The 247,969-nt window shown below is 44.2% G+C and overlaps 4 protein-coding genes across 8 annotated transcripts; all 4 read left to right on the top strand.

Annotated features, from left to right (window-relative positions):
• The first annotated feature begins 8,241 nt into the window (after positions 1-8,241).
• Positions 8,242-103,825, top strand: LOC144931550 (cytoplasmic polyadenylation element-binding protein 2-like). Of its 2 annotated transcripts, XM_078855516.1 has the most exons (10): positions 8,242-10,060; positions 16,963-17,131; positions 31,081-31,137; positions 61,408-61,431; positions 69,071-69,250; positions 70,249-70,338; positions 92,408-92,526; positions 94,630-94,744; positions 95,755-95,936; positions 97,901-103,825. In XM_078855516.1, exons 1-10 carry the CDS (start codon positions 8,717-8,719, stop codon positions 98,126-98,128), a joined length of 2,508 nt encoding a protein of 835 aa, XP_078711642.1. In that variant the 5' UTR covers positions 8,242-8,716; the 3' UTR covers positions 98,129-103,825. The 2 variants fall into 2 exon arrangements, with proteins under 2 accessions (XP_078711642.1, XP_078711643.1); XM_078855517.1 differs by lacking the exon at positions 61,408-61,431.
• Positions 103,826-113,636: 9,811 nt separating this feature from the next.
• On the top strand, positions 113,637-147,854 carry LOC144931549 (uncharacterized). 2 transcript variants are annotated; one of them, XM_078855515.1, is made up of 16 exons: positions 113,637-113,874; positions 116,254-116,378; positions 120,475-120,686; positions 121,178-122,007; positions 122,195-122,429; positions 123,860-123,997; positions 125,840-125,982; positions 128,024-128,141; positions 128,616-128,739; positions 130,080-130,158; positions 130,374-138,093; positions 138,698-138,771; positions 139,654-139,780; positions 141,096-141,177; positions 141,882-143,402; positions 144,299-147,854. In XM_078855515.1, exons 1-16 carry the CDS (start codon positions 113,755-113,757, stop codon positions 144,459-144,461), a joined length of 11,811 nt encoding a protein of 3,936 aa, XP_078711641.1. In that variant the 5' UTR covers positions 113,637-113,754; the 3' UTR covers positions 144,462-147,854. The 2 variants fall into 2 exon arrangements, with proteins under 2 accessions (XP_078711641.1, XP_078711640.1); XM_078855514.1 differs by having other exon boundaries at positions 130,371-138,093.
• A 6,553-nt stretch (positions 147,855-154,407) lies between these two features.
• On the top strand, positions 154,408-214,513 carry LOC144931547 (disintegrin and metalloproteinase domain-containing protein 12-like). Of its 3 annotated transcripts, XM_078855510.1 has the most exons (27): positions 154,408-155,025; positions 160,507-160,619; positions 162,096-162,172; positions 162,735-162,813; positions 172,289-172,365; positions 173,945-174,155; positions 179,090-179,155; positions 179,923-179,994; positions 181,565-181,734; positions 182,290-182,374; positions 186,370-186,518; positions 187,117-187,294; positions 188,228-188,317; positions 190,050-190,245; positions 191,056-191,164; positions 193,088-193,283; positions 194,752-194,829; positions 196,120-196,237; positions 197,858-198,007; positions 199,608-199,640; positions 200,805-200,843; positions 203,941-204,088; positions 205,757-205,822; positions 206,549-206,633; positions 207,678-207,752; positions 209,085-209,221; positions 212,193-214,513. In XM_078855510.1, exons 1-27 carry the CDS (start codon positions 154,908-154,910, stop codon positions 212,242-212,244), a joined length of 2,967 nt encoding a protein of 988 aa, XP_078711636.1. In that variant the 5' UTR covers positions 154,408-154,907; the 3' UTR covers positions 212,245-214,513. The 3 variants fall into 3 exon arrangements, with proteins under 3 accessions (XP_078711636.1, XP_078711634.1, XP_078711635.1); XM_078855509.1 differs by lacking the exons at positions 197,858-198,007; positions 199,608-199,640; positions 200,805-200,843; positions 205,757-205,822 and having other exon boundaries at positions 154,431-154,510; positions 154,880-155,025; XM_078855508.1 differs by lacking the exons at positions 197,858-198,007; positions 199,608-199,640; positions 200,805-200,843; positions 205,757-205,822 and having other exon boundaries at positions 154,409-155,025.
• Positions 214,514-218,232: 3,719 nt separating this feature from the next.
• CFAP58 (cilia and flagella associated protein 58) lies at positions 218,233-238,635 on the top strand. The gene is made up of 18 exons (XM_078855507.1): positions 218,233-218,359; positions 220,504-220,803; positions 222,175-222,323; positions 223,024-223,180; positions 223,857-224,051; positions 224,604-224,741; positions 225,268-225,427; positions 225,904-225,986; positions 226,418-226,609; positions 227,504-227,665; positions 228,645-228,791; positions 230,303-230,443; positions 231,240-231,463; positions 233,332-233,443; positions 234,111-234,215; positions 235,543-235,662; positions 236,240-236,373; positions 237,875-238,635. The coding sequence occupies exons 1-18, from the start codon at positions 218,351-218,353 to the stop codon at positions 237,993-237,995; spliced, it is 2,649 nt and encodes an 882-aa protein (XP_078711633.1). The 5' UTR covers positions 218,233-218,350; the 3' UTR covers positions 237,996-238,635.
• The last annotated feature ends 9,334 nt before the right edge of the window (positions 238,636-247,969 follow it).

Here is a 247,969-nt window from a genome sequence, read left to right as displayed (position 1 = left end):
TTGTGCGTGACAGTAGTTTTTTTTGGACATCAAATATTTTTTTTTAATAAAGAAGCAGAATCACTTTTAATTTGAACTTGGTGCAATTTCACTTTGATGACATTTGCTCGCACTTATAGTGAACACTTGTAAACACCAACCTCTTCCCTTCCGATCAATAACAAATAGTAACTTGTTTAAATTTCACATCAATTCAAAATCCAGTAAGGTATTTTAACTGAGTTCAAATATTCTAGATTTGAAGCTTTCGTGACTGCAAGGATTCATACTTTTAGGTTTTTTCGGTAAACTCACGTAGGAAAAAATAATAAATGAAATTAAATCAATAAAATCACGACTACAGTTATTTTGCTGTGCCTTTTTACACCTGATGAAGGAAGCTTGTGTTGCCTCCAAAACGTCGTGAATGAATTTATTTATTTTCATTTATTATTATTTTTCTTTTTACCTACGTGACTTTACCGAAAAAAAAACCTAAGAATATGAGTTCAAATACATTTTGGTAAAAGCGACCTCACATTTTTTGCGAAAATTTGTGAAAATGAATGAACACCGACCTGTCTTTCCGGTTTACAGTTTTGCATTCACATCAATACAAAATCCAGTAAGTCAATACTTATAATAATTAAATCACTCCTACAACAATTGCACATTTGCAACAAACTTAAATAGAGAACCAAGTGTTTATATATTTTATCCACCCTCACAGGTGAAGAAAATTAAAAGTTTAGAGAAACAATTTTTGATTTAAACATTTTGCTTACTTCCTGATAGAAAGGTAACCCAAACAGCTTTTATAACGCTACAATAGAGGTGATTTACAATTGTAATTCTTCGTTTACAGGTTTGTAATACATTACTCTCAGAAAGAGTCAATTACATTCAGTACATCACATTCCGTAATTTCGGTTTCATTCGGATGAATCCTGAAGAGTCTGCAGACGAAATAAGACGTTGACTAAACAGAGAAAGACAGCAGAGATGGCGTATTCGACAAAGTCAAGAAACACTGAATCGTTTACGTCTTTATGACATGAAAATACCCGTCATTAACTCTAGTGCTCCCATAGCAGCATATACTCAAAATTACATAACAGCATACACTCATACTCACATAACAAGCACTCATACTCACACAGCACACACATAACATATACCCATACATAGCATACACTCATACTCACATAACATACAAATTGTTAGCCTCTTCTACAGAGGCTAATATTTATACCACTGGTACCAGTCATCACTGATCCTACCGATAGGATAGGTAGCTTCCACACAGCGTTCCACAGCTGATAAAATATATATAATGACACTAATCTGATTCAGAATTATACGTCTGTTGGCAAACCGGTGGTGGTCATCAGCACACTGTCCAGGTGAGGACATTTATCCACTCTCTCCACAACTACCCCATCACTCATGGGGAGTTGTCCTGGAGTATGTAATGACATAAAATACCTAGGCTAATGCTTTGTTTTGGTTTGGCTGTTGGTCAGGCATCTCATCTCTTAGTGGCACACACCAGGTTTCGCAGTAGATTCTCCAAGTCCGTGTGATCAGCAGTTATCAGGTGATAAGCATGCATAACACACAATAAGACGTAATCACGGGTAACGTGGTTGATTATTATTTGTGAGCCATTCCTTGACCGCATCTGGGCAGTACCAGATGAACATTCCACTGGCACAGCCATGGAAGGCTTCTCGAACTATGTGGTCCAAATATCTTCAATTGTAGGAGCCAGAGGACATCAATGTTGCACCCCAAGGTGAACAGGAATGACTGATTCCGAGCCATGCATATTTACCCAGACCTGCCTACCACCATTAAGGGCCTTAATGGTGGTGAGTAGAGGGTCGGGGGCCCTAAAAACATGGAGAACAACTCAAAGCCCCGACTTCTTGATGATATCCTAGGCATTAATGCAATAAAATGCAGAGTTATAAGTTAAATTGAAACTCCCTGTTGCTTTTTTTCTGGAGCAAACAGCGAATGTGATGTCTGCACAGGACGACCCCTGCCTAACACCACATGAGCTCAGTGTCACTGGCAAAATGATGTTGAATAATCCTTGCCAGAACCTTATCTGGCACACTGAAGAAGAAGCTGCCCTAGTAATTGTTATAATCAGTATAATCCCCCTTTTTAAAAAGGAGACCAGGAGGGCATCCTTTGAATCTTGCAGAACCCATCCTGTCATCCAGACAGTTGTAATGATGTAATTTAAGACAGCCCACACACAATTTCCATCCTCCCACAGCAATTCACTTGGGAGGTCATCTGTGCCTGGAGCTTTACCTGGTCTCAGACTCTGGATCACTGTCCACACATCCTTGGTAGATGACACTTCAGCCAGCTACTCACGCAGTGCAGCTACTTTTTCCAGTGATTGCGTCTCCGGAGTCTAAATAGGATCAACCTCACCTTGCCCCATAATGTTAACTGGGCTGAGAGGTTTTCCCTCTCCCAAGACCTCACAGTCATCATAATCTGTATAATTCGGTCATCATTATTTACTGTCATAATTTATGTCATTATTTCCACTGTTGGATCATCATCATTACTTACTGTCATCATCACAATAATCAATAGTTTGCCATAATGGTAAACATCAATTCGTGTCATGAATAACATGGTTGGCTACGTATGGTGAGAAAGAAGTTCAACATACATACATACATACAAACATGAAATTACATCATTTTCGCGAATTGTGAACGTTAATTCATTATTGCTATCATCTCCACGTCACTTAACTTGTTGTTGCCATGCCCAGACGACATTGTCATAATTATCATCAGTCACCAAATTAATTAATTACGTCTTATCACTATTGACATATGCAATGTTGCATGATGGAAACCAAATGCTTCCAGGTGCAAATACTAACAATATTAGTAGACGTCACAGCATTGCTGTATACCCTATTACAATTCACCATGCTGATTTCCCAAAGATTTGGTCAGTTTAAATTCATCACAATTGTCATTAATCAATATGTCCAAGTAAGCTTGCCACAGCAAACAGACTTAGCCAAAATGGTTTTATAATTCAATCCCTGCACTTAACTGTGGTATTCTTGTACCATAAATTCCCACAATTTTCCATGAATTATTGTTTTGCTTCTACATCTTCTGTATTCCTCTCGTGTAACAGTACATTGATGGATGACAATTTCCAGCGCAGCACTAATTTATACAGCACCATTTTACATTTTTCATGCATGCTGGCAGGGCATACTGATTATTGTTTGGTCATTCATTTTGGCTGAATAGCTCACGTTACAGTACACAGTGTTCCTATATTTTGACTTGTATGTTTATATAATGCAAGGAGGTGACATGCCCGAGAGAATGACCGCGGTGGAGATGGAGCGATCAGCTCAACTCATGCATAGAAGATACATTCATTGTTGCATAGTGAGACCATGTAATGAAGCAAGGCGGTGACTTGTGGAGACCCTTCATCCAGGGGTAGTTAGAGCATGGCCAATGATAATGATGAATGCATGCATGCGTTGCAAGATGAGTACATGCTGAAACGCTGTACAGATTATTGCTTGGTCATAATTTTTGGCTGAAATAGCTCATGTTGCAGTCGTGTGGCTATTCTGTTCAGTCTTTTGTCTTGCATTTTTTATAAATAGTAATGCGAGCAGAGAACACGCCCGAGAGCATGACAACTGTGTAAATGGAGTGATGAGCTCAGCTCATGTGCAGGAGCAAAATTTCTCGTTGCATGTCGCAAGACCATGAGGGGTGGCGACGACTTGGGGAGGTCTTCTACCAGCAATGGATAAAACATTGCTGATGATGATGGTTAATGAATACATTTTAAGCGAAGTGCTGGGAAATTATTTTCATCATGCAACTCAATTTTAGGTTTACCTTTATTGATTATCCAAGTTGCTATGTATGCATAGCACACAGTGCAGCGAAGACTGCATGCAGCAAAGTTATTTTAGAACGCATTTGCATGCACGTAACCATATTCTTCCCACATACTGTATTGGAGTTTCAGGCTGATGTGGCATGGCTATTTCTAAAGGTCTTCAACAGACTAAATATCAATAGGTCAAAAAAGGACATATGCGTATTTGGTATCATTACATTTTTGCCTTTTTGCCACTAGCCAAAATGTATAAAGCTATTGTCTCCTCCACAAAATATCAGGTTGCAATAAGGCCTTGATACAACGTAGCACTCAGACCAAAATATTCAGGCACAATTTTCTGAACGTGAAAAACAGGCTAAAGGAGGATACTGTGTGCGTCTCGTGGCCTGCGTTTAACGTCACAAATCAATGCTACAGCTTATCCACCACTGAAAAATGAAGATTTTTTTTGTAAAAATATATACGTAGAGATATTTATCCTTTGCCGAAATGTTATCCCGATTGTGCTATCCGGCATAATGACATGAGACAATGTATTCATTCGGATATCTCACAGATCAGTGTTAGAGAATGGCCCACGGAATCGGGTTTCACAGAGCTACATCTGAGATCCCTTTAAATGACCTCTGGTCCACACAGAAGGCGGACAATCAGAACAATGTGTACTGTGAGTGGAATTTAGCCAAATTAAGTTCAGAACCAAATTTAATATAATATAATGTTCAGTCACTCGTGACCTTCAACTGGTGACCAAACCTTTAACTCACTGTACTCGAAAATCCGGTTTAATCAGAGGCGGCTGCCAGCAATGCCGGTTAGCGCTCTGATCTATGGGCCACCCTGCCACCCTGCCCACCTCACCAAATATGAATTATCATATGTACCTCAAAAGCAACGAGCGGTGTAAATATCAACCGAGCAATCGCAATCGGTGGCACCAAGCCAGTGATGTAAATTCTACATTCCCATGGCGAGGACCAGTAATATCCATAGGACGACCACTGTTCGCACCTGATCATTAACTACTTCGTGGAAAGTGAACAGTGGTCGTCGACCACTGTTCACTTTCCACGAAGTAGTTAATGATCAGGTGCGAGAGACCAAGTCGACCCTAAAAATACCATCGCAGTGTACGCAATTACAGAACTGTAATACAGTACAATAGTATAACCTCTGGCTTTTTTAACGACTCAAAATAAAACAGTGAGAGAAACAAAGTGTTCCAATAAAGACAGCAAATGTCCTGCACGGACTGCTTGTGTGTGCTTTGGCGTCACATGGAGCAGGCGTGTGCATGACTGTGCATGGAAATATTTAAACAGCTGTGCCCAAAAATGGGCGGAGATTATTCTAGATGGGGATTCGAGGTGGGGTGCTGGAAGAACGGAGACCGCATGGGGCCTGACTGAGAGGGAGGGGAGGGAGGAAGGAATGAATGGTCATGAGGCCCCATGCGCCAGGCGGTGACAGGCAGCCTGGGGAAATTCGATGGAGGAGGATGTTGAACCGAAAATGACTGATATGGGAGAGTGGGAAAGTCGCCATAGGAAGCATGAATCTCAGTCGGCGTATAATAAACAGCCAGTGGGCAGCTCACACTGTAATGAAAAAAATGTATCCAGAAAATATTTCGCATTCAGTACTCAAAATGCTTGAATCCCATTGTCACTTGTTGACTAATGGAGCAATAACATATTGGTTTCCTACAATAGCTTGTTGACCATTTGGCTTATCCAGATGAGAGTCCAGGGAGAGTATCTGTTTTGCAAGGAAGACCTTTGTAGCTGGCTGGCTAGGGATGATTGTTATTTTTACAATTCAGCTGCAAATACATTTTCAGTTTGGGACATGGGTTATGACAATGGAACACAATGGCCTACTTTAAAAAATTATATCAGTGTAATGATCCAAGAAAAGGTGTTCCCCTATTTTCTGGCAACAAAATAGGTGTTAAGATGTTAAAACACCAAACTGAAAACTTTTGCACGGAATCTTATATTTTGACACTGGCAAAGGAGGTCCCACGATGGAATGATCCACTTTACAAGAAGTGCTATACTTTATTTAACAATACACCCGTAGAAACTACCAGGCTCTCAGACAGTGGCAGGAATTTAATCATATGTGAGTATATTAAATAATTGGTCACAAAAATTCCACATTCATTTTGAGAATCGTGTCAGTTTCTACACACACAACATCACGCTGGGGACCAAAGACAAAGAGAGAAGTTGTGGCATTGTGATTACCAGTCCTAGAATCTGGGTCTTTGCAATGGCAAATTACAAGTTTCATCGGTTTTTTTGAACTGCACACTTTGACTTTCTTTAGTTTGAGTCATTCAGCCAAAAAATAACCATTTGCGATATCATGGTCAATATCAGCACTGGGGAGACAAAGGTGGTAGAACATACACAACTTCTAGATTTGAAGCTTTCGTGACTGCAAGGATTCATATTCTTAGGTTTTTTTCGGTAAAGTCACGTAACTTTACCGAAAAAACCTAAGAATATACGTGACTTTACCGAAAAAACCTAAGAATATAACATACACAACTATAGCCTGAAGATTCCCCCTCCGCATACATCTGGTTGACCTTAATAGGTGCTTGCCCATGGCAGTTTATCCAGACGAAGTGAGGTACTTTACCACTACCTGATTTGAGTCGCCTCAACCCACACTTACGTAGGTAGACGTTCTTTCGCATCGTACATAGCCAACCGTGCTTATCGGAGGTACGGCGGAAGGACAACAAAATTAAAACACAAAAACCATCCGTCCTTTCTCGTATCCATCGCCTCAGCCTACGCCTCTACCGACCCTGTACATTTTATTTGATTTAGATCGTCGCACATTTCAGGAGCGTATCTCCGACGTTAACCGGGGTATTGCTGTATTTGTGGTTGGGCGGTCTTGTCAGATCTAGAAAAAAAACAACTTTAGTCTTGACTAAAAAAATTAATGCAAATAATATTTGAGTCCCTCAGCCAATTGGCCTGTTCGACCAGTGTTTTGCAGAAACGTTTGTTTGAGCAGTAAACGCTGGACGAATGTTGACTTGTATTGCCTTATCAGCAGGGACCGTCCTGTTAAACAAATGTTGATGGGTAGCATGTTGTTATTGGCAAGCGCCATTACGAATACGGGAACTGTTAAATGCAGTGCAGCAGCACCATACAACATGTATTGGTGAGTCTCCATGCCCATTTGTACGGTACATATACAACCCTTTGTCAATCCACTGCTGGATGAGGGCCTCTCCAAGCTTGAGGGTTGTGTGGGTTTTTGACCATACAACGTTGTGAGGGAAAAATTCCATCTTTAATTTACTGTTTTAAAAACAACATTGTAAATGATCACACTGGGGCTTAAAAAAAATGATAGACTTTACAGTAACGTCATTTGCTGTGTTTTAATATGAAGGGACAATTACATTCAATAACGAATGGAAGTGGATTTATAATTTTTGTGATTTATAATTTTTATTTCTATTATTATTTCTATAATTTTTGTGTTCATTATTTTTATTTATTTATTTTTACCTACGTGACTTTACCGAAAAAACCTAAGAGAATGGAAGTGGACTGGAGTTTGGGATGATATAGCATTTTTCATTTCTAAAATACTCTATTAAAGAAACATTCTCATCACCATACAAAATACAATCTTAAAAAAAAACACGTAAATCACATTAAAAATATACCCCAGCAAGTGTCTTCGGTTTACTGTCTAAAAAAAAATGCCCTCTTTAAATGTTAACTCAGAAGCCTCTAGACGCTGGAGGTAAAACCCTCCGACCTGGCAAGATGGCAAAGTTAACACGGGGAAAGACGTGTCCTTTATGACGTCACGTCTTTCGAAGGCATTGATAAATGTTCCGTGACGTCAGGCGAAGGGGGGTATCTGCGGGGGGGGGTGGGTAAGGTGGGGGAGGAGGCGCGGCTTATTCGTACTGTAACTTAAATGGGCGGAGCCAGTAGAGGGGAGGGGGGAGGGTGGAGGATTTAATTGGGCGGGGGTTTACCCCCCCCCCTGCCCCCGTTCTGTGGGTGTTTCTCAGTAGGCGGGGCCACTGGTGGGAGCAGGGGGGCTAGGGGCGGGGCTTACTCCCACTGTGTGAGAGGGGGGGGGGCCACGGCGCCGGGGTGGTGGGTGGGGGGGAGGGGTGGGGGGACACCCCCACAAGAGGTGGTGGCTTGGGCGCCTAGAAACGGCGCTCGCGTTCGCGCGCTCCCATTGGTCAGCGAGGGCTGCAGCGCTCGGGTCGCCTGGAAACGGCGGGGCAGGAAGCGGGGCCGTGATTGGTCGGCGGGCGCCGCTTCCGGGTGAAATAGGCACGGGGAGAGGCGCGGCGAGAGGAGTCAGACGGAGTGAGGCGTTCGCCTGGGCAGTAGCAGCAGCAGCAGGAGGCAGCAGCAGTAGTAGCAGTAGACAGACAGGCGATACAGCCGCGTCCGCATGCCCTTGAGTCGCGTCCTACACTCGACGCGCTTGTAGTTGACGAAGGGAGTGAGGGGGGTGAGCAGTGAGAGAAACGTTCACGTGGATCGGCCGCTCTCCTAACAGGAAGCATTGACTCGTGTTGATGCTGCTGTTGTAACGCAGGCAGGGCAAGGTGATCTTTAAACGAGGGGGCGGGTGGGTTGGCTTGAGCGAACGACTACAGCCCCTGCTGCTGCTGTGACGAAGCGCAAAGAGGCTGGTTGTAGTGAAGGCAGGCGAGGAGGCACAGAGTGTAGCAGCCATCGTCCCCCCCGACTCGTCGCCGTCTGTCTCCACCCCACCCCGGCCCCGACACCCGTGAATGTCACCCTAGATGGGGGATTTCTCGTTCGGCCTGCAGCAGAGTCACACACACAGCCTGACGGCGGCAGTAGTAGGCACAACAGTGGCAGTCGCGTTGGCACCAGAGCACAAGCAACAACAGCAGCAGCCGTCGTCGTCATCGTCGTCGCCGCCTTCGCCTCCCTCTCCTCTTTCGCCAAGCGCCGCTTTGTTTTTGCCTGCCGCCGGTCCCACGCCACACGCCATGCAGGATGAGCTCCTGATGGACAGAGCGACCCTAGCACAGCAGCAGCACGAGCAGGGCTCGCCCGAGGTCCCAGAGTCATCCGCAGCAGTGACAGTCGTAGGAGCAGAGGACGGCATAGCAGGTAGCAACAGCAGCAGCGGAGGCATCGGCAACAACAACAGCAGTAGCAGCAACAGCAGCAACAACAGCGGAGCTGCCGTCTCTGCTGTGAACAGAGACACCGTCCCCAACAACATAGTGGGCGGCAGCAGCAGCAACAACAGCATCAACAACAGCATCAGGGAGCCGTGCCCACCCGTGCACATGGAGTCGCCGATTCTCCCCAGCCTGGCCGGCTTCCAGGAGCCGGCGTCAGCCCTCTCTCCGGGCTTCAACAACGCGTGGTCCACGGGCGTGAGCAGCCCGGCCGCCGCCCTAGGGGCAGCAGGGGCAGCAGCAGGGGCAGCAGGGGCAGCGGCAGACGAGGGCATCTTCCCGGGCCTCTCGTCCATGAACGGCGCCGTGCTCTTCCAGAACTTCCCTCCCAGCATGAGCCCCATGTTCGGCGCCAGCTTCTCGCCGCAGCTGCCGCTGGCCCCTCACCACCACCACCATCAGCAGCAGCAACAGCAGCAGCCGCAGCAGCACCATCAGCAGCAGCAGCACCACCAGCAGCAGCCACCGCCACCGCCGCAACAGCAGCAGCAGCAGAGGAGGTCCCCCGTGTCTCTCCAGAGCCAGTTTCCCCAGCGCAACGCAGGCTATGGGCACCACCAGCCCATCATGACGAGCAAGCCGTCCGCCTGGGGCAACCACCACCACCATCATCACCACCAGCAGCAGCAGCAGCCGCAGCCCCAGCCGTGGGGTGGCTCTGCCGGCTGGGGTGGCCCACAGAGCCGGGCAGGGGCCGGTGTGGGTGGCGTGGGCGGCGGCGGAGGAGACCCGCGAAGGGCTGGTGGCCTCGGTATCCCGACGCCCATGAATCCCATCTCGCCCCTCAAGAAGCAGCAGCAGCAACAGCAGCACTTCCCGGGCAACAGCGCCATCGGGCCGCCCAAGTACAGCCGCTCGCCCGTGCCCACCCCCAAGTCGTGGCTGGAGGAGACTGCGTACCGCGGGGACGCCACCAGCCTGCTGGCTTTCCAGGTACCCGCCGGGTGGGGTGGCTTCGGGAACATGGCAGATTTCGTGGTGACCCGGCGTTGGGAAGCGTACATGGTGGCTTTAGTGACAGTGTGCCGGATGATTTGTGCTCATTTGATTGCCTAGGGTAGGGGTCGGCAACCAAAATAACAAGAAGAGCCATTTCTTTCCAATTCGGTACAAAATTCAGTATTTCAAGAGCCGCAATGCATCTGAGTACATACTGTACATACGTACATATCGCCAAGAAGCAGCCCGTAAAGAGCCGCATGCGGCTCCGGAGCCGTAGGTTGCCGACCCCTGGCCTAGGGATATGTCCTCGAGCCTAGGCATAATTGGCACCGTCAATTGTGCTGGGCGAGACAGATTTTTTTTTAGGTCATTACACACACGCGGCGAGGACATTGTCAAAGCCTGAATTCTCCAGTGGATGGTCAGGCTTGGGGAGATTGTGTTAAAAGGGTTTTTTTTTCCACGGATGGTTAGTGGGGGTGGGGGCGATCAGCTGCCTTTCTGCCCATCACACTGGGGAAGTCACAAGGGTTCTGTATTTGGGGGTCCCTTGGGAGGCCAGTGGCTGACTTCACTGGTAAAGCAAATGATAGACAAATTGGACGTCGGGAGATCCAGTTTGTACGCGACTGACGAGCTCTTTATTTGTGTCCAGATCCGTGTCCTATTCGGAAGCTGATCGACCTTGCTGGACTTAAGAGGCCCAAGCGGGTTAGGGTTCAGGTGAGGGGCTAGCCCTTCCCCTAACGCCAGCCGCAATCCAATTCGTCATCCTCTTAATCTAGAAAGGCAGTGCAAGAAAGGGCAGGGTTGTCTTCTTGGAGTGAGATGGCCTCGAATAGGGAAATCCACTTCCATCATTGCACGGCGAAGCCTGTTATGCAATCGCCTGCACGATCCACGTCACACGCTTGGCTAATTAGGTAGGAAAATGTGAGCGCCCAGGCAATGGCAGCGGGTCTGCTTTAGGTTCTCTGCCACGTCTGACACGATGAGGTTGGGAGTGGTTTAGCGGCTGACGTTATGCTAAATCATTGCTCGGCAAGTGACACGTCAAGGAGTGGTTGGTATAATGTCTTGACGCACTCGCTGCCCGCTATGATCATTTGGTGGGCATACATTATTGGGGGAGGCAGCTGCCTGCCTGTTGCCCAACACATACTGCCACACAGACTGCAGACAGGAAAAGGGGGGGGGGGTCCACGGATTGTCAATTAAGACTGTGGGTGGGGGGGTAGAGAAAATTGTTGATATAAAAAGGTGCGCGTCTCTGTAAGCCGCCAGTTGCCACCCGCATCTTCCATTTTTAAATGGCTCCGCTCCCCACCCACTCCGGCTCGCTTTCGTGACATTCCTCGTGCGTGCGTGCGTGTTGGGTGTGTGTGTGTACGCGCTGAGCCAAAATAGCAACACAAAAACAACAATCTTGACGTCTAAAGGTATGCGTGTGTGTGGCCTTGCGACAAATCCATCCTGTTGTCGAAACGAGCTATGTGCCCAGAAAGCACGCATTTGAGGTAGGCGCGAGGTTGCTGCTTCTGCCATCGAAGGTGGACTTGGGACCATGGCGCACTCGTGTCGCGATGTAGATGTTTGTTGGCTTTCGCTACTTACTCCCCTTTAATGTTGACTGTGCCATGAATTCTATTGGCGGATCGCCCTGGCATTCCACAAGCGGCGCCCCATCAAATCCCCGCTCCATGCGCGGCGCGTGATGGTTTAAAGGGCAGCGCAGATGCGTTTTCTGCCATCTTGTGCCGAATAAAATAGGTGATGGGTAAACACCCCCAGTTAAATACGACATCTACACATGTGTACACGCAAGTACGTAATGTGTCACGTGTGCTCTATGTGTGTATATAATCGTCGAGCAGGAAATAGTCCTGAAGTAGAAAGTCCCAATTGGTGGTGGTATTGGATCGGTTAAAACAAGAGCCGGTAACACTTCAAACCCAAAAATGGAAAGAAGTTAATGGAGCGGGCAAAAACGAAGGGCGAGAGAATGAGCTGACAGATGCTTCCCCAGAAAGTTAAGATGGAATAATGCATGCCGATTAAATTCATAATTCATAGCGTTTGCAATGCACTACAATGCAGCGACGCAGGTGTGCCCTTTACTTGTCATTGAGTGCTATTGCACTCAATGACAAGTAAGCCGCGTCTTGGTGTTTCGTTTTGCCTCTAGGAAGTGGCTGTAAATGAACTGTCACCGATCCCCGTGCACATGCTGGCATAATAATCTTGGTTCTTTCGGTAAAGTCACGTAGATAGAAAATAAAAAAATTAAAATTCCAAATAAATTCAAATGACTTTACCGAAAGAAGCAAGAATATGAATTACTGCAGTCACGAAAGTTTTCAGTCTAAATTTTTATATCCTGTAAATAACTTATACCCCACTTAAAGCATTGAATCACAATTAACCCGACTTCCTTTTGTATTATGAATGTATTTCCTGTTTAGAGAAATACAAGTGAGGAAGGTGTTCGTGTAGTTTATGGAAACAGTATTCAAATTCAACTTAACCACCACTATTTACCAAAGATAAACAGCTGCCGACTTAGAACGAACACGTTGACGACTTCTGGTCAACCGTTTTCTTTCTATTACTTCAAAAACATTGCGTGCGCTATAACCCATCATTAACCACTCCCAGGTCCTATTGATAGACTGACTGATCCTCGGCATGATAATGTGGAATTTCCACCATAGCCTCGAAGTCACCAAACCGACATGAGCGCACCACTCCAGGACTTGTTTAAGGATGGTGACACAGCCCTGGCTTGTGACAGTCAGCATATACGATGGATGGAAACTAATAATGCGTTAGCTGTCCGTATTATTATTGTTACGAAAATACATTTGGGGGTGGGCGGGGGGGTGAAGCGATGGTACAGTGGTTAGCATGGTGGACTATGGACCCAGCGAGTTCGATTGCCAGCAACGACTAACATCAGTAATATCTGAACCGGCCTTGCCGTCCCCCCCTTCACCAACCCGCACTCTCCAGCATGTGCGAGTATGGTAAAAGCAACCCCTATGACATGCATGGCGCAGGGAGGTGTTCAACCATCATTAAGTGACACATAGTTATTATTAGTATCTTTCCATTATTGCAGCATTTTGTACTATATATTAAATATCATTTACATGCCTTGGCAACGCACGGTTGTATGAAGGCCTCCATGTGTTGGAAATAATTTGAGCATATTTAACCACGCAGGGAAGTGGGGGTTGGCGATGGGTTTGGAGGGGGGGGGGGTCCAGAACTGGTTCGGATATCACTCGCAGCTGACATAACTGGCTGTTGCTGAGAATCGAACTAATCGCTGTGTCGTGCAATGTGTCTCCCACTGCACAACCGCTCCTCCCCATATGGCTCGGGAATTGGGTTTCACAGTCTTGAATGAGACATGAACCTGCACCCACCCACACGCCCAGGCCATTTAAATGCATTCAGAGTCCCTGGACCGGTGGTCATTGACCCAGAGGCGTTTTGGGTTATCGGTACAGTTCCAGTGAGCTCATCTGCATGCAATTGCTGATCCCATGCCTCTGAACATCCTAATTGTATGCCAGCGTTACTCTCCAGTTCTGGGCTGTTGAATAACATCGGCACTGCTGTGAGAACATGTCTTTCATACTGGAGAGTTGTTTGTATAAATTAATACATTAAGTGTTACGGTAGTCTCTAACTCGAAATGCAGTCACACCGGCACAATTAAGGTACCATTTAGAGAGCCTGATTGGCAATGGTCCTTTTAAATTTTGTCTTTAGGAATTTCGTTTCAAACAACTTATGAATTGTACAGACATTTGCGGTAAATGCAACGTATTTGAATGGCCCTTTTTCTATACTGGTGCTCGAATGGTCAAGTGTAAACACTGGATTGTGTACTATTGCAAATAAGCAGAACATTTTAAGTGAAACCAAGCCACTAATTAGGCGAACAGTTGTGTCGGGGATGGCGCCTCAAGGGAGTGGCGATGCGAATACCAAAATTGTGCATGCATTATCCGTAGGGTTTTGTACTCTGATAATGAGTTGCTGTTAGGGCCACAACCCAATTAGTTTAAATCAGCCCATCCAATTCTGTAAGTTCTATGGCTACAAAGAAGGGTGCTGCGTGTGGTTTATCTGTCGCTCCAGACATTGTTGAAATCTGCTGCAGGTTTTTGAATGATATAATCAAACGAGTGTAAATACAGTAATGTAGTCAGTGCAGTAATTTAAAAATAAATTGTGTATGCAAAATTACTAAATACACATTGTTATTTGCACAGGTAGTTTTAGTAACGATTAAAATACTTACATTGTATACATTCACACAACTTAAGTATACATCAAATGCTTAGTGGAATTAAACATGTTAGCCGCGTAGAAAATGAAATGGTTATTTCAGCAGATTTGCCATCGAGATGCTGGCTTTTTTCAGGAATGGATTGAACATGAGTTTTGAGCAGATGGCAACCCAGTTACGGAAGGGACCACTGTTTATTAGTTTTGGGAGGGGTGGAGACATGGGAGTTTGGAAAGGGATAGGGGTCTCAATTGGCTGAAATCTGGGTTGCGCCTCGACTGCAGAAGCTAAAACGAGGCCACAATTCGCCGTGATGTTAGGCAGGGGATGAGCAAGTCAGCTTTGGCAAAATTAGGACACCTGCATTTTAATGCTGTCGTCATGTAATCACCTTGGACGCTGCAAATTAAATTGGAGGACGGTGAAAACCGAGAGCATTTGGTTGCGTGATTTGGGTTTGTGTGGAGTGTTTGGTGTGTGATTTGTACAATTATTGCAGCTTCGAAAAGACAAAAAATTGCTGTCTAACATGTACGAACATAAAAGCGCTCGATTGACTCGAGTTGATGAGCATGACATTTTCGGGTGATGTAATGGCTATTGTTATTGTTGCCTGTCCCATTTCCTATTGTCTGTCGGGACCAATGCTAAATTAAGGCTCATAAACCACCTTAACTCGCCAATTTCTGTTTACACAATAGTCAAATTTGTTTGTGAAACACAATCTATGTTTTTATAGTTTTCCAGACGCAAGCACTAACAGTATTTCTCCCATTCACTGCCCTTTATGTTTGACCTTGCCTCGCTTTCTGAATAATGTTTCATCTTAGCTGCCAAGTGTAAAAAACAAAACAAAGATGTCACTTACAGCCAAAGTTTAATTTTATACTTTGGTTGCCGATTGGAGGAGACAAACTTGCATTCTAAATTTACCCAGCAGCACCCGAGATTTGACAAAAGGCCACCGTTGAGCAGCGTTTGCGAGTCTGTATATCTGTATATGGACCGTGAAGGACACAATGAGACTCCGGCTATTTGCAGCAGATAGCTAAAGGATTTCTTATATTCCTAGCTCACAATTGGTTGGGTGCAATCACTGACTATTTTGTTGTAATGTAGTGTTTTTTTTTACTCTTGGTGATGGGGTTGCAATTTATTTCGGCCACCGTCAATGCTCGCTTCAGGCTGTTTTGGCCGCACATCTTATTCGCTTGCCCAATCCCAATATAAAGTGAGCAGATCATTAGTGCCGGTGTGTTATTCGTTATGGTTCTCTGAGTAATGTCTGGCTCGGCTTTATTTACAGTTGGCAGAGTTAACAGACATCAGCCGTTCTGCTTTTGTTTTCGTTCTGATAATATCCCAGATGTTTGCTTAGTGTGTGCCATGTTGACTGATAATTAGCGGAATGGAGATTTTTTTTTAAAATAATAAAATAATTAGCCCCATTACAGCAACTTTATATTACATCTGAACAAGTCAGGACATAATAGCAGCAATCGCATGACGCCATTTAACGCTGCTGTTGTTGAAAGTCTGGTTTTCAAATCGGTGTGGTTGCTAATTGTATGGCGTGATGCCCTAGAGTCTGTGCTCGCTTTCAAGAGTGTTCGTACAATCAGTTCATACAATGTCTGATGCGTGTTGCTTCGGGGCAGAACAATGCGACGATGCGAGGATTAATCAATGAATACAAATTCTTAAGCTAACTTATGCATGCGTGTAAGAGTCGCTTTTTTCCCCGATTCATCTTCTTTGGATGGAGTGGGTGTGTGGCACCCCTGCAGCCGCTAGAGGTGCTACAGTTGACTACAATATTTATTAGTTAATCAAATCCTCATGGAGCTGGGGTGTAGCGGGATTAATTGTTTCACCTTTAGTACAATAGCCATCTTATTGCATTAAAATACTCCTAGCAAACCCGTGTTTAATGCTGTAAAATACGCCTTTTCTATTAGTCCGGAAATCATTGTCTATAATAGTTGGTGTTATGCTCAAATAGCTCATTTACCTTCAATGATTATGGCATGGAGCAGTACATAATGTGTATACACCCCAAGTGTTGGGCGTATACACAATGTGTGTGTACGTCTGTGGTAATCCGATGGTGAGACTGGCTCTTGCCATGAGAATGGATTGCTAATGCTAATGAGGATTCTCTCCACTGAGACACATCTGCTGTAACTTGGCTGTTACAATATATGTATAACACTTGCTATCTAGTATCTGAATGATAACATCAACTCACTACACTTGAGAAAACCAGTTTTAATAATGGACAGCTCAAAGCCATTATTCAAACCCACAATCGTAGCAGTGCCCGCTCGACACTGAGCTCAGAGCCACCTGGTCACCTCCTTCCTGCCTTGGGCATGTGCTCCGTGACATAGCTGGCAAGTGTTCAGGCGGTGTAACTGCTGCGCTAGACCCCACTGGCCAGTGACCCAGCCGTCGTGCTACGAGGAGAAGGGGAAATTGAACAGAGGGGACGGTCCATTTCATTTGGTGCACCAGGGCCCTCGTGCCGACCAACGCGACACCAGAGCGTACGTTTTTAAACTGGCGTGGTTTTTTCCTGCCGTGCCGTGTGCAGGACCGTGGCCGTCCCTTCGACCCGCTGAGCATGCAGGCCTTGGAGACCTCGCTGCTGGACATCATGCGCAGCGAGCACGACCCCCTCAAGGGGACGCCGCCGCCAGCCAATGGCGCCGCGCTCACCGCTGCCGCCGCTGCTGATATGGTCTGGAGGAGCCAGTTTGCCGGTGAGGTCACGGCGAATGATTATTACACGCAGCTTCAGCCCCTCTGTCCCACGCACATGTCTGTGTGTGTGTGTGTCCTTTGTCTTTGGGGAGCCGGTAAGTGTAGAAGTTATCGCGCTGCATGATGGACCCCCGCCACCCGAGTCCAATTCCTGGCCACCGCCAACATCGTCGTGCGACGTGCTAGCCTTATTGCTCGTCAACAGCACTTTCCGCAACAACCTCTGTAGGCTACACAGGAAATCATCTTTTTTTTAAATCCCTTTATGTGGAGAGTGGTGGCACAGTGGTATCGCACTTTGCTACAAACCCGACAACCCGAGTTCGATTCCCGTAAACATCAGCACTGATGAGACAAAAGTGGTCAGGAGTGGTTCTGGCTACAATTCCCCTGGTTTAACCTATCGGTTGTAGTAGGTGCTCGCGACCAGCATTCATGCCAGTAGCCTGCATTACTTGATGCTGGGGAAACATGCCCTCCTGTGCGAGCCTAGTAGGTGGTTGCCAACATCACTTTCCTCTTATGTTCTGTAATGTTAAACAGGGATCTCTGTCTATCTCTCAACACACCAGTGTGCTGAAGTAATAACTAATTGGCACTTTTTTTCTTTACTTAACAAATTTTACTAATTGGCTGTGTCGAGTGGTGATGGGTTTAACAACACATTTATATTTACATGATCTAACACAAAAAACCTTTATGAAAATTCTCTGCCTAGCAGTGGCGTGGTATTTTGTCCACTGCACTGTTCTCTGGGTCCAGGGTTCGATTCCTTGCCACGTGCAACCCCAGTGGCAATTGATATCTTTACCTGACCTGTGTCTCCTCTGAAATGAGAACATTGTCCTGTACGTGTTCAAAATCAACAATGGAGTTACAAAGGTGGCTATGCGTGGTGCAGGCTATACCGTTCCTCCAAGTATTGTGCCAGCTTGTATAGGTACAAACTATAACTGCTCTTGCTAGTAGTAGTTGCAGTCTATAAGGTTAAACAGGGAATATTTGCCACTTATGTTTTTAATTATGTACGGAATTACATCGGTGATGCTTGATATGTCCAGTACATTTGGCACATTGATTTCCAGATTTAAAACTTTTATACTTAAAATGTAAACACGGAGGACAAACATTTCAATTTGGATATGTTTATAATTCCTTGCTAATGACATTCGGTGTATGGCAGCTTTAATGTTTAATAAGTATCAAATACCAAAGTACGCAACACATACGCTTTTGCAGGGGGGCTATATATGTGCTCTTGTGAAAATAGTTGGCTGAAAAAAAATCTTGATTGACATTTTTTGCAGACAAACCTAAAAGTTTTCTTGTCCCCCCTCCAGCCCACAGATCCCCATGGGGTAGATGGAAAACGGCAGACGTCTTGCTCTTAATAAAGCACATCGTTGTGATCTCTTAAGTTGTTCCTGACCTCAGGCAGGACAGAGCAGATGAAAAACACGGCCATGGCAATGCTTAGTGCATTTTAAAAGGGCCCCCCATCTTAGCTGTGCAAATTGTGAGAAAGTATAATCGGCCCACTGTGCTATGTTATTGTCAGAAAGGGGAATTTTTTGAACACGAGTGCTGTAGTGCCAGCCTTTACCGCAAATTATACACAAATTATACTGAGGATCGGGGCTGGTGGGGACGAAGGGGGGGGGGCTTTCCAGTAATTTGGTCAGAGGCCGAGCTATGGGAAAGACTACAGGGTGTGTGGACTTGCCTGCCGCAGTGGTCGGTGATGTGGGTGCTTAAGAGACAGCTCGGGATGTCTGTGAAGCCATGGAGGTGTCGTATGTCACTCTATATTTATAGAGTCAATCGGGAAGTGTATTTTTCCAAGAAACGAAGGTTCCTGTGATATTTGAAAGAACTTAAGTCGTGGGTATAAATAAATTCCCAAAACTAAATACAAATCCCGCGTTCTCCCAGTTGAGAACTTTCCAGAATTAAATGGGGGTTGTTGTTTTTTCAAATGTCCATTTCATTTAATAGTGTGAAAATTGAGGCCAGCTTGGCTTGTGAAAAAAATGTCATTCCACTGCTATTAAGAACGCAAAAGAGCCCAACATCCAGCTACAGAATGTATGGCAAATGTGGCATACTTAGTAAATTTAGACACAGATCCAGTAGCAGTAACCTAATAATTAAATGTCGCTCTACTCTGCTCGGGTGTGGCTCAGTTGCCGGTGACTTGGGTCCTTTTTTTAAACCTTCTAGTTCTGCCAGATGCCTGCTCACGCTGGATATGCTGAGATTTGTGAAAACAGAGTAAACAGACCCCTTCAGATGCCCTTTCCACAAACCGGCTTGTTTTTAATAAAAGTAAATAAAAGCAAAAAAAACCCCTCAAAGATGAAGTAAACATTTAGGGGATTTATGATGCACACAGAGGGTGGCCAGTGTAAGCCCCGATGTAATATGATGTTGGTTGCAAAAGCTGATCTTTATTTAAAATCAACAGAAGAATTGTTGGAATGTTGTTCTGTTTTGGCATCAGTATTCCACCGTGTTACAAAACAAGGCTTCATAAAACATACAACCTCCCAATGTCAAATAAGTCAACGTAGTTAAAAATAATGTACTTTTATTTATCTGTCACTTTGTTTGTCAATACCTTAATTAAAAGGCTTTGATGCCCTCTGTTACAACAACAACCCCACTTGTTTTTGAATGCTTGTCCCTCAGTACTTGTAAGAATCGTATCTCCAGCAACTTGTTTGCCTATTTGCCTTCAACCCAAGCCTTTGTCTTAGAAAAGAAAAAAACATCTGATACATTTATATTAGCTGTACAAATATTTCACCAAGCAGGAGCTGCCGTTTGGTATGTGTGCAATGTGCAAGCCACTGGCATTTTTGTAAAGGGCTTTAACTCGAACGCTTGTGGCAAAGTACAACTTCCAACAGCCGAGAAAGCGAAACATTGTTGCATTCTCTGTGGCCTCGTGACTTGATCAGCCTATGCCTGGTGCCCCTGTCTCGCCAATAATAATTATCAGTTATGCATTGTCCAAATGAGACCAAAAACAAGTTGTGTTTTGAAGACCCATGAGCTGTGCCATCACTACCTTGTGATGGTCGTGTGACTCGCCAACCAAGCGCTTTATTAATTCACCCTCTGGGTGGCACGGCTTGGTATGCCCAAGGTCTTGGCTTCATTTAATCACCCGAGCGGAAAGTGACTGCCTTTGTTGCCTGCATGCTTTTGCTCTCCAAGCAGAGAGATCCGGAGAATGCTTCCCCCCCCCCCTCACAAATACGCCACCCATTTTTTTTGTTCGTCTCATCTGGAGCTCGTTGGTAACGCAAGTATGGACGATGGTGTTGCCAAGTTTAACGTTCGCTCAAAGTTGCTCTGTTTTAATAATTATTGATATTGGCTGCCAACCATCCCCAAAAGCACTGACCTCAGTCAAATGGTTGCGAATGCAACTCTGCTGGCAAGCCGAGCCCGATAGATGCGATGTGTGCATCTCCAAGAAATGTATCGGTGTCGGTGTTGGATGAGCATCAATAAAGCGTCGCTGTACGGTACGTACGTTTAAAATTGGCGTAAAAGGACGCGGTGTCATCCAATGTATATATGTACCGTATGACGTTATTAAAGTCACCAAGGGCTTGGCTGAATATAAATGAGCGTCTCGTGGTGCTTGTCACTGTCGGTGGCCTGAGCCAGCGATGTAAATTCCACAATCCGATGACAGGACCTAGTCTATCCATTGGATTGTATATGAGACTTAAATAAAATCTGCATAGGTCAATAACAGTGAATTGAATACACGCGATTTCATACTACTGTACATGTAAGAAAATTAACAAAGTGATTTGAGGAAAGTTTTTTTACTAAAACCAATTCCCCTTTTATTTCCCTTGCCACTTGTACAAACACACACACACTTTATGTCTGGGTCAGTGGAACTAAAGGGCTCAATCTTGCTGACAACAAATAGAAGCGCCAACTTTGTTCCTACAATGTCTTTATGCGACGCAGTATTTGCCATGTATTAACACAAACCTGTACATGTGTCGAGCTTGGTGGAGCGTTAGCATTAGCGGTTGGCACACTGGGCTTTAAACCCGGTGACCTGAGGTTCATTCGTGGCCACGGCTAACCTTGGTGGGGATTTTTTATTATAGAACCAATCTTGGGCATGCCCCCCGGTTCACCAACGAGTACTGAGAAGTGTGAAGTATGGTCAGAAAACAGCCCCATTACCAAAACATACTTGCCAACCTATACAGTTTACTCGTATTCTTGTATAGGGAAATTGGGTTTTTAGGTCCATACGGCGTACAGACGCTTCAATACGGGCAAAAAAAAATTTAGTTTTTGTTTGTGTTTCTCCCTTGTGATGGGACTTTGTAGGATGAAAATGAGATTTATAAGGCCACGGGGTGACCAATCAGGTCTGAATTGGTCTGTAATAAGGTAGGGCACTGATAAGGGGTTGACAGGTATGCCAACACTGTGCAAGAAATCCCTCCAATAGGTTAACCTTGGAGAAATTTTTAAAGCTATGCGCAAGGCCAGATTCGTTTTATTCTGTGCTTATGAATTGCATTTGCTTTGAAGTTGTAGGCAAGTATGCTGACATGGCAGTTATTTTTTGCGTGAACAAAGTTAAGCATTATTGAGTTTCAAGAGTCCTGCTTTGGAATTGTATTATTTAGTCAAATATTTTCGAGAACGTTTGTATTGACATATTTACACGTGCCAAATTACTCGTTAATGTAATTGGCCAAATCTCCGAATGCATGATCCTCCTGGAAAAAAAAATCTCTCCTTCCAGACGAGGGGCTTTCTGGGTAAATAAAGGACATTAATCTTAATTATAATGATCTTGCAGCACTGTCAAATATTACACAATGGGTTTGTGTATGTGTGGGTATGTGTTCTTGGGTTGTGGGAGCATTGTCTTTATCGTTATCGCAATGACCGGTTTGGTTCCTGACGGCGAACATCGGTGATAATTGGCGTCCGCTATTGGCGTGGGCCTAACCATCGGTCAACTTCGCCTGTAAATGACAACCTTGTGCCTTGCGTCAACAGCAGGGCTGGAGAGAAAGGCGCTGCCTGGTGTGATGCGGGCTGCACCCCGTGGTGAGCTGCTCCAGCTATAATAGGCACTCACTGACGGCACTTTTGCCAACAGCATGGCTAGATTGATAAGGGCTCTTGTGAAATGCGTCTTTGTGTCGATGGAGTCCCGCTGTGAAGATTACCATAATGTACGACAATTCTAAGGACCTGGGTTCAATTCCAAACCATGTGCCGAAATAACGTGGCACACGGTGCCTGCTGAGAGGGGGGTGGAGATGAGGTGTATTGAGAGCACCTGGCATGTGCCTGCGAGTGAAGACTTTGTGTTTGCCATGGAGACTCGTTCAGTGCTGCTGGGGGAATGGGTAAAGCCACTGCGGTTGTTGCCGAATGGCCAGACACGCTCAATGTTTTTGATATCGCTAATAGGACACCCACTCCACATTTGGGACACGGCGTTTTTGAGTCTGCGTTTTTCTCTCTTCAACAAGATGATGTAAAATTCGGATTTTGTCGATGACGGAACGTTTACGCCAGTATCGCACAAATAGTTGGCTCGGTAGTCGGGCAGTAGCCAGTAGTTTAGTAGATGTGTAGTTTAGTAATAGTTGGGCAAAACTCATTTTACCTATGACAAGGCGGGGGTGGGGAGAGGGAAGTGAACTTCACGGATTCCCATCTGAAATCCACCCAGGAACCATTTGCTAGTTGGACACCCCCAACTTCTAAAGTCTGTGCCCCGGCTGCTGGTGTACTTATTTTTTTTAATTTACAAAAAAAACCCTCCAAAGAGTGTCTCATGGCAGAGGCAGGCTAGAACACGTGCTTGGCTTTGCGAGTTCAAACACATGTAGATCAAGAGGCGTTGCCTCAACTCAGAACACCCCCCCCCACCTCGCTCCATCCAACGGTGGTTTGCTCCACTGTCAATTGCCAGCACATGTTTTTACCCCCTCTTACAGATGCCTCTGTGGACAGAGGTTTGGAAAGCGTTTATGGATTTAGTTTCAATATTTGTTGGGGTTTTTGTTGTTGTTACATTGCAACGCCGACTTCCCTCTCACTTGTTGTTACAGTATTTGTCGACGTACACAATGGAAGTGAAAGAAACCTTCGTTTCCAATCACTGTAGAAGCCGTTTCCCTTTGCCTTACCCTCATGGGCACAATGTGAGCATGTTGCTTATTTATATTGGGCATGCTTGTATCCAGCTTCTCGGTGTTCGTCGTCTTTATTCGCACGAGCCGTAATTTTCCGTGTGCCGATTCTTCCTCTTGTTCCCCGTGCCTTTGTGCAGATGAGAGGAATGATCCAGAGGTGATGATACATTGATCCGATCATCCGTATTTATCCGCACCTTGCTGCACGGATAAAAGGAACAATTTGTGTAGATAAACCCTGATAAGTGGATATGTCCCTGTCACCTCTTGCATCACATTTTAATAAGAGTAGTTTGACTCTATATATTATCATATGCATAGGCAGTGGTGCACAAGCACAAATAATATGAAACTCAACGCGTTCATTAATGACACTGCCTTAAAAGGAAGCGTATATATCATTTAATGTACCACCAACACTGTATAATTTAGCTTTTACTACAAGTGAGTTTGAGTAATACATGTTGGATTACTGAAATATTTGTCTGTTATTCAATAGCTACTAATATGTAACTATTTTCATATTCATAAAATATAATCAGGAAACCTAAAATGTTATTCTCATTAGGCTCAATGTTGTAAAATACAGTCTCCAACTCTCCTCTCTGGCGTCGCAGTATGCTATAAAGAAGGACCATTGACCAACACATCACCTACATATACTTTTCCTTTAATGGCAATGTTATTGATGAACGTGTTTAATGTTTGTACAATAGATAGTGTAAATGGTCAAGAGCGCATGCGCACACGAGCACACACTGTACTAGATGGTAATTTCACATTGTCCAGACAGGCCTCACCGAGCCTCAAGGCTTTGCGATGAAGGGCCTGCTCGGGATGTTTGGTCAATGTTGGGTTAAGGGTGGAGAGCAGAGTTCCCAGATTCGATGCAAGCCAGCATGTACCGTAGGTGCATGATATTAATGTATCAGACTTTGAGGTGAAGTAAGAAAGAGCCTTGGATGGTGGGTAATTTTGTGGGCCCCCCCTCCCTTTTAACCAATACACCAACCCGCATGGTGAAGTATGGTCAAAAGCCCACATGACCGCCAAGGCATAGGGAGGGTGTCATCCATCAGTTGATTTACAATGGGCTGTCAATCGTTACTGTTATTATTGTAGGACTTAGCAGTGTGCTGGTAAGGCATGTGGTGTTATAAAATAGCCCCAGTATGGATGACTGCATGGCATGCTGGTGCATGTGATCATCATGTGAACACTGAGCATGGGATGATGGGACCGATAGTGGCGTGTTTGTGGTGTATCTTAAAATAGCAATTAAGTCCCGTATGTTAGGCAATTTGGACATTGATCTTGAACAATATTCAGTGGGTACTTTCAACACCTGCCTTTGAAACGAAAGGAAGCTGACTTTTAATAAAATCACCTTAATATGAAATTGCCACATGCAGGAAATGTCTTGCATAACCTTGGGAGTTTAACCAAGAATCTGATCCCAATACTTGAACAAAGTGTATACAGATATCGGTTATTTTTTAGGTTTAGTTAAAATGCAGCAAAGGGAGTGCGCTTGAGCAAGGCACTGCTAGAAAGGTGATGGCCGATGTTCAAGACTGGTTATGGAATGGCAGCGAAAGGCGATAACATGCCCAAGAGAACTACCACCATCGAGATGGAGGGGTGAGATCAGCTTATGCTCAGCAACGAGAGGCTTTGTTTTGGTGCCGTTTTATTGTTTATTGATTGTTTTATTTGCTTGGTGGTAGTAGTAAGGTTTTTATTTGATTGCAGGTGGCTGTATATGAGAATTGGTCCTTATATATAATTTATCTACAGCGACATGGAATGCTATTTATATGAATTATGCTACATAAAATTAAAGTATTATCATTATGGTGAGGGATGGCAGTCGTGTGTGGCGGGCCTTCATCCAGCAGTGGAAAGACAATGGCTGATCATCGTTATTTCTTTTCATCCACTTACATTTAATGTTTTTTAATGGTTAATTTAATTATTGTTTGTGGAAAAATCTAGTATTTGGTGGTTATGCAAATTATATATACGGGCAAACGGGCCAAAAATAAAATGTTGAATCGTACATTAATTGTACGCTGTAACACATCCCTCGTACACCTTGAAATGTGTTTAAGAAGCTCCATCATGGGACCTCCCTTGCCAGTACCAAAATATGAGAATAGGTTTTCCCCTTTTTTTTGGCAACAAAACAGGTGTTGAGATGTATAGGTGTTGAGATGTTAAAACACCAAACTGAAACCTTTTACAAGGAATCATGTCTGCATTAACCACGTAACTTGTGGTCAGAATGCAAACAAAAAACGTACTATGATAAATTCTGCATTGTCTTTGAAACTGATTGGTCCACACCAGAGACAGCTTTCTTTTGGCGTCCTCTGGTCTAACACCGTTTTGACCTATTCTCATATGTTTAACAAGTGTGGTAATTATACGATTCAATCAAGGCAGGCATATTTTGTGTGGAAAAATAAGCAAATGAGTTACACAAATTGAGCAGCCTGATGGACCAAATTTCTTAGTAATCTTAATACATATGGGGTGTAATTTTGAGGGCTATTATCGACATTTCCATAGCAAATATTACTTTTTTTATATGGAGTTGGTCAATGATTTGACACATTCGCTAACCTCAATGCACCATACGCATCCAAAGCCATGGATGAAAGTCTTTGTCCGAGTAAGTGACACCATGGTATATTCTGAGCATTTCTCTAAGGAAGGTGCACACATCATTCCTCTGAATTGTAGTCCTAATTGGTTGACATACCTTGCCCATGATTATCTGAATGATTAACTATGCATTATGAATTTACGCAATGTACTTCAAAATCGCAGAACTGCCCAGAGGTCAATTGAGCCCCGTTAACATTAAGCAATGGACACGTAAGTTGTCAAGCTGTGGGACTCCGCATTTCATGTATGTTCTATACAACCTATGTCCTATATTTGCAGTATACAGTGAGATGTTTATTGACCTTGATATATTTTCTTTCACTTTGATGTTTGGCTTGTACTGTGTTTCACTTTTTTTTAAATTTGCATGTGTATGTGACCTGCAGCCAAATATCATCCTGTCACATTTGTTTTTAAATCTTGCCATTGGGATATTCAAACCACTGGTCATGAGATACCTAATAATGAACTTACAAATTAGAAGGCTGCTCCTTTGAAAAAAATCCTAGTTGGCATTGACCTAGCCCATCATTCATTCAGGGCCAATAAAACAAGTACCCAGCGTCGTCATGTGAAGTGCAGCCCCAATGCTCGTTTGAGCATGAAGACACTTTAACAACTCCCGATCTTCCTGAGAAAATCTAAGTTGTTAGCCGAATAACGCAGGGCTCGGCACTGGTGAGATCTTTGGTTTGAATAGAGCAGAGACGGCCATGATTAAAGTGGTTTTTCTAGTTTAGGGATTTGATGGTGTAAGCCCAGTCACCAAAACTTGCACAACTTGTTTTTTTCAGTATTTTCCAGCTCTAAGAATTAAACGTATTTGTTTGATTGCCACGCAAACAAACGTGTCTTTGTAGCAAGGGCGTGTGACAAAGTGTGGATAAAGGGGGTTATTGAAGGGTTCTCGGCAGTACCATGGTAATGTTACCTTCCATGAGCTGTTGTCTAACAGAAGGGGATGCATTACTCTGTGAAGGTCCTCATGATCAGTTCATCAATTAAAGGATCCTTTGACCCATTATCCTTTACACTGATCCAATAATTGAAATGGCATCGTGGAACAGACAAAAAACGAAATGGAGAATTCACAGTACAGTAACCAATAATTGTTAATCTGCTGCTTGATAAAGGCCTCCCCATGCTGGATTGCTCATGGTGGTTTTTGTCCTTCACTGCTACAAAAAGCCACCCATCAACAACGCTGATTTAAATGAAAACAATACAAAATCGGTGACGTTTCAGGCAATGGCCCTTTCTCATAGCACATGGTCAGTGCAGGCTGGTGAACCTGGTAGTTGCCGGGGAGTTGCCCAGGACCGGTTCAAGTATCACTCCCCACTGGTATCAGCACTGGCCTCAAACTCGGGGGTGGGGAGGGGCGCAGAGTCGATAGCACAGCGCGTGATTCAACGCACCGCCGCTCCAACACGCTCGGTCGCGTGATACGACGCGTGCGCGCAACGCACGCGTTGTATCAGCAACCCTCGATTTCGATCCACACCAATTTGGGGAGGGCCGAGTGCATTCTGGGTCGGGGTGGGTTCGTCAAATGCGCTGCAGCCATCGGCCCTTCGTCCCCAGCTGCGTTTGAGGCTCGTGTGCAAAAGAGCACGGGCACGTGAATTCCACCTGATCTCCCCGCATCCCGATTTAGACATCCCTCCCCGTCCCAGCGTTTGTGCGCAAAGACGGCCAGCCAAGAACATTACGATCCACACGGACCGGCAGGGCCCTGCCAAACGATGCTCGCGGCTCTGCAGCGGCTGCCAATAAAAGTGTAACCGGTCTGGCACATCGTTTTCTTTCAACAGCAGCCCCACTGTGCCGCAGGGCGACATGGGCACTGGAAATTGTGCCCCGCGCACTTTTCATTTTTTGTTTAATCTACGTGTATGAAAAAAAAGGCAGTGGAAAATATGTGCTGGAATTGTTAAAATATCAAATACTGTTGAATGGCCCTTTTGTGCATATTTGAAATATTTTCAATATTTGCCAAAAATGTGAATGTGTACTGGTGAAAGTGTATATATATAAACATGTCATGTCTACCACATTCATTGACAGTGTACATGAGAAGACTGTGAAATGCTTTTTTGTAACAATTTATTCGTGTCTAAGATACACAATGAAATACACAAATATTTGCTAAAAATAATTAAATGTGATCTGATCCTAGTTGCTAGTATAGTTATATTTTTCACCCTAACATTGTTCTGTATCGCAATAGACAAAGCACTGGAAAAAGTGTTGTCAATCATTTGTCGGTTGTACGGTTGTTGAAGGTAGCCAGGTACTTGAGGGGTCCTCACACTGGGCTGCCTCCACTAATTTCCTGGGTTCAAATTCAGTCCCTGGATTAAACTGTGCCCTCGAGTGTCGTGAGTTGATGGTCTCTGCTCAGTTGCCATTTGGTTTAACAATAAAGCCGTAATAACGAGATGTTTTTCACTTAATTCGTCTTATCCCAGATTTTTTATTCCCTTTCCGATTGCAATGATACAATCACTCACTGCCAGAAGTGTAAAGTGCCTGTAGCTTGGTGTGGGAAAACGAGTCCTGATTGAAATGACCGACAACAATTTGCTTGCCTTATCTTCCAGTCATCGTTTTCTGATTTCGGGTGGTGCACCGCTAATTGCGGGTTACGAATGGGAACTTTTTCATCTCACGATTTGACACTGATCGTACAATTAGAATATAACTGGGGCAGGAAAATGCAAAACCATGTATTGCTTGGTTGAGCTTGTGCTTTGCAGTGCTGCATGGTTATGTAGAGAATTTGCATATTTCTTTAAAACCTCGAATGGCCCATTTACCATGCCGTTCTGCACGGTGACCGAGTCTTTGAAATTTGGTGTTCTCACACTTTTCGATGGCAGATATACAGTACCTATGCTGATGGAATAAATTGTGATAGTTTGTAATATTAGCCTATTGCTGCTTTTATATTTACAAGATTTTCTTGACTCAACTGGCATGACAAATCGTATAAATATCCCCCCTGCACTAAAAAAAAGCTGTCTGTTTGCCATCGGGTGCCTCTCCTCACAGTCTATTTAAATCCATCGTCGGTGGGCGGGAAGCCGTTGTGGTGGCAGTGGGGGCGTGAAGGGTAAAGGCTGTGGGATTTCAGAATGGAGAACATTTAATCCCAGCAGATGTAACTGTACGAGAAATGCGAGGGCGCCGTCGCACTGTTTCCATCCTGGAGTCGTACAGGGCCCAGATGGGCCGGCAACATCCATGCCAGTTTTATTCTCTCCTCCCAGCCAGCCAGCCAACTCACTCGCTCGGCAATGAGGAGCCATGCGAGTGCCTGGGCCCCATATTTTGCCAGCAGACTTTGAAGGTCACTTTGCTATTTTTCTCCCTGCCGCTCTGTCCCAATACTACGCTCGGCCTGTTTACTAAGCGTTATCTGCAATGGCTGCTGGCAGAGGCGCTGACTCATCGCGTGCCCTCAATGTCCACATTGCTTAATCCCTGTCTCTTCTCTCCCCGCTGTCTCCCCTTTGTGTCCGTCTCCATCAGAACAATTGACATTTCCACAGTAGGTGTGCTGCGCGAGCTTCATTTGCGTTCGGCCCTGCCTTTTGTTGCAAACACATGTTGGTTACGTCCTTGAAAAGTTATATTACCCCCCCTCCCACGTCATCTCTACGACGAATGCATATTTTTTGTTAAATTAGTATTGAGATAATAACAGCCGAAATATTAATGTGCGTTTTATATTGTGTACAGCAATCGTTTTGCTACCCGCTGAATAATTTCAAGTTTTAATGGCAAAACAAATTGAAAGTGCTTTGAAAATATTTACCACGGGCCTACATTTAAGTCGAATTCCTGTTTATTTTTACCTTGGTCACATAAAAACCAAACTGTTCCACTGTTGTATACTTGCTCCACAGCTTCATAGTTTTGACTATGTACGGTGTGTTTATGCCCCCCTCCCTCGCCCCCCCCCCCTCTGTCAATCCCAATGAACAGGATGATCAGCTTCAGCATTATCTCCCCCCCCCACCCTCCTCTTCCATCTATTCACTTTACCACCGGTGGTGCTTACTTCCGGACAGATGCATTTATATGTCGATTAACCGCGAGTTATAAATTGCCAGGGGGGGGGGCACAATGGCAAACCGTTCACAAAGCAGGAACGAACTGTGATGTTTTATTAACAACTCTGTTCTGCTCCGATATCGCCCATTGCATTGTTTGTGTTGTTTAATGGTCACGGTTTTTGTTTGTATCCTCTGCCCTTGTATTTTTCTATTGGAAGGACTAGAAAGCAAGGGGGGGGGGGTTTCCATTGAGCTGAAATCGAGCAGGATTTCTATAGCACGGCACCATGCATCGAATAAATAAATCACCAGGAGTGTGCCAGGGCCGTGTGTTTGTTTTGAGTGCACCTTTATCTGCTGCTACGCACGCGCGCGCACGTACACAAGCACGTACGCACGCATGCTGCAGACTTGATTGCAGGCGCTCACAGCCAGACTGCGAGGGTGTTGGTCGTCCGGGCAGAATCTTAATGATTTCGGCTCCAAGAGCTCCCCACTCGCAATAGGGATCTCGTTGACCTTTATTGTCAAATGTTAATTATTTATGTCTCGAAAACAAAAAATATTCCACAGAGTATGCAAATGCACACTGCCTTGTTTGTGGGGAAAAACGAAATCTTGATTTGGTTTTTTCCAACCTCTCCCTCCAAGCATAATTTTTTTTTTATTAATTGGTGAAATCATAAATACTGTACATTAAGAGCAAAATGTATTTTTGTGCCGTTATCGGATGTATCGCTTAAAGTGCACGCGTTTACGCTCGGACGCCCAACGCGCGCGTTCTTAATCTCTGGGTTTTCTTTCTCGCACATCCCCGTTGAAGCTGTGGCTCGGAGGCATCGGCAGATTTTTTTTATTTAAGCAAAAGTGAAAAATCGATTCTTTTTAAATGATTTACCTATGTCCTAGATTGAGTTGATGTTTAACTCCGTGCCTCGCGCATGAACATATGGCCCTGCGGCTGAGGCTGATTGTCTGCGTGGCTCAAGGGACGTGTGTGGGTTGTGTTTGCAGGTCGCTTGGGCATTGGTTACCCACACCCAGGAATGGACAATCTGCTCTCCCTCAATGGTGAGTAAAGCATCACGCCGGCGCACATGGGATCCGCATTTTTAAAGACATGCGTCCACGTCGTGGGATCTAACCTGAATGTGTTTAACTTCATATTTGCTTAGCAAGTGTTGCCAGCTGATGATGGTAGACACAAATACGCAATATGTAAATGAAGTTGGGAGATTATCTATGAAATGGCCAACTAGTTAATTCACTGATTTAATCGACAATGGACAATTTGTTGTCAAGGGGAAAACAAACGAAACCTCTATCGAGCCAGCTGATTGGGTCTTTAGCGTCGCTAACGTGAGTTCCGTGGATTGTTGCATCACCAGAAAGCTATGTACCTTCTTTGAAGTCCAAGGTCCTGGTTAGAAGCCGGATACCATAACGTGTCTCAACATACACACACATCCGCTTGCTTGGACTCAACAAGAGCCTCGCAAGGGCAGGCGTGTTTGTGTGCACGTTACTGCCGTCCGCAAAGAAGTAATTCCTGCTCAAATACACTAGCAGAAACAAAAGTGACCTTTTTTGATATCCAAGTGTGCGACGAAATGTTACCAAGCCTGCGTCAAGACCCCACCGCCCCCGAGTTGAAAGCTCATAAAAATGAAAAAAAAATCCGGTCACTTTTTCTCAAGTTCAGAGGTTGTGGCAGTTTAAAAATAACTCTGGGGTACTGTAATCACGAGGTAGCAGCAATATGACCGTAGGTTTTAGTGGTTGTGCGTTACAGCTCTCCTGTGTCTTTTTCTGTTCAAACCGTGTGTCGTTTGTCACGACGTCTGACGTTTCGCTCTACGTAATGGTAGCTTCTAATTGGATATTCGCTTCCTGAAGTGATGCTGTTCCCGAAGAAGCTCCCCATCACGTGCAGCGAGACGTCGGACGTCGTGCGAAACTACGCACGGTACAACCATAAAACGCATCTGAGAGATCAATTATGTATGTGTATACGACTCGGCTAAGTTCAGCTGAGCACAGGCTCTTCGAGTGGGAAGGGTTAGAGACTGCAGCAGATAAGTGTCTGAGGTTGCTGCAGGGCATTGTGGGAGCCATCGATTTTAATCTCCAGATGATGCATGGAGCGAAAGGTAATCATTTGTATCTGTCGGGAACGTCAATATTTCAATGGCTCTTATAGAATGAATATCACTCGGCACGGATTAGCATTTTTTGGGAATACTTTAATAAACGGCAGACGGCATTTTACACGGAACTCGATGCTGCATAATTGTAGTTTTTCCAGTGTGACCGAACATATATTAACGTGATTAAATTCAATAGAATTATGCAACGAAAGGCAATCGGTATAACATGTATTTTATTAACTAGCGAAGATTGGTTTTGTTAAAGGCGGATTTAGTCTACGTGCCAAATTCACTTCGTTGGCTTTGTTACTAAACAGAGGGTAAGGGGGTGGGGGGTGGAAGATAGGACAAAACCCCTTCACATGTGTTTGCCATTCGGCAATGACTGAGGGCACTTGAGAATATGTGGTTTTATCTGTAAATATAAAAAAAAAATTAGATATCCCATCAAATATGAAAAACAGCCGGAGGCAAATTATGCAGCTTGGGCTGTAGTGGCGCGCTCTTCACTGGCAGCAGGCGCTCTCTGCTTTGCTTCAAAGTGAGCTCCGCTCGTGCTCGCTCGCTCTCTCAGGCCACGTGCGGGCCACTCTGCCCTGACCTTGCCCATCTGCGGTGCGGGACGAGGCCTGCCCGCAGCTGAGGCTACAGAACCCGGCCCGGTGGCTCCCTTTGTTGTCGGAGCCGTGGCTGTGTAAATAAAGGCAGAGCCCAGACAAAAAAAATGCACTTCATTATGCTGATATAGTCATCACATCGATTGACGGATGAAATACTGTCCATCGACAGGTTAAATCGTATTTTTAGCAAAAAGAGAAATTTTACATTCTATTTATAGACCCGCGCGACCTCTGGCTTCACCAATGCGAGGCGCGATACCGGATTTTGCATCGCGCATCGCGACGTGTGGGACAGGATAAGCGGGGGGCTCTGTGTGTCGATATGAATGGCGGCACGCAAACACCAGCAAGGCCCTTTGTGGATTTTTTGCCGAGTGTTGAGGTGGCAATGGGGCACAGTTTTTGGTGGGGTTGCCCCGGTCACCTCAGCCTCCCCCCCCACCACCCCCTCGCTGCCGTAGAGTTCGACGACGACAATGGAACCACAAATTTATAACGCGCGTGTTGCCGCACGCTCATCCAGTGGCACATCACGCACACGGGCCCCCCAAACACCGCCCAGGCCACGGTGGGCAGAGGCCCCGTTAGAGTGCTGGAAGATGCGGCGGCGCTGCCGGCCTTCAACACCAATGGGCCACGCCGGAGCCCCACTTAATTAGGGAACAGGTGCAGCTGTAAACAACGAGAGCCTTTTTTGGACCGAGCTCTGATAGATAATTAACAGAGGGACATCTGTGGATAAGTATGGGGTAGGGTGGGGGGTGGAATTATAATTTACTAAGCAGGGCTTCTATTATTATAGGTGTTGATTACAATATTTTATTTTGAATGCAAACAAGTTATGATCGGGTATTTTATTAAATTCTTAATTGCAAGCGTAAACGACGCTTAAACATTCACGTGCATAGAATTTTAATAGAATGTAATAAACTAATATTGAGCGTTTTGCAACTAATATTGTTTACGGTGCGGACAGCTCCAGTAATACTATTCAGACAAAGGTGCGTTTTAGCAAACATTAGCAGAGTCAAGCCCATTCAAGGAAGTCTTACAATTCATCTATTAACCTGCGCTTAATGTTATGGCATATAGGTCATTTAATAAGCACGTTTGACCTTATCGTCATAATCGGATAGAATTAAGGTCACAGCAGGGGGGTGGGGGGGGGTCCATTCCTTTGTGACGTGGTGCTGATTGGATTTACACATCTGCAAACGATATCCCGTGTGTGGTCACCCATAATTTTGGATCAGAGAAAGCTGGCGTCTGGTACTTAGAAGAATGTCTCAAACAAAATCATACTGTATACGGAACGGTGTAAGTTTTTTTTTATGAACGCGAGCGTGTTGTATGTGCGTCACTGTGCTTTTATGTATTTAACATGTGTCCATACACTGCATATGTACGTATCCCACGTGTTGTGTCGTATGCGCCACAGGCTTTATTAAAGTACATTGCACATCAGGCTATGTTCCTGTGGCCGTAGCAGAAGGGGCTCTGTTGTGACACTTGGATTTAAATCCCAGCCAGGGTCAACTCTGCCCCATTTATAATCCATCTCAGCTTGGTAAAACTTGCATCAACGAAGATAAGCGCCGCTCAAAGTTCACATTTTAAGGTTTTATAAAACACTTTGCGGGTTTGTTGCGAGTGGTGTGAGAGCATGCATGGTGTGTGGGAGGCGGTGGCACAGTGGATAGTCTGCGCAACAAACCTGGCCACATGAGTTTGATTCCCGCTCACTGGCAACACCAGTGACGACTACTCTATCTGACCCGGTCCTGGGCCTCCCCGAGGTCGACTCGGCCTCAAATGAGTACCTGGTGCAATGTGTAAACATTGCCACTTGGGAGACGAAGGTGGTCGGGCGTGGTGTTGGCCACCCACCCCTGAGTGTGCCGTGGCAGCCTTAATTGGTTCTCGCTAACAGCACTTGCCCCAGCAGTCTCTTAAGGTTATATGGGGAGTCTTTGTCTTTTATGCCTTGACCTTGATTGCACGACTGTGGAGCTTGTGTATCGCTTGGCTGCGAATCAACGGGCTGGCATCTGGTGCCTTACAGGGCCCAGCTCAGCTGAAGGAGATGGCATTGAGCTTTGCAGGAAACTTCCATGTGCTCCATTCGCGTTTTGCAACCGTTAATTGGATTTCGTGCTTTGCCTCGCGTGGCGCAAGTAGATAAGAGAGGTGGGCTGTAATGATACGGGCAGGTATAAAGTCTATGCAGCATTCCTTTAAAGGAAATATATAAATAAGGGAAATGCATTTTTTCAAGTACATTGTTTACGTCAAAATGGAATCAAAAATTCCTGCAGCTGTTTGTCTTTTCGAGTGTTTTTTTTATACCTGGATACGTGGCAAGCTGAAGATAAAATGCCATTTGAAAACTTTCTGACCGAACCATTGTATCTGTATAATACCAAAATTAATCGCAATAATGTTTACTCTCTTTCCCCTGAACGGCAATATTGTGTCAACTGACAACCGACCTTGGGCTCTCTCTCCCTTTCAGGATACGACACTCATAAATAAAATAGTTGTGTACGAAGGTTAAACAAATCAATGACTTATTGGGATGAATTGGCCCCAACTCTGCACATACATTCGCATTTGCCAGCCGCTGCCGTGTGGCACGATTGTTCGATCCTTGCGGAAACTATGGCTATTCCTACAGAATTACGAGGCACTTGACACATTGCAGGCTTGGAGGCCGTGTGCGCATCTATTTATTACATGTGTGAAACATTTTAGTTGGTTCTTAATTCGTTTCGAACACCTTTATCATGGGATTTCCCAGAGGCCTCTTTTGTCACAATACATTTGGATGCTTGTCCCCCCCCCTCCTCCCCCCATTCTTGTCCATTTAAAATATTGCAGTGAAACCAACATGGGCTGTTAATCTGCACTGCGTTTTTATCTCTTGAGCAGCGGGTGTTTTTGTTTAAAGGGCAACTTCGAGTTTGGTTTAAAACTATTATTTGATTCAAGCTATCGCAGCTTTATCTTTGCAATGCTGCATGTCCCATTGCCAATTCGTGGTTCTCACTGGTTGGGCCGGAATGTGACTTACTCAATATTGCTGAGAATTAAAAAAAATGTTTTACTTCAAATGGCTTTTATTTACGCTTTAGTTGGTGATCTTGTTTGTCTGCATGTTTACACCTGTACGTACGAGTACTTTCGCGTTTACATTGTCCTGATATTGTATTCGATACTGTACGTGGTGATACAATTCGCTGCGTTAATGATGAAAATTACCCAAAGAAACATTGAGCTGTTATTGCACACCGGCTATCACAAAGGCATTGTGTCACAGACGAGTATAGTTTACCGATAGGTGGCGGTATTCACAATGGTTCATCTGCTTTAGGAGAGTCCTTGGCACGATAGCATTCTTGTAACCACGTATTTTTCAACCCAACCAGCTGATTAAAAAAAACAATTTGACCACATAACGAATTTAAAAATGACATTGCTTTCCAAATGCTTTTGAGAGTAAAAAAATAGCCGATGTAATTTTTACTTTGGAAATCGCTGTTAGTAAAATACTTTTTTAAAAAATTGGCTGCCTAATGCTTACACGGGTGAGGGTGCAAAGTGTCGTTGCGATTTAGAATCCGATCCATCTACAGGAACTCCAGGCCCGGTTAGACCTCACCCCTGCCGCTGCCTCCCCTCATCGCTGCCCCCACCCCTCTTCCCCCCTCTCCCTCCGAGTGCTGAGCAGCTCATTCAAGAACGCGGCACTTAAAGGGAAGAATGAATTCACCTGGGTGTGGTGCAGTCTACCCACCCATCATCCACCCCCTGGGCCCCGTGTACACCACCCAAACCAGTTTCACGAACCGGGTCTGGGCTGTCAGCCCGCACCGGCCAAAGCCAGGTTACCACATCCACCTCGCCCGAGCAATTGGGCAAAACCCGTTTTTGACGTCACGTACAAGGTGCGCGCGTTAGCACCCGAGGGTCGTGGAAACAACGCTGGGGAGACCGTGACATTGCGTCACCGGTCCAGATAGTCGCGTCTGAACTATCCGCGCCAGGTTTTTTTAAACCATCGCGAGCGAACCAACGCGTTTTGGAGGCGACAAACACGGCCCTCGGAAGGACTCGTTGGGAGTCGTACGAGCATCGCTATTTTTTTATAAAATCCTTTATATTAAGTTCACTTGCTTGCTTGCTTAGGACCGTGCAAATCTTTCGGACGTTTTTTAACCCACTTCCCGTGATCCAACCGAGCTGACATTTTCCACACAGACTCGTTGTGCGTGACAATTAATGTTCGTGAAATTTTTTTCCCAAAATTTTACACTTTTTAGGACAAAAATATAATATTTAATTACCAATTGCTTAATGCTGCCATGCAATCATCTGACCCATAGGTGGCAGCCATCTCAAGCTAGAGGACGAGAGGACTCTAGCCGCCACGCATATAAAGGATTTATAGTGAAAAACTTTGTTTTTACGGGTTATATTTGTTTAGCTGCCCGTGGCCACTGCGTGGAGTTGCCGTGACTTTTTTTGTGAGACCATCTCAAACGTCTGTCAGTATGTTGGTGTCGGAATGAATGTATTGGGGGGGGGGGGGGGCGGTTGCTCCTCTCCATCGGTGGACCCGGGCCAGGGGGCCGGGGATTCCACGTTCATCTTGTGGAAGGGAGACCATCACCACCCCATTGCTGACGTCTCGCAAAGTGGTAGTAGCTATGGCACTTGCACAACTATTTTTTTGATCGGTCATGGTTAGCGAGGTGAGTTATTTCAGCTATTCTGCAGGGTGCGGTGGTACACACCCTGCAGTATTAGTCCAGAGAGAGGTTTGTGCTTTAGGTGATGATCAAGTGCACTACACGCCCTGGCTTAGGTGAGGTGCAGCAAGCGCCGATAGAAGGGCACTACAGCAAGTAGGTTGGTTACCCTTCTCTGCAGATGTTTTCAGTGTTAGTCATTCACATGTATACACTTATTTTTTTAAATAACTGTAGTTTCCAAACAGAACCCTCTTCCAAATATTAGAGGATCAATTCAGCTTTTATTTGCTTAAATATACCTTGGTGGTAATATATTTGCATACCCTCTCTGGAGGGGAAGGCCATCTCGGCAGCAGTGGTGTGAGCACATCATTGCAGGGCCTGCATCTTTACTTTCAACAAATGTTCCAAAACTCGATAACTATTGATTCCAAGCGAGGTCAGTTTTCAAAATGCGTATCGAATGACCGACGCGGGTACTTTACGTTGTAAATTTTGAGCCGTTGCTGTTTTTAAGCGGTTTAAACATTTGCGTGTCGGCGAGCCTAAAAGCGTTGCTTGCGACAGCAGTTCGGGGGGGGGGGGACACACGTGCCCCCCCACCCCGGCTCGTGTTTGTTTTGCTTTTACTCACGGCCAGGAAACAGAATGCGAAACTTGTAGCACCTTCCCGAAAAACTCCGCGATCGCCCTCGCCGCTTCATTATAGCCAACGTGTTGGGCGACCACGGAAAACTACAGAGGGTGCAAATAAGTAAAATGACAATGCCGCTTTAGGCGTTGCCACCCGGAGACGGGGGGGGGTATATTTCACAAGCGTGGTGGTGTTTCTTCTGGCGATGATGTTTATCGTAATGAAACTGTGCGTGCGGACGAGTGGCGCATGTGTCTGCGCTTTGTGACCCAAAGTGCATTTTAATAGTGCGCTCTGCTCCTCAACATGTTCGGGGGGGGGGGCATGTGCGAGCTCTTTAGCTCGTGCGGGGTTTTTTCATCCTCCCCCATTTGGTTAATTCGCACAATGAGTGCCATCACCATTGAAAATGTGTGCATGGGGGGGGGTGGTGAATGGGGGCGAACGGTCTGTTACTGAGAGGTGATCACCATTGTGTTGGCATTAATTCACTATTGATTTATTTAATCTGCATTGCATTAATTAGGGTTTTCTCATTTGTCATTTTACTATGTAAAAATTTGTTAGAGTGAATTAAATTTCATACCGTAAGATTTTTGCCAAGAGCAATGATGTCCATGATTGTTGATTTTTCGAGGACCGAATTCATCATTTTAGTAATTGATTTATAACATTTGAAATAATTAATCAATTCACATGAATGTCAACACTCAATAGACCTTAGTATTCCTTAAATAACAAGGCCAGTTAACATAACCTCAAATCTTATTCTTCTTTAAGTGATAGTATTCAAAAATAAAGCCTTATTATTTTGAGAGTGCATATCACATCAAGTGTCCTTCAGCACCGTGGCATCAAATAGTTTTAAAACTATTTTACTGAAAAATGTAGCAAAAACATATTTTGAGATGGCAAGTGTGTGTCAATCCTTAACAATAATAATTGAATAGGCGTCACGGTGCTGAAAATAAACGCGAACCTTTGTCGCGTTATTAACGTGCTCTCTAAAGCTTTTGACAGCCTCCTCGCTTATTTGTGTAATTCCATCTAAACGTATATTGTTATAATCGTCAGTGTTTATGGGGTCGCTATAAAACTACTTCCGTAAAAACGTCCAAAAGCATTTAATTAGAGGTGACTGCTAATACGGGAAAGGATTGCTTCATGCGAGACACTTACAGTCAAAGCTGTTTTGTCAGTGTGCACTATTGCCAAGTCTTGACAGCGAGTTTAAAGACCATCGCAGCTGCTGTTCTGAATTACGTAAATGCCCTTTGGACAGCCAATGGACTGTGACTGCTTGACTGCTGAAAAGTTAGTGACTGACTCTGGGGGTCCTGCAAAGTCGAGTGCAGCTTTACCCTTATTCTATTGAGAGCGCACGCGACCCTTGCTTTGCTCCCGGCCGCCCTCCGCGTAATTTGCGAGCGCCCGGCAAATGTGTCCTGTCGAGTGCAGGGTTTTGTACGCGGAGAAGGAGCGTGCTTAGGATGCTTAGGAGAACGCTGCTGATTACCGCTCGCGTGTGCGTTGATAATGCAAAATTCCTGCCGTTTTAAATTTCAGCACGCGCAGTCGTGCGTTTCAATAGAGGGGAGGGGTGGCATGAATCCGTGTGCATCGCAGCGGTCATTTTCGCCAGTCATTCTCTATCCGCTGTTGGCTGAAGGCTTGTCGGTGCGTTTAATTTTAACCACTCGACACGTGTGTAAGTACGCACAGCTGCACGCGTCTTTATTTCTGTCGTTTCTCCTGTTTTTCGCGCAGATCTTTTTGCATGCTAGTAATGTGCTTCCATCATTTTATTGTCTATTTAAGCAAGCCAAATGATGAATAATTTCCGAATGTGGAATACAATGTGGCCACGACGCACGGTCTACCATTTGCATTTTGAGTGTGCTCGTGGGCATCTTTAATGAGCGCACCTCCTGGGGAATTTCAAAACTTGACGTTTTCTATTTTTTCACAATCTTCCCAATAAATTATCTTTGTATTCCACTTAATTTGGCGCCGCGCACTTAAAAAAGTGTTGCACATTGACTTTGGGCCGTATGTTTTTGGCATGACCTTTTTTTTTTCGTAATCCCTTTCACTGAAAGCTTAACTTTAAATCGGATTATTTTTCCTTGAGGTGACACGAATTACGCGAGCTATGTCCACATTATCAAGCCCGGGCAAAGGGGGGTGAAAATGCATTTTGTGATTTGCAATAGAATATAAAAAATATATATTTCCCAACCGTATCGCAGTACCTTCGAAGGGTCGGTCACCTTTTTCAGAGCAAATCTTCAAACTGAAGAATATAATTTGCGAGGTGGAAATTCATGACATGAAGGTGTTCCTATGATTGAATGCTGTGATATTTTCTTTCCGTAGTAGTTGAGGGTATCTTTCTTTCGTCAGCGTTAAATAATAAAAACGTGTTTAAATATTTTATCTCCTAATGAGCTGCTGGAGTGAAAGAGGACCCCAAAGGTCTGCTACTAAAATATTAAATCCCACCCTATACACTGCTGGAACAAAACTCTGATTCCTGCTGTAAAGCAGTCTGGGGGTTTGTGTTTGCGTCTGGAATATCAGTGCAGTGTGGACGTGCGCATTCCAAACTCTTGTGCGGTATTCATTTCATTAGTTAGACAGTTTCCACAGACTTCACTTAATTTAAGTGGCGTACCTCGCGTTTTAAATTTAAACAAATCCCCATTCCGCCAGGTGACACACTTTGACATTTTATTTATTGCGAATGATTCAAAGGCGTCTGCAGACGATGAGCTCGTTTCTGATTGAGCTGTCGCCGGTTATTTTGTTGTCAACTGATCATCGGATGTTCCCTTAAATATTTAGAGTTCTTTGCCAATCCACTGCTGGATGAATCTCCGCACACCCGTGTCAGTCTCATTTGTTTGACCATACTTCAGGTTAGCGAGTCTGTGCGGGTTGGTGACGGGAGGCCCATCATTGCTTAAGATGTCACTCACCACTGACACGAGCTGTGGCCAGTCATAAAACTCAGGTGGCCAGGTTCGATGTAAGAGCAACCGTTTCTTCATGATGCAATATTTTCGGTACCAATTGCACCGATTTTGAAATCGTTTTCCATTTCGGCCTCTTCAGCTACAGAGGGAAAAACCGTACGCTTTTTAAATATTTATGTTAATAGGCAAATATGTCTTGATGCACGCATTTAATTAATCACTAATTCCACAACGAATTGCTTGTTTTTTGCACGTTTAAATTAGCTCTTAGATGGCTGTGCTCAAAGTGGCTGTTTGTTCAGTATTTGCTGCTTTTGCATGGCATTTACGGAGCCGAGCAGTCGAACTGCGAGTGCCTCATTTGCGTTTGCATGGTTTGATTGACAGCGGTATGAATTATGGTAATGCGGCACCTGCGCGCATTGCCACACAATTGCTTTGCGTAAATATTTGTGATGCTATCCATGTTTCATGCGGACGAGTAATTTACACTTGGCAAATGCTTCCGTGACATGCGCATGTTTTGATCCAATTTACGACGAGCAAAATCATTTGTGCACAAAAGCCCTAATAAGATTTTCTCCACGAGTCTTAATGCTGCAATGTATGTGTGGCTCGAAGCCACTTCTCTTGAAATATGCTTTAAAGCATGCAAAGTATATGAATGGATTCTCGCCCAGCTAAACAATGTTTAATGTAATTACATTTGCATGTGTAATTTTGTAATAGTCCTTTAGTTATCCAGGAAAACGTCATTTGAGTTTCAAGAGAGAGGGGGGGGTTCTTTGCGTCAGCCAGATGGGCCAAACTTTTAAATGAACTCATTGGGGGGGGGCACACAAACCCCTACAGATCGGTGAACAACCTGATCGCGCTGCTGCCCTCTTGTGGCCTCCTCATATTCCAGCAGGTTTGGGACCATCCGAAGTGATGAAATGTGTGTGTGTGATTGACACACCCCCACCTCTGTATTGCTGGCTTAATGGGATGGTTAACGTATTTTTGTATTTTATAATAAGCTATTTATTTGCTTTAGTAAGATTATTCAACGTACGCGTGATCACAAGGCCTTAAGTCCATGAGTCCAACCCATATATGTCACTTGGCTGTACCTCCCCAGGTGGCATAACTTTAGTAGTTTCAATAAATTTGCGTGGATAATAACAGTAATTCATGATAACTATTTTAATTGAGTGGGTTATCCATTAATAAACTCTTATTAGACGTAAAATGAAATGGGTACTCCTAAATATGTGCTCACTTAGGTGGTACAAATGTATTTTCTCTCCCATGGACTGTTTGATAAAAGTAGTAATTACATACTCGATCATGACTGCCAGTGTTGCACGTTCGTGCAAAAGAAAGTTTTTTAAAATATGGAGGATAGAATTCTCAACGACTTCCTGGCATAATGCATTCGTGTATGCAGTCAGTCTGCCATTGGTGATCCGACCTTGATCCATTTGCAGGCAGCACTATATCTTAGGCCATGGCCAATGCAACAGCCTTACATTTATCTGGCTGAAAAATCCCTGATTCATCTCTGAAGAATTCCACACGGCCTTTGTTTCTTTTTCTTGCCATGCAAGGAGTTGCAGGCTTAATCATGTTCTGATGGCTCACAGAGGGGGGCATTGATCCACCATGCCGCTAATGTGTTTGTGAAAGCATTTTGTGCATTGGTTTTAAGTTGTGCATTCATCTGCCCTTTATTGGCAATATTTATTCGCTCTTCTATGCTGCATATTTAATTCAAACGTGAAGGTGCAGCCCTGCAATTGCGTGCTCCAGCCACTGCCTGGTGGACGGGCCTCCAATAGACTGCTCTAGACAACGTTTGTCTACATGGTAGTGTATTTTGGCCTCCTGTAGCACATTGGCCAGACGTTCTAGAAGAACCCGGAGTTACCCACAATTTACCCCACCACACGGTAACTGCCGATGAACTAACTGGCGTATCTATTTATCATGCTGTGTGTGGACAGATTAAACAAGTAAAACGTTACTTTTAATTTCAACTGCCGTGCTGGGAAATTTAATCTAACCTGCGACTTGTGGATTGAGTGCAAGTCCAGTGTGCTATTTATGTACAGCACGGCTGCGTCCCTTTTAATGCGGTGTTTTTCAAACTTTTTTCGTCCACTCAGCCGACGCAAATATTACCGCGGACCCACACAGCCCCCCCCCCACCCCTGGTGCCAAAATGCATTCCCTTCTCTCTTTAAATGCCCGTAATACAACACTATTCACATTACCGCAAAACATACAATAAATTTGTTTTAACGCAGCTAAAAGGGGGGAGGGGGTGGCATTTATATCTCGGTTTTAGGGTAGTTTAATAAGGGTAGTTTCCCTAATTTAGTTAAAAAAATGTTTTATCATAACTGAAATATAAATTCGTGTCAGAAACCAAAAGGTAATAAACATTTTAATTATTTCTGCATCAACCATGATTGGCATGACAGCCCGCGTGCCACCTGGAAGACCATCGTGGACCGCCGGTGGCACAAGGATCGCACTTTGAGAATCACCGCTCTCGTGCATCCGCGCCTACTTTGACTCGGCAGCTCAAGGCTGGACTAAGCTGACCCCAGCGTACATTTACTTGTGCAAGATTCAAAGAAAACGCCACATTTTTCACATTTCCCCAAACCCCCCCCCTCCCTCGCCAAATGTAGACCACAGTGTAACATTACACTTTGTGAGTTCAGCAGTTTTTGTGTAATACAAAGCAGCAGAGTGTATTTGCACTGAACTCGTGGCACCTGCACTTGGAGGATGTTGTAATAGGAATATGGTTTTGTCTGTCTGGCATGAAACCCGAGTGGTCTGAAAGGTGGTTGTGGTGTGGGTGGGTTGAATGGCGTAAGAGAGAAAAGGGTTGGTTTACTCTTTCTCGTTGGTCTGTTGTAGGAGGTGTTTGCATGGCTGATGTGCAAGCCCCCCCTTATGTTTGCACGCTTTCCTAGTTGAGGCTGTCGGTCATGATGGAAGTGGTGAGGGGGGGAGAAGTGTGGTGATTCTTGGCTTGTTTCTCTGCCGCAGTGCCTCTTGAGTGAAATGGATTGAGGATGTGCGTGCCGGATCAGAGTTGGCGACACTTGACTGTTGGCCACTCTGCCTTTACTCCCCACTTCATTCTTTGTCATCATCAATATTGTGTTCTCTGTGGGGTTGTGTCATGGCCCAGCAGTCGTACGTCAATTCCTTGTTGAGGATGTTCATGCTTCATGGTTGGAATCTCTATCAGGTCACCTTGGTTGATGGTGAATACAAGAATAATACCTGGAAGTTACTGAAATTGGATTACACACAGCAGCATTGCCCCCTATTGTGAAGTTCCTGCAGGCTTTGTGGGAAAAAATAATAGTACCTTATGATCGCCTTGCGCTATAAGAATAGCACATACGAAATGTACTCAATTATCATTATGCTGCTCTCCATACTCGAGCTGGAAGTAATATTTTTCTTGTTGCTAGCACCAGCTGCAATATTGTACAACTGCAATGTCTTTTGGGGCCAAATGTACATAACGGTAATTGGATAATGTTTGCCAAATCGTTGGTATTTCTGCCAGTTTGCTTGATTATGAAAATTGGTGGCAACTGCTTTTCTACAAAGACCTGGATGAAGCATTATCGCTTGAAATGTTCTCATTATTTTACAAGCGCGTTTATAAAATACATTTAATGCGTATGTTTGCATTTATTCAAAGTTGCATTGAGGACTTAAATAAAAAGTAGATTGTAAAAAAAAACGGGGCGATGCAGTAAGTACACACGATAACGTTTGGTTTGATAATGGCCCTTCAGCTGAATGACTGCCAGCACTGAAACACCTCTTTGCCTAATAATGGACACACAAGTGAGGTTCTAAGGACGTGTTGCGATAATGCTACCTCTCGCACTGCTCGCGTGTGCGTTCACTTGTGAGAATTATCTCATGTGGGCCCCGTTTGTCTCCTTTGATGCTGTGCAAATAACTGGACGAGCACTGCAAAATGTGCGCCGTTGTGAGATTTCTTTTGGACCGGAGACTAGTGCATGGTCGTCTGAAATAACACATTGAACAAAAGTTGGTGGGGGGGGGGAATGCACAGCTCAGCAGTGTTGGAAAAAGAATAATGGTGTGGTAAAAAAAAACGTAACTATTAAACTATTTTTTATTTTTTACCAAGTAAGGCCCACTGAGCTATATAGCTCTCTTTCAGATGCTACCCGGACACAAATAATAGCTCTACAAAGTAGCTTATCGTGTGGATATTTATAGCAGCCAAATACTCTTAATGCATTTTTTTTAATGTGGAGGGGAAAAACCAGAGGACCTGGAGAAAATTCCACGCGACCACGTGGAAAGAGACGCGCAAATTCCAAATATACAGGTGTCAAGGTCTGGATTGAACCCACTACCTCCTCAATACCAGGCGATAGTTAACATCTCACCAAAAAGGAGTGGAGCAGTGGTTTGCACATCGCGTTCCGAATCTAGCGACCTGAGTTGGATTCTCAGCCATGGATAATGTCCGTGGTGAGTGGTCTATACTGGTCCTGGGCCCCCCTTTCACCAAACCTTGCTGACCAGCGTGGTGCAAAAAAAATGACAATTATGGACACGGCATGCAGAGACCTTGAATTAGCAATTGATTATGGTTTTATGACTTTATATTATTTAGTAAAAAAATTTACAATGGGTTGTAATGCAGCGCATATAAATACTGGCGTGCATCTGCATTTGCTTTTTGGATATTCACGATATGGATGACAATTGTAAGCTTTTAATTTTGTAAGTAAATTTGTGCTCGTTAAAATTTACAATGGCTCACTTTGCATGTAAAGTTTCACCAACAAGGGGAAATTTTTAAGTGTAATTAAATATCACGTGCAGACTCGTTTATAATTTCATCTAATCATTTTGTTGATTGCCGCCAAAAGTAATTGGCACGGCGATGCGTAGGGCTGGAACCAAACTCATCGCCTAATGGACCACTCTGCGGCAAAGGAGCGCTTATGTAGCGTTTTTCTACTGAAGACTTCTAATTCCAGATGCCTGTTAGTGAACCTCCACATTACAAAAATGTTTTGGTGGGACAAAAGTAAGATTTACTTCCTTATAGCCTTGGTAATTGTGCTGAGTCATTGTCCGAGGTAAATAATGCAGAGTTCCCGGAAGAGATCATTGTTGGGGTACATTTCCAAGTGGCTTTAGATAAATCAGTTCCGTTTCATTACCTTGCAGAAGGAAAAGCGGGCGTCCGAGTTGTAATAGCAATTTATTTTCAAGTTCATCCCGACCCAAAGGTTGTGGCTCCCCATGATGAAACATGGATTATTAATGTGTAGGGAATGCGTCGACCTTCCATGAACTTTTGGTGCGCAACACAGAAACTGTAAGGGAATAACATCGGGGTGTTAATAATGCTGCCTTGCTGTGGCCAACATTGCGATTCCGCCTCTTGGATTTATTGTGCCGAATTCTTTAAATGGCACGTCGTAATGGCATGCTAAATCTGCCCCCCCCCCCCCGCGTTATTAGATGGATTCAATACCGAGCGCTGACGGCTCCGAGTGACATTCTCTCACTCTGTAAATGTGCCGTGCGCAACTTTATAAAACGCCGCGTGTGAACATGTGCAACGGTGACTGACGAGAGTGCGAACGCCCGCATATGTTGAGGCAAGCGCTCAAAAAAGAATTGCCAAGCACGGGTGACATTAATAAAGCAAAACGGAAGCTGTTTTGAAAAGCACTTTTGACATCCGTCTAATAATTGTAAACTATGTGGACTTCGCCGCGAAGTCGCCATGAGCATGGGTGGCTTCCCACCGTGACCTTGGACGGCGTTACCTTGAGAGCGGTCATCAAGATACAAACCCCGCCTTGCCAACCTTTCTCTCGACTTGGTGATACAGGAGGTGCGAGTGACACCCCACACCCCCCCCCCCCCCAGGTTCAAAACGGCGTGCCCTGCCAGGTGTTCTCAGAACGAAGTTTGAATGCTCACGGGCCGGTGTTGTTTTGTGCGAAAGCCATGGTCACGTAATTGAGTGCAGGTCCGTGAGGTGCGCACGCACAAACGTGCGTGAACTTGCGCATGCCTGGTGTGCGAGTTTTTCCTGTTTATCCATCCATCTGCACGTCTATTTATGGTACCTGCAGTAGTACTTGTTGTTGTTTGTCTCTCCCGTGTTAATAAGGGTGAATTAATGTGCATATACTTGGCATCTGTGAAAAAGAGCTGTATCGCTCATCGTATTCCTACAGTATAAATAAAGATGCTGATTCTAAATGCATGTGAACGGGGATACTTTGTTAGAGGGCAGTGCAGCAAATACCAATGTTGTGCTGTACTATGCCCCAACATCTATGCACCTTCCCTTCACCAACCTGCAATGCATGGTGAAGTATGGACGAATACAAACGTGGACGATGTGGCTGGCATGCGGGGGGGTGGGGGGGGGTCCTTCATCCAGCAAGTGGAGTCGCCTTGCCTCACCATGTACACACGCCAATGCAAGAATACCACTGTGGCAAGTCATCGGTGGACAATATGGTTCCTGCCAGGCGATTGAGGAGATTTACCCATTGGCTCCAGTGTCCGGATTGGTCTTTGAAACATGGAGACAGACTTGTATGTCTGTTGAACTTCTTTCGCACCGTACGTAGCCAACAGTGCTAATCGGAGGTGTGGGCAAGGACAAGAAATTTTGCTTGCTGTGTGTGTGTGTGTTTCTAGTGTTGCTCTTCTGGCCCCGTAAGCATGAGCTAATAGCACTTGCCTAGTCAATCTATAATGATAAGCAGGGCATCTGTCTTCCTGCATGTATTTGACTATTCGATGGCCTGTGTGCAAATCTTTGTCTACTCGCGTTGCTGGGACTGTGTACAATGTTTTACACTTGCGGTAGGGCAGGTAGAATCCTGGATAGGATGTTGTTACATTCGAACCAAGGCGATGAATGATGGCTAACGTAAATGAATCACACATTCTGCTTGAAAAGGAATAAATTACCGAATGAAGTAAACATCAATAATTGAATTAAAGCACCCATATTGGGCCTTTCGCCCAGATGAGAGAGGGTCTTGCCGCTTACGAAATGTGTAGCGCACCGTAGATCTGGCTCAGTGGTGGTTGTGGTTTATAGCGCATTTGGCTTGCAGTCCAAGATTTACTAAGCCCATCTATCAGTGGTCGATAAAATAAATGCCACTGTCCGAAGTCAACAGTTTTTGTTATGTTTAAAAAAAAAATAATAACCCTTCCATAAGAATGTGAAATTTACATTGCTGGCTTTCACACCTTATATGTATTCCGCCCCCATATCTCATCGGAGTGTGGATGCACTTGGACTCTTGACGACAAATGCGATGTTCTTCTTGGTTCTTTCGGTAAAGTCACGTAGAAGGGAAGTAATAAAATAAAAAAAATAAACATAATAAAATAAAATAATTCTTCACCTGAAGACGGCTGCTTGCGTTGTAGCCGAAACGTCGTGAGAATTATTTTATTTTATTATGTTTTATTTTTATTATTTTATTACTTCCCTTCTACGTGACTTTACCGAAAGAACCAAGAAGATGAATCCCTGCAGTCACGAAAGCTTTAACTCGAAATATAAAAATATAATATTATATTATTTAATTTTATAATATTATTACATTATTTTACTATATCAGTATTTTTGAAATATTATTTTATTTTATTATATCAGTATTTTTTAAATATTATTTTATTATTTTATTTTATTCTATTATATAATTTGATTATATTTATTTTTATTACTTTATTATTTCTCTTCTACGCGACTTTTACAGAAAGAACCAAGAAGATGAGAATAATTTTTTATGTTTTATTTTATTATTTTATTATTTCCCTTCTACGCGACTTTACCGAAAGAACCAAGAAGATGAGAATTATTTTATTATGTTTTATTTTTATTCTTTTATTCTTTCCCTTCTACGTGACTTTACCGAAAGAACCAAGAAGATGAATCCCTGCAGTCACGAAAGCTTCAAATCGAAATGCGATGTTGCCTATCCTGTGCCATATGCCGTTGCGAACGCCACAGTTGGGCGTGCACGCTTTTGGTAGCCAACAACAAAAGCACATTTCTCTGCAGCCACATTGCACACACAGGCTGCACCTTTTGGCCACGGGTTACCATTGTGTCGCCCCCTCCCCCCCAGTACCCGTGCTTTGAGATCCTGAAATGTCTTTTTTTAAAGTTATCCTGCGTTGTTGCCAGCGCTTGGTACCGGCGCTTGGTGCCACATGCGCGCTGTGCCCGGGCATGCCCCCTCTCCGGTCAAACAGGTCCCTGCGGGTCCCCCCCCCCCGTTCCTCTTCCGCCCCCCATGTCCATCATGTGACGCATTCTAACGCCGCGCCTTCGTACGCGCTTGCGGTATTTAACTCGGGCGTCGGGGCAATAATTAATTTTGCCGTGCTCGTGAAGAGCAAAGGCGTTTGACCTCGCCATCAAAAAAAAATGCTTCTTTCGATGTGGGTAAAAACCTTGTGCTTAGCAACAGAGTTTCGGCTGTGGCTCTTTCAAGGTCAGTATAACCCTGGGGAGGTGGTGGGATTAGGATTGTTAATATACTCCGAGGCTGAAAGATTATTCGAGATTTTGGTCCCTTGCGTGCAGCAGAGGGCTTGACCTAGCGGATGAAGGCATCAATGTATTATATATTTCTCTTATTATCTTTTTTTTAAAGCTGCCAATCGACGCAGTCATTTTATAAGACGTGACGGCAAAATGTTCTTTCAAAACAATATTCTGCGTGGCGGAGTAAGCTGTGGGCAGGTGCCGACGGACGCCAAACAACTCGCGATGATGACCTGGAGAGGACGGCGCTCGTGTTTGTATTTTCCCAGCCGCGTCCATCAAAAGGCTCTTTCATGTGGCACTAGGGGACGGGGGGGACGCGCGGTGCGAATTTCATGAAAGCGACAGCGGCGCAGCCCCCTCTGTTGTTTCCCAGGGCCCGTAAGGGTCGGGGATGTCCGGTCACGGGGCTACGCTCACTGGTCCTTGCCGATAAGAGCAACGACCCACCCACCCGCTGGCCCTGCACTCGACTCCCATCCCCTTCTGTTCCCGCCCCTTCCCCCCCCCAGCTGACTCTAACCAGCGCCTAACTCGCTCCGAGAGAACGATCCGGGCAGAGAGCTCGCCGCCGGTGCGTCTCCCCTGAGATCGTCTCTGGCTAATTGCGTTGAGCTCTGTCTGCACGGAGCTGACGGGGACGTGCTCCGTCTCCGGATAAATCCTGTGCTTCCTGTTTGCCCGTCGCCGGCCTCGCGCGACGGTTTCTGTGCGCCCTGCACCAAGCCACGGAACGATCCGTCCCTCTAAATCCCCCATAAAGCACAGAACACGCGTAACAGAAAATAGAATGATTGACTGTCTTGTGTCGAGGAACTGCTAGATTAAGGCCTTCCCATGCCGTGTCAGCCATGGCGGTTGTCTGACCAGACGTCAACACGCTTATGGGTGCGGGTTGGTAAAGGGGGTTCCCAGGACTGATTCGTCTGTCACTCACCGCTGTTGTTAGCCATGTGCACTCTATAATGTACGTATCGTGTGTATGGTCATTTATCGGTTTGCGCAGGCAAGACATACTGGAGGGGTCCTGCTTTGGGATATTTAGCAATTTCCTTTTTCAGTATTTTTTCAAATGGAAATGAGATGGGAGAGTTGGAGTCTGTGTGTACATATGGAGATAACACTCATATAAAGCCACGGAGACAAATAGGCTACCTGCTTCCTGTACTGCATTTAGCAGGCACCTCCTTGAATGGCAGGCGTTTATATCATACAGATGTAATCTCTCCATTATCCATCCAACCTGTTATCCCAAGACGCTGGAATACAGGCACGCGTGGCCACTGCGCCATAGTGGTGTCGTTTTAATTAATAGTTAAATACAAGTCTGATGTTGAGTTGTGAGTGTAATGTCGTTAATTGTGGATGGATTGACAATACCCTGCATGGCATGCAGCGCAACGACTAGAGGTGAGAAAATTAACAAAACATTTAAATATCGTATTTTCTGCAAGTACCAAATAAGATATCATAGTAAAATACTAATTTACACTCCTTTTCTCAATCCACTGCTGGATGAAGGCCGCCCCATACCGCATGGGTCATAGGCAGGGAGCATCGACATGAGCATGGAAGAACAGTCCAACAATGGATGTAGCTACACTGCCCTCTGCTGCACGCAAATGTTCTACACTTTTCAAAATGTTATTCCACACGGGGTACTGTATACTGCATATATTTTGTCATCTCATTGTGCATTCACAAACTCCTGCAGACCTATGAAAGTGTAAGTCATGAACCCTACGGGGGAGAGGGAGTGGGTTTGAGGATTGGAAGAAGAAAAAAAACCAGAAGCGCCACCACCCCCCAAAAATGGCTTTTGTCCTCGCACATCTAAGCAAGGTGGGGGGAGAGAAGTGATTGTGGGGAAAAGGCCACAGCAGGGGTGATGTACACCCTCTGGGAATCGCTTCTCAAGTTGCTGGCCCTCTCGATATGGCAGTGCGCTTGCGCAGGAGTGAGCTGAAGCCGGCACAGAGGGGGAGCGGGCCGGCTATCGGTTAACCTTACACCGGCAGCCGCACCTTCTCAATGGCGTATATGCTGATAAATCAATAGGCCACTGACAGATATCCATTACCCTTTCCCATTCGAATTATAAGTAATGATTTGAACCTCCATTGTGAAGTTTGATTGTTATCGCAAGGGACACCCATCTTACAACGCGGCATCGGCGGTATGCCCTGACCGGCGTAATACCCGGCACCGATGATATGTGGAGAAGAGCTGTCGGTGCAGGTTTAATTGCCTGCAAGATAACTTTTGGTGGATAGGAGGTCAGATGAGATCCGATGCATTCTGGGTGATGTGGTCATAGAAACGGGTGTGACACCGGAGTTAACAAGAAAGATGTTTTTTGGCTGATTGGCTCAAAATTGCTAACTTATTGATCACAAAGGGCTTTATTTGTAAGCTTTGAAGTTGGGTAACTGTATACATTTTAAACTAAGGCTTGTATTTCCTCGGAGGTCTAAGGTTACCCGACTAATTTAATTGCCCTTTAACCTTCTGGCAGTCTCTCTCTGGTTCTAATGAGACCACGTGTATCAATATCTGCTTATTTCGGCTAGTCCGAAGCTTGTACGCTCACACACTCATTTTGCTAAAGTATGAGGTGTTTTATTTCTATTTCCATTCTTACAAAACAAATGTGTGTGTCAATTTTCCTAATCCTTACCAGCTTGGGTAAAATACTTTTGGAGTTAGTCATTTGCGAAATAAAACCAATCGTGGAATATGTATGTATTTTAGGTATTTTTCTTGTAAAATCTTGAGACATCAAATTGGCTCTGGGAAACGCATATCGCTATAAGCTGATTGACAGTGATCAAGACTGTGATGCAATAGCAGCCAAAGAACAGAACATTCCTGGGAGGATAACCACAGCAGAGATGGAGATGATTAGATGAGCTGTGAGCACGAGCAAACTGGGATTCTATCACGACTGAGGGGATGGCTATGACGTGGTCAGGCCTTCATCCAGCAGTGGATAGTTCACGACGACATCTTCGTCAGAAGTGCAATCTTTGCCTCGGCACTGAAAACGTATATAATCAACCAACGCCCTTGCTTCATTTGAAAAAAAAGTTTTTCCTTCAACATTTTTTTTGTGAACTCTAAACGGTAGTGAAATTTGGAAATCATTTTCCACAGCTGCCTGGGGAGTGTTGGCGTTTATTCGTATAATTTAGCAATGTGGTGGAAGAGCGGGCTTTGCCGCACACGCGCGTCTGGCCGGGACCTAAAACAGGGTTTGAAAAATCCTATTTGGCCTCTCGTTTGTCCGTGACACGGGCGGCCCCTGGCTAAAGATTGCTTTCCGAGATGAACCGTGCTGTGCGGCGAGCGCGGACGTCGTCCGTGGGCGTTTGCCACGTGCGAGCACTGGAACATTGTGTGGCTGTGTCTTTGTGGCCCCATTAGCTTGTAAGTGTCACATTGACCTGTGTTGACTTTATTCCTGTACCGCCTTTTATGAACAGAAGCTTGTTGTGTGGACTCTTACGCTCGTGCAATGCGTACGTTTTGTGCGCTTGCTGCTGGTCTGATTTATTTTTGTTTTTGCTTAATGGAATATGTGTAAAAGTTGTCAGCTTTCGCGACCAAAATTATCCATAAAGTAAATTTTTTTGGGTTAGATCACGTAAATATAAATGTGTCGTTAATCCCACCACCACCCGACAGCCAATGAGTAAGGTTTGTTATGTAAAGGTTGTCTGCATGATTGTATCAGGCAAAGCAATAAAAACAACATGGTGATATATGCATGGTTTTATTTATGCAGGGTTTAATTTCTCCGTTAACATTTTCCTGGGTTACTGATAATAGTCGACTGGAGAAGGCACGTAAGTGACTAGTAGCCACAGCCATAGTGAGGGATATACTGGATGTGGTGTGCCAGGTGCAGACGTTTGTTCCTGGTAATTTGCACGGACAGACCAAGCTGAAATGAATCCCTCGGTACATGCAAGTGTATGTATATGTGTATGTACATGCCCTGTGCAGTGATTAGCGCACTGCTACAAACCCGACGACCAAAGTTAGTCCCGCTTTTGACCAACATGGGTGACAAATATATCTGAACCGGTGCTGTCTCCCCAAGATCGACTCTTTTGAATGAGTCCTGTTCCTGGTCTGTGTAAACATCAGCGCCACCCACCCCCTGATTTGCCGTCCAGGCCGTCGTAGGCGCTCGCTAACAGCACTTGCCCCAACAGACTATTCAAGACTATATGGGTTATCTTTGTCTTTATACAAGTGAAGCCTTATTGGAGAGAGGGAGGCACACATCTATCCTGAGTCCCGTCATTTGTTTACTGGCTCTGCGTCGGAGACATTTTTTCCACGCAGCCTCAAAAATTACAGAAGTCTTGGGGTTTGCGTTATCCTAAGATGGCCTGGTGCCAGGTCTGTTGAGAGGTGTTATGGGGGAAAGATTTACTTCCATGCACTTAATGCCAAACTGCATGGGATGGCTTTCATTTCCTTGTTTGGCTAAAGACTTGGATTTCCTTAAATGTTGCCTAAATTATGTTACACTTTGTTCAATAATAAAACAAATATTATATTCGTAATGTTGTGGTGGAGGATAGTTTTAAAACTAAAATGACGCTATTGTTATTTACCAAATGCACCACGTTATAATATTGACGAGCTGTAGAGATAAATTAGTGGCCAATGTGTTATAAACGTAACATTGGGGTGTACATGTGCGCATACATAGCCACTTCCTCCCCCCCCCATCAAAGTGGAGAATTACTGTTTGATTAATGGTGTTTTCATTAGAAATTCGGTGCCGAATTTCCAATAACATGATATTTCATATACATGTGTGTGTGTGTACCTTATAAGAAATATTTATGTACACTTTGTTATTTCTTTCTCCTCCAGAAGACTCCTGCTTCCCTTGTTCAACTTGCCAAACATTACAGAGGGGGGAAATGTCTTGGAGATGTGGAATGTGGGCCCTGGAAAAGGAAAGAGAATTGTGATCCTCCTCACGTCCTGTTTCAAAGACCCGTGCGCTCGCTCACGCTCGCTCGCGCGCACGCACGCACAGCGAATAGCCACAGTCGCAACACACAATTGGGTCATCATCTCCTCAGCAGGAGGTTCTACATACATAGTGAATACACACACAGAGACAATGATCCCCCGTGTAGCCTGCGTAGACCGTTGGGGCAAGTGCGGTTTGGCGAGCACAGCGCTCTAGGGTCCTCATTTTAGGTCGAGTCAACCTGTGGGAGGCCGAGAGACCGGTTTCAGATGGTGATCCTTTGGTGTTGACCGTGAGCTGGAATTGAACTCGAGTCGCCGGGTTTGCAGCTCGGTAGTGCGCTAACCGTTGCACTAGCGTAAGGCGTGTGCGCACATGCACACGCAGACAGTCATGCGCGCGCACATACGGTCGCGCGCACGGTTGCCTGCGCGAAAGCTGAGAAACGCACGTGTGCGCGTGTCGTTTCATGCGCTTGGCGCCCAGCACAGCCCTGGACACGTGCGTTCCGACCGGGCTATTTATTTGGCATCCCTGCATTTTGGCCAACGAACGGTTGCACGTGTGCAAGTCGAGACCTGAAGGTTGCGCGCAGTCTTACCGATAATGCTCGTGGGATAAAATTAAATAATCTGCATGCTCGCTCACAAAAACACTTACGCGCCCGTCCTTTTTGCCATATATAGTCGGCTGGGGCCAGTGCTGTTTATCACGTACCTATTAAGGCTGACGTGAAACACGAAAATGCCGTATGACCAGCGCCATGCTCGGCTGTCTTTGTCTCCCCAGTGCCGATGTTTAACATACCACATCAGGTGCTTATTTTGGGCCAAGTCAATCTGGGGTAGCACCAGGTCAGGTTCAGCCGCTGGTGGTATGCACTCAGGAATTGAACCTGGGTTGTTGAGATTCTAGTACAGTGTATTAATAATAATGTCCTTTGTTTTTAATTCACGATAATTAAAACAGTGCCCTTTATTGATATTCACCAAAACCATTAATGTTTTAGTGAATAACAAGATTATTTTTCAGGAGGGTCTGTATTGGGATGTTTAGACAATTCCGTTTTAGACTGTGTGGCTTCGTTTGGGAGCAAACGAGAGTACCCGAACAAAACCCACATATATGCACGGGAGAAAAACATTCAAAGCTTTGTGCAATAGATTCAGGAATCTCTTCCTGTTTTGCCATGTCCTGGTCACCTCCCATCCCAAGCCTCGCCACTGTCACCAATCCCTACACACACTGGCACATCTTTTGTAAGCCCAAAGACAGATCTAGATTCTTCCAAGAGGCTTTAGTCTGCTGGTGCAAGTGCTGCTTGCAAGAACCTATTATGGATAGGACTCCAAACAAGGGGATGTTTTAGCCGGCACAATGCCTGGTTGCCTTTGTCTCATATTCTTAGGTTTTTTCGGTAAAGGCACGTAGGTAAAAAATTTAAATTAATAAAAGTAAAATTTAAATAAAATAAAAATCACGACGTTTCGGAGGCAACACCACGTTTCGGAGGCAACACAAGTCTTCAGGTGGAACCGTCACAGCACGATAGCTGTATCACTGGATTCAGCTATCGTGCTGTGACGGTTCCACCTGAAGACGGAAGCTTGTGTTGCCTCCGAAACGTCGTGATTTTTATTTTACTTTTATTAATTTTAATTTTTTACCTACGTGACTTTACCGAAAAAAACCTAAGAATATGAATCCTTGCAGTCACGAAAGCTTCAAATCTAGAATTAATGCCTTTGTCTCCCCAGTGCTGATGCTTACACACACCACACCAATTTACTCGATAAAAGCTGAATTGACATTGGGAAGGAATAGGACCATTTTCGATGTCACCACTGCCGCTCACCATGGCCGGAGAATCAAAGTGCCGTCACCTGGTTCGTAGCGCAGTGAGCTGCTATTGACCGCTCCAGTCACTCCACGCGCACACACGCGCTCGTGCTCGCCACACAAGCACGTACACGCACACGGGAGACGTGGAGAACTCTGGAGCTTGACGTATCTCTCAAATTCGGACCCCCGTTGTTTTCGCAGGTGCATAGGCAGTGGGCCTGGAGAGTGAATACGGTCAAATTTATTAGTGGGAGGGGGGAAAAGAATATTGCAAATTGGCAGTTACACGCATTGCGTGCTGGGACGTTGCTGCGGTGCATTGAATTAAAGTGGAAGATGAGCTTTGTTTAGTATTTCTTTTGTTTCTCACGTTGTCACTTCGACTGGTAAGCGTAGTATCGTTCACAAATGCTTGACATGATAGCCATAGAAACGTCTTGACAACAGGGCAGGGGGAGAGGCAAAAAAACCACTCGGTAAACATCAGAGTTCAACGCGAGAATAGAATTGGTCTCGGAGGTCATTTCCGAATGTTTGACTTTGCAGCCGAAGCCGTTATTAACTATCGGGCGAGTTCCTCCTTTGCGCCATTGTCTCCTGCCGCGCGGACGGTAACTTGATCATTGCGGCGTTAAGTCTGGGAGTATGGGCTGCGAGGTGGGGGAAATGCGTGGGTACCTCGCTCATACGTTCTCCTCCGTTCAATGTCACTTGAAGGTGACCGGTGCCTCTGTCTGCACCGTTGCTGCAGCTTGGGTTTAAACCAGACAACCTTGAGTGAGTTTTCACGAAAATCAGGCTGATCAGCAAGGTCGTGGTTGTGGGTTTTAAAAAACGCGAAGGTTGCTTTTGATTTTCTTCATTGCATATTGCCGGATTGAATAAATGCAATCTATCTTCGGCATATTTACCTATCTTCATATGTAGCTATGCGTCTATGTCTGTCGTAGTAATAATAATAAGAATATGCTTTGTTTATTTACTAATTTGTTTATTCACAATGGAAACAATTCTTTGTAAAATTAATATATCCTGCCAACAAGAAACATGTTTGATAATATTAAAGGTGCTGACATTAATAATGCTTCTATAATAAATAATACATTGTGCACTATTGCCATCTGCCGTTGTTCCAATATCATCCCAGTGTGCTGACGTCACACAATTGACGCATTGTGCCGCGGCTCGGGGTCATGCGCGGAGTGCTGACGCACTATGCAAACATTGCCTCGAATACAAATACAACTTTCTGGGAAATTATTAGACAAACTGGAGCAGCGCTAATTGCAACTTGATGCAGGAGTCTTGCATGCCCATTGCATCCCAATAACAATGTCTTGAGGGGCTTTTTAGCTTGTGTGCAGTGATTCATTTTTTTCGCGTTGTTCTTATTGGTATGTTGAACACATTCGACGACTATCTAGAAATTTTACTTAAAAATTCATTGCGGTTACAATTCACATGTGCAGGATATCAAATGTACTCAGAAGCAGCATTGATTTTTTTTGCAGTAACAGCTTGCCAGTTGTAAATTTCATTAACGTGGCATCAATTGCGACCACATTTTTGCACGCACGCCCTTAAAACCTCATTCTGAATAAATGAATTAATGGTAGGATTATGTTCACGAAAATCCATACAAATATTTTATAAAATATGACCCGCAACCCAATCTCCTTAAAATATATATAATTTTTTCCCGGAGTGATATTTTTTTTGTGGATGGGGAGGACAAACAATTGGTTAAGCACAGAAAGATATGGAGCCCTGCTCAAATCCTGCAGGGCCAGGGGATAATATGGACACATGCTGCACCTTAATTCTGTGCCCTCCCGCACGCAAGGACCTGGCATTTAGCAGAGCTCGCTCCGGCGCTTTTATCAGGCGGCGCCAGACTGTCTTGTCTCTGAGCGAGCCGGGTTTTGTGGGTGGAAAGAGGGTGGAAGCGAGGGGATGGGGTGGGGGGGCTCACTGGCTCTGGTGGTGGTGGTGGCGGTGATGGTAAATAATCTGCACGCCCTTCAGTTGGGAGGAGGCCGCAACGTGCGGAATAATACAGCGGCGGCGTGGGCGGCAAATCCCAGCGGCGTTGGGGATCAGCCACCGTCGTCGCTGCAGCCGAGCATGACTCGCATCGCAGATTTGCCCTCTCTGCCGCAGAATTGGAGGGGAGAAAAAATATAAAGAAATAAAACTGTCCCCCCCCCCCGCGCACGTATCCCGCCGGCTGTGCCCTCGTTGCGACGATCCGTGTCGACAATTTTGTGTCGAACACACGACTTTGTAAATCTCAATTCCCATTCCGTTTTTGCCGTCAACGGGGATATTTATTATTAATTCGAGAATTTTTTTGGCGAATTGCATTGCCGTGCAAAATGGAAAGTTGTTTGCGCGACGTTGCTCCGTGCGTTTCTCAGCGCGCGGTAATCTTTAATTGGAATGTGCGGCGCAGTCTAATTCCGTTTGTGGAATTTCGTTGCCGAAGCAAGATTGACTTATTTGTATGTTGCAAATGCATTAGCATAGTATGCAGTTACTACCTCTCCGTATTTTGATAGTGCGCTGTTCGTTGAAAGCAGGACCCAATTTTTTCATGAATGTAAACCCAAGTACTTTCAGCACATTTCCCGTAACGCACTATTAAGTAGTGTTTACCTTGGAAGCATGAACGCTGCTTTGGGAGCAGCGTGTCGATGGACGAGCCAAAATAGTCCGATCGAAAAAATTTTCTATTCTACTTTATCCTGTGATTCTGGAACATATTTTAGTTTTGCCAGTTTAATCCCCTGCTGATAATCGGCAACAATATTTGTTGTTGTTCTTTACTGTACTGGTTATATTACTAAATTGACACGTTGCAGCTGCTGGAAATAAATAACTGCCATTCATATGAACTACACGGGAACTAATAGGATTTCGAATTTCCAAATCGTTTTGTAGCATTGTAAGATTTTCTCTGGTAAATTGGATGCCCTTGAAGAGCTTTACTATTTTATTGGAGGCTCGCCTGTACTTTTAACTTAATGAGAATGTCACCGCTGCAGGTTTAACGGAAGCCGATAAGGGAGGTTTGGGACAGTTCCCTGAGCCCAGCCAGTGACGTTTGTCCGGTTCTTTCGGTGAAAAACCCGACGCTTGGCCCTGGTTCTGTCGCTCGCTCCATTCCGTAAAGCGGGGAAAAAATAGCAATGCTCTCTGGCCGGTCGAGGGCAGAAGCATTCGAAATTCTGGCGTGCGCCGCCGCGGGTTCCGGATGAATTGATGCATTAGGTGGCAAGAAGTGCAGGTGACGCAGGCTGTTTACTCTCCACCCGGATTCCCAGATAATCCACTTGAGAGTCTGGCGATTGGTCTCCCGCTATCCCTCTCACCCGCACTCCCACCTGCACCCCCTCCCCCACCACCACATCACTGGCGACATGGTTGAGGAATCCAGAACGTGCGCTCGAGATTTTTATCGCTTCGCGCGTCAGGACTCGTTACCTTTGCGGGACGAGACCGCGATGCTTTCACTTTCGTTTGTCTTGGGCGTTGAGTTTGTGCTCGTTGTGATTTTGGACGGGCCGACCGACGGCCTCTTGACGTCCCCCCACCACCCACCTCGGTTTGGATTTTTTTCATTCAGCGGGTGGTTTGTGAGACCATCGTAATAAGCCCTCTTGGGTGAGCAAGGAGTGGTAAAATCTCCTTGGCGTTTAAAAATGCAAAAACGTGCAAACGGATCGCACTTTTCTTCGACATTCCAACTTGACCAAGCTTGATATGTCAAGGAAATAATGTACATTGCATTTTTATTTTCATGGAGATGTGAATTATACACTATGTTATGTAATGTTTGAGGTTAAAAAGTTCATCCTTTTACATTTTACATATGTACTTTAGGATGTGATTGCTTCATGCATTACAAAACACTGGTTTGGAAAATTCCGACTTTCAGATATGCTGATCTTTCAGGTATTTCCTCTTAGCCGAATAAAAATGCAAGTGCCTTGTAAATGACACATTCATCAGTCACCCTTAAAGTAACAAATCTTCTGAGGTCGCAGCCAAGAAATGTATTGCAAGACCCGTGTTGTCTGAAGGACAGAGCAATATTTCGTTTAAAAAAAATATCATTCAAACGCCTACAACAGCTGCTCTTAGCGGTCCACGACCCTCTCGCAGGATCTCCGCTTGACATGTGACGTTACTTAAAGCAGTTCACTGCGTTATTTAATGTTGGATAAGGGGCGCTACCCTGCAAATATTTGTTTAATGCTCTCATTACAGTGCGTGGTTAATGCAAAATGTTAAACACTGAACTTTGCTCCGTTTCGCTTTTTGTGTTCTGGAAGGGGTGGTTTTGGCGAGATGTGCTTTAGCAGGGCACTACTTGCAGGTCCATCCTCGTAAACCCTGGAGGCAGAGTTAATTGGGTATAAGCCATACACCTCTCTCTTTCTGTGCGCTGCCTGGAAAGACGGGCCGTGCGCTAGCTTCCCTTTTGGGACAAGCCGCCCCCGCAGCTCATTACACTGCAGATTACGGCCGGTGCAAGCGAAACAGCCACTTGCGCAGGTCTTGAAGAAGAATACGCAGGCTGGTTCGGCGCACAGGGGGAGGTGGGAGGTGGTGGGGTGGCCAGCCGTACATATGCACACACGCAATGTATGTAACCCCTTGTCATGGTGTCTCTGTAAAAACGGATATAAAATGTCCCGTGAAATAACAGAGAGGGGAGAGCGTTAACGTGAACGTACCCAACTGTGATGTCTCTTCTCGTTACATGCAGCAAGGAGTTATGGCAGAAGACGAGGTACTGTAAATTGTTTATTTGTCCTTTTTTTGCCACGGCTCTCAATCTCTAATCCTGCATGTATCTGTGATTTGTTTTTATTTGTTGATGTATTAATTTGTTAATGGTCTTGTATCATTTATTTATTCTTATCGTTGTCACTTTACTTTCCGCCGCCCTCTTTACAAAGTGGTGGACCCGCTGTGTTGAATCACGTCGTGCTGCTGCTGGGTTAAGCCACGGCTGGCTGTGCGTGATTCAACAACCCCCTCCCCTCTGATCCAATCGCAAGCTTTGCTGCCTTTCCACCTGCCGCTTCTACATCCTTACCACAGTGATATTTTACCTTTGCTGCCACGGAAATTGTATCACACGCTGGCTGTATTGATTAAACACGGGACGGTAATAATAATTTCGACCAAGAGAAATGATGTGCGGGTGAGCCGTTATTTGCGAAAAGGAACAAATCCCATTGAGGGCTTTTAAAAAACGGAGCTTCTAGGATTCATTCGAGCTGGGATTTTTTTAAATCACTATCACTTAAGATCTCCCGGTTCGAGTCATAAAGTAGTCATGGGAGAAAATTGGAATCTGATATGTGTAGGGTTGTTTCGATCTCTCAGATGTAAATGTAGAACACACAGATGGAATCTGGTCTCCGTTTTGGTAATTGGAGTCTGTAATATAACGTTTAATCAGTAAATGTCCCTTATAGATGCATTGTTTTAAAATGTGCAACTTGTGAAAAATAATGTCACGGATGGTTAACTCCGTAAAGTGTAAAAGCCACTAGATTATATTCAGTCTAAATTCGTACATTAGTGCAGAAAAAATAATAATCAAAACCATCTTAGGTTGATTTTTGGAAAAGTATTTAATCAATTGGCTTCAATCTGTGCAAACTACTCCAAGAGGTTATCTCAAGGGAAAAAAAAAATATCTTCACATTTTTCTACCAAACTTGAGTCACGTGTGATATAAGCCAAAGGAGCCTATCTCTGTTTGATTGGGCTGTCATGATTTTTTTAGCAGATTTGTCCCCCGGGGTTCGTAGGCCATTAAGTAACTTAACCTGCCTTGTCTTTCAACAAAGGTGCAGACAGGCAAGATTAACATTTACTTTACACGGTTTAATTCTGTCTAAAGTGCTGTGTAATGGTGAACAAAATTGCGGCCGCCGTTTGATTGCTTACCTTGGTAATTCACGATATAAAATATAAATCTAGTTTGTAAAAAAAAACCTGGTAAATTTGTTTACACAATAGTGCATAATTTGCAAATGTGGTGTGATTTTTGGAATATCTAATTTATGTAAATTGAGCAAAATCGCAGTGTTGTGAGGTGAGCTTAATTTTCCATGCATTGTAAATTCCGCGCACACCTGTGTGTTGGGCATTGCTGACAGAAGGGCTAAATCAACAGAACACGCCACTGAATAATGAACCATAATTTCTCGACGTTATTTTGATAACCTTTTGAATGTACCAGCTGCTTTAGCTTGATACAGTCCTTTGTGTATGATTCTTGACCCACAGATGTGTTGAAAATCAAATGAATTGCAGGGGCCCTTTAAATTAATGTATACTTGTAAAGCAAGATTGCTGTACCAGGGTTGAAACAAAACAAAATTAGGTTTAACGTCAATCAAACATTTCATGATAACTAAATGTTGACCCGCTGATTAACAATTAAACATCTCAATGTTCGTCCCAAATTAAAAGAAAAATGTTACAGTTATGATGGGAACAAATACCGTTGTTGACCTCTTTATAAATTTGTTCAGCTCCGCTCATTGTCGCCACAACACATTTGTATTCCTTGGAGGTCCGAAGGCAAGCCCAGCCCCGATTGAGTCCGTAAAACCTTTCGGCAGTCATTTTGAATTCAATGACGCGACGATTGTCAATATTTCCTCATTCATGTAGAAAAATAATATAGCACATTTTTAAATGTTCGTGTAAATAAGACATGTTAGTAATTACACGAAACAAAAATAGTACGTACAAATGGATGATGCGTTTGTAACGTTTTTATACGTCAAATGCTGCCTTCCAACGTTCGGTCTGTCTTATAGCATTTAACTCTATGCCAAGTATCATTATTATTCTTGGGAATGTAGTGATTCATCGATTAATATTGACTCTAACACATGTATCCAGTCATGTGTGTCAGAATCGATCGCTCTTTCTAATTCATACATGCTTAAGCTGCTAGATTCTACGTGACCCACAAACAAAAGGACGAATCAATTCATAAATCGAATTGTGACCTCACATCAAGAAAATGAATTGACTCCATGAAAATATTAAATTGTTACATCCCTAATAATTTTTTTTTATCTTGTCAACTTGGTAAAGCAGTTTAACACGTAGGCTTTCGCGACCAATATTATTCATGATCAACATTTTTGGGTTTAGATCGCGTTATTTATAAATGTGTCGTAACCCTCCACCACCCGACACGGCCAATCAGCAAAAAAGTGTCACGTTGACAAAAGACAAATAGTTCACAGCTTTAGCCCACCGGTGTGTTGAAGCGTGAAACCACAACATTTACAATTTGAGTATGACGTTTCGCTGGTAAAGCAGGCCACAAAATAGCCAGTAGAAGGGGCTCACGAGTGGAGGGCCTGTCCACCAAGCAATTGTGAGCACGTGCAATTGCAGGCCTACGCCTTTATTTTTCCCCACACTGATCGTGAAACATGAGGAATGTAGGGGGGCACCACCGGGTTAGTTAGGGCTTGTGTTTCCCCGTCTGCTTTGTTGAGGCGTCATTGGCGCCGGCATCCCGGGCTTGTCCTGTGCCGCTCACTTTGTCCCCCCCCCCGCGCGTATCCGCGAGTGGGTGCTCCGCTGGGCGCGATGAAGCGTGGCAGGATGGAGGAGGAGGAGGCTGCATCATCGGGTTTTAGCAATCGGCAGAGGGCGTCGGCAATTGGTCCTGTGAACTCGAGCCTCGGTTCTAATTGACTGCCCGACGAAGCTATCGGAATTGCGATCCAAAATTTAATGAACCCCTCCCGACGCCCTGATTGCACTCGCCCGATGCGTAATTGCTGCCGGCGTTGCGCAAGTTGCCTGGAATGATTGCTTGCAATTTATTCTTAGCATTTTGTGGTTGATGTATTTGTTTCTTTAAATGTTTTGGCAAATACATAATTTTTGTGGACGTTTTTATATACACGATATATATACGGTATAAATATATACACAACACTGCCTTAATAATTTTTCATAACTTAAACGGTGCAAAAAAAATACAGCTTGGTAATGCAATGTATTAAAATTACAATTTTGCACAATTGTTGCGTAATTATGGTGCGGTAAATGTGGGCGAAATTTTTAATTGAAAGCTACAATTTAAATTTGTGTTCGATTTACTTTTATATGAATTTATGTTTTGATGGATTTTTTGATAACTTGTATTCTAATTCCTTTGTGGCTTGCACTCTATCTATGAAATCTAGTAAGAGCGCTACTTGTTTTTGGTTTTACTTTTTACAAACCAGCATTATACATATGATCCATGCAGCCTGATACAGGGGGTTTCAAAACATCTGAAACTTTCAAAGGGAATTCAGAGGAAATGTGATATTCCCAGCAGATATTATTGGCATCCTTAATGGAATCTTAAGTTACTCCAGGAATAAAAAATATACCCTATTACGTCTAATTGCATTTGTCTTTATATGCATATTGGAATCGTTTCAGCGTTCACCACTGGTAGGCTCCTGCTGGTTTGGTAACACCGTGGGGTGTACTTGTTTAGGCAGTGCAAGTGGGATTGCTTGCAGTAGTTGTTTGTGTATTTATGTAGACCTGGTTAAACAGGGTTTTTATTTAAACTGAAGGAGAGCCATAACGGAAATGTTTCGCTGACAGTCCCACATCCGCGCACCCCACTTGGCCCTTGTCAGATAGGAAGTCATCAGTGGGTTGTATGGGGTTCCAGTCAATTTAGTGTGCGTGTGTGTACATTTAGCCGAGTGCAGATATTTGCCTCAAATTGTATCATCATTTTCATGTATGTTAATGTTTAAAAAAAGTTTTGGACAAATTGGTTGAAAATAATTTACAACCGTATTTCTGCATTAAAATGTATGTTCAAATAAATACTGAAAATAAAGCTTCCATTATACACAATTTATAGTTTACTGAAGACATTTGTAATTCATTGTTACACAACTGAATCATTAGCAAAACAACTACAGTAATTAAATATTGAGCACGACCTTAATTAAAGTTTAAACTGTTTAATGACAGTGTCTTAACAAAATGATCATTTACAAGTGACATTTTAAAATCAATTTGTCTTGGATAACAAGAATATCCACTTGCCTTGAATGTTCTTTTGGTCACCATAACAAAACATGACAGTTTAGCCATTTTTTAGGCTTGTAAGAAAACCATTTCTACTGTGCGAGGGCTGTTGGTGAAGGTTATTACGAATCTCTGCTGTATTCTAGCATTGTGTTGAAAGTGACAGGCTTGGTAATCCACAAAGTGTGACCTATTTAAACAACCGCAGAAACTGTGGGGCACAATTTCTGCAATTGAGTGTGCCTTCACAAAAATATATCTTTTATGACAGTGTTTTCGTTCTAAGCAGCTGCCTTTTGTTCAGCTGTGCTATCACATTTGGAAGTAAGTAATGGACAAAATTAGTTTCACAAAATGTCGTTCGTATTTGGAAGGAAGCCATCAAATTATTTTGTTCAGATATCGCCAAATTAATGTCTGCCAAAGAGCCATTGCTTGCTCGACAGATGTATACATTTTTTAAGCCTTTGGCTTCAACGGGATTGTTTTGGCTAGTGATGTGCTAGATGGCAGTGCTGTATAGTTGTCGGCTTACGCCTTAACCACGTCAAAACATTGCCTGCGAAGCGGAACGCACAAAAAGCAGGGGCCAATATCCGCGAAGCTCCACCGCCAGTGCCACGTGCAGGCAGGGAGAGACCCGTGGCGCTTGCGTCGGGTGGAAATAGAAACGGGAAGCGAAAGCGCGGGTAGGCGTTGGGTAGAAACTTGGTCACTGGCAAGAAGCCTACAGATGAAGAGGGGGAGGGCAAAGACAAAATAAAAAGTGCGCATCGAGGGCAGTTTGGGTTATGGATCATGGCCAAGTTTGCGGAGTGGCGGGCGGTGTGGTTTGGCATGCGGCTAATGGAAGGCGGCGGCGTGTGTCGTGAGCCAACCTCTCCATACAGCCTCTCCATTCCTCCAGGATGTCCTGGTATGCAAAACCACAAGATCGTTTTTTTTCCCCCTTCTATATATTCTCCCCAAAAAATGGTTTATTCCTAACTCCTCCTCCCCCAGCCATTTCTGCCTCTCAATTAGAGACAGCTGCAAACCCTGTGGATAAAGAGGCGGAGGAGAGAAAATGTCAGTGTATTTTCCCCCCTTCTCTCCCCCCCCCTCTGCCATTGTGTTTGTGTTTCCCACTGAGCACTCGGGCAAAAGCTGTCTACACATCCGCGGCTCGTGACATCTCCTGACCTTGTCTGCCCGCATTTAAAATTGCAATCCCGTTGACACGATTCGTGCGGGAGGAGATGGGAGGCGAAAGGCTACGCACGTGCGAATTCGTAAAAATTACGGATGAGGTGGGGGGTTCCTTTATAGGCGTTCTTTAAAACGAATGCTGCTCATGATCAGTGCCACTGTGTGGCTTGCAGCTGGTGAAGTGTGCCCTGGCAGGAAGAGGAGATTATTGATCGGCGGCAAGCAAAAAAGTTCAATTACAAGCTCCGCAAATTTTCAGCAGGAGTGCTCCTGACATGAGCCTTTAAAGAACTCGCTATTGGGTCAAGCGGATTTAATTAGAGGGCCAAACGGAGGAATGGTGGCACATGGTGTGGGTGGAAGGAATACCTCAATTATAAAATGTCTCGTCTTTTTGCCAGAGTTGGCGTTAGGTTTATATTAGAAGCGTTCTTTTTATTGTTTTTTTCTCCTTTTGGATAAGCGTTCTTAGTTTGTAAAACGTGGAGGAAAAGTACAATGTTAATTTCATTTATAAGTTCAATCATATCTGGAGTACTCCCATGTTAATATAAAATATTTTATATAAATATAAAATATTTTATATAAATATTTTATATAAATATACTGTATATATACAGCAACAACTAGGTATATATGTATGTGGTACTTTTCACATCAGTGTTCGAACACTATATATAATGATGTATATTTTCTGTAAAAATGTCATTTTAAACTTAATAAATACATTCTTTATTGAAAAAAAATTTGATAATGGCTTATTAATAATGAATCACATCCTCCTTATGCTTTTGGCACTTTTAAAAATAGAGATCTACATCTTTTTAAAATAACATCTTGAGATGCAGTCTTGTGAGGCAGTTTGTGAATCGAAACTTGTCGTACATGTTTTACAGTATATAATTTTATCCATTTTTACTTGTTATATGATTCCCGGGTCATTGTTATAATGTTTGTGCATACTTAGGCTTTCTTATGTTTGCTTTATATATGCGTGCTTAAACCATGTCATAACCATGATCGTAAGCAGTGACTTGTAACGGGAAAAAAAAAAATATCAGCCATTTCAGAGGAGGGGAGGGCATTTTGAATGGCAGGACATATTTAGCAGGATGGCATTTAGAAGAGCGTAACTTGCATAGTTGGAAGCAATTTTCACATCAGCAGCCTTATCTATTGTGGTGCACTGAACACCGCCAAGATTTTCCTACCACGACCAACGCCACCACTCCCTTCCCAGTAACACACCCTCCCTACGGCTGTGATTCCGTCCCGTTATTTGCAACACGGCAGTTACCAGGACCGCACGGTCACTTGTTACCATGTGGATGATAAGTTGTGTTTATTATGATAAATATCACGTACATTGTGGTGCCTTTACAAAGACTGTGCAGTCCGTTCTGTGGACACGGTGACGTCACGGTCGCGCAACACTCACCTGATCCGACACTCACCTGATCCTCGTCAGACATTCATTCACCACTTGCCTGATGCTCGCCACTCACCCGGTGAAGCTCCGCCACCCCTCAGACTCCCCCAACCCTCCACACCCCCCTCCCTCCCCAACGGGGCTGATGTCTCGCAGTCGGCCTCGTGACACCAGGGCGGATAAGCGGCATTGGGGCCGTTAAACCAAATTTGTTGGCCAAAGGTTATTTTTTTTCGAACTTTCGCCTTGTTCACATCAAGTATACATCGTTAGCTTTCGAATGACCCTTCATTCATTGGAATTGGAGGAGCTGTCTAGGAGATCTCTTGACAAGGACACATGCACACATGCATGCATACATAAATACGTGCAGACTAGCCACTTATATGTTTCTGACTTTCATGATAATCATCCATTTATTATGTAGACGTTTCAATTGTTGGCTCAGAGGTAACCCTTTGTAACACATACATACATTGCAAGCCTTTGGCTTTGCCGCATATTACACAGGTGTTTGGTTATTGTGAAAGTTGTACATGCAGATTAGTGGCATATCATTCAGACTTATCGGATGCTGGGTACGGAATGAGCCATCAATAGGACCATACAAGCATACAGCGTGGCCACGTATTACACACGGGCGTTTGAGACGTTGGGCGAGGGGGAGCCCCCCTGCAGCTGCGCTCCGTCACGGTGAGAGTGGGCCGGCTGTGTGCGACAGGCCGCTCCTCGCTCTTCCCGCTGGAGGACGGCTTCCTGGACGACGGCCACGGCGATCAGTCGGCCGCCTCGAGCCTCAGCTCCCCGTCGCGCTGCTCTCCACGCAGCCAGAACGGAGAGCACGTGGAGCGCTACTCCCGCAAGGTCTTTGTGGGCGGCCTGCCCCCCGACATCGACGAAGGTAACTCGCTGGGGTGGTGGGCCGCGCGTGGTCTTGTCACTGTCGCCGTCATCGCATCGATGTCGAGTGTTGTCATCGGAGTCGTCCGTTGGGGGGGTCGTCGCTATACCCGTCGTCACTGATGCCATTCAGAATCGAAATAATAATATTTAACGAGACTGGAGGGAATCCGATGAACTAAGAAGCTCTTTTTCACATGTGTCCAGTAGGGGCAGGTCAGAACGTTACAACAACAAACAATACAAAAACATGATAGGAATAATCGCCTCTGTCAATGACCGTCATCACGGTCGTCGCCATTGTTTTCATCGCGCAGTAATATCTGTTACGTCCACACGATCGATGCCAACACTATCATCATTGGTATAATAATTCTTGCCACGTAACAATCACCATTGCCATCGTCATCATCAAAATTATTTCTATCATAATCCCCATAACCCTTGTCATGGGTGTCATTGTCATCACCACATTTGACAGTACATAAATGTGTCTGTATTGTATTCCTTTTCACATTATGCAGAATAGAATGGCATGACTCGTGATATGTGTGATACAGCAGCATTACCTTTTGAAAGCAATCCTGTTGTCAGAATACCTACTAGGCATTCTGACAACAGTTATAATGGTTCCCCACCTGCCAATTTCCAACCCCTCCAAAACCACTGGCCAAGCCTCTTGTAATTCACAGCAGTCTGGGTACTTATCTAATGTCATGGGATCTTTAATGTCCGTGCACATTAGTATTTGGCACGCTGCTTTCATAATGTTCTCCATAAATGGGGCTGAGATCGGATTATTAGCTCGACATCCTCCACACAAATGCTGACCGTTCCCCCACCGTTGTCAGGATATTAAACACGAGAGGAAAGACGAGCCGTAGACCGTATATGTTATCACTCCGAAGCGATTTATCAAGAGTCTGTGACACTACTGTGCGTCCGTCGGCCTGACTGTGTCTGTTGTTTCTCCGCCGCCCGTGGCCTAACGTTGTGCAGATGAGATCACTGCCAGCTTCCGGCGCTTTGGCATGTTGGTCGTTGACTGGCCCCACAAGGCTGAGAGCAAGTCCTACTTTCCTCCTAAAGGTGAGTGTCCCCATTGCGACAACGCCGATATTGTGCAGACTTCCATCGCTTGTCGGTCTTATCCTGACGGTGAGATGGGCATGGACGGTCCCTTGCTTGCTCACAAGCTGCCCCGATGTACCTCATTTGCATCGGGTTTTATTTGCCAGCTCCCCAAGTTCTCTCCCGTGCAACTGTTCTAATGGCCCTGTGGGGATGTGGGGATTAGTAGTGTGAAATGTGTCAATTTAAAGTTTCTGAAATGCTCTCAAGGTAGAATGGTTAAAGAGTAGTCGTAAAGAAAGTTTCTTTGAGCGATCATTATTTTTTAAAGCCTGCAAACTTTGTGCACCTTCTTATCTCTTTCTGAAATAAACCAGCCGCCCCCACAGAATCGAGGATCTCACGCTGCCTCGGTAGAGCAGTACATGAAGTAGGTCCCCACTAATCCCCCGCCAACCCCATTGTGCCGTGATCACGAGGGCCCATCGTAATGCTCCGGAGTGAGCGAGAGAGAGTTTCTCACACTAGGATGATGAAATAAGGTACAGTTTTGCAGTCTCAGCTTTATACAGTGAGGTCATGGAAAACGTAGGAATTTATTTTCCAGCAGCTTGCCTCGATCTTGCCCGTGTATTTTTCCGTCTCTGCGGCTATGCCTCGTTAAACACGCACAATCATCTTAATTCACCTCCACTTAGTTTTCCCTCAAATTTTAAACGCAGCTCGCTAATAAAAACAGCCGCCGCATTTTTGGAATAAATTTAAGCCATTTTTCCTGCCTAAATATTTGCCGAAACGTTTAACTTATTTGGAAAGTTAAACTTAGTTTGGAAAATATCCTGTAATGTCCTCTGATGGTAAGTAATGGTAATTGTCGTGTCCAAGAGAGCGTCGGTCGAAGAGATGGAGCGATGAAATCAGCTAGTGTGCAGGTACCATGTGGAGTTACATTGTACGATTGCCAGAGGTGGTGGTTGGGTTGGGGAGGCTTTCATCCAGCAGTGGAATGACTGGCGGATGATGATAGATTGCCATTGTAGAGCGATGATTTGATCTGCTGCAATTAGAGGCAATGTGACATCCGTAATTTAAGGGCTGTTGCGTCCACATTTGGGCCTAACAGTGTGCCGATATGTCAACGGCTCATGCTTACTTGTCTCTTCACAACATACATATACAGAAGGTGTGTATGAATCGGTGCCCCTGCCAAACTTATGCACTGAAATAAAAAAAAAGTTGCAATATTGCCTTGTCTTAATTTTGCACGCACAACAAAAGTTAAAATTGCATATACTAAACCCGGGCGGGTTATAAAATTGTCCATATTGCATTCTGAATGTAAATCAAATCCCATTACCCACCAATCATTGCCAGGCCAAGCATTCAATATCGGAGCCTATGAGCTCTCCGGTCCATTTTATATTCAGACTCTTAAATTGGATTCTCCAACACGTATTTTGTAATGGTCTCTCTGTGGAAGCGTCGGAATGGATTTTGTGAGTAATCACCCCCGATGCATATTGGCAAATGGGCCCCGTATGTTTTATGTATAAAGTCTGTAATAGAGATATGCTTTCTTTCCCTGCAAGACTCTTTCGATGTGAAAACTATTGTTCAACCTTGTCCTAATGCACCTGCAATTATGCACGTGTCCAAGTAGTTTGAGATGTGCTCTGTTATGTGACAATAGGTCAAGTTTTATTGTTTTGGAACTTTCTAGCAGTAAAAGGTGCAAATGTTCACAAGCAATGCGCGATAAAGAATAATTGGCTTTGCTGCTAACCTGGCCATCTCTAGTGAGGTTGTTTTATCTTTTTACTTGTCTCCAACTGGTTATTAACGTCCTGTTCTTTTTTAAAACTACTTTTAGTGACATCCGAGACCCAAACTTTCTTCCTCGGTTATTACATCGCACAAAGGGGTTCGTGAAATTCATTCTGCTGCTTTGGTGGAGAGAGGGTCTTCATGTGATTTCTATTACAATGTGTGATTTAACTTTTCAATTGGTGACTGAGCAAGAAATTACCTAGGAAATGCATAGACTTTGCACAGAATTCTTTATGCGGACAAGATTGAAAAAAGGCAAAAGGAGAGGTTTCCATTTCTAATATTTTAGATTATGCCAAGTTTTGATTTCTCCAATGTTTTTCTTGTGATCGAGTCATTACTTTCAAACAGAATGTTGTGCATGTATGTTATTTGTATTCTTTCCAACATTAATAATACAAGCAACTGTCAGCATGCTTGTATTTGTGAGTGCATGTTTGTGTATAAGCCCCTGAATGCTTGTTTGTGTGTAAATGTATCTGGGAGGCAGTAGTGTTGTGGTTAGCTTACTGTGCTATGAACCCCGTTCGATTCCTGCTCACGGCCGACATCGGTGACGATTATGTTAACCAGTCCTGGGCCTTTCCTTGGTTGACACAGCCTAAAATGAGTCCCTGGTGCTCGCCTTCACAGCAGTTACCCCAACAGTCGGTTAAGCCTATGGGGGTTGGGTGGTTACTTTGTCTTTGAATGTATCCACAATGCACACTGACGTTTGTGTGCATTTTAGGCCATTTATCCACCAATAATTTTGTACAATTAAATTATCTACGTGTACAGAATTTGTTGCAACTAGTTATTACATTGAAGCTCAATGTGTAACTCCTTTTCTACTTTAAGCGGCAATTGCAGTTTTGTGAAGAAAAACGTATGTTGACTGGATATTCAAAGTTCGGCTTTTTTAAAATACACTTAACACGTTTTTTTCATATCAATGAAGTAAAAATCGTGGAAATGCTCACAGGCAACAAACATCGCATGACGTCTTCAAATCAGAGCAGCACATCTTCTTGGTTATTTCGGTAAAGTCACGTAGATTGGAAATAATAAAATAATAAAAATTTTACCTAATAAAATAATTCTCACGACGTTTCGGCCACAACGCAAGCAGCCACAATGCAAGCAGCCGTCCTCAGGTGAAGAACAGGTCTGTCTTCTCGACAGACCTGTTCTTCACCTGAGGACGGCTGCTTGCGAAACGTCGTGAGAATTATTTTATTATGTTTTATTTTTATTATTTTATTATTTCCATTCTACGTGACTTTACCGAAAGAACCAAGAAGATGAATCCCTGCAGTCACGAAAGCTTTAAATCTAAATCAGAGCAGCACAGTTTGCCTCGGTTTTCGTGTTGTGCTGTGTCGCGTGTTGTGTTTGGCACGGTGCCTGAGCGAAACGTCGGACGTCGTGCTAAATAACACGCGACGCAACCCAAATACTTATCGCACAGCTGGTGCAGCAGCACAGAGTTGTAGCATTTACAATATTTCAACTTAAACGGGAAGAGATTGTATTAATTCTAGATTTGAAGCTTTCGTGACTGCAAGGAATCATTCTTAGGTTTTTTCGGTAAAGTCACGTAGGTAAAACATCAAAATTAATGAAAATAAAATAAAATAAAAACAAAAATCACGACGGTCCCACCTGATGACGGAGACTTGTGTTGCCTCCGAAACGTCGTGATTTTTGTTTGTATTTTTTATTTTATTTTATTTTCATTAATTTTGATGTTTTACCTACGTGACTTTACCGAAAAAACCTAAGAATAAGATTGTATTAAAATGACAAGTTATGTTTTCAAATGAATCGGCACAAATGGGCAACGCTTCTGAAGGCGGATGTGCTACAATGAGCAATCGCTTTATTTGTTGCAAGTCTCTACAGCCACTGCATGTAAACTGTCCGAAAAAGCATCCTGCAACTTACACACTCGCGTTGACCCGAAAGCGTACGAGGATAAACTGTGCATAGGCACTACAAAGAGGTGGCTTCATTAAACGTTATTTGGCCCCATAATTGGTAATGCGCAAAATTGTACACAGCTCGCTCAGATATGTCGTGGCGTTATTGGACAGTTTGCACATTTCAGCTATGGTTATTGCACGGTGATGGCGGTTGCTTTGTATTGCGAACCAAAGTGTCCTTTCTGTGTGTGCACCGAAGTCATTTGGGTAAACAATTATGAGGCATGATGGCCAGTTTACTGCCTGGTGCCCGAGATTGAGCAGAAGCCTTTGTGGGGTGGATTGCTTCTGGTAAGTGCCATCTGAACTTCGAAGTGGAATTGGATTTTTGACGGTGCGTTGAGCTTATCAGTTTGGCCGCCGTGATTCGCTAAGGAAAACAAATTCGTGTATAAAACGCATTCATGTTTCAAAGTTTCAAATTGTAAACAAAAACCAGTGTTTATGTTGTCGCTTGGGTTGGGATCGCGAAAAACACACGGGAAAACAATGGACCCTGTTTTTGCAACAGGTTGCAGATTACACCATTGGAACCTCCTTTGCCAGTAGCAAAATACGATAATAATTGTTTTACCCTTTTATCTGGCAACAAAACTGACACCTTTTTTTTGGTGTAAATGCTTACCCCGAGCTCTCATACTCTGATGGTGCATTGTCTTTGAGTTGTGCGCCTTTTAGCGTCATCTGGTCCAACACCATGTGAGACTAGGCTCTAAGAAAAGCTGTCTCGGGTGTGGACCAATCAATTTCAAGGACAGTGCATACATTATCAGAGTTGTGTTTTTTGTTTGCATTCCGACCGCAGGTATTGTGGTCAATGCAAACATGACTCCTTGTAAAAAAAGGTGCCAGTTTTGTTGCCAGATAAAAGGGTAAAAAAACAATTATCATAGTTGCAGATTCTTTGTGGATTGGAAGGCAAAGGTCCATTGGCAAATAGTTTATAAGCGGTTTAAACCATGTGGGGAATAAGTAAATGTATTAATAAGGGTGAAATGGAATAATACCATAGGTTGCCCAGAGAAATGTTTTACGCCAGCACTGTGCGTGGAATCGCTGATGCGAGTGTTGTGTAAATATCACAACTGTCAGCGCCTGCCGCATAAAGTGTCGACATGGCAAGCCAATATGACATTACTAAATGGATGACTTTGGTAGACTCTCTAGGAGCTTGCCAAGCTTAATAAGCGCAAGTTAAGTGATTAGAATTGTACGTGCGTGCTTTTTTTACAAAGAGGAATTTTTTTCAAGGATATTAAATAAACGATGTTTAGTTTGAAAGGTCTTGGACAATCGCTTAACCAGGCGAAACGATTCTATCTCCAATCATCAATACACAATGGCCGGTTTTATGATTGCCACTTGTTTTTTTTTACATGTATTGACCTGGAAGGTCTATTGGTAAAGATTGTTTTCTTTTGGAGTTAATCATACTCGATGGAATTGCAAAGATAAAGCATTCTGGATGAATGATTATCATTCATATTTCATTGAATAGTTAGCAATTATTTATGCATTTGTCCGCAAAGTATATTTCAAGTGCATCTACCATTTGAATATAGATGCCAAGCACGTGAGCCGTACAGGCTGTTGGGGCAAATGTTGCTAGCGAGCACCTTTTAAAGGGAGCAGTAACGTAGTGGTCAACGTGCTGCGCGACAAACACCGGCGGCCAAGGTTCAATGAACATCAGTGGTGTTAACCATCGGTGGTGTTAAAACATCCGTGTTGATTATCTTGAATCAGTCCTGGGCCTCCCCTTTGTAAATTCAGTGAGAATTAGGACCTGGTGTGGTGACTTAATCATCGGCACTGGATAGAAGGAAAGGGATATGGTGCAGGCCGCATATCCCCCAAGTGCGCCGCATCGGCCTTAATGATTCCCACTATATGGAACACGGTACACTGCGAATTGCTCATACCTACTTTGTGGGCGTGTGTGTGACAACCAAACCATCCCTATTGTGTCGTCTTGTCTCGTGCATTAGCGAATGCAGTTTGCACAGAACATTTGAATTGCAGCCTCCTGGAGGCTAGCTATCCATGCCTGTTTATCATTTGCGTGACCAAAACCGGCAGCCCAGCCAAAGGGAGGTGGAGGTGGGGGGGGGTATGGCGGTAATGGCAGTTGGGGGGGGGTGGGGCCGCTGTTTGTGCCGCTCTGCGTGTGTGGGCCCTCGCGCGTACACAGGCACACGCGCCTTTTCAGCAACCAGAACAATCCATTACCCACAGTGCCCGCGCGGACACGGGCTCGCCGAAGCGAGGTGAAGCCAAAAGAAAGGGAAGCCCCACTGAGAGGGATGGCGCCGCGACCGCGGCGACAAGCGGGGCGCTGTCCCCGTCTCGGTGCACGCTGCAGGGTGTGGTAGCGGCGGCGGCTTCTGGTGGTCGGTGTGGAGCAAGCGGGTTGGGGGGGGGCACTCGTGGTGTTAGTGGCCTCTATTGAAAAAATCTCAGCTTCAATGGCCACTCACCTGGTATGAAATAAAGGTCTCTTGAGTGGGAGCGGTGGCACCGTTGTTAGTGGACCATAACTTGAACCTGCCGACTTGAGTTTGATTTCTGGCTATGGCTCTCATCGGTGGCGAGTGATGTTACGACCTGGTGCTGTTGCCCCACCTCCACCCAACTTCGGCAACCCGTGCTGACGAACGCGGTGAAGTTTGGTCAAACAGCCTCTATGACCGACACAGCATGGGGGTGGCCTTCATCCATTGTCGTTATTAATATTTGTGTAAAACTACTCAACGCACGAGCATGGGCAGATGCACCTAGCGATAGCAGCGGTCCAATGTCTGTAGACCTGCGGTCTGTATTACGGAAACTGTTGTGAAGCGAGTATACACGGGCATATTCACTCGGCGTACTATGTGGGTTACATTTGGGGCTGGCGGTGGGTGAGGGGTGGCGGCTGAGGGAATGGTATTTATTCATTTTGTTGTAAAAAGCCAAGTACGGTGTTAAAACTAGAAACTCTTTTTTTTTGTCTGTTGGTTGATACCTCAGGGCTATAATGCAATGAAAAAAACAACCGTCGCAGTAGAATCGGCTAAAATACAAGGGGGAAACCAAGGTACCTGACTTAGCCATGAAATGCAGTGGCAGGTGTTGTTTGGCCAGTGTATATTTAGCCTGGTACAACACATGGGGGGCATGGGTGGCCTACGCCACTTAGTCAGCCACCTTTGTCTCCTGAGTGCTTGATGAGGAACTCCAGGCAAGGCTGGGGATGACTGCATGTTACGCATTGCAAGGGCATCGCACATGCAACACACATGTGCCCACACACATAATTTATGGTGATATTTTGAATATGCTATGCATAGTTTTTTAGGGTCTTTTCCACACTATGCGGGCCCGTTAGGGGGTCACTTGACCATACTTGACCACGCTGGTCGTTGCGGTTTGGCGACGATGGGGAGCACGGACGTTGGAGCATAAAACAGGACAACAATTTATATCGCTGATATACTCCCTGCTTATAATGTAGCCCTGCGGCAAGCTATCACGACTTTTATGCGTGGCGGTGACCCAAGCACTATCCAGGCCCAAGCCTGCTTCATGTCCGAGGTCTGACAACACCGGGTTCATTCCGGGTGCTGTGGTCTTGGGCATCCTGAAAATCTCGATCTTAACTTACACGCGTAATATATTTTACATTTGTTGTTGTGTGCGTAAATGTGCGTGATTTTCTGCGTGTTTTTTTAAAATGTAGGTGCATTGAATATACGATGACATCTTGAACATGCATTCGAGTGTGTAAATACAAGGCAAAGATTATCCGTATAGCCTTAACAGGCTTTTTGGGCTGTCAGCGAGCACCTATTAAGGCCGGCACGGCACAAGAGGGAGCATGTGGCCAGCACCATGCCCGGCCGCCATTGTCTCTCCCGAGTTCCAATGTTTGCACGCTGCACCAGATACTCAATTGAGACAGTCAACATAGAGGAGGCCCAGGACTGATTCAGATAATCGTCACTAGTGTTGGCCGTGAGCGAGAAATGAACCCAGGTCGCCGGATTGACGGCGCACTAACCACTACGCTATCACTCCCCACGCGCACAAAGACATTAGCGCACACACACACGAGCACAAGTGTGTGAGTGTACTTTACTGGAGAGACTATTGTTGCAACTCCCTTGTGGTGCACCGCTGAAAAAGGAGCAGAGGAGTATTTCTGTGCCAGGGGCATCGGGGACCGTGTAGAAGTACGCCTGTGAAATCACGCGGCCTATTCTTCGCATCGATTCATTTTTCCATCTCGGAACCTCGCCCCAAAATAATTTGTTTGCCGCTGTTTATCCAGCGTAGGGCGGCTTTAACATCCGTCCGTTCTGTTTGCAGGTATGTCATCTGCCCCGCTTGAGGAATTGAAAGGCCCCGCTATATAAATCATTTGCCTCCCATTTGCCATTTCAGGCTTTCTTTGTATTTCGTTTTAAATGGTGAGCTTCTGGGACACGACAGCCACGAATGAAACAGGAATGTAAAAAGACAGAAATATGTTAGGGCGGATAAGTAAAAGAATGATTGTTTATTTTAAGTGAAGTTGCTCACGGTTGATTTCATCAGGCCATCTTTTGAAGATGCTGTTCATAATAATTGTTTAGTTAAACGATGTACCTGTTGGAAAAAAATACAGTTTCTATCAGCTTCCTTGTTGCAACCTATTTCAGCCGTGTGAACAGGCTGAACCGCGTATCTATCTTTAATTTCATAGCATGTGTCTGTACGGTATACGCAGAGCATGTTTTGCAGCAGGCCTGCATTCGGAGACGTAGCGGACTGCAGCATAATCCATTGCTAAACTTCTGTGCTTCCATGCCGATAACTCCCTGCATTCATTAAGCCTGCAGCCTGCATAGGGAAGTATGGTCAAATAAATCTAGAATTATGGTCAAATAACCCTCCAACCGGCATTGGGGAGGCTCTCAACCAGCAGTGAATTGACAAAACGTACTTGCGTGTGTAGTACGTAGAATGCATATTTGAAACAAAAGCACTTTAGGAAGTCTATGTATAGGAAATTGCTTCCAGTGACGTGAAGCTCGCTTTGTTACGTTGCCGTGCCTGCTGTATATCATTGGAGCACTGTTGCGTGCGTCGCATTTAAAGCGACGGCATCGTGGCTCTGCACACACGGTCTTTTGGTGCGATGCGATAAGAGGTACAGGTGTTGAAATGTCAGCAGCCGATGTGCTCATTTACAAACCACTTATTTTTAATCGCATGAAACACCCGAACTTTTGTTTTCTCGCTTTTTGGGTGGGGGATCGGTTAAATGTGACGAACACGTGGATGAGTGCAATTTTCGCTTTTTCATTTTAGCGGAGCAGCTTTTGCGTGCCGCCTTTGTGCGAAAGTAATCTATGACATCCAAACTTAATTAGGATCAAGGACCTTGTAGGAGCTGAAGCATAGAAACCAATAGGAAAAGCTCTTTGTGGCTTGATTTGTATTGAATTCATCTTCACTGTCTTTTAATTGGTTGTGTGCTCAGGTGTGAGGTATCCCACACGTAGTTATTTTTATTTTATTTATTTGGTTATAATCTTTTCTATATCGTTTTTGCACGATGGGGAATAATTACTTTTGAGACGTTGGTCGTAATACAGCGCATCACCTTTTTGTTTTGGCACAACTTAAAGACAACAACAGCATTTACAACACTGTGAATATGAAATTTTCAGTTGTATCTGAAGATAAACAATATGCGTACTATTTCTATTGGTTGCAACAATACAAGTTGCAACATTATCTTGGTTCTTTCGGTAAATTCACGTAGAAGGGAAGTAATAAAATAATAAATGTCAAATATTTTATTACTTCCCTTCTACGTGACTTTACCGAAAGAACCAAGAAGATGAATCCCTGCAGTCACGAAAGCTTTAAATCGAAAAGTTGCAACATTAGTACGCTCTGGGCTTTCATGCGAAAAATGTGTGTCTTGTGACATTTACATTTATTGATGTAATATTTGGGACGTGATTCATTATTTATAACCACCTCTTTATTGCAACTGAATGCCATGTTATTGCGTTGAGAATGGCACGCCATCTTAGTTATTGCGTCGTCATCATCAGCCAAGGTCAATCCACTGCTGAGTAATGGCCCTTCCCAAGCCACACCCACCACCTCACGATTCTGCCACGGCGCAACCCACCTGGCAACTGCATACACACCGATTTCGTCGCTCCACCTCCACCACGTTCGTCCTCCATCGACGCGTTCCATTCCTGGGCTGCCAATCCGTGATGATTCTTGACCCCCGTCCATCGTCCCTTAGCAACGCGTCATGCCCAAGCCCGCTTGCCTTTCTTATTAATATGGATAAATGTAATTAAAACTGTGTATGGCCTCTAATCCACCGGTTTAATTCCAGGCTTGCATCTGCAGATGCTTCCTTGTGCGCTTTTCAGTTTTTGTTTTATAATTGCGTCAATGACCGTTTTTCTGAACTATGCCAAAGCACAGCAGGACACACTGATTACATACCTGTCAACCCATACAGTTTACCCGTATTCTTGTACAGGGAAATTTAGTGTTCAGGTCTACAAGGCATCAGCCGTTTCAATATGGGCAAAAAAAATACATGTTTTTTTACAATTTGTTTGTGTTTCTCCCTTGTGATGGGACTTTGTAGGATGGACGTTGAGATTTATAAGGGCACGGGGTGAGCAATAAGGTCTGAGTTGGTCTGTAATACGGTAGGCACTGATTAGGGGTTGACAGGTGTGTGATTAATGCGTTTCTTCTTTACGCACATTGTTGATCTGTTGCTTCTCATTATAATAGAGCGCTGCTGGAAAGTGGAACTTTTTTTCTCCTGATGACGATTGCTTGTGTTGTGATCGAAACGTCGTAGTTTTTTGTTATTGTTATTTTCTTTGAACCTATCTACATGACTTTACCGAAAGACCCAAGAATTTTATAATTATAAAGTTCCGCTTTCCAGCAGCGCTCGAACCTGGGTCTCATCTGCCTTCATGTATCTGCTAGACACACACATACTCTGCTGCGTCCATCTGGAAGATAAGCATGTGTACACAGTGAAGGCGTTTGAATGTGTTTTTTAAATTATATTATTAACTTTAAAAAACTAAATGCCTACCCTATACCGTGGTATAAACACACATCGTGGTTTGCAATTGCATACACAGGGGTGCCTTCATCAACCAGTGAATTGTAAATTATTTATTTTGTAAAAATATATAAATATTAATATATAAAGTGCACACATTCATCTTGTGCAATCTAATTGAAGTTCCCCAACTACCACCGTTTCTATTGAGAACCACAAGACAATCTCGGTAAAGTTAAGCCACACGCATCTTTCGTTGCTCTTCGGCATTTACACAGAAATCCGCGCTACTTTATTTTCTACAAAGTGTTCTTACCGCTGACTTTACCAGAAAAATGACCTCCAAAATGCTTCCATTATTGCCAAACAGCGGCTTAAAAACAATCTTCCCAGTGCTGTTAATGTTTCGGTGTGCCCTTTGCAAGTTTTTTTTCTTTTCGCCTGCTGAGAAAGTTGCTCCCTAACTAGGTAGGCGCGCGGGTTATTTGAGGTCCTGCGATCGCGCGCCGATTTCCCTGGAGGGGGGTGAAGAGGAGGCAGCAGTTGGAAGTGCGCGTGAACCTGGAGCCAGGCAGGGACCGGTGGGGGGGGGGGGGTGCAGGGGCAGGGGGATGTCGAGGCCTGTGGGTGCATTCGTCAGGTTAACTGCTGTGCTCGCTCCATTCATTTGAGGGATGCCTCCAGCAATGCAAAGTAAAAAAAAACAACCAGCCAACCTCAACAGGACATGCGCTCGCCTCGCGCACACGCAGTCATTTTACACAGCCATGTTTTTAAATGGGTTCCTTCTTCTGCTTGATCATCCAGTGGACAAAAAAAAATTCGCAGTTTAAGAAAGTTACGAATGCAAATTACAGTCAGGGCTATCGGCCTGGGGATTTATCGCTCCATGTGGATAAATTGAGTATCCATGTCCTGTTCGGAAGGCCAGAGAGGTCATGCTATATGTTATGTTAAATAAAACCCAACACATTCGTTGATTAACATTGCTTTAAAAGTAAAAATATGGAATAAAGCGACGTGTCGAGCAATGGCCCTTCTTAGCACAGAGGCCACAAGTGGAGTGGTGCATTTGCACCACTGCCACTGCAGTATGACCAAATAATCTGCCGTGTGTTAGAGACGAGAATTTCCATCTCTCGCCACCAGCTGCTAGCAGAGATGAGCCACTGCCTCACACTTGCTTGAGCAAAGAAACACTAACTTTTGACTGACACGAAAATATGTAATAATCTACATTTGTGCAGTGCACTTCTCTATTGTGATTTGTCCTTCATGTCATTGGTTAGGCTGCAGGAATTATGTCATTGCAGTTGACAACAGCGCAGAGGATGGGAAGACCAGAGGAATGTGGAATTTTTTTACCAATGGGGTTGGGGCCACTCCTGGAAATTAACACTTCCCCAACACTTGTTTGAACATGGAGACGCTTCTGATGGTGCATTGTGAATACACGTTTCTCTTACTGTATGTAGGTTAAATTTGTGCGATTTCGTGTATACGCAGCTAAGCTATTTATACCCAATATTCGCGGTTTGAATTCACTCCTATGCGGTCTGCAGTGTGTGTGTGTCCTCTATGCGGAGGTTGTTTCGTGCGTTTTTTCTTTGTGCGGCCTTTTTTGGAACACATCTACTACTGCGTAAAGTGAGGGGAAAACCGACACTGTAAATATTCATGCAGGATAAACAATGGCGCAGAGCAGTGGAATGTTGTTGCTGTTACAGCAGAAGATGCCAGGAAGAAGTTCCTCCACCTTGAACTGCCCTCAGAGCCTCTGGACGATCCGTTTCCCCTGGCGGCATTTCTCTCTTTCCATAACCGTGCTTCGGCCAAATCCCTCGTGTCATGAGCACCTATCCCGGGTGTTTTTCGTGTTTTTTTCCCCCCCCCATCTGAAAATCACTTAATTTTTCCGATGGTTATACTGGTAGGAACCACCTGGTTCCACCAGTCCCCACAGGGGATTATTGTGTTCGTCCGTCGTGCATCCAAAAATGGGAGGGGTGGGGCTGGGTGGAGAGGAAAGGGTGGGGAGGGGCTGGGTGGGGCTGGGAGGGGCTGGGTGGGGAAGGTGGGGCTGGGTGGGGAAGGTGGGGCTGGGTGGGGAGGGGCTGGTCACCCTGTGGTGCCCTTATAAAACTCAACGTTTAACCTACTCACGCCAACTTGTGCCCGCCCTCACAGTTGGGCATATTTGCGGAATACACCACGCCGCCGTTGACCCTGGCCATTGACCGAGCAACCCAACGTTACTACCAGCTCCCTCCGCAGGAATGTGTTTTAGCTACTGGTCGTTTTCCATGCAGCTTCAGGGATAGTCAGCCAGATGAGACACTAACTGGGATTTGAAGCCATAGCCCTGTGATTGTGACTCAGCCCCTGTGCCAACATCTTGCTTGGTTGAATGATTGCATCCCTTTCTGAATCCACTCTTGATTGAAGGTCTTCCCCACACTGTGTTGGTCATCGGGGTATTATTTGGACTATACTTTACCACACTGGTCAGTGCAGGTTGATAGAGGGGGCATAGAACTCGTTCAGATACCATTCGCCACTGATATTAGTCATGGTTGGGAATCAAACTATTTGCCCGGTTTGTGGTGCTATGCGCAAACAACTACGCTAACTCCACTGCTGCACCGCGGTTGAATTATGTGCCGTGCAATATGCGACGACAGCCACACCACTGCCTCACGTGCTGTGCCGACCTTCTTATGGGCTCACTAACGGCACCTTACCGACCTCACAAGGCTTAGCGTTATATCATTGGCTACACACGTGTGTTTATTTGGAAATAAAAATTACATGGCTTTCCTCCTGATGAAATAACCGTGATAAAGTACCCGACAAATAAACCCGATACACCTCCGGATAGCGGCTGATGTTTGAAAAGGCGTGCTTAAGGCCATGTAAGCTGGCTTCAAAATGTCCAAATATGTAATCTTTAAAGCTTTGAGAGAGAGAGAGAAAAAAAATCCGCAGCAGAAACTCAACAGAGATAACCAATTTCCAATTTTTTCCAGCCGTGAGTTTTTCCCTTGTGTGTCTGCGCGAGACCGTGGAGGCAATATTGGTGGATTTCGGGCACCCATCACGGGCAGTCAAGCATTTTTTTTTGCTCCGCACACGTGCCTAATCTCTACGTGTCGGACTCGCTTTGATAAGCATGGTGCTTCAGCAGCGCTCGGCTCAATTATCAACAGAGCTCATTGTCTGAGAGTTTCGCATTCCAAAAGTCACGCGAAGCTCTATTTAACAATTTACAAAAAGTGTGGCTCACGGCGAAAAGAAAGGGAGAAAAAAAGTAAGGGCTTATGAATGGTACGTTCCGTGAAATTATTCTCAATAATGCGAGAGGTTATAATACGGTAGTTTGAAAGAAAAGCTTTTTGTGTGCCAATGCTTTGGCTGACTGCCTCATTTGAATTTGACAGGACAGTGAGCAGTGTTTTATATCAATCATTTTCACTCTTGAACGACACTAATCGTTTTTAAAAACAAAAATTAGACCACTTTTATCAATATTCGGTAAAAAAAAATTCAGTTGAAGCTTGCCACATAGACACAAAATGATAATCTCTCCCCCCTTTTAACCTTCGGGTGAGCGCTGTGATTGAAAACCAATTAAGGATGGCATCGCACGTACGGAGGGGCCGTGTGACCAGAGCCACCTTTATCTCCCCTGCTGTGATGTTTACAAATCCCACCAGGTTCACATTTTTAAGGTCAAGTGAATCTAGGTGAAGTCCAGGCCAGGTTCATGAGCAGAGTACAGTGAGTACCTGCTCTACCATTTCTCCTTGTCCATACACCTTTAGTGATAAATATAAACTAACTATTTTCTCAGGTAAAGCCCATTTGGCTTATATGGCTCTTTTTCCGAAGCGACCTGGCCACAAATGATAGCTTGTGTGCAAATGTATAGCAGCCAAATACTATAAACGCATGTTTATAAACGTGGAGGGAAAAACTGGAGAACCCGGAGAAAAATCCACGCGACCACGGGGAGGACATGCAAACTCCAAATATACAGCAGGTGTCAGGGTCTGGATGGAAACCACGATCTACTGTAGACCAGGCGAGGTTGTTAACATCTCATAGCCACCGTGATGATGATAAGAGAGAGAGAGAGAGACGCAAACTCCAAATATACAGCAGGTGTCAGGGTCTGGATCGAACCCACGACCTACTGTATACCAGGCGAGGTTGTTAACATCTGGCCACTGTGCCGCCCTATAAAGAATAATTATCAGCCGTTTGTGAATCCACTGCCGGATAAAAGACTCCCCCCGTGCCATGTCAGTCATGGAGCTTGTTTGGCCATACTTCACCATGCCATGAAATATGTGATGGTAATGAGGAGAGAATAACATGTCGCACGTAGACACGTGACCTTGTGATCGCAAGTCAAATCCGCCATCAACAACACTACCCGGTCAGATAGACACAGTAAACGAAGGTTACCAGTACGTGTTAACCTGGCAACTCGTTAACCACACAATTTGACTTTAACCCAGCGACTCCTGCCGCAGCAAGCGGCAATCTCTGTCCTCTGCTGACCTTGCCCGGGTAGCATCCGCATTGCAGCGTCCCCCATGACACACACGGCAGCCGTGTCCAAGGACACGTGATTGGGGGGGGGGGCGGGGGGGGTTATCTTGCTAGTTCGCTCGGCCGTTTTTTCGCCCACTCATTTGCTCGTTCGCTCGTTCACCCACTTACCCGCTCACTCCTTGGCACGCCCGTTTCCTCACCCACTCACTCTGTCACCCACTTGGTCATTGACCTGCTCGCTTGTTCACCCGCTCGCTCATTCACCTGTTCACCCGCCTGCTCGTTCGCCCGCTCGCTTGTTCACCCGCTCGCTCGTTCACCTGCTCGCACGTTCATCCCTTCACCCGCTCGGTCACCTGTTCATCCGCTTGCTCGTTCGCCTGCTTGCTCGTTCACCCACTCACACGTTCACCTCTTCACCCGCCCGCTCGTTGGCCCGTTTGTTCGCTGGCCCACTCGCTGGCCCACTCGCTCGTTTGTCCGCTTGCTTGCTCACGCCTGGGGGACCTGCGCCGCCGCTGATGACGAACGCGCTGTACCGCGCCCGCAGCTCATTCACCGTCGCGTTGGTGATTTTCCGCGCTCGGCACAAAAATATCCGCAGCACTTTAACCGTAAGGCGATATAGCAACAAAACAAACGTACAATGGTGCAGTGGTAGTAGCTGTGGTGTCATGATTGTTTTTTTTAGGTTTTTTCTACGATCTAGAATAACAGCATTTGGGAGGGTTTGTAGAATCTTAGAAGCGATTTCACTTTTTGGGTGCTTAAGCGTTTTGCGTTGCTGCTGGACGTAGCCGCTGCAGCTGCCATAAATGTTTGGCAGTCTTAAGTATTCTATCTGCCATTTGCTAAATTATTTAATTAGTTTAATGACTAACTGAAAACGGACTCACAAATGTACATATGCTTTGATATGTTTTTTTGTATGTTATGCAAAAGGAAGGGTTTTTTTCCCAACAGTTGTCTTAAACAAAAATGCAGGTTATCCATGTTAATACACTCTTGTAATCAGTGTAAAAAAATATTTACGAAATGGTGCAAAACACCACTCCACTGCTTAGCTGAATCGCTACATTTTCAAAGAATAGATCTTTCTCATGTATAACCCTTGACAGACTGTTGGGGCAGTATGTCAAAGGCTCTATATTGGGGGCAAATTCTGTTAGTGGGCACCTAATGAAGGCCTGCGTGGTGAGTGAGGTGATGGTGTGGACAACACCCCAAGTCTTTGTCTCCCCATGGCCAGGTTTGGATGATCGCCACTAATATCAGCCACGATCAGAAATCGAACCCAGCTGACTGGGTTCAGAGCACTGTGCACCAACCACACCACCGCCCACCACTCCCCATCATTTTCTTGCGCAGAGACAAAGATCCCCCGTATAGCCTTGACACACTGTTGGGGCAAGTGCTATTATCGAGCACCTATGAAGGTCGGCACAGCACACGGGAGTAGGTAGCCAACACCATGCCCCGGCCATAGTTGTCTCCCAAGTAAGCGATATTTACACACTGCACCCAGGTACTCATTGAGGCTGAGTCGACCCAGGACCGGTTCAGATAATCGTCACTGGTCTTGGCCGTCGGCAGGAATTGAACTCTGGTCACTGGGTTCGCAACGCAATGCGCTAACCGTTACGTGCACATACATGCACATTGCGAGCACCGGTACCAGTGGCCCATCGTATCCTTTAACCAGACAAGGCACGATCAGATGAACAGATGTTCCGCAGCGTGGCAACTCCCAGCATCCGACCTCCGCCCCCTACCCACACACACACAGCTCCCCGCACTTATTTCCCTCTGACCACTTGTTTGGTTGGCAGGTGCAATGTACAGCCTGCTGTCTTTGTGATGCATCCGTGACTAGCAAAAAGCATCGTGGAACACACCGCCGTATTTGTTTGTTTGGTTTTTCTTTTTGTGAAAAGGCGTTTCATATGTCATTACTGTATTAGATTACAGCTTGCTGCTATTATTGGGCAGATGCTGTCCAGCCGGGGCGGTGGCGTTGCGGTTTTGAGCACGTGACTCGCAATAGGAAGCTCGTGGGTGAACATCCCCGTTGATGGTTAACGCAGCACAGCTGAAGTCGATAAACTGGGCAATGCTTCGTGTGCTGTCAGCAGTGGCTTTCCTTTGGATAAACGGGCACTTGACATGGAAAAGTGGAATTTCCACCCCTTGCCATTGATGGAGATAAAGATCTCCCGATTGCCCATTTGGAACATGGAGCTTATTTGACTTTCTAAAAAATATAACGAGAGAAATGTCTCGATTTGTACAATTCCACAATGATGGAGCCTATATACCTATACAAATATACTGTTTAGTTTTCATGCGGTCATGGTATAAATCGAGATGATTATTGTCTGTGTATATTCTATTTTACTCAATAAAAATTTCTGACCTTCATTTAGGAAAATAATTCTTATGCATAGAAACATATTTGCACATTTTATTTTCATTTTCATCATCAGCCATGATCAGTCGGTCCACTGCTCAATGAAGGTCTGAAGGTCTCCCCAATCCGCTGCTGTTAATACGTCGACGAAACTTTCAGTGCGTCTGTTGCCAATGCAGCCCCAACATTAAACCGTTATTCTCCCTACGCTCATTTACATAACGTCTCCCATCGGCTGATTAATGGGCTCCAAAGCATGATGCATAATGCTTATCGGCAAGGCAAGTGTGTGCCTCCTCTACGGGCGCGGTGGGCGGGGGTGGGGGTTGTCTACCTCGGAGATGGGACGCACGATTCCAGGTACGCATTTATCTCCAAGTGGCCTGACGGTGGCTGGATTTTCACGACGTAATTGGACAGAACTGCTTCTCCAGCGCCTGCTGGAGATGGGGGAGGGGGGGGGAGAGACCCATGAGAGGGACGCCCGCCAGGCTCCCAAAACGAGGAAGTGGGCAGCACTGTCGCCCGGTCTTAATTGATTTATCCGCTCCATAAACCCGGGCCGGATAGAAATTTCTGGCTGCATTCTCAAGCAGCGCCTGCCCATTTTATAACTCTTTATAGACCGGGCAGACTGAAAATCCCATTATTTACACTTGCGCCAAGACGGATTGCCGAACAAGATTGATTAAACGCTGCGCACGTACGTTTTGTTGGAACCGCCGACTCGGTCAGGATAATGCACCTTGTGAGTGACGCACAAGAACAAAATACTTTGCATAATGCATTATTCAGCGTGGAGCAAGTTAAAATCCCATCAGATTTGGCAGTAATGTGCTGGGGGAATGCGGTATCTTACGGGATTCATCAGCAGAGGCATGTACGCTACATGAATTTTCATTTATCACCATACGGTCCGACGCAGGGAAAGCAACGAAATGTTCTTTTATGGTTTCTGTGCTTTTTTTGTTTGTTCGTAAAACATTTCTTCTGCGGTGCCTTGTGGCGCTTCAAAGGTCGTGGCCCTTTAAGAGGAGGGTGAACGAAGAGACGCCATGAGCATGTACGTAGGTGGCGGTGGGTGGATCCGTTGCAACCCATGCCAGTTTTGTGTGTCTTATTAATTTTAGAGAAACCACTTGAGAAAGGAAGGGAGGGACCCTTGTTTAAGTAATGTACAGTTTGTAGCATGCTGGCTGAGTGCTGCATACAGTCCGCAAATGATGTGGCTCAAATATAAAATTCTCTAGCTTTTGACAATTCATGTGTAACCTGTTAAAAATGGGAAGGAAAACGTCTCTAGAAATTGAAGATGATATATGAATGTTTTGGCTGGCCACCCTTCAAGAAAGAACACCAGCGTTCAATGCGGTATAAATGGGCCAGATTTCCAGTAGGTGATCTTAAATTGTTGTGTTGTGGTGGCTGTTGCTTTTGATCACCCAGAAATGCAGGCATTGTGCTTGACACACGCCTACCTGTAGGGCAATGAGGTACCTGTAAGAGGCAGTGCAGCAAGTAGGGTTACGGTGTTATCCATTGCTTGCTTGGGTTTTCTTCAGCCACTCCAGTCTCCTCAGACGTGCAAATAAGGAGTTTGGCAAACATCTTAACCCGTGACCCTCCCGAATACGTGTATGTAATGTTAATAATGTATCCGTAAAATAATTTAACATGTGTTCTAAATCTGCTGAATTTGAATCGTACAAACGCCCGCGTTGTGGAGAGCGAAACAGCTGTGCTGCTGTCTTTGACTGCACGTGTGCTATTACGTGACAAGAGCGGGGGCCCCCTGTTTAATGTAGCGCACTGGAGGACGGGTTAACGCAGGCCCGGTCGCAATGACCCTTGGGGTCACGCCGTGACCCAAAACCTCACCTTGTCACCATTGCATTACGCGCTACAGCAGTTCTCGTTTTTTTTGCGTGAATCTAAAACGAGTGCATCCGTGTGTGGGCGTGCGAGAGATGTGATAAGGATGTTGTTGTGGGTGACGGCGACAACACTTGGAAAGCACTCCGCAAATTTTCGAGGCTTCTCCTGCCATCTAGTGGGTAAACTTCCGTCGTGCACACCCTGCTAATTTCTCTCGTTTCTTGTGAGTGCAGTCATCCGTTTCGCATTCCCGCTGCGCGTGCCTTTCCTTGCAAAAACTGCGATGAGCAACTGCCCACAGGCAGCAGCAATGGGCTTCATCTTCTTGGTTCTTTCGGTAAAGTCACGAATTCCATTCTACGTGACTTTACCGAAAGAACCAAGAAGATGAATCCCTCCCTGCAGTCACGAAAGCTTTAAATCGAAAAGCAATGGGCTTCTTTGGTTCACGGGATGGCTCTCCGGTTCCCTTGATGGTGCATTACAAGTCACACGTCATAGAAGCTACACCCAATTTAATTAAAAACTCGTGTACATTTTCTTCCACGTAAAATTATTGATTTTTACAGGTACTCGCAATTCAAACAATTGATTTACGTGTATATATGTAAATCAGATATCAATTATGTGCAAAAACACAAGCCCTCTGCTTAAACAAGCTTCAGACACTGATCCTTTCTGTTGGTGGCCCTAAGTCAGTCATAGAAATGCCACATTGCTGTGGGTGAGGACCATTCCTTCTCCAGGACAGCCGTTGTTGACTTCTCATTAAAAAAAAATATATATATATAATGCAGTGCCTGTCTTAGATAACACTCGTGATGAAAACATACCATTCCTAAGGTAAACCCGAGAAAAGTAATGCGGTCGGTATACAAGGTGGCAGGCTGAGAACTACCGCAACTGGTAGGCAAATTTGGCATTAGGTAAGGCTTTAGGGCACTGCAGATTTTACAAGGCTGTTGATTTGCATAGCCAATGGTGTGGCCAACTGTCAGCGCAGTGCAGTCTTGGGGGCAGGCATTGCCCCCGTGTTTGCTGACTGCGTGACCCCCACCCTGCCACTGCAGACTCGATGGCCCTCACGTCATAGTACCGGGAGCCTGGTGCTAGGTTATCTCGTCACGTTGGGTCGCGCTGCCGTGCATCATGACCTTGCACGATTGTCGGAACATCCCAGAATCCCCACCAGGTTTTGCGGCAACTTAGCGTTGTCGGCTTCACGCGTGTGCCGATTTTCCGTGACCAAAGACCGAGCTGCATTTCTGGGCCTTAATCTCGTTTTTTTATTGGAATGCTTAAAAAGGGGCGGGGGAGGGGGTCGGCCTGTGATGCGGAAGGGTCGGAGTGAGAAATGACCATGGCTCAAACCCCTTCGCTCTTGAGGACTTGGTGTTAAAGGGTCTGTCCTTCATGGCCCATTGCTCATTCACCTTCACACGACACCTGAGGCCACAGCTGGTTTTAACGTTCCAGTAGATGTTTACATCCGAGAATGTGACCAGCTGCAAGAAATAAAATTGCGTGTGAGCTTGGTTTGTTTAGTGGTTTCACTACTTTTATGAACGAAAGATTATCACTTTAAAGAGGTCATGCCATTTTGTTGATCAATTATATCTGTATTTGTTGCTTAACCAGGTGACAAACTATTGAGATAATAAATATTTAACATTTTAATGTGAGCACTTGGACTTCTGTAGTTATGGAGTATATTTACTATTCATAATTTAGCTGTGGATTATTTTAACATTTTAAATATGGGTTTTGAACATGTTGCACGGTAGTCTAATCTCATGAATATAATCATTAGCATCCACTGCTGGATGAAGGCCGATCTCAGCTGCTGCTGTCTCCCACAGTCCTGTGATCAATGTCTGTTTCCTGGCACAATGGTCGGTTGCAGGAATTGAACCTCTGCCTCCATGCAAAGCAGCCCTGCCGGGGGAGGACCCTGGCAACTGGGCAATCTGGAGCGAAAAGTTAATAAATTCAGGCTTCGGTGTAGGCTTTGTCAAATAACCAAATTGCTTTGCTTGCCCGCTGCCCGAAAACGGCCAGATGTTAGATTCTCCATTATGGTCGATAAAGAAACATCGGGTTGCCTCCTGATAATTTACCTCCCTTTATTTTCAACGCACTCCGGCACGGAGGGGTGAAATATGGGCCGTTGAATTTTTTATAGCCTCATGTAAGCAGCAGCATCTGGCACCTATTCACAAATGAGCCTTCGGAAGTGAACGAAGCTTTCAGAAAGTGGAGGGGGGGGGGCCCCTTTTATATTTCGCGCTGGTAAACAAGTGTGCGCAGAGGGGGCGGCCTGCGTGTTGTTAATGGGCTTTTGTGTTTGGCTGTTTCCCTCCTCACCCCCTGCAGGATACGCATTTCTGCTCTTCCAGGAAGAGAGCTCGGTGCAGGCTCTAATCGACGCCTGCATTAAGGAGGAAGACAAGCTTTATCTGTGTGTGTCCAGCCCCACCATTAAAGACAAACCGGTAGGTGTGTGTGTGTTTGCCATTCGACGCTGTGCGGCTGAGGGTTTTCTCTGTTATATTAACGTTAAGGCCGGGGGCTGCAATGTTAATGTGTGCGTGTGTGTAGCCTAACTTGGTTTAGTTCGAGTTTATTCCCTGGCCAGAGGGCGTAATCACATGATGATTATTGTGCTTGTCCCGTGCTTTGTGTGCATTTATACGTGTGGGTATTTATATAAATATATAGAAACACACAAGGATATGCCAAAACATTTTGAGATCTTTCCATGAGCGTGCTTGCACCCATGAATGCATTGTTCGTTCAGTTTAGTGTAACAGTGCACTTATTCTGTTATGTGAATCCCACAAAAACACGTGACATGAGAAGCACAAACAGAAAGGTTGTGCAACTTGTTTTCATAATACTGCAGTGTATTTAAACAAAGTCTTTATATTTAAATGGCCACTCAGAAGATCATTCTGATTTATCATTGCTAAATGTAATGTTACATATAATTTTGTAGGGAAAGGCTTAGCAATAATTTGTATTTTTTTGTCAATGCACACGTTCAGCAAGTTTAATTAGGTTTCATTTCCATTTGCACTTTAGATTTTTTTTTATCCTGGAATTTGGCTAATAGGTGTCACCAAATGCTGCACTAATAAGCAATGTTCTCTTTGTAAAAAAAATAATTGCTCATATGGCAGGCCCATGTGCCCATTTTAGAAACCCAAATTGCCTTGTTCCTCAGAGGAAGCGATGCTCTCTCTGCATCTAAGTGAATTATGTCCAATTGAATTAGACTGAAAATGATGCCTCCCTACAACAGGGAAGACTTAGTTTCCAAAATACTCAATTTTAGTATTTTAAAATGTCTCGACGTTTTAAACTAAATAGTGAACAAGCCTCTAATGAACTGCATTGGTGTCCACTACAATGTTTTTTTTTTCTACATATAAATTAGAACATGCTGAGAAATCGTCATGTAATTCAAAAATGCACAATCATCAATGCTTCAGGCCCTAAAATATGGGGATGTTGATCTGCCAGCCGCTTAGGAGAATCTGTCCGCTAAGATGAATCGACGCACGTTGCAAAAGACGTTCTTAAATCACTGTTACATGTGCAGGCATGAACCATTTGGTTGTAATTTACAAACTACCATGATCTCGCCCGTGTCACCAGAATTTGCACTCCCTCTGGTGCCGGCCGCGTGAGTAAGTGGGGCACGCCAGCCCCACCGTGTTGAGCACGTGTCTTCCCAATAGGGATGGCCTGTGTTCTCATCGGCTTCGGTGCTCGGCTTAGACCAATCAGAGAAGCCATCAAAGCGGTCGCATGGATCGCGGGTCGAGGGGTTACCGCGGCGTGGTGCAATTGCGGAACCCGGGAAGCGTGACTGATGTGGGGGGGGGGGGGGGGCGAGTTACTCCGCGGCATAAATCTTGTCCACCTGACATTTCTGTCAGTGTGTGAAATTGGAAAGGCGTGAAATCGCCGTACATCTTGTGCTGCTTGCGATTGTGGGAACTGTAGTCGTGTGTGTACGCAAATTACGAGTCTGGTTTTGTTATATCGTGTACGGATCATCTGTGCCTTGTTTACTGTCCAAATGGACATTCGACCCATAGACGAACATTGGTCTTATAGAATAATAATGGATTTATGAGCATACATTGGACCCATAGGATAACATTGGACTTGGGAAACAGTATTTGGTCCGTAGACTAATATTATAATTGGACTCCCTTCCATTATCCATTTGCATTAGACTGATAGACTAACATTGGACTTATAAACTAATATCGGGCCCGTAGTCTAACATTGGTCCATAGACCAACATTGGTCCATAGACTAACATTAGACTTGCTAATAGTAGACCCATAGAATGACACTGGAACAGACATTGCATTGTATCCTAACAATAAACTGTTACATAGACCAATATGTCACCGACATCCTAAATTGTCCAAGATTAACAAATTCACTGTGGCCAGGTGCAATTCCACATTTCCACTCGCTCGCCTCGCCCAATCGGCCAACGTAACGCACGTAATGTTAAGGGCTCAAATGGAAATGGATGTGCCTGCCGACTGTGGCGTCCCTTTTCGCCCGGCGTGCAGGTGCAAATTCGCCCATGGAATCTAAGCGACAGTGACTTTGTGATGGACGGCTCTCAGCCCCTGGACCCACGCAAAACCATCTTCGTGGGAGGGGTTCCTCGCCCGCTTCGAGCCAGTGAGTACCGCTTCAGCCGCGCTCGGATCACTGCTCGCTCGTTGTTCCCACCCCCCCCCCTGCCGTGTTTTAGTGACGTCAATTACGCAACTCAAATACGCAATTTCAAAAATCAAATCCCCTAATCTCGCAAATACGAACCTAGAACCCAGTGTCTCCAAGGCTGTCCGATGCAAATTTTAAACGAACTCGTACAACTGAATAGGTGTTTGTTTGCTCTGTATAGTTCCTTAGACGTGTTTTCAAATATTTACTGCATGTTTTGCCACGACGTCCGACGTTGCACTCCAGGAAATTTAATTCAGTTCCTGGATATGCTACCAGTGCGTGCAGCAAAATGTCGGACATCATGCTGAATAACATACGGTACAAACCGAAAACACATCGGGGAGATATAACAATAGCTGCTTGTTCATTGGGCTACAGCCTCAAAGTGGTTACGCGGGTGGTGGTGTTGAAGAAGGGACCATAATCACTTAACCGCTGTAGTCATTGGCTATGCGGCGTAATCTAAATACAAGCACGAGGCATAGTGAAGCAAGCGCTCGGATCACAATCTGAAGGTCACGAGTTAAAATCTCGATCAGGGGTCGACTCGGCAATTAATTTTTCTCCAGGGTTGATAAAAGTAAGTGCCGCTTTATGGGGGACGTCATGAGTGGTTGTCCTCTCGTCAGCCTCACCCCTGACATAGGAATATAGACTTTGTGGCTTATAAAAAGCAGTTGAGCAGGGTGCTGTCCGTAAATCCACTTTAACGTTTTACAGCAGAAAATGTTTACCGTTGTAGGCTAATGTTTTCTGTAAAGAAAAGCCATTGCGTGTGCGGGTTGTACCGCGCGTTTTTCGGCACGGATTCCGATTCACTCGGAGCCTCCTCTGGTCAAATAACGCTCCTGACCCGGCATCGCGTAGGGAGGCCCTCATCCAGCGGTGGATTGACCGAGTCGCTATCCATGTGTGCTCATGCGCGTGTGCATCGTGCGTCCGGACGCGCTCTCCTCACGCAGTCGAGCTGGCGATGATCATGGACCGGCTGTACGGGGGCGTGTGCTATGCTGGCATCGACACCGACCCTGAGCTGAAGTACCCGAAGGGGGCTGGGCGCGTGGCCTTCTCCAACCAGCAGAGCTATATTGCGGCCATCTCCGCCCGCTTCGTGCAGCTGCAGCACGGAGACATCGACAAGCGGGTAAACGGCATCGCCCGAGTGCGCCGCTCACTGCGCCGCTTGCACCGCATGTCGTAAACTCCCTCTGCCAACGTGAAATGTCATCGGCTTGGTTTATTTCAGTCGTCTGAGGGCCATGTTGTTAGTCATTTGAGTTTATTTGAGTGTTTAGTTTCTTTCATGTTACACGGTTGATCCTGCTTAGCCAGTTGCCCGACTATTCTACAAGGGAGATGTGGCTCTGGGTTAGCTGCACACACGGCATGGCTGGGGCTTGTGCCACTCGATCGCTTTAAAACACGCATCCTGAGCGACTCAGCCATGGCTTGGCTCAGGCCCAGCTCTTGGATAATTCTGAGCATGGCTGGGACCACGGTGTTAACAGTTTCCTGAACTGAACAAGTTAAGCATGGATTTGTGCTGGCTCACTTGCCTAAAAATGCAGGCCTTTGTCAAGTTGACAATCTGCAGAGTTTTAGTCGAGTTTGTGGATTTCATATTGTAATTCTCTGAGCTTAATCGACTCTAGATGTATTTGTTAGTTTTTTGTGCTTATACATCCATACAGAAGTCATTTGTTTCCTGATGTATGTATATGATCAGAACTGTGTTATCTGGCATGCGAAGGTCCACCGTTATTCCAGGGCCACACCTTACTTTGTTCTTTGTCAATCGCTTCCACAGTCGTCTGAAGGATGTTTAGTTGTGCACCCAAATCCCCGCGAGCTTTAGCTTTTTAGCAAAGCCCGCTCGGCATGTACATATCTATTCGTGTGTGTACATTCGAGCGTATATATATATACCGTGCCATCATTACTATGAGCTAACATGAGTCACTTTGAAGTATGCAAGTCACTTGGCCTCCAGGAAGCTTCTAGTTGAGGCAGAAAGCCCACTTTGTAATTTAGGAGTTTTGACCCATTTAGTCACGCTGCCGGCAAGTCCATAGTCATATTCTTGGCCCATTTAAGTCAACCTCGTTCTTTTTAATTAGCAGCTTAGCGTTGATTATTTCCTCCTGTTTACGACTACCATTAGTGTCATTCGCAATCTAATATTGGTATGGTAGTGGCTTAGACAAACAGGTTGTTCCAGGCCTGCATAATGAGCAGCTGAGTGCACTGCAACAAAACCCATGTACTATACTCTTGATTCAGCACCCCCAATATTCAGCAATCGACACTGACCACGATAGTAAAGTCTGGGCAAATATGCTCAAGACCTACACGGTGTGGGGAGGCCCTCATCCAGGAATGACAAACTGGCTGTACTCAAATGTGGCTTCAAAATCAAAGCTACCTTTAGATTATGTTATTTTTTTTACACAATGCTTCGGGATGGTAAAATAAAGAATGGCTACATATATAGAGTTGTAGGCATATATAGAGCTAAAGGCATGTATAGTGGGCAGAGGTTTTTAGTGTGATTGAAATGCATTTTGAGAATTGTGTTCCAGTGGAAGATGGTTTATACAAATTATTTCGTGATGTTAATCTCAATAATATGGTTTATCATTGACTATAGTCAAGGGCATACTGGGGACAAATCTTCAATCATGTTTTAAAATGGAAGTAATCGGCTTTCTGAGAAATGTATCATGGTAATAAAATGCTGCATATACCAGTTTTATAACCTTACCAGGAAAAGGTGTACTCACACCACTAAATACCGCGAAGATGTGACCCGCCGTCTTGTCTACTATCGTTTTTTGTGAAACATTCACGTGACGATTCCTATCGGTTAGCGATTTAAACGAAGGGAAAATTTTACTTGCAGTACTTTATACATTGAGGTCGCTTCTTATGAAGAATACCCACTTTAAAAAAACCACTGCATTGCCAGCAATGACAACGACGATGGCAGTGTTGCAGAGGCTGCTGCTTAGATGTTGCATATATCATGACGGCAGAAGAAATGAAAACTGCACGTTGTTGTTTTCTCTACGAAAGTCTTGACCAATCACCCTTCCGTCTGTTGGCGAGCAGGTGGAGGTGAAGCCGTACGTCCTGGATGACCAGATGTGTGACGAGTGTCAGGGTGCACGCTGCGGGGGGAAGTTCGCCCCGTTCTTCTGTGCCAACGTCACCTGCCTTCAGTATTACTGCGAGCACTGCTGGGCAAGCATCCACTCCCGAGCCGGCCGCGAGTTCCACAAGCCGCTGGTCAAGGAAGGAGCAGATCGACCTCGCCACATCTCCTACCGCTGGTGTTAAACAACAAACGAGTGGTGGTGGTGGGGTGGGGGGCACCTTTATAAGAGAGGGCGAGGTGGGATCACAAATGATATGAAATCACAAATTAATGCCGCCTGCCTCGCTCTCAAAAAAAACCCTTTGCCCTTAAGCCCTGGGCTGCAGCTGATTAAAGATCAATCGATCGCATTCGTTCATGGTGGATTTTGCCACTCGTGCTGGCGTCGCCCTTAACCCAATGAGAAGGAACAGATGATGCTACTCTTAGCGGAGTATTGTGTTGAGCTGCGGCGATTCGTGGCCATTGTCAGGGGGAGGGGGGGGGGAATGTGCTTAACTGTGAAGAACGCTCATTTGTACAGCATTGGCTGCAGCCCGGGTCTTCAATGAGAGGGCATAGCGCATGGCAAGAGGGAAAATTTGTGTAACGCGCTAAAACTACCTACCAGCAACTGCTTTGGAAAAGCCGCACTGCATGACAAAGTACCATTGTGGATGGTAATCATTTGATTTGCTTCTGATATTGCCCAACTAATTATAAAAGAGCTGTTTTCATAGACCGACAAGCCTGACTACTGACATTCGCATGAAAAGTAGACTCTAAAAAGTGGTGAGTGGAAACAAAAACGCTTTTGTCAAACAATGTACATATATTTATGCATTGTATTCTGAACAAAGATCCACGTGAGGAACCTATATAAAGGCTTGGCAGTTCGTTAAAATACTTTTCCCTCTTGCCACATTTCCACGTAGTTTGTAGTCCACAGGATCTGTCTTGTGATTCGCAAAGGATTGTGGGTGCCTCGGGTGTTGTGTGTTGAAAAAAAACAGACGATTTTTTTAATTTAATTTTTTGTAAAATCTCTATTAAATGATTACATTTTGGCATTAATGTAAAATATAATTTTTTAAAAGAAATAGTTGAGCAGTGTCTCAGCATTTACATATTTTGAAAATGGAAAAAATAATATTTTTAAGAATTATTTATAAGTGTTAGAACGGGATGTGTTTAGCACAAGTTTATTTGAGTGGTTTTGTTGTAAATGTTCAGACTGCGTCAAGTGCTTGCTCCTCACATGTGAGGCAGTACACCCTGATCTCCCACAATGCTTTGCTAGCCAGGGGTCCTGGAGACAGGAGAGCATTGCACCGGCCTCCAACCCGAACACGTAGGCATCCGATGTGTTTGCCTGTGCACAACACTTTAAAAAAATATATTTAAATTTTGTTGAAAAGAGGTCTAACCCAACTCATCGGCCACTTTAACCAGACATCAATCCATCAATCTGTATGTCAAAACTTAAGGAATAGATTATCGTTATTTTTTTCAAAAGCTAATATAAGAACGGAGAGAGAGGAAAAAAAAATCGACAAAAATAAGTGCATGATGGCGCTTATATTATAGTATATATTCTGGTGTGCAGCGTCAGCGACGTGGCTTGACGTGACTGTGTTGCTGTGTGTTCACCACATCGACTAACCATGTCTCAGTGCAAGCTAAATGCAACATTGGCTATAAACAATCGCCGTAGATTATCGCTGAGGTTAACCTATAGCTAGAGAGCCATGCACTTGTTTTTTGTCTTGCTTATTTAATCGCAATTAACCGCTTATGTCAGTGCTGATGTGCACAAGCCTGCCATTTGCGCTCCCGAGAGCGTAACCAAAGCTAGAGTGGGGGGTGGTGGCGAGGTGCACACCCGGGGAGGGGGCGCTGGGGAGGAACCGCGGGGGTGCTCAAAGGAGGTGAACAATAAACGAAACGGAAAAAATAGCACCCCCTGTGAAAAGAATAAAAATGGAACGCTCCACGGCGGTAGCTCATGGGAGGGGGGGGGACGCGTGTGGGGTAAAAACCGCCCGCAGAAAAACTTAATCTCGCGGGGGGGGTGGGTGGGTGGAAGGGTGATGGTGGTCATGCGCGCACTGCGTGGGTCGGTCAATCCGCGGGGGGGCGTTCCGTTGTTTTCTTTTATTGTTAAGGGTGTATTTTTTTACTCATTTATTTATTGTTTTGGTCCTTATTTTGGGTGGGGTGGGGGGAGGTGTAGGGGTGGGGACAGAAGGTTTAGTTATTTTTGTATAATTATTATTAAGATGAAACCCCCTCTCCTTGCCCTCCTTCCTTTCCCCTCAGACGTGTCCTCTGGTGGTAGCAATCATACCGTCTCGGAGCCCCCTTCCCCAACACCGTCACAATCACGACGACGCATGCACACGTGCGCACATTGCATAAATCACGTGCTCGGCACAGACGTCAAACCGCAGAGCTTAAGGCAGAAAGGAATTGCCGTTTGCTCTCCATTTTGACTTGGAAGTGATTTGATACCTCAATGCGAATTGTTACAGCACATTCTTGGATAAACGCACGAAAAAAACGTAGATATGCTGCTATATAAGCGGATGTTGATGAGAGAGAGCGAGCGAGAGAGAGAAAAACATCTTTGCTATTTGAAAATTTCTATGTATTTACACAGAATGGCACTGTTGCACAGGTGAGACGTTTCCTAATCTACGGTAAACCTGCCACACAAGGAAAAAAAGTATATTGAAACGTTGCATAGTGATAGCATGTTTACTTGTAAGCTTACTGCATGTGCTACTGTATATTAATGGCAATTTTGGAGTGCAGACATTATCTGGATATACTTTTAAAACTATATAGGGAGTCGAGCTTGGCTGTCATGGTACAAGCTGCACCTGTTAGCGAAACCTAAACATGAATAATAGCATGCTTTCCTATAAAGCTGTTAAAATTATTAATCACTGCAAAGAAACTACAAACCAATTTAATCTGCATTGCAGAGTGGAATGACCTTATAAGGAGCACTAGTTATGGTTGAGGTGTGTACATGTTAACGCTGAAGTTTAAACCTTAAGGTGTGCATGGCGTTTTGTTTTTTCCTAATCTTCATTTTAAACCGTAGTTCTTTCCCCGCATAGATAAAACTGAACCCCCACCACATTTCAAATTTAGCATGCCTAATTACATTTTCCTTTTTTTAATGCCACATTTGTAACAGCTGCTTTTCGTTTAGAGAAACTACATTAAATGTATACACACACTCGTAAAAAAAAAAATGACAGGTAATATTAATTATAATAAACCTCAATTTTATTTTGGCACACCAAAGACGGATGCTGCACCCTAGTGGTTCAAACAAAATTGCGACGATAAAAACTATTAACCAAAATGTTCAGCCCCCCCCCCCCACGCTAGTGCAAAACCGTAAGAACAGCGTCCGATTTACTCTGCAGTAAGTCAAAATGGAGACAAGCTTCACCCTGCCCCCCCCCCTACCTTACACCACAAACCATCCTTAACTTGAAGCTGCAGTAGAGTACAGAATCCCCTCCTCCCAAGGCTTGAATATAGAGTGCTGCTGTGATTGTTTATCTCACAAAGTATTGTGCGGGTGTTTTTTCGACTCACTAACAAAGATACTGGAAAAAAATGTATAACCTAAGAAAGGGGTTTTTTTTCCTCATAGTATTTCTAAAAAGCATTTAGCGAGTTACTAGCGACGATATTGATATTGTAGCGGTCGCATTATTATAGCCTATGGCAAATTTAGCGTGGCGTTACTGTGTGTTCAGTGTTGTGCTGTATTGTGCGTTTTTTCCCCGTCATAGAGTTGCTGTCATGGAGCTGAATTTTTGATGTTTTGGAAAATGACTTGAGCTTTTTGTACTGGTGAACTAATTTCTGTCTAATCACATTTTGAGATGGGAGACGAACGATTCCTGGGCCTTTTGGTGCGTCGTTTGCTGCCCAAATAGTGGTTTTCTATTTTTCATAACCCACATCCACATTCGTTGGTATGCACTACTTTTGTATCCTTAGGACAATTTTTTCAGACACACAGACTTTTGTAGGCATGCTTCTCTCTGCTGCATCTTTTTGCAATACCTCAATTTTTCAGAAGCAGGAAAGAAAGAATATTTTCTAAGTTTATTCATAAAAATGTATAATTTAATTCTGCATGAAAAAAATTAAGAGATGGAAAACTTTTATTTTTTGCATCGCTCTGCTTTCTAAACTTCGAATTGACTGAGAGCTTTTTATATACTTTATTGTAAAGAATTGTAGGTAGCGCTGGCTTAATGTAACTATAGCCTGGATCTTTATTCCAAAATCCCTTCGTGAAAACAAATCTGGTGGTTTTGGCTGTTCGGGACAACGCTAAAATGTTCAGAAGACGAGATGAATCTCATGTCCGACAGTGTGTTCTTTAGTCTGCTTGGCTTCCTAGCTCAGGGGGGGTTCACTACCTAAAGCGCGCACACCGGCTTACAGACAGACGCTCGCTTCAGGTCTTGGCATGGCAATACATTTTACGTGGCCCTCAAATCACACATAGTTTTATTTTTGTATTTGATTTGTGTTTATTTTCTTACAGAGTTTTGCTGCGCGTGGGGTTCCGTCGAAGAATGTTGCTGTAATTGTTGTAGGTTCGATGGGAAATGGAAAAACGAGTTGTCCATTTTTGAAAATCCGTTAATGTTCAGGAGAGTGCGATCTGCTCTGAAAAAACAAACAAACAAATCTGCAGACTATTTGCGGATTCGGTTTATGTATGAGGAAACTTGTTCCTGTTTTTTTGGTTTTTACTCTTTAATTTTTTTACCTTTTAATTTTTGGTTTGTATTATTCCATCGTAACCAAAATGGACCTTAATATGTAATTTAATTCTTAAATTATTATGGTAATGAAGCTGATATGATGACACTTGCAATTGTGCATTACGGAGAAATGGCATTTAAACCCACAATGCAACAGGTCACAAGGATTCAGAAGGATTGCACAGGCATGGCTTTCAACACACCTGCTCTCGGCATTGACACTGTTGTAATGTGCAATAATAATAATCATTAATATTATTCATAAAGCTAAAAAAAGGCCTGGAAACTTAGATTTATTTTTTGGTGCAAAATCTTTTTGACTTTGTTATCCACTCATTTTTCTACTGTAGTTTAAAGAAGAGAGAAAGAAACCCCTTATTTTTCATATTAAGTTTATACTTAAATACAATTGTATGATTGTAATTATTTTAGAAAGATTTTTTCAGAAAAAGGGGGAGATTTTTCACACTTTTTCATAATTATTTTTTAGTTTCTTTTAAAAAATATATATAAAAGATCTTGGGAAAACCTTTCATTTAATATTTTTTTTGTATTTCAATGTTGGAGTATATAATTTTATGATCTAATTCTATAAAGTTTGTTTTTATTGACGATTTTTTGGAGATGGAATTTTTTTGTTATTTAAAAAAACTAGACTCTAAAAACTCAACGCTGTGGTTTACACTAGAAAAAACTGGGTTGCTGGTTTCATTTAGTGCAAGGAGAGTGGTGATTGCGCAGTTTTTGAGCAGAGGCTAGCAGGAATGAATAGTGCTCTTCATAATAAGAATGTATATGGAGAGTTAAATAAATGATATGCTTATGACACAATGTTTATATGTTTTTAAAATAAACAGATTCCCACATTCTGGTATGGATATGCATTTACCTCCTCACGTTTCTTTGTGTATCTACACTATCAAAAAAAAATGGTTTGGTGTTTTCAGCATAGCCTGTGGTACTTGAATCTGGGTAAAGTGTTTCTGTATCGAAAGGATTTGTCGCAAAGCATTATTATCTTCAGGTAATTCCTCAGTATTTGTAGTGTGAATGTTAATTGCAAAAATTAAACTGTATACGTCTGCTTTAAGCTAACCCCTGTCCGCGTGTGTGCTTTTTCTTCTGACTCTAATGCTTCTTCTGACTCTTTTGGTTCTAACACTTTGTTATGAAATCAAGCCTGCAACCACTCCTAATACTGTGGCTTCACGATCTTTGTGTGTTTTTTGTTTTTCCATGTTAATGATTTTGCCAATAGTGCTGCTTATTTTAACAAAGCCATAACTAACCTTACTGTATACAGTAAAACAATTTTATTTGGGCCCAGGTTGACACGTTGACGAAATCGCTGGAAACACATCATCGCGGTTATTTGCGCGCATCGTTGGTTATGGAGACATGGGTACATTTTCTCAATCTAAAAGGAACATTTGCCAACACCGTATTTACCAACCCCTATCAATTTGAATGGGAAACTGCCACATTTTTAAAAAACAATTTCTACAGCATACCAAATTTCTATTTGTGTCGAAATGTTTTTTTAAGCATTCTATAAAGCAGTATGGTTAGCTTTGAACGACCTGGTTTAAAATTCTGGCAGTCCACAATTTAAATAAGTACATTTGGCAAGTATGCGAAATGCTTCTGACGCTGTGTGCACTCACAGACACGGCTCTCCCCAGTAATGGAAGATTCCTGCTCATTCTACCAAGCCATTAATTTCACGCACAATATTCCCAAACATTCACTTTCGGACGGCACATAGCTGCAACAGTGACACCGTTTACATGAAACACGTTATCACCAAAACCAATGCAAATTAACACTAGATTCGATTTTGAATAGAGTTCAATTGTTAATGCGATGATCCAGGTGAGTGAGTGAGCAGCCTGCCTTGTAACAATTGATTTTGCTGCGGGATTAGTTGTAATGCCCATTTTAATGAATAGCAATGTAGCCGGCTGCAGACTGATTTGAACATTGCAGTACAGTTATGACTTCAGCTGCCGAGGACAGCCACAATGCACTGCATGTCATTCGATCTCGGGATCTGAAGCTAAGCACGAGGTTGAGCCTGGCATGTCCTGGGATGGCTGCCCAGGTTGTCATTCACTTCTGTCGGGCTGCGAGGTGGCCAACAGAGAGGGCATTACAAAAAACAAATTGGACAGAGTGGTCTTTATGTCTTGTCCCCCAATTAAATTCTCTAAAACTTAATTTTCTTGTATCCCAATGGGTGTGTAATAATATAAAATAAAATGTCAGGGGTCACTTAATTCGGGGTCAAGACATCTGGACCACTCTGTACTGTGCTTTGACGAGGCCCCCGTGTCTCTCTGCCTCTCCCACCTTCAATCCACACTGATCGGCATGGTGAAGTATGGTCAAATTAACCCTCCCTCCACTGGCCCGCACTGCGTGGCGAGATCCACGTCCACCAATGAATTGAAAACAACTGATAAACAGTACTGGCATCATTCGGTTCGTGAACGTACGGGTACACACACTCCAAGGTGGGGCGCGGGTGAGTTGTTTCTACATGACCGGGTGGTTTAAATGTGACGAGGCAATGAGGTGCGTGAGGTCCGTTGATTTCCCCCCCCCCCCCCACGGAAATTAATGACCGAAGGATTCCCTGGCTAACTGCTAACGCCTATCCGGTGTATGGCTTTTGAAGAGTGGCTTTGCACCACGCGCCAGTTTATTGTAAATGGTATAGCGAATAAGCAATGCGTGTGGCAAAATAATCAGAAGTGGGTGAAATGCAAGCATATCTATGTTTTATGCTTTTGACCTGGTTCTCATGAACATCAATCTTTCAAATGACACACCATCCATTGGAATTGGTGTAATGGACTGATAATTTGTTGTCCCCAGACAAACGTGCAGATGAGTGCCTCGTTTAGGTGTAGTTTTAGGTTTTCCTTTTTCGAACATACACTTTATTCCATTACAAAAGCATTTAAACAAAATGTCAATCGCAACTTTAAAAAAATCCATTTACATTGATCCATAAAGTTACATACCACCTTTTTTTTTAAATCGGAGTAACAAAACAATAGTGCCATCATTCCTGGACAAGTGACAGAAAAATACGTACACAGACACTATTGGAACCTCCTTTGCCAGTAGCAAAATATGATAATTGTTTTTTTTACCCTTTTATCTGGCAACAAAACTGACACCTTTTTTTACAAAGAGTCATGTTTGCATTGACCACAATACCTGCGGTCGGAATGCAAACAAAAACACAACTCTGATAATGTATGCACTGTCCTTGAAATAGATTTGGCGTCATCTGGTCCAACACCATGTAAGACGAGGCTCTAATAAGAGCTGTCTCGGGTGTGGACCAATCAATTTCAAGGACTGCATCCATTATCAGAGTTGTGTTTTTTGTTTGCATTCCGACCGCAGGTATTGTGGTCAATGCAAACATGACTCCTTGTAAAAATGGTGTCAGTTTTGTTGCCAGAAAAAAGGGTAAAAAAAACTATGATCACATATTGCTACTGGCAAAGGAGGTTCCAATGATGTAAATGCTTCCCCGAGCTCTCATACTCTGATGGTGCATTGTCTTTGAGTTGTGTGCCTTTTGGTGGCATCTGGTCCAACACCATGTGAGACTAGGCTCTAAGAGAAGCTGTCTTGGGTGTGGACCAATCAATTTCAAGGACAGTGCATACATTATCAGAGTTGTGTTTTTTGTTTGCATTCCGACCACAGTTATTGTGGTCAATGCAAACATGACTCTTTGTAAAAAAGGTGTCAGTTTTGTTGCCAGATAAAGGGTAAAAAAACAATTATCATACGTACACACACTTTTTAATCATTCGTTTCTCAATCCGCTTGTCTTGGTAAGGGTCGCGGCGGCAGCGTGTTGAGTCATGGCGGTCCAGACCTCCCTTGCCCTAGTGACAGACTCCAGCACTACATCACTAGACACTGCTACACTACACTATACACTACACTATACACTGCTACACTACACTATACACGACTATATACTACACTATACACTGCACTACTATACACGATGATACACTACTACACTATACACTGCACTACTATACACGATGATACACTACTACACTATACACTGCACTACTATACACGATGATACACTACTACACTATACACTGCACTACTATACGCAGATGTTCCCAGGCCAACCGAGCGACATCGTCCCGCCGGCAGCGTGGCCTGGGCCGGCCCCGGGGTCTTCGCCCAGTGGGAGTTGCTGCTGCTGCTGCCCGGTAGAGTTCCATGGGAAGTCTACCGAGGGGGGGGGGGCATCCTTTCCAGGTGGCCGAACCACCTCAACTAGCTCGCCTCGATCCGGAGGAGCAGCAAGCTCGACTCTGAAGATCTCCCGGATTACCGAGCTCATCACCCGAAAATGTTTAATTGATCATAATTTTAAAAATTGCAATGTAATTATGCAATGGCATGATAAAGATATATCAGAAGTCACAATCAGACGTTAATTTTCCCATCAAGGCATATATAAGTTCAAACCTATCTGTACAAAGGACTCTGCAAACTTTTCAAAGGGGACACTACTGAATCCTATTCAAAATGTCATTGTGACAGCACACTTGTACAGTGATGGAGTCGGTTTCCTCTTTTAAATATAATGTATATTTTGGGACTGTGAAGATGCAATTTGAAGGTTGCGAGTTCAAATCCTGATTGGAGGTTGACTCATGCTGTCATCCCTCTGACGGAGATAAAATAAGTACCACTTTGTGGTTAAATAAAATGTGGTTGTGCTATTTTTACCACTGATATAGGAATGTGGAATTTTATGTTAATGGATCAGGGTTGTAAACAGATGAGCAAGAAATCTTACTTGGACTGTTGCCTTTAAAGATGTAACAAAGTTCCATGTGCACCTGCACAACATGCGTTTAAAATGCCCTTAATTTAGAAGTTACATTGATTCTACCCAGTCCACCACGGTTATATGATTACATATCTGTGTAATGTACAATACTGCATTCGTAACACTGGCTCAAAATAACCACAATTTGTTATACAAAAAAAACCCAGCAGCATGTGACCTTGGACTGCGTTTTATACCAATGCACCCTATGACATATGACAACACTATCCCCGTTTATTGCATTCGTGTCAACAATAATGCTGTCCAGTGTCTGGAGCCCGACTTGGCGTTGTTGGTATCTCTTTTTAAATCCTTTATATTAAGTTCACTTGCTTGCTTGCTTAGGACCGTGCAAATCTTTCGGTCGTTTTTTAACCCACTTCCCGTGATCCAATCGAGCTGTCATTTTCCACACAGACTCGCTGTGCGTGACAATTAATGTTCGTGAAATTTTTTTTCAAAAATTGTACACTTTTTAGGACAAAAATATTATATTTAATTACCAATTACTTAATGCTGCCATGCAATCATCTGACCCATAGGTGGCAGCCATCTCAAGCCAGAGGACGAGAGGACTCTAGCCGCCCGTTTCAAAGACCAATGTGGGCTGGGTTGTGGCCCATTGAACACGCATATAAAGGATTTATAGTGAAAAACTTTGTCTTTACGGGGTAATTTTTGAAGCATACACTTTACCTCATTCCAAAATCTTTTAATTAAAGATCACGTCACCACTTTTCTTAATATCCATGTACATTCATCCATAAAGTTTCGTGCCACCGTTGTTTTTACGTCAAAGCAACAAAACATAATAGCATTTGTGATGAGCATGCCAGTGACTGATGGCTCAAACTATTTTCTTATCTTGCTCGCCCATCTGGATAAACCGGGTTCCATAGGCTTTCATGTACTGCCAGTGTAATTGAATTATCAATGTTATTGGCCACACCTGAGGCTGGCACTTTGCAATTCCCAATTTGGCTGGCCGGGTCTGTGTCGGGGCCCAGTTATTTAGTATCATGCCCATAAACCATCTGCATCAGGCCACGCACGAGCCACAAATCTCGAGCCAACGTCTTTTATCTCTGTATTAAATAACTTTATACAAGGACATTTCATTAAGCTGTTATATGGCCAGCTTAAATGGAAGGCCCTGGATTTAAGGATTCTGACAATTTTAGACTGTAGAGAGAGGGTATCATTTCACATTTGGTGATACCGAAGTAAAACAAATTTTCAAAGCATGCTACTAATTAACAGTCAAACACCATTAATACTAGGCTTATTTTAGTTACATATGTAAGTACAGTACTAAATTATTAACCATACCAAACAACAACAACGTGATTTCTATCATGTTGATTCTCGTGCTAAGACATGTGTATGGACCTTATTTATTACACTATCCTTTAAGCAAAAGTATTTGTCATTAATTGAACATAAATTAGGCTATGTTTCTATCCTTATCTAAAGGTTTCTTTATACTGTGTGAAATCTGAAGGCAAGAAATTGAGTTTTATAGGACTTCTAGCCAGGCAGCATGAAATTAATGAGCAAATGCGTGCAGAGCTGGCAGGGTTTGCCCTGAAGAGTTGCAGATGGTCTGCCAATCCATGAACCATATAAAATACATTCCTTCCGAATGTACAATATCAAAGCGTTGTCAAATATCAAAGCGCTTCTATTTAAGTGGTTACGTAGTTTTTAGTTTATCTCTCTGATGTATGTTTTTATTGTACTGCGCGTTTGTTCGGCATAGTGCCAAACATTTCTCTCCAACGTTGCGGTTGAGCTTATTTCGGCATGGTCAATGTGCTTGAAAAATTACATGCAGCGAAACGTCAGCTATCATGAAAAACAAAACGCGGTAAAACCTCGAGAACACGTCGGAGAGTTATATACAGCACAGCCATGCACGCTTATGTGGTAGTTAAATGTTTAGCTTCTCTGCAGGGAGATTCAACGTCATAATGTTGGAGGTACGTATTGAGTTGCAAGCGACAGCGTTCAATATGAACGTGAGACAAATATTCTTCTAAAACGCAGTGGCCGTTGGTGTCCTTTTGTTTGCACATATATAATAAACATAAACTACGTCGCAATGGTTCCCAGTCGTTCTGTAGCCACAGATCACGTTGAACCCTCGACATGATTCCGCAGACCAACATGCACCAATAACATTACGATCGCAGGATCTGCAACAACACCGTGGGCCGCTTCCCATCACAGCAGCTGTGCATGGACCACAGGCCGGGGACCCACTGCTCAATTGTATATCTTTCAGATATATATTCTTAGGTTTTTTCGGTAAAGTCACGTAGGTAAAAACATTAAAAAGTAAAATAAAATAAAAAATATTTTTATTTTTATTTTTTATTTTACGTAGGTAAAAACATTAAAAAGTAAAATAAAATAAAAAATATTTTTATTTTTATTTTTTATTTTACTTTTTAATGTTTTTACCTACGTGACTTTACGGAAAAAACCTAAGAATATGAATCATTGCAGTCACGAAAGCTTCAAATCTAGAATTCTTTCAGATATGTTTGAGCCTAGCGTGTAGCAAAACAGCACAACCATTGCGCTTGCAATTCGCAGGGTAACAGATGGAACGCCACATTACCACAGAGTAATGCTCACTGATACGTGGCAAATCTCTGGCAATCGGAATGGAGTTCCCAAGCTATGCTGTTACTCGGCAAGTTGCAGTAATTAACACTCTAATGAGCTCTGGCCCAAAATTAAACATTGCCCGCTGGCATCATGCTTCATGTAAATTCTCAAATACAAATTAAAATCGCTAATCCAAAATAATGACAAAATATTAAGCAGAAATGCAAACACTCGACAAGAAACCCAAGTTGTATATACAAAGACAAAAATTGCTTGGGAATTAACATACTGTATAAACATACTTCACATTATATTCTTGGTTCTTTCGGTAAAGTCACGTAGAAGGGAAACAATATAATAATAATATATATATAAAACCATCACCTTACCCTACATTGCGGGGATCACAAAAAAATATCTCCAAAATCTTAAATAAACACAAGATACAGGTCCGATTCAACACATTACATAAAATCCGTGATCTGGTTCCGTCTGTAAAAGATGCGATTCCGGACATGAAGTACCCTGGTGGAGAAACCAAACGACATGTCTCGGACAGCATCCGTGAACACAAAGCAGACCTAAAACACGGTAGGACCAACACCTCGGCCGTGGCAGATCACTGTTATAATTCAGTGGGCTCACGTGACATTGACTTCTCCAAGACAGAGGTTCTCTGCAAGCCATCTGGCTACTATGAGAGATTCGTTCATGAGGCTATCCACATATACAAACACAGAGATAATTTCAACCGAGAAGATGGATTCTGGCTTAGCAATCATTGCAAGGATTTGATAAACCATTTCGGGTCTTAACTGATTGTGTTCACGCTTACGGTGACTTTCAGACCGCATTCCATTCTCTTCCTCTCCCCCCTCCTCTTTTCCGAACATAGATGGACTCGTCCATCTGAACAACTGGCAAATCGCTGTCCGTGGTGCTGACGTTAAGAAAAAAAAGTAACCCGTAAAAACAAAGTTTTTCACTATAAATCCTTTATATGCGTGGCGGCTAGAGTCCTCTTGTCCTCTGGCTTGAGATGGCTGCCACCTATGGGTCAGATGATTGCCTGCCACCATTAAGCAATTGGTAATTAAATATACTATTTTTGTCTTAAAAAGTGTAAAATTTTGGAAATTTCTTTTTCACAAACATTAATTGTCACACACAACGAGTCTGTGTGGAAAATGTCAGCTCGATTGGATCACGGGAAGTGGGTTAAAAAACGACCGAAAGATTTGCACGGTCCTAAGCAAGCAAGCGAACTTAATATAAAGGATTTAAAAATCGCCACGTTTTTCAAATTTTCTTGCTGCGGATTTCACACCTGATGCTGATTGCTTGTGTTGCAGTCTAAACGTCGTGAGAATTGTATTGTTTTATATTTGTATTATTTTATTGTTTCCCTTCTACGTGACATTACCGAAAGAACCAAGAATATGAATCCCTGCAGTCATGAAAGCTTTAAATCAAAATCATGAACAGGTTACGTCCTGCACATGGACACCCCCCTCATTAATAATAATTAGCGGGTGACGTCACTCCACATGGGGGGTCGAGGCGCCTCCTCCCCCATTTTCAGCGTCAACTTACAACCCTCACTACAAAGGCAGAACCCTCACGTCACGCATCTCCGTAACGCTGTTGTTGAGACATCAAAGTAAAAAGGACGTCTTGATGAACAACGGATTATAATATAGATTTGAAGTTTTCGTGACTGCGGGGATCCATACTCTTTGGTTCTTTCGGTAAAGTCACGTAGGTAGAAAATAAAATACATTAAATCACGACGTTTTGGGCGCAACACAATGCTGTGGTTGTCCCACCTGATGACGGACGCTTGCGTTGCGCCCGAAACGTCGTGATTTAATTTATTTTATACCTACGTGACTTTACCGAAATAACCAAAGAGTAAGGGATTATAACCTTTAAATGAAATAGGTCTGTGTCACCGCGCCCTTACAAATTGCACACGAATTGATGCAATGATTATATCACGTCACGGTCTCCTTTTCGCTTGCAAGTTTCAGATTTACTGCAATACACCCGTCCATGGACGGGCAAAGGCGAGTTATTGAATAAGAAGCATAGCTTGATGCCTTTCAGCAAGGTTCAATTTCAGCAAGGTGTTTATTTGGTGTTTGAACATCTCAACACCTGTGTTATTACCTGGAAAGGGTACCTCTTATTCTTCTCATTCCATAATTGTGTTGAGTTTTTAAACACATTCCTGCGGAGGGAGCTGGTAGGAACGTTGGGTTGCTCGGTCAATGGCCAGGGTCAACGGCGGCGTGGTGTATTCCGCAAATATGCCCGACTGTGAGGGGGGGCACAAGCCGGCGTGAGTAGGTTAAACGTTGAGTTTTATAAGGGCACCACGGGGTGACCAGCCCCTCCCCACCCAGCCCCACCCTCCCTACTCTCCCCACCCAGCCCCTCCCTACCCTCCCCTCCCCACCCAGCCCCTCCCTCCCCACCCAGCCCCTCCCTGCACGACGGACGGACACAATAATCCCCTGTGGGCTGGTGTAACCAGGAGGTTGCTACCAGTATTAATTGTGCTTGTTACAGTACTGCCAACACCGCAGCGGTAGCAGCATCGCCAAATTGTTCAATGTGTTGTGGGTCGTCCTCAAACAATATCGGCGGCGGTGCTGCTGAAGCGGTAACAAATTGATTCTAGATTTGAAGCTTTCGTGACTGCAAGGCATCATATTCTTAGGTTTTTTCGGTAAAGTCACGTAGGTAAAACATCAAAATTAATGAAAATAAAAAATAAATAAATAAAAAATCACGACGTTTCGGAGGCAACACAAGTCTCCGTCATCAGGTGGGACCGTCACAGCCGAATTAGCTGCATCAAGTGAGGCAACGATTCAAGAACAAATTGGCCACGTGCGTTCACGTGCCAACTCTTAACAGTGGCTGCGTCGGGGTGGCGGAGGGTATACGACACAACAAAAATACCGACTAAGGAATGCAATAATTTGTCATTGCTGGGAAGTTGGTTGGTGGTGCATGCCTGTAATCCAGCAAATGATTGGTGAATCGGGAGAAGGCGGTTCAAGCAAGTGGACTAATCGCCATCTGTTCCCATCTATACGGCGGTCATAGAGTGTTGTGCCCCATCTCGCAAGGCGTGGGTTTCTTTGCAAATCATCATTAATCGTCTGAAAACATCCTAAAATTTAAGAAAAAAAACCGCTACGTAGCGGCCAAGACCCTCCTGCAAAAAAGAGAGAGTCACGAGGCTCAGTTGTGTGGCTGTCGATATAAATAAGCGCGTTTACATTTAAATAAAAAATAAATTCGTTACTCCGCGCGAATCTGCGCGCTGGTGAATGCGCAGGCGAAGCGCCGTTCACCGCGAATCGCGCGGGATCCGAATCGTGCTCCTAGGGCCTCCACGCGATCGCCAAGTAAGCGACAAATGCAGCCTTAGCTCGTCCGTACCCTCGAATTTATAACAAAAAAAACCACGAAACAATTAAATTAAACTCATTAAGGCGCTCGCGAACGCGCGGCCATGGCTTCGAACCTACCTCCGGGCGACCCCAAGCTGGTGTCGAACATCGTGGGTCACCTCAAGTCGCAGGGAATGTTCGATCAGTTCCGTCGCGACTGCTTGGCCGACATTGACACGAAGGCAAGGCCTCAACTACAGCCTCACACACTCACCACACTCACCACACTCAGCTCACTCAGCTCACTCACCACACTCACCACACTCAGCTCACTCACCACACTCAGCTCACCACACTCAGCTCACCACACTCAGCTCACCACACTCAGCTCACCACACTCAGCTCACCACACTCAGCTCACCACACTCAGCTCACCACACTCAGCTCACCACACTCAGCTCACCACACTCAGCTCACCACACTCACCACACCACACTACACTCACCACACTCCCCACACTCACCACACTCACCACACTCAGCTCACCACACTACACTCACCACACTCCCCACACTCACCACACTCACCACACCACACTCACTCACTCACCACACCACACTCACTCACCACACTCACCACCCCACACTGACCACACTCAGCTCACCACACTCACTCACCACACTCACCACACCACACTCACCACACTCCACGCACCACACTCGGCACACTCACCACACTCAACACCACACACAACACCACACACTCCCCACACTCCCCACACTCACTACACTCACCACACTCACCACACTCACCACACTCAGCTCACCACACTCACTCACCACACTCACCACACTCCACTCACCACACTTGGCACACTCACCACACTCAACACCACACACAACACCACACACTCACAACACTCCCTACACCACACTCACTCGCCACACCACACTCACTCGCCACACCACACACACCACAATCACCACACCACACTCACCACACCACACTCACCACACTACACTGACCATACCACACTCATCACACCACACTCACCACACCACACTCTCCACACTGACCACAACACACTCACCACCCTAACCACAACACACTCACCACCCTACACTCACCACACTCACCACACTACACTCACCACACTCACTCACCACACTGACCACACTCCCCACACTGACCACAACACACTCACCACCCTACACTCACCACACTCACCACCCTACACTCACCACACTCACTACACTACACTCACCACACTCACTCACCACACTGACCACACTCACCACACCACACTCACCACACTCCCCACACCACACTCACCACACTCACCACACTACACTCACCACACTCACCACACTCACCACACTACACTCGCCACACTCACCACACTCACCATACCACACTCACTACACTCACCACACTCACCACACTCACTCACCACACCACACTCACCACACCACACTCACCACACTACACTCACCACACTACACACTCACCACACCACACTCACCACACCACGGATACCGACTCGCGATAGACCCAACGCTACAGACTTAGCAGTTTAAACTCGCTGTGGACTCGGGCCCATTCGCGACTCGTTTGTCCGGAGCGATTTCGCGGATTAGAGGAGTCATCGCGGAAAGAAAAAAATCCTGTTTTTATTATTTGCCATCTCGCACAACGGTGCATGATGATTGGTCATAATCGATCCATTGATGATCAATTGATTCGTATGACTAAATGTATGTTGATGATAAATTTATGAAGATGATGATGGCGACTATGATGAATTGATAATGACGGAGTAATAGTTGTACCATTGATTTTTGTTGTTGCTGGGCAATGGACCCACTGAGCTCAAGTGCACCGGGCATGGCCTTGGTTCCCTGGCGCTGCGTGAGATTCGCGTTGAGATAAGTGATAGATGGAGATGGATTGTAGCATCGCTAGACCGTGAAGGATGACACAGGGACGCCTTCATCCAGCACGGGATAGATAATCGAGGATGATGATGAAGATGGTAGTAACGGGAATGATGAATAGGGCGCTGATGCTGGTGATGGGTAGTAATATTGGTAAAGGTGATGATGGTTGTGACGATCATCATGCAGCACACCACACTTCGACTTCAATTGTACGGGGCCATTCAGCAGATTTCTCTTTTTGAGTGGAAAATCCTCCTATTGGCACTTATCCACAAAGCCGTGGCATTTGGAAGCGATCCCCCCAAATGTTCACCTCTTATCTGCGATCGTTCTGCAGACCAGAGGAGTCAGCCGGATGTAGCGGAAAGTTGCTCCTGTTATCCACATTTATTTGCGAGTCACCGCGCAGGTAAGATAAATACGGTTAGCACGATTTGCGAATGGCATCCTCCACTGCACATATTGGGAGTTTCGGTATATTTAATCGTCCGTATTAAATGAAACGGGTTGAGCCACTTCTGAAATGCTACATCACTTTGGCAAAGGAGACCTGGCAAACAGCAGCTTGGTATCACTCGTGGTTTTGTTGTGACCCGGCTTGGATTGTGTGTTCACTCTCACAATGTTTATCGGTCCATTTGTAGTAATGAACAATGCATTAATATTTGTCTTTTGATTTTGCAGTCTACGTATCAAAATTTGCGGCAAAGGTTGGAAAATTTTGTTTCAAACCACCTGGCAGGTATCAAATGGAGTCCTTCTTTAAACAAAAGTCAACTGAGAAACAGCCTTCGTCAAACGATTCTCCAGTGAGTATGCCATCCTTATGCAGTTGCCAGTTTTTGTATATCGCTTACAGGTGATGTGTTTGCATTATTTGTTGCTCTCCATGAAAATAAATGCTGTAAGTTTTTAGTTATAGATGCATGCCTTGTATATATGTGTACTATACAGCATAACACCACTTTAATTTAGGTCATATTGGGAGAATACGAAGCCAGAATTAAGTTTGGGGCGTAAGAGACCATTGTAAAAATAAAAAAATAAAAATTTGCATTTCCCATAAAGGTACTTCTTTACAGTAAAATTGGCTAAATTGCTTTAGTTTGTGCACTCATGGCTCCCAATAGGAGTTTGAACCATTGCGAGTGGATGGAAAAACTATTTGATTTTTCTTTGCGGAATAGCGCCAGACTCATCGCAAATGAGGTTAAGTGCAAATGGATTTAGCAGCAGTGGCAGTCATGTGAATCCACTATGAAAGCTGGATCGGAGTATTTTCCAGTTCTTTGCTCCATAACAGCTAAAATTAGAGTGGTCTTCACTTCGTCTTGCCCATGATTGGCATCCATTGTGGCTTTTAAAAAACATTTAAAAGACAGTCTGACTTAGTTGCGTACAGCACAATAGGCCGTTCACTGTCGATGGCATCACACTGCCCTGTCCTCATCCACTCATTGTGCCAAGTACTGATCTGAGTGGAGTTTTTCTTGATTCAACATTCATCTCCTTGGCTACTGCTAACGCAGCTAAGCACTTGGTTTTTTCGCCTTTTGGTGAAGAAACGGTCACTGATTTTCAATTCATTTTTTAAAGCCCTGCTTAATGGAAGATTATTGACTCAAAACTACCTGAATCCTTTACAGCTGAATGCTATAGTCAAGTTGGCTCCTCTGATCTGGCAGAAAAACATATTTGAATTGCTTCACCTATGCTACCATGCAAAATATTTTCTGAGCTGTATATTTTGCTAGAGATATTTTTTTCAACAACTCTGTTTTCTTGTGTGTGTGTGTATGATGAGTGGCAGCACATTTGTTCACACACTTCACTATGATCTCCGTGAGAATTAGGTTTGACTCTAGACCGGAAATTGCTGCAATCCTCTAAAACGCTAAGACACCTATTAGCAACATCAGTAAAGATGAGCACTTTGAGCTTTCGCAATTTAAAAGGAGAGATGACATCGTCATCCTCTCAGCCGACAAGGGCAATGCCACATTTATCATGGACAAAACCACATACAATAACACAATTCAGGACCTACTTAATGATGGTTGCTATACCAAAATTAAAAGAGATCCCATCAACCGCCTCGTTACGAAAACCAACAATATCACCGATTCGACATATTTGATCGAACCAACCAAGCGGTTTTCCTTAAAACCCTCTGCTGCTAGACCACCCAGATTGTATGGCTTACCAAAAATCTATAAAGAATGGACACCCCTTCATCCTATTGTCTCCACCATTGACTCACCCACCTACAAACAGGCCCGATTTCTGTGAGACCTTACAACCATTCACTGGTAAGAACACCTCCGCTGTACTCAACTCGGCTCACTTGGTATCGTTAATTAAGGACATCTCACTATCTCCAGGTGATTTGCTTGTTAGTTTCGATGTGGTCTCTTTGTTTACCAAAGTTCCTGTGCTTGACACAATTGCAATCATTGAAGATTTGGTCCAACAAGGATTGAATGCTGATGTACCGGCCCTGGTGAGACACTGCCTCACCAACACTTCACCTGGAATGGAACATTCTACAAACAAGTTGAAGGTTCCCCAATGGGTTCTCCCTTATCTCCAGTTGTAACCAATGTTTTCATGGAAACATTTGAGACAGATGCCATCCAGGCATCCACTCTACGTCCGTCCTTGTGGAAGAGTTACGTAGATGACACGTTCGTCATCTGGTCACATGGCCGACCAGCTCTTGAAACAATTCTTCAGCCACATCGATTCCATACACCCAGCCATCAAATTCACCATGGAGGTGAAAATGATGGCAAGCTACCATTCTTGGACGTTTTAATCGAAAGGAGACCAGATGGCTCAATGGGACACTGTCTATAGGAAAGCCACCCATACGGATGCCTACCTAAAACCTGACTCCCACCACCATCCACCCCAGAAGAATTCCCTCATCAAAACGCTACACCATAGAGCTCGATGTATTTCCGACTGTCATCACCTAGCCAGTGAACTGGAACACGTACTCCAAGCCCTAAGGATGAATGGATATTCAGGCTACACAATCCGTAAAGCTATCACCCCAACCGTTGGGAAAGAACCATCTGAGGACCCAATCAAAACCATCGCCTTGCCATACATAGCAGGGGCCACTAAAAATATTTCCAAAATCATGAGCAAACACAAGATCCAGGCTCGATTTAACACAGTACATAAAATTCGTGATCGGATCCCATCTGTGAAGGATGTGATCCCTGACATGCAGTACCCCGGCATCTACAGACTAAGCTGTGTCTGCGGCAGTTGTTACATTGGTGAAACTAAGAGACATGTCTCGGACCATGTTCGTGAACATGAGGCAGATCTGAAACACGGTAGGGCCAATACCGCGGCCGTGGCTGATCATTGGTTTAATGCGGTGGGCTCACACGAAATGTATTTCTCTAAGACGAAGTTACTTTGCAAGCCCACTGGATATCAACAAAGATTCCTTCGATTTAAAGCTTTCGTGACTGCAGGGATTCATCTTCTTGGTTCTTTCGGTAAAGTCACGTAGAAGGGAAGTAATAAAATAATAAAAATAAAACATAATAAAACAATTCTCACGACGTTTCGGCCACAACGCAAGCAGCCGTCCTCAGGCCACAACGCAAGCAGCCGTCCTTACACCTATATAAGCTCCTAGCTTGATAATGTTCTCATTCTTCTCCTGAGGACGGCTGCTTGCGTTGTGGCCGAAACGTCGTGAGAATTGTTTTATTATGTTTTATTTTTATTATTTTATTACTTCCCTTCTACGTGACTTTACCGAAAGAACCAAGAAGATGAAAGATTCCTTCATGAAGCCATCCATATATATACACAAACACAATTTCAACCGAGAAGATGGGTACATACTGAGCAAACAATGGAAGGACGTTATCAACCAGTTTCAGTCATAATTGGCTATGATGTTCCCATCCTACCACCTTCTGATGTTAGTTGAGCTTTACGCCCATTTCAAACTTGCGCTTGCTGCCGAACACTTTATCATTGGCTGCTGAAATTTGGCCTACGCCCATTTCAAACCCTTATAAACCCCCCTTTTCCTGAAGACGACTGCTTGCGTTGCGATCGAAACGTCGTAGTTTTTTGTTATATTCTTTGAACCTATCTACATGACTTTGCCGAAAGACCCAACAATATAATTTGACTCTAGACCTTGGAAAACTTCAGTGGGAAGTGGTATAGAAATCTGTCCTGGCCCTCCCCAAAGTTGATACTCCATTAAATGAGTCGCTGGTGTGGTGTGTCAATATCAACATTGATTGGGGTGACCAAGCATGCTGCTGGCCATACTACTGTAATGTGAGGATATATCCGGGTTGCTGATGGATCACACCTCGTTACGATGATTGGCTCTACCGGTCCAGGCCCATAGCCAATGGGGGGAAGTCTAGGGGCGTGGCCCTGACGTAATGGGAAGGTGACATCTGTAAGTAGAGGATTGGATCTGCTGGCTTTAGCCACAGCCAATGGGGGGACGAGTCAGGGGCGCGGTCCTGGGAACGTACGATGGAGTCTAGAAGATTCCATAGAGGTTAACCAGGATTGGTGGAAAGGTACCACGTGACCCGGGTATTAAAAGCGGTGGAGACGGACAACACGTGGTCAGATCTGGAACGAACGGAGGGTGAGGCCACGCTGGAGCGGGGTCCAGGCTGCCACGTGGCCGCGCGTGTCTCTCTCTCTCCCTCTCACGCTGTCTGTCAGCAGTGTGAAGGAGTGTTGTGAACGAAAGACAAATAAAGACCGGATTCCAGAAGTCGCTTCCACGACCTTTGTTACACTACCTACTCACCCTTAACAGGTGCTGGTTAACAACACTTTTCCCTACAGGTTATAAGGCAAAAAAACATAGGATGTTTGTTTTTGTGCGTGTCCACTCGGCAGATCAACCATCCTAAAGGCCGCCTGTGTGGACCGGATTGTGCAGCAGGTGGTGAATTCTAAGATCAATGAGACATTTCGACCACAGGTGGAGAGTGCTGTGCTTGAGTTTATTGGTGGCAGAGTTTCTTCGGGTCCAAAAGGAAAGACAGGGCAACCCTCGAATGGCCCAGGCGACTTGGATAAACCGCAGGAAGTGCCACAGTCCATCACAGGTACATGCGGAGCCTTTCATATGGATCAAGCTTTTCCTTACCAAATACTCTCCTGTCCACATCAGTCCTACAGCTGTATATGAGTTTGCCATCCAGTATTCATACCTGGTTTGGTTCTTAACTTAAGAATTGTGATAGGGTACCTAGATCAATGTGACTGGGTGTGATCCCAGTCAGCATTTATTTCTTCTGTACTTTGTGCACTCTACTATGAACCCAGTAACCTGAGTAATTCCTCGCCACGGCCAGTATCAGTGGCGAGTGATATTTGCATTGGTCATGAGCACCCTTTGCTAACCCACACTGACCAGCATGGTGCGATATGGTTAGTCTAACCTCGTGACTGATACACAGTGATGAGGCATTCATCCAGCAGTGTTTTGGCAAAGGGCAGAGTTTATTTTCTAGGTATTGTCTGTAAGCCAAATTTAATGCAGTAAATACGATGTGTCCCTCAGAACTGTAACAATTAATTGTTTCCCATCTCTTAGATGTACCAACCTCCACTCCAAGCATCAGATTGGCCAGCGATGCACAGTCAATCCTTGACTCTATTACATCCATGAGCAGCACCAGCTCAAGCAGCTCCAAGCACCCAGCTGCAACTTCAACCGCCACTGCCACCACAACGGTATCGTCTCCCACCTACAAACAGCCGGACACCAGCAAAGGAGCCTTGCCAGAAAAGAACAACTCTCAGTCGCCAGTCACGTCGGATGTGTCCAGTCCCCTGCCAGAAAGTAGCAAGGCAGATGTTATAGAAAATACGACCAATCCAATGACGCCGGATGAATTGATGCATTCAAAAATTATTGACGAACTGATGAAGGATGGTATGTGTGATCTGCCCGTTTCGTTGCTACTGCAGCCGTCGGCATCGAGTAAACAGTCACACAGCAGCAAGGCTGAGAAGCAGGCTGTGTCGTCGCTCCCCAGTGCTGCGCCTCTAAAACCCAGCGCAGATCCTCTGAAAACAGCGGCGTCTGAAAAGGCATCGGATCAACTACAAGCAAGCACCAGTGTGTCTACGCCTACGAAAGCCTTTGCTGAAAGCAGCAAAGGAAGTTGCTCCACGGTCAGGGCCAGTAGGAGGGCAGAATCGGCGGACAGCAGCAAACTTATGCGTTCAGTGTCCCCCGCACCTCCTCTGCTCGTAAAGGAGCACCACCTTTTTGCCGAAGATGGCAAGGACGGCGCAACGGAGGAGATCGTGGACGTGAAACCGAAAGATATACCACCCACGTTGCAGAGGTGTGTGTCATCCGAGCTGAGTAGAGATGCAAAGAAGAGCAAGAAGCTTGCTGACAGAAGCCCCAGTATGGTGAGTGATTGGAAGCACAGAATATTCATAATATATCTGAATTTAATATATGGTATTCAGTATTGCTTATTTTTTATTTTTTGGTAATTTTTCACATTAATATGTGTGTGTAACTTAAGAGCTGTGAAAGAAATACGTAACTTAAAGGATTGTAATATTTTTTTTCATTTACTTTTGTGTGGGGTAGGTTCGGAAGGAATCCAAAGACGAGAGGATGGATCGAAAGGCATCTGTGAAGAAAGAAGACAAGAAAGTGGAAAAATCGCATTTCAAAAAAGATGATGCTGGGAAGAAGGCGGCAGGCGTGTTTGAGGATTCTAAATTCAAAGCGGAGAAGTCGGATGCAAGCAGTGATGATAAATCAGACTCTCGCAAAGACATTTCAGCAATCAAAGCATTGGCAAAGGATAATCTTAAAAAAGGTACGGAACTAATCTTTTTTTACCACAGGGTAAACAAAAAACTGAACTTTGTCTCATTTAACAAATTAGTCGGCCTATATATTTGCTAAGTGGCAATCGGTGGCCAAGTATTTAAGAGCATTTTATAACTATTGTAAGCCAGCATCAAATTCCGCCCTCCCAAGTGCTGCGGTCCTCCATATGTTTTGGTAATATGATTGTTTTAATGTGGGAGAAAACCCACACGTGCGAGGGAGCAACACTGTCCCATGCAGATGGAACAGGTGGAGTCCACATTTGCTTTATCGCTTTCTTGTGGTGAGCCAGGGTATGGCACTTCAGTGACCACGGGAAGGGAGTTTCACCAAGTTTTTGTGATCCACTAATCCTCGCTGTCTCCACAGTGCTTGATTACAGGCGTGCACCACCACCGCCCAGTTAAATTAAAATATATGAAGTGCAAATGGTGTACCGGAAAATAGATACATCTAAAGTGCATTATCATTGGCTTTATCTTAAATCCCACCTGTTGGAAAGAGAATGAAGGCATGTTGAATCTGTTACCTAAACCCAAGATAGATTTTCAAACCTTTGGTATGTTGTCTGTGACAGCGTGCTACTGGATAGTGATTAAGATTACATTTAAATCGGGTAACTAACCGAATCGTCCGAAATGTGCCCAATCCTGCCGCATTTTTGAAATTCAGCGGGCTTGAGCCTGGTCAGTGCTTGGATGAGTGAACACCATGCACAATCCAGCACTGTGGAGGCAACGGGTTTTCAATATAGATTTAATAGCGCATATCTCCACTGGCTTCACTTTTAAATCTAGATTGAACTGCTTTTGGTGTTTGGTTTGTTGTCCTTCCCCGCACCTCCGATTAGCACGGTTTGCTATGTACGGTGTGAAAGAAGTTCAACATACATGCGGGGCTAGGTTATGAGCAGTAGAGCAAAATCCATCGAACTGCACATGTATTGTCTCTACCTTCAGCAACCCACACTGACCAGTATGGTGAAATATGGTCAAATAATCTCCATGATCTGTACAGTATGGGGAGCCCCTCATTCAGCTAATAATAGGGTAATCTTGCATATGATTAGATAACATTTAATGTACAAGTCTCTCCTTGCTGAAAATATTTGTAGCAGAACTCAACAGCCCTGAGCGAGTGCTGAAATGCCATATATCCAAGGTGCAGCCATTCTCTCAAAAGGACAATCACTTTTGTCTTCTCACAAAGTGGTACTCATTGTAGTGTCCCTCAAGGAATGATAGACTGAGTCATCCCCTAACCAGAGTTAGAACACAAGCTTCATATTTTGTGGCAACCGCGAAAAATCACATTGCCACCCAGCCATATGACTGAATGCAGATTTGCAGTTGAATTGTTGGTCATTACTCCAAGCCGCTTGCTCAGTTGCTTTCTCCGTGTGTCACTTTTGTTTAGAGTACTCGCTTCAAGACTCGGACCTGGAGCAACTGAGCGACATCTCTGTCAGCTCCGTGCACACCAGTGACTTGTCTTCCTTTGACAGCGAGGACAGCGATGCCGGCCAAAACAAAGAGTCCCAGGCAAATGAAGAAGGTGTGTGTTTTATACCCACTATCTATGGGGTTTTCCCCCCCAATTTTATCCTAATTACGCTTTAGATGTCACGTCGTGATGCAAAGTCTTCATTTGGATCTCTCGCAGCGCAGGGCAATGCTTCGTGTCCGTGGAAGTAGATATTGCAAAATTACTTGGAGATCCCTGCTAATTTGTACAGAAGGGGGCACTAGAGGGTAATACTTGTCACATGACATTCAAACCAATGTTGTAATTAATATTTTCGCAGCCGTAATGAATCCAATTAAGTTCAAAACCAAATTAAATGTTATTTTTCTGTGTTATTGGTGACTGGGCTGGAAACATCAATTCACTCTACTTGATAACCTTGTTTAATTACAGGCAGCTGCCTGGATTCTTATCCAAGATATTAGCAGTGCCAGTGCAGCGCTCTGACCTTTGAGCAACCTGGTTACCTTTTATTTTGTCCCCTTTTAAAGGAAGAATGATGGTGGCGTGTGTTGCAGTTTTATTGCAAATTGGTGCGATGTGTGGCATGAACTGACGTTATCAATTTGTCCGTCAAATCAAAAATGTTCTCAACGCTACCCAATTGGGCCATAGCAGTTGCAAAAATATCCTGCAGGCATGAATAGATGAATACAGTGGTATTCATTATACCACCACTTCACTGTGAACCCGGTGACCTAAATTTTATTCCCAGCTGGGTCTAACATCAGTGGTAAGTGACATTTGAACCAGTCTGATCTGCCACCCACTTCTTTCACCAACATGCACTGACCCACATTTTGATGAATGGTCAAACAAATCCATGATCTACATACACAACATGGGGAGGCTTTCGTCCGGCAGTGGGTTGGCAAAGTATTTAAAAGTATTATAGTTGTAACCCAAAAGTAAAATATCCTATCTTGTAATTTTGCACTCAATAAGCCAGTAACAAATAATTGACTTATTGATTGTTATGTTTATGACACATGCATAAAATGGTGTGGGCAAAATGGATTATTTATAATTTATGCAAGTAATCACGTTACATATAAACTATTTTTAGCTATTTTTATATTACCAGGTAAGTCCCACTGGGCTTTTTAGCTCTTTTTCAGAAGTGACCTGGCCACAAATGATAGCTCAAAGAAATGGCTTATGAATATGGAAATGAATAGCAGCCAAATACTTTAAACGCATGTTTCTAAATGTGGAGGGAAAATCTGTAGGACCCAAAAAAATATATACACGATCACAGGCAGAACATGCACACTCCAAATATACAGACGTCAGGGTCAGGATCGAACCCACAACCATCTGTATACCAGATGAGGTAGTTAACATCTCGCCACAGTATTACTGTTCAAACAGAACAAATGAAGAACATTACGTACGAGGGTGTAAGAGCGAGACGATGTATTTATCCATGACTGAATTGTGGCAAGTCATTTCATTGTAGAGGCATGAATTGCTACATGCCCCATAGCAAGGCAGTGCCCTGGACTTCTTGACACGATTTTCAAAAGCTTCATTCATATAAAAATTTACTTTAAATTCAAGGTCAGACACTCTGTCAAAGAGACGTTACCGCATTGCTTTATAAAATGAATGGGAGAGAGGCATCAGTAAATTGCCAAAAGGAAGTACGTGACCTCAACAAAAAGGTTTTTATTTTATTTTGTATCAAAACTTCAGACAGCACCAGAACACAGCCTAGGCACACATATCTACATAAGAGTTCCTTGCTGTTTTGCATTTCCCTTGGAATAAGGATACTAATTGAACTCGCTTTCCTTCATATACCCTTCATTGCTTTAACTCTGCCTCGGCTCTTGGTGTGCTTGTCTAACTTTGTTGAATCTGACCAATCAGACGTCAAGGACAAACAAGAGGACAAGAAGGTGATCCAGGTGAAGGCTTCCCGCACTTCCTACGTGCGCAAGCCCTTCCTCTACTCCAGATATTACAGCGACTCGGACGACGAGAACACCGTGGAGCAGTGTCGGCAGAAGATCGTAAGCAGATCGAGCCCAAGGCATCACTTAAATGGGGGCAGTGCCGCATTATCCTCGTAGCAAAAGTAGCTGCATATGCTACGGGCCCTGCACTTTCAAGGGCCCCGCGCTAAATGCTTTCAAGCTATCAATTACGTTTCAATGATTCTGCACTTGCTCTATTACATTAGTAGTATACTGCCTTCAACTTTTATGAACGACTGGGTGTTTAATGTTAGCGATTTGTCGTATTATCTGGCTGTATAGCAAATAAAAAAAATATAATTACTTTACTATGCAAGTAATTTTTGTTCTAGATTTGAAGCTTTCGTGACTGCAAGGATTCATATTCTTAGGTTTTTTTGGTAAAGTCACGTAGGTAAAAAATTAAAATTTTAATATTTCTGTGTGTTTTTTATTTAGGGCCCCTTTATAGCATATGCTACAGGCCCCGCACTAGCTTAATCCGCACTGAATGGGGGGGACCTTTTACAGGAATATGTAGCTACCCTCCTTCCATTGTCCCTCAGCTACTCCTGTCATTCCCAATAGTGTTTTTTTACTTTGTTGTATTCCATTATTCCTACACATTTCCATAAATTCGTAAGTCTTTTTTGGGAGAAGTATGATAAAGGATATTTATTTTCCCACCTTTCCAAATACCTCACTCTTCATGGTCTTCCTTATCCAGTACAACCTGGTATCGATTGAGGCCATTCTACAGAGGATTCTCTTCTCAAATTGACGTTATTGCATTGCCTTTGGGGTGCAGCTGGGGCAAGATCTTATCTCCCTCGTGTGGTATGCAGGAGGTCATGCGTTCGGTCCCAACCCTCACGCCTGTATATTTGGAATTTGCATATTCTCCCTGTGGTCATGAGGATTTTATCTCCGGGTCCTCTGGTTTTTCCCTCTATATTTAGAAACTTGCATTTACATTCTTTGCCTGCTACTATAAATTCCCACATGATGAAAGCCACTTCGTTGAGCTATCATTTGTGGCCAGGCTGCCTCTGAAAAAGAGCTAACAACTCAGTGGGCTTTACCTGGTATATAGTATAGTTTACCTTTTTTAGTTATACTGTCCTATGTGGTCAGTGACCTACTCTCCTATGAAAATGGATCCTTTTCACTCCTCCATCTCCGAGACCGCACTACTGCTTGTAACATTTTAACGCCGCCATAGATATGTAAGGTGTCTCCAGCACACTTGTGACCTGTTTCTTCTCTTACCTCTTAAACGTATTCCATTTGCTCAAATCCCCCTGGGATATGATGTGTCAAGAAGGATCCATCCTCAGCCCACTGCTCTTCTCAATATATTTATTTCCACTTAGTCCAAATAATTTCCAGCTTCAATGCCAATTACCAATTACATGCTGACGACACCCAGTTGTGAACGTCTATTGATTCTTTTTCACCCAAGCTTATGACATGCGGTCTCATCCTGGATGAGTTCAAAGTTTTTCCAGCTAAACGCTGCCAAAACTCAATTCTTCCTCATTTGCAAAAAATGTGTTTCTGTCGGCAACGTCTCCACCTTGGAGTGTGCCCCTCCTGGACTCTAATACATCACGCTGGCTAAGGGTCTACAAAATCTTGGGAGTTGCCATCGACAACGAGCTCGAGGTGTGCTCCCACGTATCCTAGCTCTTCAGGGCCTGCTACCTTCACCGATGGAAAATCTCTTGCATCTGCCAATTCCTTGCCCCATCGACTGCTGCAACCACTTTCCTCCTGCCTGCATCAACTCTTTCCTTGGTTAATTGACTGCCTACTCTACGGCCTTCCCAAATCCCGCACCCACAAACTCAAAATCGATCAAATATGCTATTTCCAAACTCATTACCTGGCTCTCTTTTCCCTGCCCCTGTTCAAGTTGAGGCTCAAGACTTCCTCTGCGAAAGGCTAAATGTCTCTGCTATTTACATGTTTTATATACCTCTGATGGACATGTTGCACTATTATGTACAGCGTCTTAACATGCAGTTACATTTTTATGCTGTGTAAAGAATTGCATTTGAATAAACCATTCATGTGTACGTGACACACACCGGTGCAGGCCAAGGATAAGGAAGAACGGCTAAAGAAGAGACAACGTAACCGCGAGAGGCTGGAGGAGAAGCGCAAAAAGACCGTAACGGACAAAGAAAAGCTGAAACAGAAAAAGCCAGATGATGGTTTGTGACTGCATCACATGCGGGGCAGCGTAGCGGTTAATATTTCTCTTGGATGCTATTTGTCACATCATATTACGTTTCTGTCGGTTTTTTGGGTCCTTTTTCACATAGGTACAAAAGGTTATTTCTTTGGTGACCCTTTTTCCATCTCCCAGGAGTGTGCCGTTACAAAATAAATAAAACAACCTCTCTAAATATTGCATCAAATCAGGATTCGTGTTCTCTGATGCCACATTGGGGAAAACATGGGTCAACTCATTTCGTCGCACGTTGTGAAGTTTAAATTAAATGCCGCAGTGTCGGCATTTCTGCATGCTCGTGTAAAATTGTTCTCGACACCTCGTACCCGTTAACCCGACTTTTTTGTTTGCCTGCCACTGTATGATTTAGTACGGAGCAGGCTTTTTACCAGCACTGCTTTATATCACAGATTTGAATTTTAAGCCGTTCTTGTGTCCTGGTTGTATTCTGCAGCATCCTTAAATGCCAAGCCGCTGGGGGAGCCTCAGAACACGGGCACAATGAAGGAGACCCTTAAGGAGCTGAAGGCCCTGGAAAAGAAAATGGCTCTAAAAATCCACAATGAAGGGAAAAAAAGGTATGGGTTTTTTTGCAATGAAATTCATTGGTTGCACAAGGCACCTTTGGTGGAGGCTTCACCGAACATTGAGTCATTCCATCAGAGCTTCCGATACATTCGTACAACCACGTGATTTTTTTTCTATCTTTTAGCATTTAGAACGTGTGTTTGTGGGAAAATGTTACACATTGTGAGGTTAAATCAAGAAACTAGTTGTGCACTCGCATGGTCTAATGATACGAAATAAAACGGTTTTCTGATGTTACCGCTTTTAAATATCTGTTTAGGATTGTTTTTAATCATTGTAATTTATTACCATTATAATGGTGATGTTATCAGTGAATCTGAGGTGGGCAATTTTTTCACCTTTATGCCTTTATTTCTCCAACCTAGCTTTTGGAATATATCCTCTATTGTTGCTGTGAATAGTATTGCTGAAGGCATATCTCCTTGCCAGACTTCTGATATCTACTGTGTTATGTTATCTATGCAGTCTAGGTATAGCCGTTATATCTTGGTAAATGCTTTTGATAAGTTTGATCATTTGTTTGCGTTAAAGCAGTGTTTTATGTAAGTTTGACGAAATTAATATTTTCACTGAATAAAATGCCTTTTCGTAGTCGACAAAAGATAGGTATAATGATATTTCATATTCATTGGTCTTTTCTTGAATCTGATTTGTAATACGTATGTATACCATATTCTTAGGTTTTTTCGGTAAAGTCACGTAGGTAAAACATCATTAATTTTGATGTTTTTACCTACGTGACTTTACCGAAAAAACCTAAGAATATGATTCCTTGCAGTCACGAAAGCTTCAAATCTAGAAGTATGTATACCAGTCAATAGTAGAAAAATATCTCAATACAGCATCCTCGCATGGTGGGTTGGTCTCTGCCTTGTCCATTATTCAGTTCTCTATTAACCTTTTAACTCGTATACATGCAATAAGAGGCCAATGAGTCTGTAAACCTTCACATTAGTTTTGTCTCCTTTTGGAATTCTAGATTTGAAGCTTTCGTGACTGCAAGGATTCATACTCTTAGGTTTTTTTCGGTAAAGTCACGTAGATATTCATTTTGGAATACAATATAAGTACAATGAGGTCTGCTAATTTCTTTACCAAACAGCTGGCCCTACAACTTGGCTGACTAAATTACGTGACCAAGAAGGCTGCAAAGTGGGGCTTTTGATTAACAAGAGCAACACAAAAGTTACGTACAACAAGTTTGCTGAACAGAAGGAAATCACTGTTGGAACTAAATATGAATTACTCGGTAGGCTATTTTGTAAATGCACTCAGGCAGGTATGGTCTGCAGTCACCCTGAGCATTCATGTGGTTCTTTTTTCTCCTTAGGACCAAATCCAAGGAGTCGTCTGTGCTGCCACCAGATACCCATAAAAGAAAGCGTGAAAACTCAGAGCAAAGTGAAGAGGTTAGACATTCATGACACCTGTAACTGAGCTAAGCCTTTTGAATAAATCTGTCTACCGTCTGGCAGCATATGGCAGTATATCACCCTCATGAATAGTTGTATTCATCTTGGAACACAGATTACATGTTTGTATGCATTCCTTAATATCGATCTATACTACTCCCCTTACCCGAGATGCCATTAACAAACTGGGAAATGTGTTTTCTTGGTAGCAGAGGAGTGCTAAGAAGAGTCGGAATGAAGACTCTGACGGCAAGAAAGAGAGTCACAGTGAGCAGGTGAAGCACAAGGACAGGGACTTCAGGAAATCCCTCGATTTCAAGGACCGTAAGCGCTCCATCAGTGTGTCCTCTACAACCTCTCGCTCTCCATCCGTGGAAGATAAAGGAGATTTCCCTCAAAGGAGAACAGAGAAGTTGCACTCCAGAAGCAGGGAGAGGACTGCTGAGGACGGTTCCGGCAGGGAAGCTGGAAAAACGTCAAAAGACTCCGAAGGGTCGGCTAAACATGAAAAGATGCCCAGGAGGCCGAGTGAAAAAGAGCAGAAGTCTCTGAAGCCGACTAAGAAGGACGGTGAAGGCACTCAGAGGTCTGATGGTCGGGAGAAAAAGACTCCTAGTGGAAGCAAGTTAATGCCAAAGCTGAAATCTTCCGGAGATGGAAAGCCCTCGGTGTCCGATAAAGCGAAGAAATTGTCCAGGGGGGAGCATTCCCATGGCACAAACCGCCCTTCGCTGAAGACAAAAGACAAACAAAGCAGTTTCAGAGTCCTGGAGAAGAGTGGCGAGCCTGCTCCAATTAAAAGCAAAGATGGCAAGGCGGATGGTGGTCGGGGAAGTGAGAGGGAAGAGAAATCCGCTACAGTCAGCAGGAGGCCGTCGAGCAAAGGTGTCCCACCGAGCGTTTCTAGCACAAGGACGTCTTCACCAACGGTCGACAAGGCAGGTCGGGTAGAAAAGAAGAAGTATCACGGCACGCAGCGGGCATCCTCGAGCCCCTCTGATCAACAGCGCTCGGAGAACAGAGAGCGAAGCGCTGCGCACAAATCCAACACTTCTGGCACCCGCAAAGGCTCTTCAAGTGGCCTGCCAAAACCACACAAAGGCCAAGCTTCAGCGCATACGGCGAAACCAACTGAGTCATCAAAGCCATCGTTGGCCGCCGCAGTGGAGGTGGACAAACGAGGTACTGCAAAATCCAAAGAGAATCTACCGACGAGTGATGGCACTGGTGCTGTGTCTGAAGTAGTAGCCAATGGCAGCAAGAGCAAAGGTAAAGCGCCTGTTGCTGCAGAGACCTCACCAGAGAGTGCCACTCTCACTTTGGTCATCAGCCCTGAAACGAATGTTGAACCAGAAAGAGTGTGTGCGCTGGAAGGCGGTGAAAAGCCGCATGCCCCAGATGACGCTATAAGCGCAGGGGATTCTGAGCATGCTGCACCAGAGGATGACTCCAACAAACTGGCGATCACCAGCGTGGCTAAAGAACAGTCGCGACGACCTGCAATGGCATCGCCGGCAATGGAAGCAGGCATTGGGCCCTGTGCAGATACGGACGCGGTGGAACTTGAGACCATGAAAGCACAGGAAGAGAGTTTGAACTCCATGGAGCCAAACACAAATGTCTCTCCTCTCAATGGGCCTCCAAAGCCCGACGAGCAAAATAAGGCTTTAAATGCAGATAGCACCACTGAGAAAACTGTTGCGACATTGCCTTCAACTGACCAGGCTCTGCAAATAATTGAGAGTGTAAATACAACAGCTTCCAGCACACCCACTGATGGAACTGCCGACAGTACAGCAGCAGCAGAGGCTGAACGTTCAATGGGTAAAATTGACGTCACTGCTTTAGATAACGCCAATGTTACCGCTACTGTAACAGATAGCGTTGAAATTATTGGCAGGATTGACAGCGCTCCTGATACCAGTGCAACAGGTGTTGCTTACATTGGTGGTGGTGGTGGAATGGAAACTGCCGATGTTGCTGATGGAGCAGATGCTGCTGATGTTGTGGGTGCAGTAGCTCATGCCAGTGTTACTTGTGCTGCAGGTGAATTGAATGTTGCCAATACAGCAGATGGTTATGTTGCATTTAGTGCAGCAGATGATGCCAGTGATGTAAAAAGTGCAGCAGCAAGTGTCAGTGTTTCACATACAGCAGATAGTGCTGTTACTGGCGAAGCAGATGGTATTGATGCTACCTGCTTAGCAGATACAACTGATGTTACTAGTGCTGTAGATGATGCCGATGCAACTAGTGCAGCAGATAGTGCTGGTGTAACTAGTGCCGATGAAATTGTCAGTGTTTCAAGCGCAGCAGCCAGTACTAATGCTGTTAGTGCAGCGATCAATGCTATTGCTTCCTATGCAGCAGATAATGCAGATATAACCTGTGCAGCAGATACTACTTTTGTATTGGCTGCAACAGCCGATGCTGATGCAACTTGTGTAACAGATACTGCTGTTCCTGGTACAGCAGATAGTGCTGATACCACTTGTGCAGGAGAAGCTGTCAGTGCTGGTGCACCCAGTGCAGCAGATCGGGCTGATGCGACTGGTGCAGCAGATAGTGTTACAGCGGAAGTGGTCAGTGTTTCAAATGTAGCAGACAGTGTTTATTTAACTGGTACAGCAGATCAGGCCAATGTAAATTGTGTAGAAGATAGTATTGATGCAGCTTGTGCACATGATAGTGATGCAATGGACACTGTCAGTGCTTCAAATTCAGCAGACATTGCTGTATATGCGGCAGACAGTGCTGTTGTAACTACTGCAGAAGATCACACTGATGTAACTTCTGAAATTGATAGTGCCGAAGTAACTGGTACCGCTGATCCAACTGATGTCATTTGTGCAACACACAGTGTTGTTGCAACCGGTGATGTAACTGGTGTAGCAGACAGCAGTGATGTAACGGGTACAGCAGACAGTGGTGATGTAACTGGTACAGCAGACAGCGATGTTGCAACTGGTATAGCAACCAGCAATGTTGTAACCGGTGCAGCAAACATAAATGTTGTAACCTCTGTAGCAACCAGCGATGTTGTAACCTCTGCAGAAAACAGCAATGTTGTAACGGGTGCAGCAGACAGCAATGTTGTAACGGGTGCAGCAGACAGTGGTGATGTAACGGGTACAGCAGACAGCGATGATGTAACTGGTGCAGCAGAGAGTGGTGATGTAACGGGTGCAGCAGACAGTGGTGATGTAACGGGTACAGCAGACAGCGATGATGTAACTGGTGCAGCAGAGAGTGGTGATGTAACGGGTGCAGCAGACAGTGGTGATGTAACGGGTACAGCAGACAGCGATGATGTAACTGGTGCAGCAGAGAGTGGTGATGTAGCGGGTGCAGCAGACAGTGGTGATGTAACGGGTGCAGCAGACAGTGATGATGTAACTGGTGCAGCAGAGAGTGGTGATGTAGCGGGTGCAGCAGACAGTGGTGATGTAACGGGTGCAGCAGACAGCGATGATGTAACTGGTGCAGCAGAGAGTGGTGATGTAACGGGTGCAGCAGACAGTGGTGATGTAACGGGTACAGCAGACAGTGGTGATGTAACTGGTGCAGCAGAGAGTGGTGATGTAACGGGTGCAGCAGACAGTGGTGATGTAACTGGTGCAGCAGACAGCAGTGATGTAACGGGTGCAGCAGAGAGTGGTGATGTAGCGGGTGCAGCAGACAGTGGTGATGTAACGGGTGCAGCAGACAGCAGTGATGTAACGGGTACAGCAGACAGTGGTGATGTAACTGGTACAGCAGACAGTGGTGATTCAACTGGTACAGCAGACAGCGGTGATGTAACTGGTGCAGCAGACAGTGGTGATGTAACTGGTGCAGCAGACAGTGGTGATGTAACGGGTGCAGCAGACAGCGGTGATGTAACAGGTACAGCAGACAGCGGTGATGTAACTGGTGCAGCAGACAGTGGTGATGTAACTGGTACAGCAGACAGCGGTGATGTAACTGGTGCAGCAGACAGTGGTGATGTAACTGGTACAGCAGACAGCGGTGATGTAACGGGTGCAGCAGACAGCGGTGATGTAACTGGTGCAGCAGACAGTGGTGATGTAACTGGTATAGCAGACAGCGGTGATGTAACTGGTGCAGCAGACAGTGGTGATGTAACTGGTGCAGCAGATAGTGGTGATGTAACTGGTACAGCAGACAGTGGTGATGTAACGGGTACAGCAGACAGTGGTGATGTAACTTGTGCAGCAGACAGTGGTGATGTAACGGGTACAGCAGACAGTGGTGATGTAACGGGTACAGCAGACAGTGGTGATGTAACTGGTGCAGCAGACAGTGGTGATGTAACTGGTGCAGCAGACAGTGGTGATGTAACTTGTGCAGCAGACAGTGGTGATGTAACGGGTACAGCAGACAGTGGTGATGTAACGGGTGCAGCAGACAGTGGTGATGTAACGGGTACAGCAGACAGTGGTGATGTAACGGGTGCAGCAGACAGTGGTGATGTAACGGGTGCAGCAGACAGTGGTGATGTAACGGGTAGGGCAGACAGTGGTGATGTAACGGGTGCAGCAGACAGTGATGATGTAACTTGTGCAGCAGACAGTGGTGATGTAACGGGTGCAGCAGACAGTGATGATGTAACTGGTACAGCAGACAGTGGTGATGTAACTAGTGCAGCAGACAGTGGTGATGTAATGGGTGCAGCAGATAGTGTTGATGTAATGGGTGCAGCAGACAGTGATGATGTAACTGGTGCAGCAGACAGTGGTGATGTAATGGGTACAGCAGACAGTGGTGATGCAACTTGTGAAGCAGACAGCGATGATGTAATGGGTGCAGCAGACAGAGATGTTGCAATTGGTATAGCAACCAGCAATGTTATAACCGGTGCAGAAAACATAAATGTTGTAACCTTTGTAGCAACCAGCAATGTTGTAACTAGTGCAGCAGGAAGCGATGTTGTAACTGGTGTAGCAAACAGCGATGTTGTAACCTCTGCAGAAAATAGCGATGTTGTAACTGCTGTAGCAAACAACAATGTTGTAACTAGTGCAGCAGGAAGCGATGTTGTAACTGGTGTAGCAAACAGCGATGCTGTAACTGCTGTAGCAAACAGCGATGTTGTAACTAGTGCAGCAAACAGCGATGTTGTAACTGCTGTAGCAAACAGCGATGTTGTAACTAGTGCAGCAAACAGCGATGTTGTAACTAGTGCAGCAAACAGCGATGTTGTAACTGCTGTAGCAAACAGCGATGTTGCAACCTGTGCAGCAAACAGCGATGTTGTAACTGGTGGCACAAACGACAATGTTGTAACTTGTGCAGCAAACAGCGATGTTGTAACTGCTGTAGCAAACAGCGATGTTGTAACTGTTGTAGCAAACAGCGATGTTGTAACTGGTGTAGCAGGAAGCGATGTTGTAACTTGTGCAGCAAACAGTGATGTTGTAACTGCTGTAGCAAACAGCGATGTTGTAACTGTTGTAGCAAACAGCGATGTTATAACTTGTGCAGCAAACAGTGATGTTGTAACTGGTGGCACAAACGACAATGTTGTAACTTGTGCAGCAAACAGCGATGTTGTAACTGCTGTAGCAAACAGCGATGTTGTAACTGTTGTAGCAAACAGCGATGTTATAACTTGTGCAGCAAACAGTGATGTTGTAACTGGTGGCACAAACGACAATGTTGTAACTTGTGCAGCAAACAGCGTTGTTGTAACTGCTGTAGCAAACAGCGATGTTATAACTTGTGCAGCGAACAGCGATGTTGTAACTGGTGGCACAAACGACAATGTTGTGACTAGTGCAGCAAACAGCGTTGTTGTAACTGGTGTAGCAGGAAGCGATGTTGTAACTGGTGCAGCAAACAGAAATGTTGTAACTTGTGCAGCAAACAGCGATTTTGTAACTGGTGCAGCAAACAGCGATGTTGTAACTGGTGCAGCAAACAGCGATGTTGTAACTATTGCAGCAAACAGCGATGTTGTAACTGGTGTAGCAAACAGCGATGTTGTAACTGGTGCAGCAAACAGCGATGTTGTAACTGGTGCAGCAAACAGCGATGTTGTAACTGGTGCAGCAAACAGCGATGTTGTAACTTGTGCAGCAAACAGCGATGTTGTAACTGGTGCAGCAAACAGCGATGTTGTAACTTGTGCAGCAAACAGCGATGTTGTAACTGGTGCAGCAAACAGCGATGTTGTAACTATTGCAGCAAACAGCGATGTTGTAACTATTGCAGCAGGAAGCGATGTTCTAACTGGTGGAGCAAACGACAATGTTGTAACCTGTGCAGTAAAAAGTGAAGTTGCAACTGGTGCAACAGACAATGATGTAACAGTGGCAGCAGACAGAGATGTAACCTGTACAGAAAACACCAATGTTTTAACTCGTGCAGGAGACAACGGTGTAACCTGTGCAATGGACAATGGTGATGTTGCTGGTAAAGCAGACATCGCTGTTGCAGCTGGTGCAGTAGAAAGTGATGTAACTGATGCAGCAGACATCAATATTGCAGCTTGTGCAGCAGACAGCAATGTTGAACCTGGTGCAGTAGAAAGAGATGTAACTTGTGCAGAAAACAAGGATGCAACTGGTACAGTGGACATCGAATTTGCAACGTATGCAGCTGACAGCGATATTGCAGCGGGTGCAGCAGACAGCAATGTTGAAGCTGGTGCAGCAGACAGTGTTGTAACTTGTGCAGAAGACAGCGATATTGCAACTGGCGCAGCTGAAGGCATTGTTGAAACTAGTGCAGCAGCCAGTGATGTTGTAACCTGTGCAGCAGAGAGTGATGTTGTAACTAGTGAAGCAGACAACGTAATTGTAACTGGTGCAGCGGATATCAATATTGTAGCTGGTGCAGCAGACAGTGATGAATCTTGTGCAGAAAACAAAGATGTAAACGGTGCAGCAAACAGCGATATTGCAATTCACGCAGCAGCCAGCGATGTTGAAACTTGTGCAGCTGACAGCATTGTTGAAACTGGTGCAGCAGCCAGCGATGTAACTTGTGCAGCTGGCAGCGGTGATGTAACTGGTGCAACAGATACAAATGTTGAAACTTGTGCAGCAGGCAGTGATGTAACTAGTGCAGCAGATATAAATGTTGAAACTAGTGCAGCAGACAGAGCTCGTATAACAAGTGCAGGAGACAACGGTAATGTCACTGGTGCAACAGACAGAGGAGATATAACGTGTGCACCAAACAGTGATGTAACTGGTGCAGCAAACAGTAATGTAACGTGTGCAGCAGACAGTGATGTAGCGTGTGCAGCAGACAGAGACGTTGGAACTGGTGCAGCAAACAGCGTAACTGGTGCGACTATTAGTGATGTTGAAACTGGTGCAGCTAACACCGATGTTGAAACTCCCGCAGCAGAAATAGTTGTTTCAAGTGCAGCAGATAGTAATGTTGAGACTGGTGCACAAGACAGTGATGTTGGGATTCGTGCAGCAGACGGTGCAGATTTCGTCGGCTCAATGAATAACACAACCCATGTCACCACAGCAGCTTGTGTTCCCACTGAAAGCCTTCCAAGCAGCAGCCCTGTCAATGAAACGAATGGAAAGAGGTTGGAAACCCCAGAAACACTTGCTACATCAACAACTCAAGGCATTGGCATTTCAAGCCCCAAAGACCAAGCCTCAACTCCAGCCGTAACTCAAAGCCCTGTGGCACTCACAGAATCCTGCACACCCACTCTGGGCTCTGAGGCCCCATCACAAGGCGAAAATGAAAAGAAAAATGAAAAGTCCCTTGTTGAGACTGAAGGCAGAATTGAGCAGGTGGCGGCTGCTGTTGAGGCTGCTGTGGAGGCTGTACACATTGACTCCGCAGAAGCTAAAGCTGAAGGACTAAAAGATGCTGATCAAGTGGAAAGTCGCTTCAGAGACGGCATGCTGCCGTCACATGATGATGGCAGCCACAAGGAAGCCGAGGGGTTGGACGTCAAAGGTAACTTTGGCAGGAAAATAAAGTTTGGAGTTCTGCACCTTAAAGTTAAGATTGGTTTCTAATTGTTTGACCAACAAGTACTTGAAATATTTGTCAGTCAAGTTTGGTTCTTGAATTATTGTTTTTTTGTCTTGTCAACAAACGCTTTAAATGATTGTGGAGTGATTTATTTGACCCTTTGTTAAATGTGTAGCTTCTGACAAATTAAAGCTGCAGTTGTAATGCTGCTGATGCCAGAAATCCCAAGGAAAATACCGTACCATAACAGAGCATATGCAAGCTCGCAGCCGGGAAATGAATATTGTGTTGTGTGAAGGCGCTTATGCAGTTGGAAATTAAGCAATTTATTTTGAACAAATATAACATACGGAAATTACTTGGCCAATTTCGGCAATAGCTTCCAATTTCAATGCATTGTGTTTCAAGTTAAGTGAAATTGCAGTCGCATAATTACCCATAAAATTTCCAATTTTCACACATTCACTCTGCATATTTCTCCAAACGTTCAAGTGATTTCCATAAAGTCATATATTTAATGTGTACACAATTCAGTGGTATATTGTAAAGCTGTTGCTGTGCCTAACGGGGTATGTTGTGTTTGCAGACCAAACTGGGGCAGATATATTGGAAGCAATTTCCAGCCCCACATCCAGCTCCGAAAGTGAAAGAGATACAAAGGTGAGTGTCAAGGTTAAGATTACAAAAATATAGCTTACACATGTCTACATTGTTTAATATTATCTTAACATATTTACATGTTCTTGTCTGCTTGAAATGCTGAACATTTGCAATGTGATTGCCCCATTGAGGGTTATGATACTATCCTAACGGTATGTTTACGTTCATATATAACTGCATATATATAGTTTGTATGCAGTTATGCTCTTGGCATTTATTCATCTTCTGAAGGCGTTCTTCTCTGTACATGTGTTACTGTTGGGTCAGATGTGGTGAAAATCTAGTTAATCTTTAATTTAGGAACTGTAATTTAAGTTGCTAAACTCCTAGCTTTCTTGTACATACATACATGATTGTTGCTCAAAGATTTAAGAAGCAAACAAAAGAATGTAATTATCTGATAACCTTTCAGTGGTCCTCTCGTTCCACTGAGAACACACACGTCAGTCAATATTAGTCATTGCTTTAGGAGAGGACGCTTATACACAGGCACATGTAAAGCATGTAAAGCCCTTGTGTCATGGAAGAAAACTGTGGGTTTTCCCCTAGCTGTTTGGCTTGTAATATTTCACCACGCTGGTCAGTACAGATTGGTAAACCTGGGCCCATGGACATTGGAGCATAGTAAAATACAATGGATTTTCCTGCACTGCCCTCTGCTCACAAAGTCGCCCCGCAGGAGCCTACGAAATCTGATGCGTGGTGGTCACTATTCCATGGACTAATCCAAGCTCAAACCTGCTTAGCTTCCGAGCTCTAAGACGATCGGGTGCATTATGCGTGATGTAGTCATAGGCCCACACACAGAGCCGCCATGTGTTTACGTGCATGCACACTTGGGTACAGGAGCTGAGTTACGTACCTGCCTCTCTGTTTGGTCAGGCGGTGAAGCCGCTGGAAGATGGGAGCGAAGGTGCGGCAAGCGAGAAGAGCGCAAAAAAGAGAGGCGCGCGCAAGCGAGACAGCTCCCCCACCCCTCCGCCCGGCAAGAGGCGGAGAGTACAGTCAGGTCCGATCTGCAGCCTCCGTATCTTGCGTTTCACACCATTGTTTCGTTTCACACCAGTGGGCAGCTTAGAGAGAGACTACCTCTCATCGCAGGCATTGAGCATTTCCACCACTGGCTGAGGGATACCAGTGGAGATGAGCCTCATTCTTGTTCGTATCATAGATTTTTTGTTTTGTTTTGTTATGCTGTAAACCGGGTAACTTCAGCTACATATTCTTTGTTCTTTCGGTAAAGTCACGTAGAAGGGAAACAATAAAATAATAAAAATATATAACAATCAAATTCTCACGACGTTTCGATTGCAACACAAGCAATCATCATTTTCTTGCTGTGGTTTTCACACCTGATGATGATTGCTTGTGTTACAAACGAAACGTCGTGAGAATTTGATTTTTTATATTTTTATTCTTTTATTGTTTCCCTTCTACGTGACTTTACCGAAAGAACCAAGAATATGAATCCCTGCAGTCACGAAAGCTTTACATAAAAATTCAGCTACATACATATCTCACAAGCTGAATCCAGGCTCTATTTTTCCTCCTGCTTATCGGGATGTTTATAGTATGTAACAGATGGCAAAGTGAGTCAGACGAACAAGGTTGTGAGTTGAAATCCTCTTTAGAGGTTATTGTTAGCGCTTGTGTCCAAAATGTGTGTGATGTGGTAGGAAGAGTAAACTGCTCCCTGCATAATACATTGGTGATTTCTACTTCAAGCTCGGCAACACAAATGAGCACCAGCAAATGCTTTTTTCTTATTTTTTTGTGACAAAAACATCACAACCCTCCAGCCTTCATTCTCAGTCAGCGCTCTCTTTAACAGTTCCTAGGGCAAGGACTAAAATGGGGAAACAATAATGTTCCTATCATGCTCCTTGGTTCTGGAATAAATTACAAACGATTTTAAAACTGGAGAAAGGAGGGTATCAATGTTGTCTGATTTCAAAGCTCTGATAGAAGAAATGTCATTGACCATTGTAATTGTTTTTAATGTTTTGTATTGTACTATTTAGTATTGCGTGTGTGGTGATTTATTTTTGCTGACTTCTTGGCAGGTCCTCCTCGCAAAAGAGGTTTTTAACCTCAAGGTTTTTTTTGTTATACCTGCTTAAAAAAGGTGAAATAAAAATAAAATGTATGTCGTTAGTTTGAGCGGTCTGAAGCCAGTGGCAGTTGTCCATATGTTGTGTATGCACATCTCTTCGAGTTGTTTTAATGATATATAATAATACATGGCATATTCAATTCATCTATGGAATGTTGTTTGGTATACCTCGAGTCGAGGTAACGCTTCTGTTTCATTTTTTTCCTAACAGACAAATCCGAGGCTGAGAGTAAAGAAACCACAGATTCTTCTGAAGCAGAAAATTCCTCAAATTCCGAAGAGAAAATGCAGCGGTATGTGTGTTACACATGTCTATTGTTCATATCAGTGTGGAAAATTGCTCTGTAGAATTGTGTAGTCGTGACAGTAATTTCCACAACCATCAATCTTCTATGCTACATTTACTATTGAATTTCTCACCCAGTTTTCTAAACATAAATAAAACATTCCAATGACACCCATAATAGAGAGTAGCAGACCATAAAAAAAAAAAATATATATACAGGTGCCACATGACTCGGAGAGCTAATACCATCTCCGAGCACCGAGTCAGCACCGCTGAGAAGCCCAAGTTCAAATCTCGGTTCTCAAGCGTAGTGAATTGATGGTCTTAGCTCACTCACCAATGACAAATCCTCAAAGCTACCCTTGATGGATTCAAACCCATAATATTGCATTTGGTTTTTCACTTAAAAAAAATTGTTTCATTGGCATGGGACAAACACTCTTTGCCAGCCATTAGAAAAGTATCCTTGGGGTTGGTTAATGGGCCCATTGAAGTGACATCATTTTCTAGGGCAGTTCTCCGACACGTGGTGGTGTACTGCTTGCTGTGAGGGTTCTGCGTGTATTTTTTTCTCCCATTTATATTCCAAGTGTGCCATTGCGTCAGGCCAAAAGCCACAACTGGAATATTATTGAGTCAAAAAGCATTCTTTTTTAGTATTTGTATTTTCGTCATGCTAATGGCTACTCGATTCTCACGTTGGATTTTCAGACCCAGCACACGCCGCAGCACGCGGCACGAGAAGCAGGAGAAGGGCAAGGAGCCCCCGCTGGCCCACCGAACACGGCGGAAACAAGCAAAGTCCTCGACTGAGTCTGACTCCGGCCGTCAGACAAGGCGGGCGTCCGGCCATCTGGCTGCCGAGGCCGCGCGCCAAATACGGAAAAAGAGGGGTGGCCCAGTGTCTCCGAACCGCGAGGACAAGCGGACGCGGCAGGGAAAGGTTCAAGCAGTGCAGTCAAAACCACGTGGACGCCAGGCAAAACAAGTGGCCAAAGAGATGGCGTCGCCGCAACATGACGCTCGGCAGAAAGCCAGACAAACTCGCGCGTCTGCCGGTCTCCAGCCCTCGGAGTGCGAATCTCCGTCGGCCGACACTACAAAGCAGAGCAAGAGAGGACGCAAATCGTCGGGCTTTAAAAGCCCTGAGCTGCCCCGGCGGACGCAGCAGATGCAGTCGGCAGTTTCTGCTGCAGAAGCTTCGGCGGAGGAAGCACCGTCCTCAAAAGGGCCTGCAGATCCTGAGCCCGAGTTGTCTTCCCAGAAAAAAGAGAGCGAAACGGGGGAGCCGGAAAATACCTTGGCCGTGCCTGGCGAGCCTGTAAGTGACACTGATCACAAAGGGGAGACGGCTGCTGACGTGTCTGGAATTTCTAAAATGACTGTCGATGATTCTTCCACCTTACGGTCCCTGGAGTGTTTGCAGCCATGCCCTGAATCTTCATTGGAGGCTTCAAATGAAACAAATTACTCTTCTGTGGAAAAACAAGGCTGTGAAGAGATTCCCAGTGTTAAGGAGGGGTTACTTCAAAGTGATGGCAAACAGCAAGCACACGATTCCGAGTCCCAACCAGAAGCTGAATCTCCCACAGCACATGAACCACAAGTGGTAACATTAGTTGATACAACAAGGCCTGATGAGCCTTGTGATTCTGCAAGTGCAGAGGAAAGCAGGCAGGAAAATGAGCAACAGCCTCCTCAAATGGAAGAAATGGATACTGCTCAACAGAAATCCAGTTTAGATAAAAATGAGCCACATTTACAAAAGCCAGCCACACAGGAAGCAGAAAAAGGGGTGGAAAATCTCGAAGCGAAATTTGAAAAGCAACTAGAGGCTGAGAGTCTGGCTGCAAATTCGGATCTTGAGCAGCCAGAAAGCGAACATGAAGCGGACTCGAAAACGTCTGACGGCGCAGAGGAGAAGAAGTCATCGGGCAGCAAAGGCGCTCCACCACAGCGCATGCAGCTCAGGAGGCTGTCGTCGGCTAAACAGGCGAAGGACGGTGCCGACGCCTCCCCGCAGAGCCGGCAGACTCGTGCCACGGCAAGCGTGGCGTCTGAGGCGGCGCAGCCAGCGCGGCAGGCCAGGCTGTCGGCTGCGGCAGCGGCCGCAGCGGAGGTCAAGGCTCTTGGCCGACAAACCCGCTCGGCGGCAGTCAACGCCGGTGACGTCGCTCAGCAGCAGCAAGCGAAAGCGACGCGGTCATTGCAAGCCACTTCCGGCAATGACAAGTAAGGCCTGGCTTGGGCAAATTAGATCGTTGTTGTGTGTCGTGGTCTGTGTGTCTGCCTGGCTTGGCTTTTTAAAGCAAACATCGATATTTATCCTCAATATTTGTTTTATATTCAGTTGGCTGGCTAGCACTGTGGTTAAAGCGCATTCAAATCACATTCTGTGATAGACTCCACCTCCTTCATCCCTGAGAGTACCACATGGTCAGCTGAGAAACTCGCATGGAAGTTGTCAAGTTAAAATCCCATTCTGTTATCAAACTCATTCCTTCATCTGTACGAAGTTGGTAGAATTATAATCACTTTGTGGAAGTCCGTTGTTTTCCTATGGATTGACTTGCTTTTGCCATGGAATTAGATGAGCAACCACTCCATGTTTATTGGAGTATGGGAATACTTCGTTTTTTTATTGTTTATCAAATTAAAAGTCACTAATCCAAAATTGCTCATTCAGCAGAGTACTCCTTGGGAAGTTTTGGTCAATTTAGTCTTTTTGAAGGGAAGACTGGGAAATTTCACTCACTTAGCAACCTTTGTTATTTACGTGTTGCCGTAAATCAGTTGTAAGTAGTTTACATTTTTGTATTGGGTGCAATTGTGAATAACAGCCATATCAGATGTACTAATGTACGTCTCATCGGCCATTACCATTGGTTCACTAGGTGTGTGAAGTTAGGAGATGTCCACGTGTGCTCGTCATTTGAAGGCCTGAAGACCAGTATCGGTGATTTCGCCGTCAATTTGTTCAGGGAGGCGGCTCCGTTCCTTCCTTTCAGTAACTTGCTTTAGCCTAATCTTGCACATGTCTTTCACGTTGTTCACAAGGCATGCTGACTTTGAGCTCTGCCACCCCTGCCTCTCCCATGTTGTTCCTGTCTGCCCCCCCCCACCACCAGACCCGTGTCGTCGGGAGGAGCTGGAAGAGGCCGCAGGCAGCCCACGGCCCCGGCACCCGAGACGCGGGGCAGCAGCAAGCGGGCGGCGCCACCACAGTCACCAGAGCCCACGCGCAGGAAGGCCCGTGGTGCCGAGCCTCCGGCCAAGAGAGGCCGCAGATAACCACCGAGCAGCAGATGCACGCCAGCAGTGTTCGTTTTGTGTCACGACATTACCGCCGGAAATATTTTTCGCTAATTTGCATTTTCTATTTTATTTATCAGTGATGACTATACGAGTGGATGAAAATCGTCAGTCATGACGATGGATGCGACTACCCAACAAGGGCTAAAGCGTGACTGACAATGACGAGACGAAATTAACTAGTCTGAATGAAGACGGAGATTAAGGTAATGTGGTTATTAGAGACGAGAGTGCACTGAGAAAAGACCAACAATTGTAATTCGTATAAATGAGTTCACTGATTGACTGACAATAATCGGAGGGGAGAATTTCACTCTCCCACGCCAGCATTTAATAACTCGTGGTGGACGACATTTTAACTGCAAAAGTCGACGACGCTAATTATTACTTCAATTAAATCTTCAGACCAACATTCTACACCTTGTTGACTAGATAAAGTCTCCCACTAAAATTAAAGATGCTGACTGAACGCTGTACGCCACCAGTAACCTTCACGCTGCGACACGACCTCATTAGCATTCACAAACCACGCGCGCCCCATCATCGTCAGGCAACAGCGGCAGCAGCCCGTGTTATGTGGTTGATGCATGGGCATGCCACGATTCACCGATTTAAATAGATTATTACGCTTAAGATACGTGAATCGAATCGCGAATGTAAAAATGTATGATTTGTAAATAGTTGTATGTTATTGGTGTTTGTTTGTGCAGCAGCTAGGTTTTACATGCATTGCACTGGTAAGACATAAAATTGCTTGAAACTAATCTGGACAATGAAATCGTGACAGCTTGTTGAATTTCCATCGGAGTGAATCGGTACATGCTTATATCCATGGTAGTGCTGTTCCAGGTTGATCATCCTTAATTCGATATTAATCTTCAGAATGATCAACGCTCATGTTAGGCAATTGTTATTGTTGACTAGCTGCCGGCAGATTAGTTGATAAATGGTCCAATGAAGGAATTAACTTAGCAAGTTTATTATTCTATGCCAACATTCAACTCTCAAAAGGGCTCTCTATCCATACAGAAACAGCCTATGGGTACATTCTTTCCTTATACTTGCCCTCTAGAAAAGTGCCTCCTTTAAAAAACATTTGCCTATATTCATCACACTTGATTCGAAGCTTTCGCGACTGCAGGAAATTACTCTGGTTCTTTCGGTAAAGTCGCGTAGAAAATAAAATCAACGTGGCTTTACCGAAAGAACCAAAGATTATATTCATCACCACAATTGATTTCCCGATAGCTGCACAAGTTATATTTGAAGACGGCTCTCATTGACGAGTGATCGCTGTAACGCTTAAACAACAATCAATTCCTGTGCAGATTTCTACACCATCACACTCCTGAGTACAAAAGATACATTTCTAATGAAAGAGTTATTAGTATAACTCCTTGACAGTTCAAAAATACATGTGTTTTTTATTTTCATACTTGTTTTGAGTCACTTGTCAATAAATTATTACATTAATTCTTACTTTTTAAAAAGCATGTAAGCATGTAAATCACTTGTGCTTATTATAACAATACGTAAATCTATTCAAAGTTCTTTCATCGGCATTTAAAGCCATAAGCTAAGGGTTACAATTATCATTTCATACGATGGAAGCCACCTTGTCCAAAGGATAACTACTTAACTTCCCAATGAGTGGTAATCATATGATTGTGCCCAACTTCGCAGCACTCTTTTAAATTTCAGTCATTTCATGTAGTTTCATGTCCACTCGCCATGGTAACTAATGAGCAAGTCTAAATTGGTCAATTATAAGACGTTTAAGGAACACATTTGTGAAGAAAAGTAATTGGGTTTGGGCAGCACATCGCACGAGGGGTTGATAGCCGGTGGTAGTGCTGAAAGTACGTCCACCTCGGAGATGGAGCAATGAATCGGCTCTTTATCAGATGGATGTTCCATCTCGAGACCACGAGGGATTGTGATGGCTTGGGGAGGCTTCCATGCAGCAGTGGATAGATAATGATTGATGGTCGCTGATAGGGTGATGTGATCTCCAAATGAGAATTGAACTCCCAGCCCTTCAATTGTGTCACTTTGTCTTTTGAAATGTATTACAAAATAAAACATTGTGAGATATCCACCTCTTCCTACATGAATTAGGGAAACGTAGCATGTATTTGTATATTTGGGATTGGTATTCAAGCTACAAATATGTTTTGCTGAAGGTGCTGTTAAGACTTGCCTGTAAGAGTGAATATATTTACCAAATAGATGCATATTCGTGTGGACATTTGTTATTGGGACCACCGCTTTGGCTGGGCACGGATAAAGTATTCAATATTAAGTTTAGATAAAAATGCATTGCACATCAGCCATACCAGTCATTGAGGTATCAGGACATATCCTACACACTGCTTTCACATTTTCATCTCTGGTGCAACACTGATGTACCACGCCTGTTATTGCCCTCTCATCCAGATTGTTTGAACATTTCATTGGTGCATATGGTGGCACTGTTTATGGTATTTGTTGGACAAAAACATCTTAACTGCGTTGTTGCGAACAGTAATAACACTGTTCTGCATGCACTGACATCAGATGAAAGTGCCTCGTGCAGGATTAACAATGCCCTTTCATGAGAGTGGATTTCGGTGGAGTGTTAAAAAGCTAAGCATATGGTATATTCTGTAAAAAAACTTGAGTATTGTCACCAATTAGCAAAGCGTTTTGCAGTCATAAATGTAATTCCACCTTTGTAAGGTCAAAAATTACTATGATATTCTTGCTGGCGACTTTAATAAAGAGAGACATTTTAAGGTTTAAACATTTTGAGTCGCCTCTGCAAGTATGAAGTCTGCTTATATAAACGGCTGCATTGTGTCAAAGGCGTATAAAATATTTTGTAATTAAAATGTAAACGCTGAATCTCGTGCTATTTAAGCATTCACACTCGGTATTGCTGTTAGATGAACTTAATTATTTGGCTGGTACAGGTTTGTTTATATTTGTAAAAGAATTCAGATGTTTGTGAATACATTAATTCAATTTTTATTACCACTTAAATATTTGAAAACATTGTCATTTCTTGATAAAATAATTAAGCGTGTATAAGCGTTATGCAATAAACTTTGCAGATGTTTGTGCCATTCATAATTAACTTGTATATTTGCTTTCTTGGTTGTCGCTCAGATTAATGTGCTTTGGCTGAATGTAAGCAATCCATATGCGTTCAGGTAGCTCACATTAACTACCTGGGAGTTCGGTTTTTTTCTTTTCAGATTTTACTCGTGTTTCACAATGCTGTAAATAATACGCATTGGCGTTGGAGCTTTTGTGTGCGTTTTTTTTACTTTGTTGGTGCAAATGAGCGAAGCATCTACGTGAATTGTAGTATAAAATAAAAGCAGAATACTAAAGGTACTTGTGTTTTTCATGAATCATTTATTTACAAAAGTTGTGGTTACTGACACTGCTAAATGCCATGCTGTTGCACTGCAGTTATTCTTAATGACATTTACCAATAGGTGGCGCCTATTCCGAAGTTTGTATCATACATATCAACATTAACCAGCTCTCATCAGATTTCCCCCAACAGAATACGTTTATACCATTAATTTTTGTGTTTAGTTTCACTTTTATAAAACAGCTGATCACACATACAATGAATTGCAATATAAATAGCTGGTCACAGTAATTCACTTTTGTTGTAACTACATTGGTGCACAATACAGTAATAGACAACATGGTTTAGGGTTGTGGTTGTATGCGAGTGAAATGTCTTTAATTATCGTTTATACAATGCATTGCCCAATACATTTACACATTTGTAGTGAGTTCAACTGAGTCGCAGACGTACTCTTTGAAGGCAACACGTTTATTAACACCAACACACGGGGTAACTGCCCCTTTACAGAATAACAACCTATGGTGGTGACCACCAGGCTATCTACACTAATTATACTTATACCGTAACTAGCTACAACGGGCCAGACCACAGTTTTGATCCATATCCACGTGTTGGAGACTGTAGGACGTAGACGAAGGTTCAGGATGAACAACAACGCCGGTCCCTCTGGGGAACCCGGCTTATATACTCTGCGGCGTGGCTGGCTCCGCCCCTGGCCACGCCCACCTTGCAGAACCCTCGAGCAGGATCTCTATCCGGACCACGTGACCACCCCTAGCCCCCACCAGGGGCCCTTTGTAGACTTAACCGGTCACGTGTCTGGTCAACCGGAGTGCCATGACCTTTAGTAACCCCGTTCCTATGGACGGCACTTCCACACCCTATCCTGTAGGGGCTGGCACTGCACGCCAAGCGTGGTGCCATCCAGCGCTATTGATCAGTGTTGACCGAGCCCCTTTAGGGCCGGTACTACAGCCACATCCTAGAGGTGTCCACGATGGCAATACACCGCACGCCGTGCCTCTCTATGACACATTTACTACACATTTATTACGTTATAGTAGTTGTCCTTTACAAGCTCTTATGAATAATCTGGGTGGCGTGTTTGTTTATTGTCACCACAGCAACAATAAATTGATTAAGCAGTCTTGAATGTTGGGTTGAAATATACAATTAATCGAGTCAAACAATAAATCAGCGCGCATTTGTATTTCAAAAGATAACGCTGTACCAATGTTGGTGAATTCTCATACACTTGCGCATACGCGCATACACAAGTAAAATGTTAATACTGGTAGGAACCCACTGGTTCCACTAGCCCACAGGGGATTATTGTGTCCGTCCGTCGTGCAAGGAGGGGCTGGGTGGGGAGGGGAGGGTGGGGAGGGGCTGGGTGGGGAGGGTGGGGAGGGGCTGGGTGGGGAGGGGCTGGTCACCCCGTGGTGCCCTTATAAAACTCAACGTTTAACCTACTCACGCCGGCTTGTGCCCGCCCTCACAGTCGGGCATATTTTCGGAATACACCACGCCGCGGTTGACCCTGGCCATTGACCGAGCAACCCAACGTTCCTACCAGCTCCCTCCGCAGGAATGTGTTACCGTACTGCAGTTGTTACTCGTGGCGTAAACTTATGACAGGCCAAAACATTTAGAAGCAACATATGGACCTCATGGCGGGACCCCGGGGTCCCGAATAAACGGAAGTCAAAATCGTAATGAATTAATTTACTTTTGGCGACTCCGTCCCACCGCGCACATAAACGCTGCGACCCACCAGGCGTGGATCGTTCTGTTGTCATGTCATGATCTCGAATCCTGATGGGGTTCAACAATGATGAAGTCATCCTGCACTATGAGAAGACCGGATGCAGGTGGATGGCTTCACTATTTTGGCAAATCGCCCGATGATGCTGGATGTAATTTCCAGCGAAACGTCGTACTACTCAAATTGTATATGTTGTGGATCCACTCTTCAACACACCGGTGCGCTAAAGTAGTGAACTATTTGTCTTTTGTCAACGTGACACATTTTTTACTGATTGGCCGTGCCGGGTAGTGGAGGGTTGCGACACATTTATAAATAACGCGATCGAACCCAAAAACCTTTATTGTGAATAATACTGGTCGCGAAAGCCTTCGTGTTAAATAATACTTCTCTTGTCTGGATGCATCTGTGCAGATAGTTTTTTTTGCGGTTAAGCCATAGTCCCCACATACCGCTCGTATCAATGCGGATAAGAGGTGCGGGGACCCACTACTCTGTAGAGTAACATTGGTGTATAAAACGCTTGTTACAATATATACAGCGCATTGAAAACGCGTACTATTTTACGTATTGTTTACAAAGTGTATTCACAAATCCACACTGAGAAACACGATGATTGACAGAGGGGTGTAATTTTTTTCGATAGTGTATTTAAATAGAGGTAGTGCAGGTTAGTAGTTTTCAGCTTTAAAGGCATACATACTTTCCACCATCCTTTAAACTCATTGGTGAAAAACAGCAAGTTTTTGTTTACATTATATGTTTATGCGAGAGCCGGGGGCTTATGGGACCCCGGGGTCTCTGCCATAAGGTTCATATTCCCAAATTATTTTTTAAATGACTGGCCGTGTTCTTAGAACTTTATTTAACTGTGGTGATATACACTGTAGGGGTTTAGAAAATCTAAGTATGTACGTACAGGACCTTCCTTAACAAAAAATAGTGATGCATTGTTGGGTATAAATAACTTCATTTTGTGCACGAAAAGCAGCGATCCAAAATCATCATCTGGATAAACTGACCCCTGCCATAGGAATATGGACTTTCCCCTACTTTCTCGGCCACCAAATGCTCGTTTGAGTAGGAGGGCACTTTAATAAATAAATAAAAACACATGACAAGAACACAAGCCGGCCCGATTTGATCTGAATCAAGTAAAATTCAACATGCGCTCTGTATCGCCATATAGAAATCCAATGATAATAGTTTAGGTTGAGTGACCTTTTGGCCTGGCTGCCTAATGTGGGTGTAGATCCTCCCGTTACGTTATCACTATGGAGGTTAAGTGCTTTTGAATGGGACCTTATTCCATCTACAATGTATGTTACTGCAGTTACATTTTTATTAAAAACGTGTACACTATTGGAAGAGAGGGTTTAGTTTTGTTCTAAGTTGAGGATATCGTACCAGCTGTTAGTTCACACAATATATAGGGTGGTCAAAATGTCTTGTGACCCCCCAATTAATTTATCCCAAACAGGTTTTTCCTTTGCATATTCATTTCTGTTTCAAATGAGTCTTACTAAAATTTGTATTTAAGTTTTACAGAATTAAATGGGGGTCACAAGACATCTGAACCACCATGTACTTGTGTATACTGGGGAAAATGCGTGTACACAGTTTAAACCCACTTCTCATTTTCAAAAGGTTAACTGTGGCCTAATTTACCGCTTATTATTCTGCTATCACACTGTACCACCTACATGTGCACTATTACTGATCTGTCATCTCGTTCTCCCCTCTAAAACGGTCTTTTAGTCTCAAGGGGACCTACAATGTTTGTTCGTGTTCGCGAGATGTGGGCGTTCTCTGGCTTTCTCTCCCACACACACATCCACCGGACATTCTCCGAGTACACGTGCAGTCCTTTCGTCCATCCACTGATGGATTACAACATGCCCACGGCGTGCGGACCGTGGGGGTTATCTGACAATATTTTACCACTCTCGTAAGTGCACGCTTGGTGAAGGAGGGGAGCATAGAAGTGCAGTGCAGCAAAATCCATTGTTCATCATACACTGCCCACCCATTTAGCCCCATCGCCCTATGGCAAAGTGGTTGTGCACAGTGGTCCACCCATGCAAACACTCCTTGAAAAAAATACTGTGTTTTTGTAACCAAACATCCTAATGCAGGACCCTGCTGAAATATAGGCTTGAGACTCGTTGAGGCTTTCCTTGATAAACAAATAATATTACTTCTTGACTTAAAGCTTTCGTGACTGCATGAATACATATTCTATGGGTCTTTCGGTAAAGCCACGTAGATAGAAAAATAATAATAAAAATATCACGACGTTTCGATCGCAACACAAGCAATCGTCTTTAGGTGAGAGAGAACAAATACTATTACTGCCATCCTGTTGCGTAACCTTGTTTAAGAGGGCGGGCACCTCAAATGGGAGGCTATGGCACAGTCAGCGTTGGTTAAAAAGCAATCCTGACTCAGACGATAAGACCCGTCCAGTGTTTGCTTGCAATTCAACCAACGCTACTGATTAGAATTCACTCTCAGAAGGTCTTGTGGCAGATGGGGGATGTTTAAAAAATAAACACAAACACCCCCAAATTAATTCTAGATTTGAAGCTTTCGTGACTGCAAGGATTCATATTCTTAGGTTTTTTCGGTAAAGTCACGTCGGTAAAAAAACATTAAAAAGTAAAATAAAATAAAAATCACGACGTTTCGGAGGCAACACAAGCTTCCGTCTTCAGGTGGTACATTTGTGACGGTACCACCTGAAGACGGAGCTTGTGTTGCCTCCGAAACGTCGTGATTTTTATTTTATTTTACTTTTTAATGTTTTTTTACCTACGTGACTTTACCGAGAAAACCTAAGAATATGAACCCCCAAATTAATACTTGCGCGTGTGTTTGTTGAGAAAAAATATGGGCAAATGATGGGTTATGTTTTGATTTAAAGCTTTCGTGACTGCAGGGATTCATATTCTTGGTTCTTTCGTTAAATCTTATTGGTTCTTTCGGTAAAGTCACGTAGAAGGGAAATAATAAAATAATAAAAATAAAACTTAATAAAATAATTCTCACGACGTTTCGGCCACAACGCAAGCAGCCGTCCACAGGTGAAGAACAGGTCTGTCGGGAAGACAGCGTTAAAGTCACGTAGAAGGGAATTAATAAAATAATATAAATATAAAACAATACAAATTCTCACGACGTTTCGACTGCAACACAAGCAACCATCATCATGTGTGAAATCCTGATGATGATTAATTGTGTTACAGAATATGATGTGTTATGTGTCAACGTATTTTTTGGCTTAGATGCTTGCAGAACGATATGCGTCAAAACCGGTCCCGTTTGTTTGCATTCAAGCAATGATGCCTCCTAGAATGTACTGTCAGGAAGCTGTGTGGCCCGGTGGGAGACGTCAAAACAACTTAAACAAAATACTTGTGTGTTGAGAAATAAACACGGGCAAAGGAGTATTAGTTGTCATCACATTGTGTGGCTTAGATGCGACAGAACGACGCGTCGCAACCGGTCCAGTTTGTATTCAACCAATGCTGCCTCCTAGAATGCACTTTCAGGAGGCTTAATCTTTGGTTCTTTCGGTGAAGTCACGGAGAATTAAAATGTTTAATAAAAATAAAGTGAACACGATCGCTTGTGTTGTGATCGAAACGTCGTGGTTTTTGCTTTTTATTTTTCTGTTTTTATTTTACCGAAATAACCAAATAAGAAATCGACATTATAGACTGCCAGTACGCTCACTCAGGTTAATAACCAGGCTACAGTCGACATTATAGACTGCCAGTACGCTCACTCAGTTTAATAACCATTGCTACAGTCTACATCATAGACTGCCAGTACACTCACTCAGTTTAATAACCATTGCTACAGTCGACATTATAGACTGCCAGTACACTCACTCAGATTAATAACCAGGCTACAGTCTACATTGATTATTTATGTGTATTCACTTTATTTGTATTATTTTTCTAGCTACTTGACTTTACCGAAAGAACCAAAGAATATGAATTCCTGCAGTCACGAAAGTTTCAAGTCCAAAAATTACCATGAGGCTGTGTGGCCCTGATGGGAGAATTTACAAAAACATTTAAAATAAAACAAAACTATCGTGTGTTGAGAAATAAACAAGGGCAAAATGAGTGGCGTTGCTTAGTCCGCAGGGCCAATTGAGCTCGCAACCAATTCGGGAGGGCGGTGCCAAAGCAAACAAAAGGTGGGAAGGCGTTTCCGTTGCATTAAAACAAAGTTCCGCGTGGGGGGGTGGTGGGGTGGTGGGGTGGGGGGGATGGTGAGTGGGGGGGGGTGCCGGGTGGGGGGGGGGTGCCGGGGGTGGTGGGTGGGGGGCCGTGGGGGGTGGTGGTTGGGGGGGGTGCCGGGTGGGGGGGTGCCGGGTGTTTGGGGTGCCGGGGTGGTGGGTGGGGGGCCGGGTGGGGGGGGTGTTGGGGGGGGTGGGGGGTGGTGGTTGGGGGGGGTGCCGGGTGGGGGGGGGCCGGGTGGGGGGGGTGGTGGTTGGGGGGGGTGCCGGGTGGGGGGGGTGCCGGGTGTTTGGGGTGCCGGGGGTGGTGGGTGGGGGGCCGGGGGTGGTGGGTGGGGGGCCGGGTGGGGGGGGTGTTGTGGGGGGTGGTGGTTGGGGGGGGTGCCGGGTGGGGGGGGGCCGGGTGGGGGGGGTGGTGGTTGGGGGGGGGGTGCCGGGTGGGGAGGGTGCCGGGTGTTTGGGGTGCCGGGGGTGGTGGTGGTGGGTGGGGGGTGGGTGGGTGGGGGGCGGAGCCGGGTGGGGGAGGGGCTGGGTGGTGGGGGGGGACAAATCCGAGTGAGCAGAGAGAGGCACATGGGCGGCGGCGGCGGGGCAGGAAATGTGGCACAGAGTCCACAGACCAAACACAGCGCACGCTGAGAAGCTCAAACGTACGACAGATCTCCGCTGCCTCTATCATCATCGTCGTTGTTGTTGACGTCGCAAAAGCCGAGCTGCAAACCCAAGCGGACACCCAAAAGTGTCTCGCTTTCTTCATTGCAACAACAACAACACATCCACGAAAGCTCGTTTTAACCGAAACGTAAAACTTTATATTTTTTTAAGTTTGTTCAACCGCCGCCGCCCACCGTAGGATGTCATTCTGCGGCTTATCGAGTGAAGTTGCACTTCCCACGACTCTTCGCTTAAGTCTAAGCGACTAAACCGACCCCCCCAACCCCCCCCCCCCCAAATCGCTCGTTTTGTTGTCTCTTGCTTGGTATTGGCCTGAGATCTCTGTGCCACTGACGACGGAGCAGGAGCAGGAAGGGAGCTCCACGACTCGCCATGGCCTCACTCCGAGCCCTGCCTCTTCTCTGCCTGCTGTGCGCGGGGCTGAGCGCGGAGGACGTCCCCAGCGCGGAGGACGTCCCCAGCGCGGAGCTCCTCGAGGAGCACGCTCAAGGTGAGACATTGATTTGGTGATGCGTTGACGGCCGGCGTGGCAGCTTCGTGCTTGGAAAACTCGCATTTGCCGGTAGCCACCGTCTTCGAAGGGGGATATGGCACACGGAATAGGTGACGTTTCGTGCAACGACCCTCCTGCAAAGCACGAAACTTCATGTCATGGGGGACCTCCCTTGCCAGTATCAAAATGTGTAAATAGGTTTTACCCTTTCTGGCAATAAAGCAGCAGGTCTTCTTCTTGGTTCTTTCGGTAAAGTCACGTAGAAGGGAAATAATAAAATAATAAAAAGAAAACAAAATAAAAATATAACGTCACGTAGAAGGGAAATCATAAAATAATAAAAACAAAACATAAAATAAAAATAAAACATAATTTCCCTTCTACGTGACTTTACCGAAAGAACCGAGAAGATGAATGCCTGCAGTCACGAAAGCTTTAAATCGAAAAAAAGCAGCAGGTGTTAAGATGTTATAACACCAAACAGAAACCTTTTGCAAGGGATCATGTCTATGTCAACGGCACGTACTTGTGCCGAATGTGGAAACAAAAACACAGCTCTGATGTTATTGATTCCTTGCAAAAGGGTTTCTAATTGGTGTTTTAACATCTTAGCACCTGCTGTTTTATTTTGCCAGAAAGGGTGACACCTATTATTATATTTTGATAGTGGCAAGGGAGGTCCCGTGATGTAGCTGCTCACCCCGAGCTTGTCAATGTCCAGACAAGTGGCATTGTCTTTGTGCTGGTCGCCTTTGGCGTCCTCTGGTCTAACACTGTTTGAGACTGGGCTCTAAAGAAAGCTGTCTCTGGCGTGGACCAGTCCGTTACAAAGACAAGGCATCATCTACTAATCAGAAGATGGTTTTTGTTTGCATGTTCCACCAAAAGTGTTTGTGGTTAATGCAGACATGATTCCTTGCAAAAAGGGTTCTGTTTGGTGTTTTAACATCTTAACACTTATATTCTTGGTTCTTTCGGTAAAGTCACGTAGAAGGGAAATAATAAAATAATAAAATATAAACCAATGAATAAATTCTCATGACGTTTCGACTGCAACACAAGCAATCATCATCAGGTGTGAGCATTTTTTTAATTGTTTTATATTTATATTATTTTATTATTTCCCTTCTACGTGACTTTACCGAAAGAACCAAGAATATGAATCCCTGCAGTTACGAAAGCTTTAAATCGAAATCTTAACACCTGTTTTATTGCCAGAAAGTGTAAAAGCTATTCTTACACATCTCCATGTCTTGACGAGTTCCATGTTAAAGGTAGATGGGGGTGGCATTCGGGCTGGCTTCAACCCCTGTAGCACGTGACCTCGTTTAAATTTGTGCCAATGGGGGCCTCAGCCGCCAAAACTGATGGAAAGTAAAATTGTATAGATTTGAAGTTTTCGTGACTGCAGGGATCCATACTCTTTGGTTCTTTCGGTAAAGTCACGTGGGTAGAAACAATTGCTGTGGTTGTCACACCTGATAACGGACGCTTGTGTTGCGCCCGAAACGTCGTGATTTAATATTTTTATACCTACGTGACTTTACCGAAAGAACCAAAGAGTATAAAATTGTATACTTTTGACATTGCGTTTGGGATGGTAAAAATATACATTGCGAACGATCTGAGAAGCCATGGTACACGTACAGAGAGCCCCTTTTGGTCAATCCACTGCTGGATGAGGGCCTTACCACACAGGGAGGGTGGATGGTGGTTATTTGATCATACTTCACCACACTGGTCGGTGTGGATTGTTGAAGGCGTAGGAGCATAGAAGCGCAGCACAATAATGGATTTTGTTTCCAAGCCCTCTCCTGCCCACGACTTACCACAACACCGAAACGTATGAAGTCTGTTTATGCATTGTTGGCGGTGTCTCGACTCTGCTAGATAGCTCGCCCGATGTGTTTTCGGCTTGATGTCCGACGTTCCGCTACACTTGCTGGGAGCTTCATGAGGATCTCAAGTTTACTCAACTGGGTTTAGAGCCAGGATCTCAGCAGCGCTGGCTCAGTTCTGTCACCGCCTCTCGAACTCCTCTGAACTTTCACATGTCTGTCAGAACCCCTTCGGACAACCACTGCTGTCCTACAGAGTGGTACCAATTTTACCGCCCAGATATCACATCAAGACACTCGCAGATTGGCATAGATACCTGAGGGAGGGTCCTGGAAAAGCTTGATAATCTTCCAAAGAACATTATCCAAAATGTAGCCTTTCTTTTGAGAGTAGGTCGATTAAGTGGATTACAATTAAACTGTCCAGTCGATTGTCCCGACCATCTGTGTGGAGGTGATAGAATGAGAACTATTAAAAGTGAATTGAAAATTGTTCCAATGAAGCTAGCATGGGCTTCTTTAATACATATATCTGTGGGTTATAACTTTGTTGTTTTTCCAGAACCCTACTCAATTCGGGTAAATTCTTAGGGTGCACTACACTTACTGTCCTCTTGCATGATGAGCTGCTATTTCTGTGATGTTATGCACTTAGGTGTGGTGGATTTTCATTGCTGATGTAATGAGGAAATCCTCAGGCCAACATGGGCCTAGTCTTACTGTCCTGTGTCAGAAAATCTAACTCGCCTTTTTCTAATCATTCTCATTCACATTATTTGCGTACCCGCTATCCGTCAAACATTTATTACACTCGTCTTGTCTGTCCATGGTATTTTTGTTATATTAATTCAAATAAGCACAGATTAATATAATCGGAAAAAGAATGACCCATCCTTAGTACACAGCCAAGAGCACTGCAATGGGTGACCACCATTCACAGCAGCTAGACCGTCATAGGCAGCTGTTGGTGCAGCGTTGTGGTGGGCAGAGAGCAAATGCAGCAAAATCCATCGTTGTACTCTACTTTTCCACATCTATGCTCCCTGCATTCAACTCGGACTGACCAACGTGGTGAAGTTTTGGTCACGTGATACAACCTGCACAGGTGTTGGGAGGCCCTCATCCAGCAGTGAATTTACAAAAAGGGACTGTACATGCTGCATGTGCACATACAATTGTAGGGAAAGTTAGTGAACACCTATTAGGATCAACATTGGCACACGAAGCATTGGTGTGTGTACTGTTGTCCTTCCCCGCCCCTCCGATTAGCACGATGGGCTGTGTATGCTGTGAAAGAAGTTCAACATACTTGAACGATAACCATTTATATTCCACTTCTCAATACTATATAGAGACACATCCTGTAATTAGTCTCTTTCCACAACATAAGAATGTTATTTTGACTCGATAAACTTGATTCACAAACCTATAATGAAATCTGTGATGAATACTTACATCGTAGGAGCAGAAAATGTGCTTATTATGGATGTTTCGGCCTTCTCACCACACTGCCGATGAAGCGGCCGTCGCCTAGTTTGGCAAGACAAGCATACATGGACAAGAATAATCAAGCAAAAACAATCCCAAGCTATCCATCATTATCAGCTTTGTTCTATCCACTGATGGATGAAGACCTCACGATGTCATCTTCTCATCCCAGACGGTCCTTGCAATTCCACGGTCCACGTCACTCCTGCACATGAGCGATTCTTGTCACTCCATCTTCGTGATGCTTGACCTCTCGGGTGTGTTCCATCTTTTTCCTGACATTTTATCATCAAACTCGTGCATCGCTGGCATCCCGTCTCGCTGTGTGTCCTGCCCTAACGTTGCAGTGTCCCAAATTTGCATTTGTCTTCAGATCCACGTATTTCACCGCTGTTTCTCAGTGTAATTCTGAGCATGCATCTCTCCATTGAATTACATTTGATAATGAATTTCATCATAACTAGCCTATGTAAAAATTAAAGTTTTCAATCAGTCTCTCTTACCTGTTGTGACGCATTGAGTGGAACCATGGACGTAAGATTTACAATGGTCATTAATTGAAGTCCCAGCCCAGCAAGGGGATCCCCTGCCAGTGTGAAGCCATTGCTCACTGATGCCACGCTAAATTATGTTAGGTCATGTTGGCGGTGCTTGAATAGGGGCACCGTGTGTGTGTGTGTGCGCCAGCTCTACTGATACAAAGGCTGCTGGCCGTGATGCCCGACCACCCCCATCATGCCTTGAACCTTACCATCCAGAATAGACGCACGCTAATAATGCTTACACGTATTTCTAAATTTGAAGCTTTCGTGACTGCAAGGATTCATATATTCTTAGGTTTTTTCGGTAAAGTCACGTAGGTAAAACATCAAAATTAATAAAAATAAAATAAAAATGCCTCCGAAACGTCGTGATTTTTATTTTATTTTATTTTTATTAATTTTGATGTTTTACCTACGTGACTTTACCGAAAAAACCTAAGAAAAATGCTTACAAGTCTTCCAGTCCATTCATCGGCAGCGTTATTTATCAACAACATCTCTCGCTTCTAGAAGCAACAGTGCCTGAGATTGATTGCCCCGAGTGGAGCACTGGGATGAATTATCCAACAGGTTCGTTTCTCTGACTTGGCTGCCATTCAATCACCAATCCAAACCGCGAGCCATTGTCCTCTCACACCATAATGTGTCCTGCCCCAACCCCCACCTGCTTTGCTTGGTAGTCAATATGATGTCTCTAACTTCCGTTCGATCCGTGTGTTCCTATTTCTGGCTCTCGGTGTAATTTCGGAGCATGCATCATCGTCCCTCCATGCTTTCTTGCCCACCTTTCAGTTAGTTTCCATTCTTTATGTCAATGTTCATGTTTCTGATGCATAACAGGGTAGTGTGTCATAGCAGGGTAGTGTGCACTGAATGATTGATTTCTTCTTTAGGCACATCAGTAAGGTGCGTTTCATTATGAAGTTTCGTGTTGCAAAAGCTCCCCAACTTGCTGTGGCTTGTCCATGTATTTCATCATTGTTTGCATCACCATTTCTCATTTCCCATCAACACAAGTTAGTTGAGTAACCATTCGGGGTTGTTTTATTCCCTTGCATTGTTTACTGGGTAAACGCCAATTTTATATATTTTTGTCACAGGGGTATTTTATCTGGGGAAGTAGGTTAAAACTCAAAGTCCAGTGTATAATAAATGTACATATGCAGCCCTTTGACAGGCCACTGCCGCACAAGGGCCCCTCCCCGTGCTGTGTGGGCCGCACGTTTTTTTACCATACTTCATCACGCTGGGCTGTGTGGGTTGGTGAAGGTGGGGAGCATAGTACAGTACAACCATTTTTTTCTGAACTGCCTTCTGCTAACAACGTTAGTCACACAGTCACCTACAACACCCCTGTTTGATGCACGTTGGTCGCCTGTCCAGCCTGCTTAGCTTCCGAGATCTGACGAGATTATGGGCTCTATGATTGTGTGCGATTTGGTCATAGGCAAAGCATATGGCTGTGTTTTCATCTAAAGTACGTTGTGTGTCTTTGTCTTTGTGATGATGTTTTTATTTTATTCCCCTGTGGTCAGTCGGTTAGCCCGTGTCGTGCGGCGAAACTAAAGCTGGAGCAACGCTGTTGTTTCTTTGTTTTTTCCCTGGTGCAGAGAGCGCGAGTGGCCGGTGGTCGCGGCAGCTGCAGGAGCTGGAGAAGTTCAGCGTCGTGGTGCCGCGCCTCGTGTCCGACCGCCACAAGCGGTATCTTGACCCAAGCAGCGACGTGAGCTTTCCCTCTGCCCCCCTGTCAGCCGTGCGTCGTTTGCTGTAAAAATCGTGTGTTGGGGGGGGCAGCAGGATGGTGGGGCGCCGCGGTGACGAGATGTTAACTACTTCGCCTGGTATGCAAGAGGTCATGGGTTCGATCCAAACCCTGACGCCTGCTATCTGTATCTTTGGAGTTTGCGTGTCTCTCTCCCTGTAGTCGCGTGGATTTTTCTTCCGGTCCTTTTGTTTTTCCCCTCCACATTTAGAATCAACATGTGTTTAGAGTATTTGGCCATTCTAAATTTCAACATCATAAGCCACTTTCTTGGCGCTGTCATTTGTGATGGCCATGTCACTTCTGAAAAAGAGCTATATAGCTCAGTGGGCCTTACCTGGTTAGGTAAAATATATAACTTTCAGAACAGGCCCAGAGAGGGAGTGGTGCGACACCTCAGTAATGCAGTTCTCCCCATGCCACGTGGGTCTTGGGGGAGGTCATGTGATCATTCTTCACCACGCTGGCCAGCTGGTCGGTGCGGGTTGTTCAAGGTGGTGTTTGTGAGCATAGTGCAACAATAGATTCTGCGGCACTGCTGTCAACTCTCTCGGTCTCTTTACGTGGCACGCCCTTTTTCAAAGACGTCGGTGATCATGCCCTTCCATTTACCTCTGTTCATGATATTAATGACGAACTTTGCACAAGATACTTCCAGTTGCGTACAATTGTTCAAAGTGCTTATGTGCTTGCAAATACTTGTTTATGTATGGCGGTTGATTATAATTATCTTCCTGAGATTTGATGTTTTGAGTTATTTGGTCTGGTACAGTCATGAAAATAATGTCCTCTATATACCCAGGAAATCCTTGACTTGTATTTAGGATGCATGGGTATGCTTAGCCATTTCTGTTAAAGATTTATTGACATGTAGGAGGAGCCTGGAGTATCTGGGTAAATCCCAGGTATGAGGGAGTAACACTCAAAAGGTGCACACACATAACGCACATCGTCAAGAATTTATTACCGCAGCCAACTCCTGGCCATCTTGTGGCAGCCCAAGCTTACAACACCCAGCAGTGTCCTGTCCAAGCACTAATTAGGCTCAACCCTGCACAGCTCCCAGATGTGATGAGATAGGTCGTATTCAGGAATATTTGACCATACGCATGCTTTCCCAGTTATGATATGTCACAGCCCACGTTTTGTGTGTGTGGCTGTGCATGGGACAGCAGTGAAACCAGATTTTGGTGGAGTAGTTTACAGTTGGTAAATTAGGCTGTGTGCATATGGGTGGGTTTTGCCCGCTTGTGTTGGAATGCAAAATTTTCGAGTTGGTTCCTATCGACCCTTATTGCTCTCGTTACTCCGTGATGGTGAAGTCGCCTGAATCATTTTCTTGTTGCTTGGTTTTGGTCTCGCAATGCATTGCCCTTTAGGCTTGCCGCCTGCCAATGTTATGATGGATGTGTTTGTGTGTGATGCATTTATCCTCAGGAGGGGCATCCGGACAGCACGAAATTTGAGATTGAGATTGAGGGGGAGACACTGGTGCTTGAGCTGGAAAAGAACGAGTAAGTTCATTGTGAATTCACATCCAGGGTACAGAATGCACAATGCTGCTGAGACTAGCATCAGCCACAGCAGGATGTGTAATTATAAGGGGCGGCTAGCATTTGTTAGATCAGCTGTTTTTAAGGCAGGGTGTCATTGCTGAATGATGACTCAGCTTTCATTGTCAGCCAGTTGACAGTTGTGCAGCAGTGTGTGTTTTGTAACTGACTTAACAAATAAGACATTGTGTGCTTATGATCAGAAATCTTGGGTTCGACTGTGTGAGCATTACGACCTGGAAATCTGAGTGCAATCTCCCGTCTCTGTGTTAACGGCTTGAGATAAACAAATTCTTTTTTAAAAACGAGGAAAATGTGGAATATCCATCAGAGGTTCTGGCGTTACAAATGGGGCTGGGCACTGCCAACTCGCACCTTAGTACAGGGGGACCTATTGAGATGAAATAAGTCCTCGAGATGCAATATTCCAGTTGGATAAAAATAATACTTGGCAATTATTTTATACAGAAACCCTTTCGCAGTCTTGATTTGTCGATACCTTCTGCTTACCCTTCTCCCACAGGAACTTGATAAGCCCTGCATTTGACGTTACCTACTACCTGCCGAATGGTACGCGGGTCACCCAGAAGCCAAAGGACCTGGTGAGTGCTCCGTAATTGGTACAGAAGCAGCCGACTTGCTGTACTCCACCCCCTGCCACCCCCTTCCTCCATAGCACCTTGTTGGAGCTCGGTAACTCAGCAGGGTTGAGCTTGGATAGTGTTGTTTTGGGTCACTACCATGCGTAACGGGTATTATAGGTTGTGGGAGTACATGGTGGGTATTGCAGAAAAATCCATTGTATTGTATGTCTATGCTCCCACATTGATGCCCTCGCCAACCTGCACTGGCCAGCCTGGTGACGTATGGTCAAATAACCCCACATGCTGCATAGCGCAGGGAGGGAGGGCTTCATCCAGCAGTGGATTGACTATTGGACCTTATGTGTAGATACAGCCTCATGCACAAGTCCATTGTAGAGCCACTGTAGAGCCGCTACCCCGGCAAACTCATCCATATGCTCACCCAACTGCTGTCTGCTGATACGAATGTGCCTGGAAGATAAAGCACCATTGGTTTTTATGGGATAGTGCAGTGTGCGATAACATTCATGAGCACAAAGCCTGGCGTGTGTGTTTGAGAAGGTATTCACTGCTGCTGCAGTACACGCTCGGATGCATCTTGTTGACGCGTTGCGCACAACAGCGTACACACTTGTAAGTGATACAAGAAATAACCGGGTCAAGGGGTTTGTTAAATCGCCGAGACAAAATAGCACCTTATCTATGAACCAGGGATGTTGCCGCAGTATATAATGCTGAAAACAATGGATTTGAAATCCAGTCGCCTTACCCCCCCCCTTCCCTCGTTCCACTCTGGCAGTATTAATGGGTGCACCACAGTGAGTCGATCGGCTGGTCGCATGTGGTGAGGTCTTCTTTCCGCGTTCGCCCGTCAAAGTCGAACGCCCTTCCAGTGGTGAGCGCATCTCAGGCTCGCAGGTTTGCCTGCTGCAAGGCCCCTGCACAGTGCAGGGGCTTTCCTCGAGCAGCGGGGCACATTGAGGTGCTGCACGGTCAGCGACTCGTAGCAGTGGTTGCAACAGAAGCTCTCTGGTTTTGAGGAGCACTGCCGTGTGGCCAGGTGGGATCAAGATCTGCCAACCTGGGTGGGGTAACGTTTGGGTATGGCCCACCTTTTTCCGAGACGTCTCACCGGTGTGGAAGAGTAGGCCAAATACCCTCTCGAGGGCCTCTCTAAAGCTTCATCTGCCGGTGGTAGGATCCTGAGCAAGACATTGCAAGGCTGCACATTTACCTTTTACTCTATCAACCAGGAGGGCATTACAAAACCATAAATATGTACGTACGCAGGTGCCAGTAGCATTACATTATGTAAGGCACCTTGGCTTTATAACCTGTAAAGGCCTTGTCAGAGGGTAGCCGATCGTTTTAGGCGATAACCATCCATCAACACGCCGAGGCCTGGAGTTGAGTTGTCATTTACGAGCGGCGTTAATTAACAAAACCAGATGGATTTAAAGAAATGCAAAATTCTAGAGCAGGTTCAGGAGACGAAAAGTCGAATAGCCTTTGCGAAAAAATCAATAAAAATATGCATTGGGCACACTCAGAGGTGAGGGCTTGGTGAAGGAAGTTCTGGAAGGATTAGGGAAGTTGGGAAAGGGGCCAAGTGGCCAAAAAAGAAAGATGCCGTTTGACAACTCGAAGGAATGAAAGAAAATCCACACACTTTGGTTCTTTCGGTAAAGTCACGTAGGTATAAAATAAATTAAATCACGACGTTTCGGGCGCAACACAAGCGTCCGTCATCAAACTTCAAATCTCGATTAAAATCCATACAGTGAAAAGAAGTGGAAAGTTCAAGATTGGACCTGACGAAGGTAGTTTGAGCCAGGGGACCTGCCATTGGGAAGAAAGAGCGGGAAGCGAAACGAACGTTCACAATGGGTGGCAGCTCCTATCCTACAGGGCAAATGTGCCAGTGCGGTTTGGTTCGCTGGTTAGAGTACTGTACAAGTGACTCGCCAAGGAAAATTAATGGGGAAGAACACAGAGGGTTGTTTTTCATGCTTGTGGCGTGCCACGTGATTGCGTGTGCACAGCTTGTGCCAAACTGGCATGTGGGTGACGATAGACCGTACCCCCCCCCACCAGCCCTGCCCACCCAGACCTCCACTGGCCATGATTAAGCTTTTCAATTTGAATCGGATTGTGTGTGGGGTTTTTTTGTTTGTTGTATTTTAATTACTTTTTATTTATTGAACTGGGAGTATAATGCTTTTGGATTATATTTCAGGGCTGCAGGAATTAGAGGTGAGCGTTTTTTGAGGCAGCCCACGTGTGCAAGAATAGTTTATGCATTATTAGCGTTTGTGTTCCTGGTTACTTTGGAAACTAAAGTATATTTGCTATCCTTGTACTTTTTGTACTTGCGTTTTATTTTTCAAACCTGTGACTTTGTTGCGTGCACATATATACATGTTTTTCTGTGTAACATAATACTAATTTATCGTCAAGTGAAGTAAATGTAATTTTGGTTTACATCAATAAATCTGCTTTTCAAAGTTCCATCATCACATTAATATTCAACATACAATAAAAGGTTTTTCCATTTTTTTCTGGCAACAAAACAGGTGTTGAGATGCTAAAACACCAAACTGAAACCATTTACAAGGAATTATGTCAATAAAAGGTTTTTCCCTTTTTTCTGCAACAAAACAGCTGTGTTGAGGTGTTAAAACACCAAACTGAAACCTTTTACAAGGAATAATGTCTGCATTAACCACAATGCTTGTGGTCAGAATGCAAACAAAAAACGTACTCTGATAATATATGCATTGTCCTTGAAACTGATTGGTCCACACCAGAGACAGCTTTAATGTCAGTCTATGTGTAACCAAGAATAGCATGTTAAAGTTAATGAGAAAAGCATGTCAAAGTCAATGAGCGAAGTTAATGGGAATATCATGTTAAAGTCGATGAGAGATGAGCAAGTCGATGTAAGTCTATGTGTAATAAATAACGTGGCATGTTAAAGTTAATGAACTTAGCATAAGAACGGCTCGGGGGAGAGAGAGAGAATGTGTTTTAATGAGAATAGCAAGTTACTAACTTGCTAATTTTTTCATAAACTTTTACATGCTTCTCCCATCAAAAGACATATGCTAATCCTACATGCTAATCTGATCTCTTATGCGCTACGCAAGCTCATTAACTTTGCACTATTATCCAGGTATATAATGCTGAAAACAATGGATTTGAAATCCAGTCGCCTTACTTCCCCCCACCTCTGTCCACTGGCAGTATAAATGGGTGCACCACAGTTCGTTTCCTTTAACATGCCACGCTATTTATTACCTCTACACTATAATACCCCATTAACACTACTTCGGCTACCTTTTCTCAAAACTTATATAAACTCTTGCTGGTAACAGCTTCTCTTCACAAGGCAGCGGACACCGCGGCTATCGCGATTTTCACCTGAAGGCAGGCGCTTGTGTTGCGTTCGAAACGTCGTGATTTATTTTGTTTTATTTCTACCTACGTGACTTTACCGAAGGAACCAAAAAGTATCGAAAAATATATTTAGATTTAAAGCTTACGTGACTGCAGGGATTCATTTTCTTGGTTCTTTCGGTAAAGTCACGTAGAAGGTAAATAATAAAATAATAAAAACGTCGTGGGAATTTAAATGTTTTGTTTTTATTATTTGATTACTTCCCTTCTACGTGACTTTACCGAAAGAACCAAGAGTATAGAAACATATATATTTATAATAACGATTGGTTTACTCCTCTAGTTCACCCAGGAGAGTGACACAAAGTCGGACCTACATTGGGGTGTTAGGGTATTGCCTTAATGAGTATTTGGCTTCATGTGAGCAGACATTGGAGTAACCAGAGAAACGTACCATCTAGGTTGAACATTTAAAATCTAGTTTGAAAACGAATTTATTTATGACTCCTTTTTGTGTTTAGTTTGTTGTCTTTCTCCCGCACCTCCGATTAGCACAGTCGGCTATGTACGGTGCGAAAGAAGTTCAACGTGCATACGTACGAGGGGATAATACTCAGTGGCACACAGATGGATGCAATCTATAGGCCAACTAAATAAATCCAACCCATATGAGCTCATTGCTCTACTGCCATCGCCTGGGCATATCACAGCCCAAAGCCTCATACATTGTGTGCACTGTTGATCACCCATCCAAGCACTAACCAGACTCTGTTCAGCTTAGCTTTTGACATCTGATGATATTGGCTGAATTTGCGGCGATACGGTTTTAAATACAAATACACTCGTACTTTATCTCCTTGACAATAAAGTTAAATGTTTTGCATTAATGGAGAGCATATTCTTGACATTATTTATACCATATACTCGCTCAAACTGTCCTTTTGCTCACATGAGTGTTGATTGGTTTTCTTCTCGATTAACTCAGTGGTGGAAATTCCACATTCCTGCGGCACAGGTCCATGACCATATCAACCTGAATGTGCTCGATTTCATCAGACCGCGGAAGCTAAGCATAGTACACCCTCAACGGAAGTTTCCCAACATCGGGACCCTCCTTAAAAGGAGTGTTCAGACTCTCCGATGCTTCCCTGGAAAAGTAAATGGCATGATTCTTACTGTTATGTTGTATACGCATACACATTGGCACTAAAATACACAAGTCCAGTTCGTACAAGTTATGCCAAATTGCCTTGCGTTATCTGAAGAGTGCCCTGCCAAGGGCAGATCCTTTATCTCAAATTCCACTCTTTTTTTTGCAGCAGCAGTAGCATGAAGTTAGAGACAGTCTTCTGTCTCCATTGGGCTAATTACTGCCAAGAGACTGACTGTCCAACCTCTTGGGTTTGCCGGGTGATTGAAGGTTTTCTCCGAAGGCATTGTTGCTTCATTGCTTGCGCAGTTTACCAGCCAAAGCGCGTACGTGCATCCGGGCACACACTTAAATCAGGACCTGCGGCACAGTGGTTAGCGCGCCGCGCTATGACCCAGCTGCCAGAGGTTAACTCCCAGCGACGGCGAACATCAATGGTGAGTGAGTAATATTGGAACAGGTGCTCGGATTTTCCCCTAAGTTGACTTGATGGCCATGCAGCCCAAACTGTGGACCACATAGAAAACCACTGTCTTCTGCCCTCTTGCAACAGAGGAGGAATAGCAAAACTACATCAACTCGCTCTCTCCTCTGAAGCCTTATTGTCGTGGCCAGCCGACCTCGACTCTGGTATTTAGCTACTGAACATATTCCCATCATACGCAAGAACAGACTCGCCTTAAATGAGTGTCTGGTGCAGTAAGAACATCAGCACGGGGGAGACAAAGGCAGCCAGGCATGGTGCTGGCCACATCATGTCCTTGTGTGCCACGCTGGCCTTAATAGGTGCTCGCTAACAGCACTTACCACAACAGTCTGTGTAGGTTGTATATGGACGATCGTTGTCTTGGTGTAGAGCAGTAGCGCATAGTGGTTTGTGCTAGGCATGTAACAAATTGCCTCCCTCGCGATTTGAAGACTCGTCATGATTGGGGGTCGTGATTTTATCACGAGAATCAATTTTTATTTATTGTAGTGAATGGAGAAACTCTGGTAGCTGCAGAGGTCACATGATCCGATTACTTATGCTTGATTAAATTATAAAATAATCGATTACACTTCCCAATTTAATGCATGTATTGTGAACAAATGAAAACCTCTATAATTGATTCATCGTCCGTTCGTTCGTTTCTCAGTCCGCTTGTTCTGGTGAGGGTCGCGGCAGCAGCAAGTTGAGTAGGACGGTCCAGACCTCCCTTTCCCTGGCGACAGATTCCAGCACTACATTACTATACACGACTACACTACACTATACACTACTATGCCCTACAGTATACACGACTACAATACACACGACTATACACCACCAATATACACTACTATACACTACACTACTGGGGAATTCCTAGGCGTTCCCAGGCCAGCTGAGCAACATAGTCCCACTGCCAGCGTGTCCTGGTCCAGCCTCAGGGTCTTCGCCCAGTTGGAAGTGCTTCCCGGTAGAGTTACAGGGGGAGTCTACCGGGGGGCTTCCTTACCAGGTGCCCGAACCACCTCCAACTTGGTCCTCTCGATCCGGAGGAGCAGCGGCTTGACTCTGAGGCTGTCCCCGATTACAGAGCTCCTCACCTGATCACGGAGAGTGAGCCCGGCAACCCTGCGGAGAAGCCCCATTGATGCATCCTGAGTTTAGGCCACCGATCACCATACTCTTAGTTCTTTCGGTAAAGTCACGTAGGTAAAAAATGAAAATAATAAAAATAAAACAATAAAAATCACGACGTTTCGGAGGCAACACAAGTCTCCGTCATCAGGTGGGACCGTCACAGCCAGATTTGCTGCATCAAGTGAGGCAAGGATGCAGCAAATCTGGCTGTGACGGTCCCACCTGATGACGGAGACTTGTGTTGCCTCCGAAACGTCGTGATTTTTATTGTTTTATTTTTATTATTTTCATTTTTTACCTACGTGACTTTACCGAAAGAACTAAGAGTATGAATTCTTGCAGTCACGAAAGCTTCAAATCACCGATCACCATTCTTTGTGACCCGGGTTCAATTTATGATAGCGATGCACAATTGGCCTGGGCTGGACCCCCTCCTCTTCCCCCTTCCCTCCCCTTCCCCCTTCCTTCCCTTACAAGGTTACGTAATGTGGTGTGATCAACATCAGTAGCAGGGATACAAAGGTGGCCGAGCTAGAGTGGTGCTCTGCCAGCTTCAGCAGGTACTTGCTGAAAAGCACTTAGCTCGATCGTTGCTTTTGAGACATCTTTAACTGTGATTCTTTTAAAACCCTATTATGCACTGAGGTGCCACATGCTCGGTAAAAGAGTCAATGAACAAACTTCCGTTCTTTTCTCCAAGTAAAAATAAAAATGGCTTCAGCCCATCAACCCATGGACTTTCCAGACCAATAATGTTAGCCAGCGGCATTTGTTTGCGTGTATGCAATTTTATATGTAGAGGCACAAAATAAGCAAAATATATATTACAATGAATATATGTGAAAATAAGAAGTGTTTTTATTGAGACTACAGTAATCTGAAACACCTTAATAACAAGAACCCGATACACATGGAACGTTGGGGCAACGCTGGTTCAACGTCGGCATGTTTATTGGGGCATGCATCGGGGCGTGCGTAGTAATGTTAAAAGAATATATACATCCTCTTAGGTTTTTTTCGGTAAAGTCATGTAGGTAAAAAAAAAATAAAAAAATAAAATAATAGAAATAAGAATAGAAATAATATTAGAAATAAAATAATAAATCACGACGTTTCGGAGGCAACACAGGTCTCCGTCATCAGGTGGGACCGTCACAGCTAATCCTTGCAGTCACGAAAGCTTCAAATCTAGAATGTGTACATCGTCTCATTCCATTTTGCTTGCCGAATTCAAACTGGACATATTACATTCCTACTGAATACAAAAAATAAATTACAGTCATTTGTCAATCCACTGGTGGATGATCGCCTCTGCATGCTATATAATTCATGGGCATTGTTAGGTTATACTTTGCCACACTGGTCAGTGTGGGATGGTGAACGGGATGCCCAGGTATCACTCGCCACTGATGTTGTCCGTGGCCGGGAATTGAACTCAGGTCGCCAGGTCATAGCACGTTGCGCTAACCATTGCGCCACCGCTCCACCCTTGAGCATTGGTCGCAAACGGGTTTTGATTCCTTACCCGTACCCGGCCGCACCAGGGTCGCAAATGGGTACCCGTACCCGGCCGTACCCGTACCCTACCCGTACCCTACCCGTACCCGGCCAGGTACGGGTACGGTACGGGTATCGGGTACCTGATTGCGACCTCTGGGATGAAGCCATGTTGCAGGGTTGATTCTAGGAACTTGAATTGTGAGAAGAGACAAGACGTTGGGAAATGAGTGACAAACAGTTACTCACCAGTGACTCACGGTCTACCCGTACCCGTACCCGGCCGCACCAGGGTCGCAAATGGCTACCCGTACCCGAACGGGTACGGGTAGCCGGGTATCGAGTAGGGTACGGGTATTGGGTACCCGGTTGCGACCTCTGCCCTTGAGTGCTGTTGAACATCGACCATTTCTTTCACTTGCCCCAAAGGGGACCGTTGCCCTGCTGGGCCTCCCTTCCCTTTGCCTCGCAACTGCTGCTCGTGCTTGTGGAGGGTGTTCCTGTATCCACGGGGCTGGTGTGTTTTTTAAACCGGGGTCATGCCTCTCCTCCCACATTCCCTTCCACCTCCCAGCATGTTCTCCTGTTTCGGCACACAACCCGATGGTGGTAGCGGCGTCTTGGGGAGTAATCGCTTCCTGTTTATGACCGACAAATGAGAATGAAGCTCAACACAAAAAAAGAGAACCCGAGACTGCCTCGTACGCAATGTATAAAATGTGTGCGTAAGTGGAGAATTAGGAAATTGCACTGCCACTTTTCTTTCTACTTTGTTGGATTGGAGTGTGTCGCAAAGGCAGGACATTGGGTTATTATTGTCTTGTGCAAAGTAGGCTCTGCGTGTGTTTGTGTGCTCGATGTGCACCCCAGTAAATTGTACGTGTAAACTGCCTGAGAGAGAAACGTTCTCATCTTGAGTTTAATTAATTAATGGGTTGTGTTTTTCTTTTATGCTGACCCACACTTGAGATTGCTTTCCTGCAGCCTAACACCACGTGTCGGTCATCCGATGTGTCTGCCTTACTTTTAAAATGTGTTTTGTCCGACTCTGTCTTCACTCGCTAGGCTTTCATTTGTAAATATGAGAGATAACTGCGTAGTCGAATCAAAATGTGTTTGTGCGCGTTGAGACTGTTTTAGTGTCTCTGGTTTTGTGTGTTGTGATTTATGTGTTGATTTTACAGGATTGTCTGGATGTATTGTTGCTACGACAACACTGGCTAATTGAATGGAATTTGTCACGTGTAGCTTAGTTCTACTTAAAACAAATCCACCACATTCATTTTTATATTTTTAAGTGTAAAGGACGTAAAAATTGTTATCCTGTTCACATTTAGGATGTATTCATATTCTTGGTTCTTTCGGTAAAGTCACGTAGAAGGGAAATAATAAAATAATAACATTTTAACAATAAAATTCTCACGACGTTTCGATTGCAACACAAGCAATCATCAGGTGTGAAAACCACGGCAATTTTTATCATCGGCAAGAAAATGTTGTTGCTGATGATGATCGCTTGTGTTGCAATAATAACGTCGTGAGAATTGTATAGTTTTATTTTTATTATTTTATTATTTCCCTTCTATCTGACTGTACCGAAAGAACCAAGAATATGAATCCCTGCAGTCACGAAAGCTTTAAATCGAAATTTAGGATGTATTGTTTACACTTTTAGAGAGAGATGCCCTGCTTCCCCTATCCATGCCGTATACATTTAATTATTTCACCATTATTCATCATTCCCTCAAGAAACAACGTCTTGGAGCGGTGACAATGAGCTGACCGACCACCTCCATCCCATGCTGCAGAAGTGGTTTCACCACGATGCTTTTGTTTGCCTTTAGGAGCACTGCTATTACCATGGTCGCGTGCAAGGACAACCAGACTCTGATGTGAGCCTCAGCACGTGCGCTGGTCTCAGGTGAGTTACTGTAGCCCGTGTTAGGCAGCAACTGCATCGTAAAGGGCGTTTGCTGTTGGTGCCCCAGCCCCTTCCCGTCTGCCATGCACTGGAAAAAAACAAATCCTTAATTGAGTCGGAATTTACAGCTATGTCTGCGATAGAATGGGAATTGCAATTATTTCTTAGTGCTATGCACACTCACACATGTACCCTGTTATAAATATTTTGTGCCACAATTTTACGTATGTTTCGTGCGTTAGCGGGTTTATGAATTGAAAGTGTATCTTTATGTTTAACACATAGGCTTTTGTGACCACTATCCACTGAAGAGTTATTTTTTGGGTTAGATCGCGTAAATATAAATGTGTCGTTAAACCCGCCACCACTCGACGCAAGCAATTAGTAAGGTTTGTCACCTAAACGGAACATACCAATTCGTTACTAGTACAGCACACCGGTGTGTTGGAGAGTAAACCCATAACATTTACAATTCGAGTACGACGTTTTCGCAGTAATTACAACGGGCATTATGAGGCGACAGCCAGGTTTATTGGGGGTTTACTCTCCAACACACCCGTGTTGTTGCTGTACTCGCAACGAGTTGGCGAGTTTTGTTTCCGTGACTAACCTTACTAATTGGCAGTGTCGGGTGGTGGCGGGTTTAACGACACATTCATATTTACGCGATCTAACCCAAAAAAAAACTATTATGCATATAATTTGTTTTATTTTAAAGAGCGAGTAAAAACAATCTAACTCTCTGGCCTGTACTTTGACACATTTCGTTTTTTGTGCCATTCTATAACATCATTACAATGTACCTCAGTCACTCGGTCACAATTATGGCAATGTATTAGGCGTGATCTGGTTGACTATTGATGTCGTTTAAGAATGCCCATCTCAAAATCGTCTGGGTTCATCATCTTTCTGGGATCAAGAAGATGATAACCACTTTGCTATAAAATAACAGTGGTTGTCCTGAGTGCTGAACTGGCCCACGCCGAAGGAATGTGGAATTTACATGAGCTTTGAATTGTGTTTGAATGAATACACTGGGATATTATTCCTAAGCTATTCTAAAAGTTTATATTTGAATTACTGAATTTTGAATCGTTCAACATTTTGAACGTGTGCATCATATTGTATTTATGTGCTTCATTTTGTTTCTTATTCTTTTATGTTCTGTCTTTCACCAAAACTAATCGGCTCAGAGAGTTATTATCTGGTGATAAGGAGAGGAGGGGAAAGGGCACACGAATGTTTTATTTACATGGTTGGAGCCTTCGGCCAACATTTTGTACCGAGGCCTCAACTTCTTTTGACGGGCCTGATTATACTATGTTGGTGATGATGATTATAAATGATACATTTTACATCGCAGACTTGGCCTTGTGGGTCTGTGTGAGTTGAGCGCCGCCCAATGTTCGTTGAAACTGCGACGAGCTTGGACTTTCTTGAATATTCTGCACGCAGAGAGACCCCGCGGCGAGGCTTACGTTTTGACAGTGGCGTTGCAAGCAAGCGACAAACCCTATAACTGCCTCTCTATCATTGCACCGGCCGTGCTTTTCTGCTGCCGCCGCCACCGCGGCACCAGGGGCTACGTGAATGCGCGAAACGGGAGCTACGGCGTGGAGCCGCTGGAGGGCTCCTTGAGAGGGGGCGCCCCCGTCTCCGAACTGCAGCACGTGGTGTACCGCGCGGAGCACATGCGCATGCCGCCCGGGGGGTGCGGCTTGCACCCCTTCTTCCCCCACGGCGACCTCAACGGAACGGAGCACGGAGGGTTCCCCCAGCACCTCCGAAGGGTAACTCGCGACGCGCCCCTGCCAAAATCGCCCTTGTCGACGATGACGATGATGATGTCACCTCTTTACTCCGCGCTCGTGCGCCATCCCGTTGGCGCAGTGTTACGAAGGGGCTTTTTTTGTACCGATTAAACACCCGTGCCTCCGTCCGCAAGAGACTCTACACCAGCGAGTGCTTAATAAATAATAAGTAAATGTACGTGGCTCTTTCACCACAAAAAAACAAAATTAACACTCTTGACGATCAGCCTACAGGCCTTCTGAAACAATATTTTTATATCGCATGTAACAACATGAAGAATCGTCGATTGTTACAAATACTATCCGTGCATAATATGGTGCGCTCGAGATTGTTGTAGGTAATGATTTCACGTGACCCCTGCAGCCACTTGAGGTGCTATATTCACCGCAACATTGAAAAAGAACTGATCTTTGAATCGCGACCCCAAATTGTAACGGTTCATTGAATCGCAAGAAGGAGAATAACACTAATGATTATTATTTACCTTTCCTCCTTCAACATTTGTTAAAGAATACATGTATACAAACAAATTCATAGAGTTGGCCAAACATCACAACATAGGACCACAGACCTTGGTCAATTATATATATTAATGCCTGTTCTGGTTGCCTCCTGCGCCTCCGTGCGAAAACTGTGCACGTCACAAATTCCACATGCAGTGATTTGAGATGCAATTTGCATGATTGACGCAATATGTAAATAAAACATTATTATTACACATTTTTATTTTATGTATTTTCGACTATTATGTTCTTGCTGTAAGCCATTGCCTGTTTTTATTTACAGAATTAGTCATTATCCACAATCCACAAAGACAAAATCTGGAGTGTGGCAAAGAAGGGTAGAGAGGTGTGTGTGTGCTTGGGATTACACCAAGAGACGAGAAGAGGAACACGTGGATGAGAGAAACATACACGCGTGAAAGACGATAGATAATGGCCGATGATGAGTGATGATGAATGAGCGGAATAGTTTTCTGTAAGTCTCCCTTGTAATTTTGTCCCTCATTTTATTCAAAATGGTTCCATCCCAGTTGTATCACGAGGCGACTAAATGCCCTCTACCATCAGCAGTGCCGTGTGTGAAGTCAGAAAATGTTCCCAAAAAGTGACACAACCAAAGTATTTCCAGAGTTACTTCAAATTGACCTCTCTTCCGATTGAAGTAACTTCTGAAATAGCTCCGTGGTGTCACTTTTTGGCCCAGTGTTTTTACTTTCACTGTGAAGACCAATCTTTCTTCTCTTAAAGAGCATCTTCTTTATTCTCTGTTGAGGAACCGTTAATTGCATGTCAGTCATACGATGTGTTTTTATATCGCCCAACTCCGGTGGATGCACAGTGAAGTGAACATTTTAATTTGTAATGATCTTTTTCAAATTAATGTTGTGCCACGCCTCTGTCTGTTTAATAATTATCCATAATGGTCCATTCCATGCAGTCATCAGTGACATGATTCAGACCACCATCTCGCTGTACTTAATAACCTGAGTTTATGTCATGATGGGACAGTTGCTTATGCGGTTAGAGTTAATCATTTGTTAAAGTTAAAACTTTGTTTTATTCTCAATGACGACATCAAACAAAGTAAGACATTAGGCATCTTTGTCGAAGTTTGTAACGTTCAGCCACCAAGCAATGGGTCCAATTCTCATTCCCAAGACCCTTTTGTAGCTGCATACCAAAGGGTGATACCCTACTAAAATAATCTGGAGGCAATAGAGAGAAAATAGCATCTTATTTCAAATCCTATGCACGTCTCCCAGTAATTTCAGCTAACTTGTGCAACATTTTAACCCCCTCCTGTGTAAGACATGCAGCCATTTCCTTCGCAATATTTAGTCACCTGTGAAAGTTAAAGAAAAAAGGGCCATTAAAAATCAGTGGTAGTAATAAATGGATTGTCCTGTATATTTGTAATGCGAGTGCCTTCCGCACTACTTTGGGATCAAATTAGCTCGGTCTGAGTGTGGTGTGACCTGTCTTTTTCTGCCATGCGTGTGAGCATGATGGACTGCATGCCAAGGTCCACAATCCGATTATCCCAACGTCTGGCTTTTCCCCCTGCCAGCGTGCTGAGGTCACGGCATTCCTGCTTTCAGTGAAAGCATTCCTTTGCTGCTGCGACGCCTCCGGTGTGCTGCTCATATCGAAGCCCCCCCCTACTTAGGCAATTATCATCGCCAATGTGTCACGTCGGCAAACATTGAAACCGTTGCCCCCCTCGCCTCGTTTGGATTGGAGTTCAACCTGGTGTGTCAGTGCACGTCCCAGAGTCGTAAATAAAACGCAGGTCCCCTCGAGGCACGAGGTGGCAAGCAAAGTGAAGTTTCTGCGCGCCTACGAAATGCCAAAGGAATTTATCCCTAACCACGTACGCCTTTTTAACGCTTCCTTTAGGGACCAATCTCATCGACCTGTTAAAATAAAAGGAATCTGCGACCATAAACAGTCTACCATTCTGTAATGCTGTGTGTAAAGACGTATGTTATTTTTTAGTCCAATGTGTTTGAAAGTTTTATTTCATTACCGGCAATTGCTGCACAACAACGCATCGCGAGAGGAGATTGGTGTGGGGAGGCCTTCATCCAGCAGTGGCCAGGCAGTGGCCGATGATGATAATGACATTGAGAAGAGACACTGAAATCGATTCGCAATAATCGCTCGTAACGCTCTGCAATGGCGTGTAATGAGTATTACATAAGAGGAATTATATTGCTGGATGAGACGTTGCAATGTTACTTCCTGCAAAGAGGGGCCTTTTAAACTCCCTCTATCCGTCTAGGTGCAGGGGCTTTACTCATCTTAAACGGATGATTTAGCCGAGCTCACCAGGGTGGCTGTATCTGAACGCTGGGTTCACACTGGTGAGATGCCGGATTCAAATCCCAAGCGTCCACCCTTGCAGCCTCGTAGTAAGGCGGGGTGTGGTGGGGGGGGTCTTTGGGGGGGGGGGCTGGAGTGGTTTCTGGGCCCCCCTTACACCCCATACTTGTTTCCGGTGTCAATAGATCAATACCAAGCTGGTCACACATAAAGATGTTTAAGACCTAACAACCCCCCCCCCCAACTTTTTATTTTGTAATCCAGAGAACATAGTAGATGTATGAATATGTAAGTGTGTTGAAGTTGTTTCGCACCGTACTAGGCAAGCGATGCTGCTTGCAGAGTAAGCACGGACTGGCAGCGTATGGCAATTGAGACTAGGACACTTGTAAATGTTGTATACTAATGCAGCATAACTGTTGGCTTACTATAATTCGCTTTCTATGTATGTATCTATCTGTAAAATGCATTGCTATGTGTGTACTGGCATTAGGTTAATTGTCTACAGCGGTAGTATAGCGGTTAGCGCGCTGCACTATGAACCCGGCGACCCATGTGACGATTATCTGAACCAGTCCTGGGCCTCCCTTAGGTTGATTCAGCTTCCAATGAGTACCTGGTGCAGTCTGTAAACATTGCCACTAGGGAGACAAAGGCGGTCGGGGGTGGTGTTGGCCACCCACCCCCTCGTGCCGGCCTTCATAGGTGCTCACTAACAGCACTTGCCCCAACTGTTTGGTAAAGGCTACACGGGGGATCTTTGTGTTTTTTTGTTCGTTCACTTGTACATGTTTAAAGTTCTTTTATTTTCTTACAATGCAGCATTATTACAATGATGGCGATCAAGAGGGAACTTATTTGGCTTAAATCCAGTCATTATGCTGTGTACATATTGTACCTTGTTAATTATTACCTATTACTCACCTCAAATGGTTGTATTTATTTTAATAAGACTCGAACCCCCATCACTATCACATTGATAAAATGTTCACTTTTATAAACTGTCGGTGCAACAATTATCATTGGTCTCTTAACATTTGAGAAAACTCATTAAAACTGTAGCTGATTGATTACAGGCACGCCAAACGGTATATATTATTTAAAGTGGCCTATTTGTGGTTCACACTAGCTATTTAATATACAGGACTCAAAGTTATTAAACAAATAAGGTATTCCTGAGCTGTTCAGATTTACGTGTTTCCTCAAAAATCGTGCACGCATTGTCAAACTAGACGTAAAACGCACGCAAATAAATGATTGCTGGCTTGTGCTTTTTTCTATAAATGTCTTCTGCTACTCTTTGGTTCTTTCGGTAAAGTCACGTAGAAAGAAATAAAATTAAATAATAATTGAATACGACGTTTCGATTGCAACACAAGCAACCATCTTCAGGTGCTAATTAATGAGAAAACAAACATAGTAAACTTGGAAATATAATGCAATACAACAAAGAGAGTCGGCCAACACAACAGCCAACAACCCCGCCTGGTTGATTACGTTCTTCCAAAGATTGCTAAATTTGAGGTTGCTTGTGTTGCAATCGAAAAGTCGTATTCTATTATTATTTAATTAAATTTCTTTCTACGTGACTTTACCGAAAGAACCAAAGAGGAATTCTTGCAGTCACGAAAGCTTCAAATCAAGTTTTTCTTCTGCTACTTTACATTTTTCTAGCCTTGGAATCTCTGCATTCTTTCATTACAATTCATGTAAAGATATGGTTTAATATATGTAATAACTAGCTTTACTACCCGGCTTCGCCCGGGACTTGGATTCACCACGCCCGACCGCCTTTGTCTCCCCAGTGGCGATGTTCACACATCACACCAATTACTCGTTTGAGGCTGAGTCGACCTAGGGGAGGCCCAGGATCGGTTCAAATGATCGTCACTGGAAACCCAGTCATTGTGAAGCATGTAGAGGTTGCTCTGTAAAGTATCTACATCTGCATGCATGTGTGCACCGAGCGCTTCTCAAGAGTTAACTGTCCATCGAGAAACATCGATGCTCAAAGCAGGTGTCTCAGCCACTGGCTGATGCATACATGGATATTACGAGACTAATTGTAATTTTTTCTGGTTTTTCAGAAAAAGCGCAACGTCCTAAACGAGACAAAGTATGTGGAGCTCATGGTAATCGGCGACAATAGAGAGGTAAGCCATCAACATCGGTTACCCATTTAGACCTCCACAATGGCAAATTGGTGCATAGCCCGCGTGCGGTTTTTAAACTCCGATGCGTGATTTTTCTGCGCCGATGCCGCCGTCCACTGTCGTCTTCTTCACACCCCTCGCTTTGCACCGCGAGCCGTGCATGCAGCAGGGGGCTTTAACATCACACGAGTTAAGCTACGGCGCTGTTTTGCGTGACTAAATGAATGCAGGTGTTTTTTTTGTACGTGCAAATAATTTCAAGAACAAAAAGACGAACTTGCCCAATGGTCATCTTTTGTTGTTTTCACGCAGGCTAGCGTGACGTGTGTGGCTTAAATGATCAAAATTGTTTATCGTAAGATGTCGTGCTCATAATTATGTTTCCTCAAGCGTGTAATCATGCTGCCAGCCTTATGATAAAAAAGCGTCCGATATCTCATACTCTTCATCTCTTACCACGACAGTTACAACGCAATAATTTTACACTACTTGTCCTCAATAGCAATAAAACATTCTCATGCGCTGGCTTCGCTGTCTTAATGATGCATTTTTCCTGAAGAAGCTCGCAGCACGCGGAGCGAAATGTCAACCATCGACGCCAACAACACGCGGCACATCCCGAGGACACATCAGAGAGCGGCACAGCACAACAGTGAACACCTACGTGATAGTGAAACCTGTGCCGAGGCAAAAAAGTTACGTCCTTGACATGGTATTTGCTTTCATCCCCAAAAAGGTTAAGTTGCCTGCGTCATCCTCCCTTGCAGTTTCAGTCTCAAAGCCATGACGTGGAGAGGGTGAAGAGGCGCGTGCTTGATCTTGCCAACAACATGGATGGGGTAAGCGTGAACACCTGAGAGTGAATCTGATATGAGGCAGATTTACCGCAGCGTACATTGTCACCAGGCAAACCTCTTTTTCCCCCGATGCCAGTTGTGCTGACGGCGTCGCTTGATGGGAAGAAGACTTTGTTCGTAAATCTGATTTATCTGAGCGGTGTGCCCCCATGTGTCAGAGATTGGCCCATGCAAGCCACAGTTGTCACAGGACTTATTCTTAAAAATCCTTCAAGCGGAAAGAGGCACAACTTTTGAAGGCACAACCCAGAAAAACAAAGCTCTTATCTTGTAGCTTCTGGCTTTTGCTGTGTGTCCTGGTTTGTGCTACATGAGCTTGAAGCTTTGTTAATGATAAAAAAAGCATTTAAAGTTGCAACATTATAGAGTGCTATAGTGATCTTGACTTAAAGCTTTCGTGATTGCAGGTATTCATACTCTTTGGGTCTTTAATAAAATAATAACAATTATTATTTTCTATCTATGTGACTTTACCGAAAGACCCGAAGAGTCTGCTATAGTGATGTCACTTCATCGCCGTTGCATGAAATGTAGGCCTGTAACAAGTTTAAAAAGTCATTAAAACCATTTCTTTCTTTGCTTTCTGACGTTGGAGGGAGAACTTTGGACCGGCTCAAATGTCACTCGCCACTGATATTAGCCATGGCCAGGAATTTAACTCTGGTAGCCAGGTAAATAATCCAGTTTGCAAACCGCTGCGCCGCCACCCTTCCCATGCCTATATGATCGTTACACTGTTATAATTTAGTATTGCTTTACTTTTACAGTCTATCTGTTATAGTGGAATAATGCTTATAATAGTGGTTTTCTGTAGAAACCACCACATTGGGCCCTGTGGGTAGAGTGCTCGTTGAGTTGTTACATCACAGGCCCGCAAGAGTTTGAGCTTGCTTGGTGAGGCCTGCATCCAGCAGTGGATTGTTCATGGCTGATTATGATGGATTGAGTGCTTGACTCACAATTGCAACGGGTACGTGTTCAAATTCCCGTCATCTCTGCAGCCCATCATCTCCGCAGGATGCATAAAATAAGAACTACTTTTTTGGTAAAATAATCAATGAAAATTGGCCTTTGGTAAGACCGACTGACCACTGCCATCAGAGGTGTAGCTAGGGGGGGGGCAGGGGGGTACATATGTCCCCGGGCGCCAAGGTAAAGGGGCGCCAAAATGAGGCTTTCAACGTTACATTATAACTTATTGCGGCGGGCGCGGCAGCCTGAAACTACTGCACAAATCTACACCTCAACCTAAAAGTTTATATATCCCGCCACACACAGCCTACATGTCATGTAATTACATTTTGGTATGTGATTAAACGGGGGGGGGGGGGCGCCAATTTAATAGTTCGTCCCCGGGCGCAAAATATCCTAGCTACACCACTAACTGCCATTGACAGGTGGATTTTCCACCGCACACTTGGGGAGGGGGGTGTGGGGGGGGGTAGGGGTCTCCAATGGAGACGGGCACTGCCCATCGCTTATGTGAGTGACGGGAGATTTTGGGCCCGGCTTGTGACCATCGACACACCGGCCCTTGTCGCGTCGTCGGCAGTACTACAAGCCGCTGAACGTGCGCATCGCGCTGGTCGGCGTCGAGGTGTGGAACGTGCGAGACCTCATCGTGCGGGACTACAGCGCCAGCGACACGCTCAGCCGCTTCCTCGAGTGGCGCATGACCAACCTTCTGCCCCGCAAGCACAATGACAATGCTCATCTCCTCACGTAAGACGCTGCCTTCCCCCACGCAAGCCTTCCCCTGCACACACACATACCCTGTGCTGCGACACTTTAGCCTCTTAGGGCCACAGATTGTTGTTGAGCCCAGCTGTAGCGGGAGGTAGGAAATTGGACAGTGAAATGTTAAGATTGTCCACCTCCCTTCTTGCAGCCGAGGCCTTCCGTCAACAATCGGTTAACATTTTCCACTGCTATTCCCAATCTCGAACTCCATGCGAATTGGCCATTCGGCTGTGGAACTAAGTTATGGGCAGCAGATGGTAGTGCAGAAAAATCCAGTGTTGTACTGCACTATGGTCCCACGACTATGCTCCCCATCTTCACCAAACCCATTGGCCAGTTTGAAGTGTTGTCAGATAACCCCTGCGACCCGCACACTTTGGGGAGTCCCTCGCTAGCAGTGGATTGTCAACAGGGCTGCACAGGTAAGTTGCCATATTGTGAGTGCTCGTGCAAGCGTACGTTCATATGGATGTCGCGACTGACAAGTCCAGTGGCGAGGAATCTTACCAGTGCAGCCTCTGTTGTCTGTGCGTGCAGTGGAGGCGTCTTCTCCGATTCGGCCATCGGCATGGCCCCTGTGTCAACCATGTGCACTAAAGATCGCTCGGGAGGAATTTCCATTGTAAGTTATAATGATTAATTCTATATCTAACTATGTGATATGTGTGTGGAGTGTGTGTGTGTGTTTGTCAACTCAGCCATCAATGAGTACCTGGTTATGGAGTGTAAACGTCAGGTGGAGGGGCGAAGTGTTGGCCACCCACCCCCTCATGTGCCGCGATGGAATTCAAAGTTCACCAGCAGCACTTGCCTCCGTAGTCTATAAGTGCATAACTTAAGCTTTTGGTATAATGTATGTAGCACATGTATTTCACTACAAATGTACAGGTCTGTGTAGTTGATTTTTCTCCTCCATGAATGAAATATTTTATTTATTTATTGCCACCTTTGTGGCAAGTTCAGCCTGTCCGTTGCCATTGCCTGCCTGCTGTCAGGAAGAATTGTGGGTGCCAAATACTACCACACTGCAGGACTCATTGGCTCTGGGTTCAAAGTTACTGGTTCGTTGCTTTGTTTCAGCATTGCATGATATTCTAGCGAGCAATACGATTTGCTGACAAGCGAGAAATATTCCATGGCTCCGTTAACTGATACAATACCAGTGTTATTTGTAAGGCATTTGAATATAGTAGCATCTGAAGAAGCTGTACAGAACTGAGTGGGTAACGTGCATCCTGGGCAGAGGTGGCACTTTCATTGAATCCAGAGAAAGTCCTGAGCCTAGACTTTAATCGAGATGGGGAGTTGAGAGCACGGATTTCTGGGGGGAAGGGAGCTCCAAACTATTGGGGGCAGCAGAGGAAAAAGAGCGACTTCCCACTGAGCAAACATTGACGGGAGCAGAGAGCCTTTGTTGCTGGAGCAGCAGAGAGAGCATGGAGGGGAGTCGTGTGAGATGCGAGGGGAGAGAGAGGCAGGGGCCAAGTGCATGGAGGATCTATGAAGACGGAGAGTGCGTTCGTGCAGCTGACCCAGGACTGATTTAGGAGCCAGTGGAGTTTTGGAGTGATGTGTTCTCGTTTACGATTGTGGGTTAACAATCTGGCAGTGGCATTTTGGATCATCTGAGAGATTTGGGGAGGCTACAGAAGAGAGTGGCAGTTGTCGAGTTGATGTGTGATTAATGCATGGATGGAGTAAGGAAAGTGGTGGTTATGGGAGATGTTGTGCAGGTGGAGGTATGAGGTTCTGGAGAATTGGGAGACGTGGGATGAGAATGAGAGCTCGGGATCAATCACAACTCCAAGGTTCCGCACGTCACAGTACGGTGAAAACTGACGTAGCTTATGAGTTGTGACTGTTGTAGCCACTCACAATAAACAGGTTTGTTCAGTATTGTAATAAGCTATGTGCAGTGCACTACGCTTAAAATATATACATACTAGCGGGAAGTACCCTGCGTTGCCCGGGGGAAAAATCTATTTAAAAACTTCTCAAAACTTTAAAACATAACATATACAAATGAAAAGCAAACTTTGATCATTACCTCATTAATTTAAATTAAAATAAAACCCAACGCGCGGTGGAAAAAAAAACTTACGCTCGCACGCCAAGATTCGATTCTTTAAATCGCGCAAAGGAATCGAAGGTTGTAGAGTTCTTTAGAATCGGCCAATTCCCGTTTAATCGATACCACAAACGCTCACCAGATATCGATTATCGTCAGTCCTGTATGCGGGTTGACGCCACACACTTCATGGTAACCCCCCCCCCCCCCCCAAATACAAAAGTCTATTTTTATACTTTTTGCATGGTGTACAGTCTGGAAGCTACCCACATGCCAAATTTCAAGAAGTATGCTAAACATTTCGAACAGACACACAATCACAAATTTCCCTTTTATATACAGTGATCCCTCGTTTATCGCGGTTAATGGGGACCGGAACCCCTCGCGATAGGTGAAAATCCGCGAAGTAGGATTGGCCCCCTAGGAATTTCCGTATATGTGTGTGTGGGTACCAGAATGTTTAAAATATGTATATTTATACTTTATATATATATATATTTTACTTAAATCTATTTAATTATAAAACCTTAATAATATACATTCACTCTCTCTCTCTCTCATACGATACGTATTATGGTGTTCTACACTCACCAATGACAGTAGTATCTTGAGACTTGACTCCAGTAATGACGACGATGACGATGACAATGACGATGACAATGACGACGATGACAGACCTGTGCAGTTCGATGAATGTGATGATGAATGATGATGATGGTGTTACTGCACAGGTATAATGAGGCCTTTAAATTAGTTCGAAAAATCCGCGATGCACTGAGGCCGCGAAACTTGAACAGCGAAGTGGCGAGGGATTACTGTATATAGATATCGTTATTGCGGATGAGATTTGTTGTTTTTAAATGATCAAAGTACCAATTTAGGCCATTGAATTGTCCTTGGTTGGGAGGCTCATGTCACCGGGTTCCAGGCACAGTTCGTGAACCGCACCACCAATGCTCCTCCACTCTTCTATTACGAATCAGCTTGTGATAGTTTCTAAATTGTGGTGTGATAATTAATGCAACATGCAGGTTAACTTTCGGTCGCCATGGTTGTCTAGCCTATGACTATATCGCCCTGAATGCGCCCGATCTTGTCAGATTTCAGGAGCTAAGCTGTTTCGTGCCTGGATAGTGAGTGGATGGGCGACCACGATGCATGAAAAGTTTTTCAGGCCTTGGAGAGGCAGCAGAGGGTAGTGCAAGAAAATGTCTACGTACTCTGTTTAGTTTGTTATCCTTCTGCACCTCTGAATAGCATGGTTGGCTAGTTCAGCATACATACATACACATGTGTCTATGCTTCCCACCTTCACCAACGCACACGGACCAGTGTGGTGAAATACCAAATAACTACTACCTTGGAGGTTAGGGGAGCACGTCATGCAGCAGTGGATTGACAAATGGCTGTAACCCGTACATGTACGTGGTTGCCTTTGCCTATAGGGTCAAAGTTCATAAGTTGAGATTAATCTTCACTTCCGTGACAATTCATTGATTAAAAAACATTTAACGAGCACACCGTCTGCCAGATTTGTGGAACAGATCTCATGATGTTAATTATTCACGGCCAAAGGTTGACTTTTACCCAAACTCAGAATATTACAAACCTTTTGCCACGCTTAAAAGATTTCCCCTTTTGTTTCTGGTGCCAGGAAAAATCGAATCTAAAAGAGCAAAATGTTCATTTGGATGTCATCAAATAAAGCAACAGCTTGCATGGGGATGGGGTGGCACAATAAATTTGTATGTTGGATTTAGTGTTAAAAGAATAACGGAGAACTAATAACACATTTTCTGAAACTTAAAAAACTTAATTTGGCAATGCTTCTTTGGCAGTGGTGCACAAACACAATTGACAAAACGTCTCAACACACTCATCAGTAACAACATTGCCTCAAAAGAAAAAGAATGGACAACTGGGCGACGTTTCGGGCAGTGGCCCTTCATTGACCAAAAGGAACATGTTGTGGCCGAGGAAACAACGATTCTAAACTGAAGATTGAATACATGGAACTCTGGGAAATGATTTGGAAAATAATACGTGGCAAGCGGGTGGAAGTGTGAAAGCAGTTAAAAGGACATTAATGATTGGCACTTCGCAAATGGCCACCAAAATTCATGATAGAGATAGGGTCTGAAAATGAATGGTAGAATTTTATGCAGAGCTATAGCTAAAATAAATCTTACCGCCCAGGAATCTGGACCATATCTAAAGGCGCTTCCGCACCCGAACTATCAGTTGCGCGTCTAACTCTCCCTCGAAATTGTGCAACTTGATCATCGGCGCAACGGCTTTGTCCACATCTGAGCGATTGGTTGTGCAACAAGTCGCGCGTCTGGTGTGGCCAAAGTGTGTTGGGGCTGAGGACGCTGGCAGCCAGAGGCACCGCCTGACCCCCACTGCACGGAGAGAGTGTTGTAGACGTGGCGTCTACACAGTTGCGCCCGATGGCTATTCCTTCGCCGCCATGGTGGCCTTGCAAGCGCGGCGCGGTTACGCGGGGCACGGTGAAAGCGCCGCCATTGTCGGGTGCCCTCTCCCGCCAGGACCACTCGACGAGCGCGCTCGCCGTGGCCTCCACGATGGCCCACGAGGTCGGCCACAACCTGGGCATGAACCACGACATGCCGGAGCGCGGCTGCGTCTGCTCGGCGTCCGCCAACAAGGGCGGCTGCATCATGGAGCCTGCCTCCGGGTATGTTTCCCATTTCCCTCTTGCTTCGGTAACTTTGTTGTGATTGTGCTACGATCGGTCTAAACGTAACCCGTCCGAGCAAAGTTGCGCGAAAGGGAAACGTTTTTTTTAACATTGATTTTTGTTTGTGCAATATATTTCATTTCTCGCTTAACATGGTTATTTTTTTTGCACTTGGTTTTATTTGCTTCATTACTGTACTTTTATTTGTTTTGCTTTTGTCATTTTGACAACCCAGGTCACTCTTGCAAATGAGACTCATCCTGGTCTCCTTAGAGTTCTCATCTGGCTGCACAAATTCTACTTGACTTGATTTGACCCTCTGTGTGTGTGTGTGTATCTAAGTGCACGTGCACGCGCGCATGGAAGTGTACCACCGCCTGTGTGCGTAGGTCGACTTAGCCTCAAATGAGTACCTGGTTCAATATGTAAACATTGCCACGAGGGAGACAAAGACGGACGGGGGGGGGGTGCTGGACACCCACGACCTCGTGTGCCGTGCCGGCCTTGACAGGCGCTCGCTAACAGCATTTGCCCCAACAGTCTGTTAAGGCTACACAGGCGATCTTTGTCTTTGTGCGTGCATACGCGCGTTCAGCTTCACGCCTGGCCAGGTGTTCAGCTCGTGCAGTCGAAAGGACCTGCAGGGCAGCCTCCAGCAGGGAGTGGGCATGTGTCTCTTCAACGTGCCGGGCCCTGGCGACCTGTACGGTGGCCCGCGCTGCGGGAACCAGTACGTGGAGGTCGGCGAGCAGTGCGACTGCGGCACAGTCCAGGTACCCCATCTCACGAGCCCCGCGCTTGGCCTCGCTGTGCGCACTGCCGCCTGCGGGGCACGGCAGCTTGCCGTGACGATGCCATTGGCCACTTGGGCTTAGGGGGGTGGGGGGCCTGTGCCTACGTTGGATCGCTGAGCTGGCGCCGCTGAGATCCCGAGTTCAGTCCTAGGCGGGCACCCGTCGTTAAACGAGGCGTTCCAAGTGCGGCGAGTTGATCGTTTTGGTCTGCCGCCGAGTAATGGTGTAAAACACGACAACGATCTTCCTTTGAAATGGCAAAACCCGGGCCCAATGGCTCACGCTCACTACTGCGATGGAGCGCATTGGAGGTGATGGTGGGTTGGTGAAATTCCCAAACCCGCTGGTCTGTAAGGTGGCCAAAATATGTTGGTACAACAAATGGATTTTTGAATCCACCGTCTTTTGAGATTTGAATGATCACCCTTTATACGAATGGGTTTTCTCTAAGTACTCTGGTTGCCTACCACGTGAATAATACTCAAGTGGAATTGGCTAAACATCCGAATGCAGCACCCTGCTCAAAGAGTCTTGGATCAGGTGTTCATAGAGAAATTAAAACGTTATTATTAGTATCATCAGCATCATCATCATTTGTTGCAGTGGCATCTGTTCTCTTGAATTGACATCTATTTGGGAGCCATCTATCAATGAATCTGTGGTGTCATCCTTTTTAATTATCCAGGAAGGCTTCAAGACTGAGGAGGGCCCTGCAATGGACGTAACATTATTGTTATGCTATCAGTTTCTAACAACATCGTTAGGATCACTTAAAGTTATTATAGTGTGCACAATTTGTTGTTATTTACAACTTGTGTTACTCATCATAGTTATTTTACCCTGTAAAATGTTATATTTTAGAAATTGGCTTTTACCCGGTGATAAATAAACAACGTCTGTCTTCTTCACCAGGAATGCAACAATGTGTGCTGCGATGCCAGCACGTGTATGCTCAAGAAAGGTGCACAGTGTGCCGAAGGGCTGTGTTGCAAAGATTGCCAGGTGAGAGCATTTGTTACATCGTGCGTGTGTGTGCATTTGTGTGCGTGCATGTGTGTGCGTACGCTCGTGTGGGCATGCGTGTGTGTGGGGAAAAGCAGTAGGGAATTGGCTAGCGAGACCATGCTACGAATATCCGAACCAGTCATGGGCCTCCGCAAGGCCTACTTGGCCTATAATGAGTAGCTGGTGTTGTGTGTAAGCATCGTAACTGGGGAGACAAAGGTGGCCAGGCGTGGTGCTTCCCATAACTTTTCTCCATTGCTCGTTCCCTTTGTCTTCCCTCCCCTCTTCCCTCCACTCATTCCCGTCCCTCCACTCATTCCATTCCTCCCCTGGCCTTTGGTGACCCCCATGTGCCCTCCGTTACGGTCACTCATTTCTCGGCCCTTGCCATCTAAATCACTCGATTTTTGTTTCCACTCTTTAAGCTATGCAAAACGCCTCGAGCTGAGGCGTTATATGAATATAGAAGAAGATAAAATACCGCTGCTCTGTGCGCTGTGCGCACGTTATTAAGTGCTCGTTAACGGAACTTGCGCCAACAGTCTGTATTGCTACAAGGGGGGGTCTTTGTCTTGATAAGGAGGAGAGTGGTGTTGCTGGCCACATCTAACATGAGTGGCAAGCGATAACTGAAGCACCTCTCTTGGCAGATTTTGGAAGTGAAGTGAAGTTGAGCCTGGTTAGTCCTCACAAAACAGCGTTATAAGCTGCTGTTGAGGGGCTATGCAGTGGGCAGCAGAGGGCAGTGCAGAAAATTCCATTGTCGATCGGTGCAACTCTGGTCCCCGCCTTCACCAATCCGCACCGACCAGGGTGGTAAAGTATAATCGAAGTGTTGCCATGACCATCAAGACATGGGGAGGCCCTCATCCAGCAGTGAGTTGACAAAAGGGCTGTGCATTTACTAGATAGCTTGTTCCCAAGCTTCATTCTGTCTTATCGGTGCACTATTTATTCATGGAATGTTTTTAACGTATGCATCAATTTATTGTTTTTACATCATCATAGACCATGTGAGGTTGTTCCGTGCCCATCCCGGACTCCCTAAAGAAAACACTGGAAATTAAATCCGGATGCAAAAAAAATATGCTGGAATATTTTCCAGAATATTAAATGAATAAGCCGCCTTTATCCAGGTGTATTCCTCCTACAGCCACAAACCAGTTTTCCCACATCTTATGGCTTATGCCACGAATTCAGGGTTTTTAAAGGCAGGGGTTAGTGGATAACACAGATCACGATATGCATGAAAGACCCATCCTGCAGTGTGGGCGTGTGTGTGCACACATTCCTATGTATTGGCACGTGTGTACATGCATGTGCCTGCATTCTTGTGTATTGGAATTCGCGCATGTTTGCATGCGTTTGCATGCATTAAAGATGTGCGGTAGAATAGTGGTTAGCAACATTGCTTTACGAAACTGGCCACCTGAGTTAAATTCCTGTTCACGGCCAACACCAGTGACTATTATCTGAACCAGTCCTGGGCCTCCCTTAGATCGATTCAACCTAAAATGAGTGCTTGGTGCAGCGTGTAAACATCAACACTAGGGAGACAAAGGCGGCTGGGCATGTTGCCGGTCACCCATGCCCTCGTGTGCCGTGCCGGCGTTCATAGGTGCTCACTAACAGCACTTGCCCCAAAAGGTCTATAACTGGCTATGCGTGGGCGGGGGGGGGGTGGTCTTTGCATTAAAGAGTTTCGGTTCATGTGCATTCGTGCGCACAGATTCTGAGCGAGCACACGCTTTGCCGTGGCATCATGGGAGAGTGCGACCTGGCCGAGTACTGCGACGGTACCAACCCCAACTGCCCGGGCAACGTGTTCCTCAAGAGCGGCTCCCCTTGCCAGGGCGGCGCCGCGTTTTGCTACACGGGCATCTGCAACACGCTCGCCGAGCAGTGCCAGCAGCTGTGGGGATCAGGTGATGCCCCTGGCTGTCCCTCGCCAACCCCCCCCATCCCCCATTGCACGTTTTCCCCTTTTGCATTGGTGGCGTAGCTATCGAAGTGTGCAGGCGGTGCGGCGGCAGCAGGCCCCACGAATTGGATGGGTCCAAGCACCGGACTACGGAGAGTGGTGGGGGGAAATTGGACAGGGTCAGCTCATTTCATTCCTTGCACCTGGGCCTATTCGACGGCCCACGCTATGCCACTGCCCTAACGAGCCAATCGGACACTGTCGCGATCCATCACTCAGTGGTGTAGCTATCGAGTGCAAGCGGTGCAACTGCACCAGGGCCCACGGGCTAGATGTGGAGGTTATTTCGACAGATTTGGCCAGATGTTTATGTGGCCCATGAGCCTATGACCTCATCAGCCAGAATTTGCCCAGTCTCAGATTTCGGAAGCTAAGCAGGGTGTATCTCGGATAGTGCTTGGATGGGCGCCCATCAGGTGGTGTGGACTGTGAGGCTACTTGGTGGGCAGCAGAAGAAAATTAAGAAAAATCTGAACTTATAAGCTCCCACGTCTATGTCCCCTGCCTTCACCAACCCACACTGTCCAGCGTGGTGAAGTATGGTCAAATAAAACCCCCATGACCCCGAACAGCTTGGGGTACATCCTTATCCAGCAGCGGATTGACTGAGCTGTACACATACTCACGTGCATATGCACATCTGCAGGGCTTTCTCTATATCGAGCGCCAAATAACTCGAGGCTTTCTTAGTTCTGTATAACTGCACGCGACCCCCCGCCCCCCCCCCCGCCCCCACCTCCTTTTCCCCTCACAGAATCCGAGCCGGCCGAAGACCTCTGCTATCAGGTGGTCAACGACAACGGGGACAAGTTTGGGAACTGTGGCCGTGACAAGTCCGGCTCCTACATCGCCTGCTTGACCGCGTAAGGCGGCGGGTGCCGCCCTCGGCCTCGCCCCCCCCCCCCTGCGACGAGCGATGAGCGGTGCCGCAGCCACGCTGCCGTCACTCGAGCCGATAGTTGAGCAACGTGAATGGCTCCCCCGTTGTGTTTGCCTCCTGGAGGTGTTTTTGTTGTTTTCTATTTATTAAGGCATTCTTTTCCCCACCGCCCATTTTGCCCAAAGAATTAATCCCTGAGAAAAAAAATTATCACGGCGATTTATTTATATTGCCCAAGTATGCGGGCAGTGTTGCTGCTGCTGCTGCTGCACTTAATGAGTCTGCAGTAACAGTCTCCAGCCCACAGATTAAGGGACTGATGAAGAGAAGTTTTACCGTTGTTCACGGGCACAGCCCTTTTGTCAATCCGCTGCTGGATGAGGACCTCCCTAATCCACGTAGGTAATGGGGCTTATTTTACCACACTTCACCACGCTGCTCAGTGCGGGATGGTGAAGGCGGGAGACATGAACGTGGGCGCATAGAAGTTAAGCACAACGGATTTTGCTGCAATGCACTCTGCTGCCTACCATCGCGGAGCCCCGCAACCTGTTTATTTGCACGACGATCTATCCATGCGCTATCCAGGCTCAAACCTGCTTAGCTTATGAGATCTGACAAGAATCGGGCACATTCTTGGCAATTTTGTATTTCCATGCGCAAATTCATACTTTACGGCACCCTTCTTTGTGAGTGGGCCAAAGCCGTTGCTCACAATTCCACGTTGCTACGGCACATTCTGGGTGGTTTGGTCATGGGCAGGTTATTGTCCACACGTATGGCTCTTTTGCTAGAAAGCTGTGAGGCTGAACCTGACCAAACTGACAGTTGACAACAACTAAAACACAGAAAAGTAAAGAAAAGTGTCATTTTGTTAAACTCCATTGCACTTTAAATATAATTGGCCGAAAGAAAAACCTCTTCATAAAATGAAATGTCTCTCATTTGTAACTGTTGAAATTGCCAATGATAATTACATTGGTCTAAATTTGCTACAAAATCGATGTTAAAGTCCAATAATGGCCTTGAAAGCCGATTATCCAATTTTTTTATTAATCCGTGAACACGTTCCATCGTTACACATTTAAACAGGAACGTTGTTTAAATGTGTAACTATGCATCCATTCATTGATTACAATTTATTCTTCGGAGCACGATACATCCCAAAAATCGTGCGTGTAAGAAGCAATTCATTTTTATTCGTAGATGTTGTATGTAACACATTCACATGACCCCCTGCAGTCACTAGAGTGCACTATACTCATCACCGTTATATAAAGAAACCAATCTCAGATTGTAACAATTCATAGAGTCAGGACTTTTTTTATACTTGCTTAAGTGAAGTGCAATTGATTCCCTGAAGGTGTTAATGGGGTCCGCATGTAATCAACGAGTGGCGTAGGGTGCGAAAGAGATAGTGAGTGGACCTTAAACCCTCGTGGACAAATCTAACTAGTGCGTGACGATTGGAAGGGGTTAATTGTGGAGGTCGTTTACTTGCAGATACGTTTCTTGTAACAACGATTGTGGTAATAACATTGAAGCAATGGAAATAATTCATCAGTAATACACTCGCAAATTAGTACCGCGCTGCACAGTTTCTGTGATATTCAGAGGCGCGAGGAATCACAGACAAGCGACAAAGCAGCCAGAACCAATAGCAACAATCTCCCAAGCTCTGTGGCCTTATATTGGGGACATTTAGCCAACTCCATGAATGAGTGTTTACATATGTGGAAGGAGAGCGGTGTGCCTGTATAAAACCCTCACTTGCGAGGGGTGTAACACATCCACAGTCGCCTCCAATTATCACGGTTGGCTGTGTACGGCACGAAAGAAGCTCAACGTACACACATCCGCCCATTCTGGATGGTGTTTGAAGCTGCGATGCTACACGCACACGCAGGAACATCATGTGCGGGAAGCTGCTGTGTCGGGGTGGCACGGGCCAGCCTATCGTCGGCTGGGACATGCAAATCATCGACACGAGCATCACCATTGGCAACGTGCAGCACAAGTGCCGCGGGACTTACTTCAATCTGGGCAGCGACGTGCCTGATCCGGGCTACGTGCTGTCGGGCACCAAGTGCGGAGAGGACAAGGTACCAGCAGTGCCACGGTCACCGATGCGTGCACCGTGTAGCTGTCATGTTCTTTATACGTTCACATTTCCACTTATCTCTTCACTTGCCTGCCTTCAGCTCGGTCACCTCCAGACAGTTAGATATGTAACGATGGACATTGCACTTAAACATGCTTGGGATATTTGTGTGCGCTGTCAGCAGGGGAAATTGTATCGTGGCTTTGTTGTTACGCTTTACAGGAACGGAAATTGATCGTTAACTCCTGAGAGTCCTCTGCAGGTGGAGTTTTGACTTCCAAAATCTGCTCCAAGGGAAATTTAGCCAGCTCCATTAATACGATTCGGAGGAAATCCGCGCAATTCGTTGTATAACGCCTACGACCAAATCACCCGGAATGCGCCCGACTTTGTCAGATCCTGGAATATAAGTGGCGGTTAAGCCATGTGGTTGAAAGTAGAGGGCAATTGTTGTACTGTACTTTTATACTCTAGTGTCTGTGCTCCTTCACCAACCTGCACTGACCATTGTGGTGAAGTATGGTCAAATAACTCCCACGAGCCATTGCACGTAAGGCCATGTGACCCTGGTGTACACGGTCACACAAGTAACTTAAAAATGTAACAAGTGACGAGACCGTGTACATCCGTACAATGATGTAAATATGGCAGCGAGTTTTAAAAAATAGCCAATACTTGGGTTTTGTTCCAGGGCTATTGAGGTCTCGTGGGTAAGAGGAACTGGACCGTGACATTTCATTATCAAGGTCGACCATTGGTGATGATTAAAAGGGGTGTATTGTGCAGCAGGAAGCTGTTGAACCACGGCAATGTAGAGACTTCTAGTCTTGGATCAACAATTAAGGTCTACGTGCTCATCAAAGTCTGAAGTTGTTGACTGCTGTAAACTCTGGTAATGACTAGCTTTGGATCACAAGTTCAGAGCAAAGCACGACTATATTATTTGGAAAAAGTTTTAGCTGGAAAGTAGCAATGGATTTGAAACCTGTCCAGGTTGTGTCAATTCCAAAGGGAAATCATAGACCTGAAGCCTTGTGGGCTGACTAATCAATTGCTTTTTAGTTGCGTTGAAATAACATTGTGCTTTTAAAAAAATGACATGATTATTTTTTCTGTGAATCATCAGCGTGTACTACTGTTGTTATATATGCAGTGTGCAGTATGCGACGATGTCCATGAGTGTGTCCACACTCCTTAACACGTCTGATAAATTGTCCGTCATTGAAATTAAGATTTAACGCCACGCTCGGCTGCTCGTTCGTCAAACGCATGCTCACGCGTGTCAGTTCAAAGCCCACGTGAACATCCCATTGGCAGCTCTTCCAGCCGCCATTGTCCTGCCATCGATTCCATACGCGTCCATAATAACCTTGGCTGGAGCAATGCACTCTGGCTGGACTTGGTGTTGTATTGCAGTTGTTCTTTATCCAAAGTGCCTTTTTGTTGTTGTTGTTGTTGTTGATCCACAGGCCTGCTTGAACCAGGAATGCCAGAAAGTGTCGGTGTTCGGCGTTCAGGCGTGTAACAACTACTGCGGCGGTCACGGGGTACGCTTTGCCTGCTAATGCCACTGATCCCCACGATTGTGCGATTATGGATCTCGCTCGTAGTAACAGCCTCGGCTTAGAGCGAGCACAGCTGGGGGCAAAGGCTCGCGGGGGCTGTAAGAGAACGCGTGAAAAGGGCACCAGCATGGGCCAAGCCCAGATTATTGTACGAGCGTATTGCTGATATTTATTGGGGGTTACCGAGGCTGCTGTCGTGATGCCAGGTATTCGGTTTAAACTGCCGATTTTGTGCTGAGCTAGTACATCGCCGTGCACTTGTCATGCTGCGTAGTGTAATTAGGTTGAAACGCAGTCTTGCTGTGCGTGTGGTCTCTGTGCGTGCGCAAACAGCGGTGCACCAGTTGGCGCACCGCGCTACGAATGCAGTGACCCGAGTTGATTTCCTGCCAATGGCTAATGTCTATGGCGAGTGATATCTGAACTGGTCCTGGGTGTCTCCCTTAGGTTGACTCAGCCTTAAATGAGTTCTTGGTGCGGTGTGTCGACATCATTAATGGGGAGGCACGCCACCTCTTCGTGCACCGTGTCAGCTTTAATAGGCGCTTCTGAGCAGCACTTGCCCAACCAGTCTGTAAAATGCCATACTGGTATTGGCATTTGTTGACCGCACTGCACTAAGGTACTTGTGACTCAGGCGGAATTCCCCAGCCCGTGTGCATCGTTCGTAACTGGTGGTCTACACATGTCCTCTACCCCTTCCTCGGTGGACTTGGCCCAAAATGAGTGTCTGGTGTGGCATGTAAACATCCGCACTAGGGAGACAAAGGCAGCTACGTGCCGGCTCACTGCGTGGCTGCCGTTCTGCTTGTGTGGCTCCACACGCCTCTTAGTCGTTCTCTCTCTTGGAGAGTGAGCGAATATTGTGTGTTACAAGTTGACATTATTATTGTTATTAGTTAACACACCATCGCCTTGTGTACTGAGATAACCTAGAAACCTGTGTCCAGATTTAAAAAATATAATTTTCTAATCTTAATAACTTGAGTGTTTAAACACCTCGACTTCAATTATCAAACTGCAACGGCCCTCGCAGCAGTTGTACTATACATAGCCTTTAGTCAACATAATTTTATGGACAGGCTGGCCTCCAACACGATCATGTGGGATTTCTGCCTCGGCGCCACAAGCAACGAATGAGCCCCGCAGCCCGTGCCAGCTGCAGCAGGTGGACACGTTTGTCCTGAATGCGTCGATAACGTCGATGACGTGCGCTCTCATGGTGCGCTCGCTTACCTGGCTGCGCCCGCCTGCCTGCCTGTCATTGGCTAGGTTTGCAACAACAACAACAACTGCCACTGCGATGCTGGCTGGGCACCTCCCAACTGCTCCAGTCCAGGGAACGGGGGCAGCTTGGACGGTGGCTCTCCCTGGAGCCCCACTCCACCGAGTAAGCCTCGCTGCTCCGCTTGACCGCTTCACCGCTTGACCACTGCCGGCAACCGCCGCCGCCGTCGGAGCTGCTGCTGCTTCTGCTTTCACCGCAGCGATTTCCCCTCTAGCTTTTTCGCCGAAATCTTTGCCGGCCCGGTACCATTGCTGTTGCCCTGTCCTTTTGTTTTTATCTTGTTCTTTATTTAGTTGTGCATACTCCTATGTGTACTGGAGACGTTTTTTATTATTCTATTTTATCATTATTTTTGTTAATCTTTAGAAAAAAGATTATGAAGGCATTGACGGACCCTACAGTATTAACCCTTTTGTATTGTTTATCCTTTCGGAATTATTTTATTCCTGTTGGTTTTATTGCTCAAACGTACTTGACTGTTGTGTGTTTTAAGAAGTGTGCTTTTTAATGTTAAGTAAGTTAATATCGTTAGCTTGCTTACAACCTGCTTTTAAAGTGATGCTTGCTCTGAAAATGTACTGCATCGTTCTCCTTTTGAAATGGGGTTTTTGGTTAACTCTTTTGAGACCGACCAAAAAGAAACTCGCGTACATGTTTCCTTTGCAGGCCTTGCTGACATTTCATTGTTGTACCAGGGACTGCAGTGTTCCGGTGTGCCACAGACTGTTTGGTGAAATCAACACCAGGGTGATTGTCCGAAGATGACATTCGTTGAATCTTTGGCCTACTCATCACATTGAGTTTGTTTTTGAGAATAATTATGAGAAAGCCACTTGTATGAATGTGTTTTAAAACACAATACCACCTGGAATGGAATGGTGGCACTTCCTTTAATGGCTTGCAAGTCGGGCCATATTGCCCATGTGCCAAGGCCAGATATTTAACTTGTCGGTACCACCTCAGGTGACGTCACTTTACCTATCCCACTGTATTTATTTGGCCAACAGTAGTGAACTTTGCGATAACCACTGTTAATGAGAGGGTTATCACGTAAATAACTTCTTAATCAGTGCGGCTGAAGTTGTTTTACCTTAGGTGGTACCGAGTTCTGCTTTGGCCCATGGACTAATATTTCGAAGGGAATCGTGTACCATGTTTGTGCAATGTGACATCCTGGTTTCCTATAGTCATGATTTGTTTTTGTTTGCAGGTGGGCAGATGATTGTACATGAATGGATTACCAACCATCACTGCATGGTTCATTTTGACCACAAAACAAACTAATATCTCACCCTGTCTATCCATCCTACACGACCTCTTCCATTCTGCAATTTGTATTGTGGCACCACCGTGCAATCACGTGTTTTCTTTCAGGTATTTGAAACATAAACAGTATTTCTTTATTGCGCGTCTGTGTATTTCGATGTTTCGCACATCATTCCAGGTCACTGCTGCGACATGAAGATAAATGCCGCAGCTTGGGCGACGTTTCAAGCAGACGTCTCGCATCTGAAAATTGACCAACACAAATCTGAAAAATATATTTTGGAAAAGAAACAGAGCACCATCCGTCATTATTTACTGCTGCATCAAATAAATAGTTATTTTGTACAGCAAGCAATGGATGATTTTCATTGGAAGGCGGCCTGTGCTCCTTCACATCCTGCGCCCATCGCGGGTGCACATTTAACGCCACTCTTTTGTTTCATATCTCCTTGGCAGGCTACCCTCCGTTAAACCTCACATCAGTAGTGATTGAGAACAGCTCGTACGTGGGCTACCCGTCCACGAACCACGCCACAACGGTAGACGAGACCAGATCAGTGTCCGCAGTCGTTGGTGTCAATACGCCAGCCCACGGTAGCGGTCACGGTGAGGTCACATCCACCCGCATAACCGCAGACACGACGCCCGTAGTGAACATTTCGACGCACACCAGCAGCCCCCCCCCCCCCCCCCCGTGACCTCGTTGCCTGGTGGTAATGACGAAGGTACTCACGCACCGTTCCCAATGTGTTGCCACAGGCCCCAGGTTGACACCTGACCCCCTTAATTGTATCACTTGCCCATGGCTTTGGAGAGGCTTTCATCCAGCAGTGAATTGGTAATGGCTGATGATAATAATAACAATCTTTCTTTGTATGTAGTCTTAGGTTTTTTCGGTAAAGTCACGTAGGTAAAAAATTAAAATTAAAATTAATTAAAGTAAAATAAAAGTAAAATAAAAATCACGACGTTTCGGAGGCAACACAAGCTTCCATCTTCAGGTGGAACCATCACAACACGATAGCCGTATCAAGTAAGAGAAATTCCAAGAAAACAGTCCTTGTATATATACTGAAGACGGAAAGCTTGTGTTGCCTCCGAAACGTCGTGATTTTTATTTAATTTTTATTTTACTTTTATTAATTTTTATTTTTTGCCTACGTGACTTTACCGAAAAAAAAACCTAAGAATATGAATTCTTGCAGTCACGAAAGCTTCAAATCTAGAATTTCTTTGTATGGCCTGTGAAGAGCAATGAGGAGAGCTTGGGTTGTAAGTGATTTAGCCGATAAAATTGCTTTGGGAGTTGTTTAATTGGAACTACACCGCATTCAAACATTATATTTGGGGCAGTGTGAAGTTTTATGGCCCCAGGATTAATAGCTGTGGTCGCAGTCACACATGAGGAGGGTCTTTTATTTCCTACCTATGAATTTGGTGTCAGTATCGTCCGTGGGATGATTACGATTATGGAGTGGTGGTTTAGGCAGTGCCAGTTAATTCTACAGGGCTTGGTTTATATTTGGCAGCAAAGTGACCATTGGAACTAAAATCAAAACTATGAAGTTGGTCATATCACTGAAGTTGTTGCGAAGTGCTGCTGTAAAATCGCACAGAAACACCTGCAGAAGCAACAGTAATATTACAGTAATTGTTTTAATTCATTACATTTTTATGAGATTTAAAACAGGACATCCGCAAACATTTCCAGCTTTGTTCACATTAGCAATGTCATAACTGTAATTACATATTAATTTGACGACTTCTTATCATTAAGCATGCACTGCATAATCGTTCAGTGGCCTAGTTGGCTGGCGAGAAGATTGCAATGCGTGTGAGCAGTAAATGCACGCAGTGTGAGTGCGCACCCATTTGAGTAATTAGTAAAGTAAATAAACTACAGGGGTGAACCATAGTGGCGCAGCGATTTATTGTGCGCTGTGCTATGAATCTGGTGGCCATAGTTCAATTCCTGGCCCAACCAACATCAGTGGCGAGTGGTATCTGAATCGGTCCTGGTTGCCCCCTTCGCTAAACCTGTGCTGACCAGCACAGTGCAGGATGGTAAAAACAAACAAAAAACCCCGATGACCGATGCAGCGTGGGGAGGCTTTTGTCCACCCGTATTGCTCTAGGCACACATTGCATCTCGTATGCAAACCGCTGAGATTTTCTTAACGTTCTTCGAAAATTGTTTTTTCAACAGTGACCGAAACTCCTAACCTACGGAGTGTACCAGGTACCCATGTATGCATGCCGATGCTGCAATAATCTTTTTTATTAAAAGTGGGGGCTGATTTTTTTTACCCCCCCATGTTTAATATGATTGTGGTGGTGGTGGATTGACCTTATGATGAAGTGTCCAATGTACCTTGATAAAAGGTCATCAAAAAAATCACATGGCATGATCTCCCTTCTCCAAAAACAAAAATCCCCGCGTAATACCTTTTGTCCATAAATTCTCACAGCGGCGTTTTGTTAAAGGATGGGAAGCGCGTCGCAGAATCTTGGCTTTGTGGACTCTGTATTCGCGTGGGATTTTAATGCGGCAATGCTGCGCCGCACCGTCTTGCAGTTAGGTTTTGGAAGGAAGCCCTTTCTCATGTCAATGTGATGGAACTTTGATGGTGGTTGTGCATTGATCCATGGGCTCAGTGGAGTACCGTGACTAATGAAGGGCATGTGAGTGGTACTGTGGGGGGGTTTGTGGGTGAGGGAGTACAGGCATGCCCATTATTACCTCCATCTGTTAGGAGGTTGGGTGGAGGGGGTTGCTCAGGAAGTGGCTGAGTCCAGTGGCATTGGGTGATCAATGCCTCTCTCACCTATTGGCTACTTTCCAGTGTGTTTTTATTTGACTTCATTGGCCAGTAAGCCACTGTCCAATTGGCCAGCAGGATGCACGACCTGCCCTATACGACGCTCTGTCCCGCAGTTTTCAAACAAGTTACCTACGACCGAGGTTCTGCAGAGCTTGAAATTAGTGTGGGCAATCATAGTGGCTCTCGGAAGGACGTGGGAAAAACTCCACCACAGTTAAAGGAAGTTTACTGCTAGCTGTAAAAAGTCGTGCGTTTCCCAGGAGTCATTCTGTTTGAAATTGGTTGCTCGAAGAAATTTGTTCTTTTGTAATTAGAGCTTGTTCTTTCAGGATCACCGCATTGTTGGTGCTCTTTCAACACACTTAAAATTAAACTGCCACGAATGATTCGCATTGCAATATTTGTAGAAGGGGACCGCGTAATTGAGCCGCCTCCGCCGCCGTGCTTCCTCGCACCGTTCGCGCGACCCGAGCATCTTGCCGCAAAAAGGCGCGTGGGAGCAAAAGGGCTGCGTGGGCGAATTGTTGCACTGCGTCGGTTGAAAAACGTGGCGCCCGCACACTGACCTCCTCTCTCCTCAGGAAGTCGAGACGACTCTGTGGACAGTAATAGTAATTCAGGTGACCCTCGCGGAATGTCCGTCCTGTTGCTCTGTTGATGATCACTTAATTTTTTTTCCCCCAAATCCATTCTGAGCTTGCAATGGATTTTTCACATAGGGACAATGTGGCGTCCTCTGTGTCTTACGAGCCGATGATGGTGATGATGATGTTCAATTGTTGTACGCCACAGGGCATCAAACTTGTACACGGCAACTGTAACAGAAAGCAATGAAGCAGATAATTATGGAAATGTTAATATTTAACTTCTTGAACAATTGCTATTTTGTTTTAGATATTGTAATTTACAGTCCATGTGCATTTCTCCGGTTTGATGTTGAGATCCTGTTTTAGTGGGAAACCTTTCAGCAGATTCTGGTTATCAGTTACAGTTCACACAGTTTGATGCCCTGGTACAATCTAATGATATGCTTTCCTCCTTCCATCTTCAAGGCAAAATCAAACACTGACGATTACTTTCATTGTGATGCTTCTTCCTCCTTGCAGCAAATGTCAGAGTTGCTCAGAGAATGGGCAAAACTCTTTGCTGCAAAGCAATGGCAGTCGAGCAGAACAGTGGCTGGATTAGACGGTGGTCTCTTTGGGTCAACTTTCACCTTGATGGCTAGTTGAAGATGAAAATGTGAGCCATGCTTCATCTCAAGAAGATTTCTTTTCTTGGCGTAGGGAAAGCCAGATAATTATTTTAGGCATTAGACCAAACGAAACATTGTCAGCATCCTTATTGCCAAACCCAGATGTAATGTAGAGTACGACAAAATAACAGTTTACAGAGGAAGATAGTTTTAAAATCAAGAGTGAAGTATTCATAGATATAGAGATTGTTTATTTAATTCTGTCACTCCTGAGTAAACTGGGAAAAAAAGAACCTCATTTTATTGAAAGCTCAATTTCGAGGCCTTAGTCACATGCGTAGTGAGGCTATGGCTTCACTTGCAAGGCCTGTTGGCTTCCGGTGCTCGGGTCTGCAGCAATCACTGCTGCAGTCTATCAAGCGCTGTGAGCAGAGTGCCGTGCACCAGGGCTGGGGTTATCTGAGGCTGAGATTGAAAAACCGCTGTTCGTAACGGGAGGGGGTACCCCCGCCGGTCCATAGACTCAATATGGGTTTTTTTTCTCATCGTGGAACAGATTATGGCTATTTTCTAGATGCATGGCCTGCTCTACGGTGAGACAATGGCATTGAATCTTCGGGGAGGATGTCCCCTTCTGAAGATTGATGGTTCTCAGTACGGGCCTCAGCTTGTTACTCGTAATGGACAATTTAACTCTAGTGCCGCTTTCTCGGCTTGACGCTAAACCCGGGTGTCTCCCCGCGCGCCATAATTGAGTTGTCATCGTGGAAGGAACAGGTGCTTAGTCTTCACCTGAGTGCGCGTACAAATCAGCGTCGGAGATTTTATCTGAATTTGCATACCGGTGAGGAAGATTGTGTGGCTAAATGCTCGAGCTGTAGACAAATTTCATCGCAGCGTTGTTAGGGTGCGACAGACCCCTAGGATGCATGGCACCTCATTGGAATGCCCGTGCTGTGTGCGGCGAGTGAAATGCAGGGCAATTCAATATATATACGTTTGCACGCTGCACACGGTCGCACTTGTACCGATGTGACCCCAAGGAATGTTTAAAAAAAATGGTACCAGTTAATCTTTTCGTTCCTCACGATATTGAAGACAGGACGTTCCGTAGGTGACTCTTCCACCCACGCTGTCCGCAGCTGTCGATGACAAATAAACAAATATTTTTTTTGTTTTCATTTCTATACAAAATGTTAATGTCTGTATTCATGTGCTAATTGTGTGACTGTTCCTAGCTGATGCCATTGTCCCTTGTGCTTTTACCGGTGCAGTATTGATCTGCATCCGCGAATTTCTCTTTGGCCGGTTCCACACTTTATGTCGCAAATTTCCTCTGCTGCTCCTTCTACCCTGGTTTTCTGCGACTTTGTCGCTCTAAAACGTGTTCCGCTTTCTTGCCTGGGTGGTGAAATCCGTGGCGTATGGGTCAACGTTTCTTTTGTAAGGCTAATGTGGAAAATATTCAACTGCCACATGCCTTCCCAGTGGTGCTCTGTTATTTTGTCCAACTTGCATGGTCAGATATTGTTATGATCTTTTCCGAATGAGACATTTTCATGCGCATATAAAAGTATATTTTTTTAAAGTATGTAATGCGTACCTCAAAAAAGAGTTCCGAAAGAAAATGATCATAATTATTTGTAAAATTTAGTGTGGGATTTTGTCCACTGCACAATAATCCCAGTGGTTCCACTGTGATTCATCTGACCACGCCCACCAGTGACAATTGGTATTCTGAACGTGGCCTGGGGTTTTTCCTCGGCCAGTTTGGTATAAAATTCGAATGCACGGTGCAGTTTGTGGAAGTCGACACCGGGGGTAGATATCAAACGAGAACGTCTGGTGTTGGCCCCCACCACCGCTTCCTGCGCTATGTTTTTGGTAGGTGCTCGCTAACGGCAATGGCGCCTCAACTGTCCATTGCAGCATTATCCCGATGCTTGTGATCAAGTAGAGATTTTTAAATGCATGTCATATTTCACAATGTTATCACTTAGTAGTAATGTTGAGGCACTCAGGCGTTTTTGCCGTGGCACACGTTGTCGCGTGCAGTGCACTTATGACCAAATCGTCAGCCAGAAGACACCTAATATCAGATCTCGGAAGCTAACCAGGCAATGAGCCTGGATAGTGCTTGTATAAGTGACCACCATGCATAGAACAGGTGTTGTAAGCTGCTGCTGAACTATATTGTTGGCAGAGGACGGAGCAATAAAATGCATAGTTGTACTATACTTTGCAAGAACGTCTATGATCCCCACCTTCACCAACCCGCACTGACCGGCGTGGTTAAGCATGGCCAAATAACGCTAATGACCCACGCGGTTTGGGGAAGCCTTCATCCAGCAGCGGATTGACAAAAGTGCCGTGCATGTACGTGTGCAATTAAGAGCGCAGGACATGCTGTGTGCGGTCGTTGCATGCTTGCGATTGGCCTTTGTTAGTCACACTGGGGGCACCGCGGCCGTGAGGCGAGCGCTGAGACAGCGGTTGTTTGACCTGCTGTATCACGTTTCTAGGTAGCAACGCCGGCAAGGTGGCCCTGCTGGTGATCTTCCTCTTGGTGGTGCCTCTCCTTGCCTGCGGAGTGGTCCTGTGCTACTGTTACCGGGAGGCACTCAAAAAGTCCTGGCAGAGTGGCCGTAAGCCGCGCGCTCAGACGTACAGGTGAGTGCGGCTAACTTTGGCCGGGCAGTCCCAGGGAGTAATTATCAACTCGGTGGTAGCACAGAACGGACCTGGAGGCAGTACGTATGTATGTTGAACTTCTTTTGCACTGTACGTAGCCAATTGGAGGTGCAGGGGAAGGACAACAAACTAAACACAAAAAGCAGTAAAAAAAGTTTTCACTTCAGATTTAAAAGTGCACAGCTCCAGTGGTTTCCTAATATCGGAAGGAAGAGCATTCCAGACGGCCGCAGAAGCGCATCTGAAAGCGTGCGTTCGATGGTTAGCCAAAGGCCGCTGCTGCTGCGAGGATGACCGGATTTTGGGTGATGGTTTATTCTCCTTGACGGTCAGAAAGGTATCGTGGTTAATTTGTGGCAAGCACTTTTGCATGGAGGGCACACGCGTTCCAACCATTGTGTAGACCAAGGGCTTGAAGACGAATAAGAAATGAGACGTTGCAAAATGTATTGTGTCCCGCACACAAATCTTGGGACAGATTTTAAATTGACTTGGCTATATTTGCACTTTTTCTTTACTAAAATTGCGTAAATGTGTTTGCATTGAGTTATCTCAGCTGCGTGTAAAATGTAAAATCTCGACGTTGTCTTTTGTCACACTCTCTGTGGACTTTACTACGCTGTTATGTGCTAATAGTAGGCATGTAACGATGCAACGATTTGTCTGATTTAAAATGAATTTTTCTGCTTGCGGTAGATGCATCGGATTTAGTGCGTGATAATTATTTATGATCTATGAAAATCATGCAGGTTGTGTTATTGTACATTGCGGCTAAGCGAATGAAACTGAACAAGCGGGTTAAACCAAAAAGATTAAAACATTACAACATTGTGTTCATAAAGTGAGCAGCAACCCAGAATCATGGCCATTGAATTGCAGGGATGGTTTAATGATGTGCGTTATAAATATGGTTTGCTTTTCTCCGGTGACGATGGTGATTGTGATGAAATAGGTTGAGGTGCATTTATTTTTTCCTCAGCTTTGTTTGCATCGTATATTGTGGCGTGACACTGTGCATATCGCCTGCCCCAGTGAGACCCGGGCTCATTTCCAACCCCGTTCAGTCATATTTACAGCATGTCCCCGTTTACTTTGTACAACCACATAGCTTGCACCTCGTATTTTTAAGTTCAGGTTCAATTCCACGTGGACAACTGTGGATTTTCAACCCCACAGACACTACAGACTTACCTGTGAAATAGATGCAGTCACTTTTAGATGTTTTATAATTATAAATTGCATCACATAGCAATCAGTGAGTCTTTAATTCAGCATGGATTTAGACCTGCAGTACGTTGAAAGCTCCATAGGAATTTTATAATCATCTAACAAAAAGGAAAAGCATGCACTAAACTCAATCCCATTATTGTCCACGTGTGCATGGCACGTACAATATGCTAGCGTCTGCCACTGTCTGCCACTGGTTGCAATCGTAAATTTGAAATGAGACTTTGTCATGACTACTGTAAGATCATGTTCGGTTTACTTTAAAGTGTAAAATGGGAATGTATGAGTACAGGGCTAAGCCAGGGACATGTGGGTTATTAGAAGCGCTATTTTGTGCATGATGCTTGTCATGTGCACTTTTGATGGCCTAGATAAGTGACGTGTGTCTGTGTCCTTGTGTGTTCCTTTGCTTGGTTTTAGCGATTGTGCCAGGGACAGTCATGAGGTACAGAAAATGACAGATTTGGAGGCCCAGGAGTTGGAAGGGTAATAGTGTCTCTTGGTGGTGGGGCTTGGGACAGCTTCCATTTTGCCTGAATACTGGAATGCCAAATCACTAGAACGAACAGTGCCTTAAAAATCCATTCAATTTGGCTCAATCGCTGCAGTGCGTCTGCAAATACTGTGAACATTGTGACGGTGTTAATTAAAAATGTGGTAATGAGCCATTTACACGTTTCATCAAATCTAAGCTCTATAGCACACCATCATTGTGGGAATTTCCCCTTTGTCTCCGTTATCTCGAGCTGAATTGCAATGTAACAAATTTAAATAATATTTCCCGTCCAAAATGGAAGCTGGCTGGGCATTGTCGTGTTTAACCGTTGTGTGTCCACATACGTCCTAAGTGTAGGCGCAATGTTTTTTTTAATTTTAGAGCGGCAGGCTTCATTGTCAATGCATTGTGAGTGGCATGGCTTACGGGGGTACGCGGAGCAAGGGATTCTTGATTGTCTTGCGCTTCCAAAACCCGAGTCCAATGCTTTTCATACTCAATCACTGTGGCGATCGCCACCCTCTGGATGTTCCAATTGATTGTTGCAGCGTTTGTCTTGAGCCGGTATCCTGTACACCTTGGCGGTTTTTTGTTTTTGTTGTAAAAGGAGCTTTTGGGTTCTCGTGTTCAATGAAGAAAATGTGCAGCATCGATCGATGGCTACCGCTTGGCCATGCCTGGATGTTTCCGCTGAGTTTGGATGTGTCGTTTTACAGGGACAGCGAGGCTGGGAATGGAGGGGATGCTGGACATGGCGGCAGGGTTCAGCAAACCGAGTTGCACACGGCACGGCCTGCACTGGTAAGACGAATGTGCCCCCTAGCATTGTTGTTGCCAGTGGCAAAAGCAACTATAATGATTCGGTGGTGGCTGTGCCTCATAGGGACAGAGCACTGGAGCTGGCATTAAAATCCTGGGTTCAAATCTGGATAGCCATCCGTCATCAAACTGGGTTCCTGAGTGTAGCCAGCTGATGGTCTCAGCCTGGTTACTGGATTGCATACAAAAAAAACCACGCCATGTCAATTTGATTTTTAAATCTGGTTTAGCACTTCATCGCTCTGAGAATGTAAAATATGACATTTGCCGCGATGTGTTTTCGAGCGCGCTCCTAAAAACTTGGATTGAAATGATCACAGAATTAATAATGTACATTTGTAAGGTGAATTTCATCCGTAGTTTCCGTGTATGGAAAGTAGAAAATAAACAGATCCAGGCAGGGTAAATGGGCTGAACTGGGATGGGGGGGGGGTAGTAAAGGCCAAGTTAAAGAGGTGAGTTTGCAAGACAGACTTTAATCGCTTTAATACTTTAATAGCTTGAACGATTCCCGATTGTTCTGTGGTATCACATTCCACGAGCCGTTCCCTAATATGGGGTAGGGGTACTGCTCTGCAGGGGCACCAAATGGATACTTTGACTCTGAACGTAATGCAGGTAGCACATTTGGAACACCATTCGGTTGCTAGGCTCCGTGGAGGGCAGAACAAACAGAATCAATAGTTGTACTTTATGCTTCGCTCGTGTGTGCTCCCCATCTTCACCCACCCGCCCTGGCCAGCATGATGTAGCATTGTCAAGTAACCCCCCTTGATCCATATAGGCATGGGGAGGACCTCATCGAGCAGTCGAATGACACACGGCTGTCTCACGCACACAGACCGTGTACAATGTGCCCTCTTAACAGTCCCCCTTGTGAGATGTTTATAGCCAATTCGCTCGTGTGTCAGGCACGAGTCACATCTCTGACTGCCCTTGCCCCAGTGGAGCTGCACCTCCCACCTCCTCCATGTGTTGTGCTGGTGACCTGGACGATGCTCTCCGTTTTTTTTTTTTCTCCGCCAGTCCCCGACGAGGCCAAAACCCCCGACGAAGCCACTGCCTAGCGGAGGTCACGATCAGAACTCGACGACCAATGAGGTGCGCTGCTCGCCGACCTTCGTCCGCACTGTCACCGGATGCATGGTGTTACCAGGCCGATTGCTCGCCACCTTTAATAGTACTACAGCAGAGGGTGCTGTTTTTACGTCGAGGTCGAGCGTGGCTGGGTGTCGTGCTCGCGTAGAATGACTCGGGGAGCAACACAAGTAGCCGCTGGTAGTTCAGTCACAACAAACTTACCGAATTCATCGTGAATTTTGGTTTATAACAGATAAAATACTAATATTTGTGCTTGTACACCACTGTAAATGCATTCCCTTTTTAAATCCTTTATATTAAGTTCGCGTGCTTGCTTGCTTGCTTGCGTGCTTGCTTGCTTGCTTACGACCGTGCAAATCTTTCGGTCGTTTTTTAACCCACTTCCCGTGATCCAATCGAGCTGACATTTTCCACACAGACTCGTTGTGCGAGACAATTAATGTTCATGAAAAAAAATTCCCAAAATTTTACACTTTTTAGGCAAAAAAAAATGATTTTACATATATTCAAATAGAACTCATTCACAGTATAAGAGCCCAGAGCGTAACCCCTCCACAGGCCGTGGCGGAGTAGCGCAGTTGGTAGCGCCCTCGCTTCCCATGCCAAAGGTCGCGGGATCGATCCCCGCGTCCTCCGCAGGCGAATATATTTTTAAATCCTTTATATTAAGTTCGCTGCCACGCATATAAAGGATTTATAGTGAAAACTTTGTTTTTACGGGTTTTACTTATTTATTTAAATGAAGGGATCGCGATTCTAAATGGACTTTATTTAATGATAGACACGTGGCAAGCAAAACTGTAAAAGACTGGGAGTAGTGTTGTCTTGTGTTATGTGAAAATTCCATTATGATTGAACAATACCGCTGCCTAAATTGTCACCTGTACATGATGACCTTACCTTCTCCCTCACCTGCTAAACTAATACCGGGCCTCTGTGACATTAGGCTAGCGAAGTCAAGTGTTTTCCTTGATGTTGTTTTATTTACGTCAAGTCAATATCAAGTTTCCAGATTAAATTAGTCAAATGCCATTCGGAACTCTCACAAAAAGCACTGTATGACTTCATACTCAATGCTAGACGATATACCTCTGGAAAGTTGCATCGCAGAACTACTTATGAGATATCTATATCAGTGTTTGTTCCATGGCAAAAATACAATTTGCAATAACATTTCAGCCACATTAAGTGATTTCTTTTTTTATGGGACATGTTTGTGTAATGATGTATGACCCAGCAGTGCTGGCTCGGTAACTCTGACCCACCCAAATCCCTCTGTAAACAAGTTTTAAAAAATGTGGGAAAATCTGCACCCATTTCTCCCCATGGCAGCCACCGTATAAACCACCGCCACCACAGAAACCGCTGCCGTCGAACCCGGCGAGGCGTCCCGTGATGCTGTCACAAACCAAGATCCCTTCGGGGCCATCCTACGTGGCCCAGCCTGTCGTGGAGGTCACGCCCAGCAGGTGGGTGGCCACACTGTTGCATGATGACGCAGCCCAGTCAACAAATTGCTGTCACCTTGTGGACACTGACATATACGTACGTATGTTGAACTTCTTTCACACCGTACGTAGTCAACCGTGCTAATCAGAGGTGCAGGGTACATGTAAAGGCTTCCCGACACAAGTTTGAAGCTTTGTTAAGTAATCTTTTTTTTAGTCCACATGTTTATCCAGGAAAGCTTCACTTGGATCTCAAGACTCTTTTTCCAGAAGGGTCTTGATAGGTTTTTGCAGGGGGGGGGGGGGGGGGGTGACGTTGCTGTGTGTTTTGCCAAATGAGTGATTTAATTTAGGGGGAGTTTTGTTATAAATTCTTAAATCAAGAGCCCTCATCTCATAGATGAAGGTGTTTGTTTAACCTGGTGGACTCACCAAGAGATGAGGCTCTTGAAGGTGCTTTCAAATCATGACCCACCAAGTGATATTTGCTTGTTGAGATGTGAAGAGGAAAAGATTTGTGAGATGAAAGTGAGATAAACAAGGGAGAGATGAGATACGAGACAAGAGATACAGATTCGCGGTCACGTACGGCACGATGCTGTGTGACGTCATAATGTTTGTACACGTCACATATGATGTTCCGTGGCTTGCCAGTACACTCTAATTTTATTATGTTGCTCACCAAAATATTGAGTTGATGAGCCCTGTTGTAATCCTTAACAAGATGAGGGCTACAATGGCTAGTTCACGTTTTGGGTCACAACTGCTTAGGATCGTCACCACAATTGATAACGATTTCCTGTTGGGCAAACTGGTGAAGGTGGGCACAAGAAATTGTGGCCAGAACACAAACGAGTGACGAGATATGTGCGGCCCTGAGGCAATGGTGGAAATTTCACATTTCTCAGATGGGGGTCCCATGTGCTCTGTTGAAAAATCACTTGAATTCCAAACAAATTATCCTAATTTGATCTACCCTGGGGAATGGTGGGCTCCGTTGACCCCAACTAGGATTTGAAACTCGCAACGTTCCAATTGTGAGTTAGGCTCACTGATACATCCCCCTTGCCAGATTTATTTTTCACAAAGTTTCCACTTTTGTTTTAGTACTCTGAGAGAACCCGTTATTTGTGTGTGTCTAACTGCAGCAAAGTAGCACTTACCACTGTGCAGGGTATGAATGAGTGTCTCCAGGTGTTCAATAAAATGTTGAGAAAAAAAGTGTGTCGCCGCATGATATTGAGATGTTATTGTATTCCATCAGCCTTTGAACCTTGGACTGATTTTGGCTGTCAGAGACTCATCAGCAGAATCGGGCCTGTGAAACGAATGTTGCTAGAGGCAGACGTTTATCCGTGTATTACTAGCCATAAATGTAATGAGGGATTTATTTATCTTTGAATATTATCTGATTTGCAGCTAGACTGGAATAGCTACGTGACTTGTAGCCACATACAATAGTGAGCATTATACTGGCTGTGGTGTACCGCTGAAATTAAGCCCTCACCTTCATCGTCAAGCACTGCCCATATTTTTAAATCCTTTATATTAAGTTCACTTGTTTGCTTGCTTGCGCGCTTACGACCGTGCAAATCTTTCGGTCGTTTTTTAACCCACTTGCCGTGATCCAATCGAGCTGACATTTTGCACACAGACTCGTTGTGCGTGACAATTTATTTTCGTGAAATTTTTCCCCCAAAATGTTCCACTTTTTAGGGAAATGTTTTTTTCATATTTAATTTAAAATACCAATGTGATAAAAAATAAACTCTTACTCAAGAAAAACAGAAATGAATAATAAAATAAAACCGATTCCACGCATATAAAGGATTTATAGTGAAAAACTTTGTTTTTACGGGTTAATTTATTTCCTCCCAAGTGTTGCTGTTCACCAGGAGAATAGTGCCCCCTGCTGCAACAACATGGTTTTTCATGTGATTTCCCATACGAAGACAGAATTTTCCAGGCCCAATGCTCCTTTTTTTGGGGGGGGGGTAGGTTTCATGATGTTCGAGATACAAATTTCCACATGCAAACTTCTTTGATGCTCTTAGATGTATTTTTTTTTCAAATGCTTACTATGCGCCATCTTTAAGTTCTGTTCACTTGAAATATTTTCCTAATTTATTTAAAATGTGTTCATGTTATGTTCTTGTAGGCATGTAAATATGCATGTAGCCACTCCCAGAGATGTTATCAGTTGTGACAACTTTGGGTCATTCAATTCAATAACTTCTCGTCTTGTTCTTGCTGACTCATTTGGTATTGCTTCTCGTTTGTGCTTTCTCGTTTGTACAGTTTGGCCCTCAATTTTTTATATAAATGTAGCATGAGTACAACATTTTAATAAATCGTAAATAATCGTTTCTCTGCACGACTGGTTATAGATGTGTGTATGTAAGAATAATCAATGAATTGATTAATAGTCACATATTTAGTTTAATGATAATTACTTTTACTATTATTCTGTTTACCCCATAATGCCTCGCTGAGTTGCAGGAGAGTTCTGCTTCGGATGTTCAGCCAGTTCATTTTTAAGTATATATGTTGGAGGATACCGAAATTCCTGGGGAGAACCTACACATCCATGAAGAGATTACCCAAACACCACATAGAAAGGTCTATGATAACGTAGGCCCATCCATATCAGCATCCACACTTTAGAATTGTATATTGGACATTTCGCATGAGGGCTGGAGCCGGTGGCACATTGGGTTCATGGACTGCGTTACAAATTTGTCGACCCGAATTCAATTCCCGGCCAAGGCCAATATTAATGGCGACTAATATCTTGACCGGTCATGGGCCTCCCCCTAAATTCACTACCCTACTCTGAACTGTGTAGTGAAGTACGGTCACGTGACCTCCATTAGCAACATGGCGTGGGGAGGCTTTCATCCAGCAGTGGATCGACAAAGGACTGGACATTACGTTTCACATGGGGCATGAGTTGAAAATATGTTTTGTTCTATGTGCCATTGTGTGTTTTCAGACCACCACCTCCCGCACCCAAGAGCAAGCCCTCCTCCAATGTCAGGGCCTGAGCCTCTTGGAAATATTGCTGAGCGAGTCACACCTGACAGGGCTTGAGACCAAGAAAATAGCTCCACGTTCGGTAATGATAAACAACAGTCTGGGCCAAAGCAAAGATGTGAAAATGACACTCGGTGTTGCTGTATGCTGCTGTTTCGCAACTTATATCAGACACAACCAGCAAGATACAAACAGATGGCACCCTGGCATCATAACACGCGTCAATTATAAGAGCACAAATCCACTGTTGCTGCGTGATTTACAAAACTGACGAAATGCCGATTTAAGTATGAGAACTTCTTTGGGTTTGCTGGTTCTGGATGTAAATATCTTTTCCATTTTGAGGCAAATGCATATCACTGAGCAATGTGCTCAGAGTAGACCAGCAAATTGCTCCAAATCCAGTTTATTTAGTAAAATCACAATTTTAAGTTTTCTTGCTAAAAATACCTTGCTAATTAACAAAAAAGTCCAATCATTTGTATGTCATCACCTTGATATGATTTGACAAAAGCATTAGATGCTGTGAGGTATAATCATAATGCCATATCTTTCTCCAGGAAGGATAAATATATGGTATTACTGATTCTCAAGATGTATTATCAGGTGGGTTCTGCATTGGAATGTTTATCCAGCCCGTTTAAGGAATCTGTTGAATCTGGGAGGAAACTGGAATACCCAGAGAAAATCCAAACTTATGAGATGCAAACACACAAAGGTCAGCACAGAACGGATCCATGAACAGTACTTATATCTCCTTGACCACGTTAGAACTCGGAACTCGGTGGGTTTAAGTTTTCCAAACCTCTCCAGGATCCACTAGCCCTAGTCTCCAACACACTGGATCACAGGCACGCACCACTATGTCCTGGTTGAGTTCGTTGTTGTATATGTTGCATTTTAAAACAAGTTACAATTAAGGCAGTGGAAATGTTGTCACAATTGGCATGTACATTTCTAATTACATATTTACGAGAAATTGTTTATTCTTAAAGTGTTTACTTAGTCACTGTAACAAAATTCGTGGACTACGGCCACACTTTCTCAAGTAATAATAGTACATATTAAATGTTGATTTACTGCCTATTAAATGGACATTTGGTAGAGTTTAATAGTTACAATTGTTTTTAAAAAAATTATATCATTGTGGAATTGTGATTGAGCTGCAGTCCAACAATTACAATGATCCTTTTAACCACCCAGACGATTTGGCCGTATGCGCACATTTATTAAGTGAATGTGTAAATGAAATATTTCTGTGGGTTACAAACTGCGAAAATGCCTTTCTCAAAATGTTGTAAAGATTTGTATGGCTTTTGTTAACTGACTTATGCACTCCGTGACCATAATTATAGTTTGACATTACATACCTACGAGCAACTTGAGACGTTTTTCAATGTTAGTGGTGTTCCTCTGTGACTAAATTAAATGTCTTAAATAATATATTCTATAAGAAAGGGCTTTTTAGAAATACTTGACATATTTTCCTTTTATTATATTTTATTAATCTAGTATATACTGTAGTTGAATTGTAATTAAAAAGAATCATGGGTAAGTGGTTGTGTATAGTTTGTATAAATCTGTTATCACTTTGTTGTACAATTCCATCTTTTTAAAAAAATAAAATCGTGAGAATTATGACAAATGACATTCTGCCAGAACGTACAATGACACGTCGTATATATTATCCTCATAAGCATAAAGCCTCTCCACGGAGGCCAAATGACAAAGGGTTATGGTGTGGTAGCGGTTCATATCTTCTAAATATAACTGCCATTATATTTCGAAAAAAAAGTGTGGCAGTGTGATAAAAATGTGTTTTCTGAAAGTCATTATGGGGGATATTACTGTACCGCTCTCTTGCATGAGTTTAGTGCAATACATATATCAAAAAATCAATTTCATGCTATGAAGATTTCTGTTGATGTTCTCTGTTAAATGTGTTATGGTTTGCGCGTAATTAAGTTGTATGACTCCTTGTACAGATTTATTGTTGGTATGTTCTACGTTTGTCTTTTTAAAACGGATTAAATTTTTCAGGATTACTGCATCAGCAGTTTGTCTTACGTCTGAGGAAAAAATGTTGCCGTACATTGAACTCTTGTACGTTTCAAAGAGTGTTTCTGAATGGCTGAAAAGGAGGTTCATGCCAAATGAATGTGCAACTGGATGGGTTTACTCTAGGATTCGCTGCTTTTTAAAAATTGGTTTTACATTTACGTAGATATTTGGTGATATAATCCACCTGGAATAATGAAAATAAAGAGTATCTGATCTGTGTATGGTATTGACTCGCTCGCTTTGTGGCTCTACTTCCTTGTATGGAGCACCAACCAACATCATCATCATCATTGTCAGCTTCCATGATAAATCCACTGTTGGATGAAGGCCTGCTGAAGTCGTCGCCATCGCTATTGCTTCTGTGATGTAATAAACCACCTACGACTTGCACACGGGCTGATTTCATCAACTCCATCTCTTTGGTGGACAGGTCCTCGGATATGTTTTGGCGTCACTCCAATTACTATTCTTCTCCAGTCATGTGCCTTGCCCAAGCCCACTACTTTCATGGGCAATTTTAATTATGTATATAACTTGCATATGTTCTCGAATCCATGTGTTACTCGCAATGTTATTCCAATTTCCATTCACGTACCACCCAACGCACGACTATCCGGCAGGGTCAACATATGTGCTCATCAGTGGCGTTACGTTGGTGCCCAGTCAACCTTTGCTCTGCCATTATTGTTCGTTGCCTTGTCTGGCACTCACTTTGCCCAGCCATCTGTCATGTCGACTTCCTGTCCCTGGTCATGTCTTTGCGTGAAAGCTCCATGTTTCCTCTGTGACCGTCTGCCTCTATATAAAATAAGCATGCCCACTGTTTCTGTACTCATTTAAACGCAGCAAAAAATACAAATTGTATGACTTGATGTATATTTTGTGAGCGCAAAAATCGATTTCTTGTGCCAGTTGATGCATTGTCACATGCCAAATAGGTAGTAATTAAACCAAGTGGGTGCACATACATGTTGCTTGCTTGACAGGCAAGCTGTCATGCTTCATAATTGTAGGAGCCGTATATATTCAATACATCTCAAAGTATTGCATATCAAGGATCACATCCTTCACAGATGGGATCAGATCACGAATTTTATGTACCGTGTTGAATCAAACCTGGATCTTGTGTTTGCTCATGATTTTGGAAATCTTTTTGGTAACCCCTGCTATGTATGGCAAGGTGATGGTTTTGATTGGGTCCTCAGATGGTTCTTTCCCAACGGTTGGGGTGATAGCTTTACGGATTGTGTCGTCCGCATATCCATTCATCTTGAGGGCTTGGTGTACGTGTTCCATTTCACTGGCTAGGTGGTGATGGTCGGAAATACAACGGGCTCTATGGTGTAGAGTTTTGATGAGGGAATTCTGGGCTGGATGGTGGTGGGAGTCAGGGTTTAGATAAGCATCCATATGGGTGGTGTTCCTGTAGACAGTGTCCCATTGAGCCATCTGGTTTCTTTTTTATTAAAACATCCAAGAATGGTAACATTCCATCCTTTTCCACCTCCATGGTCTCATAATTGGTTGACCGTGTAAGTCAATCCCAAGCTTCTGCTGTGGGTCTAGTTGCCAACTCCGAAGCTATTCAGGAAGATTTTTTTTTCATGTTCTTAAAATATCCCCTTAAAATCTCCCGGATTGCTTTCAATAGTTACCGGGAGGTCGATGCCAATTCTGGTAAAGACTCCTGGGCCAATCTGGGAAGGTTGGCAACCAGAGCTGTAGATAGAGCCCTGTCCGGGCCCGGAAGCATTCGCGTACCGTGCGTTTCTGGGTGACGATCTGGTGGTCTGCTGGACAGAATTCGCAAGTTCAGCCGGGACAACAACAAAAATCATAATTTGAAAGCGAGACACAAATGTCATTGTCCACACTGGAAACTGGGACTGCCTTTATGGGGCGTTTGGTATCGTTTAAAAGCTTCTGCTCGTGTTCAATTATTTCCAATTATTTCAATGCAGACGCATACTGTAATACAAAAGTGCCAGTGCTGCACAGTGATATTTATGTCTGTAATTGTTAAACGTATCGTGGCATGTTCGTGGTGACAACTGCTTTGGCCATGCTGATGACATCTTGAGACGTCTTGAAGTTTATGCCAAATGACTGTGACAGCATTGCGAAGGGCCGGCACAACTCACTTCACCAGTACATCACATTAAGGTGGGTGGCACCATAGCTTGTACTCAAGAGTATAACTGGTAAATTACGTTTTATAGCATGGAAATGAATAGGCTTTACCCTTTCTGGCAATAAAACAGGAAGTGTTAAGATGTCCAAACACCAAATAGCTTATGCAAGGCATCAAGTCTGCATTAACCTGTGTAAAAACATGCAAACCACACAAGTACATGCGGTTCATGCAGATTTGATGCCTCGCAAAAGTTATCTATTTGGTGTATAAACATCTTAACACCTGTTTTATTGCCAGAAAGGGTAAACCCTATTATTTTCCACACTTTGATACTGGAAAAACGGCCTCATAGATGCGTTTTTTACAGCCTGTGGTCGATCCACTGCTGTATTAGGAATTCGCCAATGCCGAGCCTCATCCATGAGACGCCACGCATCGTGGGGGCCTCCAGGCCGCAGTCGTTATCGTTGCTGACCCACCGTTAATTATGTCCACGTAAAGTAATTTCGTCAAACCACTGCTGTATGAGGACCTTCCCAATTCATGACGGGTTAGTCGACAAACTTACACGCTGGCCAGTGTTGGTTGGATGAAGGCGGGGAGCATAGACGTGGGAGAAAACTACAGCGCAATGTAAGTTCTAGATTTGAAGCTTTCGTGACTGCAAGGATTCATATTCTTAGGTTTTTTCGGTAAAGTCACGTAGGTAAAACATCAAAATTAATAAAAATAAAATAAAATCACGACGTTTCGGAGGCAACACAAGTCTCCGTCATCAGGTGGGACCGTCACAGCCAGATTAGCTGCATCAAGTGATATCAAGTGATGCAGCTAATCTGGCTGTGACGGTCCCACCTGATGACGGAGACTTGTGTTGCCTCCGAAACGTCGTGATTTTTATTTTATTTTTATTAATTTTGATGTTTTACCTACGTGACTTTACCGAAAAAAACCTAAGAATAGCAATGTAAGTTGTTACACCAACCCTCCGCTGCCCACATCCACATCAATACTAAGTGACTGCGACGTCACCACGGCGCCTGTGCCAGGCCAGGTGCACTTTGAGGACACGTGAAGTGTCGAAGGCTCACTGACAGGTCACGGGACGGACCCAGGTGCCACATGGGTTGACTGATCGAGACGATATTCTTGGTTCTTTCGGTAAAGTCACGTATAAGGGAAATAATATAAATATTAAAAAAATACAAAATCTCACGACGTTTCGACTGCAACACAAGCAATCATCATCAGGTGTGAAATCCACAGCAAGAAAATGTATTTTATTTTTCTTCTACGTGACTTTACCGAAAGAACCAAGAATATGAATCCCTGCAGTCACAAAAGCTTTAAATCAAAATTTGACCGAGACGACTTGGAGCCCAATGACACACCACCTGTGTGTGCATAGGGGTCACCCAGTCAAGCACTACCCAGGCTCAAATCTTGGGTTTGGATGGGCACATCAAGTTCAAGTTCACTTATTAGGTATAGCCCTGTGAGCCATTCGGCTCTTGATTTTGTCAAAGGGCAAATGGATGTCAAAGGGCAAATGGAATACATCCGTTGAAATGCGAATGAGAGTGCTCGTGTGAAATCCTAATGCCACACAGGCCTCCTAAGGTCTTAAATTTTCCTCTCGCCACGTGGAGTTCAACAGGTGCCTGACCTCGAACGCGTGGGCGAGATCTCGCGAGAGGCGGGGGCTAGTCTCGCGAGATCTCGCGAGAGGCGGGGGCAAGTCTCGCGAGATAACCGCGTTGTTTACGTCTCCAAGGCAACGCGCCCAACAGGCCTCGGTGCAAACTGAAGCCTTCGTTCAGCCACTTAACGTTTCTGTGGTTTTCATTGTGCCAAGTATTTTTTTTTAACAACAAGATTCATGTTTTTTGTATAAGTACAGTGTTGTGTATACGGGGTCAGCTATGGAAGAGGTACGTACTCGTCATTTATATACCGAGGATCACATTAATTTAATATTGCAGTTCAGGCATGCCAATACACGTTGTACTGTTTGTTATTAAAATATTTTTTGTGCATATAATACTGTAACATTGCGAATATTTAAGCTGTGGAAGGTTAACCTCAATGTAGGTTGATATATTCAATGTGTTTCGACCAATTTAGAAAAAAGAACAGTTTTAACATTTTTTTAAACCAAATCCATCAGTCATCTTTCAAACATAATTCAATGCTTGCGCATTTTCATCATTCCTATAAGTCAAATATTCACCACATCGATAAATGTACGATACACGTTATATTGACTTATCTTTATACATTTACTTGTGTTCTGGAATATTTTACTATTTAGCACATTTCATACTAATTTCACCGGTACTTCAATCTCATGTCTCCATTGGAAACGATATAAAAAAAGTCCCAAGTGTCTTCATCTGTCTAAACTACCACCAACCACCATCATCATCATTACGATCCATAGGGCAGATCAGCCCGTAAGGTGTCCACTGCACATTGCGTCATTTCTTTCCACTTTTCCCTCCGTCTTGTGGTGCCAATATGCTCAAGTCGTGGCCACATCTTTCTGGCACAGATCTATTGCGATGTCGTCGCCAGGACATCTTCTGTTAAGTCTTCCTCTCTTTCCCCTTCCTTCCATTTCGACCGAACAGCGCACTTTCAATTTTCCTGTTCTTGTCCATTACACATGTGTGTCCAAATAGTGCCTGGATCAGGTCTTCTTCTTCTATGTGAAATGTGTATTTTCTTATTCAATTTCACACGTGAACCATTTTACAACTCTGTTTACACGTATTATTATTCATGTTCTATGAAGAGCCATTGCCCGAAACGTCACTAAGGCCACACACACACACTGTTGTTGTTGACGGATGTGTTGAGTGGTTTGTTGTGAACTCTGCTTGTACACCACTCCCAACGCATGAGCAACAGGCTCACAACGGAATAAATACTCTAAACGTAGCATAAGTGAAACTAATACAACTATTCTCATCCACTGACTTTACAATAAGAATTAGGAGAATATATAGAATCTACTTATGCAAATACAAGCAAGAAAATTTCGTTTCCAAACGAAGAGAAGAAATTACTCCATCCACAAATGCAGTTCAGCCTGACTAAATGCATTTGTGTTGGGGAAATGAAGATATTCGTCTTGGTGTTAAGTGGGATATTCGGGATTATCTATTCATATAAATCCCCGCGAAAACGATAGGGAGAAATTATATCGCAATGCCTCTACATGTCTCCCACCAATCTCAATTCACGCATTAAATCGTTTAACTAACTCCATTGGAAGATATGGAGCCATCAATGTGACGGTATTCAGTCGCCTGTTGAGCAGAAAATAAGAGTGTCATTAGAAATCAGTCGGGTATCAATCATCCTGGACAGTGTATTAAAGAGTGGCGCACTGGTTAGGGCACTCTTTTCTGAACCCAATGAAGTAGGGTTACACAACCCCTTTAACCGAACCGGCAACAGGAGGCCTTCATACAGCAGGCGATTTGTCACAGGGCTGAAAATAAAAAAAAGAATCGGAATATTTGACCTGGATGATCTCTTGAGATGGAATATCTCATTTCCAAGGGTGTCCAGGCTATCAAGTGATACATACATAGCAATGCCGCATATACATACATTTTTTAATCTACATCTTATTCAGGATATATTTATATAATAATAAGTTACATTTACACTGTGTCAAGAACAGGAAACAAGACAGCTCAGAAAGCCAGCGTGAGCATCACGCCGCAATAGACCACATAAGTAAATGGTGCACACAGCCGGTTCATATATATATTAAAGTATAGGTTTTAACTGTCAGGGCTTAATTTAATTTGAGTCTGTCCTGGTTAGCAACCCAGATAATAGTTCCTGGCACACCGTATCCAGTATACGTCTCGATATTAAAGTGCTGTCATTACTAGTCACGTGTGTACTCCAGTCTCCTAGTGATGTGACAAATATTCAGTGAGTAAGTTAACCCTGGTCCTATAAATTACACGAACTTTATACAGTACTCGTATAAATAAACAGCATGTAATCAAACAAAACCAAAGCCCATTTTAAACCGAATGACCATGTGTGCACGCAGGAAATAGAGATGGAGAAAGAGAAGGCTCCCCCCGTTGTTGGCGACGAGGGCACGTTTGAGTCGCTGGAGAGGGACTTCCAGGAGGTGCTGAGCGAGCTGACAGGCGACAAGAGCCTGGAAAAGTTCCGCGATGAGTACGAGAAGCTGCACCGCGCCCTCAAGAAGTCCCACGACAACGAGAAGCGCCTAATGACCAAGTGCCGTGAGCTGAATGCCGAGATTGTCGCCAACTCTGCCAAGGTGTCCACCGCCCTCAAGCTATCGCAGGAGGATCACGCCAGCATCGCTTCCCTCAAGAAGGTCAGCAACTTCTTAAATATAAAAAATCCCCCACAATGTAATCCGATTGTGTTATCATCATCATATCATGAGCCGAAGAAACTATTCGGATCTCTCACAGAGCAATGCTTTAATGGTAGAAAATGGGCCACTGAATTGGATACCATAGAGCTCCTTCTGGGATCCCTTCAAGTGACTTGATTCATATTGTAGAGGGCAGCATTTTCCCATATGAGAGCGCATGACAGCCAAAATGCCAAATTAAGTGCATTCATTGGTGATCAGGCTGAGAACATCAACTTATTACACTTTGAGAGCTCAGTTTAATCACAAGTGGCTGCCTGGATACGAGCCCAGGATCTCAGGGATGCCAGCTTAGCACTCTGACCTCTGAGCTACTCAGCGACCTTGGTCAGGAATGTCCTCATAGCTTTCCTATGCCGATTAATTAATCAAATGTGGAATGCACTTCCATCACTGACAGCTGAAATCCCTGCTTTAGAAATTACTGAAATTGTATCCTATTTTTGTTGTGGAATGGTGCGTCATGAATAATAATCATTTGTTAAACCAGGAATGTTCGTGTGATTTTAAAGGACACTTTTACTAAGTTCCTGCTTTAGATAGTTTGGCTAATTTATTTGTATTGGTTTGCTTGTGGTAGGAAACTATAGTATTTGGAGAACACCCATGTGGGGGATAATGCTCAAAAGTCCACACAGATGGGGGGTTATTGGCCTACTTGATTTAATGACATCTCCTGACTACCTGGTATCGCAATGAGTTTGAGAGTTTTACAAAGTGGCGTGATCAACCAACCCTTGCCTTCTAAGTGCTTTTGTAAGGTGTGTATTTTATGTGGGAGGAATCTGGAGTGACCAAAGAAAACCCACCCATATGAGGGGATAACACTAGAACTGCAGAAATAGTTCAGCAAGCTACTTCGATGTACTGCCTCCTACTGGTACTTTGCTGCCGCACTGGTGATACATTGTGCAAGAGCTAAACTGATGTCATAAAAAGTATATGTTATGATTGGAGTGAGAAAGGTTTGTTGCTGCCTTTTAAGTTATACTAAACTGATACACTGCAAGGGGGTATTTGTATTGCAGGACTCAAGTGAACATATGCTGATTGTGTTTTATCCATGTATCATCTCCCCTTCAATTAAATCAGTATGTTTTGGAAAAGGAAGATATTTCCCTGGAATCAACTATTGATATATGTTGCCTCATTCAAGTTTTGAGAAAAGTCATATTAATGCATAGCCTCGTGGTAGATTGCACGATTATGCTTTGGGAGATTTATATAGCTTGCTGCCTGCTTTGAATTAAATTATTATAAAGACCCAGTGACCAACTTTTACATTTCATTGTGTGTGTTTGCTTGAAGGAAATTGAGAAAGCTTGGAAGATGGTGGACGCAGCCCATGAGAAGGAGCAGAGGGCCAAAGAAACCATCCAGACCCTCAAGCAGGAGATCACAAACCTGGCCAAGATGGTCGAACAAGGAGCTGGCATTTCTCAAGGACAGGAATACAAGTAGATAAGGCAACAGCCAGGCATTCATAAGGAATATTGATGACTGTGATTAGTGGTTAACATTGTTAGTCGTATTCACAGTGTATCCCTATATTGAAACTAAGGATTGAGCAGTGCTCATTTGCATTGACTAAGTTGTGGAATCTCCACGATGTCTGATGGCGTGGATCACTCGCTTAGTCGGACAAGCACTCTTGACCGCCCCCGACCACTGGTATTCATAGTGCTTGTCCTGTTTATCACGTTGAAATTTAATACTGCAATTTAAGCTCGCATTTGTGTAAAGCATGAAGCAAATGACAACATTTGACCGTACAGTGGTAAGTTGTAAAGATGACAAACAATTTAATGCACTGTTCATTTGTATATTTGAATGCTGCATATAGATGTACTGTAATAGTCATGCATTTACTTCTGGATTTAGATATTAAAGTATATTCTTACACTCATGTGTACTAAATTGTGTATGTATAAATAGTTTAGTTATCATTTGTTGCAATTACTTGCTGTAAACTCTGCAGCCACTAGAAGCGCTACATTTACGAAAATGGCAAAACAAGTATTGTTTGTTGAATAAAAGCACGACTCACAATTGTGGCAATTCATCAAAGCAGCAAGCAATGCAGTATTTTATATGCCTAATATTTCAAATACGAATTATGTTTGGCATAAGTTTCATGTTTGCCCCATGTGTCCTCAGCTTAAACGATCTGCTAAAAGCCAAAGAGGACTTGACGAAGGAGAGGGATGGGCTGCTGTCTGATGTGGTGAGGCTCCGTGAGGATCTTGCACAGGCAACCACCCAGCAGCAGAAGATGGAGCAGGATATGACTGAGGTTGAACAAACCATTTCCGAGGTAAGGCAGCTATCACAACGTTCTGAGACAGATACACGCAGCTACGTTCATGGGATGCAAACTCACCTGCTCATTTAAAAACATTCTTACAAGTAATGTTTTCATTTTCGGTTTTTGCCCAAGGAGGAGTAGTGGTGCAGTGGTTAGCACACAGTGCGATGGACCCAGTCACCTGAGTTCAGTTCCTGGCCATAACTAAAATCAGTAGCGAGTGATATCTGAACCAGTCCAGTTATGCCCACTCCCCGCCCCAACCCCCTTAACAAACCTATACTGAGCAGCATGGTGAAGTATGGTCAAATAACCCCCATGACCAATATGGCATGTGGAAGCTTTCATCCAGCTGCAGATTGCATCAGAGCTGTAAAGTTATTTTAAAATATTGAAGCAACTCAAAATGTTGGGCAGAAAAGGTCGAAAAAGAGGGTTGCATTTTTAAACACATTGAGATGTTAAATTAATGAAAGTACATATTTTTATACGTATTTTGAGTGAGACTCATTTAACCTTGACATGTTTCTGAGTTTTTTAATATCGTGTATTAAATCATTTTAATGTGTGGCAATAGAAGTGTGCATGCCGCTTAACGATTTGTGGGGTTTCAGGAGTTAATTAACTTAATGGTCTCTTGCAAAGGAAACTTGGTTGAAATATTTCGTCGTATCTCCCACCACAGCTTCAGCAAGACATCCAGATGCGACAGAATGACATAATGCGGGAGACTCGTCGCAAGGAGAAGCTGGAGCGGGAGGTTAAGCAGATGCAGATGGATATAGACAACAAACATGCTGAGAACAAGAATCTGCAGGGCCATCTGCAGCGCAGCAAGGATGAGCTACAGAGGCAGGAGCAGCAGCTTAAAGACCAGAACGTAAGGCTTTGGCTGTGTGGTTCACAGGCCAGAGTGCTGAGCTGGCACCTATTAGTTCCTGGATTCAAATCCAGACCTGCGTAGTGAGTTGGTCTTAGTCCATCAAAATAAATGTTGGTTCCACATTTAATTTGCCTAAAATCCATGGGCCGTTCTCAAACACGAAGGATTGCACTTCTCTGTGAAATATTCAAATGGGCACTTTGCCCCATGACATTGCAAATATAACACAATTGGAATTCAAATTTGGTAAAAGGAAAACAACTTTTTAAAGATGGGAAGGAAATTATTGTTTTACTTCAAGAATTATTGAGAGAAAAGCACTCATGCCAACACTATAACTACCTCATAATGAGCACAGAAACTCTAATTAAATTATGCTTTCATCCCCGGTTGACTCTTTACTGATCCTTTGTTGGTCCCCTTTGTTGTTACTTTTGAACTATGCCAGAGGGATTGTTGGATTTTGTATCGGACACATTTCATTCATGTCCATCATTTTTTTATTTAGTGTAATTTATCACGTGTGTGTTGTCTCTCTGTGTGCCATAGATACAAAATGAGCGAACAATCAAGGAAAGTGAAAGCCTGAAGGTCAGATCCATGAAGCTGCAGCAAGAGTACGATCAGAAGGTCATGTTGGTGGATCAGCTGGCGCATGAGAACCAGCAGAGTTCTGGTGAACTAAAAGTACGTGCTGCTTGCTCACCACATTTTAATCTGAAGATGTGATAAGATTATCCCACGGGAATGATCTCAAACTGGAGAGCTGTCACACTATTTTTTAAAATTGTTTGTAAAGAAGTGTACGAAGAAAGGTATTGAGACATGTAAAATGTATAAAAGCCCGAAGACGTTTCTCCTTTTATTATAAACGTTCAGTGGATTGCACTTATTTGTGTCATCGTACTCTCCAGCAGAGGGCCCCATAACACAACATTGGACCAAATCTTTGTTCCCGGAATATTTTCTCACAATGATATTGTGGATTACAGCCACATCACTTTTTACATTATAATTGATGCAATCCATTGTCACTGCCTTGTTTGTTTATTTTACATTTTAAGCAGAATTTTTATATTTAAAAATACAATAAATCATAACGTATGTATGTAGGCTGCACTTCTTTCGCACCGTGCGTAAACGAGGATACCCCAATGTTAAGTTTCAAGAAATACAGTTGATGATTCTCAATCTGTCTGCTCTTGATGGACAGGCTCGGGAGGATGAAGTGTTCCAGATGAAGCATGAGATCACTCGGCTCACCAAGATGCGTGAAATGACGCAGAAGAAGCTCCGTCAGATTGAGGACCAAAAGACGGAGGTGGAGCAACAGAGAGAGATTTTGAAAAACCAGATTTCTAGAATGGAGAAAGGTTTGTTTCCTGTTTCCTCTCTAAATCTCAATTGCTTCACCAGGATCTCTGTTATCTGAGCTAATTTTTATCTGTTCTTTTCACGAAAAGAAAATGATAATTATTGTTTAGGCTTCAGTCATAAACTACGCAAGTTGTCGTGTGAAATGGAAATTACTCAACAGTTAGTGTGCTGAAAATTTAAGTTGAAATGTAAATTTATCACAATGTTTGCATGACTTCATGTATTTTTATTTATAATTTCTGTATAACTTCTAATTTGTTGATGTTTGTATAGTTTGAACAAGTATTTTTGAGAGGACAAACACACTGCAGTTATGCACCAATGAGTACATTTTTTTGTGCAGGAGTGAGATGGATTGTGGCATCATACGACCATGAGAGATGGTATGGAAAATTCTTAATCCAGCAGTGAATCGTAGTGGCTCACAATAGTGATGATAACATATTTATGAATATTGACATTTATTGTGCAGAGGCCGAGGCTTCAAAAAAACAGATGGAAGTTGACAAGAAGATTATTGATGAACTACTGCGAGAGAAAGAGTTATTGAATAAGGTCAGAACACCACGCTAACATTTACTCTTAATATGTACATAATGTTTGTATAAGTGTATGCCTTCGTGTTTCTTTTACACAACAACAATGCATTCTGGTTAACATTTGCCCAACTGATGTTTGGTGATATAGCAGAAGTGTCCTCGGGTTATGCACATTAAGAGATATTCTTAATTCAAGCGATTTGTATGTATGTTGAACTTTTTTCGCACCATACATAGCCATCAGTGCTAATCGGAGGTGCGGGGGAAGGAAGACAAACGAAACTGAACTTGGCATTGTGCGTGATTAAATATTGTACACTATTAAATATACAACACTGTCGAAAACACTGCATATTAGTCGAGCACAATAGTAGACATGCTACATGCCACAAAGCCACTGCTTACGTGTGTGCTAGCTGCTTAACTGCTCCGTTGCGTGGATTGCAGAACATCGGCAAAGCGGCAGGCGAGACACAAAAGCAGGTGCACATGGTGCGCCTGCACGAGCAGTCCAAGCGCAACCTGGAGCAAGAGATCCAGAATTACAAGGACGAGGCCCAGAAGCAGCGCAAGATCATCTTCCAGCTGGAGAAAGAGCGCGACCGCTACATCAACGAGGCCAGCGACCTCACGCAAAAGGCACGGCTGTGGATGCTGCACGGGACCCTCACTACCGTGGCAGGCTCGTGAAATAATTTTCAACTAATACATGAACGTGCAACTAACTGTCTTTTGTCTTATTGCCAAAATAAAATAACCCTTAGTCCGTCAAGCATTGGGCCTGCTGGATTAATATTTGTAGCGGTTGTTTATTTAAGTGAAGCAAACCCTAGAATAGTCCAAACTTCTCTGAGTTTCACAGTAATTGCATTATAAATATTATGCATGTGGAAATTCACATGCCGGTGTATAGATTGTACAATTCGATTCTAGAATCTTTTTTTCTTGTTTGTAATGTTTGCTGTCTTGCCCTGGGGGTGCATATAGAATCTACTGTAGTATAAAATGAATTGCATCATTCTTAAATATACATGTTTATGCTAGAATCGTGAGCATAATACATTTTAATTAATAGGATAATTATTACATGCATAATATTTATGCATGAAATAAATAATAGTACAGCTTTGTACTTTGATATCCCCCTATGCTGAACTGGAATTCCACTGGAGTAAACCACTGCAAGTAAATGTTTGGCATAGGAATTTTAATGTATGATGTGGAATTGTACATTATATATTAAATTGTATATAAAGTAATTCTATAACATCAGGCACAGTTTAGCATGATGCAGAATTTGTTCATTTACATGTTAATCATGCTTTGTATTTTTGGATTTCACCCAACTTGAAAGGCTCATGTTTCTTTATGAATGCAAATGCCTTGCCAAACCACTACAATGAGTAAATATGACTGGCCATCGTTCTTAGGCCAGGATTAGGAACCACTCGTGGCTAAATAAGCAAGCTTGATGCTGAGTTGATTGCTGATGGCTTCACTCGAAGTCTCCGGTTGCCTGTGTAAACCTTTCAGGTTCTACTGCACATGGAGGATGTGAAGGTGCGCGAGATGCAGATCTTTGACTTCAAGAAGAAGATAGCAGAAGCCGAGACGAAACTCAAGCAGCAGCAAAACCTGTATGAGGCCGTGCGCTCTGACCGCAACCTCTACAGCAAGAATCTCATCGAGGCACAGGTGCTGTCACTGCCTGGCAGAGTGCTCGTGTCGTGATAGTCATTCACCGAGAGAGCCTTTTTGTTTCACTGCTGTCCATGAGTGCCTTCAGAGCACCCTATATTGACATATTTTGCCCTTCCCATTATGTTCCATTCTAACTCTATATTTTAAAAGTGTAATGTTATGCTGATTTATTTTATCATCAGCAACCATGATCAATCCACTGCTGGATGAAGACCTCCCTATACCACCACCATCCCCAAAAGCCGATTAATTTAGATAGGTTACATTTTAAGTTGTAAGCAAAGAGTTTCTAAAACTTTGCAAACATTACTTTTGTTTTTTCTCGTGTTTATCTTCGTGATTTACTTTGAGTAGTTCTACAATCCTTTCCCATATTTCACTTTTATTAATTGTGACGGTGTGTAGAGACCTTGATACAGTAGTGGCTAAACAATGACTGATGATAAGACGAGAGAAACAGTTAATGTTAGTCAGGGTTGTTTGTCACCATGCATTCTAAATCATTAACCAAAGCTAATAGCTTTGAAGCAGTTGTAGTAATTCAGTCTGAAGAGGGTAAACTCAGTTCTACTGCAGGTCAGGTATGTACTCATGTGCCGGTGTATATATTTTTTCGGCAGCCAATGATCCAAATTATTTTCTAAAGGTACTATATGTATGTGACTGCGCGAGACCATTAATACTTGTGACTCAGGGTTGCATTCATGATGTTATTAATTTATCATGAAGACACACTCGAGTGCATGATGGTCTTGTGACTTTTATTAACAGCCGTGGCAGCACAGCCTTGTGTCACGCCAGCTGTATTTTGGCATGCTGCTTGTTTTTATCAGTATATCTACTATAAAAATGCATATTTTACTTCAATCGTGTAATACGTAGCATTATGATCAGTGTTTATGGTATATCACGAAATTCTAATGGATGTGTGTATGACAATCACATTTCTTAAAATGTAATCTCATTTGTGAAGGATGAAATAACGGAGACAAAGCGGAAACTGAAGATAATGAATCACCAGATTGATCAGCTCAAGGAAGAGATCACGGCCAAAGAGGCGACGCTGGTCAAAGAGCACATGGAGAACCAGCGAGTGGAGAAGGAGAGGGAAGCTCTCAAGGTATGAGTTGTTCAGTCGTCGTGAGACGTACTGGTATGTACTGGCCAAATGTTGCTTGATTAATTACCTCCAACAAACTGCTTGCATCGACATTTGCAATTCTACATTTGCAATCAAAAAGGACCGCGTCTCATTAACTCTAAATTATAACAGAGATATGTTAGAATAGGCTAATATTTCAGGCAGTGGCCTATGTTGAGAAGAGAAATCGAGCAGAAAATTTTTGACCGAATTATATTTGGCAATCACACTTTACATGAAGACTGTTGATAGGAACAATATTCAATTGATACCTAAATCATGAATGATTCATATTCTTGTGCACCACTGTCTTTGCAGTCTCAATATTTCATATGATACATACTTACATCTATTTCTCAAAGCCAATTTCAAGTATATGTGTAGCTTACTTATGCAACAGAAGTGTAGTGACTCACTCCGAGTCGGGGTTCTTAAGACACCTTCTTTGTTCCTACACGTCAGGGAACTACAGACGCCCTACGTACTTACACGCCAGTCACACATCCGTCTCTTGACGGCACTGCCTAGCTAGTACAGTTGACAGGCTGGCTAGCTAGCGGCGTCTTCGGGTGGTCGAGGCGGCGGCGACGAAGGTGACGAACAGCGACACGGCGAGGGGGGTCCACTCCCAGCAACAGCCCCGAGCCCCCGTCCTGGGCCCTCTCTTATCCTCCTGGCGTGGCCTCGCCCCGCCCTAGCCACGTCCCCCTTCTAGAACATACTAGCGGGTTCTCGGCTTCCAGATGGACCCCTGTCCTAGGCTTCCCTTTTGATCTCCTCCTGCTGACGTGTGTACTGCCCCCTGCTGTCAGTATCCCTTTCCGTCAGCAGCCCGCGTTATTACACCACAAATGTAGCACAATATATAGAGAACTATTTTTAAATACAGAATGATTGGTAATAATGGAATGGATGTTTACATGTTTCAGTTTTTCCAAGTGAGTAAGAAACTATTCAGAAGCATTTTCTTAGGCAGCATTGTTTTTTTTACCATGATGATTGGTTTATGCTTATGACCAAATCACTCGCCAATCTCCTCAAATTTCGGGAAGCTAAGTGGGATGGAGCTTGGGTAGCGCTTAGATGAGTGACCACCATGCACAAACATATTAGTTTAGGGCCTAAGGTACCACGTGGTGGTCAGTAGAGGGCGGTGCAGTAAATTAATTGATGTCCTGTACGTTGATGCTGTGTTCCCCACCTTCACCACCAGCACTATCCATAATGGTGAAATATGGTAAAACAACCCTCACGACCCGCACAGACGTGGGGAGGGGCCTCATCCAGCAGTGGCTTTACAAAAAGGCTGTATATGTACACCTTGGTTTACAGTGGAACGTGCTTATGTATGTTGAACTTCTTTCGCGCCGTACGTAGCCAACCGTGCTAATCGGAGGTGCGGGGGAAGGACAACAAACTAAACACAAAAAGCAGTTTTCAAGAAGTTATTTTTCAGCCTAGATTTAAAAGTGCATGGTCGTTGCTTGCAGGTGGAACTGCAGCGGATGAAACTGCAAGCAACGGAAACAAAGGCCTTCATCGACTCGCAGGAGGTGGAAGAGCGGAAGCTGCTGCGAATCATATCTGAGGCGGACCAGGACCGTCTCCGGCAGAAGAAGGAGCTAGATCAGGTTGGAACCGTTGCAACGAAGAACTGAATTTCATTACGTTAGGTGTATGCAGTGGTGATTAACGAAAGGCACATGCAGGCATGAGGTGGCTTGTAGCTCCAGAAAAACTTGAGGTAATTCTACAACCTTGGTAGATGTCAGCATTGTTTGATAATGACAGTTAATGAAAGTTCTTAATCAGCATTTAATACCTAATTTGCTTTATAAAAGACAGTGTACATACACAAGACAGAAAGGCACTATAAATGTAATAACAGCATCAAGATCCATCATAGAGGTTTTTTGGGTTAGATCGCGTAAATAGAAATGTTGCGTTGAACCCGCCACCACCCGACACAGCCAATTAGTAAGGTTTGTTATATAAACAAAACATGGCAATTCGTTACTAGTACAGCACACCGGTGTGTTGGAAAGTAAACCCACAACGTTTACAATTCGAGTACGACGTTTTATGACAGCCAGATATGGCTTTTCCCTGATGATGCTAGTTGTAGTTACTGGCGAAACGTTGTACTCGAATTGTGCCTCTATTATGGATGTTGGTCGTGGAAGCATAAACATGTCATACAGTAATTATATATCTAATAACTAATGTGGTAAGACCATAAACTCACTACACTTGAGTACCAGGTTTAATCACAGATGGCTGCCAGGGTTTGAACCCACCATTTCAGCAGTTCCAGTGCAGCGCTCTGATCTCTAAGCTTCCTCAACGCAAATAGAATTCAAAATGTGCACACCGTCCTATCTCACGGATTTCCTCTTGCCACGCGATCTCTGTCTGCTGCCCCCGCAGGTCCTGACGGAGCGCGACGTGCTGGGCACACAGCTGGTGCGGCGCAACGATGAGCTGGCTCTGCTGTATGAGAAGATCAAGATCCAACAGTCGACGCTCAACAAGGGCGAGGTGCAGTACCGCCAGCGCCTAGAGGACATCCGCCTGCTCAAGCTGGAGATCCGCAAGCTGCGTCGCGAGAAGAACATCCTCACCCGCAGCACGGCCAATGTCGAGGACCTCCGGTAACGCTGCCATGCCCATTCCCATACCCTGTGCTGAGTGGAGTAACCGGACCTTACGTCACACACAGCCACACAAGAGACCTGAGCTTTGTTGTTTATCAAGCCTGACTCTGTTAATGAGACCCTGAAGGTTGAAACTGGTACAGAGTTTGGTTCCTTAAACAAATTCTGCAGGCCAATATCCTTATCTGGATAAAATGTTGTTATCTACATGTAGAGACACAAAACAGAGGTCTACTTTTATATAATCTTAGACAATAAACAATTATAAACACATAATGAGTTAATGTTACGAGTGTTGACAGGCAGCATCGTAAAAGCATCCATAAAGGAGATGCAACCCGAAAAACAAAGATGGTCTTATCTTGCCACATCAGCACTATAGTGGCAACGCTACTTGGACATATTAAAAATGTCAGGGAGTGATGTCATATTGACATTACAAGACTGATATGTTGGTGTGCCTGTCAATATCTGTGTGTCTGTTTATTATTTAAGCTTAACACTCACGTCAAACAGTGTGGAATACACAGCCGAGTTACCTATTCACAACAATAGAGCTATCTGTTTTATGGTATTTGTTTTCATTTAAGGAGGAGCGTTCATGCAGCTACGAACCTGGCGAGAACTGGTCCTGGGCCTCTCTTAGGTAGACTCAGCCTCAAATGAGGACCTGGTGTGGTGTGTAAACATTGACACTCGGCAGACAAAGGCAGCTGGGCGTGGTGCTGGTCACTCACCCCGTCGTGTGCCGTGCCAGCCTTCATAGGTGTTCGCTAACAGCACTTGCCTCATAAGTCAGTTAAGATTATATGGGGGCTCTTCATCTTGTTTTCCTTTAAGGATGACACAATAACAGCGGTTTTTGACCAATTTTAGAAAGTGATCAGATGCTAGAGTGTAACAGTCCTCTGAGTACATGGCCGCATTTGTAACTCAATATTAATGGGCACACACGAAGTAATTAAAGGTCCTGTCACACTCTGCATGCCCTTTTATGCCCTTGACTGCAGCACTCGTGACTTCCAAATAAGCAGTTTAAGCATTGAAGCCAAGCGCAATGGTTATTATATTAATATTTTGTTATTATGCCTGACTGAATTGTTTTATATTTATTTTTGCAATATATTCCAATTGTGCTATGAGAAGAAGAACATTCTATTCAGTGACTCTTCCATTGGCCAGTGCATTATCCTGTGCCAGAGAACGGTCAGCAGAAGGTGATATCACACGAGTACTCAACATCCACATTAGAAGCAGCACATTTTCTCAAATGCCCTGTTATAGAGACGTTAAACACATGACAATGAATTCAAACTTTTTTTTCACTATTAGTGCTGAAATGTTGGAAATTTAAGTTAAAAACTATATTTTATAGTCATGCGTTCTATACTTGAGAACCTAGTTTAATCACAAGTGACTGCCCAGATTTGAATCAAACATCTCAGTGGTGCTAGTTCAATCCTCTTACCCTTGAGTTACCCACCCATCTCTCGGACTTGCTCTTTTTTTAATATGTCCTCGAGATGAGAGCACATCACCCGAATACTCCGGTCCCTCCAACGGCTCACAATCCAATCCCAAAGAAATTTCAATAAATGTATCTGCCTACCTCTCCCGAGGTCTCTAATTCTCCCCTGCTACCTGCATTGTGTGGAACTACCTTTTCCTATCCATCTGTGTTGTCGACTCTGTTGAAGTCCAATCTCAAGACTTCCCTTCTTTCCCACTGCCTTTGAATGAAGGACCCTCCCTTTATAAAATAAATGTAAACTATTTTTATGCAGCGTCTTGGGATGCAGTGACATTTGGCCGCCATCTAAATCCTGACTGTATCGTATTCTATTAACGGCGATGCGGTGTGGCAGGCGAGAGGTGTACCACATGCAGCGTGACCTTTTGAGGGAGAGGACGCGCTGCAAGGCTCTGGAGGAGGAGCTAGAGAACCCCATGAACATCCATCGGTGGAGGAAGTTGGAGGTGGGGCCCTATTTGCATGAGCACTCCTCGCAGTCGGTCAACGTTGCTGTCAAGAAATGCCTGTTTATAATTGAAAAATAATTGTAGTTTGACCTATGCGACAGCATTCGTCTTAACCGTAGGGGATAAGGCGGCATTTAATTACCATTGCTTTAATCTATTTTGGGCTACATTTAACAAAACATTTTGTCACTGACGGAGAGTTCGGTTTACACACCGGGTTCATTGCCACTTTGGTACTGTGTGGTAATCTTTTCTAAATATAAGATGTAGCCACAATTCCAGTTTTATTTATAAAATTTATTAATGTGTGTTTTATCAATGAACATGAGACCATTATTGGGCACTTAAAACTTAATGATTTCATTTGAGGCTTTGCTTTATTTTTTTACATTAATATGTAAAGGACAAAATTATATATTTTAATGGTCTTGCTTTTTTTACATTTCTTGCTTTTGATATGAAAACACAAAATTGTATAAATTGTAATTATATAATCTTGCAACTACGATTTCAAGTTTTCTGAGCTTAAGCATGTATGTTAATTAATACATAACAACATTTCTAGTTTGTATTTATCAATTACACTAATGCAGACATTTAATATAGAACTTGAGGGCCATAGTTAAAGCATCAAGAGTCTAACACTGTATTCCACTACCAACAGGGCAGTGATCCCAGCACATACGAGCTGATCCAGAAGATCCACATGCTGCAAAAGAGACTCATCACGAAGACAGAGGAGGTGGTCGAGAGGGAGCTGCTCATTCAGGTCTTCCCTACACCCTTGACACATCCTTGGCTTCTGACTTATGAGTTATCAATTAGATAAAGGCATGATAACAATGGTTACCAGGTTTCTTCCAAGAATCTTGGGGTACTGATAGGATGACTTCGTGTCTAACCATCGGCTGCTGCAGGAAACTTAAGGTGAGGCTCGCTACCTGTACCGGACCCTCTGTGCTAGAGAAGCTCGTGGCTAGGAGAGGAGGCCGTGTGGTCGGCTATAGGCCTGCTCCTCGGGGCTGCGTTAGATGGACGGTTACTGTCGAGACTCGGAGAAAGGAAGGGAGTTGGCTTGGGGGCTTCGCCAGGAGGGAACGCTAAGGGTTGGTGCTGGATGGTGGATGCCACTACGTGCTTGAATTGCTAACATGTGGGCTGTCGCAGGACATTGGACTGCAGATGCAAATGCTCGTAGCGAGTTCTTTCGTGGATTCTCATTTCATGCCCATGCGGAGCCGGTGTAATTATTTGCTTGCTTAAGCAGTCTCTAAGCTGGTAAATGCAGTGTAAGTTTCTCATTTCACACTTGGCTAATTTGGCAGCTCTCTCCAGATGATGGTGCAGAATTAAAAAAAATATTTTCAATATTGTCACAGGTTGTAATTGAAGTAATATTTTATTGACTGTAGTAAGTTAATACCTAAGCCAGAGAGAACACTTTAGCCATTAAATAAACCCGACAAATGTTATACAGCTATGACCATATGTACGTATTAAAAAAACATATTTTCAGTGATAATAGCTAATCCTTTAGGATATTCATGTTTTGCTTGGTAACTGACATTCATATGGCGCATTAGCCATGTTTTAAATCATCAGATGCACACTTGAACACAAGCAATTAAATGTTTTAAATTAGAAACAGTGTATTGTGTTTTCTTGAAGCAATATTTTTTTAATGGTGGGATAAATTATGATGGGGTCACAACTCAAAATATTGTCAGTATATTTTATGCACTGACCTTCAATCGTGCCTAATTTATCAAAGCTTTCAACCAAATTACCCAGAATGTGTCATCAAATCTCAGACTCTATGTAGGGTTGAGCATAGATGGTGCTTGGATGGGTGACTGACATGCACACCAGGTTGTCGTGGGGCTATGTTGCGGTCTGCAGAGCGAAGTGCGGCAACATCCATTGTACTATACTTCTATGCTCCTGCATCTATGCTCCCCAACTTCACCAACCCACACTGAATAACCCCCACGATCCACATGGCACGGAGAGGCACTCATCCAGCAGTGTACTGATAAATGGGCTGTACATGTACAATTTAATGGAATGTGTTACTGCCTGTGCTTGTGTGTGTCTAGGAAAAAGAGAAGCTATACGTGGAGCTCAAACACATCCTGGCTCGCCAACCCGGCCCGGAGGTTGCCGAACAGCTCCAGATTTATCAACAGACACTTCGTGAGAAAACCAAGCAGATGAAAGTAGGAAGCTTGGCTCAAATTCATTTTCCATACATTTCCTGAATGGTGTGCAGTGGTGGATGTGATGCATTGAGGCTATGCAGTTGCATACCCAGTTGCTAAAGTGATATACTTATAATATGTAATGTACCTGGCAAAATCGAGTGGAATGATGAGTGTGGTTTATTCTAGATTTGAAGTTTTCGTGACTGCAAGGATCCATACTCTTTAGTTCTTTCGGTAAAGTCACGTAGGTAAAAACATTAAAAAAAAATAGAAATAAATAGATTAAATCACGACGTTTCGATTGCAACACAAGCATTCATCATCAGGTGTGACAACCACAGCAGTAAAATTTCTTGCTGTGGTTGTCACACCTGATGATGATGCTTGTGTTGCAATCGAAACGTCGTGATTTAATTTATTTATTTCTCTTTTTTCACCTATGTGACTTTACCGAAAGAACCAAAGAGTATAGTGTGGTTTATGTAGTTAAAACCTGGCTAACATTCTACAATACGTAGAAGTTGGCTACTTCCTATAACTTAGTGTTTATTCCAGTATCCGCTTTGTGTGTTTGTGTATGCAAATCTGCCAGAGCCTGGCCTCGGAGCTCAACATGTATGAGTCACAATGCCAGGAGAACAAATATGAGATGGAGAGGCTTTCCCGTGAGTTGCAGAACGTCAAGAAGAAATACCTTATACAGAAACGCAAGGAGCAGCAGACGAAGTAAGAAGCTCTTGATGTTCATATATATACTCTATACATACTCTGTATATATGGCGTCATGTGAAATTGCAGGATTATAATGAAATGAGTAGTATTTGATGGTCTCCTTCGAAATAGTCTCATTTGGCACTGTTACATCGCTGCCAGCAATTGCTTCTCTTCGGAAAGCCATTCTTGAAGTTTTCAACTGGAAAGTTTCTCAGTTTCCTCATCACGCCTTGAGACATTAGTGGAAGGCGCCTTACAAATAAATGTAAATTATGATCACATTTGCTTCATTGTCCACATTGTCTTTGAAAGGTGTTCCATTCAGAGTGAGTTTCATGCTTCGTATTCTCAGCACGGGTTGTTTGTACCATGGTCATAGTTTACATATGGCAGACTTCCCAATTTAACATTAAAATCCCTTTTTAAATCCTTTATATTAAGTTCACTTGCTTGCTTGCTTGCGCGCTTACGACCGTGCAAATCTTTCGGTCGTTTTTTAACCCACTTCCCGTGATCCAATCGAGCTGACATTTTGCACACAGACTCGTTGTGCGTGACAATGTATTTTCGTGAAAAAAAAATTCCAAAATTTTACACTTTTTAGGAATTTTTTTTAAATATTTAATTACCAATTGCTTAATGGTGGCAGGCAATCATCTGACCCATAGGTGGCAGCCATCTCAAGCCAGAGGACGAGAGGACTCTAGCCGCCACGCATATAAAGGATTTATAGTGAAAATTTTTCATCATTGCTCTTCATAGCTCACAATGTGTGAAGCTCGTACTAACAGGGCCTCCTGAGTGTGTGATTGGCATGCTGAATCACTTGACTGCGTGTACACGAAAATTATGCAATCATTCCGTACACTTTTTAGCGGACAATGTTATTTATTTTGTAATATTTCATTTACTATTGCATAAATATATACATAAAGGTGTAAGAATTATGATAATATTCAAAAGTTATAATTCTACTTTATTGAGTACCACTTTGTGGAAAGTCAACAGTGGTCATCATATGGAGACTCTGACCTCATGATGGGAATGTGGAATTTCCACCACTGGCTCATGGCCGACAACAGAGATGAGATAGAATTATCCAGATGGCAGCTTATGAAGGAGACCCTGACATTAAAAAAAATATAACCCCTTCCTCCCCACCTCCCTCTCCAAATGTATGCATTGTGTATGTGTGTGTACTGTTACTGGTGTTAAGATAAATTTAAACCATATATATGTACCAAAACCTTACAGATTGTCAAGTCTTTTTTGGAATGCTGATATTTGGGGTTTTCCCATTTACTCACTGAGATTTTTTTAATCTGAAGGAGGACATTATCTCTATTTTGGCATTCGTCAATGTTGAATACAGGACTTACATTGTTGACGGTGATTTAGCCAGTGATTTATTGATGCGTCTTTACGCGGCTCTGCAGCTAACCTGCGCTCGTGCCTTGTGATTCCACCAAAGGCAACAACTGAGCCTTGCGTGATGTGCTGCTTCTCTTGACAGGCAGCGGGACCGTGAACTCGCGCTGGCCGAGTCCGGAGAGTCTCTCATCCAGCCGCAGCGCACTGACATGCCCCGATTCACAGGAGGGGGCTTCAGTATGTCCGCGAAAGCGTCCGTCTGATACCCCACAGCCACGCACATGTACGGGTCGGTTTTGTCAATCCATTGCTGGACGATGGCCTCCCGATGCCCTGCGGGTTGTGAGGGATATTTGATCCTACTTGGCCACACCGGTCATTGTGGGATGGGCGAAGGTGGGGAAAGTGCAGAACAACAAGAGGCGGAAGTTTTGCAATGTTTTATTACCCGGTGTATTTTATGATTTCTTGTGGATATGCTTTGTTTTTTAATTTCATAGATGTGAACAAGCAGAGCCAATGGCGGTAATTCGAATACCTATTCAGTCGTGTGCAGTCGTCCTCTGTTCTTTGTAACCACAGACTTTTGTGCAGTCTGGCGTTATTTCATCAGTAAAACACTTTTATAATGGGGCATTTCGCAATTTCACTTTTAATCAACAGGGTTTGTAATTTTTACAGTATTTCACACCACTCCACCACCTCGACTATATATTGCAATATGTACTGAAGGTTAATGGAATAGCATATATTTAATTTAAATTCTGATTACAATAAGAAAATAGAATTTTACAATAAAAAAACAATTATACATTGTCTTCAAAAAATGTAATCCAGTGTTCTTTGCCGCTGACACGTTAACTCGGAATGCATTTTTGTTACTCAATTCAAAATCGTTTTGGATGGAGAGCAACAATAAACAGTTGTGGAATGATAGCAGATAATTGTGTGGTAGTCTGTTTTTATCATGCCTAAAGCTCGTCAACACATCGAACACGCAACGTAAAACTATGAAGGCACCTTAGATACGTATCTAGGCTGTGTGTTTCGGGTGTCCCAATGAGTTTGAACCTTCCTAATTGAGCTAAAATACTTGAAAGTGACATGCAGGAGCGCTGTCACAGCACTTTTGTAACTCGCTACAGTTCAAGTTCATTTATTATTTTTATTTTCATTTCAAGTTCATTTATTAGGTATAGCCCTGTGAGCCATTCGGCTCTTGAATCGGGTGCAACCGCAACAAACAAAAAACAAAAACATGAACAAGAAAACATCTTAAGGTGACTATGTGCAAACAGAAAATCCAAGAAAAGACAGCAAAATATTGCAGAAAAAGCACCGTACACCAACACTGTGTGCAAAAATCCCAGTGGGATGCAAGTCAAACAACAACCACAAGACAACTTAGATTAAGGCCATCAGTCTAACTGTACTACAACAAACAAACATGGCCAAACCAAAAAACTTTTCGAAAATCACCAAAATAAAGCCATAAAAGCAATGAAACAGTGATCATAGGAACTGCTACAGTCATGGATTTAAAGAGTCTCGCGGTGCATCAATCCTTCAACTAATTTCTTCATTTAGATCTTTTTGTCTTCCCCCCCCCCAATTTTATACAAATTTCGCTCTCGGTGTTGTGTCATGAGATTAAATATTTAGAGCAGTACAAGCCTGCATATTTGCGAAAAGCCTACGGAAGTGAATACTTCTGAGCTATAAAATCATTTCAAAATAACCGTTGGTTCACGTAATACGATGGGAAAGGCAAGTAACTTTCATTACATGACAGACCTATTATTCTAATACTCTGGAGTTTAAAACAAGTCCGTGAATAATTGTGGTGAAGACACGAAGAAAGAATAATAACAACATCTTACACGTCGTCAAGACCCGACCACACATGGCAAGTCACCAGCTGCATGGCTGTTATACTTTCTGTTTATTTCGGTAAAGTCACGTAGGTAAAAAATATGAAAGAAAAAAAAAAATAAATGAAAAATTAACTAAATTAAATCACGACGTTTCGGGTGCAACACAAGCGTCCGTCTTCAGGTGGGGACAACGTAGCGAAAGCACAAACGCTTAAGTTTGTCTCACTTGTGCGAAAGCACAAACGCTTAAGTGTGTCTCACTTAAGCGTTTTGTGCTTTCGCTACCTGAAGAAGGCCGCTTGTGTTGCACCCGAAACGTCGTGATTTAATTTAGTTGTTTTTTCATTTATTTTTTATTCTATTTTTATATTTTTTACCTACGTGACTTTATCGAAAAAACCAAAGCGTATGAATCCTTGCAGTCACGAAAACTTCAAATCTCGAATGCATGGCTGTTGTACTGTCAGCTGTCGAGTTGCTGCTGTCTTCGCCATTCGAGAAACTGCGCGACGACTGCACATACCCTGGCACAGAAGATTGCTACTCGTCTGCTGTTGTCGCCTCAACGCTAGCGTGAGACACAATGTGCTGCATACTGAAAGCTGATTTCCTTTGTTGCGTTGTTTGCCTCATCAATCATCACATTGTGTACAGGGTGACACTTTATTGACCTCAAATGTATATTTTTCCTTTTAAGGCCACGCAGCGTTACTCACGAATGTGTTTATTGTTTTTGTTATTTGTGCTTGTGCACCATTGCAACAGAGTATCACCAAATAACAGAGGTGTGGACTCGAGTCATGTGACTTGGACTCGAGTCAGACTCGAGTCATGAATTTGATGACTTGCGACTCGACTTGGACTTGCATAACAATGACTTTGTCCCACCTCTGAGATGTGGACTCGAGTCATGTGACTTGGACTCGAGTCAGACTCGAGTCATGAATTTGATGACTTGCGACTCGACTTGGACTTGCATAACAATGACTTTGTCCCACCTCTGCCAAATAATGTATTTAGCGACAAAAGCGCTTTAGTTTTTTGGGTTGTTTCTTTTAAAATAGTTGAGATATCCTCAAAATTACCTTTTCGTTTTGATCATCTTTGAGCCATGATCATACCACTGCTAGATGAAACCCTCTCCAAGCCACCGCCATCTCATTGCGTGACGTGATAATCCACATTTTGTGTTCGAGCAATATGTAACTTCACGATTCTCATGAACATTAATGTTAAATATATATTGCGTGTGAACGACTTGACAAGTATAAGGTAAGATGCATTGATGAATAGGGCTTTTAAAACTAGCTTTGCAACATTCTGATATGATGGCCACTGGAATTCACGAGGAAGTCAAGTGACGCACCTGCCAAGTATCTTCTCCTGCGTTGCTCCGACCAACACACTTGTGAATTGAGCACGTTAAGGTAAGGAACACGTACAATGTGATTTAATGATGTATCTTCTAAACACGCAAGACCAACATTTCAATATAGTACGCAATATGCCGAAATGTTCACGGTGCCTTAATAAAAAATGTTTAATCATTCCATAATGTGTTGGATTTGATCAACTCGTATTTTCTCCAGCAGTTATTTGCACACGTTTTGAGCGATGGCTTTGCCGAGCATCTTGATGAGTGGCAATTTATGGAAGTCCCCACCTCAAGACCAATTCATCTTCAGAAAGAAGGTGAGTGCCCGATGGCATCGCTTACTGACGGGGCCTTGGAGCATGATTTATACTGCTCGGCATCAATATATGCTGTAGGTTTACCTTGCTGCGTGAAGGAAGGTATTCTATGCGGGCAAATTCATCGCTTCAGACCACACGCATACTTAACACCTACTGAGACTGTCGGGCGATGGATTCGTTAATATTTATAAACACAACAACTAGTTTTTATATACTCGTGTGTGTTATACTTGTCTCACGAGTGCAACGTGTTATGTATACACACATTTAACAGTGCCTCATACAAAGGGCACAGATCCAATCAATTTTTATTTTACGTACCAACATCGCTATGGATACACATCTACATTTAACAGTGCATCATGCAAAGGGCACAGATAATTAAATCTTTATTTTACGTGCCAACATCGCTATGGATACACATCTACATTTAACAGTGCATCATGCAAAGGGCACAGATAATTAAATCTTTCTTTTACATGCCAATATCGTGTATCCATACTATTCATCTTCTGTAATCTGCACTGATGTTTTACTTTAGCGAGGGCAATATTGGCACGTTAAATAAAGATGCATTGATGGATCTGTGCCCTTTGTATGAGGCACTGTGGCATACGTGTGTAATGCGGGCGAAAGCGACCTTCCGGATGTGACGTCACGAGGAGGCGGAGCCAGGTGACGTGGGTGAAAGGTTGGGGTCCTTAAGCGGGTAAACCGGAAAGAGAAGTCAGTCGGGGTGTGAATGGAAAGGTGTGGGGCCACGCGGGCGTACGAGCCGAGGGGGCACCGTCAGAAGCGGGAGCCAACCCTGGGAACAGTAGGGAGCTACTGGGAGGTGTAAAGCTGCAGATAGAGATAGGCAGTAAGGCTGTGTGTGAGGGGCAGCGGGGTGGCTGCCAAGAGTCGCAGGAGCGACGAGAAGGCGAGACAGCACGAGGCTGTCAGAGCTGCAGCAGGAACAGCCAAGGGAGCTGTGTGAGAGTACAGCAGCGGAGCTGCTGTGGGGCTGCAAGAGCGACAAGAACAGCAGCGGGGCTGCTGATGTGGACTGGAGTGACATCGGAACCAGCACAGAGAGAATAAGAGAGACAGCCGTGTGGGAACGCAGTACGGACCGAATAAAGGACACTGAGCCAGAGATCGTGGTCAAGTCTTTTATTACACGTGTATACGTAACAGGCATCATCAGGCGATCAGGAGCTCAATCCCAGCGAAACGTTATACCCAATTGTTAAATGTTTGTGGCTTTGCTCTCCAGCACACCGGTGTGCCGAAACAACGCAAATTGTCGTGTCTGCTCACGCGACAGCTTCATTAATTTAGCCGAGTCGGGTGGAGGAGGGTCCACGACACACACTGGCGTGCGTACGTCTCCACAGTACACGCGAAGACGCTGTCCGTGAAAGCTTTTGAGGTTGTAATATCCATCGTGTGCACATGCTCACTCAGAAAGAAAACTCACATCGGTGCACTTTTAGTACAAGAATGCTGTACATAAAATGATAACTTATTGACTCTGCACAGCTGTCCTTGGAACAAAACCGTACACATATGTGTCGGTATTTTTTTTTTGCGTAATCTTGTCCTGTGTTGACATTAAATCGTAAAAATAACAATTTTCAAACGGGCTTTGAAGAGCACATGTTTCCAATCTGGTAAATCGTGCATGCAGGCTGCTTCATGGCAGAAAATGTAGAAAATCACCACCAAACAGTGGCTTTAAAAATACATTTCCCTTTAACTCCAGTGTGGGCACACACACACACACCGTTATGAAACGACTAGTCAAAGTTGACCATATGAGCGAGTAAATTAACTTGTGTATTTAACGTCGTGCTTAAATTATTCCAGGTCTGTCCGGGTCTGTAACCTGGGGAAATATTTCTGCATCCGGCACATTACATCCAGTATACCTTTCAGCAAAGTTGTGGCTGCTCGTCACATGCCTAGTCCAACAACAACCGCCATTCGCCACTAAGTGGCGGTGATTGCACCGCGGCGCTTGTGCCAGGCTACGTGCACCTTTAAGGCCACGTGAAGTGTTGAACGCCCGCTGGCAGGAGGTCACGGGTGCCATGGGTTGACTGACTTAAGATGACTGGCCGATGTACCACTCGTGTCCCCTACTGTGCCTCGTCCATTCGAGCTGCGACATGGAAAATATTCGGTGAGAAATTAGGCCCTGATGAAAAGATAAGATTCGTATGCTGATGTACATGTAACACGTGTTACACTGCTTTGCATGCAGGCGAGCTGGAAAAACAGGTACTTTGTGCTTCGGGACTTTGGTTATCAGTGCTTGCTGGAGTATTACGAGAGCGAAAGCCACTACGTCACCAACCAACCGCTTGGAATCATTTCCATGTCAAGGTTTGGAGCCGACACACGTCAATGCCAGGCTGTGTCCATGCATTGTGTACATTCACACAGTCGAGTATAGCAACATTATAAAAACACTGCTCTCGTGGACTCCAATAACCAGTTTAGTCGGTTTAAACACACAACAAGATGCGTTAACTACGGCAGATGGTGTTGATACGGTTTATTGAGAAGTGGTAAAGCTTAAATAGATGGTGATCATTCCGTGACGGCTTGATATGATTTACAAGCTGGAATTGGGTATTATCGCAGCACGTTTTCGATTTCTAGAAGACCTTGATTTTCCTGACTGCAGTTTGAAGTTAGTGACACGTCTTTAAAACAATATATCTGTCGAGTGATTCATTTCGGTATTTGGCAAACTTATTCGTTTTAGGATCATCCTGAGTTTAACACGTAGGCTTTCGCGACCAATATCATCCATAATAAAGGTTTTTTTGCGGGTTAGATCGTACTGAGATTGTAAATGTTGTGGCTTGGCTCTCCGACACACCGGTGTGCTGTACTAGTGACGAATTGGTATGTTCAGTTTACGTGACAACCCTCACTCGTTGGTTGTTTCGGGTGGTGGCGGGTCTTAACGACACATTCATATATATACGCGAAAAAACCGAGCTCAAGCATTAAGGCCCAAAACACCAAGTGTCCAACAACAGACAACACTATCAAAGTTATAATAGATAAGTCACCATTTTTCTTTAGTCCAATAAAGATACAATCTTCCTCCATCCATCACACCCTACCCCCCTATTCACCCCTGTTCACTTCGTAACACAATTGATCTTTCTATGGTTCTTGTGCAATAAGTATGGAGCGATGGCTGTGGTGTTTTCTTCCGAGCGTTCCAATAAAAGTATTAATGGTCCCTTAGGTGACGCCACAATCGGGCGCAGTTTAACGTCATAGTCAGGACAACAAAGCAAAATATTTCACAATTCACCTTTGAACCGTTTAAGGGCTTGGCGTACTTCCCCTGACATTTAACATTCTGACGTCCTCATCCTTCTTACCTCAATGTGTACGCATGCTGTGGATTAACTGTATTTTTGTCACAGGCATTTTTAAGTGAATATTTAATACGATCCAAGTGCTCTGATCCGAACATATGGATTGCAATGACCTTTATATTTGGAATCAGCGATGGGACAGACATCGATGTTGAATTCAAAATGGTGCATTCTTGTGACCTATTTCAAGAGAGATTTCAATTGTTATTATCTGTATTCTTAAATAATTTCCACCTGACTGATCAGTGCGGCATGAATTTTAATGTCAATTCATTTATTTAAAGACCTGGAAAGAGCACTTTGATACCATAATGATCTTTTTCAAGGCAGACCTAAATGAAATAAATTCGTAATTACAGCATAGGTTTTAACACTGCATTTTTTTTTTCTATTATCATTTTTATCATTTTTATTATTTTTTTTATTTATACCTACGTGACTTTAACGAAAAAACCTAAGAGTATGAATCCTTGCAGTCGCGAAAGCTTCAAATCTAGAAGCTTCAAATCTAGAAGAACATATCTGTTTAATATTCTAAGGTTTTCGGTAAAGTCACGTAGGTAAAACATTAAAATTAATAAAAGTAGAATAAAAATAAAATACAAATAATTTTTATTTTACTTTTATTAATTTTAATTTTTTACCTACGTGACTTTACCGACAACCTTAGAATATGAATCCTTGCAGTCACGAAAGCTTCAAATCTAGAATAAATATCTGTTTATGGCACACAACTTGAAAGCGCAATGAAGTAATGTATGTTTCTCAAGGACAATTATTGAAGGCAGACTGACACCAAAATACTAAAACAGAGATTTGAGCGAGAGCAAGCAGCCATGCTTTTGGAACATTTAAAAAAAAATAAACAGCATGCCGGTGTGTTGAGAGAAGAAAGTTTTCAATCGTTGCATATTATTGTAACATGTGGATTTAATTAACATACATTGACAAATAAAGATGAACAGTACACAAAGCATGTACAGATGCATCCTGAGTATTACACTGACATACATACAGAAAGAGGAAACACATAGATCAGAGAACAAAGAAATACATTTGTGGCCTTGGGCAGGACAAATCACTCACCAAAAGAATGATGGCTAAGGCCTCTGCGTTCTGTATTACCTTTTCACTGATACCTCGGCGTAGATTGCCAACGCAGAAACAATTCTCCACTGATGTATTATCTGCTGTGCTATTAATGTGCAGCGTTGAAAATATAGAAGTCAATCCGGAGCAGAACCCAAAGTGGTCGGCTGTGAAGACCATGATGCTGCACGATCCAGGGGACGCCGTGTTGTACTTCCAGGTCTACAAGCGTCAGTACTTCCTCGTTGGCAGCAGGTAAGGAGGAAACGTACTCGTAAAGATCCAACATAGCTATGAAGAAACCAGTTGTATGTGAACTAAAATAAAACTGTAAATAAGTATGCATAATGCTTCTTGGGTAGGGTTGCCACCTCTTTGGTTTTCCAGGAATGTTACATTTTTTTTGACGGAACTGTCTTTGGAAATCTGTAAGTCTTCGTGTGACGTAAAAAGTCCCAGTTTTTGCCAGTTGCATAATTATAGTTATGAGACACCACTCGAGGCAATTCCTGGGTCGTGTTTGTACATCAGAGGAGGCAACTCTATTCCTGAGGCAGCATCAACATAATTACACTTCCATTTTTTTGGCTGCAATTTTTTGGAACCTCACAGTTCACTTGTGGGTACCTCACCCATACAACGTTCGGCATCGTTAACTCTGTATGGCTGCTGGATATGCCTAACTGATTATTCCTTCTGTGGGTGAAATTATTTTTAGTCTTGATAATAATGCTATATGAAGTAGCATCAACGTTAAATTAAAAACTGGTTCTTGTGACTAAGATTCAAGTATATTGTTTAAGCACTTGCAGTGCATGCTCAAATGTAGCATCGTAAGTTAGAATACATAATGGTGAGCTTTCCACCAATCAGAGATTAGCATGTTAAAGGTAGATCGCCAAGCATCCTCCATTAACATGCTAAGGTGGTTATGTTAATCTATTACATTAACATAGCTACCTTGGCGCATTCGCCGTGTAGAAGGCTCGGCGATCTTGCATTGACTTGCTAATTTTTGCCTGGCAGCGCTCTGATTGGTGGAAACCCCACCACCGCCGCAGTCGCTGCCCACCACTTGCATTGGCATTGGCTGCTGACATTTGGGCTACGCCCATTTCAAACCTTTATAAGCAGTTGTCTTTAGAAGCTAACCCCCCTTTTCCTGAAGACGACCACTTGTGTTGCGATCGAAACGTCGATATTTTTTGTTCTTTTTTTCTGGCTATGTGGCTTTACCGAAAGACCCAAAGAATATGTATGAGGTTAACAGAAAAATAATTTTAAATGTTGGTAAGGTCAAGTAAATGAACTTTTTGTTCAACATGTATGAGAAGCTTGACAGAAAAACTATTTAAAATATTGGTAAGGTCAAGTAAATTTACTTTTTGTTCAACATGAGAAGCTTAACTTGTGACAAGCATTAGATGTTGTATCGAGTACCGTACTGCATATGTTAGTACAACTAAAGCACTTATGGACAAGCAGGTGAGATGAAGTGAGATTTGCAAAAATCAATCGTGCACTTTATATAGTAAAGAACAGGGTGGCTATTTGCTGACTGCAATAAAACACTTGGCCCCACTGTTGTGTGGCAGACGGCGTCTCCCTCAAATTCACTCTGAATAGTCGAATGGGCAGCAGGATGGCGCAGTGGTATAAGACTTGTCACTCGTAGCAAGAAGGGACCTAGGTTCAATAGCCTACTCGGGTGTTTTTTTCTGCTTGGCATTTGCACGGTCTCCCCGCGATCTCCATGAGTTTCATACGGGTTCTCCCGTTTCCCTCCCATAGCTAAAACAAAAAGGCAATACACACACACAATGTTACCGGCGTTGACCAAACATCCCAACGCTTAGAAATAACTCAATTGGAATACACGTGGCAATATCACCAGTACAGCCAACAACGTGGCAAGACCATTGTGAAAAAAATTTCTGCTTTGTGGTGCATTCACGTCGCAATCTCTGTTAGATTTACCAATCGCTCACCCAGTGAGTGGTATCTGTTGTGACATGCTTCACAGGAGGGACATTGATAAGTGGATGCAGAAACTAAAAGAGGTCCGTGCGCCGCTCCATGTAAGTGCCACAAGTCTACGCACACTACGCACAGTCGGAGGAGGGTTTGATTACGCCGAGCTAGCTGAGCGTGGCAGCTGCTCAGGTTGTGTTCAGGCTGGAGTCGTGAGTGGCG

The sequence above is a fragment of the Lampetra fluviatilis genome, chromosome 4 (genome assembly GCF_964198595.1).
Source record: "Lampetra fluviatilis chromosome 4, kcLamFluv1.1, whole genome shotgun sequence".
NCBI lineage: Eukaryota > Metazoa > Chordata > Hyperoartia > Petromyzontiformes > Petromyzontidae > Lampetra > Lampetra fluviatilis.
Note: the sequence above shows the minus strand (reverse complement) of the source record. Positions and strands in the feature narration are given on the sequence as shown.

Bases quoted from the DNA above. Each gene is read 5' to 3' on its own strand.
- CFAP58 (XM_078855507.1), top strand. The intron at 225,428-225,903 runs GTTTGTTTCCTG...TTTATTGTGCAG, and splicing joins GATTTCTAGAATGGAGAAAG to AGGCCGAGGCTTCAAAAAAA. The intron at 230,444-231,239 runs GTTGGAACCGTT...CTGCCCCCGCAG, and splicing joins AGAAGAAGGAGCTAGATCAG to GTCCTGACGGAGCGCGACGT.
- LOC144931547 (XM_078855510.1), top strand. From the start codon at position 154,908: ATGGCCTCACTCCGAGCCCTGCCTCTTCTCTGCCTGCTGTGCGCGGGG. The intron at 155,026-160,506 runs GTGAGACATTGA...TCCCTGGTGCAG, and splicing joins CCTCGAGGAGCACGCTCAAG to AGAGCGCGAGTGGCCGGTGG. The intron at 191,165-193,087 runs GTAAGGCGGCGG...ACGCACACGCAG, and splicing joins TACATCGCCTGCTTGACCGC to GAACATCATGTGCGGGAAGC.
- LOC144931550 (XM_078855516.1), top strand. From the start codon at position 8,717: ATGGGGGATTTCTCGTTCGGCCTGCAGCAGAGTCACACACACAGCCTG. The intron at 31,138-61,407 runs GTGAGTAAAGCA...CGTTACATGCAG, and splicing joins CAATCTGCTCTCCCTCAATG to CAAGGAGTTATGGCAGAAGA. The intron at 94,745-95,754 runs GTGAGTACCGCT...CTCCTCACGCAG, and splicing joins TCCTCGCCCGCTTCGAGCCA to TCGAGCTGGCGATGATCATG.
- LOC144931549 (XM_078855514.1), top strand. From the start codon at position 113,755: ATGGCTTCGAACCTACCTCCGGGCGACCCCAAGCTGGTGTCGAACATC. The intron at 128,142-128,615 runs GTTTGTGACTGC...TGTATTCTGCAG, and splicing joins ACAGAAAAAGCCAGATGATG to CATCCTTAAATGCCAAGCCG. The intron at 141,178-141,881 runs GTATGTGTGTTA...TTGGATTTTCAG, and splicing joins TCCGAAGAGAAAATGCAGCG to ACCCAGCACACGCCGCAGCA.